Source organism: Paroedura picta, chromosome 11 (assembly GCF_049243985.1).
Source record: "Paroedura picta isolate Pp20150507F chromosome 11, Ppicta_v3.0, whole genome shotgun sequence".
Classification (NCBI taxonomy): domain Eukaryota; kingdom Metazoa; phylum Chordata; class Lepidosauria; order Squamata; family Gekkonidae; genus Paroedura; species Paroedura picta.
The window spans coordinates 16,061,637-16,305,429 of NC_135379.1; the positions used below are offsets into that span (position 1 = coordinate 16,061,637).

The following is a 243,793-nucleotide window of genomic DNA, read 5'->3' on the forward strand; positions in this document are numbered from 1 at the left end:
CCCTGACACCCAGCCATTGATCCTTCTGTTGCGCCATATGTTCATCATAGCGCAACATGCATTGGCAATGAACATGCTTGGTGACAAGTGTAATGTTAACAATATGTGGTGAGATTATCTATAGCATGGCTTTTGCCTGGTTTTGGCTTGGAGGGAGGCAGCGGGGAAAGGTCCCAGTGACGTTGGCAGGAAATGATTGGCAATACAAGAATTTTTCATGGCTGCCTACAACTGCTCCTTGGCCATTATTATAGAGAATAGCTGGTAGAAGCGATATATTTCTACCAGCCTCCCTCCAACAATTTTCTTTCTAAGAACACTACTTCCTTAGAACTTACAGATAACAGCAGAACTTTTTTTTTTTTTTTAATTAAGACCCCAGGGGAAAATTTTCATGCTTGACTTATGATTTTATCTGTATCAGATGTTATTCCGTTTAGGGTTCAAAAGTACCTGCATTGCTTGATTGAATTCCCCACCCTAGTATGATGGTTGACATCTATATATATTGTTTCTTTCCCCTCATAATGGTTCTCCAGCTGCTTCAGGGGAAAGATTTACATCGGGAAAACATCTACTTCCAGCACCAAAGTTTAGGTTAATTTTCTCCAACCACATATATCTGCTTTAAGAGCCAGTTTGGTGTAGTGGTTAGGAGTGCAGACTTCTAATCTGGCATGCCGGGTTCAATTCTGCACTCCCCCACATGCAACCAGCTGGGTGACCTTGGGCTCGCCACGGCACTGATAAAACTGTTCTGACCGAGCAGTGATATCAGGGCTCTCTCAGCCTCACCCACCCCACAGGGTGTCTGTTGTGGGGAGAGGAAAGGGAAGGCGACTGTAAGCCGCTTTGAGCCTCCTTCGGGTAGAGAAAAGCGGCATATAAGAACCAACTCTTCTTCTTCTTCTTCTTCTTCTTCTTAAAAAAATGAAGCAATATGAGATTGGGTCAAGGATCTCCACTATGTCCTCTAAAACAACCAAGAGTATTGTGGCATTTTAAAGGCTATGGATTTATTGTAGCTGAAATTTCTGTGAGCCATCTGACAAGGGAGGTCTGACTGAGGGAAACTTGTCCCCCTCTAAATTTGTGAGTCTTTAAGATGCCGAAAGACTACTTATTTCTCATTTCAGCTGCTACAGATGGCTAACTCTCTGGAATTTTTCTCACCCTTGTATGGATTTGTAAAGCACACTTAACTCTTGTTCTCCTTTTACGAGCCTGAAGAGTTCTAGTGCTTTCAGCCTCCTTGCATAAGATGTTATTTAATTACTCTAATTCATTTATAGAGCAGTCCTAAAAAGAATTATACCCTTTCTAAGTCAATCAGGGAGTATACCATCGAGATGTATGCCACCCTTGACTATCTTGGGTGTTGGCAACCCTAGGTCTACCTCCTTAGGACTATCCATCTTTGCACTTTATTTTCTTACAGTTTATATTACTGAGGACCATATTATAAATGTTTTGTTCTATGGTATTGATATTTCCTCCTTGCTATGCAAATAATATTTGTTTCTATGTACTACCTAGTTTCCAGCATTATTTATTCTTGTGATACTGAAGGCCACGTCAAGGAAGCAGAAGAAAGGCAAAAAATAAGCTTGAAGACTTTTGTAGACTTTTTCAGATACACAATGCCAACAGCACAAAAAATGCGCAAATATGGAAAGAGATTTTTTTTTTTAGTAAACAGCAGGGCCAGAGAGTTATGAAATGATGAAAATACAATGTGAGAACTTCCTGTATTTTTCTTGATTATTTTTGAATTTTCTAACTTAGAGAGCAATCTTAAGCAGGTCTACTCAAAACTCCACTATGGTCAGTTCAATGACATTTACTTGCTGTGAAGTGTTCTTAGAACTGTGCTGTAAATCTTACCCCTTATTATCTGCATCTCAAGGCCTGTTGCTATTTCAATTTTTTCCTTCATTACCACACACATGTGAACATACAAACACACACACAGCAAGAACTCTCCAAATCCATTTGAAAAAGTGAGCTCTGCTCTCCGAAAGCTTGTGCTAGAATAAAACTTGTTAGTTTTTAATGTACTTAAAGACTTACGAATATTTTTATTTATGGTTTTCTTGATTGCCTTTTATGGCGAAGAACCCTTCTGAACTAACACCCATTTAGCTTCACTGAGATAACTCTAGAATGAATGGCTTGAGGATCACGGTTTTCTGATCCTTAATATAACTTATGCTAGTAGAATTCCTTTCAGAAGAAGTACATTCATTCCTCTTTGATGAACTGCCAACTTACTGGAGAAAGACAAATAAAATGGTTACTTTAAAGAGAATAACTCCACTATGCTGAGATATGTATTATTTGTTTGGAAAAATTTCTCCTTGCCCCCTTGTGGTCAGATGGATTTGAAAAATACTGCAAATATCTACAAAGCCGATGTGCAAACATTTGTGAAAAGTAAAGCTTGATTGCTGGCATCTATCAACATAAGAAAGAGAAGATATATGACAACAAATGAAAATTTGTCAGTGCAAAGGTTACGGTAAGGCAACATGAAGCTATCCTAGTTGTCATTTTGTTAGAACACAACTGGGTTATTTCTGAACACTTACTGGTTGTCTTAGTTGAAAAAGTGTTTTAACTACTCTTTAAAGAAAATAAAAACAACATAGCAACCAAAGCTTGTCACTGTGAATATGATCGACTCAAGTATCATCTTAATTGTTTTATAATTCAGACCATAGTTTTTTCCTTGACGTTCTTCTGATCCCGTGTACTGTGTTCAGCTCAGCAGTTTTCAAATTATATCCTAGAAAAGTTCAGTAATGGTGCATCCTGGACTAGCTTTCCTGGGACACAGCTTGCCTGCCATTGTTTCAGTGTTCAACTGCAAGGTACTCCCACAAGACAGTGTTGTGGGTCATATTCAAGGCTGCAATGTCTTGGACCAATTATGACCTAACAGACCTGGCTAGTGCAAGCCTCAGAATGACTGATAATGCTTTGCAAAAATCAGTAGTTCATCCTGAAAAACGTGTGTGTGTAAACACAAATACCTATACATAAAACCACATATTTTCAGTGTTCCTTAGCTGACAGATCTACTATTAAATACTATTTAATAGATCTACTATTAAACATATCTATTAAATTTGTGGAGAGTACTTTACAGAGTTATAGTGTAAGGCCCATCTGGGAATATTAAGATTTCTTTATAAATGTTCTATTTTTTAAGATGTGCTTTTCTCTTGAAAATACCAAAGTAGGTAGTAATCTTATGGTCAAAGCATCCATCACCAGTGGGGTGGGGTGGAGTCTGGGTTAGAGTCATGAAACTTGCAGCATAGCTGCAGGAACCTCTCTGTATAATAACCCTCAAGTTTAAAAAAAAGACTGGACCAGGGGGTGCCCCATCCAACTTCCATTATATCCAATGCTGAGAATTTATGAACAGATCAGAGAATCTACTCCATTTACCATCCAATGGCGGTTGGATGGGGGTACCCACTTTAAATGCTTCTAGGATTTGACTCTCTGGTCAAAACCTTTGGAAACTTGGGGCGTCTTTTGAGGAGAGGCTCCTTCAGGTATGTAGCAAATTTCTTGTCTCTACCTCAACCCCACCCCCAGAATGCAGAAAAAACAGAAAGGGGGAAATTCCTATTGACTTGAACAGTGCCATTGGTTTCAATGGTGTTGAATCAATTTGGAAACATTCAAATTGACTTAGAAAACTCAGTAGTATACTGCGGGTGATTCAGACTAGGGTTGTATGCAGCTGCATTCAAATCGGTTGCTCTAGGCAGCCGCAGCCAGTACCTCACCGCCGGGGGGGGGGGGGGAGAAGGTGCGCGACCGCAGACTAATCAATCCAGACTAATCAGTTCAGCCTGAATCACCCTCTCCTTGCACAAACCTCTGAATACCAGGTCTAGGAGGCAGCATCAGAGGAAAGCCCATGCCTCTCTACCATGCTTATTAACCACCCAGGGCAGTTGGTTGACCACTGTGTGAAACAAAATTCTAGACTACATGGACCACTAATCTATAATTATCTTTGGGAAACGATTCCAATAAAAAGAGACCACCCAGATCTTGTCACTTTCTAAAGAATAATTGGCAGGCACCAGGAGAAGTGTCAGCAGGTGCCTTGGTGCCCATGGACACCAGTTTGGAGAGCACTGATATATATAAGTTTGCAGCGATAATATTTGTTGGCCCCAAAAAAATCACAATAAAAGAGTTGATCTTATGGTGACTTTGGGAGGGACTGGATGCAAAAACCCTGAGGATCTGTGAGGATCCATACTTTGGAACTGGTTTTTTGCTCCGTGGCTTGGCCATGAAGGTGTGGATCAGTGATTTTTGTGGTGTATGCTGTGGCTGTTGATATAGTAGGTTATCTTATTCTGAGTTTGGGAGGATCTAGTGCAAAAATCATGAGGATCCATGTATTTCAACCATGTGTTTGGCACCACTGAGGCACCATGATGCCGTGGGAGCATTATTTGTGGTGCTGCCTATAGTCTAAGATGTGGCCTACAGTGTGGAGGTGGTTTCATTTTGTTCAGTGTAAAAATCATATGAATGCACAAGGATCAGACCCTCAGACCTACTTTTTGGGCTCCTGTAGCACCCCAAAATTTTGGATCCCCCTTTTTTTGTGGTCCAGCCTATAGTCCTGTCTTCCACATGCGATTTGATACTAGATTTGTTTGAGTCCAGTTTTTAAAAGCAGAGGATCCAGGAGGTCCCGCCTAGGATCGACTTTTACTTTCTTCCCTCCCCTTCTCAGACCCATTGAACCCTGGGCTGTTGCGATAACGCTGAATCTGCCTCATCTTCCAACCTGAGAATGGCATGAGCAGACTTTGACCCATTCGACCCTCACTAAATAAGCTGTCCAGCCAGCATCTGGCCTAAGGTCACTCCAGGGCCTTGACGGCTGCTGCTTCTTGGAGCAACCCCCACCACCACCACCACCACATTGTTGCATTGGGCAACAGCTGCTCTGAAGGAAGGTCACACGGGAGGCTTGTTCTTAAGTACAGCAACGGTGGTCCTAGAAAAGAAAGCGCAGGCGGCGTTTTTGCCTATTTTATTGTGCTTGCGTGCATAGCGCGTACATGTGCGGCCACTCAGTTGCGCCTCAGCAGCAGAGGGCTGTTTGAACTGTTGTTGTTGTTATTATTATTATACTGTATTATTTTGCAACGCGGAGGCCTCGCTTCCCCCAGGTTCCCGGAATGCGCGGGAGGCGACGGCCACTATTGAGCCCTTTCCCCCCTCCCGACTTCCTCCGGCCTGCGGGAGGGTTTTGCCAGGCCTCTCCCAGGCTCAGCTTCTCGCGGTTGCTAGGCATCGTGACGTCGCCAAGAGACGACTGGTGATTGGCCAAGCCACAGGCCCCGCTCCTCGCGGTGGGAACTTCGGGGGGGCGGGGGCGGAGCGGAACCGGTGCTCTGTCCGGAGCATGCGCGGTGGGGGCCGCGTCCGCTTCGGCCACGTCTGCCGGGAGGGTGCTCGGCGCTGGCCAGCTGCAGTCATGGCGTGGCCGGTGACCGGGCTGCGGAGGTCCCCGTTGCTGTGGCTGCTCCTGCTGGCGCCGTCCGCCCTCGCCTGGGACAGCGGGGACTTGGAGCTCTTCGACTTGGTGGAGGAGATCCCGCAGAACTTCTACGCCTTCCTGGGAGTGGAGCAGGTGAGGAGCGCCGCGCGCGTGGCCGCGGAAAGGTGGCTGGCTCCCTCTCGCTTCCGGGTCTCGCTCCTTGGAGCGACTTTCCAGCGCTGGAGGTCTGGTCCGGTCTGTGCTGGAGCAGGAGCAGTCCCCTCAGACGAGAGCGTTCCTGAGCATGTGCAGATGCACTTCCCCATATGGGACTAGAGGGCATGGCTGCAGGTAGCCGGTGTAGAGCCTTTATAGGCACTGCCATTTGCTCCAGTGCTTACGGGTCTTTTGCTTCTGCCTTCCAACTCCCTCCACTCCAGTCTTGTCGCTTGTTGAATGCTGTGCTTCACGACGCTGCCTCTTATTCCGGGCTGTGGGTTCCTTGGCTCTCCCCCTTAAGCAGCTCCCGGCGTCTTCTTAGACTCTGTCACTTTATCTCTTCCAGAGGCATGCCTGCATGCAACTGTCACCCTCTGGTGTCATCCTGGACTAGCTCCTGGAGGATGCTTCCCTTGTGCTGAGACATCCAGCCCACCAAAATCGCAGCTAACCTGTCTCTTCTTGGGGGATGGCTCTTGGTTGCTTTCTGCACAGTCTTGCTTCCTGAGGGATGGTTTACCGTGACCATGTGCAGGTCTGCCTTTTCTTTTGTGGAAAAGTTAATGTGACACGTACTGATTTCCTTGTCATTGACGCATGTATAACTGCTGTTGGTAGTGTTTGTTTTTGTTTGGGGGCAGCTGCCGGTGAAACTGGCAGTTAAACTTTTAAAAAGTGGACTGCTTAACTAACCAGTACTGTAAGCTCTGGGTTGGTTTGGGCTTTTTAGGTGACTGTTTGAAAGGTATCTGATTTGAGCTGCTTTAACGCGGTGGCATATTTTGAAGAACAGCTGAAGTCCAATGATATTCAGCGGCATCAGTGTCTCACTGGTAAAATTAGACTACTGTGAACAAGTATGGGGAGCCAGGAGGGTCATTTAGCCTGGGACTCAAGCTAAAAGGGGCCCCAGATGTAGACATCTATAGTGTGTGATAAGTTTTAGTGTGTGATAAGTTTCAGTACTTGTTTTCATGTGCATTGTGCATCATATTTAATTTTTTTACTAAGGCTAAGGTCTGCAAAAGTTGGAAGTGACTTGGTCTTCTCTGAACATTTGAGTGTATCTGGGAAGGAACTATGACAATGTAGCTAGCATTTGTCTGTGAGCCAAATTCTGGTTTTATAATTGAGCTATAGTTGAAATACACCATAGTTTTCCATGATGTATGAACAGAGTCCCTACATCTTATGGAGTTATACTAGTTTCACACTGAAATGTGCACACCAGGAAATTCATAAAACTGTGTTCAGTTCTTGTTATGCTGACCATTATTTCCCTGTTCTCTAGTCCAGTTGCAGATCATAATCTAACTTAAAAAAATTAATTGATTTGGTCACTTGGCAATTTTCAAACATGTATTATATAGCTACTAACTTTTCATAAAACAATAAATCTTTTATTGAAGAAACCAACATTGGCTGGCATCCAGAGGACAACACAGGAAGTTTCTGTATGCACTCCAGCATTTATGGAACTTTTTATACCTCAGTCTTTATGTCATCTGTAAATCTGCTTCTAAATGGAATCTTTCTTATATCAAATGAAGCATGGGCCCTGGACTTGGTAGGAATCATGGAAGTGTGCAGAATCGGTCAGGACAGTGGGTCTCAACCTTCCTAATGCCGCGACTCTTTAATATAGTTCCTCATGTTGTGGTGACCTCTAACCATAAAATTGTGGAAGTGTTCTTTCACAGAAATTAAACCTAAACTGACCAATGGTGTGATCCATTGTTCATGATTGTATATAAATTGGGGTTTTTTCCGGGGTTTCTCAATTCAGTTCTGCCTCCTATCCCACCATGCTGATCTCACTCTTTTCCGCTGCTCCAGACAGGTGAACACATCTTGTTCTACCCAGCAAAGCTGTTCTGTAGATAGTGCCTCCCCCCCCCCTCCGCCAAGCTGCTTGCCCTGCCGCGACCCCTGTGAAAGGTCGTTCAACCCCCAAAGGGGTCCCGACCCCTGGGTTGAGAAACACTGGGTTAGGAACATGCATTGGAGCTTGGCTGTCTATACATTCAAATAGCACCTTCTGAAGAATTCTGTTGGTTCCGTTTGATTTCTAAGAGAACAGCATCTGCTACAGCAAGCAAAATGTTAACTATCCAGAAGGCACAAGCAGTATTTTAACTCCTCAGCATTGCTCAACTCTTGAATGTGGTCTGGACGACATGAAGTTGACCCTTCATTTGTAAGGATAATATTCTGAGTGCAGCAGTGTTCTACTGATGCATGGGAGGTCACCATGAGTTCAGAATGGATGTGCATGGGAGGGGGGACTTCTTCAGCAAGTTACATTCTTCTGCAGGAAATGGTGTTTCCTGGGGAGAAACATCGTGGGATAGAAAAGAAAGAAGTGAAAATAAGGCCTTAACTAGTTCTAATATAGAGTAGGCACTAGAAGAGGGGTATTCTTGAGGGGGTCTTTTCTCCATACACTGTTCTGGGGTGCCATTGAATGCTTTAATTAAGTTGACACTATAATTAAGTTGACAGGCATCACAAGTGTGGCGTACATGCACTTGGGTATGGTCACAGTGTTAACGGAAAAGTTATAGTTTGCCCTGAGTCTCAGGATGGATTACAAATAACATAATAAAACACTCTGAGGAAGTGTGCTTGCACTCGAAAGCTTACACCTTGAATAAATCTTTGTTGGTCTTAAAGGTGCTACTGGACTCGGATTTTGTTTTGTGGTGCTGCTTCGGCTACCCACTTGAATCTACAAATAACATAGATATAGATTCAGGTGAGTAGCCGTGTTAGTCTGAAGGCACCAAAGAAGAACAAAGGTGGCACTCTTAAGACCCAAGAGAAAGAAACAAAATGGTGGAAAAGGAATGCTTAAATGCTTTGTGTTCCGCTTTGTCTGAGGGAATTTCCTTTTCGCTACTTTTTCAATTCCTTCCCATACCACACTTGAAACAGAGTGACTTTTTCCCCCTTTTGCGCCATTTGTTTCTTTCTCTTCAATTTGCATTGCTGTGGCCCCTGTTCTTTCTCAACCTTAAGACCAACAGAGTTTTATTCAAGGTGTAAGCTTTCTTCTGCACACCCAAACCTGTCGCAGTTCAAGTGCCTTTGCACGGTGGATCACATCCATGAGTCAGCGATTGCAATGCTAGAGATACCTTTTTATTTTTTCCATTTCATAGCATACGGCCCCTGGAAAGACGTCATTCTAATTCTCTCTGATTCCTGAGGAAATGTTTAATTGTATCTGAATAAGTGTGCATGCACACAAAGGTTTGTTGGTTTTAAAGGCGTATCTGCTCAGACTTTATAATTCTCAATGTTATAGTTTTGTTTAGAAGCCCAAGCTCCTGATGCCAGTGCTCTCCCTTTGTTTTCTGCAGCCCCATCAGTGGGAAATAGTTACAGTGTAAACTTGGATCATTAGCACTGAATGTTTCCAAAATGTGGGTAAATTTTGCTGCAAATATTCCTGTTAACTGCAAATTATGGTGTGACATTAAGCTAGGCAAATGTTGAAATGTAAAATCCAGCTGTTCCTATTCTTAATTGCCATCTTGCTACTCTTGATTCTGAGCCGGGATACGAGATAGTAAAATTAGGCAATTAATCTTTTATAGGAGAAATTGAAAATAAATGACATACTTGTAAGTCATGTCTGTTTTTAAATGTATTTAATAAGTTGCACAATTTAAATGTGGTATAAAGTTGATGGTTTATGAGTCTAGCTCTAGAAGTCTTTGTTTCATTTGCCTAGGAAAAGGGCTTTTGAGATAAGTAGATATTACCTTGCTGCCCTTTCCAACAATCCTTAAGAGGATTTTGTAATGTACTTGCATGGCAAATTTTAAGGGATGTTTTCAAATGTGAATACATTCAATTATAGAATGAAATCATGAAATATGATCTTTTTATGTAGTAAAATAGATAAAAAGTCAGGGGGCACCAGAACAGGGGGCACTACTGAGACACTGGTTGCATTCAGATGGATGTGGCTGGTGACATTTGGTCTAACGTTAGGCCTAGTCTTGAGGTTTGTAAACTCCATCCCTCTCTCTTCCTTCCTGTGCATGTTGAGATTAAAGATTTCCTGGTTTAAAGGTAACTGCACATTTATTTCTTACTACCAGTCGGAATTAACACGGGGTTGTTTGTGAGGACACGATGACAGCTGTTAAGATAAACCCATGCTAAACAGGGAATTTGATTCTCATTGTGCTGGAGTGGCTAAGAGTGTCAGGCTAGCAACATGTCTTCTGGTCAAGCTTGGTTTCTGGTGCAGTGTGTCCTTGTTGCCTGTAGTAGGGCATGCACATAGAAGCTGTTCAGTATGACACACATCCTGAAAGGTTGTACGGGAGTGATGAATTTCTCCGGTTCCTGTCCACTCATCTACTGTTCTTGCAGATTTCACCTGAATTCCTGAGCTTCTACTAATTTTATATGTAATATTTTTGCTCCTGTCAGACTTCCGTTATTGACCACTTGTTAGCTGCCTTGTAGACCTTCAGTTGAAAGGTCTGAATCAGGGGTAGTCAAACTGCGGCCCTCCAGATGTCCATGGACTACAATTCCCAGGAGCCCCCTGCCAGCGAATGCTGGCAGGGGGCTCCTGGGAATTGTAGTCCATGGACATCTGGAGGGCCGCAGTTTGATTACCCCTGGACTCTGAATAATGAATAAAAGCCCCCCCCCCTTTGGGACTCCCCCCATCTTATGGAAAGAGGAATAAGTTTTCCCCATAGAAGCAAACAGGAGCCATTACAAAAATATATTTATTTATTGGATTTATATACAGTTCTTCCCTGTATGATGGCTTGGAGCAGTTTATACAATAAATAATACAGATAAAACCAATACCTTTCCTCCATTCCCTGGATTCCGTTTGCCAGGCTAATTGGACTGGGAGGATCTAAAATGGGGGGGGGGGAGAGATAGAAGCTAAGGAAGAGGTCCATATCATTACCAGACAGCCATTTTGAGGCCCTGTGGAATTTTAACAGCTCCAGCAAGGCCTGAATTTCAACTGGCATCCCATTCCACCAGGTCAGAGACAGGGCTGGAAAAACCTTGGCTCTGGTCAAGGTCATAAACCAAATATACAGTGGAACAGTGTTGAAAAATACTGAGTACATAAAACAAACAAGCACTGTCAAATATCCAAGCAGCTCTGTTGGCACGCAATCACAACATAAACTTATTAGTGCACTAAAAGCCTCACATTTTACATAAATGGGCTTTCTAATTCTATCTTCGTCCCAAAATATTTTAAAGTGCGCAGGGCATCCAATAGCTTGAAAAATCTGCAGGCAGAGTCATTAGAATGAAAACCAAAAGGCACTGTCTCTTCTAGTTTGACTTTCATGTTTTCAGAACGATGTAAATCATGTAGCTCTTCCTCCTTCATAACATTATGTTCCACAGGCAGACAACAACCTGGTGCACTCTTGTTGAAACTATGTCCTGTCCCTTATTTCTTGCAGTATGTTCGAATGCCTCAACAGAAGAAGCTAAAATGCATATAAAATTCCAACAATATTCCAGAGAAAAACATGCAACATTCAACAGCATGCTTTCATCCAGGATAAGAAAATATAATAAACAAGCAAGAAAGCCCATTGCAATCAGGAATGCAATGGGCACTAGGACCCAGGGGACACCGAGAGGTGCAGATCTTAAGGGTCAATACCAAAACCTTGAATCTGATCTGAAATTCCACTGATAGCCAGGGCAGTTGCTGGAGCTTGGTCTGTTTAGCCTGGAGAAAAATGACTAAGAGGTGATATGATAACCACCTTCTGATACTTGAAGGGCTGTCATATAGATGGAGCAGAGTTGTTTTCTGTTGCCCCAGAGGGTTGGACCAGAACCAGTGGGTTGAAATTAACTCAAAATAATTTCTGACTAAACATCTGGAAAAAGTTTCTGACAGAGCGGTTCCTCAGTGGAACAGGCTTCCTCGGGAGTTGGTGGGTTCTCCTTCTTTTGGAAGTTTTTAAGCAGAGGCTAGATAGTCATCTGACAGAGATGCTGATTTTATGAACTCAGGCAGATTGTGAATGGGTGGGCAGGAAGGGATGTGCCAGTGTTTGTCTTTTGTGGTCCTTCCTTGCATACCCAGGGAATGGCTGATTGCCACTGTGGGATTGGAGGTGAATTTCCTCCAGACCAGGCTGGATTCTAGAGATTTTTAGTGTGTGGGGGGAGATCACTTGGGCATGAAATTGGGGTCGCTGTGGGTAGGAAGGTAGTTGTGAGTTCCTGCATCGTGCATGGGGTTGGACTAGATGACCCTCTATGAAGATGTAATTTCCAGGTCAGGGAAGCCTCATGGAGAGCAAATTACAAGGATCCAGCATGGAGGTGACTGTTGCATGGATCACTGTGGCAAGGTCTCCCGCGGCATAGTGTTACATGATCCTGCCACGCTCTGTTGCTGATGGTACATGGTCTTGCCTCTGCAAAGGTAGAGAGGGGATGTGTGCAACTTGCACTCTTGCATTTCACCTTCTTCTACATGTTTCTTCAAAAGCCTACCTCCTACGACTGCCACTCATCTGCCCAACCCACTGGGTCCCAGTAAGAGTTGAGCTGAGGCTCTTACAGTCCCATCGTTCTCTAATATTATTGTCATTATCATGTTAAGGTTATTGTTGTTATAATGTTATCGCTGTTATCACATGTTGTTACCATATGTTATCTGTATCTTTCTCCTGTTTCCTGTAAACCGCCCTGAGCCTTCAGGGAGGGTGGTATATAAATATAAATAAATAAATAAAATATACAGCCACGTTATTTCTCTTAATCACAGGTGTTTCACGAGGGTACTGTGGCAGGTTGATAGAAATACATTCTATTAAGTCCAGTTTCTTAAAACTGTTTATATCCCATCTTCTCTAAACTACAAACAGAATTTCCTTTGCAACTTTTACACTTCCCATCTGTGAAATCGTTTTGTTACCTGAGGGCTACAGGGGAGTGATATTGAACGAATTGTATGGGCTGAAATGCAAGTTTTGGACTCACTGAAGTAAAACTGCTGGTCAGTTTTGAAAGAAAATTCACGCAAGTTGTTGTTTAATCCAGAATATGACATGTTGCTGGCATGTGCTAAGGCTGTCATTATTGCAGTTTTTCAATGATTTCCTCTCTGATTGCACATAATTGACATTTTTAACAACTCTTTTAAGAGTACTTAATAACCTGATGACAAAAGCCCCTAAACAGATGTCCAGAAGAGGGAAGAACAGTCCTTATATGGAATCTACATTGGGCGAACAAAAAGAGACCACTGTATATTTGAAATTTGGATAGTACAGTCTGATTTATAAATCTCATACTTAACCTGCACATATAACTAGTCCATCCCCCAAAAATACTAAACATCTTACTCCCTTCCCCCCTTATTGGAGCTCAATCAGCAGGATCAAGCAGTTCTTGAGGATACTGAATAACCTTTAAGCGAAATGAGGCATAAGTACCAATTAGCTGAAACTTCCTCAGTCTCCAGCTGATGTTTACATTGTATGAAATTTTAACCCTTCTTCTTGAGGTGTGGAGTAAAAAAAGTCCATGTTTTGTTTCTGCATTCCTAGTTTTAGAAAAGGCTCTGGGTCGTGCTTCGGTTTCTGCTAGTCTGGGTTTTTAGGTGACCAGAATGCTTTTTATATGTGAAATATAAATTGCATTGCTTGCCACCTCCCTTGTGTAATGTTTGTGAATCATTCGGAATCTGATCATTCCTTATAGGGAAAGAGGCATTTGTAATGCAAATACTCATTTTTGAAGAGATCTTGCACAGCTGGGTTCAACAGCAGTTGAGGTTAAAGCGATATGAAGATGTGTTTGAAGCGGCTCATCCCTGTCGGTGTAGTGGAAAATGCTGTCGTCACAACGGATTTATGGCGACCCTGTAGGCCAGGGGTAGTCAAACTGCGGCCCTCCAGATGTCCATGGACCACAATTCCCAGAAGCCCCTGCCAGCGAATGCTGGCAGGGGCTTCTGGGAATTGTAGTCCATGGACACCTGGAGGGCCGCAGTTTGACTACCCCTGCTGTAGGCTTTACAAGGCAAGAGATGTTCCAAGGTGGTTTGCTACTGCCTGACTCTGTACAGCAGCCCTAAATTCCCTTGGTGGTGTCTCATCTAAGTACTAACCAGATCCAACACTCTTCACTTCAGGGTAGGGTTGTGTCCAAAGCAGCCGTGGTGCGGCACTCTGTGCCTGCGTGCGTATGCCAAGTCATGTGACGCCACCTGCACCGCCCCTCTCCCCTGCGCCGCGTCGCTGGCCGCTTCAGGCATGCATGGCTGCTTCGGCAGCCGAAGTACACAACCCTAGGCTCTGAGGATGTCAGGCTAGCCTGTGAACTATCCCGGTCAGAGTGTGTACGTATGATCTGTTATGTAACGTCAGGATAAGAGGGCAAGTTGATTGAATTGTACATGTGGTACACATTTTCTATAAGTATATTTGTAGGTTTTGTGCCTCATTTGTTTCTTTTGACTACTTTAGAATATGGGGAGCTTCCAAAGGGAGGGATGCTAGATCTGGATGTGTTGAGAGCCAGTGTGGTGTGGAGCAGGGGCAGTCAACCTGTGGTCTTCCAGATGTTCATAGACCACAATTCCCATGAACCCCTGCCAGTGTTTGCTGGCAGGGGCTCATGGGAATTGTAGTCCATGAACATCTGGAGGACCACAGGTTGACTATCCCTGGTGTAGAGGTTAAGAGTGGCTGACTCTGATCTGGAGAACCGGGTTTGCTTCCCCACTCCTCCATGTGCAGCCAGCTTGGTGATTTTGGGCTAATCTAGCAGAGCAATTCTGCTAGAGCTGTCTCAACCCCACCTACCTCATAAAGTGTCTGTCATGGGGAGAGGAAGGGAAAGGTGTTTGTGAGCTGTTCTGGGTTTCCTTCAGGTAGTGAAAAGCAAGGCCTAAAAAAACAGCTCTTCTCTTCTTCTTGATTCAGTCTATCTGATATTGGGGAACCACAGGAGTGCTCTGTGTGACTCCAGCTGCCTGTTGTTGCTAGTTCCATCAACATCTGGTGACAGAGGTGATCTACCAGGATCAGGAAGGCTGGTGTAGTCTAAAACAGAAACACTTTGCTGGCAATCCACACCTTTCTCAAGTAGCTGTGTTCCCCCTCCAACTCCTCCATTTTTTGCAAAGTTTTACAGAGCTAAATCAGCTTTAAGGCAAGCTGTTCTTTAGGCATTCAGTTGCAAACAACACACATAAAACACAGACACATAAAACAGTTAAAACAATTGTACAAAACATTATAATTGTTATACACACACACACACACACACACACATATATATATATATATATATATATATATATATATATATATATATATATATATATATAATTATTATAATATATAATAATAAAACACAAAAACAGGAGGGAGGGCTGATAAGAGTTAGAGGGGGAAAGCTGAAGGACAAACACGTCTTAACCCTCTGGCTGAAGACAGCAATAGAGGGCGATAGGTGAGTCTCCTTGGAGGAGAGCGCTATGACCAGGAAGGGCCTTTCTCAGATTGCCGCCCATCTAGCATCAGATGGTGGCGGCATCTAAACTAGGGCCTCTGAAGATGACTGGAGTGGTCAGATAGGCTCATGAGAATAGGTGGCCTGTCAGGTAGGCTGTCCCCACGCTGTATAGCAGGGGTGGCCAAACTGTGGCTCTCCAGATGTGCTGGTCGGGGCTCATGGAAATTGTAGTTCATGAACATCTGGCGAGCCACAGTTTGGCCACCCCTGCTATACAGGGTTTTGAAGAATAGCGTAAAAGAAGAAAGACATTATGACCTGTTTTTCCTCCCTTCCCGTGAGCAGGTATGACTTTGCCGCTCAGTTTCCAGTGGCGTTGTCTATTGCTGATTTGGCAGGGTGAGTGTAAATTTAATAGAAACCCTGCAAGGCTGCTAAGAAATAATTGTTTCCAATTCTGTTTTTCCCTTTTAAATATTTTCGTGTTTCCCTCTTGAGACTGTCTGTTCTCTCCACTAGGCCCACTTTGGGCTGTCCTTGAATCTTCGAGCTTCCTGTGCAGACTGTACACTAAATGAGCCGTAGAGGCTGAGTTTTTCACACAGTTCTTACCTGAGCACAATTATGTCAGGTAGACTTTGTAGACTAGGGAAGGTTAAGAGCCCCCTGCCCATCTTATCCCTGCATGGTATCAGCATGGTAGGATCTGCCCCGTTCTGCTCTTTATGGCTCAACATGAGTTCATTCATCCCCCCTTCCCCTTTGAGCACTTAATCTGGCATGTGGTCAGTTCAAAAGAAGCATGACTAAAACCTGAACTTCTGCCTGGTCCTGAACTGTGGCCTGTGATCAGGTTTACAGCCTGGATGTAATCTCCTGACCTAGTTTGTCCTCTCCCCCCTACGTCTATTCTGTTGCTTCGTTCTGCTGCTACTTCATGTTGACCTTAAGCTTTTTTTAAAAAATTGCGCTCAGTAGACATTATTAACCGTCAGAATGGTCCTACATCTTCGTAGCGTGTCAGAGGCCTATAATAAATATACACTTAATAGCCATTACTGCTGGTTCTATATTCCCTGCATTAAGCCAGTGCTCAACTCCGGCTTCTGCGATTGGTATAACTTCACAACATCTGATGTCTGTGATTTCCACCAGTTGGGGCTAGGCGAGAAAGCGATAGCAGACACAGGACTGGTTGCCTAGCAACTGCCTAAATGGTTCCTCTCATTTCACCCTTGTGTGCTTATGCTTGTTGAGTGTTGTGAGCGTGAGCCAAGGTCCAAACTGCAGCAGTGGTGGCAGCTTGGGAGCAAGGCTTACTCAAGTTGGCAGCTTGCAATCCCTGCGGGATCCTATAGCCTCTAGAGGGCTGCTTTATCCCTCGTGGAACTAAAGGTCTTAACAGCACTGCCATGTCTTATCTCTGTATCAGTTGCGCTTTGCGTGTTTTCCTGGCTGCCTAAAGCAGGGGTAGTCAAACTGCGGCCCTCCAGATGTCCATGGACTACAATTCCCAGAAGCCCCTGCCAGCATTCGCTGGCAGGGGCTTCCGGGAATTGTAGTCCATGGGCATCTGGAGGGCCGCAGTTTGACTACCCCTGGCCTAAAGTGTCGTTGTCCGACCAATGCCCAATGTGACAATTCTTACTCTAGAACGGTTCATCATCCTACATGGGGATACTCTTGGCTAATGATGAGCATAAATGTATTCTTAATCAGTTTTAAACTTCTCTCTCCTGAGTCGTAATGAAGCGTGTTTAGTCCCATCCTATTTCATTTAGAATACTTCTGTGCCGACTCTTCAGAGTCCTCCTCGAGGTGGGCTTCTCTTGGCTTTCAGTATGTTTTAGTCATCACGACACATTGAACCTGACGTTTCCCCAAAGACCTTTCCATCTTGGAAAGCTTTCCATAATCAAAGGGCCTTGGTGAGTGTTTGGCCGTGGCAGCTAAGCTGAAAGCTGCATTTGGGGATGTGCACATTTTCACGTGGCTTTGGTAGCTTGTGATGAGGTTCGGAGGCCGTTAGGGATAGTGACGTGTTTTGTGGGAGTCTTGAACCTACTTTCAGATTGGGGGATGAGCCCTTCCCCGTTCCGGAGGTCCAGGCTTCATAGAGCAGCGGGGACTCATCTCTGCATTTTTGCTGAGCTCACTGCTGGCAACATGCCTCCCCTCCACTTTCGTGCTTCTTACATCAAGTGCCTACTGGATGAGAATCCTGTTGGGACTCCCTCCAGCCTGACAATTCTTCCTCTCCCCAGCAGCTGAACCACAACTCATCAACTGAGCCATGGGTGAGTTATTAAAGAGGGGGAGTCCTGCTAAAGGGCTGAGGGGGGGTATGCTGGGGTTTACGACTATTGTTTTGAAAGCTCTCCTAAACTCCACCCCTTTCCTGGATTGGCTGTGGGCAGACATTTCACACAGAGGCTCTGTTTCCCCTCTAAGTCAGAGCAAAGGAAGGTTTGTTTTTTGCTTCGAGCCTCAAGAGTTATGCTCAGAAATATCACAATATCACGTGGAAGCTCCTTAGAACAGGGAGGGCATGCTTTGTTCCACGTGGGGGGAAATCCCTGTGTTGGAGCCACCTTGGTCAATGTATTTTGTGGATTGGTGGCAATCTTTTGAGTGTGAGGCATTTTAACTCTACTAAGAGTGAATTTGCACAGAATATGGCTGCACGATTTCAAAAAGTTTGTCATATTTTCATATAATTGCCACCTGTACTTTTCTAAACCAATAGGTATTTCCCCTCGTCCGGATGCACTGATGGGCAATTTGTGTGCAGAATCTACGTTCTGTGTTCGTATGAAGAACCTGTGCACAAATACGTGTTGCGTCTCTGAGGCAGCTGCGACTGCATGCAAGAGCCCTCTTAGGAAGTCAGTGCTTGCCCCAATCAGCTCTTTGGTAGAAGGGATGGATAGAACAGATTCATTTTATTACTGAGCTCAGCAAGTCCGAGGCGCCTTGTTGCCATGGCTGTCATCGTGACACCTAATATTTCCAGCAGCGGATTTATAGTAATGTCTTTTGCTGATCCTCAGTAGACCTACGTTTCTGAATATTTCACACTGGAAGATGAATTAATTTTTTAAACAGCTGCTTTCTATACTGGCTTCTATATTCAATTAAATGGATCTTTTCAGAGCAATAATGAAATTATAAGAAAACGGGAAAAGTCCAGGTTAGGGTTAGAGGTTAGCTTTTGGTTGAAGTGATTAAAATTAGGGTTTATTTCAGTGCTTTATGAGAAATAGTGAAGACGTCAGGATTGGGTTATGTGGTAGCGATAGCTAATAAATATGGTCATTAAAAATAATACCTAAATGTTGAAAAATGGCTCAAGCTCATAAAGGTTTGTGCTAGCTTACAGAACGATTTTTAAAAAGTTTTTGCCTTTCTCCCTCCTCCCCGGGGCGGGCGGGGGGGGGGCTTTTTGTGTTATTCTCACCAAAAAATTCAGAAATGTGGTGGTGGGGATCCTATGAAATGTTTTCTCTTCAGAATGAGTGAAATGCTTTTAAAGACTAAATCCCCAATGGAGAACTTTTTCAACCTTTTCCATGGAAAAAATGGAAAATTTGGGAGAACACTGAAAAAAGCTCCTGTAATTTCCCCATTTTTGGAATGAATAAACATTTTTTAAAGACAATTTTTTTGCATTCAAAACATGATAATTTTAATGTTAAACTATAGCATTAAATAATTCCAATATATATAATAGACATATGCAACATTTTCAAGAATGTGGTTTTGTTTAAATGTAAATATTGTTGATAATTAATACGCTTGAATGTCGTTAATACACTATTAAGAAGTTCATTATTTTCAATAGATATCCAAATATGCTGGAAAACTTAGTCTGATGAGTGCTTGCACTCAAATGCTCACGCCTTGAGTAAATCTTTGTTGGTCTTAAAGGTGCCCCTGGACTCTGATTTTAAATATGCTGGATGTCTTTCTTACCTGTTGCCAGAGTTTTTAATGCAAATACCCATTGTTTGTTTGTTTGTTTTATTAAATTTCATAAATATGCCAAATAGTACAATTTTAGGTGCTAAAAGGTTATAAATGATGGCATTTTATGTTTAGGTAGGAAATAAGAATTGCATGTATTTCAGTCCCACCCACCCCCAAAAAAAGAAGAAGAAGAAGAAAAGAAAAGAAAAGATTTCTAGCTTCACAGTAGTGACTTGGCCAAATGCACTCTAATCATGAAGCGAACTAAATTTGCTTAGGACCTAGGATGGTTGCAGGCACTTTCTGTACTGATTAAATGCTTATACAAAATGTTTTCTTTAAAAGCCTCTGCTGCTCTCCCCACTGAGAGAAATGGAGTTCAAGGCAGTGTAGCGATTCATCAACACAAAATGGGGAGAAATCCGCATTTGCTGATAACTGAATTTCTTAATAGTGTTTTTTAAATGGATTTTTCTTCTGTCAAATGCTAGGGAAAGTTGCAGCAATAAAACAACAACAAAACAGCGTTTTAAAGTAAGTATGAAATGCTGTGGCACACTACAGTCTTGAATCTCTTTTAATCTGCTTTCTTAGCCCCACTTGGACCTAGGCATTTATTACTCATTGGTAGCTTGGTGCAGCATCTGTTGTATTGACCTCAATTAAGATGTCAGCTCATCATTTGTCATCTACGAAGAATATATGTAAGATCGGGGCTTTGCTGCCTCTTAGGTAATCAAGCTGGAGAAGAAAGTGAGACTTTTCTGCAAAGAGTCTCCTGTATGGAATTGTTTCACCTTGCCTCTTCTTTCTGGGAGGCTCCTCATTCTTACCTTTTTGCCGAGAACAGCACAGTAAAAATGTTACATATGGACATGCACATGGCTTATGACCTTGTTGGCCAAGTATTTCTGACAGTACCCAATGTTCAATTGTGTGCATCTGCTGGGCAATTGTTTTCATCATGTTTAGTTAAAAAGAATGTTTTTTTTTCTTTTCCTTCCCCCTCATTGTGTGGTAACTTTTACAAAAGCAAAAGTGAAATATACATAAATTACATGATTTCCCTAACTCCATGTTTTCTCTGGGAACTATTCCCTAGACCCCTAGAAATGTATTTATTTACATATGAAATGTATACTCTGCCTTCCTAATGAAAGATATCAGTCATATTGCAAGATAATGGTTAAAATTAAGGACAAAATTTAAATAACTGATAACGCAAAAGGTAAAAACAGGATACACCTCAAACAATCCGCACACAGTTAAATCTAGAGACAAAACTATCTGTCCATTTGTAGTAAAATCATTAGGACCCAGTGGTCAGTGGTAGGAAGAAAATAGAAATTTAAAGCAACATCTGATCTAGAAATAAATAATTGATTAGCCTCCCTCTCCCCAAGGAATAGTTTTAACAAGGATCAAGAAGCAAGGGGGAGTGACAGATCTCCGGGGGTGAGAATTTGTGGGGGCGAACTGTGAGTTTTGCCTGACGTACATCAACTCTGGTAGTAAAGGACTACAGATCTAGGGAGGAGGTGGGCCTCTGGGTCAATGGCAGAATATCTGGTTGCATCCACAAGATCCCAGTTTCAATCCCAGGCATCTCAGAGGATCAGGTAATAGGTGACCTTGATGGGCCAGTGGACTGTTCAGTATAAGACAGCATCAAGTGGTCTCAAATGGCTCATCTTGGTCTCAGTGTCACCCCCTTTGAAGTCTTGAATTATCAAAACTGGCACCTTGAATTAGAAGTGCAACCAGATTGGCAACCAGTGGAGTTAGCATTGCACTGCTGCTCTATAACCTCCTTAATGGGCTACTATTTGAGTATGTTTTTGTACTAATTGAAGTTTCTGGACATTCCTCAAAGGTAGCCCTACCCTGAGCTCAATACGACAATCCATTTTGAATATTCAGGATTGTGATTCGATCAGCCTTTTCTGGAAATGGCTGCAGACAGTGAATTATCCTTATCAGATGGTGTATTTTAGAACACCTCTCTAAAATCACATGGATTGACTTAATTTTGGTGGACAAAGAGATGGGTATTTAAATTGCTTGCTTTGGAACAAGGTTTCGGTTTATTCTCACCTTCTTTAACCATTCCTTGTGGAGTAAAGGTAAAGGTAAAGGTATCCCCTGTGCAAGCACCGAGTCATGTCTGACCCTTGGGGTGACGCCCTCTAGCGTTTTCATGGCAGACTCAATACGGGGTGGTTTGTGTAGACAAATAGAGGTGAGGAAAGTTTAGATTTCTATTCCAGCAAGTTAATTACAGTCCTTCATATCAAAAAGTGCATTTGCTGGCAGGGGCTCATGGGAATTGTAGCCCATGGACATCTGGAGGGCCACAGTTTGCCCACCCCTGCTCTACATAATGTGATAAAGTTTACTGCTCCTTTTATATAGATTGGGAAATAAGTATAGTTGGTTACAGGCTTCTATGAACATACAGCTGATCAGGAATTGCAGCCAGCCAGGTTTGCCCTGATAGATGCTAAGATTGTCTCTTCTGCCTTTTTGTGTGCACAATGATCTGCTGAATTTCACGGCTTTGCAAAGGAGCAAGCATAATGAAGAATGATAGTGCCCAAGAAGGTCAAGGATCTTTTCCCTTTCTTAGCAGAGTCTACATCATATAATGCTGTGTGCTAGATATCCTAGGTCTCACTGTGCAGTCAAATCTAATGTACTCACTCAGCTGCCTTCTGGCAGGGAAGGATTTTGCTTCCAAACCCCATCGCACATATGGTAGTCTCTGAAGGTTGGTGGATGCGGAAATTGAAGCAAATGTATCTTGAAATGCCCATGAATTGTAGACTAAACAGAAACACAGACCATCCTTCAGCAAAGAGAGGAGAGGTCTGTGCTGCAATGCTCACACATGTTCAGTGAAATTGGCATTTTTACAACCTCTGGGCCTTGGGAATATTAGAATGCCTATTTTGCTTATCACTACATTAGCACCGGTCAAGCTGAGAAACGCAATTTGTTTCATATGGTCAGATGAACCGGCTATCTCCTGAACGCTGTTTTGGCAGCTTGTGGGATTTTTATGGAAAGCTGCCAAACCTACCTTTAAAAACAGCTAATTAGTAATCTAGAGCTGTTGAACAAACAGCCTTCCTTGAACTTAAGAGTGTCCGTATCTTTTTCCCATTAGTCCGATTAGATCTGCCCTGACACTTTGACGGGAGAGTTTGCAGTTTTAACTTCAGTTTTGGCTTCTTACCACTTGATGGCAGTGAAGGAGCTGATGTTGCCAGGAGAGGTTCAGGGCAAGAAGCTGTTATGAATAACAAAATGGGAGGTACAAAGGAAGTTTCTGACACTTCAGTATTATTCCCATTTCTAGGCAATATTGCATGTGACATGAGGAGATTACAAGCCTCTAGGTGGAGCTTCAGCTCTTCCTAAGTGGGAGAGAGAAATGTTACCCAGGCTGGATAAAACTTCTGTCAGGTCTTATGGAAACAGGAGGGACCTAGTCCGAGCAGTACAATATCTGGAGATGGTTTTGAAATCAGACGTTGTGAGTATTGTTATGATTTAGATAAAAACTGCAAAATTTGCTAACAAAAGCAGGATCAGCGAAAGTAACACAAATGCAACGTGATTTTTATTGCTGCATCTTGTTTAGCACCAGTATGGCTATTGGCATCCTCCAAAATTGCTTCATCTTTTTTTTTAATGGAAGGCCCCCTTCCCCACTGCAAGTAAAATTATTCCCAAAGGCAATACTAGAAAGGTAACGGTTATGTAAAATTGTGGCTGAAAAAGCAACAGGTTTGATGGAGAAAAGTAACAAGCTAATTTGATTAAAAACCAAAGTTTGAAGGCAGCGTCTCTAGAGCATTGAATGGCATGGTTTGATAGGCATGGCTACAGAGTTTGGCATAGAACGGGTTAATGTGGCCCATGAGAAGGAGGCACTAGCTTGCCAAATTGCGTCAACAGGTTCAAACACTGAAATACCTGGGAGGGCTTATGTTAGTGTTAGTGAGGGGGCCTTAATTTGTCCCAAGTTAAATCTCCTCCATCTGTACTTGAAAGGATCAGATAGTTGGTGATGTGAAACTGGAGACCGGGGAGTAGACAGGATGGATGGCCTTTGATAGAGCAAGTGGTCTGATTTAATCTAAGGCACATCATTCATGTGTTTAAAGAGAGAACTTCAGAAAATAAAAGGTTATCTCAGGTCTGCTGTGGGGTTGCTGAGGAAGGAACACAATTGAAAAGCTTCCATTGTTCTTTCTTTTTTATGAGAAGGCCAAAAGTGCAACTTGATACCCGACCCAAAATCTTCCTGACTTTCCTACAAAGGATGCAGTGCAGGGGAGCATAAAATCAGGGCCTGAAACCTCTCCTCTTCCCCTCTCCCCCCTGTTGTTATAAGCATCCAGCTTGATGAAAAGTTCTGGATTATACAAAAAGCTTGCACAATATTTTGTACAATCCAAAATGTCCCCAAATGCTGCTCCTGTGAAATAGATGACCCCTCCCCCTGGAGTGGCTTAATGGAGATTCAGAGGTGTCCAATGGAAAGAGGATTGATAAAGACCACCCTTGCCCTTGCACCTGTGGAAATCTTGGTGGGATTCGATCCAGTACATGTTTTTTCTGTTTTGGAGGTTCGCTTTAGACCAATATGATAACTTTCACCCTTCTAACCATATACTTATGATTCCAGATGGTTTCCATTCTTCGACCGTGTGGCTATTTTTAGTTTTGAGACACATCTAGGACTAAAGCTTTTTACAATCATGACCCAGGCTGAAAAGTCAGCTTCTACCTGCAAGTCTTACAATGCTCCTGGAAGATACTCAAGTTTGGACTTCAGAGAATTTCTAGGGCAAGCAATTTCAGTAAATTGGAGGTTTATTGTCACCTCAAGGCAACAGCACCTTCCCATAGATTATCCTTGAGTTTATGCCAAGGGGGACTGTTTCTCAGATTTCATTCTCACCTTGCTGTTTTCATGTGATGGAGGATCCTCTGGAGCCAGTATGATCCATACTCCCCCAAGACCCATTTTCCTTTGTCGCCTGGTTATGCTTCCCACACTTGGCCCCTGCATCGCCATGAGCATTTAAATGTTCTGCAGGTGTAATGTATACTTTGTGCAAATGGTCTGTCTTTCATCTGTATTGCCGGCATGATCCATGTATGTGAATTAGGTGCCCTGTGAGAAGCAGAAATGGTAAGTCTCAGCAGGGTTTAAGTCAGGGGTTTAAGTCAGGGGTAGTCAAACTGCGGCCCTCCAGATGTCCATGGACTACAATTCCCAGGAGCCCCTGCCAGCGAATGCTGCGAATGCTGGCAGGGGCTCCTGGGAATTGTAGTCCATGGACATCTGGAGGGCCGCAGTTTGACTACCCCTGGTTTAAGTTCACAGCGAGTTCCGGTGGGCTCTGCCTACGTTGTTATCTTGGAGAGTCTCAACAAACTTAGGTTAACCGAAAACAATATAAATATTTTTTAAAATTTCAATTTCAATGTGTTTTTGATCAAAATGGGTTTGTCGCTCATTGATTCTAGAAGGGGCTTGATAGCAGAATTGCTGCTGGATTGATAGCCGGGGCCTCATAATATGTCAGACATAGTTTATTGCTGAGTTAGAATTCTGCCTTTGCGTGTCATCTGTATGATTGGCATGACAGTTGAACTGCCATGATCATGTGTAAATCTTCCCTAACTCTCCCCTGGGAAAGACACCTTCCTCCAGATTCACGCTGCAGGGTTTTTCTGGGAAGAGTTATATGGCTAATTTGTTCAGACTTGATTCTTCCACTTGCATGTGCTCCTCTTTATTAAAAAAAAAAGGTAAAGTAAAAGACGGCAAGTGAAGGAACACCTAAATGTTTGGGTTTTTATGGTTCCTGTGGACGGTGAGTCTGCACTAAGTGAAGCTGCTGAGTTTTTTGAATTGTATTGTAAAGTTAAAAGCATTCTGTGAGCAGCAGTTGTTATAATTGAACTGACCTTTGAGCAAATTTGGAAGTGTAGGTATTGGCAAAAGGCAAGCCCTTGCTATTCTGTTAGGAATTTTGACTTTGTACATGGATGTAAGGCCATGTTAGAGTGTGAATTCTGTACGCTTGCATGAAGACTGTTCAGTCATGAAGTTGAGTGTTGCCTCTCTGCTTTCCACACTTGTCTGTATTAGTCATTTTTTAAAAATTTCAAGACCCTTTCTGGAAATGTTGCATTCTTGGAGAAGATGAGCATATGACTAATTTTAATTAATGGTGGTCCGTGGCTGTTCTCTGGGCGCCTGCAGGCTATTTCAGCAAATATGTAACACTGGGAAGAGATCACAATACTACTTGTTCAGCAGTTTCGGGATAAATTATCGCTCTAAATCAAAACTGTTCAGAGATTGATATTTATGGCTGTGAAGTACTCCGTGCTGAAGGTAAAGGAAAGAAGGAAACATTTGAAGATGTATATAAAGTTAGCTGAAATGAACTGCCAGAAACTATTACTATTGCTTATGTCAAACAAAAAATGGTTTAAAATGTTTTTCCTATACATATAGCCAAAGCTGGGTACAAATGGAAAACAAAGGTCAAAATGGTATTGCAACCCAACAGCGCATTGTCTACCCCCAACCAGAACTAACTGGGGATATAACCAGCTGTTTGGCAGTTAATTGCTTGATCTATTTTTAATTGTTTAATGAATTTAACTGTGACTGTATTTTTAACAGTATTGCAAACTGCCCCAAGATGGCTGTGACAATAGGGGCAGCCTAAAAATCGAATAAATAAATAAGTGGGGCGTCAAAGCATCAAGTGGGGCGTCTAAACATCGAATAGCAATGACTGTATCTGAATTTCAACCATGTTGCCAAAAACTCACTGGGTAAACCAGTCCTAGGAGTTTTTGGGTCCATTCTGTACCCAATAAATATAGCGAAATGCTTACCTTATGAAGGCACCATAATTTTGGCATTTTGCACAACATTGCTGGTCTCCCCTGTCCATCCAGCAAACCTCAAGCAACATCCACCATTTTAAAGCACTAGTCGGGGAATTGCATAAAGTGGATTCCTCAGCCTAGGTAGGAAGAGCTACGGGAGAGCAACCATCAAGCCACACGATAAAGAAATGTATGGAGGCAAAGAAGTGCTATCTCCACCTCCAATGTCCCACTCTTGCACCCGCCTCCCTTCTCCCAGGGACTTTTTTTTTAGAGCAAACTTCCTGGAGCAACGTTCCAGGCATTCAATCATGTGGGCAAAACTAAAAAGAATTTCCCCCCAAAGTTGTCACACAAAGCAAGCCTCTCTACACCCCCCCCCCCCAAATCAGGAACGAGATTAATTTTTTTAAGATTCCAGACTCGTGATTCCATAAGGGGTGGCATTATAAAAAGCAATGAATCTATTATTAGATGCATAGGTGTTTCAATAGAGAAATTTTACTTTAAAAAATATTAGCGGGCATCTCAGGCCCTTTAAAATATTGCAAAAGGGAATTGGCTGCCTGGCTTGATTGACAGGCAGAAGAGAATCACATGTAAAGCCCATTGCTCTCTTGTGCCATTTCAAGCAGTGCTTGTGGAGTGTACGAAGTGTGAGAAGGCGGCAGGTGGAAGCAAGAGAGCCAGTAGATGAGGAATGTCTGGAGGCGTGATAATTTTTAGTGCTATGCCATTTTGCTGGTGTAACTCTATTTTTTTCAGTGTGCAGAAATGCCCTTTATCTTGTCTTTAGGAAGTGGTGCTTAGATCTGGCAAGAAATTAGTGAATTCACCTATAGAATTTGGTCTTACAAATATCCTGCTGTGTGCTGATGCCAGGACCAGCTGCCCTTTTAGGAAACAAATTGGATGGCATGAACATACTCATGCAGTGGCATCAAACCATGTGAATAGATTTTACATGCTAGTGGAACACCAGTGGAGTAAATTAGGCAGCTAATTCAATATGTAAATTGATTCTTGACCAAAGGGTGTCTTTGTTTTTGAAATCACACAGTGTTTGAAACACCATAATTCTTTGTGTTCAAGAGAAAGTTGCCATCAAGATTTCTGGATTTTGTTGTGAATTTCTGAACCATGTTGCAAGATAGTATTACTAGGAAGAAAACTAGCATCATTTAGGGCCACCCAATTCTAGGCAGTCTACCTTGCCTCTGAACTGAGGTTGTCCTTAACTATCAAGAAAGTGCCCCAGTTTGTATATCCATTGGGAATGGGCTGTGAAAATGAGAGCTGGAGGAGTGTTGTGAAGTCCCACTACATTCTCTGTATGGATGTCCTGTTCACGTACCGTCTTGTCTTCCCCTCTTCCATTTTTAGCAGTAGAAATGGCAGGCAGAATGCCCACTTGCAAGACCAAGTCACATTGGTAATGCCCTTTCTTTCTTGCCAGATGTAAGCACCACTTCCTAAAGACAAGAAGACAAAATACACATATTCCTAGGACTGCTTTCACTGTCATGGTGTAATACTCTGGAGAATCAGGCTTGATTTATATGAAGCTTGCTTAGGTGACCTTGGACCAGTCATGGTTCTCTCAGAATTCTCTCAGCCCCGCCTTACCTCACAATGTGCCTATTGTGGGAAGAGGAAGGGAAGACAATTGTAAGCCACTTTGAGACTCCCCCAGAAGTGATGTGATCATGGGAAGCATATTTTAAAATTTTGTGAAACATGTATTGAGTGATATAACTGTTCATGGTTATGTCGACCTGCTCTCTCCTCTCCAATGGCCTTTCCCTTTCCCCTCCATTGGCCATTTGGAGAGGAAGGAGCAGGTTGACATAACCACATACAGTTATATCACTCAATACATGTTTCACAATTTTTAAAAAAATATATAAAAATGAATTAACTACCACCCATTCCAGTAATTCTTCCAGGGCTGTCAAGAAACCCTCAGGTTTCATGAAATCGTGGTTGAGAAAGCCTGCCTTAGGGTATAGAGAAGCAGAGTATAAAAACCAACTCCTGGCTTCTTCTTTATGATTGCCTGAAGGCAACAGCTCTTGCTGCTTGGTGGAAGACAGGGGCTTAATGAACTTCATCATCATGCTTTCTGTGTTCTCTGCTGCAGAATGCATGTTGGGAATCTAGCATGAAAACTGTGGTCCTTCTGTGCTTGTATTCTTTGTGCTTTCTGTGCTTGTATTCTGGATGTTGGCAGGGAAACATGTCTGAAGCTTAAAATGGGAGAAAAGAAAAATATATTTATGACCTTGACTTCTGGAAAACTTTTGGTTTTATTTAGTTTTGGATCAGATGGAGAAACCTCCCTTCTTCTAAAAGGGAACTTGCCTTGTTGCTGTGGAACATCCTAGCCATGTGTCCTGGCCACACAGTTCACTATGCCCTGGCCAGTTACAGGAACAATATTGGTCACCTTTTCCATCTGCCAAAGATTGCCCCGGTAGCTGCACATGCCTGTATGTCTATGCCTGTGCTTGCTCAGGGGTCACGTTCATTTGTACCGTTGTGTTACTTGGTGGATGGAAGAGGTATCTATGACATGGTGATTGTGGTATGCTAATGGATACCGTGGCTGCTTCTGGTTATTTTACATATTTATGGGGTGATATGACCATATATGGTCACAATTACCCCCCTTCCAAAATGGCCAATGATGGGCCTGGAGGCGGTCAGGAGGGGTTCCAGGTGGGCATGTACACAGCTTAGCTTCCCAACCATATTCTTCATGATGGTGCCCCTTCTGGAGTTTCTCAAAGCCTAAGGAATGTTTCGGGGGGTTCTCAATTACCTAACCCATCATTGGCTTGCCCCTGTTTTCCTTATAATGTGAATGGGGGGATTGAGTAACAACTTACTTGCGGTGACCCAGTAGGTTGTTCAAGGCAAGAGACATCCAGCGATAGCGTCCCATTGCCTTCCTCTGTATAGCAGCCTTTGGCAGTTTTCTGTCCAAGTATTAACTGGGGCTGATCCAGCTTAGCTTCTGCCGGATTAATTAAGTTACAGCGGGGGAGTTATTTTAGATGGCAACTGGTGCCCTTTTATGCAGAGCTGCTGCAGTCCCAAGTCTATTGAATCAAGAGGTTTAGGCTGCAATAAATTTGCATGGGACTAAACTGGGGGGAAAAAAGGATCCTACCCAATATTATTCACAATGTCATTATGTTATGTGTGTGCAAAAGAATGTTCTGGACAAACGAACTCTGCTGCAGAAGAACCACTAGATTCTTTTTTTGAGAGAGAGAGAGAGAGAGAAAAGATTGCCTCTTGCCGTGTCATTAATGAAATCGGTCCGCTATGATTAAAATGACTCAATACCGTGAAATGCTGGAGTGATCAATGCCTACAATTAATATTAACCTATTTTGCAACAACATGTTCCTCAGTGTAGCAGCATGCACTCTAATCAGCAGTGTGATGAATGCTTGGCCACTTGGAAGGAATGCCGCCGTACACGAAGGAGGGGAGGAGGGTGAATCTAAAGTATTTTGATTGCAAACCTGTGGGTAAACAGCCAAGCTGCTTGTGAAAATCCCAGTTCTCACCTGTGTCGTAATGGGAAGCATTCACTTCCGTAGCTTAAGAACGGGCTGTTTTTAAGTAAGCGAAGGTAGCGATGGGGAAGCCGCAGCCTTAGTTCTCATCGAGCCGATGAATGTTTTGGGGCTGTACCATTTCGGACTGCAGCAGGGGAACTCACATGATGGAATATCCTTTGGTGCAGAAAGCCCCCAGGCCCCATCTCCCCCCATAGGGAACTTGCACGACTGTGAGACATCTAGGCTAGAACTCACCTCCCTCTCCAGTTTCTTATCTGGAGGGCTTAAAGAAACAGTATCTGTGGAGGAACATTCAGCCTTCACCTGTTTCTGAAGCAGTACAGATTTGTCACTACAGTGGGAACCAGGCCTTAGCCATAACACCGGACCCCTATCAGACACAATTAGAATGCTGCCCTTCTGTTTACCTTTATAGCTTGCGAGCTCTGTGAGTCTTGCAGAAAATGCCCTTGGGATTTGCTGAATTTCCATTCTTCTAACACTAGTCCTAGACAGATTCGTTTCCAGCTCCAGAAGCTCTTGAATGTTGACCTGAAGAGTAAGACTACTTCTGTGTGTGTGTGTGTATGGGGGGCTGGGTGTAGTACTTCGGTGTGTGTAATTTTAAAAGAAAAAATCTCTGGGAAGGAGATGAGAGTCCTAGAGCCCAAACCTGGAATGTGTGCAGCATGGCGTTGCGTGGTTCTCGTCACATAGTTGGCTTTTGCAGAAATCCCCAAACAGCTGCATCATCTTGGAAGCTTCTCAGAGACCTGAGGTGACAATGTATGTCGGGTCAGCAAAATATCTGGAGGCCTGTTGTGCACAAACGAAGGATTCTGGTGTGGGCTCCCACACTGAGAATGAGGGAGTCATTTAGTATAGCACCACTGTTCAGCTAACCTGCCCCCGCACTAAACAATGCACTAAACATTTTTTCTTCACTCCCTTGTGTTCCTTCCCCAGACCTTCTCCCTCCCTCTCACCCTCCCCCCCCCTTTAGGGTTTAATCACAATTAAGTGACAGATGCCGAACACAATTTGTCCTCGTCTAATTGACTGCAAAGTCATGGTCAATATTGCACTGGCTAGCTCGGCTCCTCTCAGCCCATGTCCAAATATAATGAAATTATGTTAGTGAGGCATCTTGCTGCAGCAGTAGGCAGAGGTGCAGATTTCTAGTTCCTTAAATTACTTCATTTACATACATAACATATAGACGTGCTGTGTAGAAGAACTCTTTTCAGTTTATCCTTGCATTTCTCTCTGGAACTCAAGAATTAACCAATTTGGCACAGCTCTCTCCTTTTTCGAGTCTTAAGAATGGAATCGGTGTGAAAAGTTTCACTGTCTACCTATAAATGTGACTCCTATATCAGAATTAATAGGTAGCTCTTATTTTGCACAGCAGGGTTGGTTCAGTTGTAAGGAGAAGCTTCCAGTTGCCTGCAAACATCCGTTGAATTCCGCAGAATATAGTTTTAGCAAAAATTCAAGTCTATAAAAGCATGTACCTCTGGAAGAACATTTCCTCTTGGAGTTACGCTTGGAGTTTAACGTTAATGATGAAATTCTGACCTTTGTGTAGTAGAATCAAGCAAACGCGTCTTTTAGTTAATTATTGCAATAATAGGGCCTTTTCAAATATTTTGTATTTGCCGTATTTGCACACAGCCCCGTCTCCATTTCAAGATTGGAAAAATTATGACGCCCACCTGCAGATAGCTGCATGCCATTTTCACGTATCTGTTTTACAATGTGGATAATATTTGTGAGGGTAGCTCCATATGCCTGTGGACATTCCCACACATACACAGGGAAACGCACATGCATGCAACACCCCCCCCGCCCTTTATTCCTTTCTAGACTGAAATGTTTTATCCTGTTCTGCTTGTGCTATAAATCTGTAATGAAAACAGTGCTTTGTGCAGGAAAGCTTGACAGACTAATTACAGTGCTGCTTTAATTGTTTTATTTTTGGCTTCGTAGTTTCAGGACTTCTTCCAGATTTAAGCCACTGTCATAGATTGTAAGGACATTCTCTCTAGAACTTGCATTCATTTTTGCACAAGAATTTCTTTCTAGCTTCCATTTGCAGTCCAATACACAACAGATATCAAATTTGCATGCTTAATTTTCATAGCAAGGCTTTTGCTGTACGCCTAACAGTAGTAGATTGCCTAGGGTATATTTTGTTTAAGTTATAGACTATTATGGTGGTTATATATTGCTTTCTGAATACATCGTCTGTGACATGCTGGTCATTAAACTGTTGTTTTCAGGATATATGTAATGATACTTTGTGCAATTTCCAGTGGGTAATAGATACAGCCTTTTCCTCCAGGGAGGAGGCAGGGATTAACTGTAACCTCTTTCATGCTGTGTCATTTTAGTAACAGAATTTGTGGTGTTTATGCAATTAATAGACAGGCTCGTGCTTGAAAAAAACAAAACGAAACCGAACTGATATGGCAAAAAGGACGATTGTCTGGTCAGGTGTCTGCTGCAGTCTGTTCGTCGTGGAATGCAAGCCAGAGTTTGTTTTTAAAAGCCCGTTTCCTAAACACTGCAGAAGAAGTTTGCAAAGGATTAACAGTGATGCAGATTTAATATTAAGGCCATGGTGTAAAGCAAGGCCTGAAACTTATAAGGGGGGGGGGGCATACTAACCTGAGTAAAAAGGAACTTTCTTGAAGATACACAGATGTATTAATTTTAATTTGTTTTTTTGATCTCTTAATGGCCACTGGAGATTTATTGACCAGTTTTAAAGAAGCAAGTGTTTGAAAGTTTCTGGCAAAGACTGTCTTCTTGTAATGAGCACACGGCACTGAGAGAATTTAAGAGGAGAGGCGAATTGGATTGACTGATTGTTCAGTCATGTGGGCCAGCAGGGCCGCATATCCCGGCTGTTAAGAATGATTGCTCAGATTACATCGCCTCGGGTCCCTGCAGTTGGTTGGCTGTCTTCTCACATCTTAACAAGATTCTGGGACTCCATTTCTGACAAAGTTTGCTTTGTGTTTTTGCAGGATGCGTCATCAGCAGACATTCGGAAAGCATATCGTAAGCTTTCCCTAATATTGCACCCAGACAAGAATAAAGACGAAAATGCAGAAACTCAGTTTAGACAAGTAAGTTGTGCATATTTTAACATCAGCCTCGGAGGACGGGACGCACCTGGCTTGCTCTACAATCGGCCATAGAGAATTAAGTTTAATTGCGAAGGCGGAGTGATATTTAAAAAATGTTTTAACTTAGAAATCCTGAAGCTTTTGTTTGAGCTGAGTTTAGGTGTCAGCCTCTTCTTTGCAAGTTAGATTATAACCCCTACAAAATTTCAAGTAAATGTCTTCAAGATTCTTCAGTGACTCGCTTAGACTTGAGGGAAGTTGGATGGTGAGCTGCTGTTTGTTTCTTTTTAAAGGATAATGCCAGAAGCCACATATCATTTATGAAGGCATTATTTAGTAAGAAAACATCTTAATATTGAATGTATAGAATATTGAATGTTACAGTTTTACAGTGTATATAATATTAATCTTTACAGTGTTGGTATATTTTTCAAGCCAGGTGTGATCTAGTTCTTCAACAGAAATTATTCTTTGGAAATGTTTTATACAAGGGATCTTCATAGAGGCATATTTTTAAATGTAGACGCTTTTTTTGTTTACATCAGTGAATGTCACCTTTGAACTGGTGGTTCATTACCAAAAACAGGTGAAAACACGTTTACAAAGATTGTAAAACTACGTAGAGGTTTTGGAAGTTTTAATGTTAGAATGGGTTGGAATATCCTTCAATCTCTTTTAGAGGACCTCGGCCAAGTGTCTTCGTAATGTTGTAACGAACAGTTGCTAATTGTTTAGATTATAGTATTCTGAAAAAAAAATGAAAATAAACTTTCGTTCTAGCTGGTGGCCATCTATGAGGTTTTAAAAGATGAAGAGAGAAGGCATAGGTGAGTTTGTTTTGTGTGAATTTTAGAGAAAGTCTTTCTGCTCCTGTAGCTACTAACGTAAGCGTCAGAGCTCAGAATATCTCTAAAGGCACAGAATATCTTCCAGAGCACATTTCCCCCCTGCTTTAACGAATGTCCTTCATCTCTCCTGCATGTGCATAAATGGGCTCTCTGAGTCCTAATGTGTAGATAAGGGAGCAGGGGATAACTTTATCAGTTATAAAATAAACATGTGCTTTTAGGCTACTAACACCTGCTTAAACCAGCTGTTGATTTATTCTTCATTGTTAATCTGAACCTCAGATCATGGCATCAGCGTGACCTATAGAAATGTTCACAGTAGTTAGTGCAGGACAAATTGTTGGTTTTTTTTAGAGATGTTGGGTTGGAAAGAACACATTCTGTTTCTGGTATATTTTAACCCAAATGTATTAATTCAGTTTATTTGTGGTTTTCCTGAAAATATTTTTCTGTGAAATTTTAAGCAGAATCTGTTGCTTGATGAGCCATTATTTTATTCAATTTGTTGTAAAGACAGTTGGTTTTAAAAACACTTTTTTTCATCGAATGCTTGTAGCTATTTCATGCAGTATGATTGGACTTGATTGAAGTATACAAAGTACACTAGATGTTCTTAATACCTGCAGAAATGCAATGTGGAGGATTTTAGTACACAGTCCCTTGAGCTACTTTTCAGGTGGGTGTTGTGATTTATTAGGATGCTCACTTTAGCTGTTGGTGCCCCAGATATTTTGGCTGAAGAAAAGGACAGCAAAGGAGTTCTGTGTGACCTATCTGTAGGCTTTCAGTTCTCTGAGTAAGGATGCTGAAAGTTCTCCAGGAGGTTCTTGGCTTTGTTGAAACCTTGGCATGAGTCCAGGTCTCATAGTAGAGATTATCTACTTTCAGATAATCCTCTGTGTTGAAAGAGCCATGGAACAGTGTTCAGAGGAGTTTTGGAGATTCTGTGTATGGTTTTTACTCTGCCTCCCACTGCAGTCTTTCAGCTTGGAGTCATAGATCAAGAAAGTTTAGGAAGTTTAACAATAGGGGGTCAATGTCTGATGTCAAATGCGTGCAAAAGGTATGAGCTAGTTTAAATGCACCACCCCTGTGTGCGCACACACACCATCACTTGTTCTTATTCTGTATGCTCTCTGGTTATTGCAGAATAATATTAAACACATTGTACATTTGTATTTACTTCTGTTTTAAAATTTCCGTTTGGGGCATTTTCCCTCTCCTCCCCCCCCCCCACCTGCTATGCCAGAATGTCTCTTTTGAACTATCAACCGTTATTGGGAAATAAAATGGAGCCATTTCCCAGAAAGTGCTGATTGTGTTTTTATAACTAAGTGCTCTTAGAAACAGATTTCATTAAATTGTTACAACTCTTGTCTCTGTTTATGGAATAAGTAGCAGTGAACAAAAATCATTTTATGGGGTATTTAGCTGAATGTTCATGCTAATATTTTCCAAAGAGTGCAAGAATATTCATTGCTAACATCTTTTAGTCTCCCCCTGCCTCAAATCTCTAGATTTTGCTAGGAGATAACTCTCAACCTCTTGGCCCTTGTTTTCAAGATGTGGATCATAGACTTAGTTTGGAAAGTACGACTGCCAGTAACAGATACCATAGCCTCAAACTCTAGTTTGTGTTCCCTCTCTGGAACCACGTTACAGGTCTGATAGTCCTTAACTGTATTTATCTGTGCCCAAATTCTTAGTGGAGCATCTTCCCCTTTTAGCAGATTGAGCAAGTATTATTCTCAGCATTTAACTATTTTTTTCCTACTTACTAAAAAATACAAACTATTTTAAATGCTGCCCCCCCTCCATGTGTCTTTTCCCAATCATAATAAGCTGTTGTTGAAGTGTCTCCCTACCTCTGGATCTTGGGTGGAGGCTGAAGTTGGTATGAGAACACCAAGTGCTGTTGAATCTTGGCACAGTGTGTTTATATCCTGCCCTTTCTATTCAGAGTAGGCAAATGGAGTAGCAGAGAGAATGACATTTAAATTTACCTCAGGGTTTGCTAGCACATGTGACTTGAACCTGGGAGTTCTTTTTAATCCAGTTACATTAACTGCAAAATTACAAAGTAAATCTGCTATAGTTCATTGCCTGCCTGTAATGTGGTGAAGGGGAGTGGTTTGAATTCCAAGAGATTCTTTCTCTCTCTCTCTCTCTCTCTCTCTCTCTCTTCCAAAGGTAATCTGAGTAAATTTGTTTTGTAAGGGCTTTATGGTTTGATTTACCTAGACTTGATGTTCCTTCAGGGAGGGCGGTATATAAATATAATAAATAAATAAATAAACAAACTATCCTGCCTTTCTAATTGCCCCTCTGAACTCACCGTTATCTTTCAGAATGCTTGTGGACAGATTACAGGAACCAGTAGTGGTAGTATCAAAATAATGTTTCTAGCACCAAACGTGTGCTTTAGCATCTTTTCTGGAATGAAGAGGGCTTTTTGGTGTACCACGTAGAAAATACATGAAGCATTCTTGAGTGCATTTGCCTCATGTTTTTGGCAACATTACAAGGGTAGGAATGGTTTTCTTTTTAGTTCTTTTAGCCCTTCGGATTCTGAAATTCTCAGAATTTGTAGGCATAAATGCCATTTATTTCAGTGACCCTTCCGTTTTCTGTGCTTGGGAGCACAGCTTTAAGATTCTGTCTACACTGTTTAAATTGAGCCTCTTAAAAAATGTCAAATAAGCAGGCAGTTTTAAATGTCTGTATATAGCACTAGACAGTTGCAGTGTAGAAACAAGTTGCATACATTTAAGCGTGGTAGAATATAGTAAATTCCCTTGCATTTCAACGATTGCATTGCAGAATTCACCTGAAGCTACTGTTCTGCTGCAGCATAATAATTAGTTTTCATCTGTGGCTTTTCTGTGGAATTTCCGCTTTGAAAATGATTCCTTCCCCCTTACTGTTGTCTGTTTTGTATATACGTATATTTAACATATTTTGCCCTTTATTGCTCTCCCCCCGCCCCTGAAATGTAGTTCATTGCATGGTGTGTTCAGCACATCTGCACAAAGTGAAAAGGTGAAATGATAAAATGTAAGGCAGACATAAAGGCCAGAATGCTTTGTGATTTCCTGATGTGCTTAATTCTGCTGCCTGAGCTCTGATGGTCTAGTGTAGGTGATAGATTGATTTCTGCAAATAAGTGCTTTAATGAATCGTCTGCATGCTTCCTAATTAACTAATTTCCTAAATGTGAAAAACTAGATTAAAAATGATCAAAGGCTTCGGAGTAACTTAAAGATCGTTGTTCACATGTAGTTCTAAAAATTAAGCAGATGTCTTAATTTTTCAATACAGTGTTCAATTACCATACAAAGGAATGATTTATCTTTTGACAGTATATATTCTAAAAAATGGGTTATAATAGAAGCTATCTTTCCTTAAAATGGCCAGTCGCGTGAGCCATAATGTTCATTGATAGTAAAATCAATAGAGCATTGATTCTGGAACTAAATCCGTGGAGACTTTTGTTCATAATGCATAATGCCACAGTCATAGCCTGGTAAATGCAGAGTGGAGTTGAGAGCGTTTACTGCATGAGATTTTGCTGCCTTGGATTTGGATTTACATGAAATGGGTGGTTTAAAAAAAATCGTATTACTGAAGCCTGTGATGACTTAAGGAGATTAATGTTTGATGGTAATATTTGTTGCCACATTTTTAAACAGCGGATAACTTTACTGGCAGGGAGTAAATTTTTCCAAGACAACTATTCAGTGACAGTAGCTTCTGGACATAGAAATTACATGTACTTTTAAAACTCCATTTCTAGTACATAGGTTCATGTGGATCTCTGTTTAATTTTTTTTTCTTTTTCCCCTTGTGAAAGTTTTTACCCTTCAAATGAGTGACGTAGACTGAAAACATTCTCAAAGTGATTTGACTATTTTTCTTTCCCCTTTGTAGATGAGATTGAAATGTCATCCTGGATTACTGATCATTTTTCTTTTTTGGGGGGGGGGTATCACTCTGCTTTATACCAAAGGGTTTTTGCTGAAAAGCGTTAAGCTTTTGAGATGCATTCAAGCTTTTATTTATTTTTTTTAATGTAATTGACGTAGCTGCCCAAGTTACCTCATGTTTATCCTTTTGGTTTTCAGCAGTGGAAGTTAGTAGAATATTTTTCTTTGACCGTCAGATAATTAACAGCTTGCCTTGAACAGTGGGTAATCAGAGGTTAAACTTCTTCAGCTCTCTTGAACGCTGCTTATTTTATACTTAGCGCCTTTAAGTTTTATTCTTTGGAAGAAAAAAGCAAAAACAAACGTTGGCAAAAATAACTCAAATTTTTTCTCATTAATCCATCTCCAAGGTATCAATTTAATAACTATCAAAGTAGCTACTGCAGTTGTTGCATTTAAATTGATTTACATGTCAAGACTGGCAGTTTAGCAGCTGGGCTATTATTCCTGGATCGGTCAATTTACTTGAGAAAAACCTACTACTGAGTTCTACTGACCTGCATGACAATATAGGCTCTATTTCTATTCCTGTAATTAGGCCTGCGACTAACTCAGAATATTTTTAATTAAAATATTTTGGTCAATGTGTTGCACCAAATTAGGCCTTTCAGTGCAGATTTAGTTCTGGAAACTGCGTGATTAGAATATTCAATGAGCTGCGCTCCATTTAGGATTAATTTAAGCATACAATATTTTTGAGTGTCTCCATTCTGAGTGAATTTAATATTAGATGTCTGGCCCTTGTTCGACTTCCTTCTAAAAGTGATCGAACCCGGCTAAATTTGCAGGTAAAAAATGGCTGGTTTCTTCCTCCCCTATGAATCAGTAAAGTGACAGTGAGAAGGAATAAATATAGAAGAAACTGACTTCTATAAATAGCTTTATTATTATATTTCATAAAGTGCAGAAGCAACCAACAAGGGAGGCATGTCACCATATTAAAAATGTGAAGGCGGTGATTAAAAAAAAGTAATATTCTTAAAAGATAATTTGAATTCCAGACTTCTGATCACTAAAAATCCTAACCTTTAAAGAAATTACTCTCGGTGCCAAGATAAAACAAAAACAAAACTGAGTCTAGGCTATATAGAATATAGATAAAACGGCATATATAGAACTTCCTGTTGTACCATGAAGGTACTTGGTTTATTGTTGTTCATAATAAATGTTTATAAATTAAGGGACCATAGGAAGTAAGTGCATTTGGTTGTCATTCCCAACCCCCTTTCAATCATCCCTTTGTAATTCTTTTATTCTGGAAACTTGACCAGTGATTGACAGGTAGGTTGAACATATGGTTCATTGTAGAGGAGGGGGAAAAACATTTCTCAAGAAAATCAACTGGGGGAGCTGTAAGAACAGCGGAGTTACCATTTTTCGTGCAGTCATTGGAGAGCATTTCAGCGACATGCTGCTTTGAATTTCTTCTGTCCCTGCAACCTAGAGGGAACATTGACAAAAATATAATGGAATGTATTTTGTTCTTTTAAAAATATATATATATTTCTCAATTCTGTCTTCATTTTCATGTTTCATGAAAGCTTGTTTGTTTTTTGTAGGTATGATGATATTCTGATCAATGGGCTACCAGATTGGCGGCAGCCTGTATTCTACTACAGGCGAGTGAGGAAAATGAGCAATGCTGAATTGGCATTGCTGCTGTTCATTATCCTCACAGTGGGTCATTATGGTGTAGTTTGGTCAATCTACCTGGAAAAACAACTGGTAAGCATTGGTAATGACCTTTCTCTAAAATCACCACAGATGTGTGAAGGTTTCTGGATTCTTTGCTGTTCATCCTTTGCTCCCATATATATGTGTGTTTGTATGCACACATATTTGCCTCTAGATATTAGCTTTCCACTATTGTATGTAGCCCAAATGTATGATGAACCAGATAAAAAGAGTTACACACAATAGGTTTTTAAAATTATTATACATAATTATTACTGTACATAATTATAAGTTACAAGCAAAATTAAGATGGCCTCTTCTTTTTTTTAATGGCATATAGGTAAAAACCTAGAATTCCATTCAGGTAAATACAGTAGTTCTTTACTAGATTGTTTCAAAAATGTGTTGGATATGAAGGAAACAACTCAGGTTTTTTGCAAAAAGAAGGATTTTAAAAATAAAATGCAGTCTTAAAAAACTGATAGAATCAGATAAGTTGATAATATCATTGTGCAAAATTGCTACTAGGATCTAAATAAACATTTCCTTGAAAATTCCCCTAAAAAGAGTTCTGGGTTCTTCCCCTGCCCTGCCCCTGCCCTGCCCCCCCCATGCCTGGTCATGATGTTTTGAAATTCACTTTGGGTTTTAATGTCTTAATGGAGATTTCCTTCTCCACCTCCCCAAATTGAAGTGTCTTTCAAACATGATAAATGTTCAGGGTTCGAACGGGGAAAAAAACACACAACAGAAGCAGAGAGATGGTTAAATGTTCTGTTACTTTTTTGCCTCCTATAAAACAGTAGAGCATTTTTAATTTAAATACCAAGAAACTTACAATGCACTGTTCCTGACTTGAGAACGCGTTCCTCTTTATATTTCCAAAGGTGTCTTCATGAAAATTGGTAACTGAAAAGAAGCCAGTTGAACGCTTCTTTTTTCATTTAAAGAAAACTTTGATTGCTGTGGCGCGAGACACATGACTGGCAGAGCTGGAGTTTATGTGTGTTTAAAGAATGGATACCATGGCAACAGTTATTGTTAAAGATAGATGATTTTTCTTAATCATGCAGCCCCCCCCCTGAACATTTGCATAAATACTGTTCTGTTATCCTAAACTGAAGAATCTTACTAACTTTTGCAAAGCACATGTTGATGACAATGTCTAACAGTAGTATGTCTTTTTCAGGATGAACTGCTTAGCAGAAAAAAGAGGGAGAAGAAGAAAAGGACCGGAGGGAAGAATTTGGATGAAGTGAAACTTGGTGGAGACAAGAATGAAAGGTGAGAATGTAAGAAGAATGCCTTTGTAGCAGAGTCACTTCTTGTATTGAAGAAAATCGTTCTCGGCATGCAAAGAATTGAAAAGAAGTGATGCAGTGGTAGGATGCATCTTGTGTGTTTTAGTTGTTTTGTGGTCATTACTTTTAATGACGTGTGAGTGGTTGGTGCAGACCTCGTGGTGTACAAGAAGGATGTACTTTATCCAGGAAAGCAACAAGGATAAATATAAGTGACAGCAGTGGTTTGCTAGGGGAAGATTTTAATGCTGTCCCCATTTATATATAAAAAGGTTCCTACTGAATGCAGGATGCTTACAGTAGAGTTTATCTGTAGCTATGTTAGCCTGAGTTTTGGCTAAGTTTTTTCGAAGCTCAAACACAAAAAGCATTCCCCCCCCCAAAAAAAAGTCTCGCTTCCTGGTTGCGTGAACATTTTTTTTTAAAGCTAAGAAACAACATGGGGGAGGGCATGATAGTGAAGTTCAGAGCACTCTGAAAGATACCGCCGTTTCTTCTATTGATTCATAGAAAGAAATAAAGGGTTTAAATAGTTCACGCAGCAGGGGCATGAACTGGATCAATGCAGGATGGAGATCAGAGACCATCCTGCCTGTCTTCTGTTCTGATGACATCAGTGAGTAATGCTTCAGTGAACTGCAAATGACATTAATTTTTATGTATTGGTTTGTTTATGCTGCAGTCTTCATATCTGGTTGTCAGCGCTTGTGACTGCTTTGCGGTGGTGGTTAGTCTTTTTTTTTTCTCCTTAGCTAAAGCCGTCAAGGAAGCCGAGGGATTTATTTTGTGAGGTGCAGACAAGCCTGTGTTTAGGGAAGGCTATCTATAAAGATTACACCAAGATATTCTCTCTCTCTCTTTCTAGGCTGCCTTGGGAGGGAGGGTAAAAGACGCTTGGTGAAAAATTTTTTGCATGTGAAAATATTTATATATCCCCATGATGGATTGATACTTACTTAGCACTTTACATTCCTGGTTGTATAGATTTCTGTGGGAATCTATGCAACATAAAAAAAAAAATTCTGAAAACTTCCCCCCCCCCTCTCCATCTCTAGGTTACTAGAGAAACCACAGTGGCGAGACTTACTTCCCTGTAAGCTGAGTATATGGTTCTGTTTGACGGTAAAAGCACTGCCGCAGCTATTTCAGGTAAAAATCCAAGGCCGTGTGTGGAAAGTTTGGTGGGCGGGGGGGGGGAGCTCTTGTTTGTATAAGATTGTTTTCTTCATTTTGTGATTTTAAAAATAATACTCTCACATCTGTTATATTGCCATTGTATGCCATCCTACATTTTATTTATTGGCAGGATAACTATTTCAGGCACAGGGGGATATGTTTATTTATTTATTTCTATTTACCTGCAAAAGCAGGCTCACAGAGGTTCACAACATGACAATAAAATGTCAACCATAAAACCATTTGAACATCTAACATTATCACAATAAAAAAATGAACCACAAAAACCCAATAAAATCCCTCTGCTGCAGCTGTAGTCAGTATGGGTCAGAAACAGTGGAAATGATAGAAAAAAGAAACAAAGGGGTAGAACAAACAGTGGGTCTTGGCCTATGATCCAGGTGTATATGTGGGCGGGGGGGGGGAGAGAGATTCGCAGAAGTCAGTATATTTAGCATTCGTTAATGGTGAAGTCGCTGAAAGTTCTAATAAGTAATTCCCATGTCTAAAATTGCATTTTGGGGGTAACAGAAAGGTGTTGAAGAAGCTTTCTTTCATATTCTTTAAAATGTGTGCTGCATGAGTAATAAAAATATAGAAAGGACAATTCAGGTTTCAATAAGAAGGAAATTAAATACAATTATATTTTCAAACAGGGTAAATCTAGCTTCAGCAACTGTTAGTATTTCTCCTTTGTCGAATTGCAGATCTCATTATTTTGCTGACTTCATAAGCTTTAAAAGCGGTTTTAATGTGCAACACAAGATTAAATATGATAGAGGTTTGCAGTAAGCAAAAGGCTAATTTAATATCTAGGTTGCTAAAGCTTTGTATTTTGTAAGAATTGTAGTTCCATATTATAAAGATAGAAAGAATCAAGGATTACAAAACTGATGCATTTGTCTCCAGGAGAAGGTAGGACTAGGATGGGAAAAGGATCTTTTTCTTTTGTAGATTGCAGAGTTGAAAAAGGAGGAAAAGGAGGAAAAGATTTTAAGATGGCGGACGGCGCTTGCTGGACCCTGTGCACACTGAGCTTACGTTCCAGTGGGAGATTAATTTCCCTGCGGAACAGAGAGGCCCCAGAGATTCACAAGGAATCCCTGAGAAGATTGTGGGTGGGTTAGCGTACCCAAAACCCGATTCTGTCAATCACAGCAGCGATTGACCCTCAGTGGAACAGGAGCTCGAAGTGTTCGAGCTATCCAAGTGCCATGGCTCCGCCTTTCTCAAGGATCTTTTTCTTTTGTTGCCAACTTAAGAACAACAACTTATTTAACAGCTCAACCCAGCTGCTTTTATTCTGCACAAACTGCGTTTTGTTGCAGACACAAAGGTGAGGGAGAGATGGGTTAAGGTTTGGATTCACCCATCATTAATATCCTTTAATGCCTGCATTTTTATACTAAGCCTTAGCCACTATTGCTTCAGAGTCCTCACTTCTGATGTAAGCAGCTGCCCTGTGGACATTCTCTTCTGGTAAGGGTGAAGTTCAGTCACCAAAGAAGAGCGATAAATTACAACTATAGACCCTCAGGTACAGGTCTCCCAGTATAGATATAATCTCTCTCTTTATATATTTATCATCTATATATAGTAATAGTTACAAATGGCAAGGTGGAGGGACTACAAGGGAAATTACAATGTGGGGGGGGGGGTTGCAGAACGTGGGTCATACATAATCAGAATTCAGGTGAAAGTGGCGTTGGGGTATGGTGGATGATAAAATAAGGTTGAAGCTGTGGATTAGTGATATAGAATTAGTTTATGTGAAAATAGTACTTGATATAAAAGGTCTGACTGAGACCCCGGGGTGCTGCTATCTCTCAGATAGCTTCTAGATTAAATATCTAATTCTGTTTAAGGCAGCTTCCATGATCATTGGCTATTACTAGGAGCTAGGAGGAGCATACTTATGACTCCTGTCATGCAGGCATGTCACTGGCTGCCCGTCAGTTATCAGACTCGGCGTAAGGTATTACATATCCAAAATCCTTAAAGGCCTTGGACTCTCATATCTTCCAGACTGCCTCTCCCTCTACACTGCTACAACAGCTGTGTTCATCAGACCAGGGTCTTCTGCAGATGCCAACCTACAAATAGGAAAAATCAACAACTGCCCATACACTGTTGTGACCCCCATCTTGTGGAATGCACTACTTGAGGATGTCAGGAAGGCTTCCACACTCCTGGCTTTCTTCAAACTATGCAAAATGAATGATTAAAAAGGGTTTTTCTGCACAAGCAATAGACTTGCACTGTATTAAATGATTCTCAAAATTACTTAGAAAATAGTACTTAGATTGTAGTCTATGGTACTGTGTATAGCTTGTTGAATCTAGGATCCTTTATGGAATTTTGCATCATTTAATGTGTCATGTTAATATTTATGCTTTGCTTCAGTTCTGTTTTTAGACTTCTGGTTGGTTCTACAACTCTAATCCTATTGCATTGTTATTGAATATCCCATCCTTTGACTCATTCTTTTTTTAAAATAATATATTTTTTATTAATAGTCATTAATAGTCATACATATTTGCAATTCACATTATATTATGTTCAGTAGAGTTCATTCTGCTGTTCACATTCCTCTTCCATTTATTTGTTTTATCCAGTTAGGTTCATGTCTGATTAGAATTAATCTGCCTTGAGTCCAAGTGAGAAAGGCAATGTGATGGACTGCACTTTTAAAAGCTTTACCTGTACAAACAGGTAAAGGGCAGTGGAGGGTTATTTCCTCACAGAGCCAGGAAGCCTTGAGTTACATGCTGTTCCAGGAGATCTGATTGATTAGCATTAGCTGAGAAGAGAAAGACTTTAGAAGTGAATGTTGAGGAGGAGAATTCATTTAGAATTCATCTGTGACTGAGAGCTGCTCAATAGACAGGAGAACTGGGGAAAGTGGACAAGGATGAGTGGGTAGTTAGATGGAGACTCCCATTTGGGCCAAAGAAAAGGTTTTCTGGTAAGAGAAGAATTTCCCATCCCAGTCAAAACAGGGAGGTAACTCTGAAGGGATCCCTGATCTGATATGGATAGAAACTGCCTGAAGAAACCTTAAGAGTCAGTTAAAAACTCTAGACAAGTACTGGTGTTTTAAGAGAAGGAGTTTATGTACTAGAAAGAGTGTACCAGCCTTCTGGAAACCGAAAGAGTTAAAATATTCAAATAAAATGTACAGGAGTGTTTGGGGAAAACATTGGAACAAAAGCTGCTCACCATAAAGATCAAAGTCATTGACCATTTATGCACTGGAGGTTTCATGCCAGGCTGCAGGCTGGAGTTTTAGTCATAGTAGGTTGCCCCACCTCTTCCTGCACCCACACGGGAAAACACTTGGCCTGGGGCACCTCATCCGCCTTCAATTTCTGCTCCTGCATGGGAGCTGGGGCACTGAAGTTCCCAGTGCATAAACGGTCATTGTGAATAAGAAACTCTCATTAGCCTGAAACATCAGAGCTAATGTCTGTACATATACTGGTTTTAGCACAGAATTATATATATTGAGTTTCCTCAGAAATTTCAACCCTTGATTTCACCTGACTTTCCCCCTTTATGTTGAATATAAAATATGTTTAATTTTGATTTTCAAAACATCTCAAGTCTGTTTTCAGTGGTTTAAGTTACAGGGCAATTCCAACCCTTCCCTCAGGATGTTGGGTTGAACCAGCAGTAAAATATCATACTGAGATAGGGTGGGGCAGCCTGGATCTTCAGTAAAACATATCACTAGGGCTGCTCAGTCAGAACAGGTAAGAAGAACGGAGGGAAAATCTTGCCTCTGAGGGATGGAAGTGGGTGGGGCTTTCATAGGGTGGCTTTAAACAACATAAATAGAAAAATTAATGTGTATATAAGGATACTATTTTAATCTGATTTTTGACCTAGCTGAGGGCTAATCTGTAGCTCTCAATTCTTTCTCCTTGGGCCTGTCAAATCCTGAGTTGGTAAATAACTCCTCTGCTGTTTGTGTTGGGGAACACAGGCGGGGCATCTACTACTTATCTTGATCAAGTATACAGTCTGCTATTCACCTTATGGTGGTGGTTGGGGAATGGTAGTGGTATGGATTCTCTGTGACTAGTATTTTGGTATGCCTCGTAGTCACTCAGGCCTTGATTGTTTTTGGTGTTGGACATGAAAGACGGATAGCTTTGATTTATGAAGACTGGCATAGAATGTTTTCATAGGGTCTGGTGTGGTCATCAGTGCTGTTCAGACATTTGTATAAAGCCTCCACACGCGGTCATTCATAAATTTGGTATTAGATATCATCAGTTTCCTTAAAAAAACTCTCCTCTCTCTCTAACCCGCAATGCTATTATAGCTTGACAGATCAGGTCTTCTTCTGTGTACCTTTTCTCAAATAATTTGAAACATGTGCTGGGGCGGGTCTTTTGTCACATCCAGTGTCATGGAATGACCTCCATACTGAGATTGGCGGGTGTCCCTCTCTATGTTTTGAAAAGGTCGCAAAAAATTTTTTAAAGAAAAGAAAAAAAAAACTCTGATGAGTCTGGGCCGATAAGCTTTTGTATAGCTGGAGACCATGCTTCAAATTTACTGTGTTTTCCCCCTGTCTTATATAGACTACTTTGAGCATAAGAATTGAATAAGTCTTCTAAATAAACAAAACATTTAAGAGTGAGAAATCAGAGCCGGATTTCCATTTGTCAGGGATCTAGTTGTTGCTCCTTCTAACAAACAGAAGCCCAAACATGCAGGGTGTAGCACACAGCAGCATTTTGCACCAGTTAAAGCTTCTGAGTTCAGCCCCATGCAGAGTCTGTTGGAGCTTATCCTCAAGGTTACAAAAGCAGTGAGGCTTGTGGCTAGATCTCTGTCTTTCCAAGAAGAGGCATGGCTGGTTTATCAGATGTAACCGGGGAAAGAAAAGTACTTCTAGCCCTAGCCGCTACCTGTTTGTAAAGCAGCAGACCCACGTGCTCTTGAAAATTCAGCCATGCTCTGAATTGCCTCAAAACTTGAACTGGGAGAGGGAGGGGAGAATGATTTTAGCAAATGCAAGTTCATCCCTAATTAAATAATTTTCATATGAGGGAAGAAAGAGTATGTTTAGTTTATCTCTTGAGCTTTTTAGTCAACTAAATTAGACAAAGTCCAATTTTAAGGAATAAGAATAAGATTCTATTCCTGAAATTGAGCATTGATAGCTTCTTCTGATGCTTGCCTACCATTAAGAAAGAGCACAGCTGTAGTTTGCTCACCATTATGGGCAGAAGCCTTTCATCCATATGCATGTGGCTACTTATTGGCTCCCCTGACCTGGGTGGCTTTGGCTAGCACTTGGGTGGGAAGCCAGCAAAGAAGGCCAGGGCTGATAGGGTAGGCCATGGCAAACTACTTCTGAACATCTCTTGCCTTGAAGAAAAGTTGGTTTATATACCCCACTTTTCAGTACCTGAAGTAATGTCAAAGCGGCTTACAATCGCCTTCCCTTCCTCTTCCCTCAGCAGACATTCTGTGAGGTAGGTGGGACTGAGCTGAGAGAAACTGCATTGTGAGAACAGCTCTAACAGGACTGTGACTGGTCCCAGGGCCACTCAGCTGGCTGCAGGTGGAGGAGTGAGGTATCAAAAACAGCTCTCCAGATTAGAGGCTGCTGCTCTTAACCACTACACCAAGCTGGCTCTTGGAGTTGCCATAAATCAGCTGTGACTTGATAGCATTTTCCACTACCACTCTGAGCATCATCACAAATTGCTGTGGGGGAGCCTTCAACCTCAAAATGGGTTGGGGTACTTAGAGGACGGCAACTGGGAGCAGGAATTGGCAGTACACGCGCACACACACACATGCATTGTCACAAAAATAGAAATATGTTCTGCTTGCCCAGGAGGTTATTTAGATCCGAGTCTTTGCCTTTTAATATATCTTAAAAGATACATGAGAGGTGGGGAGGCGAAATATCCTTTTACATGAATCACGTTGCAAAGCTGCTTACCTGCATCTGATTGTCATTTATCCGGCTGAATGTTTTTCATCTCTCCTGCCCCTTCCTTTGCCCTGCCTTGGGAGGGGGGGACAAATACATGAAGGCACTTAAAATAATTAAGGTATTTCTTTACTTCAGAAAACTGCTTTGTATGCATGTCCACAGGTTAGCCATTGTCATTTTACTGTTCTTTGCCATGCCATCTGCTGTTAGTTCTCCAGAGCTAAAAGAAAAATGGTGCGCAAGTGTGCAGGTTTCAAGGCATAATTTTTTGAGAGCTTTACTTGTAATTCATTTTGTGGCAGGCACAAGGAAGTGGATTAAGATGGATTTCGGGTGCATTGAGAAGCCGGCACGTATGTTACCAAGTGGCCGGTGTGTAATTTTGTGTGTGCTTCTGAATGCTTGTCTCCCTTTTCTGAAGGGGGGAGGAAAGCCCGGGGGCCTTGCCTGTGAGAAGAACTGAGAGTCTGTAGCACAGAGATATCCCTGAGGGTTAGCGAACAGCTGACTATGGCAGGGGTTGCAAAGAGAAGCTGTGTTGGTCTGCAGTAGCACAGATTCACGCCCAGTAATAACTTAGAGACCTATGAGATTTCCAGGGTTTCAAGAGTCAAAACTCCCTTTGTCAGATACTATGCCAGGGGTCTTTCCTAACTGCGTTAGCTGATATTTCAATTGAACTTGAGCTGCCAAGGATGGAGCTAAGGACCCCTCGGTATCCAGAGCTGTCCCACTGAGCTGTGCGCCCTGGAAATATGGATGCAGGAGTACACGAGTGTACAGACTTTCTGCTGTTCCAAGCTAGGTAATATATGATTTGACTGACCCATGCCACCTTTGTGTGAAATCACACATCTTTATCCATTATAATGTTGTGTTGGTGTGTGGATAACTCACACAATTGGCCCTCATTGAAATATATACTCCCAATAGGGAGAGGGCACTCCCCACTGAGGGCCAATCATAGGCTTCGCCACCCTCTTCCTCCTGAGCAGGCCAGAAGAAGAGCCTGCTGATTGTGATTCTTCACAGCCATAGGGCCTGCCATGGCTCTGCTTCTTGCCTGACTGGGTGTTCTTCTGTCCCCCCTCCAGCCTCCAAGCAGCTGGGGGGGGGATGGGCCTGCTGGCCTCCATCGGGGCCAGAGGGCCCACTGCAGCACCACTTCCTGCCCATTTTTAAAACAGGCTTTGATACTAGTCAATAATAATAGAGGTGTTATGCTGTGATAGAAAACCTTGTAGGTGATACTGACCATTTCAGAACTTTAGTAAAACAATCCAGATGGCTTGGGGACTGTGGCTCGGTGGTAGAGGAGTTAGTGTGTATGCAAAAGCTTTCCTGTTCACTTCCTGGAATCTCCAGCTTAAATTCAGGACGAGGTGATGTGAAACCATAGGAAATCCTGCCCTAGGCAGACCAGACTTGGCATAAGGCTGGTTCAGGGGCGGTTTACAACAGCATTACGAGCATATTATCAAAAACCTTAATGATTAAAACAGTCAAACCATAACATGCATTTGATTCTGTTAAAACACTGGAATGGGCTTACTTGCAGGTGCTACTCCTATTCCGGGGGAGGACTGTTATGGGCTCTTGTAAGAGAGAATCAGCTTGGTGTTATTCTGTCGTTCATTGGCCCCAACCAAATGTCTGGTGGAAGAGCTCTGTTTTCCAAGCCCTTCAGAATTGTGAAAGCTCCTGAAAGGCCCACAGCTCGTTCCACCAGGTTGGGGCCAGGACTAAAAAGGCCCTGACCCTGTTTGAGGCCAAACACATGGCCCGAGGGCCAGGGAACAGCAGCCAGTTTGAATTAGTGGAGTGCAGAGCTTTCTTTAAAAGAAAACCCGCTCAAATGTTCTTGACTCTTCTACTACTTTTTCTGCTGTCATGACAGTCTTGACAATGGCAATTTTAAGACCAACAAAGCTTTATTCAAGGAGCGAGCTTTCGTATGCAGGCACACTTCCTTAGACAATGAAATAGGAATAATCAGAATCCAGATATAGCAGTAAATTTACTCTCGCCTTATAGCTGTACTCTTACGATTACTACTTCCTTGTCTGAGGAAGTATGCCTGCACACAAAGGTTCATACCTTGAATACAACTTTGTCGGCCTTAAAGGTGCCATTGGACTCAAATTTTGTTCTGCGACTTCAAACCAGCACAGCAACCCACTTGAATCTAGCTCCAGTTTAATCATTTTAGTTTCCAGGGAGATTTGACCTAGAACTTGCTTCTTTATCTTTTTGGCAGTCCACAGTATCTGTAAAACTATCCCCCAACCCCACAATTCAAATGAAATTTATGAGTGTAGAGGGATTTGCCTTGACCTTAATGTTCCACATTTGAAGTACCACTGCAGTCATAAAATATCACGCTCTCCTAAACATTATGGATTAGTCAAACACATTTCCTGGAGAAAGAGTAGCTAGTCCTGGCCCTCAAGTCACTAAGGACCTCTTTTCCCGGGGGAAGGGCTAGAGATATCCTCCCCTCCATCCAAGAATCTGCCATTGTGCCATTAACAGCAGAATGCACCTGGCTCTTTCCCACTTGGCCCTCAAGCCATTTTCAGGCCCTCTTATCCTGTGAGGAGGGGCTAATATACATTTTCATGTGTTGGTCTGATGACTTGATAGCCAATATATCAGGATATAAATGGAGTAACTAAATCTGTTGTGTATCGCTACGAAATATTATCACTGAAATCTGTTGAGTATTTTTTTCCTTTGTTTACAGGCAGTGGTCATTCACATTTTTGGTGTATGAATTGTTAGTCTGGCTTATGAATTTATTCTCTCTTTGCTTATTAAAAATAATTCTGTCTTTGCTTATGATAAGCTACTATTGCTCTCCACTCCTTTCTGATTTTTTTTTTTATCTGAGCTTCTCTTCTAGTTGTTCCATGAATGACACTCTAGAGAGATTGACAGGTGCCCCTTGGTGCTTGATGGTTGCATAAACAATAATAGATTCTGTTCCAGACTTCAGCATTAAATATTGGCTTTCAGTGTCAAAGGGGTTAAAATTAAATGCTGATTGACTGCATGCAAGTTGAAACCGCGGCAAACACATCCATGGCCTATCAGTTCCACGCATTTGATGTAATCTCCAAAACTCAGTGTGGAAAAATGATAAGCAATCATGTTTGGTGATTTGCTAACAGCAAAAGGCAGCCCCACAACACAGTCAAGCTGTGTGACGCATAATAATGAAATAATTTAACTGAAAGAGAACCTGTACTTTTACTCACACATTTTAAAAGGTATAAAATGATTACCTTAGTTTTCAGTAGTAGTTAAGTCTATATTAATGTAAAGCATTTCTTGAACTGTGCTGTATGTTGTAGCAGTTAATCCTCTCAAGTTTGGAGCATATGCACAATTTTCCTGGAGGAGTTTATTGCGTTCACTTGATATTATTAAAATACTCTACTGTGGACAGGAACTGAAATAGAAAGTACTAGTTTGGAACATAGCTTGCAGAAGAAAAATCTCAGTTCTCAGTAGTAGAGTTACTTTCCACTCTGCATACTGCTATAATATTTATTTATTTGAATCCACCAGTGAGAGCCCAGAGTTGCTAACATTGTTTTCCTCTCCTTCAATTTATGTGCACGACAACTCTGCATGGGGGGTTAGCTTGAGTGTTTGTAGCTGGTCAAGGTCAGCCAGCAAGTTTCCATGGTAGAGTGGGCATTTGAACCTGGCTCTTCGAAATCTTTGTCTGACATACTGTCCTCGTGGTTTTGAAAGTGGGTAGTAGTACTGCCCTCTGAGGGATAATGGGATTAAATAGAGGGGTACTAAGAGGCAAGGGGGTGAGGGGCATTGGAGGTGTGCCCTCTTGACCATATTGTTCACTGATTTACGACTGGCCATTCTATGAGGCTATGCTGTCAAATGGCACTCCAAGTGTCTGCCTCTACATAGCGGTGAAATCTAGTGGGAAATGTCAGAATGTTTTGTGGAATGCGCCCTTAGTGTGGTGGTCTAACTTCTCTCCAAGCAAAGGAGCTGACTCCAGGTTACTAAACACGGCGATTTAAGACTCCCGCTAAGTAACCTTAAAGAGCCAGTTTGGTGTAGTGGTTAGGAGTGCGGACTTCTAATCTGGCATGCCGGGTTCGATTCTGCGCTCCCCCACATGCAGCCAGCTGGGTGACCTTGGGCTCGCCACGGCACTGATAAAGCTGTTCTGACCAAGCAGTGATATCAGGGCTCTCTCAGCCTCACCCACCCCACAGGGTGTCTGTTGTGGGGAGAGGAATGGGAAGGCGACTGTAAGCCGCTTTGAGCCTCCTTCGGGTAGGGAAAAGCGGCATATAAGAACCAACTCTTCTTCTTCTTCTTCTTCTAAACCAGAAACCGGTATCATTTCACCAATCCCATTCGTCTCATTAAGAATTTACCAAACAGCGAAGCAGTTACTAAATGTGGTATCTCGCTAAAGAATGATCAGACTTTGAAAAGCTGGCATCACTGGATCAAGTTCATCAGTTCTGCTGAATACGTTAAAGCTAAAAAGTTCTAATTGGATTTGGAAGAAATGTGTAATTGAGTGTTGCGGTTTTGAATTTTATTGCTATTATATCTTGCTTAGTGGGTTGTGCAAACTGCTATTCTAAACAATGTAGTGGATAGATAGCATGGAGATGAGTTTATGGAACCAACAGGGCAGTAGTCTAAGAACATTTGGGTGCTACTGCTCTAACCGCAGCCTCAAATGGGCTAGTTGGCTTTGTCAGACATGATCATTAAAAGCTAGGACCAATAGCTTTTTGCATTTAAGAGGCATAGCTTTAAGGGGAATTCTGCGCGGAAACAAGTGGTCTACATTTCTAGTTTTCAGGGAACTTTATTTCGTAGATGTATTTTTTAATTTATTTTTTTAATATTTTAATTTATATACCACTGTTCTTAGAAATACCGTCTCTCGACGGTTCACAAATAAAATGATAAAAATTACAGTATAAAAACCCTTTAAATCCCCATATAACAAAGAGGTATGAGCCTCTTGTGGCGCAGAGTGGTAAGGCAGCCGTCTGAAAACTTTGCCCATGAGGCTGGGAGTTCAATCCCAGCAGCCGGCTCAAGGTGGACTCAGCCTTCCATCCTTCCGAGGTCGGTAAAATGAGTACCCAGCTTGCTGGGGGGTAAACGGTAATGACTGGGGAAGGCACTGGCAAACCACCCCGTATTGAGTCTGCCAAGAAAACGCTGGAGGGCGTCACCCCAAGGGTCAGACATGACTCGGTGCTTGCACAGGGGATACCTTTACCTTTACCTTTATAACAAAGAGGTGGCATCATAAACTGAGTCTTCAACCCTCCTGAACCCCCCAAAGTTCAGCCCTGTAAATCGGCCCCTGGGCCTATACTGATGACCAAAATTATGGAAGCTGGTAGCTTGATCTTAAAAAGCAGGTCTGAAGAACAGATATGCCCAACCCACTGGACCTTCAGTACATGTAGATTAATGTTCCCCCCCATTATTCTACCTTTCTACAATGTTGTTTATTGTTATCACCACATTATTATTACAAGCTGTATCGTTTTTGTTTCACGTAAACTGCCCTGAGCCTTCGAGGAGGGCAGTATATAAATATATATAATAAATAAATAGATAAAATAAATAGTTGAGAAAGACCGCTCTATACCATCCATTTTGGAGTAGCATCCTGCTGATTTTTCCGTGTCCCACAATTGCTGTTTTTCTTTTTATGTGCAACAAATTTCATTATTTAAATGCTGGAGTAATTCAACACAGGAATCACTCCCCCCCTCCCCCCAGAGTGATTTAATCTTTGGGGTTAAAAACTGAAGTGAAAAGTACTACCATTGCAGCAGCTGCTTTAAGATGCTAATATCCATGTGACATTCTCTTAAAGGAAGCCAGCAAACTGTATACGGAATATAAAGAAACAAAACTGAAGGAGAAGGAAGAGGCCGAAGCAAGAGCTGAACTGGAAACACTTCAGAGTGAGTTTCTTTTCCTTATTATTATTATTAATAATAAAAGTAGCATTCTCTGTCTAAGAGGTATTAATTGGGGATTGAATGGGTACAACGTTATGGGCACCATTCACATTGCAGAGGAACTGTTGCTGGTGTGTTCAGTTTGGTACTCTGCAACTGCTGAATGATGCTGTCAAATGAGCTGGGTTATTTAGAAGTTGTTGCATCCAAATGAGTCAGTAAATGAGCAAATATCACTGAGGGGAGCACCAGAGAAATGTGGGCTTGTTCCAAATGAAGGGTTTAGACAGGCTCTCAAAGACGTTGTTGCTGTGGAGAGCTTGTCCTAATTTTGGGCCTGGAAGCAATTCAGATAATTGGTGGTGCATTTTCTAGCAGTTCCAGGTTAGTGTGACTTTTAAGTATAGAACGCACTCCAAATTATGCGCACCTGCTGGATGCAGAAATTAGGAACTAATGTTTTGACCCCTTTGATATTTTGACTTGGGACTTGGTAGGACTCGTCATCAAAATGCTTTGACACCCTTTGGCTGCAATAAATAACTTGTGTTAATACTTTGGGAGGCTGTGAGTAGTTTAAGCTACAAAAGAGTCCAGTGGCACTTTTAAAGACTAAGAAAATATTATTATTGCCGTGGCAGATGGTTCCCCGTAGAATCTCTGGCTTATAAATGCTAATGTCATAATACATTTTAGTTTTTAAGATGTCACAGGTCTCTTAGAGTGCCATCCGAAGAAGTGCTGTACCCTCTAAAAGCCTCCTCAGTGCACTTAGAAGGGTGGGTTTCTGTGAAGGACAGCACTGCAGCTTTGGTTTGTTGTGATCATAGCACATTCCAGAGATTCAAGTGGGTAGCCATGTTGGTCTGAAGTAGCACAGCATAAAGGTGCTCCTGGACTCTCATTTTATTGTACATTTCGGAGAGGCAGCTACACTTGTCCTTAACAGTGTGGGTTTGGGTTTGTTGGCTTTATATTATTTTATTTGTTATTAAAAATCAGGCTCTTTGAAATATATTTGGTAATGCAAGAAGAACAGGCCCTGACCTGGATAATCCAGGCTGGTCCATTCTCATCAGATCTTGGAAGGTACATGGGTTCTGTCCCGGTTAGTACATGGGTGGGCGACCACCAAGGAAGCACAGGTTGCAGTGGCAAGCCTCCTCTGAACACCTCTTTCCTTTAATTCCTGTGGGGTTGCCATGAGTCAGCTGCAATTTGATCCCCCCCCCCAAAAAAAGAACAGTGTTGAGCTGGTTTAATACCACCTGTCATATCCAGGGCAGAGCCTGGTACTTTTACTCTACCCATGGTTTCCAGGATGCACCAGTACACCCATAACATTTAAGAAAGAATGCAAGAGCACAGTCTGTTAACCAGTCCAGAGTTAGGGAGGCAAAAGTCAGTCCCAAAGGTCAAGGGAGAAATGATGGCCCAGAGTTCAGGGTCCAAGGCTTGGGCTTGGAAGCTAAGGCTTGATATGAGGTCTGAGGTTTTGGCAGGAAACGCAAGCACAGGTTAAACAGGACAGGGCGTAAGGCAATAAGGAAAGGCAGTACTCTGTTCACTGAGTGGGTCAACTCACAGAGGAAAGTTGCTTCCACACTGAGCCTTGCCCAGCGTGTTCCTTTTACCTGCCTCCTTTTGCTGATTCATCTCCAACACCCAGGTGTCACTTCTTCCCAGTGGATTCCTCATCCTCCAGTTGTAGGGCCTTACTGCTTTCTATCAGCATCTTAATCCTGATCCTGGAAAGATTCTGCTCCAGGAACCAACACTGATCACTGCTGTGCCTTGAGGCAAACGCTCCATCTTCTCTCCAAAGCGATCAAGTGCTCTTTCCTCCTTCTGTGCTCCACTGGTTCAGGAGAACCTGGTGAAGGCCAAGGCTCAAGGTCTCTGCATTCTTTCTGTCATCTCCTGCCAGAATGAGCAGTCTAGCTGTGGCTGGGAAGCATTCTCACTTCCTGATGTTTCCTCCTTTGGGTCTGCTTCTTGACCAAGCTCCCTGACTACTCTGATTCTGTCTCAGAAGAGGTGACTGTTGGCCGAGGCTGGCCCAGGACACCACCTTCTCCGCTTGTCTCTGAAATTGAAAAAAGGGAAGGTTTGGGAGAAATTCCTGAATATAACATTAAGGAATGACTTTTTACAGTTAAATTGCTGTCAAGGCTCAACTACTTGAATTCTACTCAATGAGGAAAGTTCTCTTAGTTTCCTGCAAGCCAAAAAGTACTGAGTGATGAGGTGTGCATATATAAATCAGTATTCAGTCTTTTTGGAAGATATTTCTCACAGACTGTTCAGCTCCATAGGTTTTTAACTATGCAAGTGTTCTGACCTGTTTAGGGTATTTCTAATGCAGTCTTCAGCAGAGTTGTACCCTTCTAAGTCCATTGACTTCTTTAAATTGCAGGTTATAGTGATAGGTTAAATTGCAATGTGAAGAAATGAAAATTGCAGCTGTCCTATCTCTGTGTGGCTTTTTCTCTGTTAAAAACTGGGTTCAGCATTTTTTTTTTGTCCTGAGTGGTAGAAAGTAGGGCATTAAGGATATTATGAAGGTGATTAGTGAGATTTGCACTGGAATTTAAGATGGCCTTAATTGAGTTAATGATGCTTATTAGGTCCATGAATTGACAGAAAGACAAATTTGCTGCTGTATTGCTGTATGTTTGAGAAAAAGACCGTTGGAAGTAGACTCTGCCAATATCAAATTACAAAAACCGAACACTTGTCTTTGGTAATTCCATTATAACGTTCTGCGTTGGGCTTTGTAATCAGCATAATAATTGTTGCCCCGGTGTCTTAGTTTTTAAGGGTTTAAAATCCCGTCTAATCCCCACCTTGGCCCTAGCCAAGAAAAGGTTAAAGAAAAGTGACTGACTGCTTGGAAATAGGACCTAGCCATCAGCTGGGTTGGTCCCAGGGATTATTCCAGCCCCACAGTGGAACTTCACAATGGAGGGAAGCAGTTCTAGTACGCCAAGCTGAAAATGGTTTACAAGGGAACACATTTTAAATTATGTAATCTTTTGGACAACCCCGTAAGGTGGGTTGGTATTCGTACCTTTAAGTAGAAGACTCAGAGAGTGGGAGGGAGAGGGCTTTGTGTAGGGCCACACAGATCACAAATGGCTGCTTGTCCACTCAGAAGTAAATTCCATATTCAATGGGTACTTAAGATTGCGAGATTTGAGGCCGGGAGTTCCTGGTTTGTAGCTCCATCTCTTCATCGCTATGCAACACTGACTCTGCGAGATAACCGGATCGTCAACTTTCAACTCTGTTCTAGCCTCAACTGTACGAGCAATTAATAAATGTCAGAGATGCTTCACGCTTGACTGTCTGCGCACAGTATTTCAAAGATTAGTGATAATTGGCGATATCCAATTACAAATAAAAGCGATCAGAAGAGTAATGGTACATTGCCTCAGTTATTATGACTGTGTAGAGTTGTGCTGCAGTAACTCAAAAGAGAACAGAATTTGCTGTTAAGTGTTTGCCGGAACATCCCAGGGTATGAATACTTGACAGCCTAAGACTGAAAGCTCTTTGCTTGCTCAGGGCCTAAGATGTGTGCATAAGATTTGCTGTCTGAAGCAACCTTTCTTCCGGATTGTAAAGTTCCAGTGTGGAGCAGTGCTTAGGCCAGGGATGGACTGCCATCAGGGATACTGATTCAAGTCTCCATGGTAAGGACAAGAACAAGGAAATCTAACTGAAATACACTTGGGACCCTAAAGGTTGGATGTCTGTACAATATGAATGATAAAATTACATAATTGATTGAGAAACTCCTGAAACATTCTTCAGGTTTCGAAAAACTCCAGAAACGGCACAATTGGGCAGAATATGGTTGGGAAGCATCGCTTTGTACATGCCAACCTGGGGGCCCTCCCCTTTCCATCCCCTCCAAGCCCATCATTGGCCATTTTGAGAGTGTGTGTATGTGTTTGTGGGGGGTGATAATCATATCACCCAATAAATGTTTTGTTAAAAATATGTAGCTGCCCTGAGCTGCAAGAATAGCCTATGTGTATGTTTTTAATTTTATGATAAGCAACACACAATAAATGTTTATAAAATTTTATAATTCATATCATTCAGACATGAACCTTTAGGGTCCTAACCATTTTTCAGTTAGGTTTTTTGGTTCTGGTCCTTTCAAGTTTTTCTCCCCTTTGCGATTCTCTCTCAGATCTCCATTGTGCCATGAATCTTTCCGGTTGGCTCTAGGCTAGTCACAGTTTTGGCCTCGCATGCCTCATAGGATTGCTGTGAGGATGAAATGGGGGAGGGAAAACTGATACACACCACTCTGAGCTCCTTGGAGGATCGGGCAGCATGAAATGTACTAAGTAGATCAATAACAGCATTAAAGGAATAGGATGCTGTAGCTGTCTGAATCAAAGTTCTGGGCACATGTAGTAATTAAATTTAAAAAAACCCTCTCATTTTCTTCCCCCAGAGGAGAAGAAACCTAAAGTCAAGAAACCAAAACCTGAATTTCCAATATACACAACGGCAGAAACAAATGAATATGTAGCAGCCTATGACCATGCTACTTCTATTGAAGAGATTGAAGAACAGATGGATGACTGGTTGGAAGACAGAAACAAGTCACTGAAAAAGAAGGCAAGTATCACTTAAAGAGGGGAGGGTCAAGTTAGGGTTGCCACCTCCAGGTCAGGAAATACCTTGAGATTTTGGGGGTCAAGCCCAGGGAGGGCAGGGAGGCACGTGAGCGGGATACAGTTCCATAGAGTTCATCCTTCAAGACAGCCATTTTCTCTGAGGGAGCTGATCTCTGTAGTCTGGAGATCAGTTACAATACTAGAATAACTCCAGGCCTCACCTGGAGGTTGACAACCATAGGTCAAATCTAGGCAACTCATGGAATAGCACATAAAAGCCTCAAAATGCAAAGAACCATCATATATCAAAGGTGAAGAGCAATGTAAAGCTCTCCCATATGCTAAAGGCATCATTAGAGTTGAAAGTAACCTTTATGTTTTAATTGTGCAGGAGTAGTAGGCTGTGCATGTTTTATCTGACATGTACAATAACCCTGTGCATGTGAGTATTACTATGTACATGAGTGGTTTGGCTGAAAAGGTTCTTGGATCTGCACAAGTCTCGTGGAAGAAGCACTACCATGTACTTGCATTGTACTGATTCATTTCCTGGTATGTTGTGCATGCCACGGATGCAGTCATTTCCACCTGATATCCATAACGTGGTATCTGTGGAAGGCTTGCAGAGTTTGACTAGCTATGTAAGTCATGCAAGATGGCTGATAGAATACGAGCAGGTTTTGGCATACGTGCAAGCTTGTTGTTTAAACAGGACAAAATAGCAGGGCCCGAATGTGATTGTGGTGTAGTCCACCAATAATTTTTCGCCTGTCATAGAAATGTGAGTGTCATGCTTTCCAGGGAGATGTGAACTTTCCCCAGCTGCAATTTGAATGGATAGAAAATTTAACTAATAGCATTGAGTGTGATTGTGATATCTGTCTGTATGCTGCTAATATCAACTTGGTATATTATGTTTCCTGTGTGTAATTTTGCCATAGGATAAATATATGTAGACGCAAGTGGATAGCCGTGTTGGTCTGAAGCAGCAGGACAAATTTTAAATCCAGTGGCACCTTTTAAGAGCAACAAAGTTGTATTCAAGCTATAAGCTTCTGTGTGCAGGCACCCTTCCTCAGATACCATGTCACTGGACTCTACATTTGCTCTGATAAATAAATGTGCCTTCATTCCCTGTTGATCTTAAATGCATGCTCACTCTCCATTTCCTCTCCATTCCTTTTCTGTTTTCTTTTGGTGAAGTCTTCTGTGTTGGCACAGAGGCCTATTCATTGGCTGCTGTCCCTCAGCCTCCTGTTTCCCAGTCTGAGAGCCAGAGGCTTGATGTGGACAAGGTTTTGTTGTCAGATCTGAGCCTGAGCCTTGAGCCAAATTCCAATTTGGAGGGCAAGCATAAATCATAACTTGTTGGCGGCAGAAGAGTTGGTTCTTATATGCCACTTTTCTCTACCCAAAGGAGTCTCAAAGCGGCTTACATTCTCCCTTCCCTTTCCTCTCCCTACAACAGACACCCTGTGAGGTAGGTGAGGCTGAGAGAGCCCTGATATTACTGCTCGGCCAGAACAGCTTTATCAGTGCTGTGGCCAGCCCAAGATCTCCCATCTGGCTGCATGTGGAGGAGGAGCAGAGAATCAAACTTGGCTCCCCATATTAGAAGTCCGCACTCCTAACCACTACACCAAGCAGCAAATATAGTTCGTCTCCAAATGGGAAGGGATGGAATTGTAGTGCATGGGATTAGACAGAGGAGAAAGATGGGGTATAGAAACTGAAAATGTAAGACTAGTTACCCGCCATGAGCCTCATAGAGAGTGGCGGGAAATAAATATAATAATAATAATAATAATAATAATAATAATAATAATAATAATAATAATAATAATAATAATAATAATATATTCATGTCTGGCTAAGCCATAGTTTGGTACTGTATTTGAGGCAATTCTCTCTTGTTTTCCTTTGGGGAGGGGGGAAGTGGTTCATGCTCCTTTCCGCTTTCCTTCGTGAGCTGAGTTGGATGTAAAACTTCTTGTTTTGACCAAGCTCCACTCCTCTGTAGTGTTCTGGTGCAGTTACTTTGGTGTATCAGAGTTTATTCATGGTTTACAGCCTTAGAATCTTGGGGGGTTCTGTGCAATAAGCAAATTCCAGTTTACCTGCCGTATGTGATAAATAAAATGCTCCCGTTCACTAAGACACCTGCATTCAGGTGTCATGGCTGATCAAATTGGGAAGTGTTCAGTGACGCTCCATGCATGAGATGCGCAGGGAAGAAGGGATATGTGTAATAAGCTATATTTGTGCTCCATCACAGTTTACTTGCAGCTTTTTTCTGTCTGTCTTAGAGTGTGTGTGTGTGTGTGTCTGTCTGTCCCCCTCTCTGATTGTTGCCTTTCTAATGACTAAGGTACCTGTGTGTTCTTTTGAGATTGGTTGTTTCTTCCTCTCATGGTCTGTATGTACCTCGGAAAGTTAAATGGAATCATTCTGAAAAAGGCTGTGCTTGATCAGCACATACGAAATGCTTAATGATTTCCTTGGTTTATGACTGTCCTGTACGGTTTGCTATATTATGCAACGCTAAATCATCTTTGATTTCCCTCTTTGAAATGTGTGGGTCTCAGAGATGGTCCGGGGATGTGTGAGTGGGCTGTTTGCTCTGGGAATAATGGCACTGGAACAAAAAGCTCTTCAAAGTGGGCATTACTAAGACACGAAAGGCGGGATGGATTTGTAGGTGTGTGGCTCTACATGAGTCTAATAAGGCAATTGTGATTGACAGCAATTCATTTACCACACATTGAGGGAGTGAGTCTTGGGCACTGCAGGGAAGCAAAAGTGACCATTATCTTGGATTTGCAGAACATACATTGCCAATGCGTGAAGGAAACCCAAACCTTGCTCATTTTAAAAACTCATAACGAACCATGTCAATTTTTATTTCGGAGAGCTTTATAAAGCTGTTTCATCTGTTGCTTTCCAGGGGCCAGTACTATCAATCTGCGAGAACTGTGCATTGAAATTCAGTTTTGTCTAAATGTGATTGTCTGGAGAAATTTTTCTCCGTACTAACGGGGCTTGTATGAATTCAAAATTATGCCAACTTGGTATTTTGATTGCTCAGCCGGCATAAAAACTTAACATCTTAATGTTTTCAGGGGGGGGAGCAAGGCTTGGTAAGTACCTGGAAGAGATCACACGATGTACTTGGGTGCTTTTTGCAACAATGATGCACACATCTGAAGAAGGCAGCATCTTTTGGTATGGCTTACATAAACTTGGAGTGGCTGAACTCTCATAATGGTGGGAGCTAAACACTGGGCAAATTTTATCATGTTTTCTTTCTCTTGAGACCGTCACTGTTTTTTTTTAAGATTTATGTCTTGTATTCCTCGGCCAGCATTGGTTCTCAAAGCAGTTCAAAAAAGAATGAAAACACCACAATGTGGCACAAATATTTCTACCCACATCTGTTTCAAAATTTTGTGAGCATCTTGGACAGGGGTAGTCAAACTGCGGCCCTCCAGATGCCCATGGACTACAATTCCCAGGAGCCCCCTGCCAGCATTCGCTGGCAGGGGCTCCTGGGAATTGTAGTCCATGGACATCTGGAGGGCCGCAGTTTGACTACCCCTGATCTTGGATCTGGTTTACACATACAAAACTAGCCAAGCAGCCCTTTGGGGATTTGTTCCCCAACAATAGCAACACTTAAAACAGAATAATTGCTCTTCCCCTTCGTACGGGGAATCATAAAATGGCCCACTGATGACTGGCAGTCACAACTGGAAATATTCTACTCCAGCATTTCTCATTTTTTTTTACTGTTGAGAAAACCTTGAGACATTCTTTAGGCTTCGAGAAACCCCATAAGTGGCGCGATCATGCAGAATAGGGTTCGGAAGCACTGCTGGGTATGCACTTAGCTGTGGCTCCTCCCCTTTATATCCCCTCCAGGCCCATCATTGGCCATTTCGGGGCAGGGGCAGGCTATCATGACCACATATCAGTGGTTCTCAGCCTTCCTAATGCCGCAACCTTTAATACGCTTCTTCATGTTGCGGTGACCCCCAACCAAAGAATTATGCAAGGGTTCTTTCACAAAAATTACTGACCAATGGAGTGAAGATCCATTGTTCATGATTGTATGTAAATTGGTTATAAATTGTATATAAATTGTCACTCTTCAGGAGGAGTGACAACAGTGGCGTCGCCCCCCTGACCAAGTTGCTCGCCCTGCCGCAACCCCTGTGAAAGGGTTGTTAGACCCCCAAAGGGGTCCTGACCCCCAGGTTGAAAACCACTGCCATATGTGGTCATATTGCCCGGTACATGTTTAACAAATTTTTAAAAATATGTTTAAAATTAATTCCCAGTCATTCAGGAAATCCTTCCAGGACTGTCAAGGTTAAGGGTAGGTCTGTGTAGAACTGTTGGTAGTGAATCTACCTGGTTAGTGCCCTCACTTAGCAGAACTAATTTTGTTTTGTTCAGGATAGGTTCATAGCAGTTGTGGACGAGGGGGAGAAATTGGTAGCACGGTTTTAAGCAGAGTCACACCCTTATTGGTCCAATGAAGTTGATGAGTTTGGAAGGTTATAACTCTGCTTAGGATTGTTGAGCCCCTGTGTTCTTTTTTGGTGGGGGGAGGTTTCCTCTTCTAAATTTCGAGTCCAACATAGCTTGCTAGATACTGCCCTAAAAACGTCATCACCTCTGTGATTTTCCAGTTTTAATATGATCATAACAAGTGTATCCCGTGTTTGTGCAGGTGAACAAAACATATATTGCAGCACAATGTTGATGGCAAAGTATGAATGACAAACTTGTTTTCTGGAATCTTACCTTTAGAATAATATAGCAGGTTTAAAAATTGCTTGGGAAATGGTGGTGTCTGACTGTCGCCAGCTATGTTTCCTCGGCTGTGTGTTCCCTGTACAATTAGTTTAGGATTCTTTATAGATCTAGTTGAGGAGTAGAGAAGGACAGGCAGTCTGCCATGTCTGGATTGAGCTTCTAGTTAGTATTTATCATTACCCAGTATTTACTTTGATCGGCATTGTAGAAAGGCTGCTGCTAGGATTTAAGGGCTGCTTACAAGATAGAAATGCCATTGTCTCCCTTTCTTTGTCCAATGAGTTAGTTGCTCTGTATATACTATTAAGGCACTTATGATATTACTTTGTTGTTACTTAATCATATGCCTTTTTGCCGTCAGTCTGACAAGTTGCCATATTATTAACTGGAGCCCAGAGAAGAGAGGGAACATGTTTTGGCAAACTTGATGTGGGATTTAAACCGAGCATGCTTGCGCTGTTTGCCTGCTGTTTGTGTGATGATATCAGCAGATGAGGTTTGTTTGTTTCTTGCAGGGGGGGAAAAAGTGATACAATTAAAATCTTCCCCAAATGTTCCTGATTGTCTTTACTTTTTGGGGGGGAAAACTGTTTTTGTTTTATTTAATGGACAAGGTAATAATGAAACTAGCCTTTTAAAAGTATACCTGATTCAAGGAATTTTTCTTCAGGTTATAGAAAAGGGCATCTTTTAAAGAGAAGAGATTTGCCCAAGGCATGTCATGCATCTCTTTCCTGTCGCACGCACTTCAGCTAACTAAAATGCCCATGTAATACTCTGACAGATGACCTCTGTACACAGAACTAAAACATGACTGAAACTGGAAAACTCTCCTAAGGAATGTGTAGTCCTGCTTCCAGAATTCATCGCAATCACTCATTTGCAAGGGCAGTGAGATGAAAGGGCTTTGAAGATTCTCTGCCGTCTTTAATACAGGCAGTACTTAGGAATAAGAGCCTCTTGTGGCGCAGAGTGGTAAGGCAGCCGTCTGACAGCTTTGCCCATGAGGCTGGGAGTTCAATCCCAGCAGCCGGCTCAAGGTTGACTCAGCCTTCCATCCTTCCGAGGTCGGTAAAATGAGTACCCAGCTTGCTGGGGGGTAAACGATGATGACTGGGGAAGGCACTGGCAAACCACCCCGTATTGAGTCTGCCAAGAAAACGCTAGAGGGCGTCACCCCAAGGGTCAGACATGACTCGGTGCTTGCACAGGGGATACCTTTACCTTTACTTACTTAGGAATACAACTGGTGGTATTCGTCATCATGTAAAAATGGCTCAAAACGAACAATATGCTTCAAATAGCCCTTCCTTGAATATTTCAGGGTAATTAAGGCTTGACATCTGAAGTTCTGAGTCAAATAGTTCCTTTGCCATTGTTGACTAATGGTCATTGTTGTTCCTCATGTTGATCAAGTTGATGGCACTTGTCTATAATTCTAGGGTGTTTACTCTAGTTTGAACATGCAGTTTTAAAACGTCCTTTTACATTTATTGGCAATTAATTTAAAATGCAGCTATAAGAATGCTAAAGAAATCCCAGTCTATAATGAAATGTGATATGCAGATTTTTGGACTCCAGGGAATAGTCTTCAGATGTCGTACACTACACGTTAGTTTATAGCTGCCTGTGTTGTCGTTAGACATAAAAAGAAGCTTTTGTCGTTATTGTTGTTAGTTGCAAAGTTGTGTCTGACCCATTGCGACCCCGTGGACAATAATCCTCAAGGCCTTCCTATCCTCTACCATTCCCCGGAATCCATTTAAGCTCACACTGACTGCTTCAGTGACTCCATCCAACCACCTCATTCTCTGTCATCCCCTTCTTCTTTTGCCCTCAATCGCTCCCAGCATTAGGCTCTTCTCCAGGGAGTCCTTCCTTCTCATGAGGTGGCCAAAGTATTTGAGTTTCATCTTAAGGATCTGGCCTTCTAAAGAGCAGTCGGGGCTAATCTCCTCTAGGACTGACCGGGTTGTTCGCCTTGCAGTCCAAGGGACTCGCAAGAGTCTTCTCCAGCACCAGAGTTCAAAAGCCTCAATTCTTTGATGCTCGGCCTTCCTTATGGTCCAACTTTCACAGCCATACATTGCAACTGGGAAGACCATAGCCTTGACTAGATGCACTTTTGTTGGCAGAGTGATGTCTCTGCTTTTCAGGGTGCTGTCTAAGTTTGCAATAGCTTTCCTCCCCAGGAGCAAGCGTCTTTTAATTTCTTTGCTGCAGTCCCCATCTGATCTTGGAGCCCAGGAAAATAAAATCTGTCACTACCTCTATTTCTTCCCCATCTATTCGCCAGGGGGAAAAAAAAGCTTTAGAAGTATTAAATTATATATTGGAACTTTCTGATGATAACAGGCTTGCATGAAATAGCAAAAAGGAAAAATTAATATTCCTTTGTGGAAATGTTGCATCTCCGTAAACCTTGATGAGCTGATCTAGCCAAAATTTAATTTGGAGAGGTGATTCTCCAATAAGTAGTTGGTAATTTATATTTAAGCCTATTACTAGGATGCGAACCTGGAAATATTTTCTGAATGTGACTACTGAAATATCTGAACCTAAAAAAAAATTAATAACCTACATCTGTCCAGCTACCCAGAAATATGTTACTTGTACCAACATGTGAAGTAAAGTCTATTCGCATGCCAATAAAAAGTAACGCACTGTAGAAAATATATGGCTGCATGCATGACCTAATCCTTTAAAGGAACTGTGTGATTTATTAGAAACAGGCTTCTGGTTACAGAGCCACAGGCTTTATTGTATAATGTATTTGTGTCACATTAGTAGCCTGCTATGTTAAGACAACTGAGTGGTTTAATAAAATGCTCATTAGGCAACTTTCTCTCCTTTTTTCTCATGATATGACTGAGAGACCTCTTCTCTCCTGCTAGAGTCAGTGGAGGTGCAAATTATAAAATAGCGTTTTCAACAGAGATTTTAAACAACAAGCTGCCCATGATGGAACAGGGTAGGGGGGTGAAACACATCCTGATGTGTTCCTCTGTCGAGGTCCCAAAGCAAACCCCTCAGTGGTCTGAGACCAAACGAGGAAGCAAGCTCACTTATTCCTGAAGCCATTGCAGGAGACTTCACTGTGGCTTCTCTGCTTGAGTCCTTGCAAGGAGAGGGCTCCAGGGACCGTGCAGTCTCGTAAGATGCATAAAGATCGCAGCGGCAGAGTAGGACGCTGGAGTTAAAACTCTGCCCGACCTCGTGAATATGGAGTGCCAGTTCAGAGCTGGCACCTCTTTTTAGTTGTTTTTAGGGGGCTAATTTTAGGCATGGATAGTAGGTGAGTTTATTTAGATTTAGTCCGCCGCTTCGGGACATTTTGGGATTGTTCTAGTTAGTTTTAGTGGAGTTTTATTGGGGTTTTTATACATGTTGTAGCCCTCCACGAGCCATTGGGAGCGGCAGGCTAGAAATCTAAATATGATGATGATGACAGCATTGTATTGGCACTTTCTGGAGTAAGAGCTGCAGCAGCAGTGGGTCTCCTCCATACTGAGCCCAGAAAGTCTTGCTGCTGTCTCTTGCCTAGATTCATACGTACTCTTCTCAGGCCGAGTGGAGGTCATGTGTATGCTCCCCAGTAGGGTTGGGCGCTTCAGCCGCCCTAGTGGCCGTTCCAGCCCGAAGCAGTCAGCATGGGGGGGAGGGGTGGCGCCAGTGTCGGTGCCACACCCCCCCCCCACAGCGCGGTGCTGGCTGCTTCAGGCTGGAACGGCCACTTCGGAGGCCAAAACACCCAACCCTACTTCCCCGTCTGAGCTGCTTATACCAACCTTGTGAAATATGCAAACGTATTTAAAATTAGTCAATTTAGATAATGATTGTAATTGTCAAAAGACCTAAAATACCTTCCTTACTTGTTTTCAGCTTTTGGCATGTGTTTTTTTTTGTTTGTTTGTTTCCTGACTATGGTTAACGGAGCAATCTTTCTTTTTACCTTCCTTCTCTTAAACCTGCTCTGTATACATGTATGAGAAATTAAGAGGCTGGCCGTATGTGAGCAAAAATGATGGTTCATTCCACTTTCTGAACATTTAGAGCCGTCTGACAACGGTGTCATTATTTGTAAGGAAGGATACTGATTAAATTCAGTGTTTTTTTTTAAATGCGTATTTTGCCCTTGCCTGTCACCTGTTCTCTTTGGCTTTGTTGCTTACCATATTCATGCTGCTTTGAAATCAGAATCTTTCCTCTTGAGCCACAAATAACATGGTACTTGCTCTAGGCAGCATCCTATCGTAGAGTAATTGAATATAGCCTGGGTTATTGGTTCCTTTTGCTCAGTCCTCTTAAGAAGCCAGGTCTGTCTCAGAGGGTCTGTGTCGCTGTCTAAATCAGGATGCTTTAATAAATTAACCCTTTTCTTAGCATCATAGCAGAGACAGTGTTTTGCAAGGCTGCCTGTATTGAAATATTAAGAGAGACATCTTGCGATGAAGTGAATCCGTAGAACCTTCTTTGAGTGTTTGATTATACTTGGTTGGCATCTTTAGACTTTCTGCCTGAAGCACACCTTGAAAAGGTAGATAAACACTGCTTAGGTGAGGGCGTATGGTAGATAATTGTGTAATAAGGATCCCCGTGGTATATATCTTGACTTGTACAGTCTGCATGAACATTTGTGTTTCCTTCATAGTTGGGTTCTCACAGTGAGATGGATGTGGCCTGAACATCTGGAGCACTAGTTCAGGAGGTACAAAAGCTATAATCTGGGCATCCCTCAGTTTTGGGGGGTTTGGGAGGTGTATAGAATCATAGAGTTGGAAGGGGCCATACAGGCCATCTAGTCAAGCCACCTGTTCAATGCAGGATCAGCCTACAGCATCCAGGGTATGTATTTTTCCAGCTGCTGCTTGAAGACTTCCCAGTGTATTCTCACGGTTCAAATGGAATCAGTAAGCTACAAATGCATTTCATGAACACATTCCACGTGTATCAAATGCTGCCGTTATCGCTCCTGTGAGCAGTTTCTGTATGATTGCAATAATGCCAGAATGGTGCAGTGGCTAAAGGGACAGACTAAGATCTGGGAGTCCCAAGTTCAAATGCCCGCTCTGCCATGGAGCCTATCTGGGTAACCTTGGGCCATTCACGTTCTTTAAGACTAATCTACCTTGCAGGGTTGTTATTTATTTATTTACTAGGGGCCACTACGGGGTAGGGTGGAAGAACTCTGTAGATGGCCTCCCTCTCCCACCAGGACCAGGAAAGGTTGCAGGCAGCTGTTCTGGAACTCACCAGCAAGGGCAGCTCTCACGCAGCAGGGATTGCAGTCTCCAAGCCTCAGAGGAATGTGGAAGGAGGAGGGGGGTGGTCAGGGGTGGGGGGACAGAAGGCGATTGGCTGGCTTCTGGACAGACAGGCATGCCGGTTGGAAGAGGAGACAGGGGTGGGACAGCCACCCTGAGTGGGTGTTAAGTGCTGAGTGGCACTTAAGCCATGAGACACACTCCTCCTCCAAGGCCTTACCAGAAATATTATGTGGAACAGATGACATGATTACACATGGGAAACATATAATAATGTAAAACATATAGCCAGGGCCGGATTTACATGAAAAGAGGCCCTAGGCTATTTCACTTATGTGGCCATTTTACCTCCCAATTTTTAAGTTTGTAAATTACATGGGAGATAATAAAATACATCATTACTGTGATATATATCAATATGTTAAATGAAACATGTTGTGATTGGTACTAACCTTTATAAAAAATGTGGAACATAGGCCCCTCTTGATCTTGAGGCCCTAGGCCGAAGCCTAGTTAGCCTACAGGAAAATCCGGCCCTGCATATAGCCATGTTGATAACAGCCAGTATACAGACAGATTGAACAATCTTACTAAATACTGCTGCCTAAATTTTCAGGCCACTCAGTCACAGTTGGGGAAAGTTCCAAGAGCTCCGTCACATCTCCCTGGAAAGCATGTTGCTCCCAATTTCTGTGGCAGATGAAAAATAGTTTGATGGGCTGCAACCACAGTCACATTCGGGTACTGCTATTTTGTCCCATTTGAACAACGGGTCAGCACATCTGCCAAAGCCAGTTCATATTCTATTTAAAATGGGGAAGCAGAGAATGATGAAAGCCACTTTGAATCCCTCATTGAGAGTAAGGTGGGGTATAAATGAAATAAATAGTAAATAATCATAATCATGGCCAATGTAACAATAAGTAATAATGCTGAGGTCACAATGGCACCTAGAGCAGGGTCCAATTTGCGCATGTCTGACCATGGAATTGGGGCTTATTCTATCATGAGGACCAGTTTATTCTGTTTTGAACTCTGATGACATTGGCCTGAGCTGCTAGTCATTTAAAATTAATTCCAGTTCCTTAGGAATCACTCACAAGAAAGTGGTTATTATTTGAACTGATGGTCTTCCCAGGTCATGGAAGAAAGCAGAGAATACAGAACAAACTGTATGGTAAAAATTTAATGGGGTCAACCAGTGGGAATTTTCCAGCCAGATACTTTATTTTACAGAAAAACATAAAAAGTAATGGCAGAATATTAAGAAGCTGTCAAGATTTCTGTTAGAAACATTCCAGCTGCATCACATTAGGATCTTGGAGGTCAATCTTGAGTCCAGGGTGTGATTTGTGATTTTTTTAGCTATTTGCAATTGGTGACCTGGAGAAGTTGCCACGTGTGTTCTGAAGTGTTTCTCCCTCTGCCATGTTTCATCTTCAGAATTCATTTAGTGCATGTTGTAACCTTGGTTTTGTCCAGTCTTCCTCATTTCCATCTCTCAAGAGCCACATGTACAGATTTTGTCTCCACAGAGAGAATTTATGTGTGTAAAACTCCATAGGTAGGCAGACAGAGTCTCCATGAACTCTTCTTTCAGAAAGAGTAGCCACGAATGTTGAGTCTGCCCTTGTTTGTGTTTTTGGGGAGAAGCTGTGGAGGGGATTTTAAGAAGAAAACAAAAGATCTTGGATAGAACCACTAACTTTCCTTGCTGCTTTTGCCTTTTGTCATTTAGTTCAGACCTTTCCATTCGCCAAACCTTTTTAGTTAATTAACTAGATGATTTCCCTCTTGGCTTGCTGCTATTTATATGTGTATGGGTTTTATTTTGCGGTTGTTAAATTTTGATTTTTATTGGTGCCGTTTTGATTGCAAATTTTATGGTCTCCTGGTACGTCACTATGGGCAACGTTTTGAAAAGGCATCATATAAATACTGTAAATCTGCTGCTAGGGTTGTGTTCTCCGGCACGGTTCGGCCGCTTTGGTGTTCACCGAAGCCAGAGGCGGTCAGCACCACAGAGAGGAGGGGCAGCGTTAGCGGCATTATGCCAGCTGGCACCCGCATGCAGGCGCAGAAGCGAAGCAGCCTAACCACACCGGAGTGCGCAACTCTATCTGCCCTTCGACTTGCGGTAGGGGCTCCCTCCTTGCTATTGTGATGGTTGTGGAGGGGGGGGGGGATGGCTCCTGGAGGGATGGGTTGAAAGCCACAAGTTCTTTGGCTTTCTTGACTACATCTGAGCTGTGAGCCTCTACCGGTCGCTTCTACCAGTTTTAGTGGATCTTGCCAAGAACCCCCGAAGTCACGTCTTACTATGAAACAGCTGAAGGCAGTCTCACCAGTGGAACTCTGCTTCCTATGATTTATAGAATCAAGGAATCCTAGAGTGGGAAGGGGCCATAGAGGCCATCTAGTCCAACCCCCTGCTCAATGCAGGATCAGCCTAAAGCTTCCTGTGGGCTGAGATGGAGGTTGGTTTTGAGAGATCAAGAGAAGTCCCTGCAGGCAAAATTCTAGTATGCCTCGCAGACAGCTTTTGGAGTGGATATAAATAGGAAGTATAGTCCGTTGGGAGAAATATCCCAATGACTTGGGGTTTTTTGCCAGCATAATCTGATTTTTTTTTTTTAGTCCTCCACTAAGTGGAACTAAAGGTGGAACCTTCTGCTATATTTGTTAATCATGATGAAATGTATTTTGAACTTTTCATCCTGGCTGTGGAATTTAAGAGTAGAAGTAGTAAATAACAATTTATTGCATCTCACAGCATAAAGGTGCCATCGACACTTCTGCTAGCATTGCTAAGTTGTTCCATTTGAGAAGGCGTCCTGCTCAGGAAAAATGTAAATGTTCATAACCGTTGTCTCTATACGTATGGATTATTTTTCAAGTGTTTAGGTGGCGTTGTCACTTCAGTGATTAGCAGTTCTTTTCTGGTTTTGGCAGTCCTCTTAAATTTTGGATTAATCATGACCATGTATGGGAAATCACCGCCAAAACAAAAGTCATCACCAAGTACTAAACTGAGTGCTAGTGTTCAAACTTGTTGGATGAAGGTGTAGCGATTTGTTTTTCTAGCAAACTGCTGAGAATTAATACTTTCATCAGCCAACCCTAGTTCTTAATAGCACATAAAATACTAATTAAAGATGAAAGTCAACAACTTTTGACGATTCTGTCGCTAGATTGTACCATCTTTGAATGTTGCTACCCATAGTAACATCCGGAATAAGTGCTGGGCATAACTTTTTCACAGGAATGTATTTTTTAAATACATGATGTACATTTTTAGTTGGTGATACAGTTCAGCATTCAGCCTCTCACATGTACAGTCCATCAGCAGCTGAGTCACATGGGGCTGCTTCATCATGCATTTCAACTTATAATAGTTAAAAGCCAAAAAGGGTTTTTTCCTAAGGACAGTACCGCATTCATAGTAACACAGAGATACCATCAAAAATGCCAGAGAAGCCAATTAATGGCAAGCCTAAATGTGTGTTTTTGGAAAATGCTTCTCTTGGTATTGTCTTCACACAAATGTGTGGGTTGCAGGCCAAAAACTATTCAGACTCTGGCTTATCTGATCTACATGCCACCATGTTCTATAATCACATCACCTTAAGACCTATTTACATCTTTTCTGAATTAAACATTTGCCTGGAAGCTAATCAGAAAATAAATGAGTTAATGTTTTCTGCTAAGTGCTACCAATTAGGTTGGGCTCTTAGTTAAAAACTGCATTTGTATTTCCCCCCCATAAAAATGACTTCAGTATTTGTGAACCACCTGGATGTATTTTCTTGTTTCTCAGCCCTTGATGGAACTCTTAAAAACAAATTTTCTCAGCATGTTTCATTATTTGCAACACAGATCAAGCATTACAGTTATGTATAAGCAAATGTTTTAAAAATGTTACTCTTAAGTACTTGGAAATCTAAGAAAATAACATTGGCTTATGTTGAGATGTAATGGCAAACCCTGGTTTGCCTCTATGTGAACAAGCTTTGGGTGATCCTTGAGGAATCATCTGTAAACCGCTCCTGTGGAGCGGTAGAAATAAAGCGGTAAGGGCACTGTGGGTGGAGAAAGAGGTGGGGCCAGTCAGTGATAAAAAACTCTGGCCCCAGGCTTGCCCCGTTGTGCATTGGAGGCTGAGGGGCCTGCTAAAAGACGCTTTGCTGCCAGGAAAGGAGCAGGGCCGCTGCGTAAGCAGCGGGCCTGCTCCTTTCCCACCGCTGAAGCCGGGACCTCCTCCGGGGGTGCCAGAAAGGCACCCCCTGCCACCGACCAGATGACTCAGGAGGCGCCCTGCGCCTCCCAAGCCGCCTTCCCCCCACTTTGCCCTTACTGGCCTCCCCGCCGCTGCCACAGGCACCCGCCCGCCATGGCCAGCCTAGTGGAGGCGGCTGGGGGTCGAGGGAGTGGCCAGGGGGGCCGCCCACTCCTCCCGAGCCGCCCACCACGCCTGGAGGCAGCCCGGGGCCGGGAGCCTTCGCCCCCGGCAAAGAGGCAGCCCCGCCGCGTCACTGATGTGCCGGCCCTCTCCCTTTGCCGCCAGCGAAGCCTTCCAGCCGCCTGCAAGCCGCCCACCCAAACCGAAGGAAGGTTATTCTGTTATCTTTAATCTGCTTGTATGGGGAAAGGGGAGGGGGCAACCAGACTACGCATGCTGCTTGAACTCTCCAGAGGAAAGTAGGGATGGGGGAAAAAAGTAGTGAGACAGGCTTTATTTTTTATTTTCATTTTCAGTAAAGTCCCGGCTGAAATCTGACCTTTCAGTTGCCCCTTTCTTGTTCTCAGATGTGACAGTGAGCCTTTTTGGTTGGAGATGACACCTCTGGCCATTTTTGATCTCCTTTGGAAAAAGACAGGTGGTTGCAAAGAAACAAAAATGAAATATCATTCATAAGTATCCGATGTCCGAAGATCAGAGAAATCTAGCTCCAGACAAATGCTTGAGGGGGGATTTGGATTTTCACTTCCAAGTTTTCCTGAGTCCATGATACAGTCTTATTAAATGGAATCATGTATCATGACTCCTTGGGATTTCCAGTTTTAATTGTGGAGCTGATTAAAAAATATAGGTAATGTTTGCTGCATATGCCTGTGACAGTATAGTTGTGACACCACCTGAAATTCTCCTTATGCAAGTAGCTGTGATTTTTGGAGTTACACAGGCATCTCCCCTAGGCAAGAAACTTGTGCCTGAATTTTCTGAGTCACTGTGAGAGACGTCATATGCAGTTTAGGGATGAGATAAAAGCTTACAAAATGGCATTTGGAAAAGTCTCAATCAAGCAAATATAGTATGGCTGTATTTTTATTAGTTTGCGTTTAATCATTATTATAGAACAATTTGAAGCAATAACATAAACAGGCAAAATTAAATCAGCCTAATATAATTTTTAAATCTGAAACCGTTGTTTTTCTGGCATTGCATCCCTATATAGCCAGTTGTGGGTTGATGTCGGAAGCTTTATAGTAGGTCAAAAAAAATATTTATTTATTGTTGAATTTATATCTCGCTACTCTCCAGGGATTCGTGGCGGCCGACAATAATAATTTAAAAAATGGAGGGGGGGTGTGTGTAAAAAGGGAATGTGGGGCTTCCTAGCAAGCAATTAAAGTTTTGACGATAGAATATAAAGACCATGTGTAGGGGATGAGTGGATTAGATAAGCATGCTTATGAAATTGGCCAGATGTAAATATAACTTGCAACAATACTGAAATCCGGGGAATGTTTCTAGGGCATGGATCATCAATAACACAGACAGATGCCAATGACAAAACGTTGTGAAAGCTTTTGCTCAGCTGAATGCTGCTCCCCCTTAAATTCATCTGGCTGGTGTTGGTAAAGTATTCAAAAACTGCATGGCTCCGAAGGAAGCGTCTTAATTATGCTCTGTCTGGAGACCTGGCGATGATACTCAAGAGATGGGAATGTCAGAACTGATATGTACTTAATTGGCCTAATTAATAATAGCCTCAAATAAAAAAAAGAAAAGAAAAGAAATTGTGGCTGTAGTGCTTGCTTTAATTGATTAAAAGAAAGCAGAATTTCCTTCATAGGAACGATGTTCACATCAATCAGGTTGGTGGTGCCAATCTAGATCAAAGATGATTAAAGAGAGAATTTTTACCCTTAGTGTCCTGTTTCTGTCGGAGGTGGTTTAGGCTGTCTGCTTAGATGGGGATAAGGATATAGGCTGAGGGATGGCTGGAAAGTCGTTTGAGTGACAGAGGAAGCAATAAATCTCTATCTGACAAGAGCTGGTTGAGTTCTGTTACTTTGTGGTAATCTGTCATTTCTTACTTGCTTGACATTCGCGTTCTCTCATTCTGTCTGCTTTCGTAAAAGTAAAATTAAAAAATGAACTCATTTACATGTAGATCCTGTTGCAGTGGCCCATTCTGTTCGTAATACTTGCTGATGCATAGAAGCACTTGCTATTTAATGTTAACTGCGGGTCTGCAAAAGATGCTACAACAGAGCATGTGCTGAGTGGGTGGAGCCTTTGGCCTGCAAATCTGGAGTGGGATTTAGCATTCTGGTCTGAGATACACCTGTGCCACCTGACAAAGGAATCATTGGGCCTGCAGGGCAGCCCAAGAAGTGAGAAAGCATCGGAACCCTCAAATTAGTTGGACCAACGATCTCTGGAAAAGATCATGACTTGTCCCGTAATTTTCCTTGAAATTGTCTGATATTGTCCAGGTCCAGGTTTAGGCTGCCAATAAAGTTAGCATGGTTTCTCAACCAGGGTTTCTCGACAGCCCTGGAAGGGTTTCCTGAATGGGTGGCTATTAATTTTTAACATATTTTTAAAATTTGTTAAACGTTTATTGGGTGAAATGACCATATATGGTCATCTTGACCCACTCCTCAAATGGCTAGTGATAGGCCTGGAGGGGATGAGAAGGGGAGGGGCCACGGTAGGCATGTATACAGCTATGCTTCCCAACCCTATTCTGCACGATTGTGTTGCTTTTGGGGATTCTTGAAGCCTGAAGAATGTTTCAGGGGTTCCTCAGTAGTAAAAAAGTTGAGAAAGGCTGGATTAGAGAATAGAAACACCTGAAAGATGTGCACTGAAAACAGAAGTATGTTATGGAAACATGACACAGACTGGTTAAATGTATCATTCAAGCGCAGTGCAACATTTGGCCACAGCCAAGTATAAGATTTAAGAAGGTACTAAGTGACTGATTTCAAATGCTCAAGTCTGTAGGCCAAACTTTGCACAGCCATTGCAGGTCTGGATTGTTGCTGAAGACCAGGAGAGCTAGCTAAGCAATTTTGAGTGGCAAGATAGTACACAGATAGATGGATGTGTGTATGGGAAACTTTCTTTGCCTCTTGCTTCTTCCAGCTTTTTCTCCCCCCCTGCCCCCCCCCACTGGACCCTGAAAGAAGGCTGGTCTGGCTGGAATGAGCATAGAAGCTTGATGGGGGAGGGTACGGCGCCTTCCATAATGTAATGTCTCCTCCTGTTGGTCCAGAAGTTGCTTCTCAGCTCACCTTTGAAGACACTGCTGCTCTAAGTTGTAGTTCCTTTCAAATGCCGTCCAGAAGGGCAGAGTGAGAGTCAAGGAAACTTTTGGTTGGCCTTTCTCAACCGTTTTAATGTTGAGAAACCCCTGAAATATTCTTCAGACTGTGAGAAACCCCAGAAGTGGTGTAATCATGCAGAATATGGTTGGGGATCATAGCCGTGGACACAACTGCCCAGGGCCCCTCCCCTTCCCACCCACTCCAGGCCCATCATTGGCCATTTTGGAAGGAGCAGGCCAACATGACAAAATATGGTCATATATCACTTATAAGTGTTTAGCAAATTTTTTAAAATATAAAAAAATATAACTAAATCCCACACATTCAGGAAACCCTCTCAGGGTCATCAAGAAACCCCAGGACTTCACGAAACCCTGGTTGAAAAAGCCTGTGTTAACCTGCCACAACTAAAACTCCAGCCTGCAGCTTGACATGAAACCTTCAGTGCGTAAACGGTCAGGGAGGAGCTGGCGGCAACCAGAGACAGAGTTTTTTTCAGTAATGGCATCTATCCTGTTCTTTTAGGTGCTAAGTCAAGACATTTCTCCTTGCCCAAGCTTTTAATTAAGGAGCTGTTCTTTTAACACCACTCTTATTGTGTTGTTTTGGCCTGGAAACTATTATTCATTTTGTGCTCAGCGTCTTTTATGCTCTGGATGCGTTTTTAATGCTGGGTTTTAATTGACATTCTACAGAGGCTTATGTTCTGTATTTTATTTTGTAAGCCACATCAGGCAGGTTCTTTGGAGAGGTGGCATCTCTTCTCCCCCCCCCCCCCCGAACGAGTAAATAAAAGAACAAAACAAAAAAAGAGGCTTAAAGTAAGAATCCCCTCCCTGCCTTTTTAAAAGAAAACTTAAATCTCAGCATGTGGAATCAGTAGATGCTGGGCCTATGGCCCACTGTATGTTCATGTCCTCAGATTTGCCCGGGAGTGCCCAGGTAGTAGATAAGTGACTTGTTTGTTTCAATTTTGTACTGTGATGTTGGGCCAGATATTGTTTCTGCAGGTTTTTGTAGCAATTATTGGAAAGTCTGCATAATTAATGATTTGGCGGCTGTAATCCGCCAGCAGGCTGTTGGGGGTGTGTTAATCTACAGCTGCACTGCTGGAATTATCCCTCAGAAGTACACCGTCAGTTTTCAAGCTACTGAATATCCTGAATGCTGTATTGTGCAGGGTTTTAGAACTAATACTTTAATTCGGTACTTGCCACATATGCTTTTTGGCACTTTTAAACAGCTCAAACTCTTAAGACTGCAGTAGGTACAGGCAGAAATGTCAAAATATTAAAATGTCAAAATGGTTTTTCAGGTGTCTGGTTTTTTTAAAGCCCTTTAACGAAGTATATCTTTGCCGTTCCTGGCCAGAAAATAAAAGAATAAATATATATAAGCATAACAGGTAGACTCTTGTTTGACATACAAATTCCTTGCTTGTGCTCTTTGGGGGAAATTCTAGCAACTTGCATGTAACAGAACAGGACCCTTCCCGCCCTGACAGCTCCGTTCAGCTCACATGAAGAGGCTTCCTCATTCTTCTCCAGATAACTGGGTCCAGGATGACACTTTTCTCCATGTTTAGGGGAAACCTGTCCCAAAGCAACTTGTTTCAGGGTTGCTGCTTCATCTGAACGCAGCCCCTCTGGCTAATTGCCCCTGAGGGCATGCTCAGAACTTATGTAAGCTATGCTTTGGTTAGGTTTCACCCCCTGCTCAGGAGGCCTCTATCAAATTGCTGCTGGTGTCCATCCTGTCAAAGCTATCCTTCCCCTAACATCATTGTAAAAGCCGGCTTGGTGCAGTGGTTACAAGCAGTGGCTTCTAATCTGGCGAGCCGGGTTTGATTCCCCGCTCCTCAACATGCAGCCAGGTGCCTTGAGCTCGCCACATAACTGATGAAGCTGTTCCGATTGAGCAGCACTATCAGGGCTCTCTGAACGTCACCTACCTCGCAGGGTGTCTGTTGTGGGGAGAGGGAAGGCAATTGTAAGCCGCTTTGAGACTCCTTTGGGTAGAGAAAAAGCAGCATATAAGAACCAACTCTTCTTCTTCTTCTGTCTCTTGGGAAGATCCAGTCATTTGGATGCTTGCCTTTTCCAAGGGTAAGACAAAATCCAGGTGTCTACTGCTTGGGATATGCTGTTAATTACAGCATCATTCTGCAGGCCTTTGATCGCCTCGGCTGTGTGTATTTTGTTTTTCAGTGTACATATACATATAAAAACAATGCTTTATGCGATTCAAATTAGAGGTCTCTGCTTCCTTCCTTTTTCTGCCCTTTAGTGACTATGCTTCTTAGGGTTCATTCCACTGTCTAGAAGCATGCATGCTACATGTTTGGTTTAAAGCAGAAGCGTAGCCAGCTGTAATACTTTACTTTCTTAGGAACAAAGTTCCAGTCCATGGGCCTCTTTAAAAACCAGCAAAGTTTTATTCAAGGTATAAACCTTCATGCGCTCACAAAGTTCTTCAGATACAGACAACCATGACTACCCACCTGAATCTAATTTCAATGGAAATCTATGTACTCTCATGTATTTGAACTTTGATATAAACTGTAGTTCTCTTAGCATGACAGTCCTAGATGATAACGAGATGGTAATATAATTTTTACGCAGCTCCACAGTGCTGTTTGTCATGTAGTCCTCTGTACATACTTCAGCATCCTTTTTTGCCAAATGAGTTCTGCATTGACTTTAAACAGGATCCATGCATTTTGTCATTAAAAGAGCCTTTTTTTATTTTGTTGCTCTTACCCAGTAACATTACACCTCAAAAAAGTTTTGCTTCGCAAGGGGGAAAGTCTTACTTACATCCCCCCCTTAAAGGGAGTTGTGTTTTCACTCGGGTAACCACGGAACAGATCTTGCAGGGAGAGTTCTCTCGGCTCCTCTCCTCTCGGCTACTTCGCAAGCTCTTTTGAACAGATCAGCTTCTTGTTCATCAAAAAACAAAATTGAAGAATACCTTGCTTTGCCATGGGGAAAGTCTGACTCCAGCCCCAGGGACTGATGATTTCTGCCACCGGTGGGTTCCTTTTGTTGCATACATTTCAAGATTCACTAAAACTCTGAAACAGCTACTTACTTCCACTTTCCCCCATGAACTGTGTTCACTTGTCCCCCCCCAACACATATATACATAAAAAAATGTTGCAACATACTTGCATAGCCCCCCAAAAGATTGCTTTGCATAGAGAACCCCCCCCCCCAAGAGAACTGAATTTTCATTAGGAAACAATGGAGCCGACTGTGGGGAACGTTTCTTCCCACAAGTTCAGCTCCTTCACAGGCTCTGATGGGCAGATCAGCTCTTTGTTTGTAATATTACTGTTGAAATTACGTCTTGACGTAATCTGTTATAGATATCAATCAATTATATATTTCTATATATAAATGCAGATAGCTCAGGAACAACTCTGATTGAGCGGGAGGTCAATAGGGTTAACACAGGACAACAATGACACAAAACTGCGTGGCGGGAAAACAGATTTGAATTTGGAAAGTCCTCACTTGGAAACTAATAGTCAAGATCTGAAAGAAAAACATAAATTGCTGCAAGGGAGGATTTGGAAAACATGGGGTAAGGGCACATGGAATTTGGATCTACTCCTGAGGAGGCAAACATTTGTGCAGAAATTTTTGCATTCTTTGATATTTTAAGAACTTCAGTGCATAGGGTTTGCTCTTGTGTGGAAATGTTCTAAGAATATTGAGAAATATGCTTTACATCCTTATTTAAGTCAGGAATTGTATGGAGTGTTTGTGTATGCATGAAAGGTGACCTCAGAATTACATTTCCCCCATCTCCTCAAGCCTTTACTTCATCATGTTTCCGAGCCCTCTGCCTCTTAGTACTTGCTTCTCTTCTCCTTTCCTAGGCTGTCTCCCTATTGTGATGGCTTACATGCTGGATTTTCCTGTCCACTCAGGAGATCAAGTATCACAGTAGCAGATCCCAATTGTTTGTTGATCTCATCTGTTCTTTTACCTCTTATTTTCTGTAGTTCTTGCTTTTAGTAATCCCAGAGCCTCTTGTGGCGCAGAGTGGTAAGGCAGCTGTCTGACAGCTTTGCCCATGAGGCTGGGAGTTCGATCCCAGCAGCCGGCTCAAGGTTGACTCAGCCTTCCATCCTTCCGAGGTTGGTGAAATGAGTACCCAGCTTGCTGGGGGGTAAATGGTAATGACTGTGGAAGGCACTGGCAAACCACCCCGTATTGAGTCTGCCAAGAAAACGCTAGAGGGCGTCACCCCAAGGGTCAGACATGACTCGGTGCTTGCACAGGGGATACCTTTACCTTTACCTTCCTTTAACCTCCTTTTCCCCCTCATTTCCTTCAAGTTCAGTCCTTATCTTCCTTCAGTTTCCAAGAAGGGGTGTTACAGGAAGGTAACAATATCCACTAGATTTAGTCAAATCTAAGAGAAGGAGATATTTGCATAAACAAAGATTGTGAGGAAATAAAGCTCTAACTGGCTTTCCATGCTTTGGAGAAGGCTTCTTGGTTTGGGAATCTTGGTGGGAAAGGACTCCTATTTATTGGAAAATAACATGTTCTGTTCGGAGGTATTTAAATCTAAGTCTGTATATCTTACAACAATACAGTATGCAATAATTAGCGACTCTAGGAAGTAATCCTTCAAATGGTGGAAAGAGAGCCCCCCCCCTAGTGAAAACCACTGTGACATGGATTTGTAGGGGCTCTGCTCTTTCCTTATCTCAAAACATGATGTAAGTAGTGCAGCTTGCGTGATGTGACTCAGCTATACTTCCAAGATCTTTGTGGTGCTTTCCCAGTAAGAGAGTTAGAAAGGTTCTTCCTTCAGTACCTGAGCAGAATAAAGAAGCTACCCTTTTGAGAAGTGGCACCTTATTTATAAGAGCCTCTTGTGGCGCAGGGTGGTAAGGCAGCAGACATGCAGTTTGAAGCCCTGCCCATGAGGCTGGGAGTTCGATCCCAGCAGCCAGCTCAAGGATGACTCAGCCTTCCGAGGTCGGTAAAATGAGTACCCAGCTTGAGAACGCAATGAACGTTGGCAGGGGCTCATGGGAATTGTAGTCCATGGACATCGGGAGGGCCGCAGTTTGAGTACCCTTGCTCTAGTGAGTGCTGCTTGATTTCATAGATTTCCATTGGACAGAGTTAAACATGTGGGCAGTGGAATCTAAATGTGCTTAGCCGTGGACAAGTTATTTTATTTATTTTGACTGGGAAAGGGTTTTACAGAAGGATAAACTTCCCTCCCTGTTTTTAAAGAAAATCTTCCAGTGACTTTTTGTTTAGAAATTAAGTTGCATACGGTATGGTAATCTTTCATATCTTTGACCGTAGATTAGTATGTCATGAAAAACATTATTTTTCTTAACCCGATTGTAAAAAAACAGTCACTGGCCATTTTCTAGTATAGACAAGTTGTAAGAGACAGTTTTGCTGTTTCCTTGCAGTATTTAATGAGGGACGGGGGGTCATGTATGGAAAGTCGGCTCGGCTATTATGTCATTGATTATCTTTCAAGCCGTAATTTGGCCAAAGGAGTCGGAATATAACTGAAAGTAATGTTTAACTTTCCATGTTTTTTTTTTAAACAGCACTTCATGCCTTCAATTTCGATTTTTAAAAATTGTTTTTAATGTTGGAGAATGGAATTGTGTTGTTTAATGCCAAGGCACAGCTTTTAAGATGTAAAATCTGGATGCTTATATAGACACAACAGCTGTCTACTCACCATGTGGTGCCTTCTATTACTTGACTGGAGAGATGAGTTTTGGCCTAGTGTTGCACGAATATTGAACAAACATGGTTTTAAGTGACAAAGGCTTATGCTGATGCATTCATCTGACTCTAGTGACTAAGGCTGACTCCAGCATAAAAGAAAGGAATAAATTCACACTGTGGGCCACCCTCCTGGCTGCTAGTCACCGTTGAACTGCAGGATCCGTTGCATCTAAAGGCACAATTAACTATTGCAAAAGAAATGCATGTTTAACAAGCCTGTTTTAAAAAAAAAATTGAAAAGCTGATGTTCTTGTCCAAAAGCCTCCAGGAAGATAAGCCAATTTTCAATAATATGATTTTTTTTTTATGAGTAGGGAAAGCATTTAAGAGGAAGTGTTGAGTTGCCTCTAAAATATATGTATGAATTAGAACTCCGAGATACAAACCCAATCCATTTTGGACTGTCTATATAGAACAGATGAACTGTGCAGTTTCTAAAACCCAAACCATGATAACAATATAAATATAATCTGTGACTTACTGGTTAGACTGGTTGTGTAGTGCCAGTCATACTGGGACCACTTGCACAGTGGAGAACTTGCAAGAATTTGCAGGGAGCACTTTGCTTTCCCCATACTGTTTCCCTACTGATGGCAGGCCCCATATCTTCCAGCTTCCCTGTTTCCTTCTCTCCTTCTTACCTAACAACTTACTTACCATTTATCTGACCCCATCTTCAGCTAGAGTTATCTGCTTTATTTATACCCTAACTTTGTCCCAAACAGGAACACACTTACTTCATTCCCCTGTCCTCCATTTTATCCTCCCAAAACCTTAGGTTATGCTAGCTTAGAGCCATCCACTGAGTGTCCACAGAAGAATGGGGTTCAAACCTGGGTCTCCCAAATCCAAACTTGAAACTCTTAATCACAGTACAAGACTGGCTTTTGAGGGGAGGCTACTATTGCACAGTGGTAAGCAGCCAATCCTAGGTGACTCCTCATGCAAGTTGTGTGGTATCACCTGGCCCCAAGGAGTCATCTTTCAAAATATCCCTGAAAAGGCCCTGTCCCTTTCCTCTGCCTCTCATTGACAGAAACCAAGTTTTGAAGGCTTACAATACTGTTGTGGTTCACTCACAATGGCCATTGAAAGCATTTCTTAAAGCTACAGACACAGCTTTTACCATTATAGGGGTTTAACTCCCAGTATCCCCCCAATTTTTCCACAATCTCGGGGCTTTTAGGAAAGGTATGTCTTTCTGTCCATGGCTTCAGTCTCTGGATTTAGATATCTATAGATGGAGGCATGTTGAGAATTGGATATATTGATTAAAACTGGCCTTGTATTATCCTGCCTATTGTTTGGAAGTAGGAAAGCATCTCTGTGCTTAATACATCTTGGGTTGCGTGTTTTCATGAAATCCCACACTATTCAAAGGGTTCAGGGGTAATCTATAATTTCAATTCAGAGAGATTTGTTAGCATTCTAGGGTGCAGTCCCTTACTGCAGAGGTAGTCAACCTGTGGTCCTCCAGTTTGCTGGCAGGGGCTCGTGGGAATTGTAGTCCCTGAACATCTGGAGGACCACAGGTTGACTACCCCTGCCTTACTAGATAGATCTCAGAAGCAACTCCTGCACATGGGGGGGGGGGGCTTCAGAATGTCATTCAACAACATATGATAGTCTACATTTAGAAAGACAATTCAACACAAAGTCTGCATTTGCACAAATGTTGTGGATGCTCTTCCAGACAACTTTGGATCTCAGCCTCCCAGAACTCCTTGGACCTTGACAGTTATCGCTGAGCCATAATTTCCAACTTTGTAAGCCATTATGACAATTAGTACTGCTGTAGACCAGACCTGAAAAAGCAAGGAAATGCAACTTTTTCTTGTCTAAGTAATACATCTTTCAAGACCTGGAGTTTATTTATTTATCTGTTTATCGATTTATATGCTGTCCCTCAGAGCCTCTTGTGGCGCAGAGTGGTAAGGCAGTGATATGCTGTCTGAAGCTGTCTGCCCATGAGGTTGGGAGTTCAATCCCAGCAGCCGGCTCAAGGTCGACTCAGCCTTCCATCCTTCCGAGGTTGGTAAAATGAGTACCCAGCTTGCTGGGGGGTAAACGGTAATGACTGGGGAAGGCACTGGCAAACCACCCCGTATTGAGTCTGCCATGAAAACGCTAGAGGGCGTCACCCCAAGGGTCAGACATGACTCGGTGCTTGCACAGGGGATACCTTTACCTTTACCTTTACCTATGCTGTCCCTCTCGGACTTGCTGTCTCAGGGCAGTGAACAACAACAAATCATAACGGAATAAAACAACAGCATTAAGATCAATTAACATTGAAATCAAACAGTGCACTTTAAAACACTATTAGCACCCGTGGTTGTCTCTGAGATTGGTAATGATGGTAACCATTTCTGATGTTGACTAGGCAGGGGAGAGGAGGAAGAGGAGGGGGGCCGGGAGGGAGGGAGGCTCGGTTTTTAGACGATATAATTTTTTGGCTGGTCTCAGCCATAGGCCCAACAGAAGAGGTCCATCTGGCAGGCCCTGGGGTCTTTCTTCATTGCACTATTATTGAATATCAGTTAGTTTTAAATCATGACAGCTATTATATTATTTAAACCTCTTAGAAAAAGCAAGGACCAAGAAGTGGTTGTCATTTGTTCCATAGTTTCTCCTCACATTCCCCCTTTTCTCCCCCACTGAGCAACTTGAAGAGTAGTTCCTGGTTGGCAGACTTCAATTTTGTATACGTGATCAGCTGGTGAAGATCATTTTTAGAAGCTTTTGAGAGAAAAATGGTGCTTCTCCTTCTGTTATCTTTGCGCTAACTTTAAAAATGCAAACCTCTGGCAAATATGAAGGGCCTTCGTTTTTTGAATAGTGACTGGAAGCTCTCCATGCACAACTCAAGTTCACTGGCAAGTTTCCCAACAATGCTAACGCTGTCCTGCAAACTGCATTACTGACTCTTGCATGGGATTCTTTTTGTGTGCTGTGTCATCTCATCCCGCTCCTGCCCCCGCTGCCTTTTCCTTCTGTCTTTATGCTGAACACTGCTGCATTTAAGTATCTCTCTAGCTCAGGGGTAGTCAAACTACGGCCCTCCAGATGTCCATGGACTACAATTCCCAGAAGCCCCTGCTAGCGAATGCTGGCAGGGGCTTCTGGGAATTGTAGTCCATGGACATCTGGAGGGCCGCAGTTTGACTACCCCTGCTCTAGCTGTTGTGCACACCAGAAAGGGCTCTTGGATCCTGGCCAAAAGCGTCCGGGTCTGACCATGGAACACTTGGGCATTGCCTTTACAGCTCACTACCTTCCTCTGATAAATGCTCATCTTCTGGAACACCATTTTCTCGTGGCATTTCTTTGCTCCCCGTGAAAATTGGCTCCTTCTTCCTCTCTTAAGTGGACATTCTTGCAAGCTTGTTCCCTTTCCGTTTCTGCCTCCCCCCTCAGGAGAAAGCCACTTCCTCTAATAAACAGTGTGTGTGTGTGTGTGTGTGTGTGTGCTCGCGCACGCACATACTTTGCATGTGTTGGGTGTATTCCCCTTTCCCCATACGCACCCCATTGCATCCCGTCATGAATGAATGTTTGTCCGGAAAAGCTACAGAGATATGATTTCCAGCATTTTGATGAACAAAGACGTACATGAAGACGAACACAAAAGATCAACACAAAACAGGATGATTGATCAAATCCTCCCCACTATTGGCTATTATTTACTGTCTCGTAGGCGGCAAGCTGTACATTTACGCCAATTTATCTGCTTCAGGGAGCCTTCTTGGTAGCAGGACAAAGTGAATAAAAGTGGTTTGCTTTGCAAATGAATGCAAATGGCCGTGCCTTTGGGGAGCCCTTTAAACAGGGCTAAGGCACTCTGATTATGAGTGAAGCTGCCATTTGGACATGGTGAAAAGAGCACGCTCGGGCCATTGATTGGGGGAGACAGTGAAAAGTCAGGAAGGGCCCCGTTAAGCTTGCAGTGCAGCGGGCGGACGGACGTCAGCGTGGTTAGAGCACAGTGGGAGAATGACAGGCAGGATTAGCGTCTGGGAGAAGCTTTGCTGTAGCTGTGGAGATGGTCTCTGGGGTCATTCACCTCTGACTGTTGTTCTGAGCTGGTGGCTCTGTAATGCAAACTGCCCGGTGCATGGCTGTTCATTATCGGAAATGGTGATTAGGGGGAGGTTATTTGTCATAAAGCACTCTTTTTTAGCAAGAAGTATTAATGGGAAGCTGTTGCTTGCTACTCGTGGGGTGGGAGCCTGATGCAGATGCCTGTGAGAAAAAGGGAAGGCGGAGACAATTGTGCATGTGTGTATGGTACGGTTTCAAAGTGCAGGACTGCTGCTCTCTTGCGTTGGGAGGTTTGGTTTGACTTGATTTGTCCTAAAAGGAGAAGCTGGGAGCCTTTGCAGTGGCTGTCAGGGACTGGCCTCTGTAAATAGTTTCTTTCTGCATGTTCCCCTCCACCCCCACTCCACCAGTGTGCATCATACTCAGCCTGGGTACTTTTCACATCGTTGATGCCTTTTATGCCTTCAGATGTCAGTGAGTTTCCAACACAACAAAGCTGATGCACCATTTAAAAAATTACTTCCTGGATAAATGAATTCTGTATATTATTTTGAAACATTGATTGATGCCATGCATTTATGCCCATCAGTTTGGCAAAGAAAAAAAATATATCTGTCCATTTTATTACAAATGAACAAACGTTATCGTATGTGGATGGGTAATGTAACAATCCCAGATATATGACTCCATTTACACATTTACAACTTCTTGCATTCTTTTGCAGGGCAGAAGAGAAAGAAAGGAATTATTCATCTCCCTGTTAAAAACAATGCTGTGTTATGTGATTACTCCCCGTGTTTTCAGCCCACAAAAACCCTTCCAGTTCCTTAGCATAATGAATGTTTTACAAATGTTTTACAGGCACCTCAATGGACGGAGGAGGACCTTAGCCAGCTGACAAGAAGTATGGTTAAGTTCCCAGGGGGGACTCCTGGTCGATGGGAAAAGATTGCTCACGAATTGGGTCGATCAGTGGCAGATGTGAGTTCACTCGAATTTGCATTGTATGGACAAATCCGAACAAGACAGGCAGTGTAGAAGCCAGACATAGATGGGGTCCGACATTGTCTTTTGAGAGAGGCTACAATCCTTTTAGGACCTGGAAGTGAACCATTAACTAAGCAAGCAAGAAGCAGATGTCAGCTGGTTCTCCCCCCCCCTCTACAATTAACAGCTGTAACTGATCAGCTATATATGGGGATTCTGGTGCTTAGAGACTTGAGCTACCGTAACATGATAACAGAAGAACAATGCCAGTTTTAGGTTGTATAGTAAACCCTTTTATCTGAAAGAGAACATTTGTGAGATTTAAGCAAAGATAATATTTCTGGTTAAATCTGGAAAGGTTTTTAGGTTTTGTTCTTTCTTTTTTAAAGCAGTGCTGATCAGCCAATGTTGTTTAGACAGGTGGCATCTAGGAATTAGAATGGATTTCATTGCATGCAAGGGCAGAAAGTTTGGAATACAGAGGTGCAGAAACTGACTAATTTACCCTTCCTGTGGGAGGGGCAACATGCATGGCTGTTTTTTTAAAAAAAACAAAAAGTGGAAATAAAATTCCATTCAGATGGCTCTGATTTCAGAACACTGGGGGGGAGCTTGAGTGTAGTGTGGAGTGGATGCTAATAGCTGTTTAATGCCTGGGGACTAACTCACTTGCTTTGTGTAAAACCCCCCTCCTGTGAAAGATGCTGATCACACACCCAGGCCCATTCCACACATATAAGATAATGCACTTTCAATGTGCTTTGGCAGCTGGATTTCCCTGTGCAGAACAGAAAAATCTGCTTCTAAAGTTCATTGAAAGTGCATTATCCAGTGTGTGCAGAATAGTCCCTACTGTGTCTTGCCTTGATCTCTGACCCTCAGGCAAGGAATGCTGGGAAGGGAGGGGCTGTGCAGATGCAGGTGGATGGGGAAAAGGGAACTCTGGGTCTTTAGATGGGAACAGTGTGGTTGGGGATCACTCTGAGCTGATGCCCTTTCTTCATTACCTGTGTGCAGGTCAGAATTAATAAAATTGCAGAAATGCTTATGCTGCGCTATTATGGGCATATGGATCGAGCTTGGATTATACAAGGCATCATATTTTTTTAAAAAAGAAAGCTTAGCATGTTGTTTTCTTCGGACAACTTTTTCGTGTTTTTTTCTCTCTCCCTTTTTAGTTGTTGCTCTTTGAACAAAATTATTTAAAAGCACTGTTGCTGGGTCTTGACAGCTCATGGTTGCAGCCTCCCCACTAATGTGTTTAAGATTTTATAAAATAACTTATTTCAGTTGTGGTCAGGTTTTGGTATTTGCATCCAACAGTTTGATGCTGCATTTGTTCATTTCCATACATTACTCAAAGATTTTTTTAAAAAAATCTTGTCCTGAAAGCCCTGTGTTGTGCATTCTTTGGAGCATTTAATTTATGGGATATTACAAAATAAGGAAGTTGTGTTTATCGCATTGTTTTTGACATACTGTCCTTCCACATTAGCCCCTACCTGCTATCTCTGCCCAACCTTTTTTCTTCTCCGTGTACTTTGCTGCGGTCTTGAGGATTTCCCTAGGTTCACGAAATTTCCCAACAACCCCAACTCTACAATCCCAGTACAAGGACTGATTGATCCCCATTTTTAGCCATTTTCAGAATTTGATATATTGATACAACTGCCTTGTACTGAGAGGGACAACTGTCCATCTGGCTCAGTATTGCCTGCTCTGACTGGCAGCAGCTCTCCAGAATGTCGGGATCTGCTACTTAACTGGAAAGGATTAGACATGAGACTTCCTCTGTACGCAAAGCCATAATAGGACACACTTGCATCTGTCCTACTCCAGCCCACCTCGGAAAGTGTATATATTTGTTATAAAATATAAAGACTGTCACATCTCTTTGGGATCTGCTAGAGAAATAATGCAAGCACAAAAGTGTCCTCCTTTTTCTATGGAAAAAGAGTGGTACTCCCATGAGGCACTGGGACGCATCCTTGAAATCTAGGACTGCCTCCAGACTAGCAGTTCTGCCCAGTGCAGAAAAGGGTTTACTGTAGGAACAGGATTTGGAGACATTGTTGGGCTCCCATGCGAGGGGGAGGGTAAAAAACTTATGCTTCATGGATGGAAATCCTTCTGCCCATGGGAACTCTGGATCCTAGGCCTGTATTTTCCTGTGACACCATTCCTGGGTTACTTTCCTGCTTAAACATCTATAGCGCCCCTGGTCCCTTCCTCCCAGAAATCCACCAATGCATTCTGCTCTGGACCTGTTTGCAGCGTTATACTCTGTTACCTCTGTTATAGTTTAATGTTAATATTATTATGAAAAACTAACTTCCATGTACTGTTTTCTGCATTTTATGTAAACCACTCTGAGCCTCAGGGGAGGGGCGGTATATAAACAAACAAACAAACAAACAGTAAACCCAGGACATGAATGGGAACAGAACAGACTGCCAAATTCTTGCCTAAGCATAGAGCGGCATACACAAGATACCATTCCTAATGTAAAAATTAATCTTGAGGTAAAGAGCTTCAGCAACATTTGCCATGGAATTTCATCTGGGCAGGCTTATCATGAAAGTTGCTGTAATGTATATATTTTTTAAAAATCAGATTTCCTCCAGTCAGCTGTCGGTGGCTTTGAGCACCCAGTGACTATTCTCTGTGGGTCTAAAACAGTTCCTGTCAGCCTGAGAAGATGTAATAAACACCTAAGCCTGTAGCTAACCATCTCTCTCCTCCTGTTCCTCTCCCTTAGATCTCTAATCCTGGCGGATCTTGCAGCTATAGATATCTTAAGATAATGTTCATGTCGTACGTCTTTCCTTCCAGTGGTTTTGCAGATGGGTCTCTTTGCTGCACCTTGTGTGGGCTCTGGATCAAAGGCGTTTCTTGATCAAAGAGGATAATTGCCCCGCCTGCCAGCCCTGATTTTACCATTGTCACTTGTGTTGGTTGAAGGAAGTAGCCAAGGAGGAAGAGGAAGAAGAAGAAGAGTTGGTTCTTATATGCCGCTTTTCTCTACCCGAAGGAGTCTAAGAGCAGCTTACAGTCACCTTCCCTTTCCTCTCCCCATAACAGACATCCTGTGAGGTAGGTGAGGCTGAGAGAGCCCTGATATCACTGCTCAGTCGGAACAGCTTTATCAGCACTGTGGAGAGCCCAAGGTCACCCAGCTGGTTGCATGTGGGGGAGTGCAGAATCGAACCCGGCTCGCCAGATTAGAAATCCGCACTCCTTACCACTACACCAAACTGGCTCTCTGTACTGGAGCAGGAGGGACCCCAGGACTATAGGGCGAGGATAGGGGAAAGCAGAGCGAATGTATCGTTCGGCAGTATCTTAAGTCTGTAGTGTGGTGCCCAAGGGTGTTATGACAGCTCCCACCACCTTTCCTGACCCCTGTTTGTAGTGGATTGGACTTTACGTAAAGTTCTGTACCTGAGCAAATAGTGGAGTGATATTCTATAGGCAAAGTGGCCATTGTGCTTAATGCATCTAAATGGAACGTTGGTTGAAGACATCCGATCTTCCCAATTTGAATGTATTTTTTATCGTCTAGTTAGATACCATCTCTGCATAAAGTTCTGTTCTCTTTTTAAAAATACTCCTGTCAAAACCTGGCCAGAATCTCACCCTTGCTGTGCTGGTATGTGAGGAAGTCTCGCCAGCCCTTCAGCACCAGCTGCCATTGTTGTGAGTCACAGCGCAGGTTTTAGAAGACGTTGGGCTCATTGGAGGAAGGCCCCATGTAAAGGGGCAGCCAAGAGAAGCAGCATTTTTTTTCTTTTCATTTTGCATAGATACGTTAGAGGTCTGCTAAACGAAGACAGATACTGCCAGAAGAAGGCTTTTTTAATTGCTTTTTATCATCAAGTCACAGTTGATTTTATTTATTATCTATTCGTTTATTGCATTTATATACCGCTGCTCCCAGCAAGCGGGCTTGTGGCGGTTCACAGTCACATAGCATACAATATCCAGTTCCCTAAAACCATCAACAATAACAGCAAAAACCTAAAAACAATTCCCACAGCTAAAACTATGACTCCATAACTCTATAGATGGTGGTAAAAATTAGATCAAAACTCTTCTCCCCACAGCAAACCACTGGGGTCAGTCTAGATATCCGTCCAGTTAGAAGTGACAGGGGGTAGATCACAGAACAGCTCAGGGGGCAGTCCACTACCATGCCCAGGAACCTTGGGGAGGGAGGCAATCTTAAACCCTGGGACTACCACCTCACCTCAACCAAACACCTGGCGGAAGACCTTCGTCTTGCAGGCCCTGTGGAACTCAGAGAGCTCCGTCAGGGCCAGCAGCATTTGCAATGATCCTATAGGGCAGGGGTAGTCAACCTGTGGTTCTCCAGATGTTCGTGGACTACATTTCCCATGAGCCCCTGCCAGCAAATGCTGGCAGGGGCTCATGGGAAGTGTAGTTCATGGACATCTGGAGGACCACAGGTTGACTACCCATGCTGTAGGGTTTTCAAGCCAAAAGACAGAGGTGGTTTGACACTGCCTGCCTCTGCATAGCAACACTGGTATATCTTGGCGGTCAAACTCTGATGTGTCCCGTTTATAGTACGAGGCGCAGTATTCTAAATCCAGGTATACTGGAGAGTGAGGGGTTTTTGCCCTGGCTGGTTTCTGTCATTGCTATCTCATGGGGAAAGGAAGACTGCCCCTTTGAACAGCCAGGGGATACCAGCACAGCCCTTTAGCTAAACAGGAATGGGCCCAGGCTGAAGACCAGTCACCAAACTCCTCATATAGCTTGATGGGGAGTGGGGGGGTTTGCATCATTGATCACAACTTGTTTTCCAAGAGAATTGGTCCTTGGGAATCTAAACAGCTGAAGCAACTATTTAACATCTAAACCATTTCACATCTGTGCGGAAACGAAAATGCCCTCTCTGAGTGATAGTGCGTCACATTAATTTGTAAGTAAAAAGATACTGTGGCATTATTAAATTACTGGTTCTGGCTTGTGGTATTAATTAGATTTGTTTTGGCCAAATGTTTTGATTATGAAAGGAAAGCTGACTTCAGTTCTCTTTAATCCGAGTTCCTGCCAGTTGACCTGGTTACCTGTACCAGTGCTCCAGGTCTGCCTCCAAACATCTGTTGTTTGACCCATTTTCCCCTGCTGGATGTGTAGCTTCAGACTTAATGTCTCATTCCTGCCCTCTTGCTACTTGGAGAAATAACTAAGGTTTTCCCTCTCCCCCCCCCAACCCCATGCATACACTAGTGATAAGTAAGACCCCCTCCCCTGTGTGATCCATTTTGAGCTTCTTTTGGAGGGCATGAGGAGTGCCTAGCTTTTGCTAAGTTTGTACGATGGTGCACACACATAGATCAGTTGTGAATGTATTATCTCACACGCACACCCCCCCCCCCAGAATTTGCTCTGCCTTTTCTGTGACCAGATCACTGGATGTGTAGCACATGTAGATGCTGCCATTCCTGAGTTATGTAAAACAGGGATGGATGTGAAGCACAGCAGGAAACATCTCATCCCACAACAACAGGGCATGCCGTAAACTGAGCAGTTGGGGAAAATTCCCTGTGTGGTTTTCTGTTCATTCTGTGCTCATTTTAACCTTGAAAATATGTTTCTGCAAAGTGGATAAGGCACAGGTGCTGTGGTTGAAGCCAGGCTGACTATCCGAAGTAGGAGTAAAGCCTGTAGGTAGCAGCCTGCAGTAGTCGATGATGCAGACATATGGGAGGAGACGCTGATTTTAAGGTGACCAGATTTTAACATTGGTAAAGTGGGACACCATTGACCGGTGGGGGGGGGGGGGTTCTTGATTACAAATTTGGTCTATATGGAGCAACAAAAAGTTTCATAAAACGCAAGAATAGTATTGTAATATATATATATTTTTAATTTCAACATAAGTACAATTTGCCAGATACCCCCAGATGTCCCTCCAAAAGTGGGACAATCTGGTCACCTTAGCTAATTTAGCTACGTGGGTCCTAGGCCATGAAGGGCTTTAGCAGTCATAACTAGCCCTTTTTGTTGAACTCAGAAACAAAGTGGCAGCCATTGTGGCTGTGTGAGGATAAGTAAGGCGTATATATTCCCATTGGACTGGTGCATTCTGAATTCACTGACGTTTCCATGTTGTCTCCAAGGGCAGCCCAACAAAGAATAGATTACAGTCATCCAAGTACAAGGTTTCAAAAGCATATTTTCAGCATGGTCAGCTTGGTTGAACCTACAGCAGCTAATAAAAGGCATTCTACCCTGCGGGGAAAATGAGAAAGGGAAGGGAAAAGAAACAAACCCAACCTGTGAAACAAGCTAGGAACCAAAAAGTTTGAGAAATCTAAAGTGAGAAATCCTTTGATATGTACACAGATGATTTCACTTCAGTCTTTTTGAAAAATCAACCTAGTGATGGTCAATTCTTTACATCCATAATATAGACCCAGGATATTTATTGGTACCTCATTGTAGGACAGACCTATGTGTCATTTCCCTTGCTATAAAAAAGGGTTTTTTAATATGGATATTCTATTTTTATAAGTGCGGATTGGTATTTGATCTCTGAAGAACCTCCAGTTGAACTGAAATGTGTCAGGTCCTTTTGGTACCTCTGACATTTCTTGACACTGCATATTATCTACTGTACTTTTCAAACAGCAGGGCTGGTTCCATGAAAGCCATTCTGCGGCATCTTCTCTGTGAATTGCATCAAGGCACACCTGGCCTCCCCATATGCCAATGTCCCTTCTGAGAAAGCATCTTGCCCCTTCTAAGCAACAGGGTCGGTCATCAAACCCTCACTGTCTTGGGGAGAAAAAATGGTCACAAGTCCTCAAAGCACTTGTCGTTGCTCACAAATCCTCTAGGATGCATCATTCTAGGATTTAACCACATAGTGGCAGGTTGTTGCTGTGCTGCACATTGCTGGGTCCACAAGGAGTCCATGTAGTTTTTAAGGTTCTCTTCTCCTAGTTGCTGGACTAGCACAAGACCCTCTTCTCCGTGACAACGAGGTTGAGTCAACCTGGTTGAGTCACCAGCGTCCTGGTGGAAGGAGTTATCTCTGGAGATGCCATGGGTTAAGGGGTGGTGATATGGGCATTGAACTACCGCCTGACAATTGGCAGGAGGTAGGGGGACTTACCAGCATCAAAGCAAGTCTACTCTGGTATAGCTGGTGACACGGCAAAGTCATATCTAACATGCACCGGAAGTAATGTCATCACTTCACCAGTGATGTGGGGACAGTCTGGTATATGGGGGAAACTTTGTTAGAAGTCATTGTTGCCATACAGCTTTTGCTCAGATACCCCATTGCCAGTTATATAATGGCCAGAATTAACATTGCCGCATTGCAGGTAACACTGACCTGGGCTGCCCATGAAGGTGGGTGTGGGAGGTCATAGAGCAGTACCTCATGAGCCATTCTACCGTACATGAAAACCCATAACCAGTGCATGTGGAAGCATTTTTCACATAGACAGGGGCCTTTCAAGATCCTGGCCATTTTTTTTTTAAGTTTAAAAATCCACAGCTGGAGCGAAAACTGTGGCAGGTAACAGACTGGCATGAAAAAAAAAGAAGCAACCCACAGCCTTTAGCGTAGTTATTAACTGCAGCTTTTCTGAACTGTGACGGCAAGGAGTTCTCCAATTTCATCCTCATGAAATAATATCATTTGCTTGCCTGAGAGGATGTAAACTGATCCCGCTTGCCCCTGCGGTCACTAATCTCTTGCATTCAGGTTGCAATAGCAGACTGATGGGGGGATTTGTTGCCGTCATGAAAAAGGCCCAGGTAGGCAGCAAAACAATCAACAGGTGGGTAGAAACAAGCACACTTTTCTAATTAGCATGGTGCCTGGTAGTGTGAGGTTAAAGGGGTGCAGTTATGAAAGCATCCCATATGCCAGCGAGGACCTGGTGAAGCAGTTAACCATCACCGTGCCATCCGCGTCTAGATGTAGCTGCCTGGAGACACATGGCCTTTTAAGTTACGTTGCTGGCACAAGGTGTTAATTTTCAAAACAACACAGAACCTAAGTAAAATGTGTGTTATGACCGAAGGCTAGACCACAGATTCACAGAGAAAAATTTACAAGTTGCTGTTATCGGAGAATATTTTGAAGGGTTTAGCATACATTTTAAAGACTCTGCAGGGTGCAAGTATTTATTTCTTAAAATACTTTCATCTCCGTGTCAGCAGAGGCTTCACAAAGGCCAGTATGCACCATAAGAATTGAAATGCACAACTATCAAAGAAAACCACTTTCTGATCATGACAAAAAGTAGCACCTAGTTTCAAAAACACTTTTAAAACAGGGCAGCCTGGCACCAAATTGGGACAATGTAGGTATCCTGACTTTCTCAGGAAAGCTTTTCATAAGAGGGCTGGAGCCACAGGTGAAAAGGGGTGAGACTGGATGGTGTCAGATCTTTTAGACAAGGGGTAGTCAAACTGCGGCCCTCCAGATGTCCATGGACTACAATTCCCATAAGCCCCATAAGCCCCCGCGTTCGCTGGCAGGGGCTTATGGGAATTGTAGTCCATGGACATCTGGAGGGCCGCAGTTTGACTACCCCTGTTTTAGACTGAGGGCAGGTGATGGTCTGAGAGGATTGGAGCTGGTGCACTGGTTCCTACCATATGAAGAGAGATAGTTCTATAGATATGTGGGCCCCAAGAACTGCATCTTCGTAAGAAGTTTGCCTTGTTCTTGAAAAGAAGATTTAGGGCTCGTCTGGGCTGCTGGAAGAGGAAAGGGGATAAATAAAAGAGAAACCCACTTCCTTCCCTTGGAATTGGTGCCCTCAGACACCAAGACATGGGAAAAAGCAACAACATTAGGGAGGGTTAGAGAATGAGCCCTAGTAAATTCCCAGATTTAATCTCTCCTCTTCTGTGAATTTTGTAAGTGAACTGACAGTTCAATCTAAAGCAACCGTTTTATGGTCTTCAGTCTGCCGGAGTCAGTAGGCTACTATTTGGATAAAGAGAGAATGTATGTGAAAAACTCAAAAAGACCTTAATAACTGAATGATCATAGGCTTAGTATCAATTTTACAAAGAAATGCTGGAGCTCTTTTCCATATAAAGAAAAAATAATACTGAGCAGGAGATATGGTAAAAGTTTTAAGAAGATGAATTAGGGGAAAGTTTTGTGGTTTCAAAATCTAGAGGTAATCGACTGAAACCAGTAGTCAACAAATGAAAGGGGAAAGTGGAAACTTCCACAGATGCTGCTTGGCCAGTAGCATAAGCAGCTATTTTGAAAGATGGGCTGCAATTAAGGGAATTATGCACCCTTAAACTTATTGAGAGCTTCTTGTGGCGCAGAACTTAAGAGCCTCTTGTGGTGCAGAGTGGTAAGGCAGCAGACATGCTGTCTGAAGCTCTGCCCAGGAGGCTGGGAGTTCAATCCCAGCAGCCGGCTCAAGGTTGACTCAGCCTTCCATCCTTCCGAGGTCGGTAAAATGAGTACCCAGCTTGCTGGGGGGTAAACGGTAATGACTGGGGAAGGCACTGGCAAACCACCCATGAAAGCGCTAGAGGGCGTCACTCCAAGGGTCAGACATGACTCGGTGCTTGCACAGGGGATACCTTTACCTTTATCTTTTAAACTCATTGAAATGAATGAGTTTCTCAGGCTCTGTTGGGCTGGGACTGTGAGACTCAGAAGGGAGCGTCCACTTTGAGATGGTATGCCTCTGTAAGATCCTGGAGATTAACTATGGATACTTTATCATGCTATTTATGGATTTGCTAGAGGCTGAGATGTTGGGGTTGATAAGGCATGACTACTTCAACCTGGGAAAAGCATTTATTTTGAAGAGTTGTGGTTAAGTGGCACATTCAGCATGCTTCCAGGGTTTGGTTTGCATTTCCAGTGAAGTCTTAACAGTTCTCAAAATTGGGCAGTCTGGTACTCTGGAGAGCTGGGTGAGAGACTCACTGCCAGTTGATGTCAGCCATGCTGGGTTAGGTGGACTATTGATATTTAATGGGATTTGTTAAGTTGTGATGAGTTCTACTTGGATGTTTTTGAGCAGTTTTGATAGGGTTTTTTTCTTCTTCTTCTTCTCCTCAACAGGTCACTGTGAAAGCCAAGCAGATAAAGGATTCTGTTACATGTGCTCCAGGTATGATTCTGAGGCCTATCTTGGTTTCGAAGCGGCCAACCCTAATAGAGATCCTAATAGAGATCTTTGGCTGAAGTGCCCAACCCCTTCCCCATACAAAAGTAGGTTCTCCTCCCATGTGAATCTGCTGAGTCACTGAAGAAGAAGAAGAAGAGTTGGTTCTTATATGCCATTTTTCCCTACCCGAAGGAGCCTCAAAGCGGCTTACCATCGCCTTCCCTTTCCTCTCCCCACAACAGACACCCTGTGGGGTGGGTGAGGCTGAGAGAGCCCTGATATTCCTGCTTGGTCAGAACAGTTTTATAAGCGCCCTTGTGAGCCCAAGGTCACCCAGCTGGCTGCATGTGGGGGAGCGCAGAATTGAACCCGGCTTGCCAGATTAGAAGTCCACACTCCTAACCACTACACCAAACTGGCTCTTCTCCAGGGGCCCTTCTTTGTGTGCGTATGGTGATTGTTTTATAATACTATTTTTAGAAACTTCGGTCAATGGTTTTGATGGTTCACTCTTTCAGAAATCCTAAGTTGGGTGGAAAGGCAGCATTAAGATGCTTCAAAGAAAGCAAATGAGCAGATAATGAACCACAAGGACATTCCAGATTGGTGATGGCTCTGATGGCTATGCTCACAGAGAGGGCCACAGGTTAAGGGCCAGTGGCTTTTGGGCTGGTGCCCTTTGGTCACACCCAGAATATATGCAGAAGTCGAGGGACAGACACGCAGCCAAAGTCTTTTTCAACTGGCATTGTTATCGGTTCTTTCCCTTTCTTACAAAAATGTAATGCTTGACTGAGCAAATTTAAGAGGATGGGGTGAACTAACTCTTAAGGCTTGGCTCATCTGTTGAGAATGCTGGTGGGCCCCCAATTTACCTTGTCTGTTTAAAATGTGACTGCATAGTCAGAACCTCTTAACAGTCGAGGCATAACTAATCTTGTTTGGCAATTTGTGTGTACGAATATAAGATGTTTTCTTCCTGATCATACCGTCCCTGCATTTCTCAGCTTTATTGTGGTCTGCATGGGGTGAAGAACCTCAACAGGTGTTCATCTGCTGCATAGCAATAAAAATCGATGCACAAGAGAAGCAGTTGTAGAAATGAGTGCTTTCTCTGCAATATTAGGAAGCTTGCAAAAAGCAGATAGCTCTGGAATGGGTGAAGGCTGTTGTAAGTGTATGTAATTATCCAATTATGAACTTGGCCCCCAACTACAGATTTAAAAACCCACACAGTGGGAACATGTAGATATAGGTGGGGGATTTCTATAAACTCAAGGAACGGTTTGCAAAAAATAAATAAATAAAAAGGCTAAAAAGCAGAAAGGTAGTGGCTGTGCTTGCAACAGAACTCATGACTCAGACCACAAAATGCTGACCAAGAGCTTGTGAAGTCGTGGTTGGCATTACACAGAGTTTTTTAAAGGATCCATTGAGCCCAGTAGCACCTTTAAGAGGAATAAAGTTTTATTCAAGATTTTTGTGTGTGCGCAGGCATACCTTGAATAAAACTTTGTTGGTCTTCAAGGTGCCACCGGACTCAAACTTTGTTCTGCTGCGCCAACGAGCAAATTTCTAAAAAGCACACAGGGCCCATCTTGTTATTTATATTCCTCACCTTTCCCAATTTCTTAAACCATATATTATTTATTTAACGCCTGATGACCCAGTAGTCTTGGACAGAACCAGCCTCACAAATACCGTCCTCTGTTCCCATCCCCGCATAAAATCCATTGCTGCCAGAAATCCAGTTACAGTCAAAGTAATACCAAAATTAGTATCAGCTGGCAGGGAAGGCGTAGAAGCAAGGAGGAGACACTGGAACATGTCACTGGTTGTGTATTCAGGGGTTTCTTAAAGAAGTGAGTAAAGTTTGAGTCACCCCAGACCACATGCACACAGTCTGTTGGAATAGGGTACTCCTTGGAATCTGGCCAAAATGGAGGGGTGGGGGGCGGAGGAAGCAAACAAGCCAAGAGAAAAGCACTCTGAGATTTGGGGACTGTCAATCAAAAGAAATTAAAAAGGCTATATCCAGATTTTTTCAAGGGTAAATTCAAGCCATCACATGTTGTAGAATCATGTCAGAGGATTAAAGTAGAAACCAGCTTGTTCATTTGACTAATCACAAATCAAACTAAAAGTGCTGCTTCCAACAGGTATTATTAGGCTCTCAGAGCTGAAAATGCTGGCCCAGAACTCAAAATCCAACAAGGTTGTTGTGAACTTGTCAGATCATATAATCACACAGAGAGAAAAAGAAGAAGAGGAAGCAACAGCAAAATACAGCTGTGATCCAGAGCCACTGGAAGTGGCAGCAACAGATCAGCAGCAGACAGCACTGAGCGAAGCCAGACCTCGCAAACGGAAGACCGCTGCCAAAGCTGACACCGTGTTCCCAGTGGGGAAAGAAACGGCAGAGGACAAATGCCGGGGAAGGCGCCAGAAGGACTTTGACACTGCAGAGCAAGAGGAGTGTAGCGATGAGGAGTCCAGGAAGAGGGAGAGATGTCAAAGCTCAGAAGACTTGTGGACTCAAAATCAACAGAAGCTTCTGGAGCTTGCATTACAGCAGTATCCAAAGGGCACAGCAGAGCGCTGGGATAAAATTGCAAAATACGTTCCAGGGAAAAGTAAGGTAGAGTCAACGTTTTGTGCAGGTTTAGACCACATCATTCTTTGATACGATCCCCCAGACTAACGCTGAAGCAAAACCCAGTCTTTTAAGGCAGGGGTAGTCAAACTGCGGCCCTCCAGATGTCCATGGACTACAATTCCCAGGAGCCCCTGCCAGCGGATGCTGGCAGGGGCTCCTGGGAATTGTAGTCCATGGACATCTGGAGGGCCGCAGTTTGACTACCCGTTTTAAGGGTTAGCTAAGTTCAGCAAGCGATTTTGCACTTCGCAGCTACCCCTTAAAGTACATTTGGAGTTCAGTGTGAAGCCTAGAGGAAAGTAGGCTTGCATGTTAGACTGGGACCAATTCTCTGCAGCTGTGACAGTTATCACCTGTCCAGCTCATATTTTCTACTTCCGTTCACTATTTCTGTAAATGAATAAGGAATGCTTAAACTTTGGAATGTGTCTTAGTATTTAAACAATAAATATAGTAATTCCCATAGATCTTAAAATGGCGCATTAAACTGCCTACCAGCTGAATGCTGCATAGTTTGAGGTACAAGAAATAAGCATCCGGAGGACGCTGAATTATAAAGCAGAGAAGCACTGGCCATGTTCTTGATCCATCCTGTAATTTGCCAATGGCTGGTTTTCTGAAAGGGGTCAATGTTGTTAAAGGAACTTCCAAGTGCTTGAACAGCAGGGTGCTTCTGTCTTGCATATGCCAAAAGTTCAACAGGAAGGAAGAGGGAATCCACTTGGGCTTTCACAGAATGTCACTTGAGAACCAGGAATGGAGTTTGACTAATCTGTCTCAGACATCATCCCTTCCTCCTTTTATTGCCAAAGCAGGACTTTTCTGAGGGTTAGGTTGGTTTTGTGGCACAGATTCTAAAACTGCGTGACAGACACGTCAGCCTGTTAGTCCTAAAATGTACTATAGGGTTTAGGATGATTCCTTGCATCAGGAATTCAGTGCAGTGAGGGGGGATATTTGTTTTTAGAGAGCTACGAAACATGCTCTTTTGCATAGCAAAGAGAAGTATTTTCTCAGAATGCAAGTCCATTAAGATTGGATTCATAATATTTCTGGGCACTGTGGTGCATGCAGGTACATAACTGCTAGTAGAATTAGTGAGCACCCACCTCCAAAACTCCAGCAAAGAGTGGAGTTACAATATCAAGAGAGTTAATACCACTTTATTACGTGGAGAAATACTGACCTTTACAAAGGACTCCCCAAATGTAAATTCTTTGCATGCCAATTGTTTAACTGTAAGTGTCATTTTCTAGCAAAAGCTTTTTAGGATCATTTTAATGGTCAAAGTTTCTCTTTCTCTCCTTACAGGAAGAATGTGTGGCTAGATACAAGTTGCTGGTTGAACTCATACAAAAGAAAAAAATGACTAAGAGCTGAATATATGGAAGAATTGTGCTTACCGGATTGGGATATTTTAAACATCATATGCAGTCATGTGTATTTTTGTATGTCAGTATTTCAGTAAGTCATGTGCCTTAGTAATACAGATCAATAAATTTTATGCCTTTAAAATTGTGTTAATAAGATCAAAATGTATTTTTGTACTGGAAAGTATGGACATGATCTAGTGCTTATCTTAATAGTTAATTTAGGAAACTGCTCTTTGATGCATACTGGTACTGTATCACAACGTTTCTGAAAACTTAAATAGCAGGAGTCTACTTGCTGGTGGTGACAAACGTGCCTTTTGCTTTTGCCTTCACACTAATTATTTTGTGTTTCTACCTTTGTTTTCCATTTAGTGAGGTGAATTGCGCTTTCTATCAGCTCACCACCTCCTTTGTCTACCATAGTAAGGCTTTTGCAGAAACCACCACTGAATAGATTTCTAGAGATGCAGGGTGCCGGAACCCTAATTTTTGTTTCTGAAGCTTGCATCTGTGTGTTTCAAATAAACAGACGGTGCCAGTAGGGTATACTTTCAAGTAGGGATGTGCGCTTTGGGGCAGCGGTGGCTGGCACGCCACTATCGCCCCTCCTCTCCACACCACGCCTCCTATGTGCTGCCTGGGGCTCAGTGACTGCTGAGATGTCCGAGCCCCGCCAAAGCACAAATCCCTACTTTCAAGTGCCTGTTCAAAATTACATATCAAACACTGCAGCCACCTAGGGAGACATAGTTTGCCACTGAATAGCAATTAGGTGGTAGCATCCTTATTTAGAAAGTGGAACAAAACAATGGTGCTTTAAATATTCTTTCAGGGGAAGAGTCTTGTATAGCAGGGGGTAGTCAACCTGTGGTCCTCCAGATGTTCATGGACTACAGTTCCCATGAGCCCCTGCCAGCGTTTGCTGGCAGGGTTTCATGGGAATTGTAGTCCATGAATATCTGGAGGACCACAGGTTGACTACCCCTGTTGTACAGCATTTTTTTAACTTGCATGCTGGGATATTTTTTTGAATTAAAATGCAAGCTGCATTTATACCCCAAAGATCAAATTTTGGAGTAGGAAGCACCCATCCCGAAAGGATCCCATCCTCACTAGAAGCCCAAGGCAACTTAGCGCTACATACTTAAGCTGACTTGTGTCCAAGAGGGGAAAAGGCAGAATAAAAATGCTTTAATTAAACAAGCGGAGCTCAGGGATGCTACAGAAAACTACTCCTAGAATGCCTCCTGCGTAAGTGCTCAAATGACACCATCTCCTCCAATGTTAGTTTAACTGAGGCAAGATTAACTGCAGCAACCAGAGGCTAGAATAAGATGTTATGTTTAGATGGAGAACTTCATTCTTTCCATGTCTCACTAACATGCCCTACATTAGCACAAAGGCAAGCCCTCATAACCTTTGCTCAATATAGCCGGGGCCTTCTAATTCTGATCAAGATCCATCAAAAATGTAAACAATTAGCAAAAGAACAGGGTAGCAGAATAAGGCGGCAGCTTGAATGGCATCAGCAAATACTGTCCAGTCAATGCAAGGTGCTAGGGTACCAATCAAAAGGCACTCATGCCACAGTCTGAACCTGCATAATCGCTTGGTAACTTACTGTTCTGAGTCTGTATGAAGGATGCTGTTAAATAAATTTATGCATTCAAGCACAAACAAGTACGACCGTATACACGAGAGCTCACAACCCCTCAAGTCATCAAAAGTGGCTCAGTGATTTTTTTCTTGGATGAAAGTATTATTATTTCATGTATTGACTGCCACTCCCCATTTTAGGACTGAAACTAGGGTTGTGCGCGGCTGTGTCTGAATCGGCTGTTCCAAGCCACCGCAGCCAGCGCCTCACCGTGGGGGGGGGGGAGGGAGGGAGGGTGCGGGGCCGCGGACACGCACAGCCCTAACTGAAACTGCCCTGGCTACTCAGCGTGAGGATAATCACCTGCCTTTGATTTGAACCTGACTTTCAATATGAATGTCAACCATGGTATAGTTCATAGCATAATGGCGGAAACAGGCATCAAGATCACCACGCATGCTGGTGTTTCCATTCCTATCTGGTCAGCTGGTACCAAGTGGCAATGATGTTGAAGGAGACCTGATGAATTCCATAGTACACGTGCTACAGTGTCCCAAGAAGTTCCATCTTATGGCTATAAAAATTCAGGCTCTGCAGGGAAACCCTGGGAAAAACCACCCAGAGATTTTGAATGAAAAGGCATCACAGTACAAATGACGTTTTACTTTACTTTTCAGTAAGGCCTAGACCCAGTAGCAGGCAGGGCGTGAGGCTAATAAGCTAAATCTAACCCAGATATATCTAAGGGGCTAACTCCATATTGTTAATTGCAACTGACTGGGGTGCTCTGTCCTCTGCTGAGGAAGGAGCTGGGTCCCTGCTTACAGATGAAAGCCCAGATATTTTTAGCCAGCTTTGACTGGTGTGCCAGTAGAAGCCCTTTCTTCAGAGGCATGACTTGGTCACAGTTATCCATGGTCTGATCTAACTCAGTTTTTTGCTTTAGGGCAGGGGTAGTCAACCTGTGGTCCTCCAGATGTTCATGGACTACAATTCCCATGAGCCCCTGCCAGCAAATGCTGGCAGGGGCTCATGGGAATTGTAGTCCATGTACATCTGGAGGACCCACAGGTTGACTACCCCTGTTTTAAATAATACAACTGAGAAAAAAAGGCATAAAACAGGAAAAAGACTGGTTAAAAAAACTGAAGTCTCCTTAATTTATAACCATAAACAATATTAAAAATTTATTAACCAAAGCTTTGTACATACTTTTTATAAACTTGCAATTTTACATCTAGGCAAAACAGCAATTCTTTGTACAAATCGTTACCGAATATTAACGAGTGGTTTAAGCAAATTAAACCATACTGATTTATTTAGTAAATTATCTACAAAAGTGATTTTAACTTTTTAAAAAATTCCCATGAACATATAAAAATAAATTATTCTTTACTTTTCAATTAAACCTACCAATTAGAAATATTACAAATCAAAATATCCACATTTTATGAATTTTTCACAATACAAAACAGTCACAAAACCTTATTTACAGAAATGAGGTAAGAACTGTGCAATGTTTAACCAAGCAATATTGCAGAAACAATAGGGTTATTCCAATTAAGTACACAGTGAAGGTCTAATTATACTTGGGTATTTTCCACTAATAATTCACACTTAAAAAATTCAAATTAGTGGTCCTTAGCCCCCAATTTCTATCTTCTGCTATGCTGCATAGTCATATCATGTATTAAACTATTCAAAGTGAATATACTTAAACACCTCACCCGTTCAGACCTGGTTCATTAGAAACATTAGAATCTCTCTCCTCTTTTTTGGTAATTTATTAGTGGAAAGCAACCCAGGTAGCAACCTGCCTGAGCTATCTACAGTGACACACACTTCTAATAAAGGCAGCTTAATGGGGGGAGGCTGCTGGTGCAAAGGTGACCACTCTGACAACTTTCCAAAATTCATTTAGTGCACATCCAGCTGTTTAAAGCCATTCCAACCCAACAGAGGTAAGCAACAGGCACTTGGGGTAGGTCAAACACTACCAGAACTTGAGCCACTTTCTCATCTGGTAAGATTTATCATCTCTGAAAAAATTATTTTTTTTTTCAGATTAACCACCTTTTGTTACGTCTCCTTAAAAGTTCATGCTCTAGCAAAATATCCATTAAATAGTCAAGAAAAGACTAAGTTGACCTAGTCCTTGCCTGGAGAAAACTGGTATGTCTAAACACTGACATTTAACGATCTGCAGGAACTACAACCCGTCGTTGGCAGATATTGCAAATTTGGTTTGCTTTCTTCAGACAAAGAAATGGAACGGGCTATCTGTTTTATCAGCACTCCACTGTTATCGGGCGACTTGTTCAGCAACAGAATTCAAACCATTGTTCCAACAGGCATCTCTGGTATGCAAAACCTTTTGCGAAGAGTTCCATGAAATCCGAAGAAAACAGTTCATTTTCAGTGCAAAAAAAAAAGCAACGAGGTCCAAGCCTTACAATAACATCTCCAAGAAGATTCACTGTTCTAGTGTGCAGTTAAGCTCCTTGCTGCAGCTAGTCATACCTGCGGGGAGGGGCTACAGACTGCAGCCTGATGAAGTGCTATCACAGCGGGATGCGCAGTTTAAATGCTCTCTTCATTTTCACAAATGTCAGTTCTTTTCTAGGGCAACTGTTCCAGTTTTATCGTTGAGCCTCTGTAGAAGAAATGGAATGCATCACACAAACTGTTGGTCACTGGCAACTATTCTGATTATGCAAAATTGTGTCGAATTCCGCAGGATTTTAATGCTTCAGAAGGTGCTGAAGTTTTCGTGTGTTCAGCAACACTTCTGTTGTAACATGCCAAACTTGGGAGAGTTGAGGGCGCTGCTGCCACCTCCTCTCCCTCCCAGCTGTGTCTCTGCTCAAGCCAAAGCAGCACTGTGGAAACAGCAGGCGGCCCTGGGGTTTGGTTCCCTGCTGTTGACTGAGAGGGAATTCCAGATGACCAAAGGAGGGGGAATCAGTTGCAAAGCCTCTTGCCCTGCTCCTCGAGTCGGCCAATTCCTGCTTTCTCAAAGCAGGCCAAATTGAGAAATAAGCTTTCCAAGGGACTCTGGAAAAATTTTAAGGACAACTGGGGAGGAGAGAGGAGATGGGATCAATTTCTCCCCAAAAGTGAGTAGCCACAAATGGAAAGAAGCAAGCTCGTCAGCTAAGTTCAATTTGCATTTCAACACAGAAATGTTTAGCTATTCTGTCAAGCTGGGGCACATGCCAAAGAGCGACATCAAGCTTTAATCGATGGGGGTAAAAGTTAAAAGGGAGACACACATGCCTGTTAAGAAAGGCCTCGTGTTTGTATTTTCTTTTACGTCACACTAGAACTGAACTAGCCTCAAAAGGAATCGTGACTTTCTTACTTTTTCCATTTTCTTCACTATCACAAAAACATGCTCAATTTGTCTAAAGGGTAAGAAACAAATCTTCTGTTTTATTTTATTTGTGTGCCGCACTCCCAGCAAGGCAGCTTTAAGTGAGGCTACTAATTAATGCAGGGGTAGTCAAACTGCGGCCCTCCAGATGTCCATGGACTACAATTCCCATGAGCTCATGGGAATTGTAGTCCATGGGCATCTGGAGGGCCGCAGTTTGACTACCCCTGCATTAATGTATGTATGTATTGTTATTTCATGGATTTTGCAGTATATACTGTTTTCTTTGCAACAAGGGACTGACTCAAAGTTATTTAAGAAAGATTTAAAAGGATTGATCTAGAGCAGGGGTAGTCAAACTGCGGCCCTCCAGATGTCCATGGACTATAATTCCCAGAAGCCCCTGCCCGCATTCGCAGGCAGGGGCTCCTGGGAATTGTAGTCCATGGACATCTGGAGGGCCGCAGTTTGACTACCCCTGATCTAGAGTCTCAAAAACAGTGGCCAAGTGCTAAGAAAGGCATGTGCCATGGGTCCCTGGGTCCACACTTCTGTCTGAAGGCCTTGATCACTAATTACTCCAATGTGGCATGAATGGTGCCTACTTGGTTTTCCAAGAAAGCATATTCCTGCATGTACTCTGGTTTAAAAGAATGGCTGAAAAACAAGTGAATTCAAACATAACCAAAGAACTCTGAGGCAGATGGAAACTTCTGAGGAGCAGAATGTCACATACTTTATAACATCTCCCGTGCCCCCCCCCCCCAAAAAAGAGAAAGACATTCCTCCCTCACAGATTGCCAGGGTGCTTTGCAGTTAAGAGGCTGAGCTGCCTTGACTCTCCAGCAGTTGCAGCCAACTCACACACAATCTTCCCTCTGAACGCAGTCCTGTGAATTCACTCTGATGTCAATGGTACATGCATACACATACCTTTTGAGCTGCATTATCCCCATGAATAGTAAGAAATGGATTTGTTGTAGCAGTATGAAGTGGAGAGGCCTGAGTGCCGGCCAGCAAGTTATTGATGGGAATTTGTGTTGCTCCTGAAATCTGCAACTGCTGAACTTCAGGTTGATGGTGCTGCTGCTGCTGCTGCTGCACTAGTTGATACAGAAGAGCTTGATGCTGTTCCTTGAATACAACAATAGAGGGACGTTCTAGTCAGTCATTTAATGGGTGAACCTATTCTTTATGGGTTTAGAAAAAACATGTAGGTCAAATGGGTGAAAGCCTAACTTTAAGGTGAACGATGAGATCTTCACTAGTTCGGCAATGATATGTCTCCTTCTGAACTGCTGTAGGTCTAATAGTGAGGGGACTGTGCCAATGACCTGCTTACAGTTGGAGGAGTTCCTTGTGCAGCTCTGGGGCCTTTCCTTGGCTCCTCCAGTTACCTTCCTCCTAGTTCTAGCACCAAAATTTAGAGCAGGAAACAACTCTGAGCCTTCGCTCTGAGCCTTCGGGGAGGGCGGTATAAAAATACGAATAAATAAATAATATAAAATAAATAAACTCAGCTAGCCTGACAAATTCAAAGGGCATTGCACTGTACGCTTGCCAGGATGGGTCCAAAGAGAAATCTAGGCTATGTTTCTGTTGTATCGTAAGCCGGGGAAGATGTTTTTTAGCACTCCTTCATTCTGACAATAACAGCACTTCCTCCACTGTAACAAGGCTCTTTCGGGCTCAAGGATCTGACTGCCCAGTTCAAAATGGCTCCTAGAGCCACAGTGTTCCTCGTTTCCACAGCTGCTTCCTTCAAGGCAACAGTTGTACTATTCTGACTACAACTTCAGGGCTCAAAATACATTACATCATTGCTAGCTTTGGCAGGACCCATTTGCAGCTTTTTCAAAGCAGGAAGGCTTCACAGCCCCTAAAAGCAGGGGAAGGAGGAGGACAGAAGGTAAGAGCACACAGATCTGGCCCCTGCCCTTCAAGCTGCAGCTTGCTGATCAATGTCATTGCAATGGTGGAAGAAAGCAGACTGATGCCCATCAGGAGTTTGCAACAGAGAACAGAGAATAGCAGAGCCCTCAGAAGCTGTGGCTTCTCTCCACACGCAGGCAATGGTTCATCTTTCATTCAATTATAAGCATGAGGGGGAACCAAGAATATATGTAAGCTCTTCATAGCATTTTCCATGTTCTCATAATGCCAACCCTGTATTTCCTGCTCACTGGATAAGAAAAATATTCTCCCAAACACCCCTGGAGCCACTTGCAAGACTCTAGCCATATCTTGAGGATGGAGAATAGAGAGCTGTCCCTAACAATCTAAACTGCTGGGCTGACAGAGGGAGAAAAACTGAGCTTATAAAACAGCATGACTTACTGATGTGAATTGTTGAGTATTCAGTAACTGCTGAAATTGCTGGTGCTGTTGATGTAGCAAAATTTGCCTCTGCTGGTCAGGAAGAAATCCAAGCCGGGAAGCACTACAGTATAATGGCAAGAAGAAGCCATATTCAAATATATGCAGTATATATACAGTTTTCCAAAGGCGGGATGATGGGACTGGTAGATAAAGAAGGAAGTCTAGCTGCTGAAAGCCTGGCAAACAACATTTTCACTAGCGGAACTGACTTTTACAAATCAAATCATGTAAGAAGCCAGAAAATTATGTACTTTATTAAAGGCAAGCATAAAGATCTGGCAGTGTGTTTCCGTTTGGTCAATTGTACTTAGAAGACAAGACCGCATTGCTTAAATTTAATACTGCAAGACAAAGGAGCTTGGGCCAATTGTTCCTCTTGGCATAGTTTTAAAGAATTTTTCAACTGCAGGGTGTTTGGTGGCTCTCTTTCATGAAGACCAAGATACTTCTCAGTCTGTGCTGTTTTCAACGGCAAAACTTTGTTATTAAAATCTTAATTTTAATGCTAGCAACTTCATTCCAAATGGAAGAATGCATGCATCACTTTTGGAGGGGAAGGCGAAACAAGTAGTTTCAAGGTAAGTCTGACTTCTCCAGTAACCAGCTGGTTTGCAAACAGAAATCCTTTCTTGTTTTAAAAAAGGTCATCTTAATCACCTTGCAGTACCATATAAAACTTCTGGTTAGTATGTACTCGATATATATATTTTTTTGTTTTTAATAAAAATTGTATTAAAACAGGCCAAACAGAATTTAGATTTCAAGGATTCTGTACTTGATGGTATAGCAGGAGGCCAACACTGAACACCAAATGCATAACTTTGCCATTCAACATTTGATCCATTCATACAAACCAGGAAGGCCATAAATATCAAGTCTGTTTTCTTATTGATAGACCTTCGATGTATAAAGGTTCCAGAGATCCATAACGGATTATTTTTGTTTTGTACAACTTAGCAGAAAAAGAAATATCCAGATATATCTTATGGCACAACTGTGTTATGATAGCAGTGGAATTAAAAACAGTGTTTTGAAATACGTCCCAAGTATGTATTTCACCCGTTTGTTTAAGTCTACGTTTATTGTTTTCATTTATGCAACTTCAGAACACATGGCCACCTCTCTTCTGATCATCCACCCGAAATATATCACATCTAAGAAACAGAAGGAACAATGACTAAGTTCCACAATCTTCTCTTCCCTTCCCTTCACAGATGAGCAGCAGTTGTAGCAGAATTATTATTATTCCGATTCCGATGTCCGATAATGCCAGTCTCACACACATGGTACATATTCAAGGCTCTTAATAAATAATTGTGTACTAATAGGATAAGCAATCTCCTGTCCCATTAGAGCTGTCCTCCTGTAATGAACCTTTATAACCAAATGAAGAAGTTTAACAAAGGAACCTGATTGCCTTTTTTTACCAGACAAGAACTTACCACAGTTGTGTTATGATGCAGATTAATGTTAAGCTCATTCTTGGGAATGGGTTGATCACATCTACAACTTTGCAACCATCATAAGCAATAACAATTTCAGAAAGTTACATAAACTGGCCTTGTGCCATTAGCAATCCAGCAGTAGAAACAGGTTGTGATTGTTTAATTTGCACTAACATACACAAGGAAGATTCAAATGTTATATGGCAGGTTCTAGTTGTCTTTTTTTAAAGTAATGTCCATAATTTATTTGTGTGTTTTTCCTTTTTTTAATACTTCAGCAAACTTAACAGAGATCTTCCCTCAGCATGTTTGTTTCAGATAACCGTAAGCTTCGAGACAAACTTCAAATATAGCCTAACAATACAAACTCCAAACAAGCAAAAGCTTACCTGTTACTTAGTGTAGTTGGCAAAGTATGTGTTGCGTTCGGCGTCACAGTTGTGTGAGTGAGAGCAGAAGGATTCTGTGATATTGTGGCGGGGGTCTGAATTGCCCCGTTTAAAGCCCCAACAAGTCCATTGATTGCCAGCTGGTTACCTGGCAGAGTTCCAATTATTCCGCCCACTGCAGGAATGGTAGATGTTACAGCCTGCATTCCACCGGCAAGTGCCCCCACCATCACACCATTGACCTGTTGAACTCCAGTGCCCTGCTGAGCTGGACTCTGCCCAGCGGGTGGTGGAGTAGAAAGAGCAGAGGAACTACTGGTGCTTTGTCCACTGGAGTTTATCTCCTAGTGAAAACAACAAAGGCTCAGCTGTATCAAACTTCACACAACAATAAAAGAATAGAAAGACAGTATTAACCTACAACAAGGCTAGAAGGCGAAGTGGGGAAAAAAGCAAACTGTACCTGATTTAATACAGGAAGGGAATTGTCCGGTAGAAAGCTGGTCCCCAGATGAGGACTCTTGCTGCTGTTCAAAGAATCCGTGCTAGGAGCTAGTGACGATTAAAAAAAAAGGAATTAACTTTGGCATCTGAAATGCATAAAAACCTAACTCTATGTGGAACACTTACATAAAATTGAATTTAATTTCTTTTAATCATTAACCCAAAGCAATATATGCATTAATCAGAGTGAAGCCTTTATCTAATTATGTCAATGAATTTTACTGCTGAATATGAATGTAACCACAAGTAGCAAAAATTAAAGGTTTTCACCATGCTTTCAAATGCATTTCATTATTTTTTCTGCAATTTGATTTTTGCAAAAATACAAGGGATTAATGAGACAAACTCTAAGTAAATTTCACTGATTTGCTTGAAACGTTTCCCCTGTCCCTCCTCCCTGCCAAAAATGGTTACCAGAAATTGACATTCGGACAGGTCCTATTGAAGGAGAGGGCAATCATAAGGCTGCTTTTTAACATAAACATACTAGTAACGGTAATACATTTAAAAGGCTGTAAATCTTATGGTAAAGTTGACAAATCTCAGCATAAAAGGAAGAAATTTTCCTCACCGGCTTGGGATGAAAATGCATGCATTTGATGAGATGGACTTGGATTGGATGTTATTGTTGGGAAAGGAACCGAAAGCTGGGCATTTAGTAGCTGGAGGCGCTCCTTTTTAGCAGTGAGGTTTTTAATCTGTTCTTCCAAACGGCGATTTTCAACTTGAAGCTGGTGTAATGACTTCAACATACCTAAGACTAAACATCATTTGTCCAATTAGTCAAATTCCTTGCAAAATCCCTCAGAAGGTGCTATTCTGTTAGAATAACAGTGCATATACTTTGTGCCCAGATTAATAACTAGTTAGACAAATGGGGTACTAAAAAAGTACTTCTCTACTTTTTAGTGCTGTAAATTTTCTTTGAAGTTTGACAATTACAAGCCCCTCTATATATCCATGTTCACCATTTCTTTTTAAACCATTTCTCAGTTCTGAAGTCCTTACCGCAGGTAGTTCAGTGAATTCTATCAAAGGGCCTCTTCTGCCATGTATTCAACTGTTTTGGAAATCTCTAAGAGCATAAAGTTTCCAATTACTCATGGCACCTACTTAAACTGCAGTCTTATACATTTTTACTTGGAAGGAAGTCTCATTGAACTCAGCGATGCTTACTTCTGAGAAATTATGCCTAAGAAGATGTGGCTGTTGGAAAGCAAGGCCTCCGATATTGCACCTGACATTGTGCACGCAATCCCTGTCATGCACACATGGAATCACCTGCCCTATCAGAGCCAAATAAATTGTACATACATTCTCAGTTATATTCCTTTTTGAAACAAATTTTAAAAGATTAAAAGACTCCTTTCAACAACACCTATTGTCAAGTGGCTGACTGTAAAAAGGATCTCCCTTATTTAGATTAATATGACACTACATTTGCACAGTAGTTTTTAAAATATATATTGAAAAGGAGAAAACTGCTCGGTTGACTCCTTGGCCAGAAACTCTGCAAATTTATGTAATCAATGAAAACTTGTCCTCTGTTTTTATTGCTTTTAAATCAGACTCCAGCTGCTTTCAATGTCCCTCTAAAGAGCACCCAGCAGGAAGTATCAGGAGCCCTACAGTCCTGCCTTCTCCCTGAAGATAAAGCACATTCCTTCTGTTTCTGCCACAGCCAGATCTTTCAAACTGGGATTTTGGATGAATTTTGGAACTGGCACCAGCCCACATGTATGACAGGAGGGTTCCACAGCACAAGAAGCCCCATTTTCAAAATTCTAAATTGTATTTGCTTAACATGACCTCTGGACTTAATACAGACACAAGTCTACCAGTACAGGCACATCTGGTCATTTCCCAAGGATTTAGCTTTTTATCCTTCCTCTTCAAGAACATACAAAGGAACTCTCAGTGTGCCCAAATGAGATGCAATAAGACTTAGCTAAACCTGTCCTCCAGCTATCATGTTTAAAGGATTATCCCTGCATGAATTTCCTCACAATTAGCATTTTTGTCAGGGTACCATTCATAAAAATACCAACTAGATGGCACTTCACTGACACCCAACAGCCAGGAAAGCAGGCTCAATGATTTTTATTAAACGACAAAACAATATTCTTAAACAGTTCAGATCTTTACATACATGTGATTTGATTGTGAATATATACATATATATATATTTTAAAAACAGGATATCACTGGGATTCAATCTTTTTAACCATGTCTCGACAAAATAAAATTTACCCCCCTTCTATTATAATCCCCCTTAAATTGTTTAACTGTGCTCTACAGTTGTAGAAAACAAAAGTCTCTACCTAATAATTACCAGGAAAGTACCAAGAAAGAAACATCCAGACCCCCCATCCACACCCACACATGGATTATAGGAATTCTCGGATTTCAAACATCAAAATTTATACACGTCATAAAGTGTTCCCCTGTGGGGTACTGAATTACATATATAGTACTATTAACATAAATGGTTACCAGTCAGCATTCAATAGATCAGGCTAGATAATATCAGATACTCACTGTCACTAGGGGTGCCCTGTTCCAGTAAGAACTGCTGCCCTTCACTCCACTGCCTCTCCAGAAGCTGTTCTATTGTAACTGGTACTGGAGGCAAATGGTCCACACTGTTATTCCCTGGTGGATCATAACGAATCGGTAAACTAGTTACTGGAGACCTGCAGAGATATTTGCAAATGATGCTTAAAGGAAAGGGAATACGCACACATAAAAGAACCAACCACATTCTTAGCCAGGCTTAACCCCTCACAAGGAACATCCCTTGAGGCGCCTAAGAACTGTGCCTTTCATCAACAATACTTTAAAGAAATCTGAGAATGAGAATTATTCTTCTAGGAGGATTTCTGTACATAGTGAAGTCTCTTACTCAGGTAATGCATGGGCAAATGAATTAATTAGAAAACTTTTTTTTACTGATTAATGCAGATTAGGAGCCCTACCGAATATATTCCTGCAACAAAACACACAGATGGTACAAAATATGACAAGTTATTGCATTCTCTCAGTGTAAATTTGTTGTATGATGGATTTGCACGAATAATCTTGAGTGACTTTTTTTGAGGAGACTGATTATGCATAATCCAGTCACTTATGCATGAGTTGCTGACATCCAAGATCCATAGATTCTGGCCCATGAAGAGCTAAGAAAGTAAATCCCAGCAACCTCTCTTTAAAGAAAAGATCTCTGTTTAACTTAGTATAGGATCTTTGTACAATCAGTGACTAAAATACCACACAAAAAAACTTTTGAAGTACTACAAGCAATCAATATAGCATGCAGAAGAGACTATTAAAGACACATGTAGACAGTATAGCTAATTTAGGTCACAACACAGGAAATCCTGATCAGCACATAATGTGACAGATACTTTAACAACGTGGAATCCTTATTTCCTTAAAAACACACACAAATTAAACAGAAACTAGAGAGCACATTACAGTTACTTGAATGGAAGAATATGATCTTACTGTGCATTTGAGTGCTAACTGAAAAAGGATAATATCAGTCCAACATCTTATCAAAACCACCTACATTTGTATACAGGCATTTTAATTAATTTTAATAACTTTCACATTATACACACATATATAAACTCTACCCAAGACACTTGTGAATTCAAATTGCTACTACAAGAATAGTGATATCCTTCTAATGTTCAATACTGTCAAGATCCAGAACTAAAATACAGAACAGACAACGCTACTGCAGGAGCTGGGCTTATTTACAGTAAAATGACTGTATATGCAAAGCCTAGACAAACTATCTATTTAAACAAAGTTTAATTCATTTGGTTAAACAGTATTTTAATACATCAGCATCTGTAGCATCTGACATAAATAGGCTTTTGAATCCTGCCCTATCATCTGACATGAAAATCCATCAACAAGCAGCAGTAGAATCTCCTTGTTTTTTATTTGTTTTTAAATAGGCCTTGAATACTGATCGTGAGTCATATAGTTAATCTTCGAGACTCTTTCTGACAATGAAATAGTTTCATTTCAACTTTACTTAGGCAAGGTTAAGCATAGATGCATTAAAGTAATCTAAGCAGATATACTCAGGAGTAAGTCCCATTTTATTTACCCCAGGAACATGTTTTTACGATTGTAACCTAAATTGCTTAAAGAAAATTATACATTAGCTCTTCTCTATGTGACAGAAAGCAAAACCCAAAATGTCTTGTTTCATGGCCTAATGTGCAAAGTAGCTTTAAGCACAATAAATGTCTAATCAAATTTTTAAACAAAATGCTCAAATTAATTATCACTTTTCATAATGATGGGAAATCACCAGGTATATCACAAAGTCTTGTGTTAGGATCTGCTCTGCTTATCGTACCTGATGCTCAGAAAAATGTGAGCAAGCATGAAATGCACATACTGTACAGAATATAAAAAAATATTTTTTAAATAACTGGCAGCCTTGCATTTAGTTTGACTTCAAAGTTTTAGCAGACACAAATGTCACAGATTGCAAGGTTACAACTAATGGATGTAAATGAACTGTAAACTGAACATTACTGATCTGTGGCCTGGCTTCCTTCATCTGACCAGGGCCTTGTGCAGGTGCCACATGCCAAATGGCCAAGATCAACAACTGCCTTCTCTGTTGTGGCCCCCACTTTATAGAATGGCCTGCCTGATGAGGTCAGGAAGGTTCCCACATTCTTGGCTTTTTGTAAACTATGAACTATTCGGGAAGGCATTTTTCCAAAGTTAATAGAGTTTTATTCTGGTGGAACTGATTCAGGAAGAATGCTTTAATAACGGAACACAGACTGTGGACTACACGACTATTTAGGGCCCCGTATTTTTGCTGTATGTATTACATATTAATATGCCACAATAATATTTATGCTGCATTTCAGCTTTATTACAGGCTTTAAACTGGGTTTTAATTTCTGTATCCTAATCCTATTACACTGCTTACTGGATGCTCTATCCTATTGATTGCACTGACCTATACTGTGTTATCTGCCTTGAGTCCCAGTGAGAAAGATGGACTATAAATAATGTAAATAAACAATGTAAGAATATGTTAGACACTGGCAGAGAGCTCCCCAAAAGATTTAAAACTAGGTAATCAGGATATAAAAGGAAAGATGGAAATTCAATTTCTACAAGGGTGCACATGAGGGGGGGGGGGGGACACACGCCTAGCTACAATTTCTTTGTAAGCACTCAGGAAACAGATCTTGGAGATAAACAACAACAACCACTATCTGAGAGAGCATTGGCAATCACAACAAAAAAGATGGTAGGAATCAGTAGTTGCAGATGGATTATTAAAAGAGAGGCAATACAAAGAATCCCATGATTCTCCCAAGTAGAAAATTCTTACATGGTTTACAGCATTATTTTGATACAAGGTTATTCTTAATAGAGAATTATCCAGTCCAAAGAACATTTCAAGAATGTTGTATAAAACATAAATGATGAAGGAACCGGATCTAAATCAGCTCTACTTTCTGCTACAATGCAGAAATCACAGAACTCCAAATTCATTTGTTCCTCTGTACTATGCACAGCAAAAATATACACCGGTTGTTAATCAACATGATGAGTGCACTTAGCCATATATTCTCAAGGGACTATTACGATTACTGCTACGCAGTGGAAACACCACATAACATCAGTGAAAACACATAAAGGTTATATCAGAACTTTTTAGTAGATAGTACTAAGCCTCAGTCTTTGGAAGTCATGACATGAAAACAAGGATGGATGACTCTACACTTCCTTATTTCTGGAAAAAAATCTCACTGACGTGCACCACTGAACCATGGCAAAAGTCAGGGTACTAGGTATGCTAAAGTCACTGGCTGGCTGTAATGTGGGAAGCTTTTATATTAGAAATAATGGAGTATGATTTAAAAGATAGGGACATGCCTCTGCGTTATTCCACATGCATTGTCATAGAATGATGTATTTTACTTCATTTTATGTACATTTTAAGATGTTTACCAAATATACTGCACACAAGAATTTAAGATTTTATATGAAGATGTTTAAGACACAAAATTAAAATGTAAACTGAACTTGTATGTGAATGCATTTCTAAAATTGTTTGCTTCACATATACAAAGAGAGAAGGGCAGGAGACTGGGTATGTGTTTTATTAGCAGTCTTATTTCAATACTGCCAAGAATGTTATGTTTATGTACAAACTCATGCAACATCAGTCCATAACAAATAGTGTGTAATTTACGGGGGAGGGGGAAGCTTTTTGGCACACCTAAATCCTCGTTAAGTCAATGAAATACGAGCAAATGATTGTGTGTTTACTCTAGTTCCTGCATTGTTATACCTATAAATTTATATGGAAACTGATACCAAAAGTGATAACAGATCCCAAATTTCTGAAAAAGGTGTTGTGGAAGCCTAAGAACAAACAAGTAGCAGTGCTTATTAAAGATTACTTTTGTTTCATTTTAATACTTTGCATGCTCATCAAATTCAAACGTTGCTTTAAACGTGGACAATTCATCAACATTGCAGATAAACAAATACAATAAATGCTTTGCTTAAAAAAATAAACTGGAACCTTTAAAATAGTCCCAGCAAAGATAAAAGCTGTAAAAGGATTTGCCCCTACAACATTTAATACTTCACAACTGGCTCATTTGCAGAGGTGAATGTGTGTGGGGTTTTTTTTTTGGGGGGGGGGGTTTCAGTCTTTATTTTATTTATTAGGAATAGGAATTTCTATGCTGCTTCTTTGCGATTTGCAAGCTCTTACCATCCTTGAAAACCAGGCCACAGATCAGTAACATTCACTTTACAGTTCATTTACCCTTGTACATGACACAGCACTTCTGATTAGTTATGGGACATTGACATGTCTCCACTAACAATGTTTTCTTTAAATTTATTACTGACTTATTAAACATCACACAGATGATTGCAGCAACAGCATGTAGTACTATTGTACAGTAAATGAAACGCTTTAGAATGCCATCCAATAATTAAGAGGAAATCTGTCACTGAAGAACTCAATACCCCAGAAGTGCAACTCCATTTACAATATGGCTGATCAGGAGCAAGTGAAAAAACAGAGAAATGAGAAAGTTGGCAGGGATTCAGTTCTGGTCAGAGACCACAAAATGACCAGAGTAGCTTTGGAAGATGTTGAAAACATGATGTTCACGTGGGGAAAGGCAGCACATAGCACATTTTTGCTATCCTCTTAGATACCTTTTCCATACTTAAGTATAAACAAGTTTATAGTCAATATCCTAAAAAAATATAGTGCACATTTTATAACCATCAATGTACAGAATTTTATGTACAAACCATGAGAGTCATATTAGTGAGCTAAGGGTACACTGAAAAAAATCAAAAAGATGTGGAGTTCCCCCAAAGCTATTTCCATGCCTACGGTAAAGGCCTTCATTCTTTCATTGTGTAAGCACATAATCCTATTTATTCAAGTTGCTATCAGAACACTTTCCCCCCCTTAACTATCTGGACACATAATTTATCTATATAATTCCTTTCAACTTCAACGCAAGCAGGTCTGATAAGAGATAAAAAGTTTCCACACCTTAAAAAACATTTCCTCTGCCTCAACTCTGGAGAGTAAATATTGCTTACCGTGGTGAAAGACTTCCTCGGGGTGAACCTCCCCTGCCAACAAGGCTGCGGCTATTGTCTCCAAGATCTTGATCTGCAGAGTAAATATTTCACAGCCGATAAAATGACTTTTCCTGAGATAAGATTTGGTACGAAGATAATTTCAAAAACGGGTGATCCAGTACCCGGGAATTTACTATCCACGCTAAAAGCGGCTACGAGTTTCAAAACGGCTAACTGCAATGGCTAAGGCGTTGTCCGCACACATTTCTGTGAGAGTAGCAGGCCATGGATTAGGCGGAGTCCTTTCATTGCTTTCAGTTTTGCAGCACAGAAGCATGGTTTGCATTTTCAGTACCCTCCCCTTAGCCACTTTTAATTTCTGCAGCGAAAGTAATGAATCACAGCTGTGGACAGCTAATCTGTATGCTTATCACAGCAAATCCCCAGGCTTTGTATTTTTTTTTAACACTTTACATCCCAGGACGACTCATAAAAGGTACTGTGTGTTTGGCTTCTCTACCACCTACATTTTTTGCCAGGAGTTTTAGTAAGAAATGTTAACACGAATTGTTTGTTAAATGGTCTTTTTTTTTTAAGTCAGAAAGAAAAACTTAAAACACTGAATGGTATTTTAAAAAACCTCCTCATTAAATACACAAGCGCTTTGCTTGGTAGGACTCAAAAGGGTTATTTTTCCCTATGGCCTCTCAATAAAATAACCCTATCTGCCCCCTTCAAGGTTGCCCTCCCTCTATTCTGCAGCAAGTGACCTCTGGCCTCTTTGAGGGCAAGACATGACTGATCCATTCTTGGTAAACTGCTAAACTCATTCCCTTCCCCCAAACAGGCATGACTATTACGACATGTCAACAAATCCTTATGGATGGAAAGAAACAAAGCAAATCTGGGAGCTCATTAAAAATTGTACAAAAAAAGGAGGAGGAGGAGGAAAGGGGGGAGGGGAAGAGACCAATGCTGAAAAAAAGATTGGCTAATATACGCAGAATTATTAAATCCTGCAGAAATTGTATAACAGGATCTCAGTCATACAAACTTGTATATCATGCAGTTCTATGAATTATGCAAATAAAGGCTTAAACTATTCACAACAAGCCCCAGTGCTGCGCTATACCCTCTGCAGAGAAAGAAAGGAACTGAATGCATCAATCACAAACGTCACAGGAGACATTGTTGCATTCCTGCCTGCTCATGGCTCTGCTTAAACATTTACATTTCAGACAGTAAAGACACACCACAGTGGTTTCTGCAGGAAGACTGGATTTACCACGGAATTTACCACGCAAGCTATTGCGCATACAACTAATGAAAAGGCAAGCGTACGGAAGTTAGAAATCTTCAACTGTTTCATTAAAAGAGAAATTTGTGGAAAAAACTAACTTGCCTGTCTGGCTGTTCTCAGACTGCGCTATAAGTGCTGCCATTGCAGTGCTGGGATTCAGCCTACTGCCGTACACATGGGATGGAGGGAAGCTGAGACAAGATCCAGGTAGGGCATTTGCCTGCAAACAAACCAACTCAGAATTACATTCTTTTAAAACGTTTGTGGGGTAGGGTGGGGATTGCCCTAAAGGATTAAAATATTGTTACATCATATTCAAAAATGTTGATTTAAGGACATTTCTCAACTATGCTTTGGGGGAGGGGGGGGAACTGACCTATGAAACTTTCTGAACACACATGCATGAATTTCAGGTTTGATACCCAACATACAGAGCTAATTTAGGAAAAACCATTCATAAAACATTGAAACGTTAACCCCCGTGGTGCCTGAAATGTCATGAATTGTGATTTTAAACCATTTTCACACAATACTTCACACAAGTATGCAGAGTTGCTCCCATTTCCAAAGCAATGTAGCGACACCAGAATGAGCTGCTTGATGACCATGTGGCTATCCTAATTATTTAATCTCATTAAACCATTTACAAAATAAAGGGCAGGTAGACAACAGATGCTTGAGTTCTTTACATCACAAGGCAGCTGTATAGGTCAAAAGGTCCAACTTACAGCTTTATAGTTTGACTATACAGAGCCATATTTACTTTGCTGTACTCTGTCATTAGTAAAATCTGAACGCCATTTGGCTACTTCCTATTTTGATGCACAGGGAAACAGGGTTTTGTTTTTATTTTATTAAAGAGAGAAAACAGCCATTACAAGTATGTTTTCTATACAATGTAGGGCTCAGCAAATCACAGATCTGCCCTGGCCCACTTATAAGGAAATGCATTTTTGGCAATTGGCCAGCTCCACTTACTGAAGAGCTCGTCCAAAGTTTGTATTCATTCATTCATGTTGCTAACCACAATTCTGAAGATCTCTGCTGGGACTTGTGCCAAACAAGTGAAAATGAACCCTTGAAGAGATAAAACTAAGGAGGCTGGCAAAACTCTTGCATAATCCTTTGTAATAAAAATACCTTCATCCTTTGACTATGTTACTTTTGATAGATATATCTCCTTTAAATGCTTAATTTGTATACTTGCTGCAGACTGGCAGAAGCACTGCTATTACATTTTACAGACAATTGATTTTAAGAATAATAAATTAAAAATTTAAGCCCCAGAGGCTTAAAATTAGATATGTGCCTGAAATTACATAGTTTTAGCCTTAAAGTGAAATACATGCAAACGTGCTTTCTGGAAGATATTAAATTCCTAAAGTGTGATCCAGCCAAAATGTAACAGCTAAGACCCACTGATTTCCCCTTCTGAAACCAACTGGATTTCTAGAGTTTAACCTGTAGTGCCCACATTATTTAATTGAAAAGATGTACAACTGCATGAAAAGGACAAGAAATAGAAATCAAATATTACATATTAACCTGTATCTCTAGAAATCCATGCCTTATCGTTAAATCGGTCCTCAACCAACACAGTAAGCTTCTACAAATGTATATATTCATCAGCTATGCTAAATGATAATGGAAAATGTTCCACTAGCAAAGTGTAAATTGTGTGCAACAGACAGAAATATGAATGTTTCTATCAGCGATCTGTGACATGCCAACTGCCGATCATTCATTAAAAATAATCACAACTGCTGAATCCGTGGAACACTTAGCATATTAGATAAACCCAAACTGATATTTGATTGTGCATTACTTAGGACCAATTCATATATGCATGTATGTAACTTAAACTAATACTGCTCAATCATAGTGTGTGTGTGCGTGTGTATGTGTGTATGTATGTATGTGTATATATACATATATATGTATGTATGTACATATATATGTATGTATGTATATATATATATATATACACACATACAAAAACAAGACATATTGTATTCAGTGGTATTTGCATCCTGGCAAGCATGTTTAGGATCGTAGCACTGATTATCTGCAGCTGAATGTGCAAAGCGCATCTACTGAAAAACATTAAGGTGACTTGAGATAAGTTCTTTCTGCGATATACAATGGCTCATTTGCACAAACAAGTTGCCTCCTGGTGCTCTAGTCATCAAGCAATGAGCATGGATATGCATAAATTAGGTAACTGAGCCATGGATTACAAGATAAATTTTTAGTTTAATGTGCATGTTGATATACATAAAATACATGGGGGAGAATCAGTTACGTGGAAGAAAATGAACTACAGGCTTTAGTAATGGTTAAATATTTTAATTATTAGTAAGAGCAAGTGTGGTTTAGTGGTTACTGTTTTAGCTTAGGATCAGAGAAACAGAGTCTCTGGTTTCTACTCTGCCATGAAGCAAGTTGGGTGCTCTTAGACCAGTTGCTCTATCTCAACCTCACAGGGTTGTTATTATGAGAATAAAATGCAGGAGAACAATGTATGCCTCTTTAAGCTCCCTGGAAAAAGAGAGGGATAAAAATGTATTAAATAAGTGTGGGGGGAAACCGATCTTCTTCAATAATCTCCCCCAAAGGTCATGAGGGATACAACGGAATAAAAGGCAGATACAACTTAAGAAACTTTGAATATTATTAAAATGTATCACAATCTAGAAAAAAAGGACAGGTCTCTGGATCTAGTTCAAGCTTCAAGCATGTTACAGCAGCTAATAATACTGATGGACTCAGTGCTCTACACAACTATTATTTTTGCAATTATCTTTTTAAAAAACAGATTCTAAACATACCACTTAACAAGACAGGCCCACTGACCAGCCTCCAAAGAGCTAATCATGGCAAGTTCAAGGAATTGCACTCACCAAGTGGGATTCCCCACTAACTAGTTTTGGAACACTATCCCTTTCATCAAGGTTCATCCCTTCCGCCAGCTTTATGGTTAAGGCTGGGGTCTGCGAGGTAGAGCATTGCCCCCCCCCCGGGGGTCTGAAGTATAAATCACCTCACCCATTCTCTATCACTTTGGTAGGTGGGAGTAGATTGTGGTTGGCTGCCGTCATGTTGTGATTTGTAATGTCTTTTAATGGGGTTTTAATTGGGGGTTTTAAGACAACTGTAATCCGCCACGAGCCTACCCAGGGAGTGGCGGGAAATAAAACAAATAATAATAAAAAGTGATCTGCCATGTATAGCTGTTCAGGAAACACAAGTCTAAAGCCCCCGCGGGTACACTGACTTAGCTACACTACTTTTGGAATCTAAGATTTAGATGGGTAGCCACGTTGGTCTGAAACAACAGAACAAAGTTTTAGTCCAGTGGCAGCTTTAAGACCAACAATTTAATTCTGGATATAAACTTCATTAGATACACACACACAAAAGCAATTAAACTTCGTGGGGCTTAAAGCTGCCACTGGATTCACACGTTGTTTTGGAATCATAGTCACTGATGCAATTGAAACTTACTTGTAGCGTTGCTTCAAATGAGTAGCCGTGTTGGTCTGAAGTAGCACAATAAAATCAGAGTCCAGTAGCACCTTTAAGACCAACAAAGATTTATTCAAGGCATGAGCTTTCGAGTGCAAGCACTCTGATGAAGAGTGCTTGCATTCGAAAGCTCACGCCTTGAATAAATCTTTGTTGGTCTTAAAGGTGCTACTGGACTCTGATTTTATTGTAGTGTTGTGTTTGATTATATCAGGCCATATGATGGCTTGGGAAAAAAAAACCCAGGCCACAAAATAAATGATGACATCTAATAAATTATTACCTAACCCACATACATCTAATGAGCAAAAGGCAGTAGTCTGTACAATAACAAACAAAACACACTTTCCTCAGATTTACGTATATTAACTGAGCCCTAAATTATATAGCTGAAATTTTTAATAATGTACTCTTCATAACAATTTAAAAAGTCTTAATGTCTACAACAACATTCTGTGGGTTTTTTTGGGGGAGGGGAATCAGGATTTTAAAAAACATTAAAGTCTCTAAAATGGACCTTTTAAAAATATCTAATCTAGTCCTGGTGGCTGGATGTAGTCACTGAAGCAGTCGGTGCAAACTTAAATGGACTTCGCGGAATGGTAGAGAACAGGAAGGCCTGGAGGATCATTGTCCATGGGGTCGCGATGGGTCGGACATGACTTTGCAACTAACAACATAACAATCTAGTCCTATTTCGCCTTGGTGAATCCTATCCTACAGAGTTAGGTTTCATTAAAATTACCAGGATACGGGCATAAATAGGGCTGCAGCTAAAGTACAGTGTATTGGTTTAAGCCTTAACAATGGAAGGTCATGCATTTTGTTGACTAAAAGAGGAAGATGTCTTGTACGGATCTAAAATCCGAGTCCAGTAGCACCTTTAAGACCAACAAAGATTTATTCAAGGCTTGAGCTTTTGAGTGCAAGCACTCTTCCTCAGACTAGTCTCATAGTCTGAGGAAGAGTGCTTGCACTCGAAAGCTCACGCCTTGAATAAATCTCTGTTGGTCTTAAAGGTGCTACTGGACTCGGATTTTATTGTGCTACTTCAGACCAACACCCATTTGAATTTGTACAGATCTAGTTATACCTGTTTGAAATGATTGAATTCTCCTGCACAAAGTAACACGTTCCTATTGAAAACCTTCTGAGGCAGAACCCAATATGGACTGTTTCATGTATTGTTTATACGTTTTTATGTAAACCACCCTTAGCTTCCAGGGAGGGCGGTATATGAATGAATGAATGAATGAATGAATGAATGAATGAATGAATGAATGAATGAATGAATGAATGAATGAATGAATGAATGAATGACCGTGGTCTGTTCTGTAGACTTGGCATGATTTAACACCACACTTAAAATGTTGAGACTTTTCACAACTAGTTGTTCACTAATATTTTAACTTTATTTTTACAGTTTCTAAGGATCTACAGAGCAGCGACACAAAACAACAAAAATGATTAATTTGCCATGCTGGTTCAACTGCTTCAGATGTTGGGGGTGGAGTTTGTATTTTTACTGCCATTTTGATTCTAATAATTTTAGGGAGTATTGTTGTTATATTGGGATGTTTTAAGGGGTGTTTTATTCTATGTTTATAGTAAACCACCGCAAGCCAGCTGTGCTGGGAGTGGAGGGATAAAAATCTAATTATAAATAAATTAATTAAAATATCCAAGTTGTTTGTTCAGAAAATTGCCCAGAAAAATGGAACTACAGCCTAAATAAAGGAATTGGCTTTTGATGATGGCAATAGGTAAAGTAGCAGCAAAAAGGAGGATTAGTGGTAGCACTATTGTATGTGACAGCTTCATTTAGGCAGGAAAAGTAAGCAAAGTATTAGATTACTGCATTACTTAAAGGTGAAACAGAGGTATCATGTTTCAATCCAAGCCAAAACATGCTGAAGAAAGCATTTATTAAAAATGCACAGTCATCCTGCCAATATACATCAAGTTCATGGATTTAAGCAAACACTAAAATACAGCAGTTCTAAAAATGAACCTTGTTTCAGCTGAGTAAGGTAAACCAGAAACATTAAAACTCAACTTGTATATTTTTAGCCATGTGTAAGATTGAATTACAGATTATTTTTTGAAGTATTCATTAAAAAAAAACCACTAGTGTCTTACATACATATTCAGGATGCTCATACACACAATAAAATGGCTTTTATTTATGATAAATTCAATACACCAGTAATAGAAGCAGATCATAGATCATAAAGACTTATCAGCTTTTAATATCCACATCAAATTGACTACATCTATATATACCTTATCTCTGTATTCAATAAAACAATGCAAACAAAATAAACACACGTTCACTCTTGTTTACAAGGTACAGAATTATTAGTTTAACACACGGGACAAACGCAATAAATACCAGGGATTTCCCATGGAGACTCAGTTATTCCTCTCCACCACCTTTAGGTGCTATTATTATTATTGTTGTTGTTGTTATTATTATTAACCCTACCCTTCCCTCATCAGCCCAGGGTGGGTAGCATCAAAATTTAAAATATACAATTTAAATACAATATACAATAAAATATTAAGATTAGGGTTTAAAATTTAGTTGATTTAAGTTAAAAGCTGTCTCACTGTAATCAGAATTTTACGGGGGAGGGGAGCTTGGTCAGTGTTTAGGCTGATGTTTCTTAGATTGATCTTTTCAGATAAGAGTTCTTAGATATGGAGGTCAGCATATTGCTGATGTTAATTTCCTGGCCTCAACCATAGGTTTGGAAGAACAGGGAACGTGGGCAGTGCAATGTGCATGCTTCCCTTGTAACCCTGGCATTTCAGTCAGGGCAGGTTACTCATATTCCAGTTACAAGTCATGCTTCCTAACAGTGAACAGGCAGATGGGGGAAAGAAGCCAAGGACTTCGAGGCGACAAGAATCTGCATCACGTGTGTTTGTGGCCACAGTGGTCTAGATTGTGACTACTGAATTGTGACCATGTTTGTCTAAAACTAACACATAACTTTGGTGATGTTTCAAGAAAAACCACTGTATAATTTATTTAAAACTGACTGAAATAAAAGAGGTTCCATTATGCTTTATAAGGAGGACCTTAAAATCTTAGGTATCAAGTATAAGCTCCTGTTCACCTCAAGTTTAAGATATGATTTTTCCTGATAAGAGGCCCCATTTTTGCCTAAGCTCCCTACCAGTAAGGTTTTAATACTCAGCGTGTGATGAGAGATGAAACCAAGTGTGAACAACTTTCAGGTCCCATGAGTAGGCTGACTGTTGAAGCTGTCAGGTTCAATTGCATCATTCGACATTATTCAATGCCCCAAACTTCTCTCTAATTGTTAGGGGCTTAACATATTCAAAACCATTGTTTAGGCTAATGCTGAAATGCCCACAGCTGAGTTTCCATAAAGAAGGGGGAGGGATTTAATCGTACTTAAACCATTACTGAACTCTGCTTCATTCATGATAGGACAACAAGAAAGGGCTGAACCACCAATTCCAGAGCAGCTTCTTAATCAGTTTATATTTAATCAATACCCCTGTTGGGAATAATTTTGGTTGTTGTTGATAATAGTTATGGGCCACAATTATTTCTAGACTTTAAAATTAATCCAAGTATGATTATGTTGCTTGCTTCAACACAGAAAATTTTCCATTTAAAGGTAAACAAATGTGCTCAGGAAACACAGGTATTTAGATGCAAATTCTGCTCACTTCTAGTGTAATTGGGGTTAACAGAAAATGCTCAAAGAATTTAATGCCCTGGTGGTATTTATGTTTTTGCATAATGGCAGCAATTTCAACAATGGACACACAGGAGTTACTGCAACTCTATATGAAGTCAGTATGGTAATTACAAGTAATCAGACCAAAAGTTATTTGTGAAATAATTTCTAATTTCAAATAAAATACAGAGAATTAAAAAAGAAAACATATCATCTAAAAACACTCATTTATCCAGAAAAGGAATAGCCACTGTAGTTAAGTAACTATTTCTCATATATAAATGACTAGATATGCAATCTAAATGCCATTATCAGTAAATTAGATAGCTAGCAACTACCTTGTTTTCTTATTCACATAATTATTTCAGCGAGGACATGCCTGAAATCCTAACTGTTAACAGAGAGAGGAAAAGACACAGTACTGTTCCCTTTGATAACAGAATAATATTTGTGGGATACAAGCTGGGCCATATGGGAATCAAGTGGAAATACAACTTTATGCACACATTTCACAGCTTCAGCCACAAACATCCATTGTGAAGGTGTTGCCCCTGTAGTACTGTTCACTCTCCAACTCCGGAAGGAACTTTGGCTGAGTGAGATAATGACCTTCTCGTGCCTCAACTACAACACTTTTCTGGATTCACTCTGCTTATGAGTAAGGATCACGCTTTAAAGATGCATGATCGATCTTTTGTTCTTATGTAAAAAAAATAAAAATGCAAACTGGGTTTTTAAAAAAGTAATAAAGACGCACAACCTAAATGAATGCTTAAGAATTTTTACTTGGCACAACAGAGTCAATATTTAGCCAGGATGACTATTGATTCCCAGAGATTCCAGACCAACTTGATTTCTGAAAATCTATTTCCAACAGAATCAGAAGGACAAGAAGAATTATTCTTTGAATTTTATTACTACTACTTAAGATATTTTAGAATTTTATTCCCTGAGCTGTGCTCTTTAGGAAAAAAGATTGTCAGGACATGGAACGTAGTATTGCATTTCACCCAGTAAATTCCACATTATCTTCAATCATTTCATCCTTTTTTCCAAGCAAACTATACTAAACACTTGAACTAGCTGGGGACTATTTGAAAGATGACAGAAAATATCCTGAATGAAAATGTTTTCTACCAATTGAGATATAAAACACCAGCCATTTTTCCTCCAACAGAAAAATAACTATTGGAACAATATTAATTATGTAGATGTAGTTTCTTAATTCTGATCATTTCAAGATAACTAAATCAAAATAAAACATTTCTGATAAGAACACTATCTGACTGCATATATACAAAAGTGATTACATCTGCAGAAAATTATATCTGCTCCTTAAAGTATTAACGGATAAAAGTAGAGTACGGGGTGGATGAACAATGCATGTTACTAAACAAAATTATGATGTGGATTAAATAAACTTTCATATTCACACTAGAAAGTTACCAAGGCAAAATACAACCAAGAAACCATGGAATTTAAAAGGCAAAATTAAGATACAGAACACCTCCAGAAACTCATATCTCTGCCACAGTATAACAATGACACAACTAATCATTACAAACTGCAATGATAGAAATATACCACACAGCTGTGACCTCAACTTGAAAGCGGGTATAGAGTTGTATTGATGTAATCAACACGAATATCTGGTAATATTATTCTCTAATTCAAATGTTCAAAAATTATTGAACTGATTTCTTAATATATATCCAATATTGACATATCAATGTGAAACTTGGACAGCAATCCGAATTCCAGGTTTTCAACTTAACAAAAGCCTATGCTTGTCCCAACCCTCCTTCCCAATTACAGCTAAGTAAGAAAGAAGGAAATGAAGCGGCGAGGTTATCATATTATCATATTACTGACATATAACTGAGGAAAGGTCTAAATCACACATTTGTTATCCAAACATGCATTCCAGTCAAAGTAAAAAACTTCTCCACAAAATGCTTTAAATCACATTAAATTTTACATCTGACCTATATGGGCTTTGTATGATCAACCAACTTTTGCCACTCCAGGGGGGAACTGCACTGAAGCCTCTTGAAGTTGTGCCTAAATTCACTGAAGTATTTTGACATCTTTTCACGGCATACTGTTTTGTTTTGTTTTAAATCCCATTTTTCACATTCACCACCATTACTATTGTCTCAGGCAGCTAAACTGAAGTAGTGCTACACTCAGTTCATCGAAGAGGTCAATGTGCCTCAGTTGCCTGGAGACTGATGGTTGCTACAGCAGCACCAGATAAGCCCAACTAAATAAGCTTCAGCTTGAAGGCAGAAAGCATTTACTGCTAGACTGTGAAACGGTGATGTCGTCGTCTCAGCATGCAGCACTGTGCGCAAAATCATGCAACTGTCTTTCGGTCTAGCACTGTTATATTGACGCAAGAGGCCTGCATTACTCAAATCAGCACATTAAAAAGTAGAGATTTTAATTGGATCAGATTCTACACTATGAGCAACTATGATTCCTTTGTTCTGCTAGCAGAGTCACATGTTATGTGGAATTTTCCCTCTGGCTATAAATTCCTCTCCCCTATCCCCAAAGTGCTAGTTGAAATTAAAGAAAGAGGGTTTTGCCTACTATTTAGCAATAATTATGCAAACCAGCTTTTAAAACATCAACTGCTCATCTACATAATAATGGAAATGTTATTTTCTTAATGCCATTTATTGAAGTATAAGCACAACTGAATAAGTAAAGTATTTCTGACAGCTCAAAGGTCGGGCAGTATTACATGTTATTTTCAGGATTCTTACATTGAGGGATGGGGGAGAAAAAAAAAATAGTCAACAGGACTGCTTTTATTCCTGCCAGCCAGAGGAGGTCACTATAGAATGGTATAGAATGATCATTTCCCAGAAGCACTGAGAAACACAGGACAAAGTTCAGGGTCTGACAAAAGATTCTCCCATATGCTTGTGTGAAGCGGTTGCAGGCAGCTAAAGCTGTTAGTTTTCCATTGGAATCTTCACTAATCCTATATTACGGTAAAAATTGATGCTATCTATCAGTTTTTCGGGAAAAGTATTACAGGCATGTTTAATTGCCGTCTATGTTACCAGTTAAAGCCATTTAAAGTTAATGTCAGAAGAATATACTGTCTGTTGTTGTAAGTAATTTCAGCAACATTTAATGTGTCATGTTTAAATGCTTACGTTTTGTTTCAGGTTGTTTCAGCTGTGTTTCAGATTTCTGCAATCCAGACTCTACTGCACTGTTTTATTGGATGGCTAATGCCATTCTTTTTGACTTACACTATGTAATTCTCCTTGAAGTCTCATTGAGAAAAGCAAACTTATAAATGATGTAAATAAATAAAGAACATAATGGATAGAAGTATTGTAAATATCTAAAATATTTGAACTGAGTCCCAATAAGCCTATTTTAGCTATGCATTCCATTTTACTGGAGTTTGACAATTGGGTATAGACAATTGCTGGGTGACAAAGATATAAAGGGAGAAACTGCAGGAAAAAGTAAATGAACTCACTGCATCTTCTTAACCCCATAGAAGATCTAGAGATATTTGAAACAAAATAATTTTCTGTTAAGAATTGTAGAGTAGTTGAAGTCACCAGGGCTCAGTGACATTCTCTACAGTGTTCTTAAGGAAACGAGAAAGCACTCAACTATTAACAAAAATACTTAACTTTTTCAAAATCAACTTTCATACCACCTAATTGGAAGACTGCCAATGTAAACTAACAGGGAAAATACAGGCTTTATACTCAAGATTCTATTTCTGAAACTGGTAGAAAACAGATAGAGCAGTCATATAGGTAGGTAGGTAGGTAAAATTTTATTCTGTGTAACCAAGGGTCATAACTATATAACAAAAACAACTGTCCAAGCAATAATGAATATAGCAATAAAAACAACAATATTAAAAACAGTTACAATTGCAGAAGCCAAGAAATAGCATGGATTGTAGCACGTTACTCATCAAGATTAAAGTTTTGTACAAATATTCTTGGCAGCCAATGCAAACAATACCCTGAATATCCCTGTTAAAGTATTTTAAGTCTACTCAGCACTTATTAAGAGCTTTGGATAAATATGTGTCTGTGTGAAGGGTCCCTTGAGAAGTCACCCACACCCATGCAAAGCTTTCAATTAGAGTAGGGTAGGTTCCCACAAACTTAAAAGAAACAAACCTGTAAGACCCAAGTTAAATCCCATACACCACAGAAAGTGCTCTTTTGATGGGGAGGAAGAAAAGAAACCAACTTTGCCATCAGTTCCATCCTCTATGAAGTTGACAGATTAGCATGTAAAACAAATGATGATGGGAAAGTTCATGTTTACCTCCTTCCAGTCCTTGGTAGAGACTGTCATGGAAGTAAAATGAAAAAAGGATCACTTTCTCTCTCAAAGTTATGGCCAAGTTACACAAAATCTTGGAGCTCAAAGACTAGAATGCCAGATGGTCCCAAGAAGCAATCACAGATAATACAGATATGGATGATGACTGAGGAAAGGGAAGGTTCAGCTCTTCTTCTCCAGGTTCACCATTCACAAGATGCAGCTCCTGGGCTGCTTTAGGCCCTAGTTGGGAAGGGGAGGTGGGAATACAGGTGTTGTTGTTTTTTTCTCCTACTGGGGCTTAAAAATCAAGGGAAAATATCTTCAATTGTATTCTGTCATTCACTGTAACACACTGTGAGCATCCAAACATACATATGTAGATAAAAAAATTAGGAAAACAGAATAAAGACACCCTCCCACATAGTAATTGGGTCAAATAATCCATTCAAAGAACTTCTGGTTAATCACAAACTGATTGGCATACGGAAAAGGTTGAAGAAGGAATCCCTTCAAGCAATGCTAAAGCTTTTGGGTTTTTTAAGTGTGCATGCACACACAAACTCTGAACAGATCATTCACTTGTCTGCATTTTCTCTACAAAAGCAAACTTGCATCCTTTTTCACAAGTTCATGTAACAAATGGAAATTAAGTTAATGTTTCAGGTAAGTAGTACTGGGCAGTTCCTTTCTCCTATTTTTGTTTTCTGCTTCTAAATATTTAGACTGAGGGGAGAGGGGATCTGATAACCATCTTCAAGTATTTAAAAGGCTGCCATGTAGAGGATGGAGCAAAGTTGTTCTCTCTTGCCCCGGAGGGACGGACCAGGACCAATGGGATGAAATTAATTCAAAAGAAATTCCGTCTAAACATCCAGAAGAAGTTCCTGACAGAGCGGTTTCTCAGCGGAACAGGCTTCCTCGGGAGATGGTGGGCTCTCCATCTTTGGAAATTTTTAAACAGAGGCTGGGTAGGCATCTGACAAAGAGGCTGATTCTGTGAAGGTTCAAGGGGGTGGCAGTGAGCGATAGGGTTGTGAGTGTCCTGCATAGTGCAGGGGGTTGGACTAGATAACCCAGGGGATCCCTTTCAATTCTATTATTCTATGATTCTATGAATCAAGTTTGTAAATTGGATAAGCACATCTAGATACTACAAGTTCATTACAGACAAACAAATATGAAAGCTTTCTCAAATCTGGAGAGACTCAGTTCTTTTATTTTCAAGCCACCTATGTGCCCTAAACAAATCATCTGTGAACAGGTACACTAGTAGTAGTAGTAGTAGTAGTAGTAGTAGTAGTAGTAGTAGTAGTAGTAGTAGTAGTAGTAGTAGTAGTAGTAGTAGTAGTAGTAGTAGTAGTAAATTAATTAATTACGCTTATTACCCGCCACTCCCAGACTGGCTCGTGGCAGGTTACAACTTGTCCATATAAAAACCCAATAGACCCCATTAAAACCCAATAAAACAATTTGGACAACATACAATAAAATCGGATTCCTAAAACCATTGCGGTCTTCAACCATCTACCCCCTACTAGTAACTTACATAAGGTTATTTGGGACCTCCCCCCAGAAGATTTTAAGGGAAAGCTTTTAAAACCCCTCCAAAATAGTCAAAAGCAACGAAGACATATTGAATACAGAGATAATAAGGTATACAAATGTTTGAATTTTGGACAACAGACCTATCCATTAGCTTCATCAAATTGATACAGGGAACAGCATTTAGTGTTTTAATAATTTCTGATGAAACACTTTAGTCCATTGATTGGATGTGCATTCAAGAGGAACAGTTTGTAGTCAAGGTATGTCTCTTCAAAAGGTGAATGTTGTACACTGTTACTACTTTAATGATACAAGAAACATTTCTGAAGCTTCTTGATTATAAACAAATTTTATTTTTGAGGTAGCTACTGTATTTGTCTAAATATTTATAAGCATCCTGAATCCAGTCATCTACTCACTTTACAGCTAGCTTGCTTTTATACTGCCATGGCTAATGGTTCATATATTGTTGGAATTACTGCCTAAAAGCATATCACAAACTAAATGACTGAATTAGAATACACTAAGAATTGCAACTGTACTTCAAAAACATAATCCAAAATAGCAAGATTAAGCAACAAGAAAAAAATTAATATTGTATTAACAAAGTTAAAGTATTATGTATATGAATAGAACACACTTTGACTACTATATACATGTTTCTTTATCTAATGATGAAGCTCACAGCGCAGCTAGCGAAATGAAAATAGTTTTTTTTAAGTTTCAAATATAAGAAATACTTAGACAAGCCCTTAAGAACCTTGGATATATATTTTTTTGTATTTAAAATGGCATAACATTTATGAGTCACAGCCTACTTTATCAGCATTTACAGCCACCTACCTGAGTTGTAGCAACAGCTGCAGTTACAGAAGGTGTAGATGATGGAGACATTTGCTGCACATGACCAGAAGTCTGCTGAGGTAAATGTGAACTGGAAACAGGAGTGCTAGATCCTGAGCCAGATACTACGTTTGGAAATGACACTGCTACATCATTACTGCTATAAATGCCTGGAAAAAAACACACACATACACACAAAAGTCTTTTTGGGATTCATTAATAATTATAGAAGGTAAATCTTAAAGCTCCTAAATTGCACTTTCATATAATTATTTTAATCAACACATTAAAGGCAAATTAAATAACAGGCATAATGCCACTGTTAAAAAAGGTTCAATTTTAGAATGCATCGGGGGTGCTTGAGAGTGTTTTTTTGTTTTTCCTAGGGTTACAAGTATAATGAGAAATATTTTAAAATTAGAGAATATTCACTCCATACAGCCAAAGTCTGTTAAGTAAAAAGCGTCCTTGTATAAAGCAAAAATAAGAGTTTTTAAAAGTTAGACAGCCATTTGCAAAATACAAAAATGGTGACCATTCTGAAAGGTGGCCAAAGGTGGCCCATTCATAAGTATTGAACATAAAGTTTAATAAAGGGCACATCTTGAAGCCCATGTCCCTCACTGCTGCCTTTGTTCAGTTCACTCAAGGAGTATCCACCACCACCACCCAACTAAACTATCTAGCTCTGCACATGTCTTCAGGGCGTATTCTCATTTTACCCTAGGAGGACTGCCTACAGGATAAGTATGTTGCTGACCAGCATTTTCCTTGGGCAGAACTTTTCTGAGTGCTAAATGATAGTCAACTGCTACCTTTTCCTCTGAGAAAGCCAAGCCAGAAGTAACTCTTCTAATATTGACTTGGCAGCATCTTGCTTGGGTAGCAATCATAAACATATAAAAAGAGCATGCAGACTCCCACTTCATTTGCCAGGCAGACACCCCAATTGAAGAAATGGGCCATTGGAAAGACCACTGGGGTGTCCTCATTTTGTGTGGATAGGATGTGAAATTACAGAAAATAATCCTGTGCTGCCTCAGTCCTGAAGTAAGGGCTTCTAGCACTGCATCCTGAATGGCTAGGGGAGATGTCAATGCATAATCAGTAAAAATGCTGCTGATTACAGGTTTACAAAAAGAACAATAGTTACTTGAGCAGACTACAAGTACCCTATCTGCCTTGAAATAATCTGAACTGAATGGGGACTACGCGACAAGCAGAAAAGCAGTAGAGAAACCAGAGGAGGATTAAACAGATCTTGAGCTTTAGTGGAGCAGTGACTTGCAACAGAGATAATAACAAAAATGCAAGTCATAATGGAAGACCATGAAAGTCTAGTCATCAGCAGACTCAAAAATAATGCAATAAGAAAAAGAGGCACAATACGTTGTACAATACGCCTGAGGGCTAAACCTGAGTTTGGTATGAGGCTCTTCCAGACCCAAGCAAAGAATAAACACATGCCAACTCCTACTACTTACGTTTTTATTAAATCTCTGAATCTTTAAATGTAAGAGTGATTACTGGGATCTTTGAATTTTGGCTTCCAGTATTTTATGTTTAATGTATTTTTGCAATGTCATATAAATTAATCAATGTTACCACCAATAACAGATATTACTTGCAAAGCACATCAAATTGTACTACACAGCGACTACTCCTCAGAATCTGAATTGTTGTAACTATAATTTGTAGTGATGGAAGTTACAAGTAAATACAACAATCATGTGCACTACTTTAAGTTTTCGGTACCTCTAACTATGGGACTACAAGTAAAGATTAACATTTTATTTTAGATCTACCTTCAAAAAAATCTTACACCAAGTAATATAATAAAGGTGTGCAAAAACTAAATAAACAAACTGTGACATCTCAAGTATCATATTAATGACTCTGAGTAACAAGAAAACAAACACATGACATTTTTCTGTACCTCTCTCTCTGAACTTAATTGACCTTCTCATCCCAATTTTCTGCTGAGCTGTCTTCCCTGAGCAGCCATTTTCCTCTTCAAGACTGATGATTGTCAACCAATTCTGCCTTACTTCTATCACATCCTTCCCACATATATTATCAACTGCATTTATAACCTGTCTCTCTCACTGAGACTCAAGGTGGATTATGAAATATGAAAAGCAATTCAATTAGACTGCAAAGACCACCAATGGAGACATTTTAATGACAGTCACATACATGGACTACACAGTGACAGCGCAGCTTGTTATACTGACCATCCTGCTGTTACCAATATGCCAATACGGCATAAGTCAACCTCCAACGTCCCTCTAATTCATGCTTAAATTCAGTACCAAGCTAGATTCCCTCTGATTTATGCTTAAATCCAGCATTTTTATTCATTGTAAAAAGCATTCTAATCAATGAATACCCAGAACAGCTCACAACAACAACAACAACAACAACAAATTGAATGGGGCTTAGAAAATCTAGCAGGCAGGCAGTACAGTTCATACAGCACTCGTCTGCACAACAATTACCAAGTGGTATATCAGCTTCAGTTTTCCAGGCAATTTTCAAAGGCAACCCTGCATACAGTAAGTTGCAATGGTCTGATCTAGAGATGATGGTCTAGAGAGGAAAGGTTGAAGCTGGTGAACTACCCTAAGCAATGAGAAACAGTCTTAACCACTGTGCCTCTTTGTCAAAAGAGCAATACAGGAGCAGAGCACAACCCAACCCAGAAAAATGGAAATGTATCAGTTTTACTCTTCATGAACAATACTTCTGTCTTGCCTAGATAAGTTTCTGCTTGCTCACCCACTTCCATCCCTTTACAGTACTGTTTAAGTACTTTTACCACCTCCCCAGAATTAGATGAAACAAGCAGGGAACCATGAGAAACTCAAAGGAAAATTCCCTCACTGGTCCCTGCTACGGTTTGCTCTCACTGACACTTCCTCCACCATCTTTTTTATCCACAACATACTCATTCTCACTCCTTACCCCAACTCTGGTCCCCACCTCCTTCTTGCCTCCTGCTGGACCCTCTTTCTTCAGTCTGGTCTCTGCTCACCTACCCCCCAGCTCTCCTCGCGTTGTCTACTCACCGACCTTCATCCTCAGAGCTCTGTTCACCCACCTCCATCATTGCTGTTTTGCCTGCTCAGTCTCCCCTAGTGTCTGAACTTCACCCACCCACCCACCTACATCCCTCACCATTTTGCCTAGTCACCAACCCGCGTCCTCCTTGCTTTGCCTACCCACCCAGTTCCATCATCTGTGTTCTATCCGCCCACCCCTCTTCTTTCTGCTCGATCCTCACTGCTTTGCCTTCTTACCCTCTCCTCTCAGCTCTTTTAGCCGCCTATGTGTCCTCTGGCCCACTGATCTTAGAACCATAGAGCTGGAAAGAACCTCCAGGGTCATCAACCCCCTGCAGAATGCAGGAAATTCACAATTAGCTGCCCACCCACGGTGACTCATATTCCATGCCCAGATGATGCCCCCCCCAATACATAGCCAGTCTGGCCTGGAGGAAATTTGCCTCCTGACCCAAAGTGGCAATCGACATTTCATCTTCAGAGAGCAGTGGTAGCAGTGAAGAGGCAGCAGATCCTGCTCCCAGCAGCAGCTTTCCCTCTATATGCAGCAAGGTGGATGAATACAGCTTTGCAGCGATGTCTGCAACAAGCACAGGTGATTACATCATGTGCTAAGAATACGGAATTATGGAGAAGGCAAAATATCCTTTCACATGTTTTAGAAATAATACATGGCCAAAGTGGAAAGCAGCCTCAGGTAGTCCTTCATATTACACAGCTATGAAGGGAGCCAAGGAAAGCTAGTTACAAAAATAATTAAAGAGAAAAGAGCCCCAGTAGTAGAATAACACTATCATCATTTTGCTACACACAAAAACTGTAATAAAAGAAACCTGAGGAACTATTGACCTATCAGCCTCCTGCAGGTATCTACAAAGTTTTCACTGAGGTACCGAACAATTGACTCACTACAACCTTGGTTTTTATCCAATCAATAGAACATGCAGACCTTCAATCAGAATTCCGCACAAAAGACTACCTTTTGTGATAAATGAACCTGTGGAGAACATTCTAATATAACTTACCATCATGTATAGTATTCATCAGCTACAAGAAAGCTTTTGAGTCAGAAGAAAAAGAATTTCATGTTAAAAGTTGTGTTTTAATACACACAAAAGAATGAAAAGAAAGAAGAAAAATGCATCTGTCTGCAGCTATTGCTGTGATCGCTTACAGTAGCTGAACTTGTTAAAGAGGTTTATTTTTACACACTTTCATCACAATTATTGATTTTTTGGGATGGGCCTCCTAAGAGCATTCAATCATGTTGCTTATGCATGAATGAAATTACAATATTAGCAAACATATCTAGGCAGTGTTTAAAATTTGTGATTTGTTTTCTTTAAGAGAACCAGCTGGTTGTCTGTTGACTGAAATTCTGTATTTTATGAGTAACTGTGAAGCTTGTTCCCCAATTCCACCAGCTTCCCTAACAATCCTCAGATATCAGGAAATAGGTTAGTCTCTCCTGTATGAAGTTCCTGTAGGCTTAACAGTCCCACTAAAGCAAGGAACCCTACTTGCCAAATAGCAGGTCTCTTACAGTCCCCCTCCCTTCCATTTTCCAGGTCTCCTCCCTGGGGAGTGATTCACTTCTAGGGCCTCTTGCTGGATCTTCATGCCACTGTTTCCTTAGTGCAGGGTTAGGATCATCATGCCTCTGCTAGAGAAGCCAACAGTTTGCCCTTCCTATGAGCCAGGAATGCTTTCCCCTTGCCCCTGGGAAGAACTGGATGCCTCATTCTGTGGAGATTCCATGCCTTGCAGGTAGTACTTCTCCCAAGCTTCTTGCCAATAACCTGGCCCTTCCTTCAGGTTGCCCTGCCCTTACCTATTCATTACCTCTGCTGATTCTCAGCCACTTCCTTCCTCCTCCTTAGAGATCACTGGAGCCTAATTTGTCTTTCCTTCCTCTGCAGTTCATGGCCAAACTACACATTACAAGGGATGGAACTCCCCCAAGGTAAAGGTAAAGGTAAAGGTATCCCCTGTGCAAGCACCGAGTCATGTCTGACCCTTGGGGTGACGCCCTCTAGCGTTTTCATGGCAGACTCAATACGGGGTGGTTTGCCAGTGCCTTCCCCAGTCATTACCCTTTACCCCCCAGCAAGCTGGGTACTCATTTTACCGACCTCGGAAGGATGAAAGGCTGAGTCGACCTTGAGCCGGCTACTGGGATTGAACTCCCAGCCTCATGGGCAAAGCTTTCAGACAGCTGCCTTACCACTCTGCGCCACAAGAGGCTCCCCCAAAGGAATGTGTAAAGTGCCACAGGAGCCCAATTCATTTCAACTGTGGTGCAAGGGGAAAGAAGGGCTCCTGCAGCTCCCCTCCCATGGGAAAAGTAGTTCCCCCAAGCACTATTTTGGCTGAGGATAACAGCACAGGGGAAGGCAGGGGTTTCTCCTCCCTAGCACTGTGTTCCTGAACTGAAGTGGACCACTACAATGCTTTAAAATGGTGGTCCCATTGGAAACTTGCAGCTCAAGTATGAAACATATATCACAATATGCAGCATGGCCCTGAGATCGGTGGCTTCCTTACAGACCCTCTACCTGCAACGTATGGTGCTGTATCATGGTGACAATCACTTTAAACCTTTAAAAAAGTTTGGCTATTAGGTTTGATTCCCTAATTAACCCTTGTATTATGCTTAGTAGATTTATCTAAAACGGATCCTATGAGCTTAAAGCATAACAGGCTGCCTGCCCAATCAAGAATCAATGTCTCTCTAACATCAAGCGAGCACACCTGTTTCCTCCAGTTTTCAACGAGGCTTGGAGGGAGGGAGGAGGGCCTAGGCAGGGGCCTAGGTGGAGGGGGAGGGGGCTTTCAGCTGGTAAGAGTGCTGCCATTGGCCTCAACCTGGTGGAAGAGCACCATTTTGCAGGCCCTTCAGAAATTGTTTAGTACAGCTGAATGTCCACTTTTATCCTCTACTCTTCAGATTTATCAAACTTAGCAATTAGTTGTCTCTTTTCCAGTGTGCTTTGGGGATTTTCCCGCACTTATTTGTTGCTCCGGTTTCTTTGTATATGGGTTAGAAATAATTTATAACTTTTTATGCTGGTCCCCCCTCGGCTACCAAAAGTCAGTAGCACAGATAACATTGTTCCCTAAGTGCTGCCAAATTGACAGGCTGCTGAATGAGAGTGACTCTACCTGATGGAAAGGCTGATTGATTACTGAGCAACACTAATTTAGCAACAAGAAATGCCCAGCAACTGTATTGTTACTGCTGGATTTTATGATCTGCAAACTAGGAGTGAAAAGGGAGCATCTATATATCATGATCAGAAGAAGAAGAAGAAGGAGAAGAAGGAGAAGAAGAAGAAGAAGAAGGAGAAGAAGAAGGAGAAGAAGGAGAAGAAGGAGAAGAAGGAGAAGGAGAAGAAGGAGAAGGAGAAGGAGAAGGAGGAGAAGGAGAAGGAGAAGGAGAAGGAGAAGGAGAAGAAGGAGAAGGAGAAGGAGAAGGAGAAGGAGAAGGAGGAGAAGGAGAAGGAGGAGAAGGAGAAGGAGAAGAAGGAGAAGGAGAAGGAGAAGGAGAAGAAGGAGAAGAAGGAGAAGGAGAAGGAGAAGGAGGAGAAGGAGAAGGAGAAGGAGAAGGAGAAGGAGAAGGAGAAGGAGAAGGAGAAGAAGAAGAAGAAGAAGAAGAAGAAGAAGAAGAAGAAGAAGAAGAAGAAGAAGAAGAAGAAGAAGAGGTCACAGGTCGAGTACTTTGGCAAAAAGCTCTCTATGAAATCAAAATAATCTTGATTAGATCAAGATAAACTACTTTAGATTCAATCATCTGGTCAAGTTTTCCAGCATCTTCTCCATGTTTCTCTCTTGGTTTATGTATATATATGATGATGATGATATAGTAAGTAGTCCATAGTGACAGGCTCATCACAAAGGCATTGGCTATCACCAAATGTTAGAAGAGATCTTCTATACAGGCCCATTTTTTCAGCACAGGCAGGATAGAAACATTTTCAATAAACTGGATTAAGAAGAAAAAGAGTTGGTTCTTATATGCCGCTTTTCCCTACCCGAAGGAGGCTCAAAGTGGCTTACAGTCGCCTTCCCATTCCTCTCCCCACAACAGACACCCTGTGGGGTGGGTGAGGCTGAGAGAGCCCTGATATCACTGCCCGGTCAGAACAGTTTTATCAGTGCCGTGGCGAGCCCAAGGTCACCCAGCTGGTTGCATGTGGGGGAGCGCAGAATCGAACCCGGCATGCCAGATTAGAAGTCCGCACTCCTAACCAAGTTCCTTGGGGAGGATAAAATGATGGAGCATGCATTTTGGTTTACAATTTTTAATGGCTATTATTATTATTGTTTGTTTGTTTGTTTGTTTGCCGCCGCTTCCAAAGCCAGCTTGTGGCCAGTTACAAGGTCTGATAAAACCCATTAAAACCCATAAAATCCCAGAACATGGCGGAAACCCCACACATACACACATCCCCACTACAGGAGGGGCAAGGAAGGAGGTCAAGATGATTCAATGTACTGCTCACACCCGGAGTAGGATTTAAATGATATTTATTTTATGGGAATTTTATTCGCCAGACTTTGGTAAGCCGTGCTGAGACTGTTTTGGAAAAGGGTGGCCTAGAAGTCCAATAAATAAATAAATAGGAACTGACTGGACACAGCTGAGTGCAAAGATTATAGAAGAAAAAAGACATAATAAATTTCTGTCAGATTGGGTACGGATCTGATGTTTGCTCTCTTTTTATAAAAATAAATTTATAATAAAAATTGAATTGTTCAGGTGAGCACTTTTATAAGGGAAAAAAGAAATAGATGGGGATGGACATACAGGGGAAAGTAAGGTCACCCCCTTCCCTCCAAGTCCTTCATAATTCCCCACTTCACAATTGATCCTGCAAGGGGGAGGCTGCAAGGGGGAGGGGAGGGGAGGGGAGGGAAAGTTAAGATAGGGGGATAAAGGTAAGTCAGCTGGTGGATGGGAAAGAGAGAAGAAAACAGAAAAATGTGCTAGAGCCTCTTGTGGCGCACAGTGGTAAGGCAGCAGAAATGCTGTCTGAAGCTGTCTGCCCATGAGGCTAGGAGTTCAATCCCAGCAGCCGGCTCAAGGTTGACTCAGCCTTCCATCCTTCCGAGGTCGGTAAAATGAGTACCCAGCTTGCTGGGGGGTAAATGGTAATGACTGGGGAAGGCACTGGCAAACCACCCCGTATTGAGTCTGCCAAGAAAACGCTAGAGGGCGTCACCCCAAGGGTCAGACATGACCCGGTGCTTGCACAGGGGATACTTTTACCTTTACCTTTCCTTCAATGGAAGGAAAAGAAAATAGTAGAGATACAGGGGGAAATGAGTTCCCTCCTGCAAGTCTTTGCAAGTCCCTCTCCCATCAAACATAGTTGTCACAACTTAATCACAATTAAATATTTGAAATCTAAATATTTCTAGTAGTCCATAATTCTTTTTCAGCTATTTAGACTTAATCCTATAGATTTTTTTCTAGCTGTATAATTTGAAAAGCGTTACAAAACAATGTGAAATCGAAGCTAACAAAGATTCTGTTCTCTGCTGTTCAAAACACTGAAGCGGGATTCAAAACCTAACTAATCTTTAACTAACTGCCTTGCAGAGTCATCTCAGATAGAAAGTAACACATTGTCCTATGTACAGTGCTTTGGAGAATCTACATGAAACAGAGACATATATTAAAGACTAGAAAGGTAGCATTTTCAATATTGTTGCTTCAGATGTACCTTGTTTATGGACTGGGATTAAATTTTAAATTGTTTAAAATAGGTATCACATTTGCATCTAAACTGATATTTTATAATGCCAAATGGTCTTTATTTAGGGTCCCATTTTTTATTATTAATCTCAAAGTAATTTTTAATAACAATTTTTAAAATGGATGAACTTAAAGGCTGATGGTCATCTTGCAAATAGGCTCCTAGGAATGTGCTGTGTGGTAAATCGATTCCAGATGCTGAAAGACAATTGTTCCCAACCAAGAAGGCTCATTTTCTTTATTTTTCCAGAAAATTCTTACACAAAATTGCTGATCTTCCATTTATACTTATAACAATAATTATTTCTGGAAACTAAACGTCTTACGGGCAACCAAAGAAATGGAATACCCTAACTCAATAGCCATATAAACTCTTAAAATGTATACCTCATCTTGCAGTACGGCAAACTCAGAAGATACCTCACAATACACACAAAACATCAAACAATAAAATGAATTGTAAAATATTAACACTAAATCTTAACATAATATCAAATATTTATCACAGCAGCTTAAGCAGCTTTAAAAAAAATCCTTCAAATACTCTGCCAAAGAAGAACCTAACATTCGCCTAGAGGAGTAGTGAAGACACATAGCAAATATTCCTAGGAAATGGTATAATGGTTGAGGAAATTTCGTTTGATTGTATCTCAAAAAATCTGCAAGCATGCCAAAGCGCATTCCTTTAATAAAACTTAGTTGGTCTTAAAGGTGGCCCTGGAGTCAAACTTTGTTCTGCTGCATCAGACCAACACAGCCACCCATCTGAATCTAAAGATACCTAGACACAGAGTCCCAAAAAGGTAGCTCCTACCACTGAGAAAGCTGTTTCTAGAAAATTATCTGCCTAGCTTGCAACAGCCAGATCTAGAAAGAGCAGGGATTCATTAAAGAAGAGTAAAACAACTGTAAACTGATGTCCCCTTCTGTCAAAGTGGTCAATAAGCCAAGTAGGATGTAATGGCTAATGACATTAAAAGCCATTGAGAATCTGAGGCGAACCACCACACTCACATAAAGAACACACACAAAGCTGTCTTATACTGAATCAGATACTTCTTCCATCAGAGGCAGTAGTGTCTACTCAGACTGGCAGCATGCTCCAAGCTTTCCAGCAGAGGTCTTTCCCATACTACCTGGTACTTTTATCTGGGGATGCCAAAAACATATCTTGAGACCCTCTACTTGCCAAGCAGATGCATTACTACTTAGCTGCCACAGTCCTTTTTCTAAATAAAAATCTGTGACCCATGCAGTTTTATTCCCGACACAAGAAACAAGACTGAACTAGAATCTACACAAGTGGTTTCCACTCCATGGGTCGTAGGATCCCTTTAGAGCTGCCACATTGGTAGGCACAACCTGCTGCTAAAGCCTATTATGGATATAAAGCAAAGGTACCATGCCCTCAGCCACTCTTTACACATGTATTCACAGGAACAGCAGGACAGCAAGACAAAAATCACTCAGCAGTGGAGAAGAGTCTATAGCCAAGTTCAGAGACTCACTCCTCCTCTTCCTTTCATGGGATTGCCACATGCTTACAGCTCAACAGGCCCTCACTTTTGTAACTTTTCCCCAAATTTCTGAAAAGGAAAATGGAACCTGACCCAAAAAGAAAACAGGGTTGCTCTTAGCTGTAACCATTGTTCATATCTTTGTGCAGATACACATTGGGACTGCACTTGTGGAGATCGACCATGGAGCATTCCTTTACTATCTAAAAGCTCTAATAAGGCCATTTCTGGTTGGGGACCATGCATGCACCAGCTTTCCCAAGTGCAACAAATATTCCAGAACCTAGGGAAGAGGCTATGTAAAGGAACATAGCCCTTTCTTCAAATTGAGCCCATTTCAGGTAGCAAGTTGATAGCTTTCAAGCCTACAGCAACACCTCCTGAACCCCTGGGGAGAAAGGCTCTTCTATGAAGATATCCACCAAGCAGTCAGGGATATCCACAAGCAACATCTCCATGTCTGTAACAGCCCAGGACCAGTAAATCTAGGTTGGCGGGAAATGATAACATCTCCCCCTTGAACCAAAGCTGATGAGGACAAAAGGGGGTGAGATCAGGATGGCTGTAGCCCCCTTCTCTTTTATTTTGCCTAAGACCCAGTTCATCAAATGCATGGGCAGAAAGGCATAAGATAGAACCTGTTCCATTAGAACTAGAAAGCATTGCTTTGGTCTCCATACTAGGGAACAGAAGAAGGGGACCTTCATGGACTTCCCAGTCACAAAGAGGTATACTATAAGGAACTCCCAACACCGAAAAAGCACTGAGGCATACTTCTGATTTACAGATTACTTGTAATTGGTCAGGAAATGCCTGCTCAGCTAGTCTGCCTCCACCAGCAATATGAACTGCTCTGGCCCAGACCCTACTAGCATAGCCACTTTCCATAGAAGCTCTATTTTTGAAGTTTGTAATAATGTTGGTCCAATTTCCTATTGAGGAACTATTATGGAACACTACCTATAACATTAGGATGTTAAAAGTTTATGAATATTCAGCAGCTGTAGTGATAGACTTCCATTAGTTCAATTTCTGCATAGTGGAGTTTGTTTCTAAAATCAAGAATTCTAAGGTCTCATTGCAGCAATCTCTGTCTAGCAAAAAAATCTTTAGACACTTGCTTAATTACTGGGTCTTAAAGGGACCTTATTTAATTTATATAATCTTACCCTGGAATAGAAATGAGGAAAAGAGCTCCTTATTTTGCCAAGGGTTCTTATCTCAATTCACTATCAGATTCACACCCCGCACAATCAATTTTCAGAATGAAATGAGTCCAAAACCATATAAAACTAAAGCTGCAAGTAATTTCATTAAAATCATTAGACCTTATAACATTTTAATTGACTCATATTTATCTATATTAGTCACTATCAATACTGTGAAAGAATTAAAGAATTAACTGACCTCTATTTTACAAATGCCTCCATATTGTTTCCTGAACATGATGACCATACTATATTACACATAACCATACAGTACTATTTATCTACTACTCTGACTTTTTTTTACAATGTCACTAAAGAAACCTAAGCACATGAAGAGGTTCTCTTAATTAACATAGTGGGGGCAGAACACATTTTATATATTGCGATGTAAGTACCTGAAGATATTTGACAATTTTGCTAACATAAATATCAAATGCCAGTACAATAACAGCATAAAATGAAATATTTATCACATTACTAAAATCTATTCCCTTTATGCACCAGAAGTCCATACACCTACCTAAATATTGCCCACAAATAATTCCTTCTGTTTTCAACGTCTCTTAAGCAAGTACAGCCAAGGATGGCATTCTGAAACCATTTCTGTGCAGAAATACTGCAAAACTGAAATGGTGAGAGTAAGAGAACAAAAATAGCTTTGAGATATATAGTTCAGAAGCACACAAAGACACAGGATATTTAAATAATTCCTTTAAAATGATGGTTTTAACTATCAGGGAAGCAGTTGTGATTTTAAGGAAGAAACAGCATATCCAGGAAACACAGTCTGCTAAGAGCTGCAACACAATGCTATTGACAGATTGCCTTCATCTCAGAGAAAAAGGAAACTGCTCTCTTAAAATAAATAGTAATTACATAGTTGTTTCCCATTTACAAAATATGTGCTTATTCAGAAGCCTGGAGGGGGATTCAAATAGCTACTACTTTCCACTCTTCTTTTCCCCACTAGATTATACCATCGGTCTCTGCAAATGTAATTTCTCTGTTCAAATTTTCAGTTGCCAACAATTTACAGAACTTCTCTTTGCATGATTGTTTTCCCTACTTATCACTTCTTTCATTTTCACTGTTTTCTATATTAACTCATGAACCAAGATACTATCTACAGGCAGCAGTAGATTTATATTATCTTCTCTAACCTGGCCCACATTAAATCACTAGCACCAGGATCCCACAGGATATCAATGAGTAATGGGTCTAAAACCAGAAACCCATGTATATACACATGCTCAGGTATACATACAAAATGCTAAAAAATAAATATAGTGCTACAAATATGGCAATAAAGTCTGTGCACAAATGGGCACAGCAGGGGGGGGGCAATGGGGAAAGGGTTAGCAGGACATTGTAACTGACTTCCATAGCCAGCAAAGACTCACCAGATGCAATGGCATTCCTTAATTGCCTTTTTATTGGATGAAGCACAATTTCCTTCACCCATTTCTGACCCTCCAAATCTCAGGGGACTGAACTGTACCACTGCCTTGAGTCAGTTCTACCAGGCCTGTCCCACTTTGGTAGCCTTATTTTACCCCAGGCCCTAGCACCTCTTTCTTCTTTGTGCCCCTTCAGCCACTTGCAATCCTGACCCCCTCCATCTTCTCTGAGACTGCCCTTTTTTATTTCTGGGGCTCTGTCCATGCTGGTTAAGCCCAGAACCACCCCCTCCCTTTGCAAAACTTTCTTGGTCGTTTAACTCCTTCCTTACCTTGCCTGATTCCAGCTGGGTTTACATAAGGCTGGGTTTTATTGTGCCCCACCCTATCCTGGAGTAGCTGCTGCCTTTCTGGCTGTAAGTGGAGCCTCCTCTGATGCTTTTGTGCCAGAACAAGCATACTAGGAACCAGTCTAAGCAATATATACATTTTTTTATAACGTAAGCTGCCTTGAGTTCCACAAGGGAGAAAGCTCGTGAACAAATGTTATTAACTATTCTTTTTAAATCGAAAAGGCAGTTAGAAGAGGGAGCCACTGAACCAGAAGATGAGCAGAGGATAGGGAGCTTAAACCTTTTTCTTATAAGATCCTAGCAGCTTTTCCTGCCATACAAGTCACACACAGGCAAACAGTCTCTGCTCCCTATTCTCCTACTTGGAATCACAGTCTGCTAAGCCTACTTTTCAGCAAGTTAAACAAAAGCTAGAGAATCTCACATGTGCATCAGACCTCCGTTCCGTCCAGTCTGGCACTATCTGATCTGACAAGCAGTGGACTTGAAGGTCTTATCTGAGTAAACATGGGCTTGGCAGCAATAATAGACTGGACCAGATGAGTGTCAAACCGAATCTCAGTCCAGATGAAAGTGAGGTGCTGTCAAGATGACAGAGCTAACCAAGGACTTAAATGTTATCCAGTTCCAGATGAGACGGCCTTCCCTATGAAAGAGCACATCTGCAGCTTGGAACCATTCCTGCAGATGGAGGCCCAAGTTTCAGTCTTAGTTAGGTCATCTGCTGCACCACTTCCTGGAAAACCAAAATCAGGCCGCAGTTATCTGTACTCTTACATCCCAATTTGAATACTTTGTAGGAGGCTACCTTTATTGGAAACTACAGTTGGTTAATAATGCTGTAGCAGTTATGCAAATAGGAATCCTTTGGAGGAACACATTTCTGGACACAATTCAAAGTATCTGTTCAGGGAGCTGAAGGTAAAACACTATCTAGGAACTAACATATCTGAAGTGCTGCTTCATTGCATGCATATCTTTCCAGCTATTACAGGTCTTTTCCCTGTAGTCTCTCTGTCTCAGAAATGAGGTAGGTGGCGGTTTAAGACCATACATTTTCTATTGTTTTAGGACTTACAGTGGTAGGTAAATGGGGGGGGGTTGTCCATATCTGTTGTCTTGACTTGTTTATACTGCAGTGATAGAATGCTACTGGACACTTTGTTTTACTGTGCTGGAGGAATGATTATATTGACATTTTGTCAATATTATATTGTAATGATTATATTGTAATGATTATATTGACATTCACCTTTTTATACTGCATTCACAGTTGTTTCATTGTAAACCACCTTGGGAACTTTGGGTGGTATAAGAAGACAATTAATAATAGACAGACAAGACGTCAACTGTAAAAGATCAAATCACAAACAGAAAGTAATTTTTAAAAAATTACACAAATCCTACCCCACACAGGTATCTCACAGATTATACGCTAAACATTTTGATTCTGTCTAATCTCAAAAATGTCCTCTGTAATGTGAACATTTGTTAGAATTCCAGTGGTTCTGAACATTAGTTTTAATTAAAACGAGGACAATCTTGAAACCCCCAGAAATTGAGCAGAACATGCCTCACTTCATCTGCCAGCTGCAACTAAGAATACTATACATCCAAAGATGGCTCAGAAAACCAACAAAAGAGAGATGAGTTATCATCATATAGTATAAACGCAGATTACAGGCATTTGATAAGAAACAAAGAACACAGAGACCAAAATGTGGCCCCTCTTAGGCTTAGTGACATGATGGCTACTTCCCCTACTGGGCATTTAATTCACATACTCTCCAAATAGCATAAGAATGCATATGAGAGCTGAGGTCTTTGTAAGAAGGAGGAACCTTTAACATATGATGAAAGACACTGCAAGAAGCTATCAGTACCCAGTCTTAATAATTGAGAAGGTTGGCTTAATGACCCTTACAATAAACAAGTTAGCTGAATATGTCACGTATGTGCAACATGTGATTTCAAGAAGACTCATTTATGTTGTATAAATGTTTTCACACTTTAGACACTGACACTAGCTTAGCCATGATCACCATTCCTGTCAACTTGGTTTACTATATGTGTATGTGTAATCGTAACATTCAAATTAGTTTCAACACCACCTTCGGGCTCCTTCCCTATTACAATTCACACAAAATATTTAAACTGACACAGACAGAACAAGTTGTTTGCACTTTTGCAGACATCCAGAGATCTCTTGTTCAGCTTTCATTTAGAGCGGCTTTCTTCAACAGGCTATTCCCCGAGCAAAATTGAAAACATCACATTAATTGTAGCAAATCAATAAGTTCTTCCATTATATTATTTGGAAGTGTGTCTGCAAAACAAGGAGGAAATCCCCACCTATCATTGCCAGCTGTGACTTCCCCCTCAAACAGTTGGCTTGAGCTTCCCCCCTGCCCCATCAGTCCTGCTTGCCGTCTCTCTCCCACTTCCAGTTCACCTCCCTTCCCAGCTTCTAGGTGGCGGCTGCTGCTGTTAACATTTGGCATCATTTAGAATTACTGCAGCCAAGCAAGCTCTGGTTTTGTTTTTCCCCCCACTGTCAGCATTTGGGGAGGTTGCTCTACATTTTGTTTGTTTTTAAAAGTTTTTTGGAAACTTTGCCCCCCCTGGGATTTGTACAGTCCACAACTGTAGCTACGGCTTCCACTACTGTGCAGATTTCCCTTTTTTCAGGGATTTACAAGGATTAATGCAGTCAAGTAGTTCTCAGGCTTAGCTGACAGACATGTGCACAGTGTGTATAATGGGTATGAAAAATGCATAATTTGATTGACTTGAAATTTAGGTTTAACCAAAGGAACTGTTCTGCACTCATTTGTGGAAAGGATCAACTGCCCCCTTGATTAGCCCCAGTCCACCCTGATATAAGGGGAGAGAATTTACTGACTGAATCACAAAGACAAAAAAAGCAAACTCCTTATCAACCAGTTGTTTTAAAACTATTTGCAGAATTATTCTAATTCTCCATTTTTTAGGTTCACTAATGTTCAATGAGCAACAAATGACAGCAAAATTCAAAGTAGTATCATTAAACCATACAGTGAAAATATATACCAGAACTGGACTTTCTAAAATAATTCAAAAGCCTACCAGAACCAACAGGAGAAGAACCAACACTAAGACTTTGTAGACTTCCATTCCTGAGCAACGTTGGAGATTTCTGTAGATTTGAGCTTGTTACACTTCCAGCAGCAGAAGCCACAGATGATGTCGGGGAAGCAGAACAAACTGATAGATGGGAAATATTCTCCTGACTTTTATTTCCTTTGGGCCTACCAGGCCCATGTTTACACTGCTTATTTCCTTTCCGTTTCTTTTCCTTTACAGTCTCATCATCTATCCCAGAAGACTGAACACGCTTGTATCCTGTTGATGTAAGGCTTGAATTACCCAACTCTCCAGGTGAGCTGTCAAAAATATTAGACTGGGAAGCAACAGCTGAAGTTGAAGGGAGACCAATTAAGGAAGTAAAACAATTCACACCCCCTTCCTGGCTTCCAGTCTCTCCTTTATGTATATCTTTGGTTGACAATGTCTGCTGGGAATGAGTATAGCTGTCATTATGTAGATCCGAGTCTGTAAAACTTAAGAAGTCCTGGGGAGATTGAACTGAACTTCCAGAGGATGACTTTATACTGCTTGGAGTTCCTAAAAAACTGCCTAGGAAGAGAAAACAGAGGCCTTGATCAAACTAAAACGCTGTAGTACTTTAGCACAGCTGCAAGAAGAATACTACAAAATTGTAAATGTTTATGTCAATAAAATGGTATTTTGAACAGTGTTTAATTGCTATGTTTGCCTGATCTCACAACAATTTTAACTGAACCCAATACTCATGACAATCTGTTACTTACTGGATTCTATGCAGTCTGCCAATGAAAAACCTCCAAATTATAATCTCAAGCACTACTGCCCTAAAGTTCTGAAATAGTTTGGTTAGAAATAATGTGGGAAAGTGTTAACAGGTACTGTGACTCAACTTCATACTCTAGCTCTTTCAAGATGGCAGTTATCAGTAACAAATACGTAAGTTGCTTCTAAGCAGATCAGACAAAGAAACAAAGTTAAGCAGAATGCTTCTTTTTCATAAATTATATTTATCTTAATTATTTTCAGATTCATATGCTTACTTCACAGCACTATCAACCATAGTAAAACTACTTCAAGAAAGTTGTATTCTAGGAAGAACTGAAAAGTCAACAAATTTTTCAAATAGAGATGTTTCTACAATTCATTAACTATTCTAGCTTTCAAACACCTTGTATATTTTTCAAATGATCTGAATTCCAATGTTTATGAATCAAACCATCAAAATCACAAGAAGTTTGGGATGTCTATAAAGTTAGACATTCAAATCCCATTAACTGATAAGCACTTTTAATTTCTATTTTAATAGCTGCTCAGAGGCAAAAGGGAAAATGGACCTTCTTCATGACAGTGGAACAGCAGATGGTAACGATTAGCACAGCGAGAGAATCAGGTCTAAGTGAAATGTTCTGCTAGACCAGTGGTCTGCAACCTTTTTTGAGTTGCGGACCGCTGCCAAGGGGTGGGGGGGAGGGTGACCTGGGCCCCTACGCATGCGCAGCAGCCCCTGCGCAAACGTGCAGGCACGGACCCTGCCACGCATGCGCGTTTGCGCCCCTGTGGTTGGTTTCACTGTGTGGTTGGCTCCACCTCCTGTGGCAGTCATTTTGTGGCTCACCCATCATGCTGTGTCAGAATCCCAAAGGTGCCTGTAGGCTGAAAAGACCTAGGGATCCCTGGTTTAGACAATGGGCCAGAGATGTGGAGGATTAGGCGTGGGCTTGTGGATGCCATCTTTCTTGAACAAACACACCTTCTTCTACTTCAAATTTTCTACAGTTATTCCAAATTATATTAAAAGTAGTACTATTCATTTTAGCAGATTTAGAAATCATGGAAAAATAAGTTTCTAGTAAATATGGAAATGAAAGAGAATTTATATGTAGCAAGGGTGTTGGGAAACAGAAACTAGAAAGTTGGATTGCATTATCAATGTTTTCAAATTGTGGTTTGAAGAACAGAAATGTGATCACTGAACCAGGATTTCATATAAGCAACATTTAAATAATTTTGGTCCGTGCTCTATTCACAATTAGATAATTATTAGCCAGAATAAAGAGGTGTTGGGGCAGATTTCAAATTGAGTTAACAAATAATCAAGATCATGTAAAAATAAAGTCCTCTTTTTTTTACCAGATAGAACCATATTCATAGCCTCATTATTACCACTGTATCTATGAGTAAATTCTTCCCCAAAAATTATTTTAAAGAAAATATGCATCTGGTTCCATTGATTCATTAGTAGTTTAAAAACATCCTCTCTAAAACAAACAAAAAGATGCAGGTACTTTCTTATTCAAGCATGAAATATGAAGAATATTTTACAGGATTTTAACCTATGTGACTGTAAATAAACATGGAAGTAATATAGTATTCTTGAATAATACCTTGTTGAAAACTACAAGCTGTTGACACCGGAGCTCCAGGAGTCCTTCCAACTCCAGGCTTTCTTCCCCTCTGACCTGAATAATGACCTGCTGACTTCTTCCCTTTGCTCTCTGAACCTCTGGCCTCAGAAACATCTTTGCCACTTGAAGTATGTGCAGAAACTTCCTGGAAATTTGCATTTGTAAAGCGAGCCGTGGTATCTTCCAGTCTCTTCAAGGAGGCTGTCATAGAATTGTTGGTAGTGCTCGTGTAAGTCTATCAGTTTTGAACCAAAGAAAACAAGTTAAAAATAAAAGTTAGACGACAAAAAATAACCTACTCCAAAGGACACAACTCGGACACAAGGAAGTGTCGTAACATTTAAAAGCATGAGCCCAATTCCTACTTAAAATAGGGAAGTACAAAGAATAGAACACATTTAGTAATACGTCAACAACTGTCAATTCTGCAAGCATCAGATTGCAACAATTAGTGAAAGTCCACATACTGACATGCTATTTTTAATTAAAACACTTATATTTAGTAATAGTAACACTGACTCTTTTTCAAACACTATGCCTTTCTGAAAAGCCTATTTTTGTAACATATAGTATAATGGCTTAATTTATCAAATTAGCTTCTATGACTTTAAATCTGCAAAAATATGTGTATGTGAGAGATATTCTGGATATCAAAAACACATACACCATTTAAAATATTTTAATTAATAACTGCAATAAGAAAACTGTACACATTAAAGGGAACATACTTTACATCGCTACTTTATGCAACTATACCTATAAAGTACATGAACCATCTTTTCCACACAAAATATACATTATGAAAAATTTTATTTAAGACAGCCTACATAATTAGATAATGACAAGCTGGCGGACCCATGACTTGTGGAGGGAGGAATTTCCCCCCCACTTTATTCCTTCCCTAAAAAGCCTACACAGACTCCCTCCCTTTTCCTACGTTCTTTTCTCCTCTCCACCAACAGCCAACCCTACCTTTATTGCCCGCCAGTCTTCAGTTTTACCTTCTTCCTTCCCTTTAACAGCCTATATCCAGGAGGGCCCAGTAACGACACCTCATATTCCTTTCTGTCCCCTTCCCTGTACTATTTTCTCTTTCCCTCCTCCTGGCAACCCTGTATTCTCACCTTTCCCTGCTTCCATTTCCAACCATCAGCCAACCTACTTTTTATCTGTGCCCCATTCTCCAGCTATCTTTATTTACTTCATTTATACCCTGCCTTTCTAGACAATGAGGACCCAAACTGCTTGCATGATTCTGCTCTCCTCCTTTTTATCCTCACAACAACTCTGTGAATTAGATTAAGTTGTGTATGATTGGTCCAAGGCAGAGAAAATATTCAAGCCTGGGTCTCTCACAGTCTAGTCGTTATACTGACTTTCATGGAGTGAACACTGAACAGCAGGCAGCTGGACCTGGCTGAATCATACATGTCATCAGTGACTGCTGCCGAGGCTTGCCCAAATAAGTCCTATCTCAAAGGTCAGTAAAGGGCCCTGCTCCCTTCCACTCCCTTTTACTGACCAAAACCTTGGCCAGCCTTTGTGGTTGCCTAGCAATGGCCACACAGAGCATTTGTTTCTTAAAGTTACAGGCATTGCTTCTTGGATTGAGTCAGGATGTTGTAGACATTAAGAGATTTTTAATATATTTAAATATAAATAATTTTGGCAACAATTAATATGCTATTTAACAATACATTATTAAGGAATTCAATATTTTCAATATTATTCAATATTAGTTAACCTTCTTCAATGGAAGAAATAATTAAAGTCTGAGAACATTTATTCTGGGTGTCCAAGGTATTCAGGAAGAACGATGTAGTCCTAGTTATTGGCCAATTATCCTTTTTCAGTAATCTGATATATGCAGGTATGTTAGGTATACCATGTACAAAAACTATCCTTCAGCTGAATGCAACATGGATAATCTGGTATCTTCTCTGAGTATTCCACTTCATTTTTTAAACAAATTTTAAAATTAAAACTAATTACAGTAAAGGGCATAATCATATCTGCTTGATCAAAAGCACTTTGAACAGGGTTTCTGTGGAATAATAGTTTGACAACTGCAGAACTCTTTATTGAATACAAAATATACCAAGAACAAAAAGTAATTCCAACAAAAGGTTATAAAAAACTCACTTACTTTCTCCGTAGTTACAGTGAGAGAAGGAACCAGGGATGGTGATGAATCAGATTGCTTCTTGTGTTTTTGTTTATGTTTATCTTTTTCTTTATATTTCTAAAAAGCATGAAAGCAAATAAAATGGAACATCCGGGTTAGGGAAAATGAGGGGTATTGCCATTTAAAGTTAAAATTAAAACATTAATTCTTATTAATATATATAATGCATGATGTTTTTGTGGTGCAAAATCCACTCAGAGGAGCATATTATTAAAAGCAAAAAGAATTCTTTACTTCTAATGTCACACATCTATTCCAGAAGCATGTGTGTATGTAATTATAGGATGAGAGATACACAGATCTTGGCTTGGTTTACTAGTCTGGCTTGCATAGAACACTTTGATGAGAGATAGGCTCTTCACCAGCTGGAAAACAGCTTTTGCCGTCTAAGTGCCTGCTGGAGAAGTGTAAGGGGAAAGCTGGGAGAGAGTAATCACGTGGCTTCTGCCCTCTACAAAGCTAGACTGAAGAGGAACAGACCACCTCCTTCCTCTCCCCCATATGAGCTAGGCTTCAAAGAGAATACCTGGGAGGGGTACCTGTGAGAAAGGGAGTGTTTGCCACTGAGAGAGTTAGCAAGGAAATTTGTGGAACCTGCATAAACATTTCCACCAGCCTGTCACTTTAAAGGTTGTTACCTAATTCATAGTAAGTTTCTGCCTTAATTATATCTAAAAAACTTCACTTAAACAATACAGTTAATTCTCAGGGTCTGATATAATGGCAGAAACTAAGCAGGTTATGACCAGTGACTAAACAGTTAAATCCTATGGGTGCTATCTAGAGTTCCACAATAGATGAAAAATAAGAAAGAAAGAAATACAATAAAATAACTATTACTCTATTTACAATGTGGATGAGATGATAAACACTGTTTAGAAATTGATCTTTGGCAAAATTTAAAGTTTACCTTTCAAACTGGGTTTCAACCACACAGATTATCTCAAAACTTCAGTACAGTTACAACTAAAGATATTAAGACAGAACAAGCACATGTATGTGTTTTTAAACAAACTGTTATTTCAACAAATTGTATTCACAGGTCGAGTACTTTGGCAAAAAGCTCTCTATGAAATCAAAATAATCTTGATTAGATCAAGATAAACTACTTTAAATTCAATCATCTGGTCAAGTTTTCCAGCATCTTCTCCATGTTTCTCTCTTGGTTTATGTATATATATGATGATGATGATATAGTAAGTAGTCCATAGTGACAGGCTCATCACAAAGGCATTGGCTATCACCAAATGTTAGAAGAGATCTTCTATACAGGCCCATTTTTTCAGCACAGGCAGGATAGAAATATTTTCAATAAACTGGATTAAGAAGAAAAAGAGTTGGTTCTTATATGCTGCTTTTCCCTACCTGAAGGAGCCTCAAAGCGTCTTACAGTCGCCTTCCCATTCCTCTCCCCACAACAGACATCCTGTGGGGTGGGTGAGGCTGAGAGAGCCCTGATATCACTGCTCGGTCAGAACAGTTTTATCAGTGCCATGGCGAGCCCAAGGTCACCCAGCTGGTTGCATGTGGGGGAGCGCAGAATCGAACCTGGCATGCCAGATTAGAAGTCTGCACTCCTAGCCACTACACCAAACTGGCTCTCACCTTTTAAAAAAAGGTAAAGTTATCCCCTGTGCAAGCACCGAGTCATGTCTGACCCTTGGGGTGATGCCCTCCAGCGTTTTCATGGCAGACTTAATACGGGGTGGCTTGCCAGTGCCTTCCCCAGTCATTACTATTTACCCCCCAGCAGCTAGCTTGGTACTCATTTTACCAACCTCGGAAGGATGGAAGGCTGAGTCAACCTTGAGCCGGCTGCTGGGATTGAACTCCCAGCCTCATGGGCAGAGCTTTCAGACTGTATGTCTGCTGCCTTACCACTCTGCGCCACAAGAGGCTCTAAACTGGATTACCTAATGATTTTTAAAATTAATTCTATCTTGTGAACTCAAAATAGCATTCCAAACATATCCTTCATATGAGCTGAAAAAGAATAATTAGTTTCTCACAATCAGCAGAGTCAGTGTTGTTAGTGCTACACAGATTCAAAACAAAATTCCCAGTCAAAGTCATCAAGTGATTTAAACAAAAAAAGGCACCAGATCAATAATGCAGCCTCACAAAGTAAGAAATGCTACCCTTTTACAAACATAGGCACTGTTTAGCTATGATGAGTCATGGCCAATTCCTGTATTCTCCTTCCAACATTTAAATGCATGGAACTTAAAAATGACTGCATATAGTAGCCTGTTACCATGTTGGCCAAAGCACATTTTACTCTGACCTCCGCCTGTATTGTCTTCTGTAACCAGACATCTTGAACATTTTTAAATACAAATGTTTATATTTGTTATATCAGAAATCTGCTGCATTTCAGTAAAAGTTATTAAATAATGAACAATTTAACCAAAGTGCCCAACCCCAATATGAAGCCTGATACTGATCTGTCATTTCTGCCACAGTGTGACATGTAGATGGGCAACAATGAGATACTTAAATATTCAAGGCAGAAAAGGTTTCAATAACTGATTCAATAATATATTGCTTATGCAAGTTCATATGTACAGGAACTGATATTTCTGTGATATATTTAGAACTGGCTGTCAATGTGCTTATCAACTAAATTCAATAGAGGGACCAGATTATGAACTGGATATATATTATAATATAATTAGAACAACATGTTGAAAAGGACAGAATGGAATCTGAGGCAGTAAAGAATTATATAAAAGTTTTATATTTTTATTTTGAACTGAAGTTTGTTTAAGTTAACAGCCTCTCCTCATCCAATGAGAAAATTGAACTTGTAAAGCATTCCTAGAAAAGAATACAAATTCCTAGATGAAGCTAATTAATAAGTAATCACAGGAATGCTTTCACAACTATGTTAGAAAGCAACAAAACACAAAATCTTGTATTGCAACTGCCCAATGTAAGAAAATAGAAATTAAGAGGATTGGTTTCACATTTAGTTGTTTTGCGAGTCAACACACAGTTGATTAAGACTGCCCATACAATAATTAAATATTGTAATATAGCACATGCAAGCAGCCCTATTGACTGAAAAATATAGGTGGATTTTAGCAAACCTAAAAGGTAAATTGTACACAGAGTGTAAGACAGCAAGAAGCTCATAGCCACGGGGAGCTTACAGCCGAACATTTGCTACAAAAGGAGCAAACAAAGTGAGGTGAGAGAGGAGAACATAAACAGGGAAAGAATATGTCTTTATTCCAGTCACATATGTTTAAGGTGAAGTTTCAATAAGGGGAGTCTGCCCAAAAGCCTTCCAGAAAAACTGGGTCTTGAGGAGGAAGGATTTGAAGAAAGAGCAGGACCATTGCACTGCTGTTCTGGGGAGACAATTCAGGGTATAAGATATGGTGAAATTTTCCCCACAGGTAACTGAAAAAAAATTACAGTTTTAAAACCAACCTTATAGGCAAATGAAAGGTTGCAGAATGCCAATTCCTATGAGGTAGCCAACATAACAAAGTAACTTTGTTGAACAGGAACTTTGTTCTGTTCAAGGAGACTGTTGAAAGATAGCAGGGGTCTGGGGGAGATTAAAGAAACAGATCCATCCTTTGTTAGGAAGATTGCTTTGTTCTTTGTTTGATAAGAAAGTTAGTTTGCTAATTCTTTTTGTGGGGGTGGGGACTGGGAAGATACCTTTGGAAAGGGATATTTTTAGGAACACGAGACACTTGAATGAAAATGCTCAGGATTGGCTGGGCAAAAGAAAGAGACCTAAATATGGCCTGAAAGAGAATTCTGGCAATTTTAAGATTATTCTGCCAACCTTTTAACTCACCAACATAGAAACAGATCATTGCAATTATTACTCATTTTATTTTCATTATTTAGATTTAGACAATGATCTTAATCATATGTTTTTCCTATCTATAATCAAATGCAATGATTTCCTTGTCTGAAGTTGGTCTATGGTGACTTATCTGCACCCACATAAAAATCTAACGTGGCATATGCTTACCAGATACAAAGACACCTACCAGGATCTTAATAACTTTAATAAGTAAGATTCTTGAGACTTGTCCATCAACAGTCCAGTGATCTAGACTAGGTGGCCAGTTCTGAACGAACCAAAGACAGAAATAGTCTAGCATCCCAAATACTGGATAGACATATCTCTAATTAAGACTTTAGAAGTGTGCATGCACATGAAAGCTTATACCTTGAATAAAACTTTGTTGGTGTTAAAGATGTCACTGGACTCAAAATGCTTTAGACCAACACAGCTATCCACCTGAATCTATCAGACTGTAACAGTGACCCAAAGAGAAATCCTGCTTCAGTTGGGAGAGGTAGTAGAATAAAGCTGGAGAAGTCAAGTTCTCACTAGGGTTTAGCAGCTTGGGACCTAGAACACCTGGTTACATTCCACATCCTCATAATGAAATGAGGTCCCTGTGGGGCCAATTTGGGCACAAACAAAAAAGAAAGGGTAACGTTGCTTGTGGAACCAGGAGGCCTTCTGATAACCAAGGGTGGTGGAGCTGAAGGAGCAAAATATGAACAGAGATGTCATTGGGTGGGGAAATGGAGAGAAGTGAGACCATGGAGTAAATAAGGAGTTTATGTTGCATGTATAACAGGATGGGAAGTCAATGTAGAGATTTAAAGATAGGCATCACATAGTCAGAACCAAAGATGTAGATGATACTGAAAACAGAGTTTGGTATAGAGATGGGTGTGTGTGTGTCAAGGTATTGCAAAAAGAAAAGGTTGCAGTAGGGAAGAGAGTAGGGTGGGAACCAAAGATTTTGCTAAGGGCGCAAAAAGCAACCGCTAGTTATTTGTAAATGGAGAAGCAACATCCTCTGGCATCAGACTGAATACAGAGACTAAAAATGAGACAAGACTGTCCCCTGCTCTAGAAGATGAATGAGGATATTGTCAATTTATATCAAGAGAACATGGAGAGTAGTAACCAAAGGTAAGCAGGTGGAATATCAGATGTTCAGTATTCACAACAGACAAGGAGACAAAATAAAAATATCAGAACCACCAAAGATACAGGGAGAAATTTCAGGGGTGTAAAGAAAGAAAGAGCAGAAAGCGTATCCCTGGCTTTGAAATGACAATTTTTAAGGTGGCTAAAATCTTTACGCAGGTAAACCCAATCAAGGTGAGACTGTCCAGTATTTGCAACAACACTGATTTGTAAAAAAATATAATTTTGTACTTTTTTCTATGCACGTAATAATCAGACAATAGCAGAGGTAAAAACAAGAATGCAAACATGAGATTATAAAGTATCTTCTAATGATATATACTATGAGAGTGATGGTGGATATGTAACTTCTATTAGAAATTGTCCTTCATGTATACAGTTTAGTTTTTCTTTTCTTAAGGTCAATTTATAGCAATTCTATTTCAGAACAGTTATTGTAGGCAATTGCCAACAAACCATGCTTCAGTATTTGGGAATACACGCAATTCACACTATCATGTGCTCATCTCTCCACCAGAACCAGCACATATTCCTATTTTCTATTCAGGTTAACAATAACTGTAATTTACAGCGTCATCTAATCTTGCATAACCACAGCTGTTGCTAGCTATAAACTGGATGCCATGATCAGGCAGAGAAAACCACTCACATCCCCCCCTCCCCCCGTAGCAGTTATCAGCCCCTGGAAGCTTATTTCCAGGAAGGGCTGCAAGATGCACATGGAGCCACACGGGTTGAAAGGTGGCAGAAGGGAGGTGGTGAAATCCCTCCTTGACTTTTCCAGAGGCTGAAACTAAAGATTAATTTTTTTCATGCTAGTTCAGATGCCATCATTAATTATTATCATGAAAGGGGTGGTGCATGAGAGGTAAAATGGGCATTCCCAATTACAAAACCATGATCTGGTAATAACAGAACATGATGTCTGAACTAAGTCACAGACGAGCCTCATCTAGTAAAATATGAATTGAGCAGCTACAGTTCAACAAGTAATATTGTAGGAATAACCGCAGACATCAGAAACAAAAGTTCAGCAGCCATGATAGTCTGTTAAAGCAGAAGCACTTGTAACATCTTTTTAAAGACTAACATTTACTGTGGCTCGTTTATTAACAAAATCCAATTTGTCCCAGAATCCAATATGAAAGACAGGATCTTGGCAAGAATGCTGAAGGAGGAATTGATCCTGCTAGGTGAGTTGTCACTAAGATTTGGAACTCATAAACTCTCTAAACCTGGAAAATTATTTGAGAGGAACAAAAGTTCCAAAATCACCATACCCTATATTCCTACACCTTCCTTGGTCCTCACCAGAATAGTGTCCAGAGGCTGTCTGAAGACCCTCGAACCAATGAAAGGGTCACTGGTAACGTGTGCTTAGGCCTCGAGGCCTACTTGCCAATCCCTGAGTCAGGTGTATAACACAGCACTGAAGAACATAACTCCAGCAAAAAAAGAAAAAGTCAGAGTTTATGGAGGACTCTGCTACAGGTGTGTTGCCAGTAAGAATTTGTGAAGTATATTAGGATGCTTTAGGATGCTTTGGGCTGATCCTGCGTTGAGCAGGGGGTTATACTAGATGGCCTGGATGGCCCCTTCCAACTCTATGATTCTATGATTCTATATTCTTCCCTTCCTTTTGATAGTTACATCCACTGCAGCAAAGCTTCTTGACTCGTATATAGTTAGTCACAGAGAAAATGGCATTTGTGACAGAATCCCTAAAATTCTACAAAGGAAACAATGAACCCTTTCCTAAATGCTGCTGCAATGTGCTTGTAGCTTGGGTACCATTAGTACTATTGCTGTCAAAAAAGTTAGTGAGAGAAAGAATGGTGTCCACCAAAAAGGAAACATGCACTGCCAACGTCTTTGGAAGCAGCGTATAGAACCCGGAATACCATATTGCATGCTGTCTTGCCCATGCTGGAGTTTTCCATTTTGCCTTAACCACACTTGGAAGAAATCATGGGAAAAGGATAGTTAGTTGCTTTGGCTAGAAAACAGCTCTTCTAGCTTCTTCTCTGCAGTCAATTTTGGCCAGAATCTTGGGGAAAAAACACTATAAAAGTAAGAGCCATACTGTGCCTGTACCCTCCACATAGGACTTGCCTGACAATTTCCCTCCTTCCAGCTTTTTGCAGCCCTCAAAGTGCTACAAAATTGGTTGATCCAAAGGGGAACCTAGCTTAATGAGATCATGCCCCAAATTCCTCGGCTGTATGAGCTGAATAGGTTAGAACACCAACAGGCTGACCAACAGGGTCCTACTTTCTGGCCTCTTTTCCAAGCAATTGTTTCTGTTCTCATGCCTCTTGATTTGCTTGTACAAGCTTTTAATGGTGCCGAGGCTAGCCTACAAGTCCTTCCTGCCCTGCTTTCACTTCAGGAAGTGCCGCCTGCCTGGATACAAATCAGCCATTGGGACACTCTGTTCACTTAAGAGAACGCAGAAGCCACAATTCACAGTACAGCCAGAGCAATATTTCTGAAAGTTCATCAATCTTTCCCGGTCAGTGTCAGGACCAGTTAGAACCAGAAGACACACAGGGTAGAAAGCAGAAACTGAGACCCCAGAAAGGAGCAGAGCAGAAATGTTGTTATCATCTTCTCTTTGGTCTCTGTCTAGAGGAGAGAAGATTACTTTACGTCAGTGGTACTCAACCTGGGGGACAAACGACCCTTTCATAGAGGTCGCGGCAGGGCAAGCAGCTTGGCTGAGGGGGGAGGGCGCCATCCACACAACAGCCTTGCAAGGTAGATCGAGATAAAGCTTTTGTCTGTCTGGAGCAGCGGAAAAGATTGAGATCAGCATGGTGGGACAAGAGGCAGAACTGAACTGAGAAACCCTGGGGAAAATACCAATTTATATACAATCATGAACAGTGGATCTTCAGACCATTGGTCGGTTTGGGTTTAATTTCTGTGAAAGAACATGTGCATAATTTTATGGTTGGGGGTCACCACAACATGAGGAACTGTATTAAAGGGTCGCAGCATTAGGAAGGTTGAGAATCACGGCTTTAGGCCTAAATATGTCCAACTTTGGGGAATGCTGTGCCTTGATTAGGAAAGTGGTAGCAAGTAGACACAGCAGCACAAGGCTCCTGGTACTCTACAGATTCTTCCAAATACCATGTACCAGTAGACTCTGTAGTTGGGTCTGGGATTCCAATGTTAGTCTAGAAGGTCATTGTCTGCTTTGCTCCCACATCAGGCATAGTCTCCCTTCCACTAGGGAAGTTATACTTGAAGTTATACTTATCTGAAGTTATACCTGAGAAAAATAATGAGAAATAAGTGACCAGATAAAGAAGAGCTGTTTTTTGTACCCTGCTTTTTACTATCTAGAGTCTCAAAGCACCTTACAATCACCTACCCTTCCTCTCCTCATAACAGATATCCTGTGAGGTATGTGAGATTGAGTGAGATCTGAGAGAACTATGTCCCAAGGTCACCCAGCTGTCTGCATGTGGAAAAACGGGGAATCAAATCTGGTTCTCCAGATTAGAAGTTGCCACTTTTAACCACTGTACCATGCTGGCTCTCAATAAAGGGATTCAAGAAGGAGTAGCCATCATCCCTTTTGAATTTAAAGTTCAAGATTAAAAAGCTAATACTGCTAACTGGAACATGGAAAAAGCATAAGCCAGACCAAGAATTTGAAGGATGAAACACCATACTGGAGCTTTAATTAGCTGACAAGAAGGAGAGAAGGGCAGTTTAGTCTACTTTCCATCCTTTCTGCAGCCACTCCTGGAGCATGCCTTGCTGTCCACATGGGAGCCCCAATTTCATTCCACCTTTCTGACACTCATAGGGGACCAAGGGGAAGGTTGAAGGAAGGCAAGATCTTCTTCCATCAGAACTTTTATGCTGATGATGCATAAAATAAAACCTTCTGTGGTTTCTGTCTCAAAGTACAAAGTGTAAGCAGTTCTTTGCCTAAGTCAATTAACTAATCTGTTATGATATAAATATCAGAATCAATAAGTAAGATGATTTGGAATGAAAAACTATCCTCCTATCAGATCTGCAGTTGCTATAATATTTCAAAAAGTTGCATCTGATTCAATACCAAAATATCAATTCTACCTCAAAATTCCTACAAGCAAGCATCCATTCAGCCTAAAAGTGACAAAAGATAGAAATGTAAATACTTCACTCACAAGGTACTAGCAAGAATTATAACAAAATAACAAATTGAAATTGAACATTTTCTCAATAAAACTGGCTTATGTATCATACCACATAGAATGATATTTCAAATGTTACTTTTTTTATCCTCAGAAGCAAAAAAGCAAATTTTCCTTCTAACACACATAGCTGAGCAAATACACATACTCCAGAGGTATATGTCTCCAAATATGCAGAAGTAACAATTAGGAAGCTATCTCAGACAATGCACAAAATATACTAAATAACCTTTTTGCCCAGTAAGTCCTTTCGAAGGTGGTTTTAACCATCTATGGCAGAGTACTGAAATCCCTACTAAACACCCCACAAAAGGGCCTTTTCTTCAAACACATCTAGTTAGGACATGTGTTACTGGCTGATAAAGGAAAAAGCTTTCTTCATGACTGAAAAAAGAATAGTTTCAAAGCTAAAACAAAATCAATGGATTCTGAAAAACCAAAATATAATTAAGTAAACAAATGTTTTTACTATTATTTTTCAGAAGGCATTATTAATTGGTTTATACTATCAAACTGTAACTAGCTTAACACTGCACAGACTCTACAGGTAAGCACTAAACACTATTCTTAATTCTAGATTAATCTTAATAATTGACTAAAAAAAACATAAAACATCAAAACCATATTGTGGCACCTCTCTAAATAGTTCAAAAGGTCGTCTTTTTTCCTGCTGGCTTTATCAATGCCTTGCAGTGACTCGTCCAAGAACATGCCAATGTAGCCTCTACTCAGAAAAAGCAGGGGCAGCAAGGAAAGCACAACTATAAATTCAAGATAAAAACTTCTTCAAATGGTAAGAGAACAAAAATACATTTGTCCAAGTGGAAATACACTATCAAGGCTAACACACCTTCTGTTGGAAAAGACTATTTCATCAGTTTTTGTTTGGTTCTTCCACAACTGCAATTTCAAGACATAACTAAATTGCCTCTTTTGTATTCTCAGTATTTGCTTACTCTCCATGGCTGGGATCCAAATAGCCCCTTTCTACACATCTAAAACACTTTATATATGGGCAGAGAGAGCTTGTCTAATTTGCCTTCCAGACAACAGATTCTTGGGACAATCCAGAACCTTCCAGACCTAAAGAATGCCTTAAGGAGGGGTGGGGAGCATAAGAAGGTGAGCAAGAAAAGCTTTGATGCACATGCCCCAATGGCTCTTCCAAGTCAATGTAAGTTAATTTGAAAAGCCAATTCCAGTCCTCAAGAAAACAGTGATGTCACAAAAGAAAAATGGTGTTCAACACAGATTTAGAGCATCCATATAACATTTCTTTTCCTTCCCTGGAGGTTTCATTATTTATGCAGATTTGCTGTTTTAGTTCTACACAGTGGGAAACAAACAACTTTAAGCAATTGTAAATTTGGTATTTTGAGCCAAAAATTTGCAAGTATTCACTTACCAACACTGAATCAACCTTCTTCCCTAAACTATCTAAAATCAAAGTATAAGAAGAATAAGTCAACAGGGATGCATTTAGGTTTAGTATTTTTTTACAGTTTATTGAAAGATTACAGATTTTCATATGAATGACATGGCACCCCATAATTACAGTACAAACAAGTTCTAGTGCCACCAAAGAATCAGCCAGAAAGCAATCTCTAGCTGGCTGTCTTCAACAATGAAGTGAAATAGGTACATGAAAGACTGTAACAGAGTAAGATGTAAGAATAAGTGTGATATTTAGGAACTAGGATGCTACTCATAGAACCAAAGGAAAAACAAGTTCACAGTGTTGTTGTTTTTTTTAACAAGAAATATAATTAGACCAATTGCATGCAAGAAACCCTACTTTAATAACTAATTTAATCCCGTTTTTTTCATATGCCAAAACAAAGAGACTGGCAAAACGAAATAAAGGAAGGGAGGGAAAGCATAGTTTATCCACAGTATCATGTTACCTCCAAATCAACATGCATACAAGGTTACTAAAACTCATCCCCACATTTCAGAAACCAGACATTCCCATACATTTAATAATTATTGATGAAACATTTTGGTGCTAATACTATAAAGCAGATGTGTTATGTAACATATCCACTTACTTTTTTCTCCTTCTCATGGTGCTTATCCTGAGAGTGAGAGGAAGAATCACTTAAACTTTGATCATATGACCTATCAGATGCTCGTTTGCTCTTTTTCTAAAAAGAGAAAATATATACTTATGTAAAAGACTATAGATAACAGCCATCTAAACTAGACCTGACAACTCCCTTGCGCCTCAAAATTAAAAAATTACAAATTTATCTAAAAACTAAACAAAATGTACTGTCTTTAAAAATAATGAAAACAGGGATCAAATACCTCTCAATATTTGTAAAGATGGCATTGTATATTCAAGAGCATTAATTTACATCATATGTAAATGTTGAGAAATGCTCATCTGTTTTACATGCTATTAACTTTCTGTCTTCAAGAATTAACACGTGGAAGGATTAATTCTATAAATTAGATCAGGGGTAGGCAACCTTTTTGGCCCAATGCTGTAAAAATGCACATTTTTATTGTGCCAGCAAACAAACATGAGAAGGAGAACTGGGGCTTTACATGGTCAGATACTCTCAGAGTCCCAGTGGCACTGGTAGAATCTCAGAGATGCATCTTGGACCCCCTGATGGCTGCACAGGTAGGGGAGACAATGACAGGAACGAGCTATGCTAGTTGCCTTCTCCTGCCCTGGCCCCAATAGTGCTGCCAGTGCCTCAACTGCTTGTGCAGAGACTAGCCCTGGGTAACAAGTAAAATGTTCTCATGTATCCCTGTCAGCACAGCAGACATGCCAGGAGTTCCGTACCCCTGAAACAGACAGAGAATAATATGTGGCAAATGACTATCTTGTAATCAATAATCAAAACGTTTCTAGATAGTCATACCTTAACATAAACTGTAATATATAAAAAGACAAGGCCAAATTACCTGCTAGCGTCCAAAAAGTCTGAATCAAAATTATACACTTTTACTTTCTATGCAGCACTCAGAGTTCATTCTCTCTCTCTCACACACACACACACACACACAAAATGGTTCTAACACTTGTAGCATCCATTTGCTTCAATGTAACAGACTGAAAAATTGCTTGGTTTTCCCAATAGAAGTGCTATGCAAAAAAATGGAATAGAGTACTAAAATATTCAAACCAGGAATCAGAATATTTATGCACACTAGACAATGCTACCTACTCTTCAACATATACTTTAATGTGGCAACAGGGCTTGCATATGTCAGAGGAGCTGGCAGCAATAATTATTTGCTTGTTTCATTGGACTGGATTGGTTATCTGCCACTCCAAGACATGCTGGCTTGCGGCGGGTTACAGAATAAACCCCTCCCCCCAAAAAAACAAAAAACACAACTTAAAACAATTAATTTACAGTTATAAAAAACAAGCCCCAGCAGTGAAGAAAATAATAACTTTTTTTTATATCCCCCCCTTCCTGGTTGACTCAGAATATAGGTAACAATAAGGCAATAAGGAGTTTAGCCTCCATCACCAGGCAAAATCCCAGCAGTGTCACTCACGGAAGAATGGCCACAGCTGAGATACCAGACTAAGATAGCCCTAAGATTGCCCTTCAGGAATCAAAGGACACATCAGCAGAAGAGAACAGACAGTTCCAATAGTGAAAGGGATGGAGGAATCCTTGAAGAGGAGCGACCGGGTAATAGCAGCAGTGAAAGGTGACATTGGTGGAGGATCTTACCACACACAACAGCAATGACACTTTAGCTAATCCTGCTTAATACTGCACAGAAGAATTACGTCATACCTTTATGTTATATGTATGCCATGATTGAGGCAATCCAAAACAAAAATAGATGCTGTACTGGAAGATAAATTGACACAGTAAAAAAAGCCAAGGTCCTCAGACTGCAAGACCAGAGCAAGGCTGTTAACTACAGGGTGTTCTGTATGTCATTAATTCATAGGATCACCATAAGTCAGAAGTGACTTGACAGAACTTAACATATACACACATGCCAAAACCTTGTGTACATTCATCTTACCCCTTAATTTCTTGTTCAAGTTGCAAATATTTTCCTGGAACTTTCATCATGACATTTTTTTTTAATTATTTCAAAGGATCGTGGCAGATTGGAGAAAACCAGGAATTTGCAAAAGATAAACAAAATGAGTTCAAAAATATGAACTGAAGGCTCATGAAGAAAGTCATGCCCTACGGCTACTGGATGCCCAACCACTTCTCAGGTTTCTCCGAGCTGGAAATATGTTTAATAGATTAAAAAAAGAAAAGTAATGAGAGGAGAAAAGACAGCATAGTTTGCTTGCTCCCAGCCCAAGAATAAAACTTCTTTGAAGAGGATGACAGGCAAACATGCATGACCAACACTAAAGGCAGATCTTAAAATAAGAGGAACAGATTCAAATGGATCCAAAATTGGACTGCCTGATTATTTTAAAACAGTGATTATGAAAGTTGCAGGCCAGAAAGAGGGAGATGACTCACTCCAGTAACATGGCTCCATATCATATACTGATGAAGAAACTACTGCTTTGTTTATTTAGTTGACTAGTTGATATGTTTGCAGAGCATAAAGTAGACACCCATGCCAACTTACTCACTTCTGCAAGAAAACAAGATTGTCCTACCTCACTGATGCATGAGAAGTGCAGAAACTGCAAACGAGGCCTACAATGAAATGACGGCATGCTATCATGAGTTGATTCACTTCTTGAAAGATAAAAAGAGCTGAAGGTGGAGAATTTGAAAAATCACAGAAGGAGGAATGATCTTTGTTAAATAAAAAGATTCTTGAGAAAGCAGACAGTGATAATCTGTTGCATGACAGGAGCAATGTTTCTCACCTTTTTAAAATATAAAGCAGTGGACCCCAACTTGCGGGCCGCGGCCCGGCGCCGGGCAGCGAAGGCCATGGCGCCGGGCCGCAGCTCCCTCTCCCCGCCCCCCCCCCCGCAGTAAAAAACTTCCCAGGCCGCAAGCTTGCGGCCCGGGAAGCTACTTACTGCGGGAGGGCGGGAAGAGGGAATCAGGGCCGGGCTGCGCCCGTGCAGGGTGCGGCCAGCGGGCGCGGCCCGATCCGCGGGCGTGGCTCGCGGGCGCGGCCCGATCCGCGGGCACGGCTCGCGGGCGCGGCCGGGCGCAGCTCAATGCGCGGGCATGGCCCGCGGGCGTGGCCCACGGGCGTGGCCAGAAGTGTGGGCGTGGCCCGCGGTGGCGCGGTCCCCGCGGGCACGGCCCGATGCCCTGCCGGTCTCCAGCCTAATAAAGGTTGGGGACCACTGATATAAAGCACCAACTGATTGGGTTAATATGCAAGCATACATGCTCCTTTGTGAATATCCAAGGAAGTGGCTAAAGCCTGGACAGTGTTTACTTTTTGAACTTTCAAATACAGGAAGTAATTCTCCAAGAAACCAAGGACCAAATTCAACTAATGCAGTAGTGAATGACAACCTCTGAAGCTTTAAAGAGAAGAGCAGAAATAAAGCGAGTAAGTCATGTCCTGCAGAGCAGCCAAATGAATCAATTGAATCTTTACTTCAAGCTGCATAAGTGACGCTACCAGGGTAGAGGAAGTATGGTACCTGCTAAATCAAGCTTGTGTTCTGTTCCTTGTTTTAAGCTTAAATGTGGGACGGTCACCTGCCACAGCTACCTTGGAGAACACCAGTCCTGTCGAGATCTAAACACAAATGGCAAAAGAACCTAAAGCAATAGATGGAATTCTATTTTGCATTTAGATCAGGTAACTGAGCAGCTACCACAAAGTAAAAAAGACTGCTTCCTTACAACATTCTGTAAAAAGGTTGATGAAAAATTTCATATTGTCTTCTGAGCTGCAAGGTCTGTTGTGCGTGTAACTATAATTTGGGAGGGGAAATGACTACCTCCTTCTTGGGTTAAGAAATCACCCACGGTTTGGAATTCATCTGCATCATACGCTGCATCATGGTATTTTCTTTTCCTGGGGAATGATGGCAGAGAATCTTGCTTACTATCTTTAATTTATGTTTGACTGTTATTTTCATTAGGGGTAGACTGAGTAATGGAGGGATAGAAGTGATTGACTTACGAGACCACTGAAACTATTTTGTAAAGTATACAAATCAATGGGTCCTCAAAAGATCACAGAGTGCATTGTTAATAGGATAGAAATCTGTACATAAAAACAAAGAGGTAGAGAAACTAACTACGTTCAGCCCCAGAATCACTTTCTTGCAGTAAACTCATCACAAAGCCAAATGTGACAGTCTAGTGGGCAACAGTTCCTAGCTCACAGTACATCTAAATCCAATGGACTGGGCATTGTGCTTGTCAAACATTTTTTCTTTACAAGAGATGTTTATCTTTGTTAGAGGATTTTTAGGTCAAGAAGAAGTGACATTTGATTCCATTTATGCCTCTCATATTAGTCAAGGCTCCTTCCCGGAAGAGTTGTACATTGTAATTAAATCTCTCTCAAAAGGATAGTTAATTGCTAAGAGGTATTTTAATTTGATAAACAGTTGATCAAACTGATTAAACCCCCTGAACAATATGGTTTAATACAAGAAACATTTTTCTGTTAAATGACTTTCTTCAAATGTCTGGGCTGCTTGACATACATTGGAGGCATAATAGCTTGTAAACAATATACTTCCTTCCTTGCATCTCAATTTTTGTAGTAGAAGTGATTATGTATTTTCTTTTTCACGCATTGCCCAGTGTTCCATGGGGCTTGCACACTGGTCAGACTATTCGGGTAAAAAAACAAAAATTGCTCCATGGGAGTATGGCTCATTCAATCAATACTGGATGGTTAATAGGCTCATATTACACAACAGAGAATATGTGAAACAAATCAGGCATGCCATATGGCCTAACATTTCAACACTTAGCAGCTATGACATTGTTAAAGCTGTCCTTAGGTGCCTCATCTTAAAATGGAGACCAAAATATTTGGAGATATTAGGGACATGACCAAATTCATAAAGCATCTAGGATATGTTCAGCATTCATCAATTTCTTATAGCTCAAAAAAAAAAGCACCAACCCAACCAAAAGTGACATTCAAACCAGATATATTATTTTATGACAATAAAATAAGTAGACTTTTGGCAAACAGGCTGAAGTGTAAACTGTCTTTAAATTCGGTTTTGTTTATGATGAAAATGTCCACTTAATGAGATCTCTCAAAGATTTGCTCATTTTTATTGTAGCCTTTGATGCAAAGGAAGGGATCAACATTTATCTAAACAAGGTAGATGTTCCAAAATTTTCTTTTCAGATTGAAGTGATATTGAAATCCCCCAATTTATATTGCTGAGATTCATAATATAGTTATTGAGTTTATTAGTAACAAGGCCCCATAATCTGGCGGATTTCCATCAGGGTTTTATGTGTTTCTCATTCTCAGTCCAATCAGTTGTTTAATAACATGCCAATTCAATTGTTTAGCAATATGCAGAAAAAGAACAAAGTACCCAAAACAGGAAGAGAGTCCCTAAAAGTGGTTTCACTTATACAGTTCCAATAAAGAAGGTACTCAGGTTAATCCATGTATATCAGGATCCTGAGGAAACTCAGTAGGAAAAATACTTATTGCTTTTCGTGCTTGCTTTTCGTGCTAACAATATAGCAACTTCTGAGAGATAATCCCAATGTACAAGGGAATGAAGTTTATATATATTAGTGAGAGAAGTAGAAATAGTCTGTATAAGAGTCTAGATCCCAAGCCTCAAAAGTTCAAGGAATCAGTGGGCTGATACAATTTAACATTTTGTAACAGAAATGTTTACATGCCAGATTTAGGCCAAACTAGTGCTTGGCTGTATTTTCTGAAACAATCAAATACTATTTATCTCAGACAGTATCCGAAGAAATGTCCTTGCACAGGAAAGCTTATGCCATGAATAAAACTTTGTTGGCCTTAAGGTGCCACTGGACTCAAACTCTGTTCCAATAAATACCGGAAGACTTACATTTATTAAACAATTATGATCACTTGTCATGGAGAGCCAGTGTGGTGGTTAAGACCAGCAGACTCTAATTTGGAGAACTAGGTTTGATTCCCCACTCCTGCACATGAAGCCAGCTGAATAACATTAGGCACAGTTCTCATAGAGCTATTCTTGCAGAACAGTTCTGTTAAAGCTCTCTCAACCCCACCTACCTCACAGGGTATCTTTTGTGGGGAGAGGAAGGGAAAGGCTTTGGGACTCCTGGTAGTGAAAAGTGGGGTATAAAAAAATAGCTCTTCTCTCTAGACCTGATTACATTGAAAGAACTCTGATCATTCTTACAAAAATTACATTAGGAAGGCTCTAATCTTCCTTACAAAACCAGGAGTACTGGAAATTGAATTAATAACAACAACAACAACACTGCATGATCACAGCTAGATTTATTTCCTGCCACTCTCCACAAGCCATCTCACAACAGGTTATAAGATTAAAAACCCATATAAAACATACAATATAAAACCCCGCTAGAGATTACCCCGGTGGCAAAACAGTCACCAACTCCCACAGCCACCAAGGCTGCCTCCACAAATTTGCCGAGTGTCAGGCAATCCACCGGTGGCGATGGTCAGCCTGGTGGAGATCTCTTCTGGGGGTCTGGGACTTGGAATATCAGATGGGCCCCCAAAAAGAGATCTCCTCCAGGCCGACCATCGCCACCGGTGGATGGTCGACACTCAGCAAATTGTGCCAAAGTCCTTTCAAGAACAAACTGGATTGCTAAGGATGACAAGTATATAAGGTGGTTAATTTCCAGAGGACTAGTAGATGATGCAAACCAAGTTACAATGAAAAATCCATAATTACACACTGCACTGGAATGCATGTGCAAAAGATATCAGAGAATTTTTAATACATGGGATATCGAACATTTTTTTAGAGGAACGAACAGAAGAGAATAATAATGTCTTAACTATGACAGCTCACTGCCTAGATGTAAAAAATCCAACATTTAGCATGTTGGTATCTTGGAGGATCACCACTATTCAACTTTCAAATAAGCTTTCTAGAGTCATTCTATGCCTCTGCAGCTCATCTAATAACAAAGAAACTAGCTCCACTTGAATGAGAATGGTAGTATTTAAAAATTGTTCAGAGTTGCTCATAAAACAGTTCAAAATGAATGAATTAGAAAGCTTGTAACTAAAAGAGAATATAGATGTACTTAGCATATCAGAAACCTAGGAAACCACAGAAAAGTCAATAACAGTGGTTATCCACAGGTATAAATCTATATAAAGGACAAGAGTCAAGTGTATAGGATATAGTGTCGAATTGACTTCAAGAAGCAGAAAAATTCAGGCATAATTAAGGTAGAAAATGTAGCAGGAGACTTCAATTACTTGCCAAATGACAGGATAAATACAAATTTGTGTCATTTCTAAGTGCAATACAAGATTATGGCTTGGAATGATCACTTCTGGAAACCTACAAAGTCATCTTGATTTAATTCTAGGGAGTAAAAGGTTTATCTTTTAGTAATAAAAATTCTTAATAAAAATACTTTATTTTTTATTAAAGAAGCAACAAGGTTCTGACTTTGATGCAAAATTCAAACATTGCCAGTCCACTTAGAAACAAGTGACCACTGCATGATCACTTCTAACACATCCAGCAGGAACTGCAAATAAAGCAGTCACAGAACAAAAATGTCCTGCCTCCCCATTCCACCATGCCCCACTTATTACCCTCAGAAAAGGGCTGAACGCACATGTAGGATTTACAGTGGGAGAAGAAAATCTGCAGAAACCCCCTCTCTTCAGCAGTGGAAATGTCCTTCTAACAGTGGGAAACTATCATTACATACAAGGCAGCAAACATAAAAACTTAACCAGAAACTCAAACACAGTAATAGTCAGTTTTAACATAGAAGATTACTTATTAATGATATAACTAATTAAAGAAATCTAGATTATCATGATTCTTCAGGAAGTCTGGAAGCTATTTAAAACCATTGAAACAGAAGATCAATACATACAACACAGTAGAAAAAAATATGACATGACACCACCATGGTTTAAAGCAGGGTTCTCCAACCAATATATCATGGTACCATGCAGTACTACAAAGGCCCCTCAATGGTACCGCAGCATGGGGGGGGGTTCAAAACGGTGGCTGGGAAGAGCTGTCCCACACTGTGTCTGCCATTTCAGTTCTGAGCAAAGAAGAAAGGAAAAGGTTTTACCCTTATTTGGGCAGGTTGACCCACATCCTCTCATAGTGGCCAATTATGGACCTGGAAGGGGAGGGAGGGAGGGCTTTTGCCAACCAAGGCTCCTCTCACTTCTGGGGTTAAAGCAGTGAAGCATGGATGTACAGCATGGACAGCTGACATCACTTACTGGTACCCTGAAGCCTGAAAAATATTTCAGCAGTACACCTCCACACCCAAAAGGTTGGGAAAGGCTGGTTTAAAGACTCAGTAAGAAAAGTGGATTATAATACAGTAAGAAGATTTTTTAAGAGCAAGTTTTTAAGTTTTTAAAAGTGCAAGTTTTGCCTGAATTGGGAGGGGGGAAACTAACAAATATTCTTTGGAAAACCAAATGCAACTAAAGCAAACAAAAGAGAATGAAAAAAACATTTTGAGAAATAAATAATTATTTATTATTTGGTTTTGGCCATCAGAAACAGGAAACAAGTCAAAGAAAACTGTGACAGCTGGATAATGAAGAAATAATAGAGAAGCTGTAGAGGAATAAATACATCCTTTGCATAAATTTTCAATGCACTCCATTGTTTTCAGGAGCCCAGCAAAACAATTAAACCTAGTTGAAGTGACTAAGGATGATGTTTTAGAACTGAATTGATGTACCAAAGCCATCAGATCAAGATGGCATTCTTAAAAGAACCTAATGAGAAATAGTTTATCCTTGAACGGCATGTAATTTAAAACCAAATAAAGTGTTTTCAGCGGAAGGTTGGAAGGTTGTCAATATAACACCAGTTTCATTTAAATGGATGGATATTTGGGGATATCTATAATTTTTAACTTCTTGCTTGAATTGTAAATGGAATGCTCCAGTATTGATGCAGACCAATTTAAATATTCTGGGGTACCTAGCTTGCCACTCCTTGCTAGCTTGCTATCAGAATTACAGCCTAAACAAAGTTCAGTCCGATCCAGAAAGGCAAGTTTAATTTTCCCATTATGTAGTCCATTGCCAAGCTATCTTTTGCATCAGAGGTTTATTAACATTTTGTTATATTAACCTCCTCAGTGTCTGAGTCACTCCCATAATTAGAGCTGCTATAAGTTTACTATGGAACAGAATTTGAAAGTCAAAGATGCTGTTATCAAAAAGACAAAATCACCAGACAGCCCTGAACATCACTTATAAACATTACTGACCAAAAGGACTAAGAGATGGATCCAAAGGACTCCAGGTTTTTGGAATGAATCTTTCCCAAGTCTGTCCTCCCACTGCAGCCCACTATGGTCCCTTGTGAATCAGGTGGCCCTCAGTAATAGCATGGAATGAAGACAGCAACAAAAATAATCTGTTTGTACATCTTCTGAAAAACAACTTTGAACCTCACTCATTCTGTTCACAATTAAATTTTATCCAGTAATAAGAATATGCAGTTTTTAACTTTTTCTCAGCATGTCAACTGTTAAGCTCAGATTATATAAAACACAGAACTGTATTGGAAATACTGAATTCAACAGATTCTTACCAGCTTACTGAAATGGTATTTACAGTAACCACAATACTGGACGTTATCAGCACCATTACCTTCTTCTTCACAAAGAAGTCCTGCAAACTGTGCACTAAGAAAGAAATACAGGACATAGAAAGGAGTCAAAAAACAAGCCACCTTTAAATGTATTTAAACTAGGTAATCAGTACAGTAGAGAATATAAACATACATTTCTTAATATATGGAGGTTACTTAGTGTCCAGCACTTTGCTAGAATTCTTTCTAGTACAGTTCAATGACTGAAATCGTACTTCAACACTGTACCAGTCGTACTAACTCGAGAGACAACGACATAGTAAGATGTCTCAACTAACATACAGCCATAAGAAAAGTCTGGCTATTTTAAGCATTAAAATGCCATAACATATTAAACACTCATATCTTCCAAGATAATACAGCTATGTCACAACAGGATCAAATATGTTCTTTGCACTAGAATTTACTTACCATGTTACATGGAAAGCCTGGCGACATCCATGCTTGTTACATGTCATGCAAGCACCAGTGGCTGCTTTACTTTCCCTGCCTTGCTCATCACAGATGTAGCATGTCTAAGAAGCAAAATAAGACAATAGTTCAATATACTCTCCGCTCATTTTAACAAAAACGAAACAAGCACAGCCGAGACTGAATCTTTCTACAGTTTTCAAAAATGTGAATTTATGTCGCGGCTACTAACTACAGAATTTCTCTGTACTGCTGGCTGGCCGCTGCCACAATAACACATAAAGGTAAAGGTATCCCCTGTACAAGCACCGAGTCATGTCTGATCCTTGGGGTGACGCCCTCTAGCATTTTCTTGGCAGAATCAATACAGGGTGGTTTGCCATTCCCTTCCCCAATCATAACTGTTTTAACCCCCAGCAGCAAGCTGGGTACTCATTTTACCGACCTCGGAAGGATGGAAGGCTGAGTCAACCTTGAGCCAGCTGCTGGGATCGAACTCCCAGCCTTATGGTCAGAGCTTCAGATAGTATGTCGGCTGCCTTACCACCCTGCGCCACAAGAGGCTCACAATAACACATATCATTGTTAAAACAATTTTCCCTTTCACATAGCAAGGATGTTCCTACTACAGTTCCTGGAAATCAACTGACACTGACAAGGAAATGCTTTCAGATAGAAAAGGAAGAGGAAGCTACATGTTATTTAGCTATTTATTACATTTATATACCTGCCCTCCCCTGTGGCTCAGGGCAGTTCACATGAAACATAAGGGAAGTACTTTCTGTTTAAATCTATTATCCATCAGCACACACACACTCCGATTATGAGAGAGGCAGAAAGAGTTCTGTGCAGTTTCTCCATCCTGTGCATAACTAATAAACTTCTTCCTTTAGTCATCCTTTTTTTTTCTGAAAAGGAAGTTCCAAAATCTTTAGCCTTTCCTCATAGGAAAGGTACTTTGTGACGGACTGAGCTAACACCATCCCTTTTTACCTGTTTTGTCACAACTTATCTTTCCTTCCCAGAAAAGTAAAACTTATTTCTTGTTGTGTTAAATCTCTGCTTTCCTCTTTGGTATACAGGGCAGATAAAATTTTAATCAGGTTTTACCAAGGCAGAGGAGAGGGTGCCTCAGAAACACCATCATTTTGCTTTCTCGCGGTAGTGGATTTTAAAGGATGCTGAACAGTTACAGGTTTGGTCTGTGTGAAGGCAAGAGAGGTGTGGGTACTCAAATATTCCTAAAAATCTTATATGCTACCATCAATAAGGCAGTGGCACTGTACTAAATTAGCTTTTCTTGCAAAAGAAACATACCTACAACAACAATACAATACAAAAACCTTTAATGGCATCCACAAAACATACCTACTCATGGCACACCAAGCTACTTCAACCCCTTAATCATCTTGGTTGCCCTTGTCTTTCTGAGATACGCTGATCATATCCTGCTTTTCACTAACTGAAGGAGTCTTAAAGCAGCTTACAATCATCTTCCCCTTCCTCTCCCCACAACAGACACCCTGTGAGGTATGGTGGGACTGAAAGAACTCTAGGAGAACTGTGACTGGCCCAAGATCACCCAGCTGGCTGCATGTGGAGGAGTGGGAAATCAAACTCAGTTCGTCTGATTAGAGGTCACTCCTAACCACTACATCATGCTGTCTCTCTGTATGCTGCATCCAAAAGATGGTACACTACAGATTCATGCAGGGACACTACAATATTGGCTGTTTTCATGCCAGTCTCTTCCCTAAAAATATGGATTTTACGGTTTCCAGTGCTGCTGCAAACTTGAGTTGACATTTATATTGAGCTATCCATAACTTCAGCTCTTTCCCTCTCAGTCTCTGCCAGTTCCAAACATCTAAACACCGCCTGCGGCGCCAAGGGCGCCGCAGACTAAATAAAGCGGTAAGGGGTTCTGGGGCGGGATGTGTCCGGGATGAGGAAGGGTCCGGATTGGACCCTTCCTCTGGACAGACAATTGGAGGGACCAATCGGCAGGCGCTTTGCACCTGCCGATTGGTCCCTCTGATTCTCAGCCCCAGCAACTGCGAGCTGCGCGCAGCGCGGCTCGCAGTTGCTCCCGGCCTGATGCGGCGAGAGGCGCTTTGCGCCTCTCACCGCGTCAGGCCGCCACCCGAGGGAGCCCCCGGCGAGGCCACTCCGGCGGCCGGGAGAAGGCTCCAGAGAGCCAACGCTACCTAGACCCCTAGAAGATGGCTGCCGAGATGACGAGGACGCCACCGGAGCACTCCGCGCTAAGCCGCACCTCCAGCCCTTGCCGTCCGGCCTTTAATTTGCTGTGGCAGGAGCGCGCCGCCGCACCGCACCCAGGCCTCGCCGCCCGTCCACTGTGCCATGGCTGCAGATGCCTTCCTCGCCTCCTGCCACCCGCCGCTGCCATGCGCCAGGTTAGTTACTGGTTAGTTAGCACCCCCGTGCCTCCCCACCCACACAGACCCCTTTCGCCATCGCCGCACTCTTGCCCCAGCCCTCCTAGCGCCCATTTTATTACTCTATAAAATGGGCTTTGAATCTAGTTTATACAATAAAACAATAAAACCAAAAATTCCCAAAATTTCCCCCCATCCCACCATAAGAGGAGGGGAAGACCTTCCAGTCCCACCTGGCCTCAACGAAGGGCCTGGCAGAAGAATTCCTTCTTACAGGCCCTGAAGAACTTTACAAGCTCTTACAGGGCCCTCAGCTCTTCTGGGAGCTCATTCTACCAGGCCAGGGTCAAGACCAAAAAGGCCTTGGTCCCGGTTAGGGCCAGGCAGACTTTGCACGGCCCAGGGACCTCCAGCCTGCTCGCCGTCACAGAGCACAAGGCCCTGCATGGGGCATATGGAGTTAGACGGTCCCTAAGATACACCGGGTCCAGATCTTCCTACCAACATGAGAAAAGCCCCAGGTGTGTGGGTCACCGCCTGTTTTAAAGATATTATTGATAAATCAGATGCATGTAACAAACATTTTCTTTAGATGTCATTTATTAGCAAGTTTTGTACAACCATAAGGATACCACATACTTGAGTCTCTGGATCATCCACAGCAGCCCTAATCCAGATGCTTGTAAACTGACCATGCCTACAGTAAATACACATAGGACTTGGCCTGCTTATTAATCAGAAGATCAACACCGTCAGCTAATATTTCTATGCCAGTTAACAAAGGCATCTTAATGCTAATTACTATGGATAGAAAAATATATGTAAATGAGAACCACTACATAACAATATGCTTCCTATATTAATGTGCACATACCACACATAGGCCGAAGTAGTTAATTTCTAAGCACCATGTAAGAGGCTCCGACCATTCAGTACAATGTCATTCTGCCAATACAGAATTTCCCTCTCCTATTTCCCAAAACTGCATAAAAGTTTTTGAAACAAATGGTAATGAAACTATTTTGAAGACTGATTGAAGATAGCAACCTTTTCCAGTGTACTTTTATCTCTCGCACATTAACCTTTGAATGCAGCAACACCAGACATGCTCTTGTTCACATGCCTTCTCCCCCACCTCAGAATGCATAAAGAATGCTGTAGATCAGTGGTTCTCAAATTTCCTAATTTCCCTTTAATACAGCTCCTCATGTTGTGGTGACCCCAACCGCAAAATTATGCACATGTTCTTTTACAGAAATTAAACCAAAACTGAACAATGGCATGAAGATCCATTGTTCATGATTGTATAGAAATTGTTTTTCCCCCGGGGTTTCTCAGTTCAGTTCTGCCTCTTGTCCCACCATGATGATCTCGCTCTTTTCTGCTGCTCCAGACAGACGAACGTTCTATCTCGATCTGCCCTGCAAGGCTGTTGTGTAGATGGCAGCCCCCGGCCAAGCTGTTCCCCCTGCCGCAACCCCTGTGATAGGATTGTTTGATCCTCAAAGGGGTCCCGACCCCTAAGTTAAGAACCACTGCTGTAGGTGATCCTGATATTGGCGAACAGAAGCAGCAGCTTTTTCTCTCTCTCTTTCCACACAAAAGTATTTGATTGTAAATTTAGAGGCAGATTTATGTGTAAAAAAGTGACAATGCTATATGCATGGATTTTTGTGAATTTACATAGCTTTTTAAGTATACTTGGATACAGGAAAAGAAGATGTGCAGAGGGGTGGTATAAAATAAATATGATTTTGCTTTAAAGGCAGTGAGATGTGAAGTGAAAGTTACCAGAAAAAAACTGTATAACAGGACAACTAAAACACAACAAAATGTGAGTGAATCTGTGAGGAAGCCCAAGAAAATATAGCAGAGATAGCAACAGTTCCCCAGGTTCCATCGAGTGACTTACATTAGTCATATGGTTTTGGTTTTTCTTTTTACACATATCTGCTTTTGAAGTTCTGTTCAGTTTCAAAAGTAGTTTGCCATGTAATACATGCAGCTGCTGTTTTGGGGGGGGGGGTCACATCTAATGTCCTCTTACATTTATAGAACTTGTTTCATTGCTCTTTGAATCATGACCTATGGACAAGATTGTTTTGGGGGGGCCTTAATGTTAACATTAACTAATACACCTGCATTTGACAAAGTTAAACATACCTATAAGAGAAATCAAAAACAGAAGGCCTTGCCAGATGTTGCTTGGCCAGTGAGAAAGTTAAATGTGATAACAAGCAGGATGAATTTCAGGTTTCTGCTTGACCTCCCCACAATACCAATCTACCAATGTGTTATCAGGACTGGAGAATGTATCTCTCTACTTGATCTCCAGTCCCTTCAACTGGTCCCCAAATTTAAATGAATAATCGATCACACATATAAACACAGTACAGTTCTGAATGAATGTTACTTTAGCTTTAATCAGACATTCCAATAAATGCAGGGCAAGAGATTAGGATAGTACTGGAATGCTCTGCCTGTTCCCCTACCAGTCCAGAAGTATTTACACACTCCATAGTAGATATACGGAGCACAAATCACCGTGATCCACAGAATGGTCACCTAAGGACTGCATTACCGTAACTCACTCAACACAGGCTTACCCCTGACCCTAACCCGGAAATTACAACTTATCCAAAATGCTGCCACGTGGGTCGCCAGTAGAACACCATGGAGGGCCCACATTAGGCCAATACTGAGGAAACTACACTGGTTCCCAGTAGACTTCTGGGTTCACTTGGTTCTTTTCTTTAAGGTCACATGCAGTCTGGCCCCTGTGTATCTAAGGGACCATTATCTATGGCCCTCAGAGGGCGCCTCATTCACCAACAGTAAATTCTCTGGTAGTCCCCAAAGAGGTCTGACTGGCCTCAACCAGGGCCAGGATTTTCTCCCCTGCCTGGTGGAATGAGCTTCCTGAGAATATTAGGGCCCTAATGGAACTAACACAGTTCCATAGGGCCTGCAAGACAGAGCTCTTCTGCCAGGCTTATGGTTGAGGCTAGTTCAGACAAATGAGCACATGAACAATAAAGGGCAATCCTTCTGCAATCCAGATAGCTCTCACCGCCTACCCCAACAAGAAGAACTCTAATGGGGATGTTACCAACTGTTTGCTTGATTTGTTTTTAGCTGTTTTAATGATTTTAATTATTATGTCTACTATTATAATATTGTAAACTGTCCCAAGATGGCAGGCTGATAAGAGCAGTCTAGAAATTTGATAATAAATAAAAATGAATCAGCGAAACTTTTTAAAGTTAATTTTATCTTGATTAAATATTCTATATGCAGTGGCACTATACAATATGTACTGTGATCTCAGTCACCCTGTACAAACAAAATGAAGCATTGGTATAGGGCTATAATATGCCCATGGCTGCAGAAGACAAGAATTGCACAGCTTGCTTCTGCTGGTATCACAATGACAGTCTCAACAAAAAATTTTGCCCAAAGAACTAAATATGCATTTAGTAAGGAACAAAACCTAAGAATACTAGCATATTCAAAGAAACAGAGAAACCTAAAGACTCAAAAACTAAATTAAAAGATCCAAATTTACTCTCAATTAGCATTTAACAGAAAACTTTACTAAGAAACTTTTCAATAATTATTATATTCAGTGGTTGAGGTATAACTGTTATAAATACTGTACTTTTATGAGTTATCTCGGAAAAGTGTTCAGTGACATTAAAATATATAAGCCCATGCTCAAACATTTGTTTGTATTATCAATTTAAGATATTATTAAAAGGGAACGTTACAACTTTACTTTCATGTAGAATATTTGAGAAACAGTGCAAGAAATTCACAAAGCAAACTAAGCTAAGTTTGAAAAAAGGTCTGAAATATTCAAAATCATTTATCAAATAATGAAGTTATATCAAGAAAAGTCATAATACATAATTATACCTTATTATAACGATCATGAGGGACAGACTGCAACACGATAGGCTCCATTGTAGAAACATTAGCAAACTGCACCTCGGGAATGTACAGAGCACAAACCACATGAGCCCAACCTATAAAAAGTTAATTGAATTTTATTTTTAATGTTTTTTGAAAATGCAAATAGAATCATTTCAGCTATAACAAAGAGAACCTTCCTTATGATTTGCATGTTTTTTCAATTATTCAATGCAACATAGGTAAGTAACCTTCATACATTCCTTACCACATGACAGCATGCAACAACAGGATAAGATGGCATAGCATTTTCAAAGAGCTACAATATAAATCTATATAAAGAACTGATACAAATTATGTCACTTTAAAAATCAAATCCTTTAACCAGATCTTTCCCACTTAAATCAATAGGCTTTCAGATGTGTAACTGAGACCAGAATTTGAATTTTAGCAAAATGAAATATATAGCTTTCTTCTTATGTCTCCCTGTAAGAAATAATGAATTTTTGCTTCTTCTGTGTTGATTAGATCCAATACTACAACTTGTATCTTCCCATGTAGTATCCAGAATAGAACTTTAGATCATGAAACAGGGTTGTTGGGGGGTTTTTTTGTTTTGTTTTCATCCCTTGAAAGTAGCTTTTGACAATATTTCACAGGCAGGTACAATATACTTTGTCTTTTTTTTTTTTACTTTCAATTTCCAGGGATTCTTGACCCAGAAAAGAGACTGCCTAATTTCAGGTTCTCCGTGATTCCCAAGGGAGCTACCAATTTGTGTTTGCTGAAGGAAACAATTTAACCATGTCTGCTACTGTTTCATTGCATAAATAGCTCAGCTTGAAAATTTCTTTGCTATTCAAGTGCTGCCCATACTGTGTCCTGGATTGCTTTATACAGAGAATTCCCAGGCAGTTTGATACACCAATTTCCCAATATGAAAAGCAGTAGAACAGCAGGAATGCTCAAAGGAGAATTACAGCTTTCTACTGGAAATAAGGAGTGCAACCTGTCCACCCTAGACACTTCTAGAATTTCTTCAATGGCAAGTATGTTTTCATGCATTTTTCTCTTCTGCATCTAGAATGATCTGCCACTCCAGTTGCCCCCTTCCCTTCCCAACCTCTACAGAGCCCAATATGTGATATTATTGAATATAGTTCTAAACAGAATAATGTTCTGGAGACCAACAATCTGAGATAATCTGAGCACAACCTATTTCCTTTTTGTTGTTATTGGGAGAACATCTATTAATGCTCTAGTTACATTAAAGTTGGTACCACCACTAATGTCTTTAAACACCATGCATTACATGACATATTATAAACACCAAACACCATGTGTAGTAGAAAGGTATCCAGAACTATGTAGGAAAACAGTGTTAAATAGCTAGCAGATGAAAGGAAAAATATCCAATTATTTTAATTCAGAGCTGTTCATAGCCTTCTATAAGTGACTCAGTATTCCAATTGAAGTATCCACGATTCTACCTACCAATCAAACAGCATGGACATTTTATCTCCTATCTTAACAGAAAACAATGGTTTGCCCAACAATGGTCTGCCCAACATGATCCACCAGTACAATTTTTTTACTAAAATTATTGAGGGGACGGGATAGTAAAGTTATAAAACAGTGACAAAGGGGAACGGAAAGGGCAGTAATACCACAGCAAAAAAATGAACAATGGAAAAAAGGCAGCAGTTTCATTCTAGCCAGCAAAGAATCATAGAGTTGGAAGGGACCTCCAGGACCATCTAGTCCAACTCCTTGCACAATGCAGGAACTCACAACTACCTGTCCACCCACAGTGACCCCAATTTCATGCCCAAGTGATTCCTCCACCAAAAATCTCCAGAATCCAGCCTGGCCTGGAGGAAATTCACCTATCGCCCCACTGTGATGATCAGCAATTCCCTGGGTATGCAAGGAAGGGCCACAAGAGACAAATATGGTACATCCTTCCTGTCCACCCACTCACAATCTTTCATAAAATCAGCATTTTTGTCAGATGACTACCTAGCCTCTGCTTAAAAACTTCCAAAGAAAAACACCCCCTTCCAAGGAAGCCTGTTCCACTGAGGGACGCTCTAACTGTCAGGAACTTCTTCCGGATGTTTAACCAAAAACTTTTTGAATTAATTTCAACCATTGGTTCTGGTCGGATCCTCTGGGGCAACAGAAAATAACTCTGTTCCATCTTCTATATGACACTATTTGAAGATGATTATCTGTCTAATATATATGTCGTGGCTGCAGGTAACAATCTGGCATCATGAGCAATGCTATCAAAAATAAGCCATGCATCAGATATTGTTTTCTAAAACAGTAAAAACCTTAAACATTTAAGAAACATATAATGAAGCACCTGTATAAAGGCTCTAAGCTTCATAGTTATAGTATAGTATTACAATTAATACAGATTTATTTAATTTTTAAAGTAGCTGAATAATACACAGAACACTTCATTCATCAGTGCCTTTGATATTTAATTTAATCACAATTTAACTCAATCTTCCTGCTAATAACAGGTGTTTAAGTGAGCTAATTAACAGTTAACCCTAGTTCACAAACTGAGTTTGTAGGTCAGGAATAAGCCATAATTTTTAAAGCTACATAAATTTGAGCTTTACAATAAATGTAGTTCGATAAGCCTTGCCAAACCAATCCCAATTAGGTTCTTCCAAAAATGTATACGTATATTACAGTGAATTAAATATACTTGTTGTGGGGAAAGTGGGCAGGTTATATGAATGCACTGATGACCACTCAAATGATAGTTACAAGTAAGGAACCTGTTTCACATCTCCATGATCTCTATGCATCCCATGATGGAGACAGATTAGCAAACTAGAATCATAGAATCATAGAGTTGGAAGGGGCCATACAGGCCATCTAGTCCAACCCCCTGCTCAACGCAGGATTAGCCCTAAGCATCCTAAAGCATCCAAGAAAAGTGTGTATCCAACCTTTGCTTGAAGACTTCCAGTGAGGGGGAGCTCACCACCTCCTTAGGCAGCCTATTCCACTGCTGAACTACTCTGACTGTGAAAAACTTTTTCGTGATATCTAGCCTATATCGTTGTACTTGAAGTTTAAACCCATTACTGCGTGTCCTCTCCTCTGCAGCCAGCAGAAACAGCATCCTGCCCTCCTCCAAGTGACAACCTTTCAAATACTTAAAGGGCTAGCATGTCCCCTCTCAACCTCCTTTTCTCCAGGCTGAACATTCCCAAGTCCCTCAACCTATCTTCATAGGGCTTGGTCCCTTGGCCCCAGATCATCTTCGTCGCTCTCCTCTGTACCCTTTCAATTTTATCGACTTCCTTCTTGAAGTGAGGCCTCCAGAACTGCACACAGTACTCCAGGTGTGGTCTGACCAGTGCCGTATACAATGGGACTATGACATCTTGTGATTTTGATGTGATGCCTCTGTTGATACAGCCCAAAATGGCATTTGCCTTTTTTACCGCTGCATCACACTGCCTGCTCATGTTTAGTTTACAATCCACAAGTACCCCAAGGTCTCGTTCACACACAGTGCTACCTAGAAGTGTATCCCCCATCCAGTAGGCATGCTTTTCATTTTTCTGACCCAGATGCAGAACTTTACACTTATCTTTATTAAATTGCATCTTGTTCTCATTTGCCCATTTTTCCATTGTGTTCAGATCTCGTTGAACTCTGTCTCTATCTTCCGGAGTATTTGCCAGTCCTCCCAATTTGGTGTCATCTGCAAACTTGATGAGTAGTCCCTCCACCCCCTCATCTAGATCATTAATAAATATGTTAAAAAGTACCGGGCCGAGCACCGAGCCCTGAGGTACCCCGCTACTCACCTCTCTCCAGTCTGATGAAGCACCATTGACAACAACTCTTTGAGTGCGGTTCTCTAACCAATTCCCTATCCACCTAACTATCTGAAAATCCAGACTGCAGTCCTTCAACTTATCCATCAGAACATCATGGGGAACCTTGTCAAAAGCTTTACTAAAATCCAAGTAAATGACATCAACCGAATTTCCCCGATCCAGCAAACCTGTTACTTGGTCAAAAAAGGAAACTAGGTTGGTCTGGCAGGACCTGTTGGAGACAAATCCATGCTGACTTCCTTGGATCACCAAATTGTCCTCCAGATGTTTGCAGATCGCTTCCTTTAATATCTGCTCCATTATCTTCCCCACAACAGAGGTCAGACTCACTGGTCTGTAGTTTCCTGGGTCATCCTTCCTCCCTTTTTTGAAGATCGGAATAACGTTTGCTCTTTTCCAGTCCTCCGGGACTAAACTAAACTACTTGAAGCCGAGGAAAGGTGCATTAAGCAAAAAGGGAATGAAACACAGCACATCCAAATGATGCTTCATTTCTGGCTTACCTATAAATTGTATCAGGACAAACCAAAAGTCCCGCAGTGAAAATGAATATTACAAGTGAATGATCCAGAAGAATTGCTTTGCCAGAATGTAATAAACAGTAAACGTATTTGGATTAGAAACTGAGGAAAGATAGCTGCCGAATAAACCCAGAAAGATGCATGAGCCAATTCTGGGGACCCAAACTGGAGAATGCATACCAGGGTAGAAGATAACTCCCCTCCAAACTGGGGCAGTAAAATGACAGAAACCCTGTAAACCATGGATGGTGGATTAGGAAATGCAGATTTTTCACCCCATCTGATCTAGCTTTCGATTCTTCTTGTACATAGGTGCCAAATGCCAAGTTTGTATGTTACTAACCAAGAGATGTCTCCATTTGTGTGGAGTTGGGAAGGGTCTGAACAAGACAGCTGTCTGGTTGAACTTTGTGAAATTTTTCTATTCATTTGGATGCTGGAGAACTCTTGTTAGCTTTAGCCAAGCCTCCTTTGATAACTTTAGAAAGCTAACCAACTACAGATGTAAAGTGTACAGAAAAAATGGGCCATATTTATGGAATTTCAAGTGTTCTGATTTTCTACAAGGAAACTTGCAAATATAACCAATACCTGACAGAGAACTCCACACTGCTACACTCACTTGTGTGTTAATTTTTGCCACTTGAGAGGTTCAAATATGAAATGAGAAAACAAACTTTGTGGTAAAGAAAAGAAAGTGCCATATATGAAAAAAAGAGTCTCATAATATCACTATATGTAAAACTAAGCTGCATACTTGAATGCCAAGTTAAACACTGATTACACTGAATAGTTCAATACCGAACACATATCAATAATTCTGTTGTAAAAGCACCATAAATTGTTTCCTCATAGAACCAACATATCATTAAAGGTATTCCATATACGAATTATCATCATCTAGCGCTGCTGGCTGTCTTATGTAATTTTTATCATATTGTGAGCAGAATAATTTTAACTAGCAGGTCCTCTCACTTCAAAAGGAAAAATGTATCACATAGTAGTTACTTCCCATGTTTCCCCAAATTTCACCCTGGAAAAACTAAAATGGTCTGGGGGAAGGAGAAGAGACAGAAGGAAAGTTTTTTCCCCCTCCATTTTTCCAGGTCTTCGTATTGCTACAGGTAATATAGAAAGAGAAATAGAATCCAGGTAATCAAGACTAAAGACCAGACTATCTTCTTGTGGAGACTGGTTGTAAAGAACTTGGTGAGCTCCAACAGGACCCTGATGTTTTCTGGGAGCTCATTCCACCAGGCAGGCCAGCCGAATTTCTTTCAGGCCAGAGACTGTTAGCTCTGGCAGAGCACAAGGCTCTTCTGGAGATATATTCGGAAAAGCTATCCCTTACATACACAGAAGCTGGACCACATAGAGCCTTAAAGGTCAAGACCAACACCTTAAAATTGATTCAGAATACAATTGGTAGCCCATGCAGTTGCCAGAGGACAGATTGGATGCGAGTTCCCCACTGGGTCCCGGGCTGCAGCATTTTGTACCAACTGTAATTTCCAGATAAGAGAAGACCCATGGTAGAGCAAATTGCAGAAGTCCAATCTGGAGGTGACTGATGCATGGATCACTGTAGCTAGTAGCTCTAAGGCCGATAGGGTGCTAGTAGTTTGGCTTGGCAGAGATGGAAGAAAGCCAGCCATGCTACTTTTGTGACCTGGGCCTCCATAGTTAAGAAGGAGTCCAGGGTCATCCCCGATAGTTTGTAGAGGAGAGCTGCAGTAAAGACTGGGAAGGCGCACTTCCCCGTTGGTCCTTTTCCTTCCTAGCTACAGATCGCCATCTTCTAAGGGTCAACTTCAGGTTACTTTGTCTGAACCATGCCCGTCACAGTCTCTAGACACCTGGTCAGCAACTCAGTGGGTGTTCTCAGCTAGCTGCTTATCAACAGATAGAGCTGGGTGTTGGCTGCATATTGATGACACCCAAGTGCATATTCCTGAACCAGCTGGGTTCGAGGGAGCATAAAGATGTTTAATGGGGAGAGAATTGTCCCTGTAGGACCACACATCAGAGACAGCAGTGGCAGGATTCTTCTGCCCCAACAACTACCCTCTGTCCTCGACCATGGAATCATAGAATAATAGAGTTAGAAGGTCCTCAAGGGTCATCTAGTCCTACCCCCTGCACTATGCAGGACACTCACATCCCTATTGGTCATCCACTGTAACCTGCCACCCCCTTGAGCCTTCACAGAATCAGCCTCTTCGTCAGATGGCTATCCAGCCTCTGTTTAAAAATTTTCAAAGATGGAAACCCACCATCTCCCAAGAAAGCCTGTTCCACTGAGAAACTGCTCTGTCAGGAACTTCTTCCTGATGTTTAGACGGAATTTCTTTTGAATTAATTTCATACCATTGGTTCTGGTTCATCCATCTGGGGCAAGAGAACAACTCTGCTCCATCATCTATATGGCACCCTTTTATGGAGAATGCAGATCAGCCATTTAAAGGCAGTTCCCCATATTCCCACATCGATGAGGTGGCAAGCCAGAAGCTCATGATCTACAATGCTAAACACTGTTGTAAGATTGAGCAATACAAGCAGCAGTGAACCACCTCCATCTAGCTGATGTCAGAGGTCACCCATGAGAGCAACCAAGGCCATTTCTATGCCATGACCAGGCTGAAAGCCAGACTGGAATGGATCCAGGGCTGAAGCTTCCTCTAGGTATGCTAGCAGTTGGTCCACAGCCACCTGCTCGATCACCTTACCCAAAAATGCATGGTGTGAGACAGGAAGTTGGCAGGATCCCATGGATCCAAAGATGGTTTCTTCAGCAAAAATCTAATTATTGCCTCCTTTAGGTCCCGCAAGAAAGTCCCCAACATAAGGGAAAGGTTTCTTATCTCGTGAGGGGATCCTTCAACCTTTTCTCCGCATGCTTTCACAAGTCACAAGAGGCAGCAGTCTAGAGGGCAACTGGATGGCCTCACTCCTGCCAGCAGCCTAGCCACTTTGGTTTGGCACTGAAGCCGTCAAAACACTCCTCCAAGGGGCCTCTAGTTCCCTTACAGTATTAACTGTTGGGAGAAGGTCATGGCAGAACATCGTGATTTTATCTGCAAAATGACTTTCAAATGCCTCATAAGTAATTGCCAACTGCCTATGATTTATGTGCCTTGTTTTGAGGATGGTAAGGGACCAAATCACCCTAAACAATTACGGTGGGCATGAGCCTGCAGATGTAATGGAGGTTATGTAGAACTCTTTGTGACCTTCAGTGCCATCTCATAGACCGTCATAAGCATCCTTCAAGGTGTTCTTGAAGCTTCATCATGAGTCTTCCTCCAAATTTGCTCTAGCCAGCTCAGTTCCCGTTTTTTCTCATGTAGCTCCCTAGTGTATCAAGGTGCTCACTTAAAACAGGGGTGGAGGAGTCATCAGGGTACAATCTCACTGATGGCAGTCAACAGCTAACTATGCAAGCCATCAACCAACTCATCTACTTAGACCCTGGGAGGCATTAGGTCCCACAAAGCAGTCAGGAAACCAGTGAGTTTCATTAGTCTCTGCAGGGCGACATAAATAAGCACTTCTGCCTATACATGGAGGTGGTGGAATGCAGAGCCCAGTCTTCAGAGCATAGTGGTCTAGCCATGGCACAGCATTAGCTGCAACCAGATCACACCAAAGATCAAATCCTAGGTGTGGCCTGCTTGGTGGTAATATTTGATAAAGAGTTTTCTTTAGCCTCTTCAGAATATAGTTCTGATTTATAATGACTGTCAGTGCTGATGTCAAATGCAGTGGGAACCATGGCAGTATCACTGGGGCAATGCCAGTACTGCCACAGAAGTCTGTGGTGGTGGTGATGTAGAAAAGTGCTAGAATTAGAGACAGACCACCAGAAGAGCAATTGATAGTAGTTATGAAGTAATGTAATTTCCTTGGAAGATTTCAAGAGTGTGGCAGATGGGGCACATTTCAATGCCCATTAAGCCTGATAAGGTTACCGAGACTGCAACTGAGAGCTCAGGTGGGACACAAATAAAGGGTCACTAAGTAGAAAGGATGTGTGAAAGGTACCACTTCACAGAGTATTAAATGCCTGACCCAATTTCAAACAATACATGGGGTAGTCTTGCCTAATGGGTCAGAACCACAATCCCTTAGGCAACCTCCCATTTGAGAAGAATGTCTTAGCCAAAAATCAGAAGGGGGTAGAATCCTATAGTCTTGACAATACCTCATTCAAGTATCAGAATGAGCTTGGGATCATTAGTCCTGAAGATAATCAAGCTGGAAATCTAAACAAGATCTGGATCTTTGGGTTTGAGAACAACCTTATAGATGTGGACTAGATCTCACAAGATGATTCACAATGTGTTCTTATATTGCCTTGTAAGTTTTTCTGAAGAACTCATGCCAACAAAACCAAAGGTCAAGACAGAAAAAACAAGAGAATCTTCTTTCACATTCTCAGACAGAAAGAAACCGGATCAGCAAAACGTCTGAACAATTAGTAGAGAAACTTGCACTAGGAGAGCTCCTGGTTCTAACTGGCTGCACAGTGACTAGCAATAATTCCAGCATGAACAGAGGCACAAGAGTATGAGTTCCAAAACCACAGCAAACTGTTTTGAGGCAGTTGTCTGTGGCCAATGGTTGTTCTTTGGATAGCTTGTGACTGGTATCCTATGAGCCCCATAGGTGGAGTACAAATGAAGTAAAATGAAAATAATATGTTCAGAAGGACTAAGATTGAGTATCTCTGCAGCTGAAGAGTTAGACATCTTTTCCAAAGCAATGAGGGCTTTCTCTTAAAGTACCAACCACAGACACATGGCTCAGTTGCCTGGCAGGATTTTACCTTGGGTCTCACAAACCTGGCAGGATTCTACCTTGTGTTGCAATCTCAAGCACAGGAAACAGCAGCCATCCCATCAATTATAGGAAATTTGCCTCTGTATTGATGACAACATTTAAACACAGTCTTAAGCACTATAGGTGCCACAACACCTCTGAGAGAAAGTTTTTACACTATTTTAAACTGTATATATTATCAAAACAATCTATTAGCAATGGTCACCAACTTCTTTTTTTTTTTAAGGTAAGGGCAAGAAATAGCTCCACACAAGAAATCCTCCACAACATTTCCCAATCGCTATTACCCCTGCAGCAGGCAAAGCGGGAATCCCAACTGTTTGTCTCAGGGTGTGAACAGTCTAAAGCTGCACTTCTCTTTACTTAATGATAGCTCTAGGTTTTTGAACTGCTGCTGTACACAGGTTCAAAGTGCTATCAGTATGACCGACAGAGACTATGAAAAAGAAAGGTTTTTCTAAAGACAGTTTTGCATGGCAAATAAAGCAGGACTGGAATAAATCTTTGTTGGTCTTAACGGTGCCACTGGACTCTGATTTTGTTTTGTAGAGCAGGACCTATAAATTGAAGCAGCACAGAAATCACTATGGGATGGCAACTGACAGCTGACAGAGACTGCCTTTTAACCTCCAGGCAGTCAGGTGGAATGGCTGAGACTGGAGGGTGTCCCAGTGAAGTATTCTGTTTGTGTGTCACAGCTGCTCAGAGAGCCACTAGGTCAGCAAACCAAGAATGCCTTCACCGTCTGTGGGCAAGCAGGATTGTGTCTAATCTCTAAACAGGTAAAGAACACCTGTACCTTTCAGTTCAATCAAAGAAGCCTCTGTATGGGTAAATATGTCCGCACTTAACATCATACAAGGCTAGGTGCAGCCTCACCCATGCCTCAGCTTTTTCCTTCGTAAAACTGATGTCCCTGAGAAGCTAGTTCTACCTTGCTAGGAAGAGATATAGGACTATACACTCTGAAGTTTTCCAGAATTCCACTTCTAGAAAAACTGCTTGCGTGGCTGCTGAAGATCTACAACAGCAAGAGCTGTGATCCCTACAGCCTCTTCTGGGAGAATCAAACTAGACTGGGAGCAAAGGGCGCACTTGTTTGACGTTCGCCAATTAACACTTGCTCTCACCAATCATGTAAAGTTGTAACTAATTAATAAACACAAATGATAAAGGCTGCAATTCTATGTCTATTTAACGGGGAATAAATCCTGCTGAGTACAGTGGGATTTAATTACAAGTAAACATGAAGGATTAGATAGCCTGGGCCTGCAACTCCAGTCAATATAGACTATCAGTTACCAGCCAAAGCTTACATTCACAACAAGTTAAGTCGATTTTCCTACCAACCAGTGAAGTCTTTTAAAATCAACTATTTGTATGCGATCAAACATGTGGAAAAGAAATGTGGCAAAATTAATAAGGCACTACAAGAGACAAGCTTACCAAGCTGTATAAGTTACTGCTTGGTAAATGGACACCTGTATTCTCCCAAAGTCAGCCACAAATCATCCCTGTTTTGCAGAAGATTATCCCACAGTCCAATAAACAAACTACAACCATGTTTCTATATTGTGATCATTCTGCTAACTCTCTGAAGGCAGATAGTGATATTAGCAGATTTTTGTCCATGGGGTCTCACAAAGTTCTATATTCCCCCATGCAGTTTAACACCATTCCTGAAAGCACTGAGGGAGATCATGTTACCAACATGCTGATGATATCTAGGTCTCTCTCTTTTCCATACAATTCTGGGATGATGGTAAGAATGCTAAACTGATGCCCAATTATGTAGAAGATTCAGTCTAGACAAGATGCAAGTTTCACAGATCAGGATCATGCTGATCCAGGAACAGATGTTCTACTCTGGATGTCCTAGTACTTTCCTGACTGACAAGGTTTGCAGGTAGGTGATATACCTGGACTCTTCTCTGTCCTTCAAAAACAGATAATGGAGGTGATCAGGATTAATTTTTACTATATTAGGTTGGTGCCCCTACGTGCATAAAGCTGACCTGGCCACTTGAACGCAGTGCACTGGCAATATGTAGGTTAGATTATTGTAACATAGGGCTAGATTATTTTACATGAGGCTGCCTTGCAACTGATTCAAGACTGAAACAGAACATTTGCCTATCAAGACCCGTTACTGTCCAGTCAGAACTGTACGCACTCTCCAGCGTCTCCAAACTGAAGTGTTTCATATTACTTATTACTTGATTCTTTTAACTAGAAATCCTGGGGGCTGAATCTGAGACCTTCAGCATGCAAAGCACATGCTCTTCCACTAAATTACAACCCCTCCCCTCTGCATATATTTCATAAGATTCAACTGGTACAAAATGCAGCAGACAGACTGTTGGTGGGAAGTCATAACAATGAACAGATTACCTCTATATTATGCCAATTACACTCAATTCCAATTTGGTTCTGAGCTAATTCAAAGTGCTGGTTTTGACCTTTAAAGCTCTAAATGACTTGAGTCTGAAGTGCTTCAAGGACCACTGCTACCAGTAGAAATCAGAGTTTCAGGATGACAAGGAGAAAGGGGCTAACTGCAAGAACACACTTTTAGACATCAGGCTAGCAAAGAACCACTTAAGGGCTTTCTTGGCAGGCACCCTCAGATTGTAGAATTTGTCCTCCGAATGGTATATTTGTCCCCCTCCTTTCAGAAGAGTGTGAAGAACTATATTTTCTGAAAGGCCTTCAGTACTGACAGAGCTATGTTCTGATCTAGTGCTGTAATTTGACTTGGTTCACACTTTATAATTTGGGTATGATGACTTAATCATGATTTGCTTTAAAAATTTATCATATTTTTGTGCTTTATTGTAAGCTATGAGGTATGTTTTTAATAATAAAGCAGGAAACAAATCTTCAAAAAAATGTTAAGTAAAAACAAATCAGACATGAATATGCAAGTACATGAACCAGGCTATTTTATACAATGAATAGAAGATCTTTTAGCATTTCTTGCTGTTTCCCTCACTGTTCTCAAAGTTACACGGCCAGTCCTGTCATACTCCTTGGGCTCCACCCACATGCTGCATGAATGGTGTATTACCAACAGCCTACATGTTATTTCTGCAACCCATTAACAATATAATGGTTTGACTAAAATAATCAATTCTAAATGTTGGGAAATATCGCACCATCAGTTATGGCTATCTCCCAGCATCAAGGTTAAGAAGAAGAGTGGTATTTTATACCCCGCTTTTCACTATCTGAAGGAGTCTCAAAGTGCTTTACAATAACCTTTCCTTCCTCTCCCCACAATAGACACTCTGTGAGGTAGGTGGGGCTGAGAGAGCTCTGACAGAACTGCTCTTTGAGAACAGCTCTAACAGGACAGTGACTAACCCAAGATCACCCTAGCTGGCTGCATGTGGAGGAGCATGGAATCAAACCAGGATATGTCCAGGTCTCACTTAGAGGTTGATTATCCCTGAGTTGGAAATATTCCTTGAGGTTTGGAGGTGGGGCCTCAAAATGGTACAATTCCTCAGAGTCCACCCTCCGAAGCAGCCATTTTCACATGAGGAGCTGATCTTTATAGTCTGGAGACAAGCAGAAATTCCAGGAGATCTCCAGGCCCAATGTGGAGGATATAATGCCTCCATGTCAGGCCTATTTCAGGTCAATAAAACATTGCAGAGAGGGGGGGGTAAGGTTGCCAGATAGGTGTAGGTTCATGTTCTGGAATTCTATATTTCCTAGTTATGCTTGAACCTGACTTGGGTCAGGACTGCTGTGCACAGAGAGACTTCCTCTTAGGGTTGCCAGCTTCCTTGCGCAGCAGTAAACACACACCAAACCATGAGCTAGCACCTGTTGTATTACAGCATGCAACGGGCTTTGCTACTAGTTTTTGCATAAAGCATCACCTTAAGGAAACAAAGAGAGAAAGCAGCTGACTGTAAAAAAAAAAAAAAACCTAGCATGTGACGTTGTTCACAAGTTTAGGAGATTCCCCGCTCTAACCCTTTAAAAATAATGACTAAACTACTGCATTGTTAGTTGGCTTTCAACCAAGCAGTTGCCTTCCAGAAATCCTGCTCTAAAGCTGACAAAGAATGCTGCAGCACAGCATTCCTGATTACCATCCAGTTGGAACAGATTTCAACCCAAGAACAGCCTTTAAACATACTGAAATAAAAAGCTCTGTTGTGTACACTGTAAGCTCCAAAACAAAACAGAAACCAGGTTAGCATAAAACACCCAATGCTTGCAGCGTTGCAAACAATTAAAACTATCTGTCTTATCAATTTAGAAAGTCAAGTTACAACTAGAAGAGGAACACCCAAGAAATTTGCTGGTAATACTTAACTACATAAATGGTATTGCTGGCTTTCATGTATCTTCCCAGCCTTCCAGCTATATTCATGTAAGACTTAAAAGGAGATCAGAGATATGTAAGTTGAAGGGAACAGTAGTGCAAGTGAAGCATCAAATCATTTGTTAATGCAATGAAAGCCATTTGTACATATCTAGCAAAATATTACAGGAGGTAGGTGAAATTGAAACTAGTGAATGAAATAGAATGAATGGGGTGGGGGGGTGCCTTGTGTTTTAATTACAGGATCTTTCTAGGCTGCTGGGAATTACAGAAGTTGGTGCCAAGGGAAGACCAACTACATAATTCCACAATGTCACTGAGGAAGCTTATGGAAAGAGAACAGAGCAACAATTTGGTAATATCAGCAGTCGCTGCTATACCACAATGTAAGCAAGAATACAACTTGGCTCCAAGCCACCAGAATACAACCTTGTATGTAGCTCACACCAGTCTCCTTCTACCAAAGGACAACCACCCTTTTATGCTTAATGTTTCCCCTTTTAGGCTTCATGTTTCTTCTTCCTATATTGAACTTTTTAATAATAAACTATTTTGTGCTTGCTTTTGTGTTCTAGTTTAAATGAAATGAATTATAAACCCCCTTGACAGAATGCAAAACTAAAATATATGTATCGTTTATTGCATTTTGACTTGTTCAATGTCAAATTAATTGCATGTAATAACCACAGCTTGAAAAATGTGGCAGGAATGAAATAATTTTTATAATGTCTTAAATGTTGAAAAACAGCGTCTCCCAGGGCAAGAAGAAACATGATTTTTCTTGGTAAAACTCACCCCTCATAAATACCGTGCAAAATACCCTACCATTAAGCTAAGAACCATTTTCATGTTAAGCAAGCATTATCAAGAAGCAAATTCCAAAAATAGTTGCAAAAGCTGTAATATATTTGCAGAATATCCTCGAGTTTAGAGGAGCAAGGATAACCATTCTGAATAATAGCAATATGATTCCTGATAGCTCACAAATATGTTTGTTTTAAAGTTTGTCTCTTGCCAAACATGCAGCTTCAAAGAAGCTTGCACAAATACGCAATAAAAACTATGCCAAAACAGTATTAATTTAAAACACATTAATATAGTCACTGCAAAACAGCAGAGTACGCCAAAGAATAAATATCCAGTAGATTTCCAGATTTCAGAAACATTAGAGTATATTACTGCTCTTGATGTCATCAATCTGTCCTCTGATTGGGAACTCTATGCAGTGAGAAATGTGTTATCACCCAAAAGAATGTCCAATAAAGCAAGGCAGCTGTCCTCTGCCCCACGCCAACTTGCAAGATAGGTCACAAAAGCAGGATTAGAATTACTGCAAGCCAGTACAATCAGCTCAGTCATCATACAACCTAGAATCATGGCATACTGAGTAGTGTAAAAAGCAACTGAAAGTTCCAGACAATCAACAGGATCTCACACACAAGCAACTGGCACAGGTTATCTAATCAGGTGGAAAAGGTGATTTCTGCCCCCAAACTGTTTGGACAGATAGACTTATATGGATCAAGGTGATACATCAGCCAGAAGTCCCTGGACACACACTATCTGCTCCATCACCTTGCTGAAGAATGATACATGTTAATTGTTCCTCTCCCTACAGCAGTCCTTTCTGACCCTCAATAAATTGACTTGCACTACCAGGACCGAGTAATTTTTACCCTCTTCTCCTTGAATGTCTATTTATTCTCAAAGGTTCCATGACCTCAAGAATCAACATTCCCCAGGTTGGAAAGGACTACAGGGAGTGGGAAATAAGACAATGATCCACATACTGTAGCACCATTTGCTAACAGACTGCACAATCCAATTCCAGGTTTTTGAGAGGCCTCTTATCCAGTGGAGCTTTTCTGAGTGTCAGAAAACAGAAATGATGGATGCTGAGAAATGAGATCAATAGTGAGGTTGGTGACAAGGAAGAGACCTTCAAATGGGCTCTGAGTTGTGCTCAATAATCTTAAATTGTCTTCAAATGGCATTCCAGTAATCATACCTGAAACTTCACTACAACCTGTTAAAATATCAGAGAGAAGCATATAAACATCCTAGAGCTGTCCTACCCTATTCTAGCAAGTTCTCTGCAACACCCTGAGCATTTTTAATCTGGTCTCTCATTCTTTGGGGACACGCTACCTCAACTGGCTTGTCACCCCGCAGATTATCCTTCAGTGGCATCTACTCTTACAAGATATAAGAACAACGGAGTACTTCCTATATTCTCTTGTCCAAAGAGTGCAATCAGCCAGTTCTGGTACTACCTTAAAACTTTCCCACCTGTAGACTCACAAATCCAATGCCAGCAAGCTACAATTTAAATCATTACTGTCTAAGGTACTAATTCACCTGCAACCACTTATGAGGATAATGACTTCTAAAAAGAGTCTGTTTTAGAAAAGCAGCACGTATGAACTAAGTAGCACTAACTTAAAAGTAACTTATTTCTTTATATATATAATCCATTTCACCAGTTACATATGCAAAGCTGGTTATATTCTGCATCAAGAAAAACCTATATTCTAGCCCAAGAAAAATGATGCTAATAAATGTATGTAAATAACCATTAAATCATGCTAAATTTGTTTCCTTCTAATACAGCACATTTTTGTTCCCCAAAACATCCAAAGTTAGTAACACATGATTTATACATTATTAACACCAAACAAAAAGCATTTTGCAGCGAACTCATGACAGAAGCATATTTTTACAAGGGAACTATGGAAATTATACAGCAGAGAAAATCAAAATTCTGCATTTATAATTAATAAAGAAATGCTATATATTTTCCATGAGGTGCTCTAAATTGTATGTGATGCTACATTTTTAAAGCATAATTTCTGCACAAAGTATTAATTTCTTTTCAGGTATGAGTTAGATAACAGAATTTGTTATCTAAAAATAAGGTGTGCACAATTTGCAGCTGGAGCTTAACAAAAAAAAAATACCCCAATTTGAAGTGGGTAGTTCATCAAGTACTTGGCTCATCATTTTAAGTGTGGCACTTGAGAACAGCGAACCCAGCTACAGATGGAATTAAATAACCATCACTGTTCACAAACACTGAATGATTTCTACATAAATTAAAGTGTAGAAATTACATGCAGCCCTCCAGCATGATAGACACAATACCCTCACTCTCCATGTGTAAGAAGAAGATAAGATTTCACAAACTCATATACTCGATGCAAAAATAAATACATTCTACAGTGATGAACACCTAAATTACTCAATATAAGCTCTAAAATGAGTCTCAGAAATCTTCAGTTTATCTGAAGTTTTCTGGATGGGCCCCAAATCCTTATTAATCATCACCAATGTTATATCAATCCCAAATTAAATCAGTCAACTAAACAGAACTGTAGAAGTGGGACACAATTTTGTATTTCAGAATTAACTGCCTTCCTGTTTTACCACAGTTTAAAGAAAAACTTTTTAAAAAAAACCCAGACTTACCTCCATTGTCTGTCCTCTTTAAAGCACCATCCTTGTGAGGGCATAACTCACATCTCTACAAAGGCAAAAACAGTTATAAACAACAAACCTCAGAAATGTCACAACATGCCACCCTAAAACTTTTATAACTATTTATAGTTTACATGGGAGGATAAACAGAAGGGTCTTATGTCGCATTACGGAAACCCTCCAACAAGCAACTATTCCTCACATCACAATACAAAGATCCCTCATTATCCTACTTCTATTTCTTTGCAAAAAACAATTATTTCTAAATTGATTTCCCAAGTAAGAGACGAGCACTTTCAAAGTCATTTAGTTCAATATTTATAAGTACACTAATAGGTATTTACTGGCTAGTCAATATTACAATTGAGTGGTGGAGGTTGGGAGAGAAAGGAAGGTGAGGCCCAATTTGCTGTTTTAGGATATCCCCTGGCTGGCCTCAACCAAAGGCCTGGTGGAAGAGCTCTGTCTTGCAGGCCCTGCAGAACGTAGCAAGCTCCATCAGGGCTCTATTTCTCCAGGGAGTTCATTCCACCAAGCAGGAGCCAGGGCCGGGAAGGTTGACTGTTGATAGCTCTTCCCACAACTTTCTTTATTTGCCAGGAATTCAGGGGATGCTAGTTTCTCTTGAAGAACGATAAGGATTAAATGCCAGGTAAGCAGCGTGTATGCAGTTCCATTTTATTGAAACATGGATGAATTACTGGGACATACACCTAAACATTTTCAAGAATCAGAACAATTGTCAAAAATGCACCTGACAGAAGGTTACTAAAAATCCATTTTAGTCACAAATACGTAATGAAAAGGCATACATAAAAAATGTCTTTTCAAAGAAATATAGGTGTAAACTTCCAAGCATCTAAATTTCAGATTCCAGGTTTGCTAAAATATTTTTCTCCCCACCCAGACTGCTCCAGTGAAAGCATGGGAGCAAGACTCAGACTCAAACATAGAATAATAGAACCACAGAGTTGGAAGGGACCTCCAGGGTCACCTAGTACGAATCCCTGTACAATGCAGGAATGTACACAATGCAGGAATGTACAATGCATCTCTGCGCTCCAGCACCAGACTGAATATAAATTGGAATATCCTGCAGATATTTGACCTTCGTATCTTCCCTGACGCTAGAAAAAGTAATACTAGCACTTAATTCCCAAAATCAAATAACTGTGGGAATCACCCATGCAGCCGTTCTTATAGAGACTAAAGCAAAGGAACAAGCCAGAAGGACAACCTCCACATTAGCCTTTCTCAACTTTTTTACTGTTGAGAAACCCGTGAAACATTCCTGAGGCCTTGAGAAACCTAGAAGTGGCACAATCGTGCACAACTATATACATGTCCATCCAGGGCCCCTCCCCTTCCCACCTCCTCCAGGCCCATCATTGGCCACTGGGGGGGGCAGATTAACATTACCGTATATAGCCATATCACGTTACAGATGTTTAACACATTTTTAAAACATAAAAAATTAATTAACTCCCACCCATTTGAGCAACCTTTCCAGGACTGACAAGAAACCCCAGTGTTTTACGAAACCCTGGCAGAGAAGGCATGCTCCACTGAGACAGTCTCAGAGCAAAGTAACAGCATGGAAACAGAATGTTACAGTTTGTGTCACCATGAACTTCTCTAGCTCAAAATGAAATAGTCAAGCCTTCCCTCACCAAAGGCTAAGAAGCGAGACAACCGAAGAAAGGGGGAAACTGGGCCACACAGACCTAGTAGCACATGTTTTAAGGTAGACCACCAAAGGCACAAAACAGCCAGCCAAAACAGCAACCTCAAAAATAGGGAGATCGTGGTGGGTAACCACAATGGTCTGAAGCAGCAGAACAAAGTTTGAGTCGAGTAGCACCTTTAAGATCAAAAGTTTTATTCAGGACGTAAGCTTTTGTGTGCAAACACACTTCTTCAGATATGAGTTTCCTCAACCATATATATAAAGGTAAAAGAGGGCAGGATGGTTAACTAACAGGAAAGTTTAGCTAGAGTTCAGATACATAATTAACAGGGCAATTATAGCTATGATGATAGGATTGAGACATTATCAGAATCTTGTGAATGGCTGCCAATCAGCATACATATACAGAAGTTAGGGCTACCACTGAACAGAAAAATAGGAATCACTATAGTGAAAACTTCCGTGCAAGGACTAATAATTTACACTAAGTATAAGGGTATACATAATTCTGTACACCACTAATTGGAAGAGGAGATGAGAGCAGAGCATTCCTGCGGCTTCATCAAGCCACACTTCGGGAGCAATTAGGAACAAGCTAGTTGCCTGGGGCTTCATCACTATTTATTTGCCTCTTTAAGAACTTTCTAGTAGGAGAATAAGAGATATTTCAATGTTTTTTAATTCATTGTAAGGATGAATTATAATATTGTATATATGTAGAGTGACTGACTATATGCTACCGTATCACATTACATTCTTTAAAAAAAATGACACTAATGCAGAATGACTGCAATTCACCCTCAAGAGCCAGTAGCGGAAGGAAGTGCTAAAGCTCCACTTGGGTAAGGCCATAAAAGCAGCAAGAACAAGTACTGTTCTAAAAGGAAAAATGGGTGGTCCATGTTGCAGCAATTTCTGACACAGTAGAGAATAATGTCCCAACCATCCCACGTACAAGTCCTGAAACCAGCAAAAAGCCAGATAGTTAAGAGCCTTAAGAACATACACTAAGCAATTATCGCCAACACAACTATTGCCTGCAAAAAAAAAAAAAATACAGTTTTACACGGCCCAAAATTCTTTCTCCAACATGCAATGAAGAAATCAAACTCATCTTACCTCTTATTAAACCATCTTGGTATGCTAACCTGTTAAAAGTTTGGATATATACAAGACCCATGCTAATTGAATAAAGAGGAGTACTCCCTCCATAAATTGTAAATAAGGATACAATTAGGACTCAGCAACCCGTATGCTGGCAGGAATATATTGATACACAGAGGAAGCTCTATCTTGGAGTGAAAGCATGAGGGAAGCTTAGATGCAAAAGACAAAATGCAGATTTTGTTGTAATGACTGAAACAGTGAACATTTAATCAGCGACTCCAAGCAGTGATGCTCTTAATGTCTTATATTCAGAAGGAGCTTGATCTGTCAGTGATGTTCAGACAGAAGTAAACAACAGCTTAGGCTTCCTGAAGACTTCCCACTTGATCTTTTAATTTTCTTTCACCATTTCAGAAGTTAACATTTCACTTCTGAATTCCTCATGAGCTTCCTTTTATTTACTATATATTTCCAGTGAAGAATTAGCATTTAGTAGCATTTAGGTCTCGGAAGGGCGGTTTAGAAATTTAATAAATAATAAAACCTACAAAAATACAGTTTGAAATTAATAGCCTGGGTATGTCAAAGCTAGGGAGCTCCACACAGTGTGAGTCAGAGGAGTTCCAAACAGGTCTTCAATATCACAGCAAGAGACTGTTTTCGAACCAAAACCCATATTAGCCCCATTCTACTGTTTCCATACTTGTCAACATGGTAACATTTCTCCAGGGCCTGACTACTCTTCCCTTCTGCCAGAAAGAGATGGAGGATCAGAGGCTAGCACTCCCTGTTATCTTCCACAGTCAACCTTTTCTCCTCTTTGGTAGGATGCTTGTACAGCCGCTAAGCAGTGGTATCTTCATCTGGCTCTTGCTACACTTTCAAGTTAAAAACTAGTAGACACAAGGGCGGGGGGAGAGGGGTGACTAAAAGTTTCTGGCAGATTCATGTTGATTGTTAGTGAATGAGGGAGCCAAACAATTTCAGCTCGTTAAGAATCAGATATTTCAAGGCATGCTTTTTAGTTATGCACATTAACCAGAACATTAATATACATATGCATAAGGGGCATAAGATCGGGTCCCATCCTCCCCCCCCCCCCCGGGTTCCTGGGCTCTGTGTTAGATTGAGTCCGAGGCCACAGGATGATCTGTTTTTTTTCCATCACCAATCCTGTGCTTGTAACCCACATCGGCTACAATGGCTCTGAGACGTTGGGAGAGGAGTTTATGATTTTATCACTTTGTAATTTGTAATTTTTTACCACATTGTAATTTTGTAATTTGTAAATTGTTATATATTGTGGGGAATTGTTGTAGGCTTGTTGTAGAGTGTATTGTATGAGGTTTTTATGAATTGATTATGTGTTTTATGATATGTTTTTACTGTGAACTGCCGCGAGCCAGCTTGCTGGGAGCAGTGGTATAAAAATCTAATAAATACATATTAATCACTAGTTCACACTTACCACTCTAGCTGCTCTTTCCTGAGATTCGCATTTTCTGCAAAACCAAGGTCCAGTGGGTACTTGTACAATTCCATAGCATGCTATTACGAGAGAAAAAGCACAAAATAATCACATGACAAGCATGTAGTATACACAAAAGTAAATTATCATTAATGAAAGCATCCCACAAGGTGAAGGTTAGACAATCTATGGTATATTTTACATATATGCAAATTAGGATTTGGAGCCAGTTGAGCAATTACACGGAAAAGTTCTATTGATTACAAAAGGCACTTATGGCCAAGTCTCACAAAAAGACACCTAAATAATTGTGAGCACAAATCTACAGATTATTGAAAGAAAATGGCAATATTATACTTGATTTTATTGAGAAGTTGCCTTTCTCCCTTACAGCCCAACATGAACCCATGGCTCTTTCCTGATTTGATATTTTCCTATGGATGACATCAAACAAAAGCCTTTGAATAACAATAGCACACTTTTACATGTTCAGGGTACTGACTGAAGCTCTCAGCCTGTTTTCCTCTTCAACTACCTATACAAGATACTCCCTTCTTAACCCCCCCCCCCAAGATTTACCAACTCATCCAGACAGTCTATCCTACCTCAGGAGACTCCAATCTTTTAAGCCTGCAGGAACCTTTCATATTTTGAGTGAAGCACTGAGCACTACACCAAAATACCTGCCTCAAGAGGGAGATCCAAATAGAATACCTCCCCCTTCACACCAACTAGGAAACAGAAAACACTGAAAGGTGAATGAAGCAAACGAAAGGCCTAGGTGTTTACTAGTCCTCCAGACGCTCCAGTTTAATTTAAAATAAGGCAGCCAATAAGAAGCCCTTACAATGGCCCCATTTCTGAAAAGTTCAGCAAGAATTGAAGTTAAGTAATGGTGGGTACCATGGTGCTATCACTGGAGAACCCTGGTTTACCCAGCTGTCATCATGGCTACACTCTATCCTGATTTATTAAAGGTACAACTGTGATTCCCCTTTATTGAATTGATTCCAAGTTTTTACACCGTTTAATCCACTCTATTCCATTGGGATCTCATGCCATAGGCTGTTCAAAGGCTATTTATGAACCTCACTGATCCATCCAGAACTCTAAGGCTGTGAGAATTTACTGGTATGATCCAAATTACACAAACTTCCCTGTAGAATTTTCCTGACATACAAATAAGTGCACATCTCAGGTCCTACCCACCTGTCACGCATACGTCTCCCTTACACACACTACTTTAGCCCATCCCACACTCTACTTTAGCCCATCCGACAGTAGTATACCTCTTTTGGTAGGCAACCTCTTCTAGATTTTAAAGGGACAGAGATACTTATCCCTAAATGCTATTTCCAACTCCAAGAAAGAAAACTACAATAGCAGCAGAAAACTGGGCTAAATGGAAGGGGTGAAATAAGGTGGTTACCTACTTCTCCACCAGCACTTGGTATCTGCCCCAAGAAAATTGTACAATGCACTTTTGCAGTCTTTATCATTCTTCCTGTTCAGGCATATGAGAAACTCTGAACATTTATGTGATCCTATCAAGATCAAAGAAACTTTAAGCCTTATTTAAATTAGTGAACTGGAGCTTGAAATAATGTGTTTGGACATATTGTGCATAATCCGTTCAAACAGACTTACATGAAGGTTTGCTGTTGATGTTTCACTTATAGCGCAAAGATCTGGTCTCACAAGATTTAACGCAATATGTTGTATGCGTATAAATCTCTTTGAAAACCAGGGGTCAGAGACATAACTGAATTTAGTAATGCAACCAAACAGGCCTGAAATGAATGCTATGCATACAAAGCTTCCAAAGCTCCAAAGACCAGATTTCAACCACATTATAAACCAATCTAATATGCAACTAGCCAATGAAGCTTCAAGCATGAATCTCTAAAATTTGGAATTCAATAACAAATGTATTAATACAGCAAAATTCAGTAACTTGAGTTGTACAGCCCACTCCTATACATTGTTAAGTATAAGTTGATCTGCACTGAATGCATTGGGCCTGCTTTCAGGCAAACATCCACAGAATCTCAACTAGATATGCATTGGATTATAGACAAACACTCCCAACTCTGAATAGAAATGTGAAGGCGAAAGGAGGGAATTTTGGGGGACAAAGGTTTTTTTCCTCTTTTCCAATGGAAAAAAAACAAACAGGAAATTTGGGAAGCGCTTTAAGAATTCCCATAATTTGTTTCAATTATTATTTTAATCAGGATTAAGTATCCTATGCACTCCACTACTCAGGTATGTTCTTAAGGCTGCACTTTAGATAATACATAACTGCAATTATGATGAACCTGTGTACAACAGAAAACTATGCAAAACACATCCTAATATTGTTATCTCCCACAGGCACCTGATTCTAGAAATTTTGGGAATAATGGTTGTTAACATATTTCTTAAAATTTTGGCAGTTTACAAGGTTTAATTCAAAATGCCTCATAGTATGTTAACACTACAGAAATAGGATGGAAACTAGGTATGTAAGGCATAATGTGACTGGTCTTGATAAACTAAATTTTCATTCTACCATTCGGTTTCCATCCTTGCCCACATATATACCCTATGCCAGGCTTTCTCAACCAGAGTTTTGTGAAATCATGGGGTTTCTTGATGGCCCTGGAAGGGCTCCTGAATGGGTAGAAGTTACTTTTTATATAATTTTAAAATTTGTTAAGATATTTATTGGGTATGACCATATAGGGTAATGTTGACCACCCTATCCCCCCAAAAATGGTCAATGATGAGTCTGGAGGGGGTGGGGAGGGGAGGGGTCCCAGGTGGGTACGTACACAGCTATGCTTCCTAACCATATTCTGAAGGATCGTGCCACTTCTGGGGTTTTTTGAACCTTGAAAAATGTTTCAGGGGTATCTCCATGCTGAAAAAAACTTGAGAAGGACTGCCCTATACACACCAGTATGACACACTGATCCCATTCTGACCTGCATTCATATGAACAAAGTGAAGAAGATATACTTCAACAGGAGTTATTCAGTCTTTTTTCCCCTGTCATGTTTACATGTTGGATACATAATTTATTTTCCAAAAGGAAAAAGGTATTCAACTGAAGTATTCTAGATACTTATTAGGAGGATGCTACTCAGTTTTAGAACACATGAAAAGGTCCCAAATTCATTTCATGACATCTCCATTGAGAGGAGCTGAGAAAGATCTATCTGTTCCTGAGAATTTAAAGCACCAGTCAGCTAAAATAACACATAGTGAACTAGATGGACCAATGCTCTGACTTGGTATAAACTATGTTCATGCGAACAGTTCAAAAGAATTTTTCCTTTTTATGTTAGCTTGCCGTTCCATACTGCTTTGACAGTGCCACAGGTGTTTTATCCCAAATTTCTTTATTCCAAGTGATGTCATGGAAGACTGGGTCACTACTCTCCATTGCTGTCACTGCTACCTACACTTCATCCCGGGGGGGGGGGGATGAAACAGATTTCTATTAGTCTCCAGTACCCTCAAACAGGCCTTTTGGTACACAGAATTTGTAACAGATGTTGTGGGGGAGGAGTTTTTAGAAACATAATGGAAATCATATTTTATTCAACTCCCTCCAGTTCAACTTAATCAATTATAGTGTCAAGAGTACCTTCACCCTTCCATAGTCCCGGTTATTCGTCTCTCTCCATTAGTAGAGCCTAATTCCGATACACAGTCTATATCCAAAACATTTTACACACAACTTCATTATCATAATTAACTCAACGGAAGAACGAGTTGTGTTAAGAGACATGGGTGGGAAAATTATTAAAAGCACAGATGCCATCATTTCTCACTTCCACCCAACACTGAAACTTAAGATAAATATAGGACTCCAGTCTCAACTTACTCACTGTTGAAAAATCTATACACAGCAAGACATTTTTGGTACATTTACACCAGAAGGAGTTTGTGGTGTCTGTGTGTGAACTGACAGACAGGCAAGGAAGAGACGAGACACAGTTGGCATCATCTTTTGTGCCTTTTGCACTCCACTCCCTGGTTGTCTCACATGAAGTCTGGTACCAATAAAGTAATACACAGACATTTATACAACCGGTATAGATAGAAACCTTATGTTGACTTTACATTTCCTTTTTTTTTTTTGGCCACCAACTTACCTGTTTTTACTATCGGACTTACCCTGATAAACCTGCACTATTACCACATGGATCCAACTCCATTTATCTACTGCATTCACCACACCCATAAAAACCTTGATCCATAGTTCTCCCCTTTCCCTGACTCCCCTTCATTCATACTGCACCACAGATATCATTACAAATGCTGGAGCATCAGCATTTTAAAAACAAAACCTTGGCCGGCAACGGTAGGAAGAAGAGCACAAGTACTGGGAATATGCACAGCTTAGTTCCGAGTTAGCAAAGGACAAAAGTGATATGACAGGTGCTGAAACCGACATACCCTCAGATTTTACAGACAAGACTCACTATTTCACTGGAGTAATATAACACTTCATTCAAGTCACCAACATGCTCCTAAACAACTCATGAACTATGTTATTCACAAGGGAGGCCAAGCCACTTATCTAACTAATGGAATTTAAGGGGGGAGGGGGAGATTCATCCGGTAATTCTCCCAGAGCTTGTATGCCATAATGCATGTCCTAGACACTGCTCACACAGAACGCAAAGACAAGCTGAAATGCACTGTGCTCTTTACAGTAAGCAAAGCAATAACACAGCTACTCAGCTGGGCACCAGCCAACTGTTCCCCTCTGCTAATCCAAACAAATCTATCATCAAAGGCAGAGTAATTCCGCGGTGCCCCTTTCCTCCCCTCCCCCAAACACTACACTACCACAAACAGGAAGTCTCTTCATCTAAGCAGGCAACATCCAGCCAAATGCTATTCTGGGAAGGGAGCAGTCAGGAGGAAGGGAAGGGAACAGTCACATGACAGCTACTCCTCCCTTGTACAAACACGTTTCCAGGCACCTTGTCTAGCTTTAAGAAACAGGCATCTGAGACGGGAAAGCAGGGCTGTGAAAGGGGTTCAAATTGAGTAAAGAGGCAGGGAGTCAAAGTGGAAGACGCCTGCAGCTGGCATTCCAAGGCTGGTCAAAATATCCCCCCCCCCCACCACCACCACCACTACACAGCGTTCCCCAACACTCCCTACCTGTTCTTCCCTTTTCTCCTTCACCACTAATGCAGGCAAGGATTGGATGGGGGTGGTGGGGGAGGAAAACGAGTGTCATGTTAGACAATGTACTCGTTCATACACATACCGGCAAACAGGAGAGATAAGACTTATAGGGTCGATACCTTTTCCCTTTTCACCCCAGGAGCACCTAGCCATCAGTTCTGGGGGGGCAGGAGGCCCATCTGCCTGCATTTTCTAAGGCTGGCAGCCTTCTTCTGGTGCTGCCTACGAGACTACGGGGAGGGAGGGATGAATGTACTCTTGCAACAGGGCGGGAAGAGGAGAGACGTGGACGGGAACCCTCGAGGGATAGTCCAAGCCAAGAGCTGGCAGAAAACAGATGTCTTGTGATTCTCCGCTCCCCCCTCCCTCCGTGCCCTGTCTTATTTTCTACGAGGGCACGCGCGGGCACGGGGGAAAGGAGGCAGCCCCCCCGGGGGTTGGGGGGCAGCCTTGCCCCTCCGAGCTCCACGAAGGGGCGGGCGGGGGCTGGCAAGGCCGTCCCTTCGCACTCACCTTGATGCACTGCGACACTGCAGCCATGCCCGTCGCAGTAGACCAGCGGGTTCTCGGTCCAGCCCCTCTCGTCGGAGCACACGCAGCAGCCGCCGATCATCTCCTTCATGCTATTGGAGAACTCGCCCTCCAGTGACACAGGCAGCAACAGCGGCTCGCTAGAGACCATCTAAGGGTTAAAAACACCGTCAGCACCGCACGCGCCACCACAGACCCCGCCGCCGCCGCCGCCGCCACCGCCTTCTCCTCCTCCTCAGCCGTCCCTCACAGCACGCCGCCTTCAGTCGCTCAGCCACCGCCGCCGCCAGTACCGTCTCCATAGCAGGGACGTGGGACCCATGGCCGCCGGCGGTGATGTCGGAGGCAGCTGCAGAGGCGGCGAAGGAGGGTCGGGGTTCTTCCGAGCTGCTCCTAAGCGCCGGCTCGGCCGGGCAGGCTCCCCCTCAGTCCTTCAGGCTCCAGCCCTACGGGGAGGAATGGTGATTATTGGCGCCAGCAGTCCAGCAGCCACACAGCAACGCCAAGCAGGGCCTGCACGCAGGCGCACTGTACTTCCCCCTCAGCGAAGGCCCCGACGCGGCCGCCTCCTTTTCCTCGCGGAGGCTCATGGGCGGACAGTGGGACGCCAGCCGCCGCGGAGTTCTTTGCTGCGCGCCGCTCGCTCGCTCGCTCGCTCTCCCTTCCCCCAACGGATTTTCTCTTTCTCTCTTCCCCCCCCTTCTTTAGACGGAGCGTGCGCAGGAGCGGAGAGTGGGGGAGGGGAAAGGAGGAAGGAAAGAAGGCAGGCAGGCAGGCAGGCGGGGGGTGGAGATGCGGTCTCTCTGCTGGACTTCTGCCTCAGAGGGCGCGCGCCTGTGGTCCCCCCTAGCTAGGCCCGGCCAAGCCTGGCCTGGCCCCCCTGGAAGGCTTGTCAGCGGCGTGGCAGGCGAAGGCGGCGCCAGAGGAATCCCGCGCGTCTTTTTCCTCCTTTCGCTCAGGCTGCCGTGACGCTGAAGAGCAGCGGGGCTGGTCTCATTCCCGCGCCTTGCTCAGTCACGGAAACACACGGTTTCTGCCTGCCTTTCGTGAGTCGTGGCCGTTGAGGCCGCTGGGCACAGTCGACGCCTGCGACAACAAGGCGGTTGCATCAAGCCTCGCCGCGGAAATTCAGCCGGCGGTGCCTTCCCTGCGCCGGCATTTTATATATATCTATCACTGAAGTGATGAGCAAGCAGGACAACAAAAAACCTAACCCCCCCCCCCCCAGTAAATGTGTGTCTACGCTTGCACAACGACGTACCATACAATATTTGTGTATGCTTGCTCATCACTTAGTGCCTGGATCTTTCCCCGTACAATTATTCCAAACACTTTTTCTGGCACATTTCCACAGAAATGCACTTTGAAGGGTACCAATTTCTGGCTATGGTGGCTAGATTGTTGTTCATTTTGATGCAGTTGTTAAATTTATGTTGCATATATCCTTGATTTTCGTGTTCCCGGTGAACGGTCCTGAGCAAAGCAGGGCAGTATAAAAATGTAAGAAATAATGAGAAAATGCCATTAAAGGGAAAAAAACTTGTGGATCATGTTTTATGTTTATTTATTTATTTATTTTGATATCCCTGCTTTCTCCCCAATGGGGACAACAAAGCAGTTTACATTATTCTCTCCAGTTTATCCTCACGACAACCCTATGGGGTAGGTTTGGCTGAAAGTGTGACTAGCTCAAGGTCACCCAGAGAGCTTCCATAGCATAAATTCCATGTTTTGTGGCATAAGTGCTCCAAAATTCCCTCTAGAAGTCCTTATCTTTCACAACATACATCCATTAGTCCAAGAAAGTGTAGTTGTAGTATTTCTCATACATTGTCCTCTTCATTTTCACAATTTCACATCTCTGGCTGCCTATATCTGCAGAATCAATTCACATCTACTTTTGCTTCAGACTTTTTACTTTTCATTTAGTGAGACCATTGTGGGCAAATCCTACTGAAATAAATGTGATACATAATTAAATATATTCATACTCATTACCTTAATCCTGGTTACCAACTACCAAATGTTAACAGGCCCAGTTGGCCATAGGCACAAAACAAACCAAATCAGACATCTCATCCCCTCTGCATTCATACATACCCTATGTTGAATGTTCTGTAATCTTGTCTAATTTTAATTATAAGGACATATATTCCAGATTTTGATTAATTATTGATTTGTTATTGTACATTCAAGTAATATGAGATGACTGAAATCATCAGTACAGAAGAAAATCCCCTTTTCCATATATTGATTGTAAGCAGCTACAATTAACAAAATGAAATAATTTTGGCTACTTTTAAAAGAGGAACAATCCTAAACAAAGTAACATCCTCATAAATCCCTTTAAAGCAGTGGGGTTTAGAAGGATTTAGGATTGCACATAGGTGCAGCTTTGCAAAATTACTGTTTCTAGTTCTTATACAGCTAGTACTTTTAGAGGTGTGAAGAGAAAGAATCAAAATAATATAATTGATGTATTTGCACTATGATAAATAGGCTGGTCGCAAGGGTACTTTGCTGGCTGATTGTTATTTAAATTAAATTTATGACATTAATTGAATTGTCCTTAATATACTCATATGAAGATCTAGATGTGGTTTTTAAAGAATTTGCTAAGTAATGAATAGTAACACCTCTGGCAGATGAGTGTGAGTTTGAAGAGCAGTTACATAGAAGAGGAAGGAGGAGGCAGATGCAAAACTATTGTCCCTCTGAGATATCAAGAAGCTGCAGTTTGTGTTCAGGATATCTTGGGCCAAGCTTTTCTGTCCTTGAAAGTTTGAAGTGAAATTTTGTAGATAGAGGAGGAAGGATAGGGAAAGGGAGCAGTGAGTGTCATTTCCTATAGAAGGCTTAGCTGCACTCTTTGATTAATATTGCAGCATCATTTGAGTGTTGGCAATCTGCTAAACATCCCTCACGCATACACATATAGGATTCCCTGAAAATCTTAGTGTCTGAGAATGCACAAATTTAAATATCATACCAAAACAGCAATCATACAAATTTACAAATTGCTACCTTAGGAAGAGAGAAGGAATGCATGAGTAAACTAATGTAGAATGGACCCCAGTACTTAAACATATTCTTTATTGTCTGCTAGCTCTCCCCCAAACAATCTGAAAGCTGTAGAAAACTGAGGAAGTATGCATGCACATGGAAGCTCACACTTTGAATAAAATTTTGTTGGTCTTAAAGGTGCCTTTTGACTCACATTTCATTCTGCTATTTCAGACCAACACAGCTACCCACCTGAAATTGTAGCTATAATAAATAACTATTAACATCCAGACAATTTTGCAAACCACATTTTAACAAATTATTGTAAAAGATTTTATTGCATTTAAAGAAAATAAGATCCTGTAAAGCCAGTACTTGCATTTAAATTCATTTGGTTCTACTGTCTTCAGCAGGATTAAATAAAATTTCACCTCAATATTTCAATATGCAGCATATTCCTTTACATATTTACTCAGGTGTCCTACTGTATTCATAGGCTTACTCCACAGTTATTTTTCATAGGATTGTAGTCTTGAGCTATGGATCTAGCCAGTAAAGTTCCACTTGTTGGTGCTTATGTGTTTTTTATGTATTTCCAGAAAGTCTGTTAACTGCAACAATAAAATTGAGGCCTAAATTAAACATTTACACATGAAAGAGACATGGTATTTAGAGATTAATGGATTAAATTGTTGACATTTTTCTTTAGAAATTTTTCATTGATAGTTTTTACTCCCATTTTAATGGAATCAGAAAAACGCATGATAGGAAAACTAAATAGATACTAACTAGCCAACCACTGATTAGCCACTGAGGCAGCATTTTTCAATTATGGCTCTAATAGGGGCATTATGGAGGCTGGAATAAGAGAGCTTGATGAATCTGGATTTGAAGTAGAAATGGGGAAACTAAACGTTAGGGATATTTGGAAAGGATACTTTCAGAATAAATATAGATCTACAAGCATCCTACATTCCTAGACATTTAGCATGGTTAAGGTTCCACTCTTATTAACTATGCAGTGGTCAAGGAAATGGGAGTGATATCCTGGGTAAATGTATATTGCAATACAATTGCAGTCTGTTTCCTTCCAATTTGCAAACAGTCCACACATTTGCTGCTAACAAATTTTGTATAGATTGTATTTTTAAAGTTGCCATAGTTCACGTTTCTATGTCTTAAATTAAAATTTGTTCCTTCCTGAAGTGTAAAACAATGTTAATTGTAGCTCATACAAGTGCTGTCAAAAATAAATATTAGAATGTTGTCAAACGCCTATGTGTGAGTGAAGCAAAGCTGCATTATAGGGAGTTCTTCGCTGCATATAAACATGATTGCAACTCTAAAACTTCATTTTTACAAATATTCCATCAAGCTGCAAGCTGCTATTCCATTGAATTTGTTTTCGATGTCCTATTTTTAGTTTTTGTTCAGTTGATGAAATTAAAATACATGAATTGAAAAACAGTCCATGATGTCTACTTTAGAGCATTGCAGAAAACTTGACAAAATGTAGATAGCCTCTTGGTGGTTTTGTAAAACAATGCATTTGGAAGGAACCATTGAAATGCAAAAGAGGAAGAGAATGGCCTCACAACAATGTACTACACATAGTATCCCATTAACATCCATATGATATGGAAGTGCAGAAAACCTTTTACATCCCATTCCTAAACACACTACTTGAAAGCCAGTTTGACTGAAATCAATGAAAATTACTTAAAGTTTAATGTTTAGAGTTGGGATGTATTTATTAATGTAGCCATTGTAAAGGCCTATAGGATATGGGGATTTTTTTGAAGAACCACAGTTTATGCCAGGCTTTATGCAAATACATGTTTAGGAATATTATAATTAGAACAGGAAAGAAAGCAGTGATTGAGAATTATCTTGCACTTCAAAATTGTTAAGTGTTTATTTTAATTAAACCAACCTATAGAATAGCTAAAAATTCACTCAGCTCCTAAGATAATATATACATGTTTTTGCAATGCTTAACTTTAAATGTTTTGTTTTATTTACCTTCATTTTCAGTGGGAACAATAATGGCAAAATAGCAAAGCTATTTAAAACATAGCTGAAAACATTTACTAATTTAAATACTAAAATGAAATATGCCTAGAAAAACTGTTTTCAGAACTTTTGGCTTCCTGTATCACTTCAGTCTTACAATTTAAACTAGTATCTCCTTAAAATTGTAATTACCCAAGCAACTATTTATTTCCTTTAAATTATGCTAGTAATTATTCTTAAAACCAGAATCGGAAACACATCCTGTATTGTGTGATCATATCTTTGTCAGAAAAGTACTATCAATTAAATCAGGTGCAATTTTTAAATATATATTTGAGATAAATCAGAAATAAACCCTTTGAATAAACATCCCTTTCCCCTGCTATGTTGAAAATAATTAGCAGGGGTGAAGAGGAATAGAAGAGTCATGTCAGGGCTGTTTGTTTTGGAGGAGCTAGGGGTGGGAATAAATGTTTGCCTGAAGGCCATTCTTAACAACTTTTGTCATGATTTTTATAATTGAATCTGTGTTGCTTATTCATTCCTTACCTGGTTGCAAAGAGCTATGATGTGCAAGAAAGTATGCACAAGGATATTTCGAGAAATACAAGTGTTTGTTTGTTGCAAGTATGAAAGCTCATATTTAATTTATTTAAAATAATCACATTTCTGTTGCCTTTTTTATGAGTCTGCTGAACTTGGGAGCTAGTATTAATCAAAATAAATGTTAATGATGTTGTTTGCTTAATCCTGGGAATGAAAGCATAATAGCCAGTCCACACAATGTGAAGTGTGTGCGACACTTGTGTTTTGACCCATGCACATTAATGTGTTTTAAATGCTATATTGGCTTAGATTCTATTAGTCTGGCTATTCCTATCCATGCCCACTTATGAGATATATAGCCTGTTAACCCACACTATATGATTGTGCATGTGCACATATGCATACACCATGAAGTTCCTGTTCATGTGTTCAGTACCTTAGTCCCAAAGAAGTTGACTTTCTAATTTACTTCCGTGGAGCTTAGTTTCCTAAGTAAGTGTGTATTTAAGATTCCTGATTAAAATACCACCAATTAAAATAGTTCTTTCTTTTGCTGTTCATATACATACAAATCAGGAATACTTCGTATTTACACAGCTTACAACTTGTATGTATTTTATTTATTTATTTATTATATTTATATACCGCCCTCCCCGGAGGCAGTATGGGTTTGACTGTTCAAAATATTGTTTGAATCTCCCTTAAAGTCTACATTTTAAAAGTATTAATTTTACTGGGAAGTTATTTTTAAAGCATCCAGGCAGCTTTTGAAAAATGCCATTTAACTAGCAACATCAATGGATGATATAGTTGTTTTTCAAGTACCGCTTGTGTTACAGTAATGCTGCTATTTAATTGTTAATTCCAGTCTGAGATTTACTGTAAACATGAAATAAAGGCTTTTCTTGTATCCAAAACCTCAAATTAAAAATTATAAAGAATTTGTTGTGAGGATTTATTTTTAAGCAGTGAGTTAACATTCCTTTACACTGATGAACTAATTCATAATGTTATTAAAATATGCTACCCAGTTTATATTAAATGGACTATATATTATAAAAACATGAAACAAATTTTGACAAGTCATATTTAATACTAAGACTGTGCTAATCCTTGGAAGAGAAAAAACTGGGTTATTTAATTTTAGGATTTAGGTTTAACTGTAACTTTAATGCACTTTTGGGGAAAAGCTAATACAAATTTTATATGTTATAGACAGTAACTTCCCCTCCCCCCAAAACAAAACTTGAAATATCTGCGTACATTTTGTGCACAAAAGCCAAAGTTTGTATTGCTACATATTTTTGTCAACAGCCCAAGTTGTATTTCCTCTTTTTTAGTTAGAGAGTGGTGGGTAGTGTGTGTGTTTTTCTGTAAAGAAAGGTGTTTCTTTGGCAATCAAGCATCTGAAATACACAATTATTCCAGTCTGTGCCTTAATAATTCATTTGTAAACAGTTAAAATGTGCATAGGAAAAATAAATATCACTTTTGCTTGGAGGTGAAAGTAGCTTGCCATGGAGGAGGCCTAGTTGCAGTTGATATTGATTATATTAACTTAGATTAGCCTCACTTGGGCAGAATCATTATTGGCTGTATGTAAAGTTTTCTCTTCAAGCAAGGGGCCGCTACCTCCCAATCTCAAAAACACGCCCCATAATATGTTAATTAGTTATACTGTGTCCATAAAAGCAGCTACCAAATGTAATCTTTAAAAAAAGAACTTTTTCCAACGTGTTATTCCCATCCCATTACGAACACATAGGCACTGTTGCTGCCCTGTACTGGTTTTAACTATTAAAAACCACCTACAAATGTACAAAAAAAATTAACACGATAGCATAGGCAGGGAGTATCTTGGGAAGCTTAACATTCCAAGCGAATTAAGGGCACAAGCCTTGGATCACTTTTTGTCAGTCTCACTGTGGCACACCAGAGTCAGAATGTGATTTTTTTTTTTTAGCATCGTGCTCTTCTCATTAAAAAAAACACACAACACTGACCTATTAGAGAAGAAGGAATATTGGGGATCGTATACCATTACTGCCCATAATACATAGATGTAGACAAAAAACACACAGCGTGGTTTTCTTGTTTCAAACATTTTTCTTCCACTATCTATATTTTTAAACCCTCCTGTGTAGGTCCACTTAAAAAACAACAACAATGTACCTTTGAATTCCTTTCTTCAGAGGCACATGCATAAAAGTGATGGAGTGGGTGATAAATAAGTATGTATGATAATCAAGGCAGAAAGTAAGCAGAAAGTAAAAGAATTAGGGTTCTTTTAAATATTCTTTTAATTCTTCTCTAATTCTTTTAAATATTTGCATTGCCAATCAAAAACATTTTTGATGTACATTGCTCAAATGTACCATTGTCTTCTGTCTGAAATGCTCTACACATAGCAAGTTGACAAAGAAAAAAAAGGATTTTTTTTAAATGTCGGTATAAACACAGCATCCGGGCTGGCTACCAAATGGTTTCCGATACATGGAGCTTACTAATGCTGCAGTTCACAACGCAAGTAAAAAGCTTTACTTTTTACCCCCCTCAACAGATGGAAATACAGTATTTAGAGATTAATCTGTATTTTAAAATACCTTCAAGCTCTGTGAAGCGAACCATGAATACTTTCCCCCTAGAAAGCATTTATGCAAAAATCTGTTTCAAAGTAATACATTTTTATCCTTTCTGAAAAATGTAACTGCTGTTCCTCTCCACCCCCCCCCCTTGTAATGAAGCTGATCCCCAACAACCTTCGCCCACCCCCGCACTTCAATTCCCTTTTTTCAAAAACAAATCAACTGTGCTGCAAATCAACTTGTGGGAAACGTTTCCTCAGTTCAAGGGAATACATATATTTTCCCTGCGATTTTTTTTTTTAAATCACCAAAACCCAAGCAGATAGTTGAGAAATAGTTTTTTACATTTCAAGTTTGTAGAGGACAAAGAGCCATTCTTTGTGTTTTTGGAGGGGAGCCCCACTTTTCAAGCCGAACAGACCCTTTCACCCGTAACTAAATTTTCCCCGAGAGCATTTGAAAAGATCAAGACAAAACTTTCTCCATTTTGAGAAATTACACTCGCGTTCTTCGCCGCCATCACCCTCTTTCAAACCCTTATTTAGTAAATTTAATCAGTTCAGCATTTAGTCTTTGTCGTCGTCCGTCCGTCCCCCCCATTCCCTTCCTGACGGGATTTCCCTCCTCCCTCGAAAACCCCGCTCTAAAAACCCACCTCCGCCATCCCCACGCACAGATGTTCCCCTTTGAATCAACCCAAGGCTCTCCCTGGTGAGGTCTCCACTTCCCGCAGCCCACTGGAGCCCCTTCCCTCGGGTGAAAACAAACAAGCCCGCTGCCTTCTCCTCCTTCCCCAGCGGCTGAGGGGAGGCCGGGACGGGCAACAGAGCACGCCAATTCGCGCCATTTCCCCCCGCCGCGCTTCGGCTTGGGGGAAGCGTCTAGCTCGAAAAGTTTACTCTGAGGGAAAAGCCCGCCCGGCTCCCCTCAGCGTCGCGCCAAAGCGAGGCTTCCTGCCTAAAAGGCGCGAAGGCGGCGGCGGCATCCACCGGCTTCCCCGCGAAGAGTGGAGGAGGCAGGGGAGCCGGGGCTGCGCTCCCTTCCCTCTCCTCAGCCGCCCGCAGAGCCGCCACCTTCCTTGCAACGGCACTTCCTGCCTGACTGAGGCCTCCGCTCCCCGCCCGCGTCTCTCAGCCTCCCAGCCTCCCTCTCCCCGCCCGCGGCCCCCTTTTTTCCTCCTTCCTCCGCTCTCGTCAGGCGCCCTCCCATCTCCCTTTGCGCTCTCGGCGTCCCCTCCTGGCTCCCTTCCTGGGCCCGGCCCTCCTTGAGCGGCAGGCAGGCAGGCAGGCAGGCCGACTGACTGGATGGACGGAAGGACGGCCCTCCCGCCTGCCTGCCTGCCTGCCTGGCTCACTAGGCCCGGCCCGGCTTGGCCTCGCCGCGGAGCAGCTTCTTCTGAGCCCTCCCGCCAGCCGGCTTAGTCCTCCTCAAGCAGGCCTCTCAATTGACTCTCATTTTGTAAGCGACACCCACAAATTCATTCTTTCACCTGCTCACCCTCAACCTCTCTCATCAAGCACAATGCAGAGGGCTCGGAGCAGGGAGGGAGGCGGAGGATTATTGGCTTGGCTGCCCGCCAGCGCCGCTCCTCGTCTCCCGTCCGAGGTCCGGGGTTCCAATTAGGCCGACCCGCGGAGGCTCCCGTGCAAAATCCCTTTGCTGCCACTGCCCCGCCAGCTGGCCCCGGTCCTGCTTTTTATTATTATATTTCCTCCTCTAGCTCTAGCACTGCCCAGAGGAAAAGTTGGCCCTTTACGTTCTCCCTTTCAGACGTTACCACGCAGCTCTTCTTCCCCGGAGCCTCCGAACCAAAACCAAACCAGCCACTGGGCACAGAGGTGCAATGCTAGCGGATGGGACAGGCGATCGATCAAAAGGTGACAGGTCTCTGTCCCTGGAGCCTCCTCAGCTTCATCTAACCCCAAGCAGCAAAATCCTGGCCAGGCCAAACCAGCAACCCACCTTAGAGGGAGCCTTGGCACGTTTGCTCAGAAGTAAATTGTACAAAATAGGGTTTTAAGCCCTCAGTTATTTTTGATTCCTGAACTGGGTGAAATATAAGCCTTTCAGTTTCCAGCCAACTCTTTAGACTCAAACAAATTCAGTTTATCGTTTAAACATCAACCAGAAGATACAACAATTTGGCTTGGTTCTATATTTTGGAGAAGGTGAGGAACGATGCTTTCCACATTATTGTATTGCAAACACTTTTTCTGTTTCAACATTCATAAACTCATTACCTCCTTCACCCCCTGCGCACAAACCACAATTTAAAAATAAATTATTGTAGTAACAGGAAGTGTTACTTTTAATATGCTTTTAATTGTCTTGTACCTGTTTCAAATATTCAAATGCATTTTGTATCTTCTTTTTCTTAACTATCTGACAGTTGGTTTGTAATCTGTGTTGGCAGGGCCAAAATGTGGAATGTGGAAAATGAGAGATGTGAATTAAGGGAAACTGGAAATACTTAAAACAGAAACCTATAGCACAACCCAGTTATGAGGAAGTTCTGCACTGCTTGGAAAGCGGAAGAAAATATTCATAAAACTTCCGTCTTAAACAGATGGATTTCAGCGGGTTAGTAGTCTGATTACTCAGTCCTAGAAACATTTAAGTAGCAATAGCTCTCCAACTGTGTTGGTGTCTACTTCCAAATGAGGCCCAGAAGACCACAGTCTGAAGCATTGATTTCTGTGGGCAGACGGAAGTAACCCTAGAATATCTCTATAAAGAATTACATTGTCATGGTGTCCAAAACACAGCACAGGGTTTCTTGTGTTTAGTACTGCACTGTTAGTAACCCCCTTTTCCTCTTGAGTAGTCCAACAATATGATTCAGAGAGAGTAGATGGTGAGATGTCTTACATTCATATTGTAAATGCTTTCAAGTGCAAGTAATTTCATGGCATTTACTCCCAAGTAATGCACTTTGAAACAGAACATAGATTTAAACCCAAATCTTTTGCCTTGATTAGTATCCAGATTGAAATATTCTGATGCCAAAGTAGGATGTTGTGTGGAAGGATGCAACCACTTAAACATTCTCCAATAAATAAAAGTTCAGCTTAATATGTAATATTTGAACAAACCAGTTAATAATATCAAAACTGGATTCTTTGTTTCTGATAAAATCACTGATTACAGATTCTGGTAGCAATCAGATTTACTAACCAGTTGAAATGGAACATTTGAATGGGAAGGCCCTTTTCCTTTGGTTTAAAAACACTTGTCAGTCACATTCAACAGACAACAGGCAGCACCAGATTTCCCTGCCACCCCATGGAAGTGGACATGAGCATCCAACACAAAAGCCTTGATCTGGATTTGGCCATCCACGGAATGTTGGGCTTTTATTCCATTTTATTAAGGGTGACAAAGAGCTGTTCCCCCGCCCATCTGCAGGATGTGTTTGTATCGATTATATTGCCAGCAAGAATTTTTTAAGCCAGCCATTTGGTGATACAATTTGTGGCAATACTACAACAGCTTTTTTTAGTTCCAGGACAATATCTCCTGCAACTGTAATTTGGGGTTTTCTCTGCCTTTATGCAGTGGATTTTCCTTGTTTTAGTCTCTTTTTCTGAAAGCCAAGATTAGGATGCTGTCTGAAACATCCCTTCCTCTAACTCCTTTCTTTCCCACCCTCTCCAAACAAGGACCTCTGAGAACTCAAACTGGTTCTGCTGTTACCTTTGGTCTTGTCCTGATCTCCCAGGCTAGAAATACTTTTTTAAAAAAAGGGGGGGAAATCAGGCAGTGACCTGAAGATATTCTAGATGCTGTGCTCTCCGCACGTGTATATGAGAGCTCTGCGCTATGCCCTAAACTCTAAAGAGATGCACAGTCAGAACCGGGCAGCTGCAACATTAGCTAAGTTATGAAAAATCATCCTTTGCTTTGAAATATCCAGAGAAGTTGTGAGTTCTTAGCCTTCCCTGGAGGAAAAGTCCGATTGAAAAGTCAAAGGCCATTTCAGATCTTGGTCCCTACACATGCCTGTAGATGAACATGTACATTGCAAATTATCCTCAGTATTGAATCTCTTGCTCTATGTCCAATAAAAATATTTTTTCTTTAAAATAAGGGACTGGGGGGAAGGGGGTGTAATTTTGTGGGGGCGGGGAAAGAAAATTACTAAGAGCTAAAGGATGAGGAAGCAAGTAACCCACTGACCTGTTTTTGCCGGTTGCCCCCCTCCCCCCACACCACAGTCAGGAAGAAAAAGCAGAAACAAAGAATTCTGAACCTTTAGCTTCAAAGCTTGGCTCTGGGGAAACTGGGGAAGGCAGGATGACTGACGTCTGTGAAATGCTGAGTAGGAAGTGCCGTGACTCATCATAATAGAAATAATTCCCCACTACAATACCCTTCCACTTCATTTTCCCTGATATCGGTAGAGGAATTTGGAATAAAAAGCTCCTCTCCTGCAAAATCGCTTGCCGTTTTAGGAACCTCCTTCCTTCTTCATCCGTTCTAACCATTGTTTTTGGTTAACAATCCTGATTTATGACAAGCTTTAGTTGTGCTCAAATTATTGTGGTCAGAAATTGTCATTAATAATTACGTGTAATTAATGCCGACAGCAGCCCCCAATCTTGAATACATGAGTTGAAAATTAGCCCCACCAGAATAAACGGGACAATCAAGCTATGCATGGGACTGTTGTCACCGGAGAATGATGATATTATTGTGGCTGTTGTTGCTGTTATTGTTATCATTATTATATTTCTTCCTAGGGTTCTTCGCCCCGGGTTGCCGAGCAGCGCCGCGCTTGTGAGTGGCTGCCCCCAGCGTCGGTGCAGAGAACTGCATCCCCTGAAAAGTCCTGCTTTGCCTTGAGCCGGGGAGCCGCGCTGGGGGGAGAGGCGAAGTGGGCGGGGTCGAGAGGGGCGATTACGAGAGGCTCGAGCTCGGCACGAGCGCGCCCGGCGCGGTGGGTTGTGGGTAAGCAAGTGGCCGAGCGGTAAAAGGAAACGCGGGGCGGGGGGGAGGGAGAAGGCGAGGAGGCAGGAGGTGAAAGGTCAGCGGCCTGGAGGCCCCGCCCTCCGCGCCCGGATGAATGAATGGAAGAATCCCAGACAGGAGCCCCAGGCTCAGCCGCGGTGCTGTTGGTGGTTTGCTGCAGCGCTTTCCGCGCGGCTCCTTTTCAGCGCCTCCCTCCCTTCGGGGGGGGGGGGGAGCGGAGTGGCCGCTGCCAGGCAGCCATGTAATGCAGTGCATTTGCCTAACCAAAAGTTGGGGGCCGCCAGGCAGTCTCATTCTCCTCCCCCTGCTGCTCCCGGACAATGCAGCGGAGCAGGAGGGCTATAAACATGGAGTTGGGCTCCTCTCTTCCCCTCCTCTCCAAGGCTGCTGCTGCAGCGGCGACAGGAAGCATTGCAAACCGGCTCCTGGTTTCGGGACGAGACTCTCTCAACGAACTGAGGTTTCCCGGGAGGGAGGGGTGGGGAGAAGACTTTTTAGCCCGCAACCACGTCCAGGGCCGCGGTTTAAAAAGCTGCCGAACTGCGTTCCGAAGTCCCCCACCGCACCACAAGCACACCCGGTCCACCCCGTCCCGCTTTGCTCCTCCACCAGGGGCTCGAGCTGCAAGGAATCGCGGGGAAGTTTCTTCCCCTGCCGAGATCCGCGGCAGCCTCGCTCTCTCCGGCTTGGCGCGGCTTCCTCAGTCCCGGCTGAGCCCCGAAAAACTCGAGGTCCCAACTGGAGCCAGCGTTTGAGGAAGGGAGCGTGGCGATACTTTGGTCACGTCCGAGGCGTTGGAGGCAGCGTCTCACATTTGCAACTTTGGGATGAGCTGCCACGCTTTGGGCAGCGAGCAGCCGGGTTGGTTGGTTTCAAATCGGCGCGCCCTTTCCCCATTTCTCAAATCTGCTGCTGGTTACCCGTTTTATAAAAACAGAAAGTTGCTCGAGTTCTCTCCTCCTCCCTTCCCCCATCCCCCTCTGGTGCTTTCTTCTCCGGGGAAATGGAGGAAGAAATGTAGACCCAAGGAGAAGTGGTTCCCTTTGTTCTTTCATTGTCTCCCATGAACTAGCGGCTAGGAGAATAAACCCTTACCTTCTCTCCTTTTTGCTGTGAAATCCAGACGTTCCCATCGACTGCAAAATACACAATCCACCTTGGAAAGCGACTAGAAATGCTGGGAGAGTTTCGGTTCCATTCTTTTGCGCTCCCTGCCCTTTTGGGTGCAAGATTAAGTTGCCGAGCACGTTGTTGCAAGCTGTAGCCCCCCGCCTAAGTGAATGGTCACGTTTAGGACCCTCCAAGGCCATCCTAATTCTGCCAGTAGAATTGAGGGTATTGAAGGTCTAAACTTTCAAAAGGGAAGGGGGACCTGCAACTAGCCAGCGAGCAACGGCAGACGCTCAGAGGGGTTTTTTTTTTTTTTTTGGTCTTTCTTTTTTTGCAACACTGTTTGCCCCTATTGCTTTAAGAAAATAAGGAACTCTTTCTTAGTAATTTAATTTGGAGAAAAAGAAAAAAAGGAGAAGTTTGCGCCATGGTATTTCCTCAAGAGCAACGTGTTAAAATACAAGCCACTGGGGGTTTGAAATCCACCACCCTTCTGTTTTAACCCACCTGAGAGGGGGGAAAGTTTTGGATCACGAAATAAAAACAAGTGAGCTGGTTGTAGAAAAGCCCAGTGGGAAGCTTACGTGATGGTGTTAGCCTGAAGAAATGTAGCAGGGGGAGGAGCAGAGTTTTCAAGGGGGGGTTCTGTGGTCTCTGCGAATTATTGGTGTTGGCTTGGGTTTGGTCTCAGAATGTAATGTTGAAACAAGCCTGTTTTCTGCTTCCTTTCATGCCACTGGCTCATTAATGCTCAGCTTTGCAGGCAGCGGTGCCCCAAACCTCGCTTTAATCTGATGGCTGTGAGCTTTGCTGATACAATGGGTATTTGAATTGATCCTTGTGTTTTAGCAAATGGGATAGATTTTCAGCCGCCTTTGGTTTCCAGGGCACCCAGATTCACTGAAGGAAGGCACTGATTACCAGCCGACACCCTCTGAGAGTTCTGAGGCATCCCTTAATTCTGGTTGTGGGTTGAAACCAGATCAGGACTGGCCTGCCACCCACCCACCCACCCACCCACCCATTTCATTATCCCCCAGTCTGTTTAGTGACTAACCATGAGAGTTGCTCCCCTCCCCCTGGTTAAATCTGTGCACACGTGCTGTGGGAGAAATAAAACAAACGAACCAAAAAAAAACCCCACCCTAAATGAAGGAATATTGTTGACGTTTGAAGTTGGTGTCTTTCCTGTAAGCCCCCCCCCCCCCAAGTTCTCCATTTCCTCTTGCCAACATTCTCAATGGCGTCTGTTCCTTACCAAAGATTCTAATTAAAAAAAACAACAACACCGGGGAAATAAGTCAGAGGGGAAACGTAGAGGGTTTTCTTTGCCAGCCTTTAATTGCCATTGAAACATTCTAGAGTTGTAAACATTCCTTATTTATTCAGCCAAATAGGCAGGCATTGTCTTGCTTTTATCGCAATGGTAATTATGGTGTCCTTTAAACTGGCTGATAGCGAGAGAGATAAGGGAAAGTGCCTGTAGCTTCAGATCAAATCTCTCTCTCCCCTCCCCCCTCCTCAGGTCATCAGGATCCCCACAGTCCTTGGGGATGAGGAACGTTGAAAGACTGTGGCCTGACCATTCCTGACGTCATGAAAGTGATTTGTACCACATTGCTAATTTGGTGCAATCTATAACCTTTGGATCGCCTATGTTTGCAATTGCCTTTTTGCTGCTTGCATCCATTGGAGGGGGAGCTTTGCACACTGTTCTCTGCTGTATGTTAGGATAGCTTTGTTGGTTTGTTTGTTTGTTTTGAACAATATCTTTTGCACTCTGGTTTAAGCAGTTACCCACCTGTACCTAAGCAGCGCAGTCATGTTCTTCTGCCTTTGTTTGCTGCACCTTTGCGTCTAATTAAAAATGCACACTTTGAGGACCCTCGCAGAACAAAGCCTCCCCAAATCCCCTTTACGTCCAAGGATTTGCAAATTTATAAAGGCTGCATTGAATTCTGGATGGGTCAAGGGGCAGGAAAAGGGTAGAAGGTCACTGCATTTTGATTATGGGTCAGTAGGCAACATGGCAGGCAGTTTGTGTCCCAAAAAACCTCCTCTTTAAAAAGTGAGGTTTAAAAACAACAATGTTGAGTAAGGTTTGGGGGGGAGGGAAAATTTTAAGGAAAAAAAACCCATCTTAAAAAAATTATATAGCTAGAAGATACATCCGTGTGAGAAAAATTAGCTTGGGAAGGGGGGAAAGCCCTTAACAGCAGTATAAATTGTTGCTTTGTTTACAAAGGAACAACTCAGAGGCCTAGTGCTATGTGTTCTAGGAGTTCAGTTACTGGTTTTTGGGTGTCTGAGAAATGTTCTGAGTACTGCTGTACTTGAAAAGGTGGCCATGTTTTCCTTTACTTTTTAAAATATCTCATTTGATTGAATTTGAATAATGAGGAAGGGACTCTGGCCTCTTTGTCCTATTCTCCAAACCCCTCCCCCTCTTTGTAACTACTTTGGGTATGTTATAGAGTAAGATATCTACAGCCAGAGTGCAAATGGAGAACATCTATTTTAAATTGGAAAATGATATGTTTCTACTTCTGGAAGGCGAAATACAGACCATTGTTTATCATCAGGCTAACCTTGGAAGATGAAGACAGGCCAAGTGGAAACAGGTAATAATAAAGAAGATAACCAGAAGGTAGCTAGGGCACTGTGAAAAGGATGGAGAGAATTGGAGGAGTTGGTGAAACAGAGGCTCCAAGTGTAGCTGCATTTCACAAGTAAACCTTTAAAAGGCTGTAAATGGTGCTCTGAGTGACTTGCCCCAGAAAGAAGAGGTCAACCTAGATTGCAGAGCTGTTTAAACATCATCATGATAATACAATGAAAATATATCAAAGCACAACGTAAGAGGGCGTTTTCCTATGCAGACCACTGCCACCCTGCTCTTCCACACACCCAGCCATGCCCCTTTCTCAAGGATATTTTAGATACGTATTTTTCATGCTGCAAGATGAGAGAGAGAGAGAGAGAGAGAGAGAGAGAGAGAGAGAGAGAGAGAGAGAGAGAGAGAGAGAGAAAGAAAGAAAGAAAGAAAGAGCAACAACCTTCTTGCAATGTGAGATCAATGGGAATAGGTTTACAGTGATGGGAGAGGAATATTAATTTTCGTCGTTATTTTCTAATGAGGTTTTGTCCTGGTCTGAGACAGCTTCAGACTGAAATATCATCTAAAGGAAAGAAATCCTACCTGGGGAAAGCGTGTAGATTTACACACTGTAGATTCTGCATGGGGGAAAAAAAGAGCACATTTGACTGATATTCTGCATGTGAGTTGGTAGGTGTGGGGGGGGGGAGTCTAGGGAAGAGCATTCATCCGCATCCCAGTAAAAACCCTGTGTGGGAACAAAGACTGTGCACCAATTCCAAATTAGCTTCTTTAATTTCAAGGGGACTCTGGCATGTATGAATATAGACAACTGGAAGGGAAACCCACTGGGTCCTTTTGAAATCGGTGCCTTCCAAACCAGTTTGCATTCAGTACTGTCCTGTTGGGAGAAGCTGGTTGTGAAAGGATTTCAGGCCAGGGTGAAGGTCCTCCGCTCTGTTTTCATTGGTTTGTGAATCTATCGGCAACTGAGACATTCTCCTGGCAAGGCAGGCGGCAGGCGAACTCTCGGGGCTTTGCGAGTCCCGGGGCTTTCAGCAGGACTCACAAGGCCATGGGGCTCCAAGACGTGCTGCTTGTTATTCCCATTGATTTACTCGCCTATCTGGAACCCAGAAGGATCCCCTCTCTGCAAACTGTTTAAGATCACAGCCTGAACACCTCAGGATCTTCAAAGTGATTTTCGGTGAGGTTCCTCCCCACAAAAGGGAATGCTAGGCTGCTCCACTCACACTACAGTCCTAAGAAGGTGTGCTCACATATTCAACGAGGTTTGCTCTCAAGAAAGTGTCATTAGGATTGCAATGTACTTTGCCCTGAATTCTAAACAGAGGATGTGAATTGCCTCATGGATCGGACTGCTTGACTATATGCCCATGGCACTGCTTTTCCTTTATGGGTGCAGCCCGTCTCTGTTGTTCATGCCGGGAGACGGTATCTACTTGCATAAGTTGGAGCGACACCCTAATTTCATCCCCCTCATCTTTTGTTTCCCCCTCCAGCTTTCCTGTTCATAATTTAAGCAATAAACATTGCTTGCTATTGATCGCAAGCCCCTGTAGAACGCAGGGGAATCTTTGGGCCAGTCTCCTTACTTGAGGAGGCTGGGGAGCTCCTTGAGTTTTGTTCTGCACTGGCTCCCGAATGCACCCAAGGAAGATCCACGACAAGCAAATAAGGCTGATGGCCACAAGGAAACAAGCAGGGTCCCTCTCTCCTTTACGCCTTCCTCTCCATCCAGATGAGGAAGTTTCAAGAGACAAAAGACTGCAGAGCAATTTGGTGAAAGATTCATAACTCCCTGCGAGACTCTTTGAACGTGTTTTACACTTGTGCACAGCCCATTTCCTTGAGATCCATCCATCGTCTTAGCTTGCCCCTCCCCCATATTGTAACCGTGAAGACTGATATCAAGAAAGCGAATACTTCCCCTTGGCCCCGGGTGGAAATCAAGGCTTTCTGCTTTTAACCTCGAGAGAATAAAGCAAGGAAACAAAACTGCAGCCGCTGACCAAAGAGGCTAAGACTACTGTAGTCCTTGTGTGGGTGGGCGCGAAAGGGAAAGAAGAGGCCGGAATCCCCACCGCCCATTTACTTGAGAGTCAGCCCTGCACTGAAAGGGCTAGAGACAGAGCAAGGGGGCTGTTGATTCTGCAGTGCCTATTGACAAAGAACCTAAAGTGAGGAACTGGGCTATATCTGGTCAAAGCTAGGAGAGGCCGAAAGAGTAAATGCTTCGGAGGCTTCGGAGGTTTCTCACACCGCATCGGGAACTCGATTTAGCCTGCTTTTAGTCTCTTGACTTCGCGAAGGAGGGCTGGATCCAAGGCTTCATGGCCTTGTGGATCAGGCAGGCAGGCAGGAATCCCACCATCTCTATTCAAGGGTGATAAGCAGCCAGGGCAGGGATCCCGCTGCTCTCCTGGAAACAGGGGTGAGGTGTGTGTGCCAGAGAGAGAGGGGGGAGGGGCAGAGGGGGAGATTTTCAAAGGACCTTATCTCTTAACTTCTCTCTCTCTGTCCCACTAAGCAGCCGTTTGTCCTCAGAACTTCTCTAGCAGCAGCGTCAGAATCAGAGGCCAGGTCTCCTGTGCCAGGGGGGAGAGGGAAAGCCGGCGAAGCCATCCAGATGCGAAGCTCCACGAGGGCTGGGAGGAGGAGGAGGAGGAGGAGGCGGCATTCATTGTTCGCCACTGCCTTGACTGTAACATCACGCGACTCCAGCCCAGGCTCTCCCTTTTCCTCCTGTCTCCTCTGAAGGGATATGGGCAGAGAGGAGGCATATGTGAGGCAGGAGAGGGAGAGCCTGTTATAGGTGGGCACTATGTGCAACAGCACAGCTTACTTTTCGAAGCCTAACCTTTGCTGTTAGAGTTGATTCAGCGGGCTTTCTGGGTGTCCGGGTGCTCCCCCACCACCACCACCCCAATTATCAGGGATAATTCCTGGGAAAGTGTGTGTTTGGAGGAAGGTGGCGGTGTAGGAGGTGAGCATTTTACCTAGCCATACGCAAACACCCGAAAAAAATTCTTTTCTTTCTCTTTCTGCGCCCGTGGGGGCCGAGGGGCGTGGAACTCTTGGATCAGACGAGATCCCTTCCTTGGCGCTCACCTTCCCTTTCTTCCTCTGAGGAATCCCAGCCTTTTCCTGGAGCTCAGAGGTCCCCTGCATCTTGGCACTTGCCAGGAGCCTCTGGAGGACAAGGAGGCTTCTTCTTGAAGATACAACTTCAGCTGAAAATCGGTTAACACCTCCATCCACGCAATGCAGCCGAATGGAAGAACGTGGACCCTCCCCCCCCCGCCTGGACAGTGGGAGCCAAATGGACTTCCTTCTTAATTCTGTGTCTTGGAGACTCTGCCAGTTCATTGCCTGGGGACGGTGGCAGCTTTTCACCAAACAGAACTAACATGTCTTTAGCAAGGTTACCTTGCTTGGCTAAATCATGCAAGGGTTTGGGGAGGAAAATATTCCCCCCTTCTGCCCAAGGGGGCAAAATTGTGCGGAGGTCACTAGGGAGGAGTGAAAGTTGGAGGCAGAGGAGTAATTTGTGTGGAGCACAGGAGCAGGCAACCGATGTATTCTGAGATCTCAGCTGACCAGGAGACCCTTCATTTCTGCCCCATGCCCTGGTTCTGTACATGGAATGTCTGAATGGTCACCCCACTACCACCCCACATTAAACCTAGGATACTCACCCCCCCAAGACTCTTTTCCTTATGGGAGGGGGGGAGATCAGCAGCGAGAAACTGAACTTGCCCAAGCAACAAGAAATTCTTCCCCAGAACCGGCCAGGCTCTGCAAAGCATCCTTCTGACCCACGGAGTCTTCGCCTCCTCCTTTGCTTCCTTTCCTTGGCTCTATTGCCTCCTCTCCTCCCGCCTCCCTCGCCCCCCCCCCCTTTCCGTGGAAGTCATCAATACGCAGGGCAATCCTGGCGTGGACTCCGGTGGAAGAGGGGGACCCTCCACTTCGGGCGCCTGCAGGGTGAACTGAAAAGTGGATACATTTCGGGCTTATCTATGCTTTGTTATGGGTCTGACGTGAGTCCACGTCCCAATCTCTCTCCTTCTTCCACTCTTCCAACCCCCTCCTCCTCCTCTTCCCCTCCCCCCAATATTACAGGCAGGATTTCAGTTAAAAGTGTTACAGTATTACGGGGCTGGAACTCAGGATAACCACACAAGCCCCAAAGAAACCTTAGTAGCAACAACTTAGCTATTGGCTGGAGGCAGAGAGAGAGAGAGAGAGAGAGAGAGAGAGAGAGAGAGAGAGAGAGAGGCAGAGAGAGAGAGAGAAATACGCGAAGAGGAAAGAAGAATCCAATCTAGTGAACGTGAGTACTCTCATTGTCCGAGTTGTTAGCAGCAAAATAGCAACAAATAAGCCATAGTTTTTAAAAACAGCCACAAACTTTAAACCCACGGGAAGGAAAACATACCGGACCAGGAAGATCCCCTTCGCACACAATGCAAAGGGAAAAACGCCCTTTTAAAATGGTTACTCGGTCCTGTCCATCTCCCCCCCCCCGCCCCCCAAAACCATCTTTATGCCTCGAGAATCCCCATCCTGGGGGAAATTAGCCCCGTTTATTCTCCTGAATAACCTGAATGGGTTTCCAAATTCTGCTTATTTCTTAGGCGTTTCTTGTCTTCCTCAAAAAAAAAAGAAAGAAAGAAAGCAAAGCAAAGAAAGAAATCCCCTATCCGTAGGGCTTCCAAATCCTTCCCTTCAGTAGCCAGCGCCGCAGAGCAAGCTCTTGGTTGGCTCCCAGCTCCGGATTGTTTAATAGAAAGATTTATATACTAACAGTATTATTTACTTTGGGAGGGGAGGTGGCAGTCTAAGCGTATGCTAATTAGCTGGAGATTTTTTGGGGGGAGAGATGGGAGGTGGGTGGAAAAGGGGGTGGAATATCAATTTTTATTGCATCACCTGTCAGGAGTGTCCAATCAGCGTTGGCTTTAGGGGAATTAATTGATGAAGGTGTCTCCGGACGAGCTCACTTCACTCTGTCATTTGATTTGGAGCAAAAGCAGCGGCGGGAAGAGAGGCTGTGCGGCGCTTCTCGTCTCCCAATCGCCCCCTTCCCTCCACATTCCTTTATCCTGGCTGAGCGAGGGGGGATCGCAGCCAGCCAAAGGGCACAGGTAGCCAGCCTGCCTCAGTCCCGTCCTGAAACATCGGGCCAGCCGAGCTGATTTCCCCCCAGGCAGTTTTCCAGGGCACGTTTCCTCCCCCCTTCATCTAAAGCGCTCGCTCGCTGGCTCTCTTTCTCTCCGCTGATTTCCCCCCCCCCCCCCAAAGTTTGATCAGGAATAACAGGCTTTGTTCTTTTTCATTCAGCAGAATGCCTTGAGACCAATCCAGCACCTGGCTGAGGATTTTTATAGCTTTCTTTTCTCCTCCCGCCCCCCTTTTGGAGGGTGGTGTAGATTTTCGCCCCCTCCCTTCCTGCTGCTGCTAGCCGTCCTCTGGGGCTGGGGAGCCCCGTCACTCTCCTTTTTTATGCTCCCCCTGCCCCAATGCTGGGAATCGTTTAAGACCCGCCATGGGAGACTTGAAGTGGGGCTTCGAGGAAGTGGACGGCGTGCGCCTCGGCTACCTGGTGATCCAGGGCAAGCAGATGTTCGCCCTCTCGCAGGTCTTCACGGATCTGCTGAAGAACATCCCGCGCACGACGGTGCACAAGCGCATGGACCACCTGAAAGTCAAGAAGCACCACTGCGACCTGGAGGAGCTGCGGAAGCTCAAGGCCCTCAACTCCATCGCTTTCCACGCCGCCAAATGCACCCTCATCTCCCGCGAGGACGTGGAGGCTCTCTACACGTCGTGCAAGACCGAGCGGGTGCTCAGGACCAAGCGCCGGAGCCAAGGGCCCGACCCAGCCTCCCCCGCGCCCGAGCCCTACGCGGCTCTCTGGAAAGACGGCGCCAAACTTTGGCTGGGCTTGAATGGAGCCGCAGCGCCCAAGAGGAAAGCGTGGCGGGCGGCGGCGGCGGCGGCTGACTCGCGCGCCTTCCTACCGGCGTCGGATCTACCTCACTTTTGGAGCAAATTCCCCGGGCAGAGCTCGCCGGGACTGGCCCGGTCGCCTCGCAAAGGGGTGGCAAACTATGAAACTGGCCCGCTGGGGCCCCGCTACGTCTCCCTGGCCTCGGAACCCGCCTGTTTCCGCAGCCTGCTCTGCTCCAAGCACCCCCATTACTACTACCACTCCTCGGCCGCCATTGCCAGCCAGCCCAAACTCGCCGCCGCCGCCGCTGCTGCCGCCGCCGCCGCCGCCGCTACGGGGTCCAGCCCGCTGGCTCTGGGCTGCCGGGCGAGGCGGGGGAAAGGCGGCCAGGGCTGCTTGCCGGGCAGCTGCGGGAGGCGCCTGCTGCTCCTGCCCCGCGCCTGCAGGCTCAAGGGCGCCGCGCCCGCGCGCCCGCCCGGCTTGAACGGCTTCCTGGTGCCGCCGCCGCCGCCGGGCCAGCCTTTCGCGGAGACTTACAGCAGCGACTCCGACTCCAGCTCGTGCTCGGACCACGCCGCCAACGACTCCGACTTCTGCTCCAGCTTGTCCAGCACCAGCAATTCGGCCTCTTCTTCTTCTTCTTCAGAGGAAGAGGAGGACGACGAGGACGAGGAGGAGGAGGAAGGCAGCTGTGCCTCGGACTGCAGCGAGCTGAGCTCCGAGGACGACGACGACGACGACGACGAGGAGGAAGAGGACGAGGACGAGGAGAGCAGCTCCGAGTCGGACTCCAGCTCGGGCTCCAGCCAAGTGTCGGTGCAGAGCATCCGCTTCAGGCGCACCAGCTTCTGCCAGCCGCCCAGCCTGGCGCCCGCCGCCCTCCTGTGCCCGCCGCGCTGGCCCAGCCGCCCGGAGCCCGAGCGCCTCATCAAAGCCGAAGCCCCGGCCGAGGACTGGAGCGGCTGGGCCCCCAAGACCGAGCCCGGCCTGGGCGCCCTCCCGCCGGCCTTGTGCTTCGCAGAGCTCGGGCGGGCCCCAGGTCGCGGCCGGGGGGCGGACGGCGAAGGGGACCGGGGGGGATCGCCGCCTCCGGAGCCCGCGGCCCGCCCGCCACGCAGCCCGCCTTCGCCCCGGCCCGGGAAAGGGCAGCCGGGCAGCCCCCCGCCGCTGCTGCCTCCCCCGCCGCTGCCGGCAGAGGTCCCCGCCGCCGCCGCTGCTGCCGCCGCCGCCACTGCCGCCGTGGGGGGCGGGCCCGCGGAGTGCCCCCAAAGAGGCGCCTGGCCGGACGGCCGCTGGTCCCCCCGCTCGGACGCCGCCTCCTCCTCCTCCCTGCGGCCGCCCGAGGGGGCTGCCTCGTCCGCCGCCACCGCCGAGTGCCCCGGCCCCCCCGCGCCGCCGCTCTGGCCTCCTGTGCCCATTGCCCGGATCAAAGTCGAGGACAGCAGCGCCAACGCGGAGTACGGCGCCCCCCCCGCCGCCCGGCCCCGGCCCCGGCCCGCTCAAATGGGAAGGCGGCCCCGAGGAGCCCAAGGTGGAGGCCGACAGCGGCCCGTCCTCCCCGCTCAGCCCCCTCCGGCCGCCCCTGCCGCCGCCCCGGGAGGACCTGCTGCTGCTGCTGCCCGCCAAGGAAGACCCCGCCTGCTCCGAGGAGCCCCCCAGCCCTCCGCCGAGCCCCCCGCCCCCCGTCCCCCCGAGCCAGGCCCTGGCCGCCTGCACTTTAGGCGCTGCTGCTGCTGCTGCCGCCGCCGACCCCGAGGATGGGGAATACAAATTCGGAGCCAGGGTGCGCAAGAACTACCGGACTCTGGTGCTGGGCAAGAGAGCCGTTCTCCCCAGCTCGGACCCGCTCAAACCAAATCTGAAAACAGCCCGGAGCCCCCGGCCGCCCCCGGGGAAGCTCCTGGAGGCCCCCGAAGGAACCCTGGACGACTTGGCGGTTCTCAGCCGCCGCAAAAGGGTCGCGAGCGCTGTCGCCTCGGCAGTGAAAAGGCCCTTTAACTTTATGGGCAATTTCCCCTGCCCGCCCTCCTTGGTGGTTGGCCTCGATGGAGATTTGTTGCCAGCCTACACCTTGAACACTGCCAAGGATGCCCAAACACCTCCCAAGGCCCATCCTGTCTGGAAATGGCAGCTGGGCGGGTCAGCAATACCTCTTCCCCCCAGCCACAAATTCAGGAAATTTCATTCATGAGCGAGATGGAATGGGAACCCTACTTTTCTTATTTGCATCCATGCTCCGCAGCCCTTCTTTGCCTCCTGTTTTTGAGAATCCTGGAGGGCTTCTCTCATGAAGATCCTATTTTTTAAAAAGAAATTTTGGGTGTTTTTTTTTTTAATCCTGGTTTATCCCATTTTTAAGAAGACAAGAAATCGGATTACTATTTTCTTTGCCATGAAAACAACTGGGGGGAGGGGAAGGGGAGGTCTAACATTCCACAGATGACTTCAGGCGAAAGACTCAAGTTTATTACAAAAAAAGTTTGTGAAATCTGCTAAAGCTGGAACACTTTACTGTCTCATAATGCTAATGATGCACCCGGTACCTCAGTTCAACTGCTACGAATAAATGTTTGGAAAAGGTTGAATTATAACAATTCGAATGAGCCATTAATATGTATGCACTAGATTTCGACCCTGGAAATCTCAACGTTCAATTCCGTTCAAGTTTGGCCAGTGAGGAGGTTTGCACAGTGAGGATTCACTATAATTGGGGTGGGGGGGGAGAAGACTGCTTTGCTGTCAGGTCTAGGGTCTCTTCTTCAGTTCCTTTCCCCCCTCCCCCCCGTGTCTTTTCCCTCAAAAGCAATTCCACTCCCGCATTTATCAGAGGTTGGTAGTGTGTGTGTGGGGTGTCTTTCCAGCACTGGGAAAGCTGCCTCATCGACCTACTCAATCCATGTTTCTTGAAAATGCAGAAAGAAAGGTGTCATACAAAAAAGAAACATCAGCAAGCAACCACCCCAGCCTGGGATGAGCCAAGTCCTTCGGTTGGCCTCTGGTGTCATATCTGGGCCTCCATGAACAACCCAGCCTGTCTCATAGCTCAGACTTGTGCATCTTGGCTTGGGAAGTCCCTGTGAATCCAGCTGGGGCCTGCGCCCAAGTCAAGCCTGCATAGGGAATGCAGCCTGAAAAGCACTGGGATTGTAATGGAATTTGGTGACACTGAGAGGTTCCTGGAGTTTCCACAAAACCCAATTCTTCCAGGTTTGGAAAGCTGGGGGGAAATCTCTTGCCCCATTGGTGGGAATCAGAAGAAAATTAAGGTTTTAAAGAAGAACCCCACAGGCCAAATAACAGCAGAGGTCCGAATAGAAAGAATATTCCCTAAGGAGAATCCCATTCTCTTGGTGGCTGTTTTAGCACCCAAACTCAGGTGTTTAAATCCCAGAAGATGTCACTCTGGAAACTTGACTTCCCCCCATCTTTGTAGCAGGAGCATTTTTTTTACTGCACGTGACAATCAGAGGCAATTGTCTATATTTGCACTTAAACCTCGACCTAGTTGGAACAGGCTGACTTCTAGAGTCTAGCCTTTGGAAAGACATGCCGGTGTAATATGTTGTGATAATGGAAGCAGTAAATCAAAATGATGGAAAATTTGCACTGTTGGAAAAAGCATGCTTTAGCTTTATTTTCAATTAAAACACTGTTTTAAAAAAAGTAATGATTTCATGCACTTATTGCAGGGTTGACCATTGTTTTTGTGATTGGAGGTGTGTGTGCGCGTGAGACAGGATGCATGTGTGGAAGGAATTCTGCTTCCAGAAGTTGATTAGTGTTTCCTATAAAACTGTGATGATGAAAGCAAACTAACAAACAAAGTTGCCGTAGTGGTCAGTATTGATGGGGTAAGAGGCAGAAGGCATGAAGCACAGGGATATTGCGGTAGACACACCTCCTAGCTGAAGGTTTGAGAAAAATGGGTCATTGGAGGTGCTGAATCAGCATTTAACTCCTGCCTTTAATTCCTGCCAAGAAGTTTCTGAGTCCTCTTCCTAAATTCAAATTCTCATAGATTCCATCCGTGGAGTAATTCCAAGAGGACATATTGCTTTTCTGTAATGTTGACCCTGGACCTCAGAGCTAACGTGTCTTAGGGAAATTCGCCTGCCATTGTGTGTGGTTTAAAATCTTGTCATTTCTGCCCTGTTCGTAGCCTCTGCTCTCGCTCGTCTTTGTCTCTCAGTAGACAGACATGAGTTCATTTCATACAGCCACACAGCGAGGTTATCTTCTTGTTATAGAAGCCCCTGCTCCAAGTATACCTGCTTAGAAAGTATGCTTAGAAGGAACAGGCTTTTAACAGCCCCCCCCTCCCTTTCTCTGGCAGGCCCTGCTCAAGCTCGATGGTCTCCCAAGGAAGGGAGAAATGCTGCCAGAGTCTTGGGTGTGTGTCTGGAGAGGCACCAATTACAGCCTTGTGTCATCCAAACAGGCTATCCCAGCCTCAGGCATAACCACCCTCCCCTCCCCCCTCCCCACGCCTGCCTTCCTAAGCTGTGGCTTGGTTGCAAAAACCCTTCCTTGCCAAAAGAGCCAGGGAAGGAAAGGCAGAGCTGCGGGTTGCTCCTTCCCCTGGGCCTAATGGACTCGGCTCCTGTTTCCAAGTGGCTTTGTCCACAGGGCTCACACAGCCAGAGCGATTTGGTTGGGCCCTGGACCGAAAATGGCACAAAGCATTTGCAAAGTCTTCAAGGGGACTGTACTAGTATGTGTGTGTTCAGGCAACCAGAAGACCCTTAAACACAGTGTCCTTTAAGACACAGCTATGGCGCCTTGTTCTAGCCTTGGCTTCAGTAGATTGGAGGGACTCCCCTCCTGCAATTTCTAAGAGATGCCTGAAGCATCCAGGCTTTGATGTTGTTTTTGGCCTGCCCCCCCCAAAGAAAACCTGCCTCCCCATTTTTAAAAAATGCACCATAATAACCCAATAATTTTTCTCCCATTGATACAAGCCATGAAAAAAATATATATTTTATTTTGCTGGGGGGTGGGGGTGAGGAAGAGATATTCAGGGTTACTATGTTGTCAAGAAAATGCAGGGAGAAAGAGGAGTGTCTTAAGCCCTACAAGGTGTTTCCTGGTTAACAATTCCTGTCCATCTAATTGATTCTTGGCGTACTAGAGCTGCTTTAAAACCAGTGATTTCACAGTTGTTCCTTGCTTCAGAGCAGTCCCACTCATTGCCATCCTCTGGATTGTATGGTATGTGGGCTGCAGTAGTTCAGATATGCCTCTTTGTTCACAACCCATCTCTTTCCAATAATACCTCAGCACCCAGCAGAAGACATACCCAGTTCCCAACCCAGAAATACTTGTGTGAAAGTATTCCAGATCTCATTGTATAAGCCGCCACAGCTTGGGGCCAAAACAAACAAACAAGCAGAAAAAGCTGCCCTCCCACAAAACCCAAATAAACACTCAAGATAATGGTGACTGGTGTTTCAAGGGTAGGCCAGAGGTTTCTCTGCAATACCAGGTAGTAAGAAATATATAGGAGCTGTTGTCTGGCTTCTGAAGACAAAAGGAATGCTGGACTATATAGCGTTCAAAGGGGAACATGTGTAAATGCCTTTCAGTAAAACCGTGTCTATTGGCTTAAATGATGTCACACTCAGTTTACAACCCTTGCTTTAAAATAGTTTCGACCAGTCCTTACATTGGTATGTCAGCTTTTGTGTGTGTGTATATATGTACTGGACTCATACTCATATATATATGAGTGTGTCACTATTCTCTCTCTCTCTCTCTCTCTCTCATATATATATATATATAGATAGATAGATAGATAGAGAGAGAGAGAGAGAGAGAGAGAGAGAGAGAGAGAGAGAGAGAGAGAGAGAGAGAGTCTAGTGACATCCTTAAGACCAACAAAGTGGGCACACACACTTCTTCAGATACAATGAAATTGAAATTACCAGTCCATAATATAGATAGAGAGTGAGCAATAAATTAGGATACAACATAATAAAGATGTTTAACAGATTTCAAGGACCAACCAGGAATAACAAGCTTAGTTTATATGGTTAACACTTGTTTGGGATTAATTCTCGGAGCAAAATACTGAAGGAAATAAATGTGTCAAAATTGGAGATTGATGGACAGATGTATCCTTAATTGTGGAATGCTGAGAGAAATTATGTTAGTAATTAACTACCATATATACGTGTATCATACATATATATGTAGTGTCACTGGTGGCCGTTAATTCTAAACACAACTATGCAGCAATAAAAGGAAGCTGGTAATGTCTGATCTATGAAAACTGCTGTGCAGTCTTTCTCTTGGTGACTTTAAAAATGGATTCTGTTCCCCTCCCCCCTTGCCCAGGATTTAGATGCTAATAAATTTTACTTCCTTGCAGAAAGATGAGCTATATTATGTTTTGGTCTCACTGCCTGTTAGAAGAGTTGTGTTCAAAAATGGTCTTTTGGAAAGCCAGAGATAGCACAGGAAGTGCTGCTCGCTGTGGTTTTTTACAGTTAAGATGGCTGGGGTGGGGGGAGTTCATGATTCAGCTGCAAATCTGGTGGGGTGGCAAAAACTTTCCTCAAAGAGTAGAGAACCATTTTCCCTTTCCCATCCCGGGAGGACAAAGGGCAGGAATCTACCTTGCTAAATCACCCTTGCAAACATCAGGCTTGGTCAAATCTCCTCTTAAGGATTCCAACAAAAAGCGTGTTTAAAGGAAAGACGATTGAAGGGGAAATCTGACTGTGATCGCTGCCTTTGTGAATGAAGGATTTCTTTTTGTCCTGTTTGCTAACCAGAGTCATATTCAAAGATCTGTATGCAGGCAAAAAAAAAATGATGCAAAACATAAATTGTTGACAGCACTGTACGTTGCAATTTGTGTATGTGTGTTTGTGTGTGCCTCTTCCGATATAATTATTTGCGTTGGCCTGGCTTTCCCCTCCCCTCTCCCCTCTCCTTTTCAATCCGAGGCGGCCTCACAAGCCCCAGCGTTAAAAGGCCCGAGATGTTTTGCATGAAGCTCTCACAATAGGGGTTGAGAGAATTGACAGTTTCAAAAACAAGGCGCCCTGTCCTTTCCAGATGCCGAGACCACCTCCCTCCTCTCCCCCCCCCTTCCCTTTTTTGCACCTTCTCTCGCCGCTGGTGGCTTTAGGGTGCATTACAAATATATGGCAACAGCTGTGTTTGTAAACAGGGCGAGTGGTAGGAGGAGGTTGAAGGAAGCCAGCAATGCAGCAGCCACCCCCCACCCCACCCCACCCCACGGCCTGTGCGAAAGTGTGCATGCTTGGGCCCCAATGTGCTGTTCCCCAGCGAAGACGAAGCAGGAAGTGGATCTCTGCGACGCATGGGTGTCTGTGTGTGTGTGTGTGTGTGTGTGTGTGGGGGGGTGTCTCTGTGTGCAATGGCCAGGAGGCACTGGGGAGGGGGCTGGGGGCTGGATGCTGTCCCCCCCCCCCCGCAGCAGTGGCCGAAAGCCTCTCTCCCCCCCCCCCGGTCGCCATCTTGCGTGCTTGAAAACAAACTCATTGTGGCTCGTCGCCCCGCTCGGCCTCTCCTTGTGTCTGGGCCTTTCTCTTCCCCTTTTCTTTCGCCCTCGCCCTGCGAGTGTTCCCAACTCATTAGGCGGAGCGGAAGGGCCGCGCCGAGCAGCCGTCCCGCCGGCCCACTCCAGGGTGGCCTTTCTGCGGCCCGAGGGGGCCAGGGGAGCCGAGTCGCCCCCCGAGCGGAGGCCCCGCACCCTCCGGGGCCCTTTTGTCTCCGGCCCCGCGCGCGCTGCTCCCAGGCCTTCCTGCCGACTAGGCCTCGCCGCGGCCCTGTTCTTTCCCGGGCCCCACGGAGGGCAAGGGCAGGCGGCCCAACGGGGATTCCCCCCCCCGGCCCCCCGAGCCGCAGCGCCCCCAAGGCCACCTCCCGGAGGCGAAAGGCGCTCAAGGGCTCGCCTGGCCCGGAGGCCAAGCGCCTCTCGCGTTTCAAAGGCCGCCGCAGCCCTCGCGGGCACGGCTTCCGCGCGACCCCCTCGGCTGCACCGGGAAACGGCGCGCGGGATGGCGCGGGTCAGTCGCAGTCCCGGGACAGCCTCCCGGCGCCAGAGTCCACGCGGGCCCGGAGCACGTTGCAGTTGGCGCGCGGGTCCTCCCGGGTCAACGAGCGGGGCCGCAGGGTGGGGGAGGCGGGACGCGGCTTTGCACGTTTGGGGTTCCGAGTCGTCTCCCTTCCCCCCCCCCCAAAAAAAAGCGTTTTTAGGAAGCAAACTAAAATGAGGCGAGGTGTGGCTCGCTCGGGTTCCCACTCGGCCATTTAAACTCGCTGCCGAGAAAACAGATTTATTTGCGTGCCTGTGTGAAAGAGGGGGAGGGGAGGGGGAGGGGGAGGGGAGCGAGGCCCTCCCGGATGGGCCGCTGCGGCGACCGCCTCGGCCGAAAAGCGCACCCAGGCTGTTTACTTTGGTGTGGGAGAATGCACTGGGCGGCTGTAAAGTGTGTGAAATTACGCACCAGTCTCTTAAAGAGTGCCTAATTTCTAGTAAATAGCGGGGCCTTTGTCAAGGGCTTTATTATGTTGTTTCTTGTTAATTGTTGAGAAAATCCCCATTGTGGCGTGTGAATGGCTTTATGAGCTAACCTGGTCAGTGGTGCAATCAGAGGGCAGTAAATGGCCGCCTTGTTGAAAGCAGCCGGGAACAGCCAAGGCTGGGATCGGCCATGGCCGAGCCGCAGTGGAAACCGGATTAGTGCGCCTGTCCCCCGTGTGTGCCCCCCCCCAACTCCACTGGAGGTGCGATTTCCTCCCCATTCCACTCCGGCTCGAGTCTTCCCGAGCGGAAGGGGCATCTGCTATTTCGGGGAATGTTTCTACCATGCCATATGGAGGTCTCTGGATTCAGCTTGGAATCGGTTCGGCAGCACACACACGGAAATCGGAAGTTTGGGATGGAGGAAAAGGAGCAACAATTTAGCCTTGGAAACTTTGTATGAAGCGACACCTTCGGCTCCCCCTCCCCCCTCCCTCCCCTAAATTTGTTTTACTAGGAAGTCAATCCCGTGGATTTCCTTTCTGCGTCTAAGTTGTCTGGAAATCAAGAAGAACTGACATGAAAGTGTTTAGGAGAGAAATGGTGGCATGGTGGAGTAATTCGGGGCCAGTCCCTGCGATCGTCAGAGGGAAATGGAGGCTGGCTAAGAGCAAAAACTCAGCTTCGGCTGTTCCTGAGCTCAACATGTTTCGTGGTCTGCACAAACAGGGGATTTAAACCAATCATATCTTGGTCCCGGGGCAGCCTTCCGAAGGCTCCCGAAAGCGCGGGGCTCCTGCATTTCAAAGGAAAGAAACCTCCGATTTCAGGGAGAGAAACCCGAAGAACTATGAAATGGGGCAGGAGGAAACCCCACGTGTGTCTTTGATTTCGCCTCTTTGTTACGACGAGCAACAAACGCCCCTCCAGAAGGGTGAGGCGGGGGGGGGGGAGAGAGGCTCACAGCAAACGCCTTGGGCAGAGAGCAAAACGGAGCCCGTGGAAAAGAAAAACCGGAGAAGAGTCGGAAGAGCGATCGGGAGAACGTGACGTTCTCGATTCGAAATTCCGCTCGTCCTGCGCTTGGCAACCGAACAATTCGGTTGGCGTTTTTTCTTGGAAGTAGCGTAAACAAACAAAAACACGCAGGGGGAAAAGGAAAAAAGAAACAAATAAAAGCATGTTAGGAAGGGAGGGGAGGGGGTTTGCTGCCTGAAAACTCCCGCCAGAAGGCCGGCCCCGGCGAGATCTCGGAGAGGCGGCTCGGGCGAGACCTTTTCACCGGCTCCGGCTGGAAGAGGAAAAGGAAAAGGAACCGCCGCCCGGCTCAGAGCAGCAGCGGAGCTCCGCTCGCCCTTTCGGCCGCTCTCGCGGCGCACGTGGGCCTGGGCCTGGGCAGCCAGGCGCGGCGATGAAGCGTTCCTTCCAGGCCGCCTCCGGAGGGGCTCTTCCGCCTGGCTGCAGGCCCGGGATTTCTGCCACTGCCCCGGACGATGGTGGACAACTTGGAATCCCTTGGCTGGGCTGCGCTTCCGGCTTCCTGAGCCTTTAGGCCTCAATATTGGGGCTGGGGGGGGGGGGAGAAAAAATGCTGCTCGCTGCCTTCAGCTGATTTACTTGGCGCTGGTTTTCCTGGCCAGTCGCGACTGCCGTGTCGGCGAGAAGCCCTCCAAGGCGCTCGGGAACATGCACGGGTGCCTGCCCAGGAGTCTGCTTTAGGATCAGGGATTCCCGAGCAAAACGAGGCCCTTAGGAAGCCCCGGGGGAAATAATTGTACACGAAGTCCACTTTTTAACACACACACATGTATACACACACCCTTAGTACCCCCTCCCCTTGAGATCCTGGGGGCAGTGCAGTCCACTCCCCAGTTTGCCTTGAAACAGGGTGCTCCCATTAAACAGCATTGGGTGTCCTCACTTCCCCCATCCCACCCCCCCAATTCGTCAGAAAGTTCTCTTGGAAAGCACGCCTCAGAAGCACTGAGAGATAAACTATTCCATTTAAACTGTCGCTGGGGTCAGTTCACATCCCCCCCCCTCAGCGTTTCAGAAAGCCACCCCCTTTCCCTTTTCTTTTTATGCTCAAGCAAACAGGGCAGGGAAAGCCCCCTATTTAGAATTCTGTCCATCCCAAAGAAAGATCTCTTCCCTGGGAAGCCAGCCTGCTCGCTTTCCTCCATCACCGCTGGACGTGGCTCCTGCTGCTCACCCGGTTTCCCCAGAATCAGTTCGGTTGTTTGTTAATTCCCATTCAATTGCTGCAGACCAGTAATTCAGCCTGAGATTGTAAAATATGCTGTTGACTTACAAACAACTGGCAATCATTTGGCGGCAGTAGGGCGTTATCCGCGTTGCTCTGAGTCACAAGGGTCTCCTGGACCTTCTCTTTCTGAGTTCTGCCTGCTCTGGAAGCCTAAAATCATGCTCTCCTGTTCTGTGGTTTGTAGGTAAGCCACACTGGAAACAGAGGCCCTGTTTTCAAGTAAATCTATTTCGGGAAATGGAAGAAGAGACGGTGAATAATTTTTCACTAAGAGCCCACTACGTCTCCCCCCCCTTCCCCCCTTTTTTTTACTTTTTAAATAATTGGCTTTCAGTGGTACAAAACACTTTCATAGGAAGTTTCAGTAAAGCATAAGCTTTTACAGCGTAGAGTGACTTCCTATTCCTGTTTACAGTGACCAACAGTATTCAGTTTTATTGAGCCTCAAGCTAGTTATCTTTTAGATAAATGTCTTTTATTTAAAAAACAACAAACTCGTTTCTGCACACAGCACCGAGCAAAGGTGAATGGTGAAAAAGTGCAGTTTAGTGTTTCAGAGTCTTTGACAAACTTTGCCGGGTTTGTTTGGGATGGTTTGAAACCGTCCTGTTCCCTGCAAGGATGGCTTTTAAGTTGTCTCCCAATTGAGATAGCGAGACATTAACATTATTGATTGCTAATGGGGGAAATCCAAACTTTCTTTGTGTACCTGAAACGGAGCACATGTTGGCGCCACAGACCCTCGGAGCAAACCAGAAAAGCAGCTAGCTAGATTCGACTTGCCACGTCTGACTCGCTGGGTCACTGGGGGAAGAGAGGTTATTTGATCCAGATAAGAGAATCGCACATACAGGGACTTTCCTTTCTCCCCTTAAGAAATGAATGGGTGGATTGAATCCATTTCGAGTTCAGCTTGTTGCGGCCTCCAAAATCTGCAAATCGACAGAAGGGAGACGTCTCCAGAAAGGGATCCGGAGTGTGGGGGCTTCTTGCTTAGCTGCCTGGTTTGTCGCTGGTTGGTTTGTCGCTGGTTTCTCAGGCCCCAGCCCTTCA

General features: G+C 42.1%; 3 protein-coding genes and 1 long non-coding RNA gene across 13 annotated transcripts; 3 read left to right on the forward strand and 1 right to left on the reverse strand.

Annotated features, from left to right (window-relative positions):
* The first annotated feature begins 5,411 nt into the window (after positions 1–5,411).
* Positions 5,412–101,147, forward strand: DNAJC1 (DnaJ heat shock protein family (Hsp40) member C1). 2 transcript variants are annotated; one of them, XM_077303187.1, is made up of 12 exons: positions 5,412–5,677; positions 32,727–32,828; positions 33,609–33,655; positions 39,219–39,384; positions 40,523–40,617; positions 41,690–41,783; positions 53,663–53,753; positions 58,222–58,388; positions 86,712–86,831; positions 96,931–96,979; positions 99,136–99,614; positions 100,944–101,147. In XM_077303187.1, the coding sequence occupies exons 1-12, from the start codon at positions 5,450–5,452 to the stop codon at positions 101,010–101,012; spliced, it is 1,707 nt and encodes a 568-aa protein (XP_077159302.1). In that variant the 5' UTR covers positions 5,412–5,449; the 3' UTR covers positions 101,013–101,147. The 2 variants fall into 2 exon arrangements, with proteins under 2 accessions (XP_077159302.1, XP_077159303.1); XM_077303188.1 differs by having other exon boundaries at positions 99,136–99,609.
* Positions 101,148–103,762: 2,615 nt separating this feature from the next.
* On the reverse strand, positions 103,763–223,525 carry MLLT10 (MLLT10 histone lysine methyltransferase DOT1L cofactor). 9 transcript variants are annotated; one of them, XM_077303167.1, is made up of 21 exons: positions 223,393–223,525; positions 209,165–209,333; positions 203,462–203,541; positions 199,191–199,245; positions 182,161–182,270; positions 175,847–175,950; positions 175,376–175,469; positions 165,762–165,857; positions 154,504–154,599; positions 152,337–152,592; positions 149,953–150,522; positions 133,553–133,722; positions 119,706–119,823; positions 118,322–118,394; positions 113,231–113,385; positions 111,264–111,452; positions 110,652–110,740; positions 110,189–110,532; positions 108,313–108,415; positions 106,909–107,109; positions 103,763–105,255 (listed from the first exon to the last, which is right to left on the reverse strand). In XM_077303167.1, exons 2-21 carry the CDS (start codon positions 209,331–209,333, stop codon positions 105,211–105,213), a joined length of 3,117 nt encoding a protein of 1,038 aa, XP_077159282.1. In that variant the 5' UTR covers positions 223,393–223,525; the 3' UTR covers positions 103,763–105,210. The 9 variants fall into 9 exon arrangements, with proteins under 9 accessions (XP_077159282.1, XP_077159279.1, XP_077159281.1 ...); XM_077303164.1 differs by lacking the exon at positions 223,393–223,525 and adding an exon at positions 209,476–210,306; XM_077303166.1 differs by lacking the exon at positions 223,393–223,525 and adding an exon at positions 209,433–210,306.
* LOC143820394 (uncharacterized) lies at positions 218,293–224,250 on the forward strand. The gene is made up of 3 exons (XR_013225332.1): positions 218,293–219,497; positions 219,743–219,909; positions 222,069–224,250. It is a non-coding gene; the product is annotated as an uncharacterized LOC143820394 (long non-coding RNA).
* Positions 224,251–230,230: 5,980 nt separating this feature from the next.
* On the forward strand, positions 230,231–238,367 carry SKIDA1 (SKI/DACH domain containing 1). Its single transcript, XM_077302968.1, is given in 3 exon segments — positions 230,231–230,360; positions 231,374–233,456; positions 233,458–238,367. Coding segments are annotated over 2 exon segments (2,595 nt in total). The 5' UTR covers positions 230,231–230,360; positions 231,374–231,575; the 3' UTR covers positions 234,172–238,367.
* Positions 238,368–243,793: the final 5,426 nt, after the last annotated feature.

Bases quoted from the DNA above. Each gene is read 5' to 3' on its own strand.
- MLLT10 (XM_077303164.1), bottom strand. The intron at 175,951-182,160 runs GTATAATTATGT...TTTGCTTCTTAG, and splicing joins CTCATGATCGTTATAATAAG to ACATGCTACATCTGTGATGA. The intron at 108,416-110,188 runs GTAAGCTTTTGC...ATTATACTGTAG, and splicing joins CCAACTACACTAAGTAACAG to TGCTTCCCGGCTTGGATTTC.
- DNAJC1 (XM_077303187.1), top strand. From the start codon at position 5,450: ATGCGCGGTGGGGGCCGCGTCCGCTTCGGCCACGTCTGCCGGGAGGGT. The intron at 32,829-33,608 runs GTAAGTTGTGCA...CTTTCGTTCTAG, and splicing joins CAGAAACTCAGTTTAGACAA to CTGGTGGCCATCTATGAGGT. The intron at 53,754-58,221 runs GTGAGTTTCTTT...TTCTTCCCCCAG, and splicing joins TGAACTGGAAACACTTCAGA to AGGAGAAGAAACCTAAAGTC.